This window comes from Doryrhamphus excisus, linkage group LG6 (genome assembly GCF_037039965.1).
Source record: "Doryrhamphus excisus strain RoL-2023G ecotype Guam linkage group LG6, RoL_Dexc_Guam_v1.1, whole genome shotgun sequence".
NCBI lineage: Eukaryota > Metazoa > Chordata > Actinopteri > Syngnathiformes > Syngnathidae > Doryrhamphus > Doryrhamphus excisus.
Window position 1 is genome coordinate 2,592,983 of NC_136362.1, and position 242,170 is coordinate 2,835,152.

General features: G+C 35.3%; 4 protein-coding genes across 11 annotated transcripts in view; all 4 read right to left on the reverse strand.

Moving 5' to 3' along the window:
- The window catches only part of ttc38 (tetratricopeptide repeat domain 38), a 17,309-nt gene extending 10,400 nt beyond the window's left edge, over positions 1 to 6,909 (reverse strand). Inside the window, exons 1-6 of one of the 2 annotated variants that reach the window (XM_078791117.1) lie at positions 6,699 to 6,909; positions 6,434 to 6,511; positions 6,192 to 6,273; positions 3,541 to 3,712; positions 610 to 783; positions 341 to 416 (exon numbers count right to left, since the gene is read on the reverse strand). In XM_078791117.1, coding sequence (XP_078647243.1) covers positions 341 to 416; positions 610 to 783; positions 3,541 to 3,712; positions 6,192 to 6,273; positions 6,434 to 6,511; positions 6,699 to 6,728 — 612 coding nt within the window. In that variant the 5' untranslated portion in view covers positions 6,729 to 6,909. The remainder of the gene's footprint in view (positions 1 to 340; positions 417 to 609; positions 784 to 3,540; positions 3,713 to 6,191; positions 6,274 to 6,433; positions 6,512 to 6,698) is intronic. The other variant, XM_078791118.1, reaches the window with a different exon arrangement.
- A 2,804-nt stretch (positions 6,910 to 9,713) lies between these two features.
- mical3a (microtubule associated monooxygenase, calponin and LIM domain containing 3a) lies at positions 9,714 to 88,893 on the reverse strand. Of its 4 annotated transcripts, XM_078791113.1 has the most exons (42): positions 88,602 to 88,893; positions 80,175 to 80,606; positions 78,954 to 79,161; positions 77,744 to 77,860; positions 77,515 to 77,616; positions 75,321 to 75,476; positions 74,974 to 75,074; positions 73,136 to 73,393; positions 72,938 to 73,053; positions 70,445 to 70,571; positions 68,977 to 69,070; positions 67,101 to 67,248; positions 64,910 to 65,106; positions 63,982 to 64,100; positions 63,844 to 63,909; positions 62,305 to 62,478; positions 60,107 to 60,202; positions 59,830 to 59,913; positions 56,972 to 57,085; positions 54,922 to 55,029; positions 53,449 to 53,635; positions 53,069 to 53,166; positions 49,217 to 49,316; positions 46,561 to 46,756; positions 45,062 to 45,285; positions 44,773 to 44,865; positions 43,102 to 43,254; positions 41,132 to 41,194; positions 39,562 to 39,636; positions 38,653 to 38,742; positions 38,501 to 38,568; positions 36,483 to 38,409; positions 36,312 to 36,406; positions 34,242 to 34,397; positions 29,839 to 29,889; positions 27,609 to 27,716; positions 25,286 to 25,379; positions 24,661 to 24,711; positions 22,901 to 22,951; positions 14,067 to 14,166; positions 13,385 to 13,458; positions 9,714 to 12,481 (listed from the first exon to the last, which is right to left on the reverse strand). In XM_078791113.1, the coding sequence occupies exons 2-42, from the start codon at positions 80,451 to 80,453 to the stop codon at positions 12,297 to 12,299; spliced, it is 6,903 nt and encodes a 2,300-aa protein (XP_078647239.1). In that variant the 5' UTR covers positions 80,454 to 80,606; positions 88,602 to 88,893; the 3' UTR covers positions 9,714 to 12,296. The 4 variants fall into 4 exon arrangements, with proteins under 4 accessions (XP_078647239.1, XP_078647240.1, XP_078647242.1 ...); XM_078791114.1 differs by lacking the exon at positions 41,132 to 41,194 and having other exon boundaries at positions 88,602 to 88,892; XM_078791116.1 differs by lacking the exons at positions 41,132 to 41,194; positions 43,102 to 43,254; positions 44,773 to 44,865 and having other exon boundaries at positions 45,062 to 45,282; positions 88,602 to 88,892.
- A 10,825-nt stretch (positions 88,894 to 99,718) lies between these two features.
- On the reverse strand, positions 99,719 to 136,747 carry LOC131138603 (UPF0606 protein KIAA1549). Of its 3 annotated transcripts, XM_058087663.2 has the most exons (23): positions 136,393 to 136,747; positions 134,363 to 134,608; positions 127,551 to 129,233; positions 127,371 to 127,459; positions 126,309 to 126,468; positions 126,097 to 126,227; positions 124,549 to 124,738; positions 124,396 to 124,455; positions 122,404 to 122,549; positions 120,555 to 120,732; positions 119,286 to 119,470; positions 116,584 to 116,742; positions 114,694 to 114,819; positions 114,135 to 114,346; positions 112,496 to 112,632; positions 110,861 to 111,072; positions 108,733 to 108,953; positions 108,528 to 108,672; positions 108,157 to 108,471; positions 106,333 to 106,385; positions 104,815 to 104,963; positions 104,507 to 104,661; positions 99,719 to 100,936 (listed from the first exon to the last, which is right to left on the reverse strand). In XM_058087663.2, exons 2-23 carry the CDS (start codon positions 134,499 to 134,501, stop codon positions 100,754 to 100,756), a joined length of 5,028 nt encoding a protein of 1,675 aa, XP_057943646.2. In that variant the 5' UTR covers positions 134,502 to 134,608; positions 136,393 to 136,747; the 3' UTR covers positions 99,719 to 100,753. The 3 variants fall into 3 exon arrangements, with proteins under 3 accessions (XP_057943646.2, XP_078647245.1, XP_057943651.2); XM_078791119.1 differs by lacking the exons at positions 114,694 to 114,819; positions 116,584 to 116,742 and having other exon boundaries at positions 114,135 to 114,289; XM_058087668.2 differs by lacking the exons at positions 114,694 to 114,819; positions 116,584 to 116,742 and having other exon boundaries at positions 136,393 to 136,746.
- Positions 136,748 to 143,054: 6,307 nt separating this feature from the next.
- Positions 143,055 to 232,131, reverse strand: hipk2 (homeodomain interacting protein kinase 2). 2 transcript variants are annotated; one of them, XM_058088230.2, is made up of 15 exons: positions 231,764 to 232,131; positions 206,658 to 207,786; positions 177,579 to 177,702; positions 177,337 to 177,456; positions 174,866 to 174,952; positions 170,316 to 170,500; positions 170,078 to 170,240; positions 166,941 to 167,073; positions 166,006 to 166,127; positions 161,961 to 162,088; positions 158,358 to 158,540; positions 156,893 to 157,225; positions 151,599 to 151,861; positions 151,366 to 151,520; positions 143,055 to 148,344 (listed from the first exon to the last, which is right to left on the reverse strand). In XM_058088230.2, the coding sequence occupies exons 1-15, from the start codon at positions 231,780 to 231,782 to the stop codon at positions 147,877 to 147,879; spliced, it is 3,612 nt and encodes a 1,203-aa protein (XP_057944213.2). In that variant the 5' UTR covers positions 231,783 to 232,131; the 3' UTR covers positions 143,055 to 147,876. The 2 variants fall into 2 exon arrangements, with proteins under 2 accessions (XP_057944213.2, XP_057944212.2); XM_058088229.2 differs by having other exon boundaries at positions 161,961 to 162,091.
- Positions 232,132 to 242,170: the final 10,039 nt, after the last annotated feature.

A 242,170-nucleotide genomic window follows, 5' to 3' on the forward strand; every position in this document is an offset into this window, starting at 1 on the left:
AGATGGATTTAATAAGCTTTGCTTCTTCCTACTCCTTTTGGACATGTGGAACTGGGAACTGATTATGGGATGCACTATTTTGACGTAAAACAGCCATCTTTTGTGTTGTTTATGTTGTGGCATAAATGTTTTGGTTAAAGTACAGTATATGCGGCCATATTTGTGTCAGAGTTACGCTTCAGTCCAAGTCCTCTAAAATGGCCGCTACTGGAGGGGATGTCCCCAAACGGATGGTATGCATGACTGGAAATGAAATATGAAAGCAACGTGACACTAATGGCCGCCGCCGAATGGCGCCGACTGTACAAAAGAACCCGAAGGATGAAGACGACCATCTCACCTCCATCGCTACTTTCTCAGCCTGGTCATAGAATCGGGTCTCCATCAGACCAAAGGAATACAGTCCTTTCAGGTAGCTTAGAGCAAAGGAATGAAATGACAGCAAATAAGATTATCAAGCATATATCCGTCTGTCGGGTCTGGTGCTTGTGTGTCTTGCTGAGCATTATGGTAACATTACCAACAGAGTGACCCCTGTAGAATAATAATATGTTTAATATGCCTCATATTTACTTTTGACTTCATTTTTTGGGTGCAACTGGAGCTCACCTGGACAAAGGGAAGTGAGGCTTCCAGTGAGGCAGCACTCGAGCAACGGAGTCCCTCATCTGGATTTTGGCGCCCATGTAGAAGTAGCCATCGTGGGCGAACTTGAGGGCGAGGAAGTCAGTGGGATGATCCACCAGGATTTCTTCCCAAACGTCACATGCTTTTGGAAAATTCCTACACAAAGCATGAGTCAGCGTTAAAAATAGAAAAGAAAAACAAGTGAGTCAGGATTCAAATATGGAGCATTTGTTATTTATCATATAAAATCAGGGAAATTATTAAAAAACCTGATATGAATTATGTCGGGAAAACAAATCACCCATTCATTCATATCAACGCCGCTGCTCATAAAAATATTTTTTATGGCATCATTCAAATGAAAACCATAAAAATCGATGCCCATGTTAGCGTCGGCACGGGCTAATAAACAATAAAAAAATAAACTAATAAACTTAATACGTCCAAATATAAACTGATGTTTCACCACAAGACAAAACATCACAAGACAAGCATTTCACAAAAAAAATGAAAAAAATGTTGTTCATGGATTTCTGATCAAAACATGTTTTTATTTTTGGGGAAAAACCCGACATTTTGTGCTCATCATCTCCGGAATTAGAGCGTTTATTGCTAGCAACCACATCTCATTTGCTCTGCATCGGAAAAGTTGATAAAATGGTATTTATACAATATCCCTCACTCACGGTGCAACAAAAAATAACAGGTAATGTGGGTATAAACTTGTAATATTGTTAGAAAAAAATTTGTTGAAATATTAAAAAATAAAAATATTATGTTGTGAAAAATTAACATTGCGGAAAAAGTTACAAAAATTAAGTCAAAATATTATGGAAAAAATTAACAAGAATTAATAAGCTAAGATTAACAAGACTAAAGTTGAAATATAAATACAAAAACAGCAGCAATTTTACAAGAATAAAGTCAAAATATTAGATAAGAAACAAGAAAAAAAAATTTAGGAGGATATTTCTATATTTTGTATATTTGTATAACCCAAATAAATGTTGTTGGGTTGACGTAGGGAAAGCACAATGTGGATATAAACTAGTAATATTGTTGGAAAAAATTTGTTTAAATATTAAAAAAGAAAAATATTATGCTATGAAAATTAACATTGTGGAAAAATTACAAAAATTAAGTCAAAATATTATGGAAAAAAGGTGTTCATCATGAGAAGATTAACAAGAAAAAAAAGTTGAAATAGTTGCAAAAACCTGACAGCAAAATTAAAAAAAAAAACTAATTCTACAAGAATAAAGTAAAAATATTAAGATAAGAAACAAGAAAAAAAATTGTTGAAATATTAAAGAAGAAAAATATTATGTTATGAAAAATAACATTGTGAAAAATTACAAAAATTAAGTCAAAATATTATGGAAAAACGGTTGAAATAGTTGCAAAAACCTGACAGCAATTTTTTTTTTAAAAACTGTAATTTTACAAAAATAAAGTAAAAATATTAAGATAAGAAACTTGAAAAAAATTTGTTGAAATATTAAAGAAGAAAAACAATATGTTATGAAAAATAACATTGTGGAAAAAATACAAAAATTAAGTCAAAATATTATGGAAAAAAGGTGTTAATCATGAGAAGAAGATTAACAAGAGGAAAGTTAAAATAGTTGCAAAAACCTGACAGCAAAATGTTTTTTTTTTAACTGTAATTTTACAAGAATAAAGTAAAAATATTAAGATAATAAACTTGAAAAAAAATTCTTGAAATAATAAAGAAGAAAAATATTATGTTATGAAAAATAACATTGTGGAAAAAGTTACAAAAATTAAGTCAAAATATTATGGAAAAACGGGTGTTAATCATGAGAAGAAGATTAACAAGAGGAAAGTTAAAATAGTTGCAAAAACCTGACTGCAAAATAAAAAAAAAAAACAGTAATTTTACAAGAATAAAGTAAAAATATTAAGATAAGAAACTTGAAAAAAATTTGTTGAAATATTAAAGAAGAAAAAAAAATATGTTATGAAAAATAACATTGTGGAAAAAGTTACAAAAAAAGGTTCTAATCATGAGAAGAAGATTAACAAGAGGAAAGTTAAAATAGTTGCAAAAACCTGACTGCAAAATAAAAAAAAAAAAAAACAACGGTAATTTTACAAGAATAAAAAAATAATAATAATAATCTTTTTAAATAAATAAATAAAAATATTAAGATAAGAAACAAGAAAAAAAGAATTTCAGAAGGATAATCTCTAAATATCGCTAGGGAAATAGCAGTAGTAGCAGAAGTAACATTGAGCTGAAAAAACAAATAAGTCAAAGTATTTGTATAATTTGTATATTTGTATAACCTAGATAAATGTTATTAGGTTGGCATGAAAGAGAGAGTGGCGTCATTGTGTCATTATTACACCGTTGTTTTATTTGCACTAAACAATTCATTAAAGAGTTCAATCTTTGTATCTCCGAAGCCTTAAAAGAACAGTACAGCTGAATGTCGTCAGCAAACAGATGGTAGGAGACATCATCAAAATCCTGGATAATCTTTCCTAGAGGGAGAACAAAATCGGACCCAAAACAGAGCCCTGAGGTACTCCAAACAACAGATCAGCAGAGTCAGATCGGATCTGGTTAACTGAGACACTAAAACTCCTGTCTACCTGCGATCTAACCACAGGAAGCACAGGCTGAAGTGTAGGGAGCAGATCAAATAAGACACAAATGGACATCTTCCACACAAAGGTTGGCAACATTAAGGCCAAGTGAAAACACTAAGTCGAGAACATGACCTTTTTGATGTGTAGCGACGGAGACATGTTGCTCAAAATTAAAAGTTTCAGTCATTGTTAATAGTTCCATTGCTTGGCTAGATGTGCTGTCATCAACATGCAAGTTAAAATCTCCCAGGATTAAAACATTTTCCAACTTAATTATTGAAGATAATATGAGCTTACCCAAGTGAGAACAACTCCATGGCCTTCACGTGGAGCTTCTCCCGCTGCGTGATGTTCTGGCAGGTGGCCAGCTCCACGGTCTTCTTCACGGCGCTGGCCAGGCGTTGGTTCAGGCGGGGGGAGCTGGCCGTTCCCATCAGCTCCATGCCTGTGCTCATCACATGGCCCATGACTGCAGGGGGACGCATCATCATCATCATCATCATATTTGCACTGCTTCCATTGGATGATTCATACTCATGTTATTAAAAATGATATTAGAACCAAAAAAAACCAGAGTACCCAGAGAAAACTCACATATTTATATTTATATTTATATATTTTTTTTCTCATAAATTCAGCATTTTTTCCTTGTAAACCGACACCTTTTTTCTCATATATTTACAACATTATTCTCATAAATTTACTACTTTTTTCTCATATATTTACAACATTATTCTCATAAATTTACTACTTTTTTCTCATATATTTACAACATTATTCTCATAAATTTACTACTTTTTTCTCATATATTTACAACATTATTCTCATAAATTTACTACTTTTTTCTCATATATTTACAACATTATTCTCATAAATTTACTACTTTTTTCTCATAAATTAAACAATTTACAATTGTATTTCTCCTAAACTGACACCTTTTTTGTCATAAATTTACGGCATTTTTCTCATAAATTTACAAATTTTTGCTCATATATTTACAACTTTATTTCTTCTAAATAGACAACTTTTTTCTCATAAATTCAGCATTTTTTCCTTGTAAACCGACACCTTTTTTCTCATATATTTACAACATTATTCTCATAAATTTACTACTTTTTTCTCATATATTTACAACATTATTCTCATTAATTTACTACTTTTTTCTCATATATTTACAACATTATTCTCATAAATTTACTACTTTTTTCTCATAAATTTACAACATTATTCTCATAAATTTACTACTTTTTTCTCATAAATTAAACAATTTACAATTGTATTTCTCCTAAACTGACACCTTTTTTGTCATAAATTTACGACATTTTTCTCATAAATTTAAAATTTTTTGCTCATATATTTACAACTTTATTTCTTGTAAATAGACAACTTTTTTTCATAAATTTGGAATTTTTTTCCTTGTAAATTTACAACTTTTTTAATCATAAATTTATGACTTATTCATGTAAATTTACAACTTTATTTCTTCTAAATAGACAACTTTTTTCTCATAAATTCAGCATTTTTCCTTGTAAACCGACACCTTTTTTCTCATATATTTACAACATTATTCTCATAAATTTACTACTTTTTTCTCATATATTTACAACATTATTCTCATGAATTTACTACTTTTTTCTCATAAATTTACAACATTATTTCTTGTAAATAGACAACTTTTTTTCTCATTAATTGATTTGACTTCATTCATTTAAATTTACACCTTTTTCCTCATAAATTTACAACTTTATTTCTTGTAAATAGACAACTTTTTTCTCATAAATTTAGCATTTTTTTCTTGTAAATTTACAACTTTTTTTCCTCCTAAACTGACACCTTTTTTCCTCATATATTTACAACATTATTCTCCTGAATTTACAACTTTATTGTTGTAAATATGCTACTTTTGTCGAAAATTTCTGACTTTTTTTCCATAAATTTATGACTTAATTCTTGTAAACAGACAACTTTATTCTCATAAATATACCACTCATTCAATATATTTATAATACTTTATTTCTCCTAAACTGATGCCTTTTTTCTCATATATTTACGACATTATTCTCGTAAATGTACTACTTTTTTTCCCTCATAAATGTACATTTCTTGTAAATGTACAACTTTTTTTAAAATCATAAATATACAACTTTATTGTTGTAAATGTGCTACTTTTGTCGAGAATTTCAGCAAAGACTTTTTTTTTCATAAATTTAGGACTTAATTCTCGTAAACAGACAACTTTATTCTCATAAATATACCACTCTATTTTCGTAAATTCAATATATATTTATATTTATCATTTACAGTTCCCCTTTATTATATTTATTCCTTTTAAAGTTGATAATGCCGTTTAAATGTGTGTTTAAGAAAGCTGAATCCTACTGTGTTCAGTGTTTACATTTCAATAAATATTTATATTTATTTATATTATATTATTATTTATTTATATATATTTTTTGAACTCTTTTTAAATATGTTTTTTGTGTATTTTATAGCTGATTTAATATATGGGTCAAAACCGACTCGTTTTACATTTTAAATTAAATTAAATTATTAAAGTTTTTGTAGTTTATTTTTTTAAGTTAAAGGGATTTTAATTAATTAATTAATTAATTAAGTTCAGGTCAATTTTGACCCATATATATTGTACACTTATGATTTCAGTTGTGGCTCAAAATATTGCTTTATAGTCATATTATTATTATTATTATTATTATTATTATAACCGGGTCGAAAACCGACCCTAACAATACAGTAGTCATAATTTAAAAATTAAAATAATAATAATAATTTATAAATTAAATTTCAACCAGATTTTAAAATTTTTGGGTTTTATTTTGTTGAAATAAAGTTTCCTGTCAAATTAAAAAAAAAAGCCTTCATGCAATAAATAAATATTATGTGATTTTTTTTATGCATTAAAATGGAAAACAGGTTAAGCTAATATTTACCAAAATTAGGATCGGCAGCCTTGATAGCCGAGAAGCATCCCTCCAATCCTCCAACGCTTCCAATGTTACGCCAGGTGACATACTGAAAGGGAAACCATTGAGAACAGTAAAAACACATCCATTCAAATTTTGAATGGAAACTTTATTGACACTTTTTGTTACACACCTAGCTATATAGCTATATATATATACATAACTATAGTGTTAAGGACTGGCGCCACTGTTATAAGTGTTTTCGGTACCTGAGTGAGAATAGCGTCATATAGTTTGCAAGCTTCGTTGCTGCTGGTGGACAATGGAAGACCCTCAGCCCGCCATGCCTGAAAGTGGGTAAGTAGGTGGGTCAGGTGGGGGGGGGGGCACAAAGGTTAACATCCAGTCATAAAAACTCAAGTAACAATCAACAACTTTCGCCGAGATATCAAACTATCGTGGTTTTAATGTACGAATAAATGTACATTTCTTACTCCAACATGTTAGCAAGTCCCTCAAAATGGCATCACTCACCTCACAGTCTCGGAAGCTCGAAGATTCCATGTTTTTAGCCTCCAACAGAAAGTCGCTAACTCTCGTGCACGTCCGTCAAGCTCAATATAATACCCTATTCCGGAAGTAGTCCCGGATGTCGTCATGGACCTTTCAAAGTAAATGCCCGAACACGAATGAGGCGATATTGAGTTGAGTACAACGTAATGAGCTTGTAACACTCGATCAGAACATATGGAGGATGTATTTAATAATTATTATAGTAACTAAAGTATTTTTTATCGTTTTTTCAGGATATTGAAGGTATTTGGTCAATTTTGATAGATAAAGATAAAAGCAAAAACAAAGCAAAAGATACTTAAAACGCTTTTTAAAGTAATTTCTATTTCACAACTGTCATCTGGAAATCAGAATTTTTATTTTTATTATTTATTATTATTTTTATTGCAAATGTATTATTATTATTATTATTATTTGCAACAATTCCATTTCTGCTAGTTTTTTTTCAACCATTTTCTTCTAAATTTTCTTCTCGTAATTCTGACTTTATTTCTATAATATTTTGACTTTATAATACAATATATATAATTATTATAATTATATATAATATATAATAATACAATTATAATATATATTTATTTTAACGTTTTTTATTTTTAAATTTTTGAAAAAATGTTTTGCTTATTTCTCAAAATATTACACTAAAAAAGCTTTTTAAAGTCATTTCTATTTCACAACTGTCATCTGGAAATCAGAATTTTAGTTGGATATTAATTTACATTTTTATTATTTATTATTATTTGTATTGCAAATTTATTATTATTATTATTATTATTTGCAACAATTCCATTTCTGCTAGTTTTTTTTTCAACCATTTTCTTGTAAAATTTCTTCTCATAATTCTGACTTTATTTTTATAATATTTTGACTTTATAATACAATATATATAATTATTATAATAATATAATTATATATAATATATAATAATAAAATTATAAAATACATTTATTTTAACGTTTTTTATTTTTAAATTTTTGAAAAAATTTTTTTGCTTATTTCTCAAAATATTACAACATTTAAAAAAAACATTTTTTTTCTTCAATATTTCAACAATAATAGAACAAACAACCCCCTATCATATACCTACCAAATTAAACAGTTGGGTTCGGCAGCCATCCGGAAGTCCTCGGGAATGTTTGGGAGTGTGACCAATCCCAGCTGAGTGGGCGTGCCTGCAGGTAGAATGCTATATGTGGACGGTTTTGGAAAATCCAAGGAAATACAGCCGGAATAGGTGCCGATTCTGGAAGATCTTTTGTTTATATTTCATTGTTTTATGATATTTTCATTATTATTCAGATTATTTTGTAGTTTTATTCTGGTAATATTGACTTTATTGTCGTAACGTTACAATTTTTAGCTGTTAATATTCTTAAAATTACAATTAGACAGTTGGATTCGGCAGCCATATGGAAGTCCTCGGGAATGTTTGCTTTTAATATTCTTAAAATTACAGCTTTTTTTTGTTACAGCATGATTTTTTTTCTCTTAGTGGTTTAAAATACGCTTTTTTTAATTCCGTGATGCTGAATTTGGACTTTTTTTTTTCTCAAACTACTGCAGATTTTTTTTTTTCCCAGTTTTGCCACACGCCAATAAAACAATAAAAAGACTCAAGATAGTTAAGTCGACACGTACGCGTTTTGTACCTTATCTCACATGCTAACGTGACGCAACCAAAATTGCTGACTCGATAAAATGTCTTACAAATGAAGTCATAAAAATCACAAAAAAAAAAAACCTCTTCTGAAATAATCCATGAAAATGAAGATGTTAGAAAAGAGCAACTGCATTGTTTTATTGCCGCTTGCAGCATACATCCGACACATCCGACACATCCAATATGCATCCATGGAAGCTACACAAGCATTTACACAAATTGTGTCAACAAAAATTTCAAAATTAGCATTCTTATTTTTTTTTTTTACATATAATACACTTTTCACACGTCAATAAATATCAACACAATCGCGTCGCGCACACAAACACACACACACACACACGCACTACAACAACCCATCCTAGCACACACACCAAGTCATACGTCACACGTTCAGTGTAAGCCGTACGACAATTTTAATGCTAAATATCCACAAAATTTGCATTGCAAATGATTCCACCCCCCCAGAAATGAAGTAGAAAAGGCATTGGAGATTGTTGAAATGCACGTCAAATTAGCAAAAAGAGCAAACATAAATGGAATTATTAACGAAGAGTCCGTGAGGTAGCGGCATCGAACAAATAAACCAGGGGTGTCCAAATATTTTGGGTGAAAAATGAACCAATTTACTTTTTGATTTGTTTTTGGGAGGATTTTTTTCTTGAATTTTTAAAATATATTTTATATATAATATTTCTATTTTCTTCTTGTAGTAGTATGACTTTATTATTTTTTTAATATTATTTTTATTTATTTATTTCATTATTTTATTTTTTAAATTTATTTTTATTTATATTTTAAAAAAATTCTTGAATATTTTTCCTCATCACATTACCAGCTCATTCTTGTAAAATTGCCACTTTTTACCCCTTTAGAATATCAGTTTTAATATTATTTTTATTTATTTTATTATTTTATTTTTTACAATTATTTTTATTTATATTTAAACATTTTTCTTGAATATTTTTCCTTATCACTTTACCAGCTCATTCTTGTAAAATTGCCATTTTTTTTTACCCCTGTTAGAATATCATATTTTTCATATTTTCTCCCTAAAATCATTTTATCAATTTTTGTAAATTTGGCCAACTTTTTACATTTCTTCTTGAAAATGTTCTTGTAGTAATTTTGACTTTATTCTCGGAACATTAGTATTTTTCACATTTAAAAAAATTATTTTTTCAATGTTAAAATATTATTTTTTCATCATAATTTCTTCATAATGTGAGTTTATTGTCATAAAATCAGCAGATGAAAAACACATCAATTCACTCTTTGATTTGTTTTTGGGAGGATTTTTTCCTAGATTTTTTAAAAAATATATTTCATATATTATATATTATTAAATATTATAAAATATTTCTATTTTCTTCTTGTAGTATTATGACTTTATTTCCATAATATTGACTTCAAACATTTTTCTTTAATATTTTTCCTTATCATATTACCAGCTAATTTTTGTAAAATTGTCACTTTTTCCCCACATTAGAATACCATATTTTTCACGTTATTGTCCATGAATTATTTTCCATAAAATCGTTTTATAAATTTTTGTAAATTTGGCCAACTTTTTATATTTCTTCTTGAAAATGTTCTTGTAGTAATTTTGACTTTATTCTCGGAACATTAGCACTTTTCAAAAAAAAAAAAGACATTTTTTTTCTTCAATGTTTCAATGTTATGCTCCAAAATATAATTTTTTTAATCATAATATGAGAATGTAATATTACAAAATTTTCCTCTAATATTTGTTATATTAAGAGGAATTTTATCCGATATTGCTGTTAATATTTCAATTTCTGTTGTTTAAAAAAAAATTGTTTTAAAATGTGCTCCACTTTTGTGGCTGCCGGTGTGAACTTTGGACATGGCTTGGAATAAAAACTGCGGCGCTTTAGCCATAAATGTGACAGCGGTTTCAAACCACGGCACGGATATAAAAAAAATATAAATATATTATTAATATGACATTTTCTGCAAGCTTTCCAGATTGATTTAAGCTCCTCGCCTGGAGACGCTTTGTTTCACCTTTGACCACGTTAGCCTTCCAGTTAGTTTAAGAAAGAAAAAAAAAACAGGTCAGGTCAAAGGTTAAAGGTCGGAAAAGGAACATGCATTTCTTCCAACGTGACTGGAGTGGTGATCAGTCAATCAATGAGGCGGGGGGGGGGGGGTCCGGGGGCCGGGCTTTTCCCAGCGAGGGCCGCATAAGGTAAAAATCGTAAAAATATTAATATTATATTGAATATTATATGGTATATTATATTGAATATTGTATATTATATTTAATATTATATTGTATATTATATTCAATATTATATTGTATATTATATTGTGGCTGGCCACCAGTCCAGGGTGTACCCCGCTTCTCGCCTGAAGACAGCTGGGATAGGCTCCAGCACCCCCCGTGACCCTGACCCCGATAAGCGGTAAAAAAATTAATGAATGATTATATTGAATATTATATTGTATATTAAATTGTATACTAAATATTATATTGTATATAATATTGAATACGGAAAAGTTTTTTTTCACACATGAAAGACATTGGGTGCGTATTTGGCACCGAGACCAGCTGTTGGAGCACCTCTATGACCGGTTGGGATATCCTTACTTTTATTATTTTTCATCATTTTTTTTTTTACTGTGAGACGCCCCTAGAGAATTCATTCATTTTGTACCGCTTATCCTCATGGGGGGGGGGGCTGGAGCCTATCACAGCTGTCTTGGGGGGGGGGGGGGGGGGGCAGGCGGGGGCCCCAGAGCAGTGGTTCTCAATTTCTTTCTGTCATAGTCCCACCAGGGGACGGAAAAAAAAAATTTCACGCCCCCCCCCCCCCATTTAAAATACTATTAAGAAACTGTTACTACGGATTTATTTATGTTATGTATGTAGGAAAACACAACATTCCGTGTGCCCGGAAAAATCAGCCATCCTGGTCTAATCTAAAATGGCCGCTTGTCTTTGGAGAAATGTCTTGTTTTCCATTTTTCGTCCTTTTCTCGTGATGGAAGACGGGAGTCGAATCTCGGATGGGGTCCGTGTTTTGGGATACGTGGGAAGACACAGCATTCCGTGTGCCCGGAAAAATAATCTAAAATGGCCGCTTGTCTTTGGAGAAATGTCTTGTTTACATTTTTTTTGTGCCGTTTTGTGACTTCCCTTATTGAATTCCGATGTCCGATGGACAATAAAAACGCTAAAAAAATTCAAATAAAATTTTGGACACCCCCCCTCCCCGTCCCCCCCGCCCCCGAAATGAGGAGAACCAGTCTCCAAATGCTCCTACAAGGCTCCTACTACGTCTGTATTCTATGTCCTTGGATGGATGGAGGTGGGGCCGGGGGCCGGGGGCCGGGGGCCGGGGGCGGATGTGTGGGGGTGGGCTTCACAGGTTTGGACACGCTGGGCACTCCCGTGTGAATGCAACATACGCAACAAAAAATGATAATAAATACATTATTAAAGTTGGAGAGGGGGCCGGGGGCCAGGGGGGGCGGGCGGCTTGAGTGGTCTTCAGTGGGATAACAAAGTGGGGGGTGCGATCTGCTGTAAAACAGACTGCTACTACTCAGCTATTTACACAATTAAGGACTTTCTGTACATAAGCAGGACTAAACTGCGATATTCCCTTTTCCTTTTCCAATATTCCCAAATTAACGGCTGTGATGATAATAAAGTGTGTGTGTGTGTGTGTGTGTGTGTGTGTGCCGTCGCTCCACTCACGGAGTCAGCCCCAACCTGCCAAGTGAGTAACTGTCACTGCCTGCGGGGGCTGACGATTTGTAAACGCTGCGATGACGTCAGTCGCCGCCATCGGTTTCATGCGTTTGGCCCGCCGCCGTTCTTTTCTCCGATGTCCCGGGGACCTGTCGGACTTAAAACGACTTAAAACGACTTAAACCCAATTGAGGTTGAAGCCTTTGGAGAGCATCACGGCTTCCAGGTCCTTGTCTTCCTCCTTCTCCCGGAGCCGTTGTTCCTCCAGGAGGGCCACCAGGGCGTCGCGTTGCTCCACCACATCCAGCATCTCGTTTAAGATCTGCTTCTCCTGTGCGAGCTCCTTCTCCGTTTTCAGGTGGTCTGAAAAGACGTAAGGCAAATGAGAACCCCCGCCCAAAACCACAAGCGTTCTTGATCCAGTAGGTCTCGTATTAAGGTTTCAAAGAAGTACTCTACTGGTGGAAACGTTAAGAACAGGGGTCTCAAACACGCGGCCCGCGGGCCAAATGCGGCCCGCAAGACACTAGTTTGAGGCCCCCGCGTTGTTATGAAAGTTTAATGTTAGCGCGGCCCGCGCAAGTTTGATATGGATGCTGTATGGCAGGGGTCTCAAACACGCGGCTCGCGGGCCACATGTGGCCCGCAGGACACTAGTTTGATGCCCCCCGCCTTGATATGAAAGTTTAATGTCAGCGCGGCCCGCGCAAGTTTGATACGGATGCTGTATAGCAGGGGTCTCAAACATGCGACCCGTGGGCCAAATGTGGCCCGCAGGACACTAGTTTGAGGCCCCCGCGTTGTTATGAAAGTTTAATGTCAGCGCGGCCCGCGCAAGTTTTGATATGGATGCTGTATGGCAGGGTTTCAAACACGCGGCCCGCGGGCCAAATGTGGCCCACAGGACACTAGTTTGAGGCCCCCGCCTTGATATGAAACTTTAATGTTAGTGCGGTCCGCGCAGGTTGGATATGGATGCTGTATGGCAGCGATCTCAAACACGCGGCCCGTGGGCCAAATGTGGCCCGCAGGACACTAGTTTGAGGCCCCCGCCTCAACCTGAAGCTCCATTGTTCCATTGAAGGACCCCACATCGTGATTTTACTGCATGCGTTTATTTGCAATAAACGGGTAATTCCTGGTAAATATTATAATAATCGCTCCCATTTTGGAGTTTTACTTAGAACCTCCTGAAGATCCAACAGCACCCAAAATAAGTTCTTGCAATTTTTCAACTGGTCTTCAAACTAACTCGAACAAACTCACCTTCCACTGCCATGCGCTCCCTGAGCTCCTGCTGTAGTCGACTCTGTCGGTCCTCCAGCTCCAACTCTCTGGCGCTTGGGAGACAAAATGGAGAAGTAACGCCATGATTCCGTTTATCGATAGTAGTTATTTCGTACTGTAGTACTGTACTCGTTATTGAGACTTCTAGTGTGCAAAACCAGCAAGGGGATAAAATAACCTTTTACGATCAGTAACTGTTACATTTGTTCACTTCCTGCTTTCCTAATATAGTTTAAGTTTTTTTATTTATTATTTTTATTTTTATTAATTTTAATTTTTTATTATTTTTATACATTTTAATTTGTATTTTAATTATAATTGATAATTTATTAAATATAAATATAATAATATTATACAATAACAATAAATATATAATATATTTATAATTTTTTTTATTTTTTTTTTTTCATTTTCTACCGCTTTTTCCTCACGAGGGTCGCAGGGTGCTGGAGCCTATCCCAGCTGTCTTCAGGTGAGCAAGAGGCGGGGTTCACCCTGGACTGGTGGCCAGCCAATCACAGGGCACATATAGACAAACAACCATTCACACTCACATTCATACCTATGGACAATTTGGAGTCGCTAATTAACCTAGCATGTTTTTTTTTTTTTTTGGAATGTGGGAGGAAACCGGAGTACCCGGAGAAAAACACACACTTACAATATCATGAGTTCGGACTCATAGCGGACCAAGGCGTTCTTCTCCTGCACTAGCTTGAACCACTCTTGCATGAGTTTGGGATCGTCCTTCTTGCCCATGCCTGGAAAAAAAAAAGAGGAAGCATATTTGGGAAGTGAGAGGACGGGACGGCAGCCGAGACGTGACACAAAAACCGATGGATCGATGGCGGATGGTGGATGACATATGCAAAGCCGGGATGTCCTTGCTGACGGGTGGTGAAGTGGACGTATGGACTCAACACACCGAGGCGGTGGTTTGGTCCGTACTTCCCGGGGTCACAGAACGATAGCATGGAGGATTCGAACTGCATTTAGACGTGCGTACAAAGATTTTGTAGATATACTAAGAAGGTACTTCAAGGAAAAAACTGCATCTCAACTGTAGTACTGGAGGTGAAAAACTGTAAGAATCATTACTACCAAGTCCAGTCTTCTTTTTCAGAACATTCATTCATTTATCCTCACAAGGGTTGCGGGGGTGCTGGAGCCTACCCCAGCTGTCTTTGAGCAAGAGGCGGGGTCCACCCTGGACTGGGTGCTAGCAACCATATTCCCCGAATGCACACTCTATAGTGCTACACAAACTGTTTTTGTTATGATTTATTCATTCATTTTTTACCGCTTATTTTCACAAGGGTTACAGGGGTGCTGGAGCCTACCCCAGCTGTCTTTGAGCAAGAGGCGGGGTCCACCCTGGACTGGGTGCTAGCAACCATATTCCCCGAATGCACACTCTATAGTACTACACAAACAACTGTTTTTGTTACGATTTATTAATTCATTTTTTACCGCTTATTTTCACAAGGGTTACAGGGGTGCTGGAGCCTACCCCAGCTGTCTTTGGGCAAAAGGCAGGGTCCACCCTGGACTGGGTGCTAGCAACCATATTCCCCGAATGCACACTCTATAGTACTACACAAACAACTGTTTTTGTTACGATTTATTCATTCATTTTTTACCGCTTATTTTCACAAGGGTTACAGGGGTGCTGGAGCCTACCCCAGTTGTCTTTGAGCAAGAGGCGAGGTCCACCCTGGACTGGGTGCTAGCAACCACATTCCCCGTATGCACACTCTATAGTACTACATAAACAACTGTTTTTGTTACGATTTATTCATTCATTTTTTTACCGCTTATTTTCACAAGGATTACAGGGGTGCTGGAGCCTACCCCAGCTGTCTTTGAGCAAGAGGCGGGGTCCACCCTGGACTGGTCACCAGCCAATTACAGGGCACATATAAACAAACTACTAGACAAGCTGCTAGCAACCACATTCCCCTGTATGCACACTCTATAGTGCTACATAAACAACTGTTTTTGTTCCAGTTTATTCATTTTTTTCCCGCTTATCACAGGGTCACTGGAGCCTACCCCAGCTATCTTTGGGCGAGAGGCGGGGTACACCCTGTACTGGTCACCAGCCAATCACAGGGCACATATAAACAAACTACAACAAGCTGCTAGCAACCACATTCCCTGTATGCACACTCTATAGTGCTACATAAACAACTGTTTTTGTTACGATTTATTCATTCATTTTCTACCGCTTATCGCAGGGGTGCTGGAGCCTACCCCAGCTGTCTTTGGGCGAGAGGCGGGGTCCACCCTGGACTGGTTGCTAGCAACCACATTCCTCGTATGCACACTCTATAGTGCTACATAAACAACTGTTTTTGTTCAAATTTATTCATTCATTTTCTACCGCTTATCGTAGGGTCGTAGGGGTGCTGGAGCCTACCCCAGCTGGTGGGACACACAAGCACCAGACTTGACCGAACCGAACAGGCAATTAACGCAGGTTTGAATGATCCCAAAATAAACCCCAAGCGACTGCAAAGATAAAACTCACTTCCTGTTCGTCACCCAACTCCGCTCCCCCAGACCCCGGAATCCATTTACAGCTAAAACATATGAGCATGATGCTAATTTATTTTCTTTTACTATGTCTACTATTTTGGGTAATACGAGTGTAAAAGTGACTATAGGGGTGTTATTCCATTCTAGAGGGCTCTAATATATTCATTCATTCATTCATTTGCGACCGCTTTTTCCTCACGAGGGTCGCAGGGGGGTTGCTGGAGCCTATCCCAGCTGTAGGACACACAAGCACCAGACTTGACCGACCAAACAGGCAATTAACTCAAGTTTGAATGATCCCAAAATAAACACGGGCAGCATGGGAGAGCCCCCAGTAAAAGGCAAAGCAAAATAATAATAATAATAATAATAATAATAAAAACAGCCGTGAAGCAGAAATCAATGGCATCACACAGGAAAACAAAAGATTGCGTCTCGACACAACTTGCAAACACAGGAAAAATCTCCACCGGCAGATGTTAGCTACAGGAGCAAACCATACGAGTCATTCATTTTTCAAACTCGCTATGTGCAGGGTTTTTTAATATTTATAAGAAATCTTCACACCATGCAAGGTTCACAGTCCTGAATTATAAAATTGGCCTGCAAGCTACAGCCGCCACGGTGTGAAAAAGACAACCTCACTGCATTGGGATTCAAGGATTCACTACTTTTTAACCAAAACAAGCAGAAAAAAAGGAAAATACGGCCACTGGGATTTGGGAATACAACTGTTTAGATCGGGGGCGTCCAAACTGAAAGGATGCGTTCTATTTTTCAGGAGAAAAGGGTTTCTCGGTTTTGTGAAAAAGGCAATTATTCAGATTTCCTATTTTTCTTTTTGCATTTGTGAAATATTGCAACTTTCTTCTGAAATCATCTTTGTACATTTTTATTGGTAATATTATGGATTTATTTCCGAAAAATATTTAGACTTTTCCCATAATATTACAATTTTTCCCCCCCAACTTAACGTAAAAAAATGCTAACTATTTTGTTTTGTTTCTCTTAGTACTATGACTTTTATTAAGTAGTCTTTTTTATTTAATATTTAAATAATATTTATTTTTTATTTATTTTATATATATTATAATATATATAATGTATACATTATAATAATAATATATTATTAATAATAATAAGTAATTACTATTTATGAATAATTTCATAAATTTAAATTTATATATTAAATTTAATATTTAGAAAATGTACACATTTTCTAAATATTATGAATATTATATTTATATTATAATAAATATTACCATTATTAATACATATTTTTATTTATTAAAATACAAGTATTTTATATTTATAAAAATGTAAAATAAAATATATTATTAAATATAAATTATTTATATTATTAAATATAAATTATTTTTAATTGCCATATTAAATTAAATATAAATTTAATATTGGAATAATAAATGTAAAAGAAGATTTATATATTATATTATATATATATATATATTTATATATTATATTTTATATTTAAAATTTGACTGTTTTATTGTTGTAATATTCCAGCTGTTTTTACCGGTTCCTCCCCCCGATTATTAAAGTTATTCTTATTATAATATTTTTATATTAAATTATTTTTTTATATTTATATTATTTTTATTATATTATTTATTAGTATTATAAGTTTATTCTTGTAATTATGACGTTATTCCTATTTTACTTTGGCTTTATTCTTGTATTTTTCTGCAATTTGATTTGAATAAATTATGTTGTTCTAATTAAACCTTTTTTTCTCTGAAGGGCCAACAAAAAAAACAAACAAAAAAAAAACACAGCGGGCCACAGTTTGGACACCATCGATGCAGCTATTTAGCAAACCAGAAACATGCATTTCGTTTAGAAAGACACCACAGCACACAGTAGTCATCTACTGAGCCGGGGTAAAGGCGGGGGTGGCGGGCGGGCAGGGGGGCGGAGGGGTTAAAGGGCAAGACGATGAGGAAGGCTTCAAGAGGGATAGCCCAGTTCTGGAGAACCCCTGTGGTTGCCATAGTAACCTGCCACACCGTCAAGCAGAGGCGGCGAGGTTACATTACCTTCAGGGGAACAGCAGAGGCAGAAGGGGAGAGGTCTCCGACGTTGTGTCCCCGCAAAGGGCTCAACTTCCACGAGACAGGGGGGAAGGGAGCGGGGGGCTGACGCAGACACGGACGCGGGCGCGGAATAGACACGGGATGGAAAAGATGATGAAGAAGAAGAGGAGACAAGGAGAGATGTTACAGTGAGAAACAGTAGAGGACACAAGGTGGGGGGGGGGGCGGGGGGCGAGGGGCGAGGGGCCACGGCACAATGAGAAAAGAGAAAAAAAAGGTGAAAATCAAAAGAGAGGCATAGCAGCATTGAGATCGGAGATTGAGATCTGTTGCATGCGCGATGAATAAAGTCAGAGTAAAAATAATAAAACAGTACAGGCGGGAGGGAACACGGCGCAATGAGAAAAGAGAAAAAAACACGGGAGGTGAAAATCAAAAGAGAGGTATAGCAGCATTGAGATCAGAGATTGCGATCTGTTGCATGCGCGATGAATAAAGTCGGAGTAAAAATAAAAAAACAGTACAGGCGGGAGGGAACACGACTCGATGAGAAAAGAGAAAAAAAACTCGGGAGGTGAAAATCAAAAGAGGTATAGCAGCATTGAGATCGGAAATTGAGATCTGTTGCATGCGCGATGAATAAAGTCGGAGTAAAAATAATAAAACAGTACAGGCGGGAGGGAACACGACTCGATGAGAAAAGAGAAAAAAAAACACGGGAGGTGAAAATCAAAAGTGGTATAGCAGCATTGAGATCGGAGATTGAGATCTGTTGCATGCGCGATGAATAAAGTCGGGAGTAAAAATAATAAAACAGTACAGGCGGGAGGAAAAAGCCTTTTCCATAATGCACTCATGGTACTCTTCCATTAGGCCCTCGCAAAAAACAAACAAAAAAAAACAGTAGTACATTCGCTAATGCTAATGCTAATGCTAACACCGAGTACCCGTCGAGAACCCACACATGTGTACCAAAACTTTGTGCTAAATCTTCAAATATCAAATTTTGGAGCACCACCATGTGGAGTCTTTGTGAGAAAAATACTATCCGATACAACAAAGTTTTGTATGAGTAATTATTTAAGTAAATACCCTAAAGTGTGTACTTTACATAATATAGCATAACATACATAATAACACTATTTGAGGGAATATGGTAATACAATTCCCTTAAAACACTCGATGGTTATAACATTAAGTACAACATCACCAAGATAGACATGAAAGTACTACAAGTGTTGAGGGAATATGGTAATACAATTCCCTTAAAAAAACACTCTATGGTTATAATATTAAGTACAACATCACCAAGATAGAGATGAAAGTACTACAAGTGTTGAGGGATGGTTATAACATTAAGTACAACATCACCAAGATAGAGATGAAAGTACTACAAGTGTTGAGGGAATATGGTAATACAATTCCCTAAAAAAACACTCTATGGTTATAACATTAAGTACAGCATCACCAAGATAGAGATGAAAATACTACAAGTGTTGAGGGATGGTTATAACATTAAGTACAACATCACCAAGATAGAGATGAAAGTACTACAAGTGTTGAGGGAGTATGGTAATACAATTCCCTTAAAATACTCTTTGGTTATAACATTAAGTACAACATCACCAAGATAGAGATGAAAGTACTACAAGTGTTGAGGGAATATGGTAATACAATTTCCTTAAAAAACACTCGATGGTTATAACATAAAGTACAACATCACCAAGATGGAGATGAAAGTACTACAAGTGTTGAGGGATGGTTATAACATTAAGTACAACATCACCAAGATAGACATGAAAGTCCTACAAGTGTTGAGGGAATATGGTAATGCAATTCCATTAAAAAAACACTCTATGGTTATAACATTAAGTACAGCATCACCAAGATAGAGATGAAAATACTACAAGTGTTGAGGGATGGTTATAACATTAAGTACAACATCACCAAGAGAGAGATGAAAGTACTACAAGTGTTGAGGCAGTATGGTAATACAATTCCCTTAAAATACTCTTTGGTTATAACATTAAGTACAACATCACCAAGATAGAGATGAAAGTACTACAAGTGTTGAGGGAATATGGTAATACAATTTCCTTAAAAAACACTCGATGGTTATAACATAAAGTACAACATCACCAAGATAGAGATGAAAGTACTACAAGTGTTGAGGGATGGTTATAACATTAAGTACAACATCACCAAGATAGACATGAAAGTCCTACAAGTGTTGAGGGAATATGGTAATACAATTCCCTTAAAAAAAACACTCTATGGTTATAACGTTAAGTACAACATCACCAAAATAGAAATAAAAGTACTACAAGTGAGTTAGTAAGTTGGGTCCGTCTCATTCTAGTACTTCTAGTACTTCTAGTACTTCACTATTTTTTTTTATTTCACATTCTATCATTATTACTAATTTCGTATTACACATTTCTGGATTATTCACAAACTCCATGCAATCGTTGGTGTAATGAGTACAAAGTATAAAATACGTAATTACACAATAAAAGTAAAATGTACTGCATGCGTACACACAAATACAGCAGCTTTTGAAAAGGGTCAAAAAGGTCTGACATGGCTAACCCAGACCGGTCACACTTAAGCCAGGGTGGGGGTGGGGGTGGGGGGGTCAAGGTTTCGTTATTGCACGTCAGCCCACACCACATATACTGGTAGATACTGGTAGATACTGGTAGGTACTGGTAGGTACTGGTAGGTACTGGGAGCTACAACTGAGCAAGTATGAGTAGTCAGCAAAGGATGATGGGATAAAACCAGGCGGTTAAGAAGACAATGGAGGAACCAAACTGCTACAGGATGAGAACTATTGACATGGCTGGGACACGGCACATGGGGGGAGGTGGGGGGTGGGGGGGGGCACACGGTCCATGGGAGGAACACGTACTACACTACATACTACACTACATACTTTACTTTACTTCACTGCAAGAACAGGCCAGCTGATGGGTGCTATGTAAGTCATGATGTTCTTTATTTGTCCAAGGGTAACGAAAGGACCTAAAACCCTACAAATGTTTCTCAATTACACTCTGTGTAATTCCAAGGGAAGGAAGGAAGGAAAGGAGGACGGAAGGAAGGGAGAGAGGGAGGAAGGAAGGAAGGAAGGAAGGAAGGGAGGGAGGGAGGGAGGAAGGAAGAAGGAAGGAAGGAAGGGAGAGAGGGAAGAAGGAAGGAAGGAAGGAAGGAAGAGAGGAAGGAAGAAGGAAGGAAGGGAAAGAGGGAGGAAGGAAGGGAGAGAGGGAGGAAGGGAGGGAGGGTGGAAGGAAAGAAGGGAAGGAAGGAAGGGAGAGAGGGAGCAAGGAAGGAGGAAGGGAGGGAGGGAGGAAGGAAGGAAGGAAGGAAGGAAGGGAGGAAGGAAGGGAAAGAGGGAGGAAGGAAGGGAGAGAGGGAGGAAGGGAAGGAAGGAAGGGAGAGAGGGAGCAAGGAAGGAGGGAGGGAAGGAAGGAAGGAAGGGAGGGAGAGAGGGAGGAAGGAAGGAAGGATGGAGGGAAGGAAGGTAGGAAAGGAGGAAGGGAGGAAGGAAGGAGGGAAGGAAGGAAGGCAGGAGGGAAGGAAGCAAGGAAGGAAAGAAGGAGGGAAGGAAGCAAGGAAAGAAGGAAGGAAGGAAGGAAGCAAGGAAAGAAGGAAGCAAGGAAAGAAGGAAGGAAGGAAGTAAGGAAGGAAGGGAGGAAGGAAGGAATGAAGGGAAAGAGGGAGCAAGGAAGGAGGGAAGGAAGGAGGGAGGGAGGGAGGGAAGGAAGGAAGTAAGGGAGAGAGGGAGGAAGGAAGGAAGGAAGGAAGGAAGGGAGGGAAGCAAGGAAGGAAGGAAAGAAGGAAGGGAGGGAGGCAAGGAAGGAAGGAAGGGAGAGAGGGAGGAGGGAAGGGAGAGAGGGAGGAAGGAAGGAAGGAAGGAAGGATGGAGGGAAGGAAGGAAGGAAGGAAGAAGGAGGCAAGGAAGGAAGGAAGGAGGGAAGGAAGGAAGAAGGAGGCAAGGAAGGAAGGAAGGAAGGGAGGAAGGAAGGAAGGAAAGAAGGAAGGAAAGAAGGAAGGTAGGATGGGAGGAAGGGAGAGAGGGAGGAAGGAAGGGAGAGAGGGAGGAAGGAAGGAAGGAAGGATGGAACGAAGGAAGGGAGGGAAGGAAGGAAGGAAGGAAGGGATAGAGGGAGCAAGGGAGGAGGGAGGGAGGGAGGGAGGGAGGGAGGGGAGGGAGAGAGGGAGGAAGGAAGGATGGAAAGAAGGAAGGAAGGAGGAAGGAAGGAAGGAAGGGAGGCAAGGGAGGAAGGAAGGGAGAGAGGGAGGAAGCAAGGAAGGGAGAGAGGGAGGAAGTGAGGAAGGATGGAGGGAAGGAAGGGAGGAAGGGAGGAAGGAGGGAAGGAAAGAAGGAAGGAAGGAAGGAAGGAAGGAAGGGAGGGAGGAAGGATGGAGGGAAGGAAGGGAGGAAGGGAGGGAAGGAAGGGAGGAAGGAAGGAAGGGAGAGAGGAAGGAAGGAAGGAAGGAAGGAAGGAAGGAAGGAAGGAAGGGAGGGAGGGAGGGAGGGAGGAAGAGAGGAAGGAAGGAAGGAAGGAAGGAAGGAAGGAAGGAAGGAAGATTATAGCGCCGCATGTAGACACGTGATTGGAATATTCCTTTCCATGGATACCATTGCTATCGTAAAGAGAAAAACTCCTGTAAACGTGTCTAATCAGAGCCAATGGATGTACTTTAGACGTTTGAGTGGCTTGTAGGGTACAAGATGAGGACGTTTGGTAGGTTTGGTAATGAAACAAAAACCAATCAGCCAGCCAGCCAGCCAGCCAGTCCAGGTAGGGATGATGGGTACAATAAAAAATAAGTAAGGTGGGATGGGGAAGGACTAGTCAGCCATCAGGTTAGTTGAAAGCCACACATTGTAAATACATACCGCCCAGATGCAAGTCCAGGATTTCACTGTAATTAGAATCTCCCCAATAGTCTACAAGGACAGGGATACATTAGACATAAGCGTTATTACACTACCTCACAATGGCCACACAAAGAATCCTCAAAAAAACAACAACCATGCATACACACGAACGCCACTCAAAACAAACAATCCTTATCGACTCACCACGTTACCCGATACAAAGAGTCGGTATACATGAGCACCCGATCGTTCCCCAAATAATCAAACTGCTTCATAGATTTGCTGTATTGCTGCAAAACTGGTTCAGTCTGCTTCATTTGGACTTTTAGGGCTATTTTGGGTTTCAAATGTTTCATAATATCATTTCCATGATTGAATTTTTGATTATATCTCACCAAAAGAGCATCTGGGTGTTAAATGGGATGTTTGAGTACAACAGGATACACAAGGTACAGAAGTATTGGGACACATCACTTAATTAAAATCAGTAATTACTACATTCGCCGTTAAAGTAGATCCTCACTTTTGGGTTACATTCCCAGGAAGACCAGGAAGTGACATAAAAAACAGAGGAATTGGTACGGCAATGGTAATGTAACACTAACTGTTACATTTGTTCACTTCCTGCTTTCCTAATATAGTTTTATAGTTTTTTTTGTTTTGTTTTAATTTAATTTAATTTAATTTAATTTAATTTAATTTAATTTAATTTAATTTAATTTAATTTAATTTAATTTAATTTAATTTAATTTAATTTAATTTAATTTAAACTGGTTCAAGACAAATTTTGCTTTGTTCGATATTGAAATATTTCCGGCCACCTTCCTTATGTTGTATATTTGTAATATGAAGTTTAAGGAGAAGCTGCATTAATTCTACATCTGATTAAAGTTACTTAAGATTTGTCAGATCAAAACACAATCATTGCTTATGACGTCAATCAAAACGTGCGACTGGGTTGTCTAATTCGGATTTACTTCCTGGTATGGAATTTACTGGTCAGTTTTTATTTATTATTAAATTATTAAATAAATGTTGAATATTAATTTTTATTTTTTGACACAAAATAAGATGGAAAAATACATAAGCAAATCAAAAAAAATGAAACAAATGAACAAATTAATTCTTTATTTATTATTAAATTATTAAATACATGTTTGTTTGTTTTTTTCCGACACAAGATGGAAAAATAAATAAGCAAATCAAAAAACAAATGAACAAATGAATTTTTATTTATTATCAAATTATTAAATAAATGTTTTTAATGTTAATTTTTATTTTTCAACACAAAATAAGATGGGAAAATAAATAAGCAAATCAAAAAACAAATTAAACAAACTAAACTTTCATATCAAGGCGGGGTCCTCAAACTAGCGTCATTTGGCCCGCGGGCCGTGAGTTTGAGACCCCTGACTTAGAGTCTTGATCAAATATCTGTACATTTGCTATAATGAATGAACGCAAACGTGTCCCAACACTTTTGTCCATATCGTGTATAGTACATCCGAATTGGACTTCCGACATTCCGACTGAGGTCGGGTGAAGGAGACAACGAGAAACCAGAACCAGAACCAGAACCAGCACAAATACACAAATCTATGTCGGGACACACATTCTCCTGAGTGCATGCAACTCTGACTTGACGATGGCGGACATGTTAGGAGATGGAGAACGTTTTTTTTTTGCAGTGTGTCACCACGGATGGAATCCTACGTTCAAGTGCCACAAGTCATTCAGAAGAAGACAAACAAAACATCGGGGGGGGGGGGGTCTAATACCTGATCTTCTTTTGTGCTGTTTGGGTAATGTATAAGTACCTTTGTACAACCCTTTAAGAAAGTAGAGTGGTAAACATGTTAAAGCAGAGAAACAACTGATGGAGGCGGGGGGGGGGCGATCGGGGGTGGGAGGGGGGTCATAAAAAGTTACTTCGATACAAATACACCCTCAAATATACAGTATTTGCTTGTTAACAGCACTTGTTGTTGCAATGAGTAAAATAACATACATCATTACCCTCAGCTTGTACATAAAACATTATTATAATTTGTTTATGTTCATCATAAACAACAGTGGTGCTGATTCACAAATAACTGCCCCCGGATCTAGAATAATGTAGGTTTATTTTTAACAAAAACAATATTTATGTTCATTTGAAAATAATAAAGGAAGGTTTGCTTTGGTTTAATGCTTAAATTCTAGCTCATGTCGCTGTATTCGTCAATATTAATTAGCAGAAGAGGCTGGATGCAAATTGGCGTGAAATTACGACGAGACAAAGACGGGCGCCAGCTAGCACAGCTAACGATATATAAAAATATGCAATAATGTGTGAGAATTATTGGCAATATTCCTTAAGGCGGCATAAAAAAATAAAAATAAAAAAAAAACGACAAACCTTACCTGCTTCCCCTCGCAACGCCTTCTCCACGGCGACTCCTTTCTCCTCCAGCTGCCTCTGCTTCTCCTCCACCTGCTCCAACTGCCTCTGGATGATCTAAACGTTAGCAAAAACAAAAACATGACACTTGTTACACCCGCAATAATAATAATAATAATAATAATAATAATAACTACCCACAAATGTAATACAAATCTGCAGCTTTTAATGTAATAATCCCGCAAATGTAATACATTTCCCACAAATTTAATAAAATTTGCCGACTACAAACGTAATACTGAATTATTACATATGTGGGAAAGTGAAAAACTGTAAAAGTAATAACTTCACACAAATGTAATATGAGACAAAATTATGATTTTTGTGGTTGTTGTTGTTTGTTAGTTCTTCTTTTAATGAGGGAGAAGATGTAGATGTCATTTTGAGAATTTTAACAAGATAATATTTTTTATTTTTTTGTGGAAAAAAATATTATTCAAAAAGTATCATTTGAATACATTAAAGGGATTTAAAATTTTTTTTGTTTGCTTGTTTTTTGGAAACATGCTAGGTTTTTTGGAAACAAACCTAGCATGTTTTTTGGAAACATGCTAGCTAGGTAGGCTATGCTACTAACCTAGCGCATGTTTCCAAAAAAAAAAAAACCTAGCATGTTTACAAAAACAAACCGAGCTAGCATGTTTTTTTTGGAAACATGCTACTAACCTAGCATGTTTCCAAAAAACATGCTAGGTTTTTTTGGAAACAAACCGAGCTAGCATGTTTTTTTGGAAACATGCTACTAACCTAGCATGTTTCCAAAAAACATGCTAGGTTTTTTTGGAAACAAACCGAGCTAGCATGTTTTTTTGGAAACATGCTACTAACCTAGCATGTTTCCAAAAAACATGCTAGGTTTTTTTGGAAACAAACCGAGCTAGCATGTTTTTTTGGAAACATGCTACTAACCTAGCATGTTTCCAAAAAACATGCTAGGTTTTTTTGGAAACAAACCGAGCTAGCATGTTTTTTTGGAAACATGCTACTAACCTAGCATGTTTCCAAAAAACATGCTAGGTTTTTTTGGAAACAAACCGAGCTAGCATGTTTTTTTTGGAAACATGCTACTAACCTAGCATGTTTCCAAAAAACATGCTAGGTTTTTTTGGAAACAAACCGAGCTAGCATGTTTTTTTGGAAACATGCTACTAACCTAGCATGTTTCCAAAAAACATTCTAGGTTTTTTTGGAAACAAACCGAGCTAGCATGTTTTTTTGGAAACATGCTACTAACCTAGCATGTTTCCGAAAAACATGCTAGGTTTTTTTGGAAACAAACCGAGCTAGCATGTTTTTTTGGAAACATGCTACTAACCTAGCATGTTTCCAAAAAACATGCTACGTTAGAACATGACCATGCAAACTCCACACAGAGATGGCCGAGAGTGGGATTGAACCCTGGTCTCCTAGCTGTGAGGTCAGCGTGCTAACCAATCGACCACCGTGGAGCCTGTTTTACAATATTCATTTATTCATTTCGTGGGGGGTGCTGGAGCCGTCTTCAGCTGTCTTCAGGCGAGAGGCGGCGTACACCCTGGACTGGTGGCCAGCCAATCACAGGGCACATATAGACAAACAACCATTCACACTCACATTCATACCTATGGATAATTTGGAGTCGCTAATTAACCTAGCATGTTTTTTTTTTGGAAACATGCTACTAACCTAGCAAAAAATGCTAGGTTAGAACATGCACAGAGATGCACGCTAACCACTCGACCACCGTGCAGCCTGTTTTACAATATTTTATATATAAAATATATTTTATATATATTAAATATACAATATTTTGGGGCCACACAACACTTCCAAAACTTTTACTTTGAAATTCTGTTGTACAGAGACTCATCATCACTGCAGCTGGAAGAAAACGAGCGGCCTTTACGAGCTCCACTTAGAGCTCCTCGGGAAGCGTTCCCCTATGCGGTTTAGTGCTGACGCTGCGGACTCAAACCACCGGAGTGGATTTATTTGCCGAGGGATACGGTAGAATTCAGCCCGCGAGGTCATAACCAACGTACCATATGTTGTACGGTTTAAAAAAGGGAACAAAAAAACATACTTGCGTAACACACCGCATTTTAAATTCACTGACATAAACAATATAAATAATTACCGGAAATGTTTGACCCGTGGCTGAATACTTGAAAAGGCTACAGTTATATAAAATACAGCACATGCATTCCGGATAAACGTTAGCAAAACAAAGATACGCTAATAGAGGATATCTGGAAACACCAGATAAAATAACATTGCTTTTGGTTATTATTATTGTTATTTTTATACCTGGGCACGATGCAGCCTCTTCAGTTCTTCTTGCTTAGCTTGTCGCCGGGCAGCTTTCTGAACCCTGCGGGTCAGCTTGGCATTCAGTTCTTCCTCTGTGTAGGTTTTCTAGCAAAACAAAAACAAACTGTTATCACCTCTGAAAAAAAAAAAAAAGTACTGGTAAAGCTAGCTAAAGGGGGCATCGGGGGGGGGACACTACGAGGAAAATCACTTCTTGAATATTGTGGACGAGCGCCTGAGTGGAACAATCCACTTCCACTCCTGATCCAAACCTTAAGACCAGCTGAAAAATAGACTTCCAACTTTGGAAAATAAGTTTGGAAAATAAATTACCCGCAAAAAATGCGACTTATGTATGTTTTTTCTACCTAATTATGCATTTTTGGCCTTGTGCGACATACTCCAGAGCGACTTATGTATGTTTTTTTCTACCTAATTATGTATTTTTAGCCTTGTGCGACTTATACTCCGGAACGACTTATGTATGTTTTTTTCTAGCTAATGATGCATTTTTGGCCTTGTGCAACTTATACTCTGGAGCGACTTATGTATGTTTTTTTTCTACCTAATTATGCATTTTTAGCCTTGTGCGACTTATACTCCGGAGCGACTTATGTATGTTTTTTTCTAGCTAATTATGTATTTTTGGCCTTGTGCGACTTATACTCCGGAGCGACTTATGTATGTTTTTTTCAACCTAATGATGCATTTTTGGCCTTGTGCGACTTATACTCCGGAGTGACTTATGTATGTTTTTTTCAACCTAATGATGCATTTTTAGCCTTGTGTGACTTATACTCCGTAGTGACTTATGTATGTTTTTTTTCTACCTAATTATGCATTTTTAGCCTTGTGTGACTTATACTCCGGAGCGACTTATGTACGTTTTTTCTACCTAATTATGCATTTTTAGCCTTGTGCAACTTATACTCCGGAGCGACTTATGTATGTTTTTTTCTACCTAATTATGCATTTTTAGCCTTGTGCGACTTATACTCTGGAGCGACTTATGTATGTTTTTTTTCTACCTAATTATGCATTTTTAGCCTTGTGCGACTTATACTCCGGAGCGACTTATGTATGTTTTTTTCTACCTAATGATGCATTTTTTGCCTTGTGCGACTTATACTCCGGAGTGACTTATGTATGTTTTTTTCAACCTAATGATACATTTTTAGCCTTGTGTGACTTATACTCCATAGTGACTTATGTATGTTTTTTTCTAGCTAATGATGCATTTTTGGCCTTGTGCGACTTATACTCCAGAGCGACTTATGTATGTTTTTTTCTACCTAATTATGCATTTTTGGCCTTGTGCAACTTATACTCTGGAGCGACTTATGTACGTTTTTTCTACCTAATTATGCATTTTTAGCCTCAATCAGTAATAAATACATATAATAATAATAATAATAATAATAATAATAATAATAAAACGGCAAATAATAAAACCTTAAGAAACCACATATAGTTGGTGGGTAGACAAATTATTTTTTTCCGATTAAAATGAACAAAGCATTATTAGAGCATTATTATGTAGACATGACAAAACACGACTATAGTCACATTTATACTTTTATTTACAACATATTGCGCAACTGCAGGGTCTTGAGACACATGCTAACTCGCAAACTAGACCGCTAGCGACCTAAACGGTAGCCTTCAAGTTATTCCCTTTCAACTTAAATCGCCAAAAAACTTACCACTTCCACACGGATAGGGAGGATAACTATTAACAGTTATTTAACCTTTAACATGAACATTAATAAAAACGTAATAATTTTTTCTGGGTACATGATACCATACAGCATCCGTATAATTTGCGCTAGCCGCACTAACATTAAACTTTCATATCAAGGCAGGGGCCTCAAACTAGTGTCCTGCGGGCCACATTTGGCATGTTTGAGACCCCTGACTTTACAAGGACATTAAAAGCCGTAGTAAAGCAAGAGAGAGAGAATAGAACTGAAATGAAACAGTTTATCCGGCATCCACGTCGGAGTAAACACGCTTGCGGTGACAGATAGGAAGGTTAATGTCGTTGCGGCTTGGAAGTGGAGCATTGGTAACAAAAAAAGCCACGTTCGATAGCAGTGCGTGATTGAGCGGGGGCACCATGAGTCCACTTGACACAAGCATCCAGAAAGGACGGTTAGTTTAAAGGCTGTTACATGCGAACAGGTGGAAAAGGTGAGTGACGGACAGACGACAATGGGTGTGATACTACCTTTGAGGCGTACGATCTCTTGAACGCCAGTGCATGAGGGACATAAACAGACTTGGGGAGGACAAAACAAAGAAGGAGGAATCAAACATATGATGATTAAATGGGTTAATGAGCACGTCAAACCAGAATAAAATCATTTTATGACGAATAAAATCATCTTTAAAACGAAGTCACAGGCAATGTTAATATCACCCAGCAGGGTGCAGTCACATTCAATTAGATTACATTTATAAATCAAATTCCCAACAAAAAAATTCCGTATTTCCCGGACTATAAGTCGCACTTTTTTTCATAGGTTGGCAGTTCCTGCGACTTATACTCCAGAGCGACTTATAAATTAAAAAAAAGTGTTTATGTTACATAAACATTGGATGCCTTTTCTGTTCATGTTTATTTGTTTGTGTAGCTGAATAACCATTGTGTTAGCATATGTTAGCATGTTAGCATATTCTTTTATTGTTAGAACTTGCCTTCCAAGAGGACGTAATGTCTGTTTTGGTCAAGTAGTTTGGAAAATAAATTACCCGCAAAAAATGCGACTTATACTCCAGTGCGACTTATGTATGTTTTTTAGTCTACCTAATTATGCAATTTTAGCCTTGTGCGACTTATACTCTGGAGTGACTTATGTATGTTTTTTTCTACCTAATTATGCATTTTTGGCCTTGTGCGACTTATACTCCAGTACGACTTATGTATGTTTTTTTTCTACCTAATTATGCATTTTTGGCCTTGTGCGACTTATACTCCGGAACGACTTATGTATGTTTTTTTCTAGCTAATTATGCATTTTTGGCCTTGTTCGACTTATACTCCAGTACGACTTATGTATGTTTTTTTTCTACCTAATTATGCATTTTTGGCCTTGTGCGACTTATACTCCGGAGCGACTTATGTATGTTTTTTTCTAATTATGCATTTTTAGCCTTGTGCGACTTGTACTCCGGAGCGACTTATGTACGTTTTTTTCTACCTAATTATGCATTTTTGGCCTTGTGCGACTTATACTCCAGTACGACTTATGTATGTTTTTTTTCTACCTAATTATGCATTTTTGGCCTTGTGCGACTTATACTCCGGAGCGACTTATGTATGTTTTTTTCTACCTAATTATGCATTTTTAGCTTTGTGCGACTATACTCCGGAGCGACTTATGTATGGTTTTTTTGTACCTAATTATGCATTTTTGGCCTTGTGCGACTTATACTCCGGAACGACTTATGTATGTTTTTTTCTAGCTAATTATGCATTTTTGGCCTTGTTCGACTTATACTCCGGAGCGACTTATGTATGGTTTTTTTGTACCTAATTATGCATTTTTGGCCTTGTGCGACTTATACTCCGGAACGACTTATGTATGTTTTTTTCTAGCTAATTATGCATTTTTGGCCTTGTTCGACTTATACTGCGAAGCGACTTATGTTTTTCTCTAATAAATTATGCATTTTTGGCCTTGTGCGACTTATACTCCGGAGCGACTTATGTATGTTTTTTTCTAATTATGCATTTTTAGCCTTGTGCGACTTGTACTCCGGAGCGACTTATGTACGTTTTTTTCTACCTAATTATGCATTTTTGGCCTTGTGCGACTTATACTCCGGAGCGACTTATGTATGTTTTTTTCTAATTATGCATTTTTAGCCTTGTGCGACTTGTACTCCGGAGCGACTTATGTACGTTTTTTTCTACCTAATTATGCATTTTTAGCCTTGTGCGACTTATACTGCGGAGCAACTTATGTATGTTTTTTTCTACCTAATTATGCATTTTTGGCCTTCTGCGACTTATACTCCGAGCGACTTATGTACGTTTTTTTCTAGCTAATTATGCATTTTTGGCCTTGTGCGACTTATACTCCGATGCGACTTATGTACGTTTTTTTCTACCTAATTATGCATTTTTGGCCTTCTGCGACTTATACTCCGAGCAACTTATGTACGTTTTTTTCTAGGTAATGATGCATTTTTGGCCTTGTGCGACTTATGTAGTTTTTTTCTAGCTAATGATGCATTTTTGGCCTTGTACGACTTATACTCCGGAGCGACTTATGTATGTTTTTTTTCTACCTAATTATGCATTTTTGGCCTTGTGGGACTTATACTCCGGAGTGACTTATGTATGTTTTTTCTACCTAATTATGCATTTTTGGCCTTGTACAACTCATACTCCGGAGCGACTTATGTATTTTTTTTTTACCTAATTATGCATTTTTGGCCTTGTGTGACTTATACTCCGGAGCGACTTATGTATGTTTTTTTTCTTCCTAATTATGCATTTTTGGCCTTGTGTGACTTATACTCCGGAGCGACTTATGTACGTTTTTTTCTACCTAATTATGCATTTTTGGCCTTGTGCAACTTATACTCCGATGCGACTTATGTACGTTTTTTTCTACCTAGTTATGCATTTTTGGCCTTGTGCGACTTATACTCCGATGCGACTTATGTACGTTTTTTTCTACCTAATTATGCATTTTTGGCCTTCTGCGACTTATACTCCGAGCAACTTATGTACGTTTTTTTCTAGGTAATGATGCATTTTTGGCCTTGTGCGACTTATGTAGTTTTTTTCTAGCTAATGCTGCATTTTTGGCCTTGTACGACTTATACTCTGGAGCGACTTATGTATGTTTTTTTCTACCTAATTATGCATTTTTGGCCTTGTGGGACTTATACTCCGGATCGACTTATGTATGTTTTTTTCTACCTAATTATGCATTTTTAGCTTTGTGCGACTTATACTCCGGAGCGACTCATAGTCCAGAAAATACGGTAAATAAAGGTATACTGCTAGTCCTTACTAGGATGTGCTAAACTGATCTCACGAGAATTTTGTTGAAATCGCAAAACGTGAACACATCCAGCATATTCAATTTTTTTTTTAATATTTCCAAAAATCCTATTAATTACCATTGACCTTTTCATGAAAAAAAACCTGCTAAATCTCGTGAGAACAGGTTCATCTACGGCGCTAACACAACACAGACTGGTAACAAAGCTTCCTGTAGACCTGGATTACATGCGGTCAAAAAAATATTTTAACAGTTGTGGCATACAAAAACCAGTTTATATCAAGATTAGAGCCCTCTAGACTTGGAATAACACCCCTATAATCACTTTTTAGTTCTGTTACCCAATATGGCAGACAAATAAATGTGTTCACGTGGCGTCGGAGGTTTAGCATCTACATTAGTTTGTGAGATTCCTGTTCCGTGGATCAGGTCTGGTGCTTGTGTATCAAGCCGAACTTTACAAAAAAAAAAGACGACCATTACTAACATATTCAAATACAAAACAGCCTAATTGATTACTAAGCCTTCGTTTTGAAAAAGTGAAATAAGAGTGTGCGTGGTTGTCGGCAAACAGTCAATGACCGCATGCCTCCGGGATTCAAACTCAGCCGGGGGGTCTACCTACGGAACACCGCCACAAACACAAATAAGGAAGCAGGGGGAAGACGAGGCGTTTGAATTTCAAGCGTAAACATAATTCATACATAACCACCATTTTGTATCAAATCATGTGTACAGTCGTCCCTCGTTTATCACTATTAACACTTAAGTGATAAATGAATATCCAGTGAAGTGGGAGTCCTTATTTATAAATCAATTATAAATCAATTTTAACATAATTAAAGCCCTCTACACATGACATAACACCCCTATAGTCTTCAATTACCCAATATCGTATAATTTTTTTTACGTTATGCTAGTTTGTGTTGCTATAAATGTGTTGGACAGGAAGTGAACAGTAGCTCATGTTTTTATTATTGGCAATTTGTGAGATCATTTAAACCTGCAATAAAATCCTGTTGTTTCGGCAATCAGGTCTGGTGCTTGTGTATCTCATCCAACATCACTGACATAATACCACGACATCGTTTAAAAGAGTTATATTTTTTACTAATATTATTTTATATAATGTGCACGGCGGTCGAGTGGTTAGCGCGCAGACCTCGCAGCTAGGATACCCGAGTTCAATCCCACCCTCTGCGATCTCTGTGTGGAGTTTGCGTGGGTTTTCTTCCGGGTATTCCGGTTTCCTCCCACATTCCAAAAAAACATGCTAGGTTAATTAGCGACTCCAAATTGTCCATAGGTATGAATGTGAGTGTGAATGGTTGTTTGTCTATAATATATTGTATTTTAGGGGGCGACTGTACATAGTTGTTTACTAAATACATTAGATATATACAGTGTGTGTATATATTTTTTTAATTATTAAAAATATTTAATAAATATAAAAAAAATATTATATATTTTTTTATTTAATTTTAATTTTTTTTAATTTTATTACATTTTTTATATGGCCCGATAAACCAATATTCATAAGGCCAATATTCAAAAATGTATTGTTCATAGCTTGAAATTCAACACCATTGAATTTCTCCCCCCTGCCAAATACCTCATTGTCTTTTCCCTTCTCTCCATCACTCTCTTTTTGCCTCTCTTTCGCTCTTTTCTTTCCTTTCACCTCCCTCCTTCTCTCCTTGTCCGCTTTCTCCTCTTTCATTGCCTCCTTCTGCATGCCTGACACTAGGTCAAAGATGTCCGTGTGTCGCTAGAAATGGGAACCGTGTACAAGAAGAGCGTTTTGAAAAAGAACCGAAAAAACAAAGAAGGCGCACCGATTGTCCGTGAAGTCGTACCTAAGGAGGTAAATATTTGAGAACAGCCACAATCGAACCTTTCAGTGTACTCCAGGTGATGACCCCTCCCGCAGAAGTTCGCAATAACTACCCACAAACGTAATAAACCACAAACGTAGAATACAAAATCTGCAGCTTTGAATGTAATAATCCCGCAAATGTAATAAATTTACCACAAACGTAATAAAATTTGCCTACCGCCAACGTAATACTGAATTTATTCCATATGTGGGAAAGTGAAAAACTGTAAAGATAATAACTTCCCACAAATGTAATAAGACAAAATAATGATCTTTGTGGTTGTTTCTTCTTTTAATGAGGGAGAAGATGTAGATGTCATTTTGAGGATTTTAACAAGATATTTTTTTTCCTTTTTTTTGTGGAAAAAAATATTTGAATACATTCAAGGAATCTGTAATTATTAAATTATAATTTCTTTTAAATTAAAAAAAGGATAACATAATGGTGATGATTATTGTTATAATTGTTTTAATAAAATTATTCTAACTATTATTTTTATATTTTATTATTTCTTTGATTATTTCTTCAAATTAGACAAAATTATTACACAAAATGTAATAATTTCCTGCAAATGTAATAGTTTGTAAAGTAAATTATTACATTTTATTTGTGGGCGTACATGTGCGTTTTATTTATTGCAGTATATTATTGTATGTGTGATTTTTCAAAAGAAATAAAATATAATAATTATAATAATAATAGTAATAATAATTTTATTACAACAACTGCAATTATCACAATTATGTTATCTTTATTAATTTAAAATAAATAAATACTCCACAAAAAAATGAAAAAATTATCTTGTTAAAATCCTCAAAATGAGTGTACATGTGCGTTTTAGTTACAGTATATTATTGTATGTGTGATTTTGTGTGTATATGGGGAAGAAATAATCAAAAGAAATAATAAAATATAAGAATAATAATAGTAATAATAATTTTATTAAAACAATCGCAATTATCACAACTATTTTTTTTAATTTAAAGTAAATTATAATTTAATAATTAAAGATTCCTTTAATGTATTCAAATGATACTCTTTGAATAATATTTTTTCCACAAAAAATAAGAAAAAAAATATCTTGCAATTATCACAATTATGTTATATTTTAATTTAAAATAAATTCTAATTTAATAATTAAAGATTCCTTGAATGTATTCAAATGATACTCTTTGAATAATATTTTTTCCACAAAAAAAAATTTTAAAAAAGAATTATCTTGCAATTATCACAATTATGTTATCTTTTTTAAAATTTTAAATAAATTATAATTTAATAATTAAAGATTCTTTAATGTATTCAAATGATACTCCTTGAATAATATTTTTTCCACAAAAAAAGAATTATCTTGCAATTAACACAATTATGTTATCTTTTTTAATTTAAAAAATTATAATTTAATAATAAAAAAATTCCTTTAATGTATTCAAATGATACTCTTTGAATAATATTTTTTCCACAAAAAAAGAAAAAATAAATAATTATCTTATCACGCTCATTAAAAGAAGAAACAACCACAAAAATCATTATTTTGTCTCATATTACATTTGTGGGAAGTTATTACCTTTACAGTTTTTCACTTTCCCACATATGGAATAAATTCAGTATTACGTTTGCAGTAGGCAAATTTTATTAAATTTGTGGGAAATTTATTACATTTGCGGGATTATTACATTAAAAGCAGATTTTGTATTCTACGTTTGTGGTTTATTATGTTTGTAATTACTGCAGTTATTACGTTATTGCGGTATAACACGGTAAAACATGTCTCCGGTACGGGAATCTAACGTTTTCGACTGACTTACATCTGCCTTTGACTTCTGGGACGATCGCTCCAAAACGTCGTCACATGACAGATCGGAATCCTCGGAAAAGCTCAAGTTCCTGCGGGACTTCATGTCTGTCAAATATGATAAGTCGAGTTAGGAATATATAAAATAAACACTGGAGGGTTTTCCGGATCCATGTTATCTTACCCGACGGTTTTCCAAGAGGCGGGGTTCTCTTTTTACCCGAGTCCTGAGTAATGGATCCGGATGATGGCGTACTTGGACATGATTTATCGTCTTTTTTCTTCTTGTCTTTCTTGTACCCGGAAAAGACGGTTTTCCACAAGGACTTGTGCTTGGGTGGCGTCTCATCCGTTACGGAAAGTCGAGCGGAGTCGTTTTTGGATTTTTTCTCCTTTTTGTTCTTACGAGGCGAAAAAAGAGAACTTTGTTTTTTGCTTTTACTCGTGGAAGAACTATCGGATGACGCGACGGAGCTGTCAAGACTTCGGTTGCTACTGAAAAGACGTTCGGGTAGAGTCTCGGATTTCTTGGATTCAAGAGATTTCACAGCAGAAGTCTTTGGAGATACGGAAAATTTCGTACTTTTGTTGACCACGTCTGGCGTGACGTTCCACGCCACTTTCGGTGACACGGCGTTTTCGGCGTTGGAGTCTTTCATTTTATTCAACTGCTTCGCCATCGCGTCTTTGAGAACTTGGCTCTTGATGGACTTTTCTCTTGATCTCATCCTCTCTTCGGCGATTTCTTTAGCTTCCGGAGAAAAGCGAGTTTCCCGTTGTTGCGTCTTTGAGCTAGCATGGATACTGGGTTTACCGTTTTCCATTGCTAACGCTAAATGAAAAGGCGGTTTTTCTGCGGATTTGCTAGCGGTTTCTGGCGTTCGCTCAAAGTCGAAGTTCTCCTCCACGTCGTCAGCAAACGGAATCTCTTCCACCGTTTCCACAAAAGACTTCCTGACTTGTTCTTCTTCTGAGCGAGGATTCTTTTTCTCTCTCATGATAACCGGATCTGGAGTCGGGACAATGACTCTTCTGGGTGCAGGTTTCGGTACCGATACAGGACTTAGTTGGGTTCTCCGCAATGGAACTGGAGTCTTTGTTTTCTGTGGTTCTTTGGTATCATCATCGTATTGAGGTTTATCGGTTCCGTTGCTCCAAGAGACTTGGTGTTGTTGCCGGAAAACCGCCGGGGACTGATTCGCCGGTACAGGCGGCGGCGGACTGGACGGCGGCGTCAGCATGACAGAGTCCGAGGTGTTGTAACCGTCGCTGTTTGCAGTTTGACTTACGGCCATGCTTCCGTTGAGAGCTACGCCCGAACTGCTGCTGAGGTCTTTCTTCTCGGAGTCGTTAGATCCGATCGGAGTAATGACTTGACCTTCGAGAGTTATGTTGAGTCTGCGAATCACAGTGCGTCCGGTTAATGAAGGCTTCTGGTCCTGAAACGATTCCAGAGTCGGCGTCTTGGTAGCAATTGAGTCTTTTATCGGAGTCTTTTCCGAGATTTTATTACTTCGATCTAAAGGCAACAATCCGAGACTTTTCCGAATCTCTGCGCTCTTTAACCAGAACTCCTCGATGATATCGGTTTTCTTCGATACGGATTCATCCGTTGAAAGGTCGTCCGACTGTGAATGTTCGGGTGTGGTTCTGTCAAGTCTTGTTATGGGTGTTGAAGTAATATTTGGGATAGGCTGGGTTCGAACCGGGGAATCCGACGCCTGAGGTGATGACGGTTCGTGGCAGGGTAGAGGCTGGGCGCAAATGGGGGAAAGCGGGTTCCCCGTAAGCGGGCAAATCGACCGATGAGGGTAAACGGGCGACTTTGGCGTGCGGGTCTCCGGTAGTGGAGTAGGCTGGGAACGAATCGGGGATCCAAGAGGGGACTTAACGGGGGATCTGAGGGGACTCTGGACGGTTGGACTGACCGGCGAGGCGACGTTGGGGGGGGGCGGATTAGCCGGGACTGAGGCAGCCGTTGGGGAGTCGGAAGGGGACGGATCAAGGGAAGTTGTTGGGGAATTGCAAACCGGTGAAGGTGTTGTAGTCTCAATTCCGGGTTCCGGAGAGACAACCGGTTCTGGGAAAAAGCAGTTTTCCGGAGATTTGGCCTGACAGATAGTGAATTAAACAAAATAAAAAAAAAATTAAACTCTTTTAAAGAACTTTTAAAGTACTGGATAAAAATCGGAATAACCGTACCGGTCTTTCAGGCTCTGGCGAAGCTAAGACCGGCGATAAGATGGCGTCGTTTTCAGTGATGGATGCTTCTGAATATATTGACAATAACAATATTGCATTAACCACATAATAAACAAGAAAATTATTGTCATCATTAATGCCATATTATGTACCAATATTTGAAGTTATTGCCACACTTTCAGCGATATCATCCTGCTGCCGATGCAAACGAGCCTCAGCTTCAGCGTCGGACGGGATGTCATCTAGAATAAAAATTAATTGGAAAAAATTGTTACAACTATAATGATGAAAATGGTAATATTAATGATGATTATAATAATGGTGATAATAATAACAATAATAATGGTAATAATGAGAAGGATTATAACAATAATGATAATAATCACTACAATAATGATAATAATAATATCACTATGTTGACAGTTACTGTGGTACACATTATGTCATTGGATGCTCATTTAAATTAAATTAAATTAAATTAAATTAAATTAAATTAAATTAAATTAAATTAAATTAACAATACTATCTGCCCCAATGGCTAGACGGGACAAAAAAATAAATAAATAAATAAATTAAATTAACATGATTATATTTTTTTCTATTTATATGTTAAATTAAATTATGTTAAATTAAATTAACAAGATTATATTTTTTTCTATTTATATGTTAATTTAAATTGAAATGATTATATCTTTTTCTATTTATATGTTAAATTAAATTAAATTAACATGATTATATCTTTTTCTATTATATGGTAATTAAATTAAATTAAAATGATTATATCTTTTTGTATTTATATGTTAAATTAAATTAAATTCAATAATGTGATTATACATTTTACTATTTATATGTTAAATTAAATTAAATTAAATTAAAATGATTATATCTTGCAAAAAGGGGTAGGAATTAATAAGCTTTTGCTTATATTTATATTTTGATTGATGTAAGAAATGCACTGTAATGTTTCATATATTTGCCCAAAAAAAAAATAATAATCACTTTCAAAACATGAGTTAATTTTACTTATTTTACTAAATAGTTCATAATGATATCATACTGACCCTGATCCATTTCTGTTCCAGGCTCCATATCGGGACTATCGGCTTCTGCTTCCAAATCCTCCTCCTCACAAGGCTCTGGCATGACAGAAATAATATATATAAATAACAAATATAACATTAGCCCCGCCCTTTATGGTAATAAATATATAACAACATAATAAAAATAATCTTCCTTTATATCATTTTTAAACAAACCATAAGCATCCATATTCAGGGAAAAACTGATCACTTGTAATGGCCGCATAGAAAGCAGGTGTAAAAACCTAAAAATATATGCAGAAAATAATGGTTAATAAGTTAGTGATCAAAAAGCAGCATTAAGTAGTAGCATAAAATTCATGCAACTGGCGAACCCAAAACATTGCTAGCATGCGTTAATTGTGCCGATTATTATTTTTCTAATATTGTATTTTATAACTGTGCCAATTATTATCATTATTATTATTTTTCTAATATTGTATTTTAAATTGTGCCAATTATTATTATTATTATTTTTCTAATTTTGTATTTTATAATTGTGCCAATTATTATTATTATTATTTTTCTAATATTGTATTTTATAATTGTGCCAATTATTATTATTTTTCTAATATTGTATTTTATAATTGTGCCAATTATTATTATTTTTCTCATATTGTATTTTATGCCAATTATTATTATCATTTTTCTAATATTGTATTTTATAAGTGTGCCAATTATTATTATTATTATTATTATCATTAATTTAATATTGTATTTTATAATTGTGTCAATTATTATTATTATTATTATATTGTATTTTATAATTGTGCCAATTATTATTATTATTATTCTAATATTGTATTTTATAATTGTGCCAATTAATATTATTATTATTTTTCTAATATTATATTTTATAATTGTGCCAATTATTATTATTATTATTATTATTCTAATATTGTATTATATAATTGTGCCAATTATTATTATTATTTTTCTAATATTGTATTTTATAATTGTGCCAATTATTATTATTAATATTTTTCTAATATTGTATTTTATAACTGTGCCAATTATTATTATTATTTTTCTAATACTGTATTTTATAATTGTGCCAATTATTATTATTATTATTTATTCTAAATAATTGTGCCAATTATTATTATTTTTCTAATATTGTATGTTATAATTGTGCCAATCATTATTATTATTATTTTTCTAATATTGTATTTTATAATTGTGCCAATTATTATTATTATTTATTCTAAATAATTGTGCCAATTATTGTTATTATTATTTTTCTAATATTGTATGTTATAATTGTGCCAATTATTATTATTATTATTTTTCTAATATTGTATTTTATAATTGTGCCAATTATGGCAACAATTTGTGGCAGGCAATTTGGAAACCACCCAATACGTTCAATACCAGCTAAGGACATGGAAAAGGGTTGAAAGACAAGTCAAATATAAGGAAGTCGAGAACGTGCGTCGGGAACGACAGCATTCCAAGCATGCCGGTGAGTTTGTAGTCACGTCCGTGCTGCAACAGACCGGCCAAAAGACAAAAAGAGACGGGATTTTGTGATCCCTCGTTAAGTCTGCGCTACCTCCAGACATTGACTCCAACCAGACTCGCACTGCTTCGTGCCGGGCGGATGTGTGGACGGGGGCTACATTTAAACGGGAAGATACGGCATGACGGGAATGGGTATCAGGGGAGAAATGGGAAAAAAAATAAAATTAAAACATGACAAACAGCGGAACACAAACAAACAAAGCGGAACCAAGAAAATCAAGGTGTTTCATGGAGCACTGGGACTGGATCCAGTAACTGTATTTCACCCCCAGATGACTGTAAAATGATGATTATTATATGGAACATAATTAAATGACAGTCCGGTAATAACTGCACACAAATGTAATACAAATCTGCAGGAAATTATTACATATGTGGGAAAGTGAAAAACTGTAAAGATAATAACTTCCCCAAATGTATATGGGGAAGAAATAATCAAAAGAAATAATAAAATATAATAATAATATAGTAATAATAATTTTATTAAAACAATTGCAAGTATCATAATTATGTTATCTTTTTTAAAATTTTAAATAAATTATAATTTAATAATTAAAAATTTCTTTATTGTATTCAAATAATACTCTTTGAATAATATTTTTTCCACAAAAAAGAAAAAATAATAATTAAAATCCTCAAAAACTCCTCACAAAATCATTATTTTGTGTGTATATGGAGAAGAAATAATCAAAAAATAATAAAATATAATAATAGTAATAATAAGTATTGCAATTATCACAATTTTGTTATCTTTTCAATTAAAAAAAATTATAATTTAATAATTAAAGATTCCTTTAATGTATTCAAATGATACTCTGAATAATATTTTTTCCACAAAAAATAAGAAAAAAATATCTTGCAATTATCACAATTATGTTATCTTTTTAAATTTAAAATAAATTATAATTTAATAATTAAAGATTCTTTAATGTATTCAAATAATACTCCTTGAATAATATTTTTTCCACAAAAAAAAAGAATTATCTTGCAATTAACACAATTATGTTATCTTTTTTAATTAAAAAAATATATAATTTAATAATAAAAAAATTCCTTTAATGTATTCAAATGATACTCTTTGAATAATATTTTTCCACAAAAAAAGAAAAAATAAATAATTATCCTCAAAAAAATCTTCATAAAATCATTATTTTGTGTGCATATGAGGAAGAAATAATCAAAAGAAATAAAATATAATAATAATAATAATAGTAATAATAATTATCGCAGTTATAACAATTATGTTATCTTATTTATTTAAAATAAATTATAATTTAACAATTAAAAATTCCTTTAATGTATTCAAATGATACTCTTTGAATAATTTTTTTTCAAAAAAATAACAAAAAAATTATCTTGTTAAAATCCTCAAAATGACATCTACACCTTCTCCCTCATTAAAAGACGAAAGAACCACAAAAATCATTATTTTGTCTCATATTACATTTGTGGAAAGTTATTACCTTTACAGTTTTTCACTTTCCCACATATGGAATAATTTCCTGCAAATGTAATAGTTATTAACAAGAAGAAATAATCAAAATAAATAATAAAATATAATAATAAAATAATAGTAATAATAATTTTATTAAAACAATTGCAATTATCACAATTACGTTATCTTTTTTTAATTTAAAATAAATTATAATTTAATAATTAAAGATTCCTTTAATGTATTCAAATGATGAATAATATCTCCCCCTCCCAAAAAAAATGAAAAAAAAAATATCTTGTTAAAATCCTCAAAATGACATCTATATCTTCGATTATTACATTTGCGGAATTATTACATTCAAAACTGCAGATTTGTATTACGTTTGTGGGCAGTTATTACGTATGCGGGTGTAACAGTCCAACATAAATCAATGTAATAACAAAAAAAAGATGGTTAGTCCTATTCCAGACATTCCAAACATTCCAGCATCCACACCGGAATACATGCGACTTGTCTTAGGTGCACCCGTAAACCCCCCCTCAGCTCCTCAGGGGGGGGTGGGTTACCTGTGGAAGAGAGCAGCGAGGGCTCAACGGGCCGGGACGCTGAGGCCACTTGGCCACTCGTGTCCGTCTCCGAGTCCAGCTGCGTTCCCGTCACAACTGGAATTTCAAGAGGATCCAATGGGAGCAGGATTTGTTGAACCTGCAGGTTCTTGGCTGCGTTGTGAAAGATTGTTGTAAACAAATAAATGAAGAAGAACAAGTCAGGAAAGGTAGGGAGGATAGGGAAAAAGGGAAACGAGGGGATGAGGAAAAACGGGACAAAAAAAGGAAGAAAGAGGCAGAGAGGAAGTTAGAACAAAGTAAAGTCCGTCAAAGTGGAAATTTTTCTGCATGCATTAAAAAAGCAAAATATACAAAAAAATTAGGAATGTGGTGGGGGGGGGGTCAGGAGTGACATTATTCCATGAGTTGTTTTAAAGCCACACAAATTATGTGGTAATTTTATAGCAATAATAAAAAGTTAATAAAAATAATAAAAGTTGCAACTAGAAAAATAATAATAGTAATAACAATAATCCTTGTACACGCAAACAAGACAGCAACCTTCAGTGTCTTTGAATGCGTCTTTTGAATGCGTCTTATATTTGTATATTAATTAATTGAGACTTTAAAAAGAAAAATAATAATAATAATAATAATAATTAGTAAGAATAAAGTCAAAATCTTAATTGGAAAAAAATGTAGTCTAACAAGAAAAAACACTGAAATACTAATTTAACAAATATGTTATTTATGTATTTCCAAGTGTTATTAGTATGAGAACAAAAGGAGTGTCATCAGGAGTGTCCAAAGTGAGGGCCTGGGGCCAGTTACATGCCACGGCTGGTTATTATTGGCCCGCAGCACATTATTATTATTATTATTTTTCTGATATTGTATTTTATAATTGTGCCAATTATTATTATTATTATTTTTCTAATATTGTATTTTATAATTGTGCCAATTATTATTATTATTTTTCCAATATTGTATTTTATAATTGTGCCAATTATTATTATTATTCTAATATTGTATTTTATAATTGTGCCAATTATTATTATTTTTTTCTAATATTGTATTATATAATTGTGCCAATTATTATTATTATTCTAATATTGTATTTTATAATTGTGCCAATTATTATTATTTTTTTCTAATATTGTATTATATAATTGTGCCAATTATTATTATTTTTCTAATATTGTATTTTATAATTGTGCCAATTATTATTATTATTCTAATATTGTATTTTATAATTGTGCCAATTATTAATATTATTATTATTTTTCCAATATTGTATTTTATAATTGTGCCAATTATTAATATTATTATTATCTAATATTGTATTATATAATTGTGCCAATTATTATTATTTTTCTAATATTGTATTTTATAATTGTGCCAATTATTATTATTATTATTTTTCTAATATTGCGGCACATAGTAAAAATATACTTTAACAAGAAAAAAAAATAAGTAAAAATAAAGTCAAAATCTTAATTGGAAAAAAATGTAGTCTAACAAGAAAAACATTGAAATACTAATTTAACAAATATGTTATTTATGTATTTCCAAGTGTTATTAGTATGAGAACAAAAAAAATAATGTTCGGAAAATCAAAAAAATAATAATAATAATCCTTGTACACGCAAACCAGGCAGCAAACACACCCACAAGCAGTACTACTGCTACCTTTAAAAGTACCAACACCATCTTCATCTGTGAGGTACTTTTCCAGCCAAAGTCCTGACTGGAGTTCCCTGTCCCATGGGCAGTAATCACCCTCTGCCAGCAGGGGGAGACAAAGGCCGGGCAAAATGTACAAGTACATGGAGTTTAACAGAAAGGATGAAGACAAAGACATGAAGAAACGTTAAAACGTGACACAGGAAGCACGTTTCAGGATTTCGGATTCTCCCGACGAACGACACAGAGATGGAAAAAAGAACGAGAAACCACGTAAAGAGAAAAAGAAACACACCTTCACTGGATTCCTCGTCATCTTCTCCGTCGTTGTCCTCTTCTAGTTCGACGAGAGCCTCGTCCTCGTAGTGGCCGCCTCGAAGTTTGGCGTGGAGCTGCACCGCCTCCTTCCACGGAACGCCTCCGAGGTCCGAGGGGCTGGGGAGATGCTGGAAGTCCTCTTCCGCCGCCTCGTCTTGATCCTCCTGCTCGTCCTCCTCGTCCATGTCAGACTCTGAGCTGCTGTGACGAAATGCAAACACGCATTAGGGCCAGTAGGAGGCGCAATATTGCCGTCTTTCGGTGGTGGTTTTTTTTAGTCTGTTCAAATGTAGTAGAAAATTATGGAAGTGTAGGATTGGCCTGTGTTCTAATCTTTATATGTATATATTTATTATCTATGTTTACTTTCCCTGCATCATGCCTTTATTACATCTTTTTAATCAAAGCAAAGTTGAAAGATCATATTTTTTCTATATTTTTTCTTTTTTTTACTATATTTTTTTCTATATATTTTCTTTTTTTCTATATTTTCTCTAATTTTTCTTTTCTTTCTATATTTTTTCTTTTTTTCTACATTTTCTCTATATATTTTTTCTATATTTTTTCTTTTTTTCTATATTTTCACTTTATTTTTTCTATATTTCTTAATATTTTTTTTTCTATATATTTTTTCTATATTTTTCTATATATTTCTTCTATATTTTTTCTTTTTTTCTATATTTTCTCTATATTTTTTCTTTTTTTACTATATTTTTTCTATTTTTTTTCTATACTTTTTCTTTTTTTCTACATTTTCTCTATATATTTTTTTTCTATATTTTTTCTTTTTTTCTATATTTCTTAATATTTTTCTTTTTTTCTATATTTTTCATATTGTTTCTATATTTTTTCTTTTTTCTATATATTTTTTTCTATATTTTTCCTTATTTTCTATATTTTCTCCATATTTTTTCCTTTTTTCTATATTTTTTCTTTTTTTTCTATATTTTTTCTATATATTTTTTTCTATATATGTTATTTTTTTCTATATTTTCTCTATATGTTTTCTATATTTTTACTTTATTTTTTCTATATTTCTTAATATTTTTCTTTTTTCTATATTTTTCATATTTTTTCTATATTTTTTCTTTTTTTCCATATTTTTTCTATATTTTTTCTTTTTTCTATATTTTTTTCTATTTTTTTCCTTTATTTTCTATATTTTTTCTATATATTTTTTGTTTTTTCTATATTCTATATATTTTTATATTATTTTCTATATAGTCGACTATATTGGGTAATATGAGCTTTAAGGTGACTATAGGGGTGTTATATCACGCCTGGAAGGCTCTAATAATTAAATGAAATTAAAATTAAAATTAAAATTAAAATTAAAATTAAAATTAAAATTAAAATTAAAATTAAAATTAAAATTAAAATTAAAATTAAAATTAAAATTAATTAAGTTAAATTAAACTAAACGAGTGATTCCGGTGTAGGAATTCTGACGTGTAGAATCTTGCATCGCACTCATACCTGGAACCCAAGTCGACGTCGGTGGCTTTATCCAGGACGCTACTGAGGTTATGCTCTGCCAGCGTCTCCTCCGGCACCTCCTCCAACTCCTCCTCCCTCTGCAGAGACAGTCGGTAGTTCTCCAACTCGATGCGTTCCGGCGTGCCGCGAAGCCGTTTTGCCAAACTTGGTTCCTGCATCCCGTTGACGTCGGACGCTGTTGCGGAGAAGCATAAGAACGTAAAGAAACGGGTGAAATAATGATGCATTCGTGGCGTCGGGATATTGTAAACTCGTATGCATGCAGGACAAAGTGGACAATAACACACCCATTTTGTAGCTCTAGAAGTGTATTTATTTTATTAGATATGATTTCTAAACAATAGAAATATATAATAACATTGTACAGTACAGAAGAGTGTTAATACACGGTACTTGCCTTGCCTTTTTCCCATCCTGAAGCAAATACTACAAAAAATACTTTGTTCCGTTTAAGCATGTGAATGCATCAGAATTTGTACAAATATTAATTTTGAGTTTATATCCTTTAAGTTGAATAAATTCGGAGAATAAAAGTTGAAATCTTTTAAGTGCTTAAAAAGATCACTCGACTGAAAATGAGACAGTAAGGAATCGAACGTTGCACAGGTGTCCCAACTTTGTCCACGGAAAATGCAAGGCCCACGTTGCACGATATTTTTCGGAATACGCTAACTCTGATTTTATTCCCGGGCGGCACGGTGGTCGAGTGGTTAGCGCGCAGACCTCACAGCTAGGAGACCAGGGTTCGATTCCACCCTCGGCCATCTCTGTGTTGAGTTTGCATTATAAACAGTAGGAAATGAATGAATGAATGAATGAATGAAACCAAAACTTTATTTTTGTCCAATTACAAAATGTTGTGTTGCTGCTGGATGTTCATCGTATCCCATTCATACTGTAAGCTTGTTTTCTTTTCCAAAAGAGGAAAAATGACGGTATGCTATAAATGCGGGGCTGCACGGCGGTCAAGTGGTTAGCGCGCAGACCTCACAGCTAGGAGACCAGGGTTCGATTCCACCCTCGGCCTCTATATGTGGCGGTTGTGGCGGTGCTGGAGCCTATCCCAGCTGTCTTTGGGCGAGAGGCGGGCGGGGTACGCCCTGGACTGGTCGCCAGCCAATCACAGGGCACTTGTAGACAAACAACCATTCACACTCACATTCATACCTATGGACAATTTGGAGTGGCTAATTAACCTAGCATGTTTATTTTATTTTATTTTATTTTATTTTATTTTATTTTATTTTATTTTATTTTATTTTATTTTATTTTATTTTATAATAAATATTATAAATATTTTATAATATTTAATAATAATATATTTTGAAGAAATAATCTTAGAAGAAAGTTATAATAAAAAAAACAACAAAGAAAGAACAAAGACCAAAGTTCATGCTAACAATGCTAACAAACATGGTAACAACGGCTGTGAGGTCTGCGTGCTAACCATGCCGCATTTATATTTTTCTTTAATATTTCAATTCTGTTAATTAATTTTCCACATAATTTCGTATCATAATTTTTTTATATTGTAATTTTTGGTGCTGAAATTATATTTGTAAAATTACATCTTGTTGGATTATAATTTTTTTCTCTAATGATTTTGACTTTATTCAAGTTAAATTACAGACGGTATGTCAATTTTCGGTATCACAAATTTTATAGAATTTTTATACAAATGTCCCAAAGGCCAATAGAAGCCGCACTTTGGACACCCTCTGGTATCGTACATTTATTTATATTTTTTTTCACGCTTTATAAATATGCAACGATGCCTAGAAGTTATCATGTTTAATATGTTTACACCCAACATTTGCACCTACATACATACACTCAAAACTCACGATGCTACACTACACTTGCCACATCGAGTCAAGAGTTCGAATCCCTAATTCTAAAAATTCTAATTCAAGCACAAAGAGCAATTTTAAAAAAAGATGTGAGTTCCGTGGATGCAGAAGAGAAGAAGGCGTTGGTTTTAAGATGCTTTGCTAGTAAGGGGGGGGAAAAGGTAAAGCTCACAAAAGCACTCAAACAGGACATCACAGAACAGGAAGAGGAAGTCATTTCAAAATAAGAGGAGCTAAATTAACCACTTGGGAGGTTACACGAATCAAGAATCAAACTCGCATCAACATGCATTGTGTTGCTAGAGAAAAATAATATAAGTCATGTGACATATTTTTTTTTATATATTGCTGACTGGAGAGTTGAAAAAAAAAAACTTTATTCAACTCTTTTTCATTTGCAAGCCAAGAAAGTAGAAAAAAAAGCACTTCTGCTGCAATGGAAATGGACTGCAGCTTTAAGAAAGAAATCAATCACCGAAACAATGAATTTAAGTAATTACATAAACCTTGCAAAGTCCATACAAGCACAAGATAAAGAAGAAAAAAAAGTGTGGGGGGGGGGGGTCGGGGGGGGGCATGCTAGAGCAAGTTGAGCAGGGCATTGACGGTGAAACAGCAGAGGAGGTAGATGCAGTAGCTGCACAGGAAGGGGGAGTCAAGGGGGTTGTGCGCCACCTGGTGGCACGTCCGCGAAAGTGTACGGCGGAGGGAACGCAGCCGCGCCCCCCAACCTGTGGCCACGCGGCGGGGGGCGGCGGCCACAGGGAGGGAGGAGAGATGGGTACCTGAGGGCCGGAGCTCGGCTGAGGGGGATGATGCTGACGCCGCCATCGCCCTTCCGGGGGCGTCGACCGTCGCCGCCGGAGACACGGGGTCTTGGTTCTCCTGCAAAGGTCGGAAGGAAAAAGACTTAAAGTTGCTGTAACTTAATGGCTGACAAACCTGCTTAACTAGAGTAACTACTCTAAATGTATGTGCCTTAGTCACAAGTTCCTCTGTAACTACTCTAAATGTGTCTGCCTTAGTCAAGAGTTCCTGGGTAACTACTCTAAATGTATGTGCCTTAGTCACAAGTTCCTCTGTAACTACTCTAAATGTAGTAGCCTTAGTCAAGAGTTCCTGGGTAACTACTCTAAATGTATGTGCCTTAGTCACGAGTTCTTCTGTAACTACTCTAAATGTGGGTGCCTTAGTCAAGAGTTTCTGGGTAACTACTCTAAATGTATGTGCCTTAGTCACAAGTTCCTCTGTAACTACTCTAAATGTAGTAGCCTTAGTCAAGAGTTCCTGGGTAACTACTCTAAATGTATGTGCCTTAGTCACAAGTTCCTCTGTAACTACTCTAAATGTAGTAGCCTTAGTCAAGAGTTCCTGGGTAACTACTCTAAATGTATGTGCCTTAGTCGCGAGTTCTTCTGTAACCACTCTAAATGTGGGTGCCTTAGTCAAGAGTTCCTGGGTAACTACTCTAAATGTATGTGCCTTAGTCACAAGTTCCTCTGTAACTACTCTAAATGTAGTAGCCTTAGTCAAGAGTTCCTGGGTAACTACTCTAAATGTATGTGCCTTAGTCACAAGTTCTTCTGTAACCACTCTAAATGTGGGTGCCTTAGTCAGGATTTCCTCGGTAACTACTGCACACACATTTAGAGTAGTTACAGAAGAACTCATGACTAAGGCACATACATTTAGAGTAGTTACTGAGGAACTCATGACTAAGGCACATACATTTAGAGTAGTTACTGAGGAAATCTACTACTACTACTCTAAATGTATGTGCCTTAGTCATGAGTTCCTCAGTAACTACTCTAAATGCAGTAGCCTTAGTCAAGATTTTATTAGTAACTACTCTAAATGCAGTAGCCTTAGTTAAGATTTTATCTGTAACTACTCTAAATGTAGTAGCCTTAGTCAAGATTTTATCTGTAACTACTCTAAATGCAGTAGCCTTAGTCAAGAGTTCAGCGGTCACTACTCTAAATGTATGTGCCTTAATCATGAGTTCAGCGGTCACTACTCTAAATGTATGTGCCTTAGTCACGAGTTCTTGTGTAAATACTATAAATGTGGGTGCCTTAGTCAAGAGTTCCTGGGTAACTACTCTAAATGTGGGTGCCTTAGTCAGGATTTCCTTGGTAACTACTGTACACACATTTAGAGTAGTTACAGAAGAACTCATGACTAAGGCACATACATTTAGAGTAGTTACCGAGGAAATCTACTACTACTACTCTAAATGTATGTGCCTTAGTCATGAGTTCCTCAGTAACTACTCTAAATGCAGTAGCCTTAGTCAAGATTTTATCTGTAACTACTCTAAATGTAGTAGCCTTAGTCAAGAGTTCAGCGGTCACTACTCTAAATGTATGTGCCTTAGTCACGAGTTCTTGTGTAAATACTATAAATGTGGGTGCCTTAGTCAAGAGTTCCTGGGTAACTACTCTAAATGTATGTGCCTTAGTCACAAGTTCCTCTGTAACTACTCTAAATGTAGTAGCCTTAGTCAAGAGTTCCTGGGTAACTACTCTAAATGTATGTGCCTTAGTCAAGAGTTCATCTGTAACTACTCTAAATGTAGTAGCCTTAGTCAAGAGTTCATCTGTAACTACTCTAAATGTAGTAGCCTCAGTCACAAGTTCCTCTGTAACTACTCTAAATGCAGTAGCCTTAGTCAAGAGTTCCTCTGTAACTACTCTAAATGCAGTAGCCTTAGTCAAGAGTTCATCTGTAACTACTCTATATACATGGGCCTTAATCATGAGCTCAGCGGTCACTACTCTAAATGTATGTGCCTTAATCATGAGTTCAGCGGTCACTACTCTAAATGTATGTGCCTTAGTCACAAGTTCCTCTGTAAATATTCTAAATGTAGTAGCCTTAGTCAAGAGGTCATCTGTAACTACTCTAAATGTCAAGAGTTCATCTGTAACTACTCTAAATGTATGTGCCTTAGTCACGAGTTCCTCTGTAACTACTCTAAATGTAGTAGCCTTAGTCAAGAGTTCATCTGTAACTACTCTATATATATGGGCCTTAATCATGAGCTCAGCGGTCACTACTCTAAATGTATGTGCCTTAATCATGAGTTCAGCGGTCACTACTCTAAATGTATGTGCCTTAGTCACAAGTTCCTCTGTAAATATTCTAAATGTAGTAGCCTTAGTCAAGAGGTCATCTGTAACTACTCTAAATGTCAAGAGTTCATCTGTAACTACTCTAAATGTATGTGCCTTAGTCACGAGTTCCTCTGTAACTACTCTAAATGTAGTAGCCTTAGTCAAGAGTTCATCTGTAACTACTCTATATATATGGGCCTTAATCATGAGCTCAGCGGTCACTACTCTAAATGTATGTGCCTTAATCATGAGTTCAGCGGTCACTACTCTAAATGTATGTGCCTTAGTCACAAATTCCTCTGTAACTATTCTAAATGTAGTAGCCTTAGTCAAGAGTTAATCTGTAACTACTCTTAATGTAGTAGCCTTAGTCAAGAGTTTATCTGTAACTACTCTAAATGTAGTAGAGTTCATCTGTAACTACTCTAAATGTATGTGCCTTAATCATGAAGCTCAGCGGTCACCACTCTAAATGTATGTGCCTTAGTCACAAGTTCCTCTGTAACTATTCTAAATGTAGTAGCCTTAGTCAAGAGGTCATCTGTAACTACTCTAAATGTAGTATCCTTGGTCAAGAGTTCATCTGTAACTACTCTAAATGTAGTAGCCTTAGTCAAGAGTTTATCTGTAACTACTCTAAATGTAGTAGAGTTCACCTGTAACTACTCTAAATGTAGTAGCCTTCGTCAAGAGTTCATCTGTAACTACTCTAAATGCATGTGCCTTAATCATGAGCTCAGCGGTCACTACTCTAAATGTATGTGTCTTAATTATGAGTTCAGCAGTCACTACTCTAAATGTATGTGCCTTAATCATGAGTTCAGCAGTCACTACTCTAAATGTATGTGCCTTAGTCAGGAGTTCTTCTGTAACTACTCTAAATGTGGGTGCCTTAGTCAGGATTTCCTCAGTAACTACTCTAAATGTATGTGCCTTAGCTATGAGTTCCTCAGTAACTACTCTAAATGTATGTGCTTTAGTCAGGAGTTCCTCAGTAACTACTCTAAATGTATGTGCTTTAGTCAGGAGTTCCTCTGTAACTACTCTAAATGTAGTAGCCTTAGTCATTAGTTCATCTGTAACTACTCTAAATGCATGTGCCATAGTCACGAGTTCCTCGGTAACCACTCTAAATGTATGTGCCTTAGACACGAGTTCCTTGGTAACTACTCTATATGCATGTGCCTTAGTCAGTTCCTCTATAACTACTCCAAATGTATGTGCCCTAGACCCAAGTTCCTCTGTAACTACTCTAAATGTAGCAACTTTAGTCAAGAGTTCTTCTGTAACTACTCTAAATGTAGCAACTTTAGTCAAGAGTTCTTCTGTAACTACTCTAAATGTATGTGCCTTAGTCACAAGTTCCCCGGTAACTACTCTAAATGTAGTAGCCTTATTCATTAGTTCCTATGTAACTACTCTAAATGTATGTGGAAGGCCGTAAGTGGCCTCAGGCCCCCCTTCGGACCCCCCTGACGTCTACTGTAGGTTTCCAGTATTTGAATCCTAAAATAAAAGTACCTTAGTGGTTGGCGCTGGGGAGGGCGAAGGTGCAGGTCTCTTTCTCTGAGCGTAGCCAGAAAGACGGTAACAATAGTGGGGCTTGCAGTAAAACTTCCCTGTGGATCCAAAAGACAAACTTTAGACATTAAATCAAACATTAAAGGCACACAAGCATTGAAGTTGATTAATCTATGATTAATCTATAGGCTGTATGGGCTTTACAGTACACCGTGTGGTTGGTGGTTGGACCTGGGGCACAGCAAATAATAATATGTATGAATATGAATATACATGCACATACATGGATCTGTTTAAAAATGTGATTCACTTCTAATGTGTTTTCTTAGTGATTTTTTTTATTGCAAATGATCAGAAATCGAACCAAAAGCAAAGCTTACCATCCTCGACGTCGAAGGCATAGGACGACAGGCGGAGCGTGGTGCCACAGTAGTCGCACTTGAAGCAGGTACGATGGAAGAACTTCCCTTCGGCACTCAGTCTCTCCATCACGTAGACTCTCTTACGACAGAAAAAGCAAACGTCGCTGCCGCCGATGTTGACGGGGAACTCTTTTCTCAGGGATCCCTGTGGAAAGAAAGTGCACAGAAATTAGGTAGAAAAAAAACATACATAAGTCACTCCGGAGTATAAGTCGCACAAGGCCAAAAATGCATAATTAGATAGAAAGAAACATACATAAGTCGCTCCGGAGTATAAGTCGCACAAGGCCAAAAATGCACAATTAGGTAGAAAAAAACATACATAAGTAACTCCGGAGTATAAGTCGCACAAGGCCAAAAATGCATAATTAGGTAGAAAAAAAACATACATAAGTCGCTCCGGAGTATAAGTCACACAAGGCCAAAAATGCATAATTAGGTAAAAAAAAACATACATATGTACGTAAGTAACTCCGGAGTTTAAGTCGCACAAGGCCAAAAATGCATCATTAGGTAGAAAAAACATACATAAGTCGCTCCGGAGTATAAGTCGCACAAGGCCAAAAATGCATAATTAGGTAGAAAAAAACATACATAAGTAACTCCGGAGTTTAAGTCGCACAAGGCCAAAAATGCATAATTAGGTAGAAAAAACATACATAAGTCGCTCCGGAGTATAAGTCGCACAAGGCCAAAAATGCATAATTAGGTAGAAAAAACATACATAAGTCGCTCCGGAGTATAAGTCGCACAAGGCCAAAAACGCATCATTAGGTAGAAAAAAACATACATAAGTCGCTCCGGAGTTTAAGTCGCACAAGGCCAAAAATGCATCATTAGATAGAAAAAACATACATAAGTAACTCCGGAGTTTAAGTCACACAAGGCCAAAAATGCATAATTAGGTAGAAAAAAAACATACATAAGTCGCTCTGGAGTATAAGTCGCACAACGCCAAAGATGCATAATTAGGTAGAAAAAAAACGTATATAAGTCGCTCCAGAGTATTAGTCGCACAAGGCCAAAAATGCATAATTAGGTAGAAAAAAACATACATAAGTCGCTCCAGAGTATAAGTTGCACAAAGCCAAAAATGCATAATTAGGTAGAAAAAAGATACGTAAGTAACTCCGGAGTTTAAGTCGCACAAGGCCAAAAATGCATAATTAGGTAGAAAAAAACATACATAAGTAACTCCGGAGTATAAGTCGCACAAGGCCAAAAATGCATCAGTCTTTAAAGTCAAACAAAAACACAAGAACGGGGTGTAAGTATAGTCTTAGTGGAGGTCCGGGGTCCAGGGTCCAAGGTCCAAGGTCCAAGGTCACACCACTGCTAACTGCTCAGCAGGTCTCACTACCGTCCTAAAAGCTCACCAAACACAAACTGCAACCACTGAGTGCTATCCACACACATGGACAGCTAGCTTACCGCGTCTCTCTTCTCAGGTAAAGGTTTGGACTCTTCCTGAGCCTGGAGCTGGGCGGCTATCTGCTCAGCCAATGAGCTAACACCCCCCGTGTACATCCGTATATAGCGCTAGAAGAAGCATTACAGGGGAAACGTGAAGAAACAGAAGAAAATGAGGCAAGGAAAGAAAAAGCACATGAAAAAGGAATATGGGGGTGTGGGGGGGTGGGGGGGTCACAGTACAAGAAGAGGTGCAAGCACGGCTCATGGAACGGGGCAACGTAAGACTTTTAGATTTGGATTTGTATCCAAAGGTTATGTTGCATAATCCCAATGACTGCTGCCAAAAAAAGACCTAATGATTATTAATTACCGTATTTTCTGGACTATAAGTCGCTCCAGAGTATAAGTCGCACAAGGCCAAAAATGCATCATCAGGTAGAAAAAAACATACATAAGTCGCTCCGGAGTATAAGTCACACAAGGCCAAAAATGCATAATTAGGTCGAAAAAAACATACATAAGTAACTCCGGAGTATAAGTCGCACAAGGCCAAAAATGCATAATTAGGTAGAAAAAAACATACATAAGTCACTCCGGAGTATAAGTCGCACAAGGCCAAAAATACATAATTAGGTAGAAAAAAATTATACATAAGTCGCTCCGGAGTATAGGTCGCACAAGGCCAAAAATGCATAATTAGGAAGAAAAAAAACATACATAAGTCGCTCCGGAGTATAAGTCGCACAAGGCCAAAAATGCATAATTGGGTAGAAAAAAACGTATATAAGTCACTCCGTAGTATAAGTCGCACAAGGCCAAAAATGCATAATTAGGTAGAAAAAAAACATACATAAGTCGCACAATGCCAAAATTACATAATTTGGTAGAAAAAAAACATACATAAGTCGCTCCGGAGTATAAGTCGCACAAGGCCAAAAATGCATAATTAGGTAGAAAAAAAACATACATAAGTCGCTCCGGAGTATAAGTCGCACAAGGCCAAAAATGCATAATTAGGTAGAAAAAAAACATACATAAGTCGCACTGGAGTATAAGTCGCACAAGGCCAAAAATGCATCATTAGATATAAAAAAAAAAACATACATAAGTCACACTGGAGTATAAGTTGCACAAGGCCAAAAATGCATAATTAGGAAGAAAAAAAATATACATAAGTCGCTCCGGAGTATAAGTCGCACAAGGCCAAAAATGCATAATTGGGTAGAAAAAAACGTATATAAGTCACTCCGTAGTATAAGTCGCACAAGGCCAAAAATGCATAATTGGGTAGAAAAAAACGTATATAAGTCACTCCGTAGTATAAGTCGCACAAGGACAAAAATGCATAATTAGGTAGAAAAAAAACATACATAAGTCGCACAATGCCAAAAATGCATAATTAGGTAGAAAAAAAACATACATAAGTCGCACAATGCCAAAATTACATAATTTGGTAGAAAAAAACATACATAAGTCGCTCCGGAGTATAAGTCGCACAAGGCCAAAAATGCATAATTAGGTAGAAAAAAAACATACATAAGTCGCACTGGAGTATAAGTCGCACAAGGCCAAAAATGCATAATTAGGTAGAAAAAAAACGTAACCGGGACGGCTTTTTCTTAGGCTCCAGGGGGAATTAGAAAAGAAGGGAATTAGATAAGAAGAATGGTAGAACTTGAAAATCATCACCATTGATTAATCGCTAGTTAATCACGCGTTATAGTAGCCGCAACGCCGCCATGCAAAGTGTTCACCTTTGGTGGCTTCTCAGCTTTGCCTTTAAATTTGGAGATAAGGCGGTCAGCCCTCTCCTGTATACCAGGTACATGAATAGGTCCTGGGTCTTTCTGGGTCAAGGGTTTCCGGTCCTGCCAAGGAAGCTCCATTAAGACTTGACAAAGTGAAGGGAATCCTAACGGTTTTACCCCACAATTCACGGGCTTCTCGTAGTATTCTAGTCCCTTCAACAAAGTTCTATTACCACAAACTATAATGCACATGATGCAGTATCCGTGATGAAGGAAGGAGCACCCACACAAAAACACACAAGCACCAGAACGTGTGTCACCTCGGTGTGTAGAGAAAGCGAGGAAGTGGATGACGACGAAGAAAGGAGCAAAATGGTTTTCTTTGGGCAGCTCCGAGAACCCGAGCCGGACGCTTGGTCGCCGCCACCTCTTGCCTTAGAGACGAAGAACAGAAAACTATTCATGTACTTCTACAGGTTCAAGTCCACCATCATATAGAACAACGAAGAACAGAGTGAGACCTCTCGTTAGCATACGGGTTAGCATACACACATGTCTTACTTGGGGGAGACGTTACAACAACTTTGGGATTGACAAAACTATTTGTGTACTTCTACAGGTTCAAGTCCACCATCACATAGAACAACGGAGAACAGAGTGAGACCTCTCGTTAGCATACGGGTTAGCATACGCACATGTCTTACTTGAGGGAGTTGTTACAACAACTTTGGGATTGACAAAACTATTCATGTACTTCTACAGGTTCAAGTCCACCATCATATAGAACAACAGAGAACAGAGTGAGACCTCTCGTTAGCATACGGGTTAGCATTCGCACATGTCTTACTTGGGGGAGATGTTACAACAACTTTGGGATTGACAAAACTATCCGTGTACTTCTACAGGTTCAAGTCTACCATCATATAGAACAATGGAGAACAGAGTGAGACCTCTCATTAGCATACGGGTTAGCATACGGGTTAGCATACGCACATTTCTTACTCGGGGGAGATGTTACAACAACTTTGGGATCGACAAAACTATCCGTGTACTTCTACAGATTCAAGTCCACCATCACATAGAACAACAGCGAACAGAGTGAGACCTCTCGCTAGCATACGGGTTAGCATTCGCACATGTCTTACTTGGGGGAGATGTTACAACAACTTTGGGATTGACAAAACTATTTGTGTACTTCTACAGGTTCAAGTCCACCATCATATAGAACAACGGAGAACAGAGTGAGACCTCTCGTTAGCATACGGGTTAGCATATGCACATGTCTTACTTGAGGGAGTTGTTACAACAACTTTGGGATTGACAAAACTATTCATGTACTTCTACAGGTTCAAGTCCACCATCATATAGAACAACGGAGAACAGAGTGAGACCTCTCGTTAGCATACGGGTTAGCATACGGGTTAGCATACGCACATGTCTTACTTGGGGGAGACGTTACAACAACTTTGGGATTGACAAAACTATTTGTGTACTTCTACAGGTTCAAGTCCACCATCATATAGAACAATGGAGAACAGAGTGAGACCTCTCGTTAGCATACGGGTTAGCATACGGGTTAGCATACGCACATGTCTTACTCGGGGGAGATGTTACAACAACTTTGGGATTGACAAAACTATTTGTGTACTTCTACAGGTTCAAGTCCACCATCATATAGAACAACGGAGAACAGAGTGAGACCTCTCGTTAGCATACGGGTTAGCATACGCACATGTCTTACTTTGGGGGAGATGTTACAACAACTTTGGGATTTGTGTACATCTACAGGTTCAAGTCTACCATCATATAGAACAAGGGAGAACAGAGTGAGACCTCTCGTTAGCATACGCTAGCATACAGGTTAGCATACGCACATGTCTTACTCGGGGGAGACGTCACAACAACTTTGGGATCGACAAAACTATCCGTGTACTTCTACAGGTTCAAGTCCACCATCATATAGAACAACGGAGAACAGAGTGAGACCTCTCGTTAGCATACGCACATGTCTTACTTGGGGGAGACGTTACAACAACTTTGGGATTGACAAAACTATCCGTGTACTTCTACAGGTTCAAGTCCACCATCATATAGAACAACGGAGAACAGAGTGAGACCTCTCGTTAGCATACGGGTTAGCATATGCACATGTCTTACTTGAGGGAGTTGTTACAACAACTTTGGGATTGACAAAACTATTCATGTACTTCTACAGGTTCAAGTCCACCATCATATAGAACAACGGAGAACAGAGTGAGACCTCTCGTTAGCATACGGGTTAGCATACGCACATGTCTTACTTGGGGGAGACGTTACAACAACTTTGGGATTGACAAAACTATTTGTGTACTTCTACAGGTTCAAGTCCACCATCATATAGAACAACGGCAAACAGAGTGAGACCTCTCGTTAGCATACGGGTTAGCATACGGGTTAGCATACGCACATGTCTTACTTGGGGGAGACGTTACAACAACTTTGGGATTGACAAAACTATTCATGTACTTCTACAGGTTCAAGTCCACCATCATATAGAACAACGGAGAACAGAGTGAGACCTCTCGTTAGCATACGGGTTAGCATACGCACATGTCTTACTTGGGGGAGACGTTACAACAACTTTGGGATTGACAAAACTATTTGTGTACTTCTACAGGTTCAAGTCCACCATCATATAGAACAACGGAGAACAGAGTGAGACCTCTCGTTAGCATACGCTAGCATACGGGTTAGCATACGCACATGTCTTACTTGGGGGAGACGTTACAACAACTTTGGGGTTGACAAAACTATTTGTGTACTTCTACAGGTTCAAGTCCACCATCATATAGAACAACGGAGAACAGAGTGAGACCTCTCGTTAGCATACGGGTTAGCATACAGGTTAGCATACGCACATGAGACCTCTTGAAGATGGAAAAGGGTTCCAGGAATGGAGAACTAAAACCAGGATAGCAGTTCTAACCATACCTGGTCAGTGGAGATAGTGGTCCTTTTGTGACACGACTGAAATGCAGTGGAAATGTTCCTTCGGGGGCCGATTCGGTGAATATTAACATTTGTATCATTCCCAAACTTTTATGCCACGACTGTACGATGCGTTAAAAGTGGACTTTTGAACATGGAAAAGGGTTGGAGGACTGTAGAACTAAAACCAGGACTGCAGTTCTAACCATACCTGGTCCCCTCTGTTGGGTAAGGTCTGGCACTTGATCTTTTCTTTATATCGAATGCTGAGCTGCTCCTGCTGTTGTGTGCGTCGCTGGACGAGGACAGACAACAAATATCCGATTTGTTCCGTGAGTAACAAATACTACGGAAGTACTAACGGGATCAATTCTAGGAGGTACAAGTCTAGTTCCATGTGGCACACCACAACACACCACAACACAGAGTTAGTTGATGAGTCCTGGAGGAGGGTTAGGCTCTAAGAAGGAGGGTGTGACCCTTTTTACCTTTCTCCACGCCGGGACTGGTGCCAGCCGCACTGGCTCAAGGGGTTTAGGCGGGGAGGGGGGCAAAAGGCAGTCCAGATTGGGTAGAGAATCCCCCTTTGTGGTTGTGCAAAGAAGAGGGGCGTGGACCGTGGTCAGCGATGGAGTGATGAAAAATAATAATAATAATAATAATAATAATAATAATAATAAGCATGCAAGCAACAACTGATGGATGAAGGGATGCAACATACAGAAGGTTTTCAAAATAAAAGTCATGCTCAGAGAACATAGCATATAGTAGTGGTAATAGTGTTTATGTACACGATGCAATAAAGGTATAATAATTTTTTATTATTATTATTAAATGAGTATTATTATTATTAAATGATTATTATTATATTATTATTATTATTATTATTATCACTATATTAATAGTGGTAATAGTGTTTATGTACACGATGCAATAAAGGTATAATAATTTATTATTATTATTATTAAATGAGTATTATTATTATTAAATTAATTATTATTATTATTATTATTATTATTATTATTATTATTATTATTATTATTATTATTATTATTATTATATTGATAGTGGTAATAGTGTTTATGTTCATGATGCAATAAAGGTATAATTAAAAATTATATTTTATTATTATTATTATTATTATTATTATTATTATTATTATTATTATTATTATTATTATTATTATTATTATTATTATTATTATTACTATTAGTGGTAGTAGTAGTAGTAGTGGTAGTAGTAATAGTAGTGGTAGTAGTAATAGTAGTGGTAGTAGTAATAGTAGTGGTAGTAGTAATAGTAGTGGTAGTAGTAGTGGTAGTAGTTGTAGTAGTAGTTTATAGTAGTAGTAGTAGTAGTAGTAGTACTTGTAGTAGTACTTGTAGTAGTACTTGTAGTAGTACTTGTAGTTGTACTTGTAGTTGTACTTGTAGTTGTACTTGTAGTTGTAGTTGTACTTGTAGTTGTAGTAGTACTTGTACTAGTACTTGTAGTTGTACTTGTAGTTGTACTTGTAGTTGTACTTGTAGTTGTACTTGTAGTTGTACTTGTAGTTGTACTTGTAGTTGTTGTTGTAGTTGTAGTAGTAGTAGTAGTAATAGTAGTATTACCACCACTATAATAATAGTAGTAATAGTGTTTAGGTAAACGATACATATCTACTTATACTAGTAGTAATAGTGTTTATGTACAAATACATATCTACCTATACTAGTAGTAATAGTGTTTATGTACAAATACATATCTACCTATACTAGTAGTAATAGTGTTTATGTACAAATACATATCTACCTATACTAGTAGTAATAGTGTTTATGTACAAATACATATCTACCTATACTAGTAGTAATAGTGTTTATGTACAAATACATATCTACCTATACTAGTAGTAATAGTGTTTATGTACAAATACATATCTACCTATACTAGTAGTAATAGTGTTCATGTACAAATACATATCTACCTATACTAGTAGTAATAGTGTTTATGTACACGATGCATATCAACCTACCATATTTTGACTTTATTATATTATATATTTTTATAAGTTTCTTATATTACAACTATAAAAAAATAGAATTTGTTTTGTAATATTTCATGTTTTATAGTGTTGTTGGTTTCGAATATGACGACTTTATTAGGAAAAAAAAATTCCTCATAATATTAATTAATTATTATAAAATAAAAAATATTTATAAAAAAATATTATAAAATTAATTTTCCCCAATTACATTACAGATTTTTTTTTCTTTTTACTTTTTTCCCATAATATTTTATAATAATTAAATTATAATAATAATTTATATAATGAATTAATTTATTTAATAATTTTTTTTATAATTCCAGCAGTCAACAAAATCAAATTCCCATCATTTTATTACAACTTTTTAATATTGAATGCAGTCATAACTCACTGGTTCTATTTCATTTAGGTGCCAATATTGCAAATAATAATAAATAATATTGCAATAATACTGCAAATATTGCAATACTATATCGTGGGATGTATTCTACCACATCAACAGTTGACGGTTGTCCATTTACGCGTCAACAAAGACGCCATTGTTGTTATGAACCTCGCCTACATGGAACGGGAACAATACTCCGTTCCCGAGTGCATCCCATGAAGACAAAAGCCGACGTCTCATTGGCTGGATGAAAAACCGGAGCATCCACGCATGCTTACCTGACGTTTGAGTCCCGAGGACTGAGCCGGAGCGTTTTCCTCGAACTTGGCGAGCAGCTGCGTAGCCATGACCTTGACTTTGTTGTTGTTCCCGACAGCAGAAGGATCCATCTTTCGCTCGGAGAACGCAGTCGCTATGACGACGTCTTCACGACCCGCCTTGGACGCTTCCTCCTGACCAAACACGGAAACACACATTTTATTCATGTCCATATTGGATTAGATGTTTCTTTGTGATTTCATATGATCTGCATGAACACTTTTCGAATGGGTACATTCGAAAAATATCATTTAACAAAAAAAAAAATTTTTTTATGAAAAATCAGCAGTCATAATTATATGACAATATCATTATTTTAGTAGCATGACGTTGAAATGTTAGTATTTTCAAGTCTTGATATTATGAGATACAAAATACAAATAAAGTTTATATATATATATAATTATTCCCATCATTTTTATAATAATAACATTATAATAATAATTTATATAATTAATAAGTTTATGTATTTTTTTATTGCAGCAGTCAACAAAATCAATCTCTGATCATCCTATCACAGATGCATATCTACATACCATATTTTCACTTTATTATATTATACATATTTTTTTTATTTTATAAGTTTCTTATAATACAACTATTTAAAAAATAGCATTTTTTTTATATTTAATGTTTTTTATATTAGTGTTGTTGGTCTCTAATATGATGACTCTATTAGGAAAAAAAATATATATATATATATGAAATAAAAATATAAAAATATAAAAAGACAAAATAAATAAATAATAAATGAATAGTAAATTTAAAAAAAAAAAATAAATAAATAAATAAAATAAAAAAATAGCTACAAACAACAAATAAAGTTGTAATTTTTAGGGGAAAAAACTGCTCTAATTTTACGACAGTAAATTTTTGTAGAAAAAAACAACAAGAAATAGTCATAATTTTATAAAAATTTACATACTTTTAGTAGCATAATGTTGAAATATTTAAAAAAACAAATTAGTCTTAATATTATGAGAAGCAAAACATAATGTTGGAATTTTCGGAAAAAATTTCCTTGAATAAAAAAATTACATAGACTTTTTTTCTTTAACATTAAAGCTATTTTTTATTTTTATTTCATATATATATATTTATATAGTTTTTTTATAGATATAGTTTTTCCCCTAAAATTTACAACTTTATTTGTTGTTTGTAGCTATTTTTATATGAAATAAAAAAAAACAATAATAAGTATATAAAATAAATAAATAAATAAATAACAGTAAATTTTAGTAGAAAAAAACAACAAAAAATAGTAAAAATTTACAAAAGGCTATTTTTTTATTTCATATATACATATATATATGAAAAAAAAATATATATATATGAAATAAAAAAATAGCTACAAACAACAAATAAAGTTGTAAATGTAAAAAATAAAAAAAAAAACTCCTCTAATTTTACAACAGTACTTTTTAGTAGAAAAAACAACAAGAAATAGTCAAAATTTACAAAAAGCAAAAAGAACCCAAGAAAACTCCATCCCGACTCACCTCTTCAGACTGGCTGGTTTTCCTTCTCTTCCCTAAACCGTCCACGCCCTTTTCTTTTTTGTCCTGCTGATGAAATGTGATGAAAGTTATTGCAACATCATATTTCAGTAAGATATTATGGGATGTTGGGGCTCTGACCTTGGGGTTACGCTTCCTGGAGATGGCGATGCTCTGGCCAAGCTTGCTGAAGAAGGAGATGGGAGATTTGGTGCTCGCCATGAGAGCCGCCTTGTCCTCTGGACTCAGGTTTTGGTTATCTGGACAGACAAAAATAGTAGATAAAAGAATGAGGATAAGGGAAAAGGTTCCGCAAAATTATTAAAAGTATTTGCAAAATAAACATTAGCAAAAATCAGCAGTAATTTTACACAAATAAAGTCAAAATATTGAGAAAAAAAAAACTGTAGTTGTGATTTTACGAGAATAACATAAAAGCAGCTATAAAGTCAAAATATCAAGAGCATAAAGTTGAAATACTTTGTTATTTTTAAGTCGCAATATTAAATTAGAAAGTTAGAATATTATGGGAATAAAGTGAAAATACTACGGATTTTTAAAATCAATTTTAAAAGAAGAAATACTTGTAAAAATAAACTTATAATGGAAAATAAAGAGTAGAAAATAGTGTTAATATTAAAGAAAGAAATGTGTTATTTTTTATGCAATATTATGTAATTTATGGAAAACTTGGTTATAATATTCAGTGGATAAAAGAGGAAAAAGTCATATTCTACGAGGAAAAAATAGAGTTAAAATATAGTTCTAAGTTTTGGAAAATTAGGTTGATTTTATAATATTATCATATAAATTATAATATAATATATATAATATAAATAAAAAGTTAAAATATTATGGAAATAAAGTGAAAATACTACAGAATTTTTAGATCAATTTTAAAAGAAGAATGTTGAAAAATTTATTTAAAAAAATTATAATTTCATTTGATTTCAGAAACTCATAAAGGAAAATAAAGAGTAGGAAATAGAGTGAATTATGCCCTGAATTCTGCCTGGCAAAGCAGTAGAACATCTCTATGACGTCACAGACGGCACAGACAGCCTCTCACCTCCGGGTGGCACTGTGTCCTTGAACATCTCGTAGAACTGGCTGAGGTACATGACCATGGAAAGCTTGTCGGGTTCCACAACAGAAGACATCTCCTTGCCCGTCATGCAGGGTGAGATGCCAAATTCTCTCTCCGCCAAGTCAAATCCCAACTGGTTGTTCTTTTCCTGGTCTCGCTCGTCCAGACGGTCGAAGTCACTGAAGGCAGCAAAAGGGAAAAATAATCAAATTAAATAACAAAACCAACAAAAACTGCTTTAAAAAGAAAAAAAATCATGACTTAAAAGCCTGGAAAGACACGGCATTGAACCGTGGGGAGCCAAAGCGCGGGCCGGAATTGTTTTATCATCATCCCACAGCACATTCTAAACATTTAATTTAACAAGACAAGACAAAAATTAAAAAAATCAGCAGTAATTTTACTTTATTTTACTTTAAGTCAAGATATTAAGGAAATATGTTTTAGAGAATAATATTCCAAAATTAGGAAAACAAAGACCAGCCTTTTATTAGCATGAAGTTGGAAATATTCAAGAAAAAAAAAGTTGTAATTTTAGGAAAAATTGGGAATAACATCCAAATATTATGGCATTAAAGTCATAACTTTAATGTACAAAAAAAAACTTGGAATTCTTAGGAATTGTGTCCAAATCCGAACACAATGAATCAGGATTTGCAGTTAACAATAACAATGATATGCATGCTAGCTGGAAGGAGACATTATCCCATGGGTGTCCAAAGAGCAGCGTGGGGGCCTTTTGTGACCCGCAACGTGTGACCTGTTTTTTTTTAATTTGCAAATTAACTTTGTTAATAAAATTTTATTTAAAATCAGCAGTAATTTTACACAAATAAAGTCAAAATATTGAGAAAAAAAATTGTAGTTTTGATTTTTAAGAGAATAACATAAAATCAGCTATAAAGTCAAAATATCAAGAGCATAAAATTTAAATAATTTGTTAAAGAAGAAATTTGTGATTTTTAAGTCGCAATATTAAATTAGATTGAAGACAAAGTTAGAATATTGAAAAACAGGATTATAAAGAGAAAAAAATAATAATTTGAAGTGAATAATCTTGTAATATTATGAGGAAAAATAATGTTATTTGCATGGAGTTGAAATGTTTAAGAAATATTGAAGAAATAATTATATATTTTTTTAAGTTGTAGTATGATTATTTTTAATATTTAATTAATAAATAATTAATTAAATTAATAATTAATAAATATCTATTAATAAATATTTATTTATATTTATTATTTGTTATTATTATTATTATTATTTATTTATTATATATATTAACGATTTCAAGCACCACCACCATCCCCTTGTTTCAAAGCTCCCACTCCATCACAATGCCAGAGCCATTGCTAATGTTGTTATCTATTGAAAATCACTAACTTAATGTCAGCTGGTCCTTTTGTGGCAGGGCTGAAATGCTGTGGAAAAATTTTTTTTTATTATTTTTTTTGAAAATGAACATTGTTGTCATTCTCAAAACATTTGGTCATACATCTAGTGACAAAATGGTGCAAAAAAAATATGGTAGGTAATTTACTGTAAATATTAAAATATTATTACTGGAAGCGGCAAAGAAATTCCATTACTCGGCAATTACCTCAGAGTCCATATAAAAACATTAGCCCGTTCCATCGAGTACAGAATGCACTCTGCCTCAATCACAATGCTGTTATCTACAAGAGAATCGCTAACTTAATGTCACCTGGTCCTTTTGTGGCAGGGCTGAAATGCTGTGGAAAAATTTTTTTTAAATATTTTTTTTGAAAATGAACATTGTTGTCATTCTCAAAACATTTGGTCATACATCTAGTGACAAAATGGTGCAAAAAAAATATGGTAGGTAATTTACTGTAAATATTAAAATATTATTAATGGAAGCAGCAAAGAAATTCCATTACTCGGCAATTACCTCGGAGTCCATATAAGAACATTAGCACAGAGTGCACTCTGCCTTTTCACATGTGTACATCCCCCCCCCCCCCCCCCCCCGCACCCCCGCCCCCGCCCCAAGCAGCTGTTACAGCACTAATAGCTCACAACATTAACTGCCATGTTCCTCCAAGAGGTCATTAAACTGCATTATGGCCGTGGTGCATTCACACGCGTGTATGTGAGCGGGGAAAAACGGAAGTCGACGCCCTGTTCCGCCGCTTCGGGTACAGACACTCACATGAGATCTGGCCTGTATCGATGAATGAGCGCGCACAGGGCCAAGCCGCTCTTCCATGACATGGTGAGATCTTTAACGCAAACGTTCCGATATCCGTCCGTTTGTCGCTGGCACCAGTTGAGAAGTTTACTGGATCGAGCGATGGATTCTGAAGAAGCAGGAAGAGGAAAGAAATGATAAAACATAAAACAGGACGGCACGGCGCACACGCATGATATGGACAAAAATATTTGGACATTATTCAATCCAAACACAATAAATCAGGGGCCTTTTGTGACCCGCAACAGTTTTTTTTTATTTGCAAAATAAACATTAGCAAAATTTAATTAAAATCAGCAGTAATTTTACACAAATAAAGTCAAAATATTGAGAGAAAAAAAACTGTAGTTGTGATTTTTACCAGAATAACATAAAATCAGCTATAAAGTCAAAATATCAAGAGCATAAAGTTGAAATAATTTTGTTATTTTTAAGTCGCAATATTAAATAGTTAGAATATTATGGGAATAAAGTGAAAATACTACAGAATTTTTAAATCAATTTTAAAAGAAGAAATATTGATAAAAAAAACTTATAATGGAAAATAAAGAGTAGAAAATAGTCTTAATATTAAAGAAAAAAATTTTTTATTTTTTATGTAATATTATGTAATTTATGGAAAACTTTGTTATAATATTCAGTGGATAAAGTCAAACTATTAAGAATAAAAAGTTGTATTCTACGAGAAAAAATTAGAGTTGAAATATAGTTCTAAGTTTTGGAAAATTTGGTTGAGAAAAAAATATAATATAATAATATAAATAATATAAATTATAACATGTATAATATAATATAAACAAAAAGTTAAAATATTATGGGAATAAAGTGAAAATATTACGGAATTTTTAAATCAATTTTAAAAGAAGAAATAATGATAAAAACTAAAATAGAAAATAAAGAGTAGAAAATAGTCTTAATATTAAAGAAAAAAAATGTGTTATTTTTTATGTAATATTATGTAATTTATGGAAAACTTGGTTATAATATTCAGTGGATAAAAGATGAAAAAGTCGTATTCCACGAGGAAAAATATCAAGCGCATAAAGTTGAAATAATTTGAAGATAAAGTCAGAATATTATGGGAATAAAGTCAAAATACTACGGAATTTTTAAATCAATTTTAAAAGAAGAATGTTAAAAAAAATGTATGAAAAAAGTTATAATTTCATTTTATTTCAGAAACTTATAATGGAAAATAAAGAATACAAAAATAGTGTTAATATTAAAGAAAGAAATGTGTTATTTTTTATGTAATATTATGTAATTTATGGAAAATTTGGTTATAATATTTAGTGGATAAAAGAGAAAAAAAAGAAAAAAATCGTATTCTACGAGAAAAAATTAGAGTCGAAACATATTTCTAAATTTTGAAAAAAAAAATATAATATTGCGGGAATAAATTTATTGTATTACATAGACTATATAAATATAAATATTAGGTAAAATATTCAGTATATGTGTAAAGCAAAGGTGACTTTTTAGCATATGTCCATTTCGATGGAAACATCGATATGAGTATATAATGCCCCCCCTGACCCCCCCAGTCATGCTGAGGCCGTGCCGGGGCTCGTAAAGGTTTACCACCCATGACTCCATCGCCCATGAGCACCAGTATAAACCAGTTGATAAGGAAGCTAATGAGCCATGAAGGGTCAATTGTTTACGGCCATAAACCCTAAACCACATGGGATGCGGGGATGCGGGGATGCGGGGATGCGGGGATGCGGGGATGCGGGGATGCGGGGATGCGGGTGGCGGGTGGCAGAGGATGCGAGTAGCTCGAGCGCCTTCATGAATGAACGATGATGTGTAGAACGTGAACATAATGACAACCAACCATTCCTGGCCAACTTGGGCGTGGAGGAGTTGATCACGTTCTCGATTTCGATGCGCATCTCCGTGGACTCTCCCGTGTCCATGAGATGCCGTACCTGGAAGTCATTTCATGTCAAATTCAGTTTTTGATGATATGATGATTCGACAGTCTCATTAGTGCAGGGGTGTCCAAACAGTGTCCTGTTCCCAAAGAGGGACACTCGCATATTTTGTACACCGTATTTCAGCTTGGACATGGAGGGGAAATATTTCCCCCAACGGGATGATATTTTTAGCATTTTTTTCAATTTTTTTTCACCTAATATTTTTATTTTATTCTCCTAAAATTACAGCTTTTTAATTATTAATTTCTAATTTTAATTTATTTTTTAAATAGTTGGAAAATTAATTAATATAATAAAGAGAATTGAAAAAATTAAAATTAAAATTAAAATTAAAATTAAAATTAAAATTAAAATTAAAATTAAAATTAAAATTAAAATTAAAATTAAAATTAAAATTAAAATTAAAATTAAAATTAAAATTAAAAAATAATTATGATCTTAATAATTCTAATATTCATAATTAATAGTACCTTTGGTTTAATATTTCAAAAATTAAAATTAAAATTAAAATTAAAATTAAAATTAAAATTAAAATTAAAATTAAAATTAAAATTAAAATTAAAATTAAAATTAAAATTAAAATTAAAATTAAAAAATTTCTTCTTGTAATTATGACCATATTTGTATTTACTCTTGCGAAATTACAGCTTTTTCCACGACCACATTTTCCAAAAATAGCAACTTTGTTTTACATAATATTACAACTTTATATAAATATAAATTATAAACATAAATAATAAATATATATTCCAAATGCTACTAAAATGACATTTTTTAAAATGTTTTTTATTGTAAAAGAGCAACTTGTCATCTCGTTAAAATACATCTTTTTGTCTTAATATTTTTTTTCTTTTTTCTGGTAATTATGATCTTAATAATTCTAATAATATTCATAATTAATAGTACCTTTGGTTTAATATTTCAAAATTTTAATTTAAAATATTCTTGCAAAATTTTGATCATTAAAATTCTACTCTTTTTTTCTATATTTTGACTTTATTCTCCTAAAATGCTTGCTGGTTTTTCAACTATTTCAACTTTCTTCTTTTAAATTGTCTTCCATAAATATTGCAACTTATTTATTATTTAAAAAATTAAAAAAAAAATTTAAATTAAATTATGCTTGCAAAATTCTGATCATTAAAATTCTACTCTTTTTTTGTATATTTTGACTTTATTTTTCCTAAAATGCTTGCCGGTTTTTCAACAATTTCAACTTTCTTCTTGTAAATTGTCTTCCGTAAATATTACAACTAATTTAAAACATGTTTTTTTTCTTGATATTCCAACTTGATGTTACTAAGACTGCGGGCCGCACTTTGGACACCCCTGCACCAGAGAGTGCAGGATTCTGCTGCAAGTCACCTGACTGGCTTTGAGGAAGTTGAGGCTGACGTTGGGGTAGCGTGTGGTCGGATCCACGCTGTACTGACTGAAGTTCTTGCTGACGTTTTCTGGTGTCGTCTGGGGCAGCAGACGGTAGATGCTCTCCCTGTAATGAAAACTTTTTTATCATTTCATATTCCGGGTATTCCTAAAAAAACATGTTTTTGATATCATGCCGTTCAAATTTTTAACAAATTGTAAGAAATTTTAAGATATTTTAAGATATTTTTAAAAATTTAAAGAAATTTAAAGAAATTTAAAGAAATTTAAAGAAACTTTAGGAAATTTTAAGAAATTTTAAGAAATTTTAGTTTTTGTGTTACTACCCCAACCTTCCATAAGTGGGTCAAAAATGACCCGGTCAGGTTGTTTTCTTAAAATATCTTTGTAATGAAAAATTTTTATAATTTCATATTCCAGGTATTCCTAAAAAAAACGTTTTTGATATCATGCCGTACAAACTTTTAACAACTTTTAAGAAATTTTAAGAAATTTTAAGAAATTTTAAGAAATTTTGAGAAATTTTAGTTTTTGTGTTACTACCCCAACCTTCCATAAGTGGGTCAAAAATGACCCGGTTAGGTTGTTTTCTTAAAATATCTTTGTAATGAAATTTTTTTATAATTTAATATTCCAGGTATTCCTAAAAAAACATGTTTTATATCATGCCATTCAAATGCCATTCAAATTTTTAAGAAATTTAAAGAAATTTAAAGAAATTTAAAGAAATGTTAAGAAATGTTAAGAAATTTAAAGAAATTTTGAGAAATTTTGAGAAATTTAAAGAAATTTTGAGAAATTTAAAGAAATTTTGAAAAATTTAAAGAAATTTAAAGAAATTTAAAGAAATTTAAAGAAATTTAAAGAAATTTTAGTTTTTGTGTTACTACCCCAACCTTCCATAAGTGGGTCAAAAATGACCCGGTCAGTTTGTTTTCTTAAAATATCTTTGTAATGAAAAATTTTTATAATTTCATATTCCAGGTATTCCTAAAAAAAACATGTTTTTGATATCATGCCGTACAAACTTTTAACAACTTTTAACAACTTTTAAGAAATTTTAAGAAATTTTAAGAAATTTTAGTTTTTGTGTTACTACCCCAACCTTCCATAAGTGGGTCAAAAATGACCCGGTCAGGTTGTTTTCTTAAAATATCTTTGTAATGAAAAATTGTTATCATTTCATATTCCAGGTATTCCTCAAAAAACATGTTTTTGATATCATGCCATTATTTATATAGCAGGAATAAAGTTTATATTATTTATATTATAATATTAACATTATATTCAAATATTATGATGATAAAATCAAAATATTAATCAAAATGATCAAATCAAAATATTATGGAAAAAAATAGTAATAAATAGTTTCTAAAAGGAAAAGTCAGTAAAATGGTATTCTACCGAAAAAAAAAATTCACATAAATTTCATCTTGGAAAAAAGTTGAAAAATTTGGAAAATCCCAAAATAAAACCGCAAAAATGAGCAAAGGCCTAAGGCCCAATATTAACATCATATTTAAATATTATGATGATAAAATCGAAATATTCTAAATTTCATCTTGGTAGCATAGAGTTTAAATATTATTAAAATTATACGTTTTTTTTTTTTTTAAGTACTGATGAGAAACAAAACAAAACAAAATATTATGGGAGTAAAGTCAAAATATTACAAAAAGAAAATACACAAACATTAGTTGAAAAAAAAAATAAAAAAATAAAAAAAAGAGTTGAAATATTACAAAAAGAAAATTCACAACAAAAATTAGTTAAGAAAAAAGTTGAAAAATTTGGAAAATCCCAAAATAAAACCGCAAAAATGAGCAAAGGCCGAAGGCCCACTATTAACATCATATTCAAATATTATGATGATAAAATCAAAATATTATGGAAATAAATAGTAATAAATAGTCAGTAAAATGGTATTAAAAAAAAATTGCCTAAATTTCATCTTGGTAGCATAAAGTTGAAATATTATTAAAATAATACAGTTTTTTTTTTAAAGTACTATAATGAGAAACAAAACAAAACAAAATATTATAGGAGCAAAGTCAAAATATTACAAAAAGAAAATACACAAAAATTAGTTGAAAAATAAAAATAAACAAATTAAAAAAGAGTTGAAATATTACAAAAAGAAAATTCACAAAAATTTGTTTTAAAAAAAAGTTGAAAAATTTGGAAAATCCCAAAATAAAACCGCAAAAATGAGGCCCAATATTAACATCATATTCAAATATTATGATGATAAAATCAAAATATTATGGAAAAACATTCCGCTACGATGCTCTCATGCTATTAGCAATAACAAAGGTGTGACCGATGCTTAAAATCACAGAGGCGTATTTGCTCGTAAAACATTCCCGGATTAAGGGGGCGTGTCTGAATAGCAACGACATGCGTGTGTGTGTGCGTGCAGCCGCATGTCCCTATTGCGCAATCGTTTGAATTCGGGAGTATGTCAGACCTCACCTCTCAGCCAGAACCTCTGCAGGAGTTTTTCCCTGAGCCCAGCTCTTCACCATCCACGCCGAGTCCATGGCTGCCAGGAACCCCCGAGCAATGCCGGTACCCATGGGCCAAAAGGGCTGGACCACAACATGGCATTGAACTTCAACGACTCCAATATGGCCGCAAAAAAAGGTCATGTGACTAGAATAAAGCTCTCACCTCCAATAGGCTGTCTCCAACCAGCGCCACAAGCAGCTTGTGGCCGTTGCGCTGCCGCACCATGGCGGCGTTCTCCGACGCGTACATGCACGTGAAGTCAAACATGGCGACATCGGGCTGGCCGTAGTGGTTGATGGCGAAATCCAGCGTGGGGAGCTGGTGGTTGGTGGAGAAATCGGCAGCCTCGCGGGCGTAAGACAAAAGGGCGACCTGGTCCACGTTTGCTCTGGACAGCAGCAGTTCCGTGTCCGCATAGTCCTGCAGGGATTGGGTAAGAAGGCTAGCCGTCAGTTCTTGAGGTCTACAGTATATTACAGTAGGATGTCAGTACTAGAAATATACTAGAAGTAGTAATACTGCATGGGATATTTGGAAAGAAGTGGCTAGCAACGCTAGTCAAAACCTCCTCCACCGAGGACCACATGCTGAAAAACGAAAGGATTTATTTTATTTTATTTTATTTTATTTTATTTTATTTTATTTTATTTTATTTTATTTTATTTTATTTTATTTTAATCATCAGATTCAAATATTATGATGATAAAATCAAAATATTAATCAAATCAAAAATGATAAAATCAAAATATTATGGAAATAAATAGTAACAGTAATTAATAGTTACTAAAAGGAAAAGTCAAAATAGTAAAAAAAAAAATCTATAAAACAACAATTGCAGAAATTGAAGAAAACACAGTTGTAATTTTACCAAAATATTAAAATATAAAATGGTATTCTACCGACAAAATTCTATGATGAGAAACAAAACAAAACAAAATATTATGGGAATAAAGTCAAAATATTACAAAAACAAAATTCACAAAAATTAGCTAAGAAAAAAGTTGAAATATTTGGAATATTCCAAAATAAAACCGCAAAAAATAGCAAAGGCAAATGTTTATACTAATTTGAGAAACAAAACAAAAACAAAATATTATGGGAATAAAGTCAAAATATTACAAAAACAAAATTCACAAAAATTAGCTAAGAAAAAAGTTGAAATATTTGGAATATTCCAAAATAAAATTGCAAAAACAAGCAAAGGCCAAACTTCACACTAATTTGAGAAACAAAACAAAAACAAAATATTATGGGAATAAAGTCAAAATATTACAAAAACAAAATTCACAAAAATTAGCTAAGAAAAAAGTTGAAATATTTGGAATATTCCAAAATAAAATTGCAAAAACGAGCAAAGGCCAAACTTCACTCTAATTTGAGAAACAAAACAAAAACAAAATATTATGGGAATAAAGTCAAAATATTACAAAAACAAAATTCACAAAAATTAGCTAAGAAAAATGTTGAAATATTTGGAATATTCCAAAATAAAACCCGCAAAAATTAGCAAAGGCAAATGTTTATACTAATTTGAGAAACAAAACAAAAACAAAATATTATGGGAATAAAGTCAAAATATTACAAAAACAAAATTCACAAAAATTAGCTAAGAAAAAAGTTTAAATATTTGGAATATTCCAAAATAAAACCCGCAAAAATGAGCAAAGACCAAAGTTCACACTAATTTGAGAAACAAAACCAAAACAAAATATTATGGGAGTAAAATCAAAATATTACAAAAAGAAAATTCACAACATGCCAGATGTCACTCTGCTTTCCTGTGGAAGTGGTCCAGGGACCGGGAAGGAAACTTTTACGTACTAAAACCTCCAGCAAGTGAGCAAGTGTGCTTAAGTTGGCTTGGTTAGACCGTTAGCCCGGAGTAGCAGCGAACACGCCGGAAACAATAGCAGCCCGTACGTGCGTGCGGCTTTTTTGTTTACTCGACAGTCTAAATGATATTGGACATTTCACACACACAAAGCTCTTTGATCACTCACATGCAGAATGACTCCTTTCTCCAGCAGGCTTTGTTTTTTGGCAGTCATCACAAAGTAGTGCGTGTCATCCTTGTAGTAGACGATGTTTTCCAGGTCAATACCTAGGAGAGAGCCACGGAAAAAAAAAAAACGGATTGCTGCATTCCGAACAAAGCGTTTCTGTTGCGGCATCAGACTGCTATGCCGTCGTCACCAGAGGACAAGAGAGGCAATTATGCGACACAGAACACCGGGAACATGGTCACGTCAGCAAAACCTCAGAGTTGATCAAAGCTTTGGAATTCTACGGACAAATCGGTGTGCTTCCAGATTCCTGGAATTTTGTGGGCACCTAAGTGGCCACATACCTGTCGCTTCTCTGAGGTCTTGAAAGAACTTCTGGTTGAAGATGAAGGCCACTCCGCTGATCTCTTCCACCTTCGCCTCTGCTGTCGTGTTCCTGTTGATGAAGTTGGCCGTGATGGCGATGGCCAGCTTTCCACGGAATTCCTTGCGGCGAAACCCTGATTAGATGACAAAGAGAGTTTTAGACAGAGCCGGAATATGAAAAACAAACAAAATGAGGTTGAAATTGTTGCAAATGAGGCTGGGAATGATAAAGTAAAATTAAATTAAATTAAATTAAATTAAATTAAATTAAATTAAATTAAATTAAATTAAATTAAATTAAATTAAATTAAATTAAATTAAATTAAATTAAATTAAATTAAATTAAATTAAATTAAATTAAATTAAATTAAATTAAATTAAATTAAATTAAATTAAATTAAATTCATTCATTCATTCATTTTCTACCACTTTTTCCTCACGAGTGTCGCAGGGGGTGCTGGAGCCTATCCCAGCTGTCTTGGGCGAAAGGCAGGGTCCACCCTGGACTGGTGGCCAGCCAATCACAGGGCACATATAGACAAACAACCATTCACACTCACATTCATACCTATGGACAATTAGGAGTCGCCAATTAACCTAGCATGTTTTTTTTTGGAATGTGGGAGGAACCCGGAGTACCCGGAGAAAACCCACGCATGCACGGGGAGAACATGCAAACTCCACACAGAGATGGCCGAGGGTGGGATTGAACCCTGGTGTCCTAGCTGTGAGGTCTGAGCACTAACCACTTGACCGCTGTGCCGCTTTATTTTATTTAATTTTACTTTTTTTAATTTAATTTTACTTTTTTTATTTAATTTTACTTTTTTTATTTAATTTTACTTTTACTTTTACTTTTACTTTTCTTTACTTTATTTTACTTACTTTTACTTTAGTTTTACTTTTCTTTATTTTATTTACTTTACTTTTACTTTTCTTTACTTTACCTTTTACTTTATTTTACTTTAACTTTTCTTTTTTTACTTCATTTTACTTTTACTTTTCTTTATTTTACTTTTACTTTTCTTTACTTTATTTTCTTTACTTTTACTTTTACTTTTACTTTTACTTTTACTTTTACTTTTACTTTATTTTATTTACTTTTACTTTTACTTTATTTTATTTACTTTTACTTTTACTTTATTTTATTTACTTTTACTTTTCTTTACTTTATTTTCTTTACTTTTACTTTTCTTTACTTTACTTTTACTTTTCTTTACTTTACCTTTTACTTTATTTTACTTTTACTTTATTTTACTTTAACTTTTATTTTATTTTACTTTTACTTTACCTTTTACTTTATTTTATTTACTTTTACTTTACCTTTTACTTTATCTTTTACTTTATTTTACTTTTACTTTTCTTTACTTTTACTTTTATTTACTTTTACTTTTCTTTACTTTTATTTACTTTTACTTTGATTTACTTTTACTTTTATTTACTTTTACTTTTATTTACTTTTACTTTTATTTACTTTTACTTTTATTTACTTTTACTTACTTTATTTTATTTACTTTTACTTTACCTTTTACTTTATTTTATTTACTTTTACTTTATTTTATTTACTTTTACTTTACCTTTTACTTTATTTTATTTACTTTTACTTTATTTTATTTACTTTTACTTTACCTTTTACTTTATCTTTTACTTTATTTTACTTTTACTTTTCTTTACTTTTACTTTTCTTTACTTTTACTTTTCTTTACTTTTATTTACTTTTATTTACTTTTACTTACTTTATTTTATTTACTTTTACTTTACCTTTTACTTTATTTTACTTTATTTTACTTTACCTTTTACTTTACTTTACTTTGTCCCGTACCAAAGTACGAGGTGATATGACCATACAATGACATTATGTGTACCATAGTAACTGTCAATATTCCATGTATCACAATGCGGAGATGCAGTTTTTTCTTGAAATATATTTACCTTTTTAGCATTAGCCAATATCCAGCATCTCGAAACAATACAACACATCAAATGGGAAATCTGATAAAAAAATAATTTAGAACCGTACAGTATATTAGCGCTATATTTTATCATAATAACCAACAACAAAACAGTCAAATAGTATTGAAAAACACGAGAAAGTGTGACTGGGAGTGTTTGTATTTTATTTAGGGAGTGTATGTAATACTTCCGTCCCAAACAAAAGAGATGCAGACTCGCCTGGTAGTGTGTTTCTCCTCCCGTCTGCTCCAATGATGACGTCAAACTCCAGCTCGTTGACAGGGTGTGTCCTGGGGTGAACCTCGGCCCTCCAGCCTATCCCTGTGAACACACACACAATGTGTCATCACATAGATACGTACGTATGTACGTATGTAAGTAACATCATTGCTGGATAAAGTGTTCTTTAACCAAAACATACGTTTGTGGGAACAGTGTGTGGACTCACTTTCACTCTCCTGGTCTTCGGGAGGTTCGATGAGCCCCTTGAATTCGACGTTTACATGGATTTCGATGCCCAGGAGGAGAGCGACTTTGAGCAGCATGAGTTGAAGCTGACGAATACCTACGACACAAAGATAAGACTTTTTTTTTTACACTGTTTGAGTGCATCCCATAATCAGTTCACAGTTCCACATGTCCGAAAGGAGTAGGAAGAAGCAAAGCTTATTAAATCCTACCCCTCCATCTGGTACTTTTACAATCAGTAACTGTTGTTTTTAAATTAAATTAAATTAAATTAAATTAAATTAAATTAAATTAAATTAAATTAAATTAAATTAAATTAAATTAAATTAAATTAAATTAAATTAAATTAAATTAAATTAAATTAAATTAAATTAAATTAAATTAAATTAAATTAAATTAAATTAAATTGAATTCAATTAAATTAAATTCAATTAAATTAAATTCAATTAAATTCAATTCAATTCAATTCACAGTTCCACATGTCCAAAAGGAGTAGGAAGAAGCAAAGCTTATTAAATCCTACCCTTCCATCTGGTACTTTTACAATTAGTAACTGTTACATTTGTTCACTTCCTGCTTTCCTAATATAGTAAAAAAAACATTTTTAATTTAATTTAATTTAATTTAATTTAATTTAATTTAATTTAATTTAATTTAATTTAATTTAATTTAATTTAATTTAATTTAATTTAATTTAATTTAATTTAATTTAATTTAATTTAATTTAATTTAATTTAATTTAATTTAATTTAATTTAATTTAATTTAATTTCATCCCTGTTCCCAACTGCTCTGGCATAAGATCTGGGTTTGATTCTCAGTCACTATTAATGGTAATGGTATTGGTTTTATTTCATTTGAACATGCATCAGATTCCAATTGAGTGCATCCCATAATCAATTCCCAGTTCCACGTGTCCGAAAAGGAGTAGGAAGAAGCAAAGCTTATTAAATCCTACCCTTCCATCTGGTACTTTTACAATCAGTAACTGTTACATTTGTTCACTTCCTGCTTTCTTAATTTAATTTAATTTAATTTAATTTAATTTAATTTAATTTAATTTAATTTAATTTAATTTAATTTAATTTAATTTAATTTAATTTAATTTAATTTAATTTAATTTAATTCTTTTTTTTTTTTTTTACATTCTTCCACAAAGTGTACATCAATCAGTCAACAAATATTACTCACTGATATGATCGATGGCACCGGCGCAGAATTTTCCGTAAAACTTCTTGGCCCCGAGGCCCCGGAGGTCCTGAATGGTGAAGGGCCAAAGGTGCAGCACGTTGTTCCTGGAGAAAGCGTCCCTCTTCTCCAACAGCACCACTTTGGCCCCCAGGAAGGCGAGTTCGATGGCTGTTCGTAGGCCGCATGGCCCCGCCCCAATGATCAGACACTAGCAACAAGGTTTGATATAAAAAAATCAGTAAATTATAAGATAGCTGCAATGGGGTCTTTGTGTGGGGGCGGCGTTCAAATTATTAATTTGGATTAATTCTGGATCTCGACATTAAAAAACGCCTTGGTTCTGGTCCCAGTTGAACTGGAAGACGTAGCCAGAGACCGGAAAGTCTACACTGAAATGACCGCCCTCGTGACCGGGACCCCGATAAATAATAAATCCAAGACGATGGACAGATAGATGGGTCATTGACAGCCCTGACTCTACAAAAAAAAATCAGTCATAGGAAAAAATTATAAGCTAGCTTCAATGGGGTCTTTTTTGTGGGCGGTATCCCATTGAGAGGACCCTGGTGAGGTGGGTAGGACATCTCGTCCGGATTAATTCTGAATCTCGACATTAAAAAAAAAACCTTGGTTCTTGTCCCAGTTGAACTGGAAGACGTACCCAGAGACCGGAAAGTCTACACTTGAAATGACCACCCTCGCAACCGGGACCCGGATAAATAATAAATAAAAGACCATGGACGGATAGATGGGTCATTGACAGTTCTGACTCTACAAAAAAAATCAGTCATAGGAAAAAATTATATTAAGACAATTTTAGATTTGTATAAGCTAGCTTCAATGGGGTCTTTTTTTGTGGGCGGTTTTCAAATTATGGGGCCTTGGTTCTCAGTCATAAAAGGGTATCCCATTGAGAGGACCCTAGTGACGTGGGTAGGGTATCTCGTCCGGATTAATTCTGGATCTCGACATGGAAAAAAGCCTTGGTTCTCGTCCCAGTTGAACTGGAAGACGTACCCAGAGACCGGAAAGTCTACACTTGAAATGACCGCCCTCGCGGCGGGGACCCGGATAAATAATAAATACAAGACAATGGACGGATAAATGGGTCATTGACCGTGCTGACTCTGACTTGATAGAAAACTACAATAGAAGCATAGACGGATCAAACGACGGTACATATTTGGGTTGGAATCTGGTTGGAATCTGCATGGGGGGTACCTTGGAGTTGGTACAGGCGCGGCCCTTCTTGTACTCCTTCTGGCTGGCCCGCTTGTCTAACTTGGCCCAAAGAGCTTTGGCCTTCCAGTAGTTGAGTTTGGATTTGAGCTTGTGGTAAAAGACCCTGTATTCGGTGGGCTTGACTTCCAGATGCTCGCACAGCTCCTGGAAGGCCTTGAGAGTTCCCTTGCATGTGGTGGCCTGGACGAAGCTGTCGAACAGGACGTGGGATCGGTTGAGCCCTTTTCCTCCGCTTGCACCGACGCTTCCATCCCCCATGGTCCAGACTCGCACCAGGCTGATAGGGCCCTACAACCCCCTCCCACCCCCGCCCCCAAAGGGGTCCCTGGGTCCGATACCAGCCCCGGATGATGCAGTCGGTTTCTCTCTTCAGGGGGAAGGCTCTAACTCCCCGCCTCAGGCATTTTCATTCTGTCAGGGAAGAAAGAAAAATAAACTAAGTAACTATTTTACTGATGCAAAACATTTTCCCACGACAGCCATTGTTAACCAGCTCGTATTAACTCGTTTTCTGGTGCTACAATACAATTATTTTATTTTATTTTATTTTATTTTATTTTATTTTATTTTATTTTATTTTATTTTATTTTATTTTATTTTATTTTATTTTATTTTATTTTATTTTATTTTATTTTAGTTTAGTTTAGTTTAGTTTAGTTTAGTTTAGTTTAGTTGTTTAAAAATAAAATAAAATAAAATAAAATAAAATAAAATAAACTAAACTAAACTAAACTAAACTAAAATAAAATAAAATAAAATAAAATAAAATAAAATAAAATATAATAAAATAAAAATTTTACTGAATGAAAGCATTTGGCTTCTGAAAACAATATGCATTCAAAAGAGTAATACATTTGCATCACAATCACTTCAGTAGTGATTTGTCATTTTACAGCCGGTTTTAAATTAAATTAAATTAAATTAAATTAAATTAAATTAAATTAAATTAAATTAAATTAAATTAAATTAAATTAAATTAAATTAAATTAAATTAAATTAAATTAAATTAAATTAAATTAAATTAAATTAAATTAAATTAAATTAAATTAAATTAAATTAAATTAACACCAACCATTGAAAAATCAAGAGCAATTTGCTGGAAAATGTACAACAAACAGCTCTAATCAAAAGTAAAATAAAACAATTTTACAAGAATAAACTAATATTATGAGGAAAAATAATGTCATTTTAGCAAACAAATGCACAATACCAAATGAAGAAACATAAATGAAATTGTAATTTTTGGACAATTAGGTTGGGAAAAGTTCCTAAATACACGAGGAACTGGAACTGTCCTTTGTCCCAATAGATGGCAATCACACGAAGCGGGGATGTTGAGAGTAGCCTATTTTTTTTGGATGCGCTATTTTTGATGATTTTGTTAAGCCGGTGTCTTATAAAAATAAACTACAACATTTGGATCGATCAAACCAAATGACAACTTAATGCCTCTGTGGCAATTTCGCAGCGGGTAGAAAAACAAGCCTTTCCCTGTGTGCCGTTCTGGTGACCACAACCATAAATGTAATGATGGTGTTTATGACACAGTTGTGTGAACAGGCAGTAAATCCCACACCATGAAACAGAGGGCACTGCAGCTGTAAAATGACAAACCATGCTGACATACGGAAGGATGAATCCACTCATTTCTACCATTTCAATGAAGAAATCACAAAATGGACAAGAAAAAACAGGCAAAATTTGCCAAAATGTATACCGCATTTTCTGGACTATAAGTCGCTCAAAAATGCATAATTAGGTAGAAAAAAACATACATAAGTCGCTCCAGAGTACAAGTCGCACAAGGTCAAAAATGCATAATTAGGTAGAAAAAAAACATACATAAGTCGCTGCATAGTATAAGTCGCACAAGGCCAAAAATGCATAATTAGGTAGAAAAAAACAAACATAAGTCGCTCTGGAGTATAAGTCACACAAGGCCAAAAATGCATAATTAGGTACAAAAAAACAAACATAAGTCGCTCTGGAGTATAAGTCACACAAGGTCAAAAATGCATAATTAGGTACAAAAAAACATATATAAGTCACTCCGGAGTACAAGTCGCACAAGGCCAAAAATGCATAATTAGGTAGAAAAAACACATACATAAGTCGCTCCGGAGTATAAGTCGCACAAGGCCAAAAATGCATAATTAGGTAAAAAAAAAACATACATAAGTTGCTCCGGAGTATAAGTCGCACAAGGCCAAAAATGCATAATTAGGTAGAAAAAAACATACATAAGTCGCTCTGGAGTATAAGTCGCACAAGGCCAAAAATGCATAATTAGGTAGAAAAAAACATACATAAGTCGCTCTGGAGTATAAGTCGCACAAGGCCAAAAATGCATAATTAGGTAGAAAAAAACATACATAAGTCGCACAAGGCCAAAAATGCATAATTAGGTAGAAAAAAACATACATAAGTCGCTCTGGAGTATAAGTCGCACAAGGTCAAAAATGCATAATTAGGTAGAAAAAAACATACATAAGTCGCACAAGGCCAAAAATGCACAATTAGGTAGAAAAAATCATATATAAGTCGCTCCAGAGTATTAGTCACACAAGGCCAAAAATGCATAATTAGGTAGAAAAAAAACATACATAAGTCGCTCCAGAGTATAAGTCGCACAATACCAAAAATGCATAATTAGGTAGAAAAAAACATACATAAGTCGCTCTGGAGTATAAGTCGCACAAGGCCAAAAATGCATAATTGGGTAGAAAAAAACATACATAAGTCGCTCTGGAATATAAGTCGCACAAGGCCAAAAATGCATAATTAGGTAGAAAAAAACATACATAAGTCGCTCTGGAGTATAAGTCGCACAAGGCCAAAAATGCATAATTAGGTAGAAAAAAACATACATAAGTCGCACAAGGCCAAAAATGCATAATTAGGTAGAAAAAAAACATACATAAGTCACTCCAGAGTATAAGTCGCACAATACCAAAAATGCATAATTAGGTAGAAAAAAACATACATAAGTCGCTCTGGAGTATAAGTCGCACAAGGCCAAAAATGCATAATTAGGTAGAAAAAAACATACATAAGTCGCTCTGGAGTATAAGTCGCACAAGGCCAAAAATGCATAATTAGGTAGAAAAAAACATACATAAGTCGCACAAAGCCAAAAATGCACAATTAGGTAGAAAAAAACATACATAAGTCGCTCTGGAGTATAAGTCGCACAAGGCCAAAAATGCATAATTAGGTAGAAAAAAAACATACATAAGTCGCTCCGGATAATAAGTCGCACAAGGTAAAAAATGCATAATTAGGTAGAAAAAAACATACATAAGTCGCTCTGGAGTATAAGTCGCACAAGGTCAAAAATGCATAATTAGGTAGAAAAAAACATACATAAGTCGCACAAGGCCAAAAATGCACAATTAGGTAGAAAAAAACATACATAAGTCGCTCCAGAGTATAAGTCGCACAATACCAAAAATGCATAATTAGGTAGAAAAAAACATACATAAGTCGCTCCGGAGTATAAGTCGCACAAGGCCAAAAATGCACGATGGACGATGCGGACCGCTAACCGCCGCCGTCATGCTAGCACCAATTTGTTTTAACAGGCTAAACTACTGGAGAGCATAGCTCAAGCTAAATGGATAATTTAGCTAATGAAGCTAATGGATAATAAAAGACACAGCAAAAAGGCAGAGAGAGGCCGACAAAGTGTGTGATGAAATTGTGATCATTTTAATTCCCAGCAGCGGGAGGAGGATGTCGGCTGTTTAATTTCATCAATAGTCTTTCTGTGTGAACAAATATTATTTTCTCTTTACATGCTAGTGTGTGCTAAAGCTAAATGACGCTAAATGAAAGGTGACAAATAAACATAACATTGTTTCTGTTGCTACCAGTAGCACCAGAATACAACGACAAAATGTTTATCTACCACAGTGTCCAAAATAGCTGAGATGACTGCGGTGTGCTTTGGTGTGTATCCTTAAATGGCATTGTGTCCCGCCGGGCTGATGCCGCCAGGGCGCCCAACAGGGGGGGACTCTCTCTTCCCGCACCTCTCAGCTAACGGTCGAAAAATTCCAAGCAGGCGCGGCAGCTTATAAAAGTTGCATATTTTCACAGAAGGAGAGGTTTTAGCGGAATATTAGGGCCATAAAATGTGCTCACGGCTACACCCAGTTGTACAGTTGAAGTATTAATGCAACCATGACTGTAGTCTATTTATACACTTCCTGTACTAGGTCACACTAACGAAGTGGGACTCTCAAGGACTTTGTATTTAGGCAAGTAAAACAGTGAAAAATACACAATTTGCTCAAAAAAAATTTTTTTACAAATAGGCTAGTATATGAATATTTCATAGTCGCGGATATAGCAGCATATTTTAAACCAGGGGTCTCAAATTCAATTTACCTAGGGGTCACTAGAGCTAGGGTCTGGGTGATACTGGGCCGCATCAGTTTTTCCAAAAAAAAAAAAAAAAACGCATTTATTAAAAACAGAAAAATATACAAACTTTTTCAGTGATTTGGTTCCGATTTTCCGATGTTCCCAAATATCTTAATTTTTATTTTTCTGCACAAAATAAAATGAAAAATAAATAAATCATGAATAAAGAAAATCAATCAATCAGTAATAAATAAATATAATAATAATAATAAAACGGCAAATAATAAAAACTTAAGAAACCACATATAGTTGGTGGGTAGACAATTTTTTTTTTTTTGGTTACCTTTTTGAAACATCTTATATCAGCATTAAATATGTATTTTTGTCATAGTAAATAAAATGAAATGCAAAAATCCTTATTATTATTATTATTATTTTTCTTGCTTTTTTTGTGTGTGGTCTTGACAATGACTGGACTAGGTTCTACTTTTTCAGCTATTTTTATTTTTATTTTTATTTTTATTTTTATTTTTATTTTTATTTTTATTTTTATTTTTATTTTTATTTTTATTTTTATTTTTATTTTTATTTTTATTTTTATTTTTATTTTTATTTTTATTTTTATCTGATGCCCGTAAAGTAAAGCTTTGAAGCCAGTCCCTCTTATACCTTTAACAGGTTGTGATGTAACCAACAGAGTAAAAAAAAAATTTTTTATTTTTATTTTTATTTTTATTTTTATTTTTATTTTTATTTTTATTTTTATTTTTATTTTTATTTTTATTTTTATTTTTATTTTTATTTTTATAAATAAAATGAAATGCAAAAATCCTTATTATTATCCTTATTATTTTTCTTGCTTTTTTTTTGTGTGTGGTCTTGACAATGACCGGACTAGGTTCTACTTTGTCGGGTATAGTGTCTGATTACACATCCCCGTTCAGTGTGAACCGAGGACTGGAGTGTCCGGGTAACCGGAGCCATGTAACCGTGCCTCTGCACCCTTCCAGGGAGTCAATGCAAACGAACAAGACAGCGGTCTACTTCCATGAAAGATGTAGGGAGCAAGCGGCGTGTGCTATTGATAGCATAGCATAGCGTAGCGGGGCTGTGTGTCAGTGTTCCAGCATGCTTCCTTCATTCCTCTTGTGGTTCAGGCATTTTTGGTTGCATAGTTGTCATGCCTGCTTTGCTTTTTATGAATGACACGCGCTGATTTAGACATTTTGTTTATGATTATGACTGTTGTAAGCAGTCTTCTAATTGAGTATATTTGCATATTCATAGTCAGCCTGTGTGTTAATGGGACACTAAGAGATTTTTATTTTTATTTTTATTTTTATTTTTATTTTTATTTTTATTTTTATTTTTATTTTTATTTTTATTTTTATTTTTATTTTTATTTTTATTTTTATTTTTTCTATTTTTTTGACAGTTTGAAATGGAAATTACACATGTGTAATGGTAATGGTAATGGTTTTATTTCATTTGAACATGCATCAGATTACAATTGAGTGCATCCCATAATCAGTTCCCAGTTCCACATGTCCAAAAGGAGTAGGAAGAAGCAAAGCTTATTAAATCCTACCCCTCCGTCTGTTACTTTTACAATCAGTAACTGTTACATTTGTTCACTTCCTGCTTTCCTAATATAGTTTAAGTTGTTTTTAATTTAATTTAATTTAATTTAATTTAATTTAATTTAATTTAATTTAATTTAATTTAATTTAATTTAATTTAATTTAATTTAATTTTTGTTTTTAGCCTTATGTATTATTATTTTAGCTGTTTCAATATGAACTATATCAGCAAGTTGAAGTATTTGTGATTTTACAAATAAGGAGTTAGTATGTTCTCTGTCGGCGGCATTATGAATTATCCTTACTGGCCTTTTTTTGCAGTACATTTAGCAATTTTTTTTTTTCTAAATGTTGCGGACCAAACCGATTTTGGTCTGTCTAGTGGCCAACTGAATATTCGATTAATCGAAAAACAGGCTTCAGATGACTCTACAAAGAAAATAATCATGCCTTGCAGCAATAGCATAATGTAAATAAATACTAGCATTTATGGTTTGTTTTTATTATTCTACGTAACGGTCTATTTATTATCGTTAGTGGGAGTCTCTTGAGGATGAACGATGCAAAGTAAAAGTTCATTAGTCATCACCAAGCTTCTGATGAGTAAAACCACAGCAACAAATTTCTGGGCGGAATCTAACAGTTGGGATACTTCCAGCTGGGTTATGACCTTCATTGGCCGTCTTTTTTCTGTATCCTGTCATCTCACGGCTGCCAATTCCACTGCTTTTTGTAGCCCGGTGGGGGCTGACTCAACTGGAAGTCATTCCGGCCCTGATAGACAACCAGAAATTGGTTCAAGTGAGTCAGGGTTTTGCATAATGACCGCTTGGATCTGCATGAGCCAGTGATGGCGTCGACTTATCGAGATCAATCTGGAATCTGGACGAGGGATGCATCTTGGGAAAACAATTAGGATGGAGGCAGTTTAAAAAGGAATACTGGAAAATTCAACAACTAAACTAAACTAAACTAAACTAAACTAAACTAAACTAAACTAAACTAAAATAAAATAAAATAAAATTTCCTCCCACATTCCAAAACCATGCTAGATTAATTGACTCCAAATTGTCCATAGGTATGAATGTGAGTGTGAATGGTTGTTTGTCTATATGTGCCCTGTGATTGGCTGGCCACCAGTCCAGGGTGTACCCCGCCTCTCGCCCCACAGACAGCTGGGATAGGCTCCAGCACCCCCCGCCACCCTCGTCAGGAAAAAGCGGTAGGAAATGAATGAATGAATGAATGAATAATAATAATAATAATAAATAAAATAAAATACTGGAAAATTAAACTAATAAAATAATAATAATAAATAAAATAAAATAAAATAAAATAAAATAAAATAAAATAAAATAAAATAAAATAAAATAAAATAAAATAAAATAAAATTTCCTCCCACATTCCAAAAACATGCTAGGTTAATTGCCGACTCCAAATTGTCCATAGGTATGAATGTGAGTGTGAATGGTTGTTTGTCTATATGTGCCCTGTGATTGGCTGGCCACCAGTCCAGGGTGTACCGCGCCTCTCGCCCCACAGACAGCTGGGATAGGCTCCAGCACCCCCCGTGACCCTCGTCAGGAAAAAGCGGTAGAAAATGAATGAATGAATGAATAATAATAATAATAATAAATAAAATAAAATACTGGAAAATTAAACTAATAATAAAATAAAATAAAATAAAATAAAATAAAATAAAATAAAATAAAATAAAATAAAATAAAATAAAATAAAATAAAATAAAATAAAATAAAATAAAATAAAATAAAATAAAATAAAATTCCATGCATTTCCGATGCCGCTTATGCTGGAACCTATCCCATCTGTCTTCAGGCGAGAGTCAGGGTACAACCTGGACTTGTAGGGGGCCGCAGAAGTTTTTTGTTTTTAATAAATGCATTTTTTTTTTTTTTTTTGGGAAAACCTGATGCGGCCCAGCCTTGCCCAGACCCTAGCTCTAGTGGCCCCCCAGGTAAATTGAGTTTGAGACCCCTGTCGTAAACAAAAGCTAAACCATTTTGTATAAAAATGCATTGAATGCAATCACTGCATGCAAATGTATATATTTACTGTACTGTATAGTACTTCCAGCAATAAAACAACTCAAGTCATGCAAAATATCCAACAATACCATTATGGAATTAATACGAATAATAAGAATAATAAGAAAATAAGCATTTATCCCTTGGTAAAGCCACCCTGACTGAAAATAATACCGCAGCCAGTCAAGGACTTCCATGCTAACCCAACCCGTCCCGTTTGAGAACAGCCGACTAGCAAACACTAACATGTAGCATTATTATTTTTTTAATAACAATAACAATTTAATGGCATTGTCGTTGGTGGAGCTTATGAATTAAACACACCGTGACGTCTGCGAACGTGTTCGAATCCCAGGAAACCTGGAAGAATGTTTACTTACTAGTCAATCTGCGGGTGCGAAAAGACGTAATCTTACCTTGTGTGATTATAATCCACTCATTCGTAGCGTAGCGTGGGAGAAGCCATTTTTTTGCTAGTTAGTCCACGTTTAACTTCGCAAAAAAAGAAAGGAAAAAAGCCACAATGTGAATGAACGAAGCAAAAGGAGGCCAAGAGGCGCAAGCTAAAACAGGCGCAGAGGAGAGAAGGCGCAACTTGAAACTGACAAGAGGAGGATCGGTCGAAACCATCGCGGCGGCAAGGTGGGGGGTGACGGATTAAAGGTAGACAAAACAAAACGTCATCAGACTATTACAGATTATTTAAACGTCATTGGGATGACAACTCCGACTCCAATAAGATGTACTTTTGACGTTAGCATGAACCGAAATGCTCTACACACTCACGTTTTATTTTAAAGATAAAAATTCCTACACCCGCATATTTCATTGGAGCGGACCGACATGGTTTAACATCCTTTAATCCGATTGGTCCATTACAGCGTGACGTAGCAGCGCTGCTGCCCACGAGGACAATTAAAGGAAAATACCACAATAATAAAATTAATAACAGTGTTAATAATAAGATACTTTAAATAGTTTTCAGTATTATTTTGACACAATATTGAAAACATTGTGAATGTATAAAAATAGTGTTTGATATAACAATGATAATAATATAAAAAATAATAGTAATAGTAAATCATAGTAAATAGTAAAAATAGTAAAAATAATAACAGTATTAATAATAATATACTTTAAATAGTTTTCATCATTATTTTTACACAATATTGAAAAATAGTGTTTGATATAACAATGATAATAATAATATAAAAAAATAATATTAAAAGTAAATAATAATAGTAAATAGTAAAAATAATAACAGTATTAATAATTAGAAAATTGAATAGTTTTCAAAAAGACATTAGCATTATTTTCACACAATATTGAAAAAATAGTGAATGTATAAAAATAGTGTTTGATATAACAATGATGATAATAATAATATAAAAATAATAGTAAAAAAATAATAGTAAATAATAATAGTAAATAGTACAAATAATAAAATAATAACAGTATTAATAATAAGATACTTTAAAGTTTTCAGCATTATTTTTACACAATATTGAAAATATTGTGAATGTATAAAAAATAGTGTTTGATATAACAATGATGGAAATAATAATGTGAAAAATAATAGTAATAGTAAATAATAATAGTAAATAGTAAAAATAATAACAGTATTAATAATAAGATACTTTAAATAGTTCTCAAAAAGACATAAGAATTATTTTTACACAATATTGAAAACATTGTGAATGTATAAAAATAGTCTTTGCTATAACAATGATGATAATAATAATTTAAAAAATAATAGTAATAGTAACTAATAATAGTAAATAGTAAAAATAATAGTAAATAATAATTTTTAAAAAGTGTTTTTATTTTTCCTTGTGATATGATGCAACAAATAACACATTGGCCATTATTATTAGGTATTAAATAAATTTTATAAAATAAGTATATAAAATATTTAATATATTATATAATATATATAAAATAAAGAAGTGTCACCTATCTGTTTGTAGCACACAGAAGCTCTGATATTATGATACTGATACTACAGAAAAATTGGATATTACTCCCAGCAACCACCCAGGAGTCCAGATATTAAATTCAGATGACATATATAAAGCGATAATAAAAGATTATGGTCATAAACGTGCTGGCTGCTTCCAGGGAAAAGGTCATGCGAGTGTCCTGACTGCGGCTTGGGATGAGCTACAGCAGTACAAGATGCTATGTGATGCAATTAAGACGATGATAGTAATTATTATTATTATTTTATTATTATTATTATTATTATTATTATTATTACTAACGGCATCTACTAAATTACTAAATGAGTCGCTTGGGACCGCAGTGTACTTCCGGCATCAGCGTTGACATCACAGCATGCAAATATGGACATGAATCTTGGACATTTTTCATAGCTTACGTTAGCATAAGAATGTTATAGTGTTAAATACAACAAGATACTGCAAGTACTACATGTTATCATCAATGTACTTGTTCTTGTATGATCATAACAAATAATAAAATGTTGTTACAGGGGTTTTTTTTAGGGCTTTGTAGTTGAAATAGGCGTGTTCCAATGATGTGCATAATTAGCTAGCCTGTATTATTATTATTATTATTATCATTATTGTTATTATTATTATTCATTTATTCATTTTCTACCGCTTATCCTCACGAGGGTCGCCGGCGTGCTGGAGCCTATCCCAACTGGTCGCCAGCTAATCACAGGGCACATATAGACAAACAACCATTCACACTCACATTCATACCTATGGACAATTTGGAGTCGCTAATTAACCTAGCATGTTTTTTTGGAATGTGGGAAAAAAACATTACATAAAAAAAACTCCACACAGAGATGGCCGAGGGTGGAATTGAACCCGGGTCTCCTAGCTGTGAGGACTAGACCTTCGTGCTGCCTTGTATTATTATTATTTTATTATTATTATTATTATTATTATTATTCATTCATATATTTTCTACCGCTTATCCTCACAAGGGTCGCCGGCATGCTGGAGCCTATCCCAGCTGTCTTCAGACAAGAGGCGAGGGGTACACCCTGGACTGGTGGCCAGCCAATCACAGGGCACATATAGACAAACAACCATTCACACTCACATTCATACCTATGGACAATTTGGAGTCGCTAATTAACCTAGCATGTTTTTTTTTGGAATGTGGGAAAAAAATCGGAGTACCCGGAGAAAATTCACACATGCCGAGGGTGGAATTGAACCCGGGTCTCCTAGATGTGCTAACCACTCGACCTTCGTGCAGCCCATTATTATTATTATTTTTTTTTTAGCTAGCTCGTATTAACTCCTTTCTGGTGTTAGAATGTCCAAAAAAATGGAAATAAATATGTGTTCATGTTTCACATAAGGATTGGGAATGATGGACAATATTCCCCCAGAAGTGCACTTCTACATCTATATAAGGTATTCCTTCATAACATAATTCCTAAGTTGTTGTTATTGCTCTTATACGCACACGTGTTTCGTAAGGTTAGCACAACCTGAGCAATGAGCGGTAATCCCGTCGCCGTGACAACGACAATGCTAAAAAAAAATGCTAAAAATATTAGCGTGAGCTGCTGCACACTTCCCAACACTCGGTTGCCAGTTTTTGCCACATGATGGCCGTGATGAAGCGGCGAAAAGGTGATGGCGGGGCTAACAAAGGAATCGACATGATGTCATTCCTGAAATCTGTCACAAGTCACATGACCAAGCACGCTTGGCGATGCTCGCCGTTTGGAGAACGAGGAGAGTAAAAAAAATAAATAAGTACTTACGGTCGTGACGGGAAGACATTAGGAAGATTCCTGCTGGGATTTTGTCCTCCGTGTGTTTCCCCCCCCCCCTCCTTCTTCTTCTTCTTCTTCCGTGCTCCTCACCACAGCGAGATGCTGCCTGGACCGGCACTGGTTGTCATGGCGACCAAACCAAGAGGTGATAAACACGTGATCGTGTTTCTCTGCATGCTGATTGGCCGCACGCATCAGCGGCAGGGAGAGAGAAGAGAAGGGGGGGGGGGGGTTGTGATGTCACACGCCCACCCGTTCACAAAATGGGAGGGGTCACTGAAAGAACGCAGACACAATAGGTGTTTTTTTTTAAAAAGGGCGGGGTTGAGTCTGGGATCATTTTGTTTGACCGACCGACTGACTGACTGACTGACTTAGCGGCAGGCTAACTGCTGAGTCACGGCTAATAACTCATCTAGCTGTGCAAAGATCCAAAAATTTTTGCATGCAAAAATGCAAAAATCCAAAATGGCAGAAATGTTTCTGTCATGCAAAAATAAAAAAAATGCAAAAATGCCAGAAATGTTTCTGTCATGCAAAAATCAAAAATGCAAAAATCCAAAATGGCAGAAATGTTTCTGTCATGCAAAAATGCAAAAATCCAAAAATGCCAGAAATTTTTCTGTCATGCAAAAATGCAAATATGCAAATATGCAAAAATGGCAGAAATGTTTCTGTCCTGCAAAAATAAAAAAATGCAAAAATGCCAGAAATGTTTCTGTCATGCAAAAATCAAAAATGCAAAAATCCAAAATGGCAGAAATGTTTCTGTCGTGCAAAAATGCAAATATGCAAATATGCAAAAATGGCAGAAATGTTTCTGTCATGCAAAAATCCTAAAATCCAAAAATGGCAGAAATGTTTCTGTCATACAAAAATGCAAAAATGCAAAAATCCAAAATGGCAGAAATGTTTCTGTCATGCAAAAATCCAAAAATGCAAAAATCCAAAATGGCAGAAATGTTTCTGCCTATCCCTAAACATTATTTGGGATGTAATCATGTTTATTTATGACTGCATCATTTTAATATCCCACTTTAAATAAACCTTGGTAAGTTAGAACTTTTTTATTTCTGCTGAATTTTTCAACTACTTCAAAGTTTTTCTTGTATTTCTATGTTTTTGTCCATTTTTTTCTCTTCATATTATTACTTTATTCTCATAAAATTACATTTATTAAAAATTCTGCTGAATTTTCCAACTACTTCAAAGTTTTTCTTGTATTTCTACGCTTTTACCCATTTTTTTCCTCTTCATATTTTCACTTTATTATTTCACATAAAAACAATTTTTTTAATTTCTGCTGAATTTTTCAACTACTTCAAAGTTTTTCTTGTATTTCTATGTTTTTGTCCATTTTTTTTCTCTTCATATTATTACTTTATTCTCATAAAATTACATTTATTAAAAATTCTGCTGAATTTTCCAACTACTTCTAAGTTTTTCTCGTATTTCTACACTTTTGCCCATTTTTTTCTCTTCATATTTTCACTTTAATATTTCACATAAAAATATTTTTTTTTAATTTCTGCTGAATTTTTAAACTACTTCAAAGTTTTTCTTGTATTTTTATGCTATTTCCACTTTATTCTTGTAACATTATTAATTTTTCCTCAACTAAATTTTCCAAAAATTATAACTTTATTTGTTTTGTTTGTTTGCAGGCTTTTTTTGCAATTTTTTTTTTTTAAGATTTTGACTTTATTCTTGCAAAAATCAATTTACAAGTATTATCTTCAGGTAACGCAAATCCATGAAGAACGCCAACCGTGAAAATGGGAATTGAACATGAGCTGACAAAAAGCTGACAAAAGCTCCAGATTGCTGGAGGTACGAGTCCGTCTGCGGCCGGGCGGGCGGGCGGGCTAAATTTAACTGCATGCGTTTTTAGGACTGTGAGGACTGAAACAGGAACAGTGGTCAGGGTGCGGCCACACTGCAGATCCAGTTTCTGGATCCTTCAACCATTAGAACCCTGGTCTGTAAAAATCGAACCGAAAATCTAAAAAGGGGTCAGGTGACACCCGTGACCTTTTTCCTGATGTTTGGTGTCAAAGGGCTACTTTATGCTATGGAGTTATACAGTAGTACCTTGGTTAACAACCGCCCGGTTAGTGCGGTTTTTGGTTAACATCCTAAAATGTTGCCTTGGTTTGCAATCGCCCCGCTTGGTTGCCGTTCAAAACGGGTACGGTTCATCGTTATCATGGTACACAAATGTTTGGAGATTTGAGCACCGGTTTCCTGATTGTGAGGCGGACATGCTAACCACTAAGGCACTGCGCAACATAAAAGTTTTTTTTTTTTAATTTTTGTTGTTTTTGATATTTTTTTCAACAATTTAAACTTTTGTCTTGTAAATTTTCTACTCATGACTATGACTTTATATTGTAAATTTATGTTCATAAAATTTTAACTTTTTCCGCAAATTTTCCCAAAATTTTTTCCAAAAATTACAAAAAATTTTTTTTAGTTGTTTAGTTAGTTTTAGTTTGATTTAGTTTTAGTTTTAGTTGACTAAAATTGTTATTTTTAATCATATCGTGACAACATTATTCTTGTAAAATTACAACTTTAAAAAATGTATATACTGTGTATATATTTATATACTTTATGCTACTAAAATTTTTAGTTGTTTAGTTAGTTTTAGTTTGATTTAGTTTTAGTTTTAGTTGACTAAAATTGTTATTTTTAATCATATTGTGACAACATTATTCTTGTAAAAGTACAACTTTAAAAAATGTATATACTGTATATATATTTATATACTTTATGCTACTAAAATATTTAGTTGTTTAATTAGTTTTAGTTTTAGTTAGTTTTAGTTTTAGTTGACTAAAATTGTTATTTTTAATCATATTGTGACAACATTATTCTTGTAAAAGTACAACTTTAAAAAATGTATATACTGTATATATATTTATATACTTTATGCTACTAAAATATTTAGTTGTTTAATTAGTTTTAGTTTTAGTTAGTTTTAGTTTTAGTTTACTAAAATTGTTCTTGTAAAATTACAACTTTTTATTGTTAGATTAAAAATTTAGTTTGACTTTATTAATGTAAAATTACTACTTTTTTTTTGCCGCGTGCCACAAATGGCCCTGAGGCCGCATGTTGCACACCCATGACATAAGGATGGGGGCTTTGCCTTGTTTGGATGTCAGAACTGACGTTGGAACGTCAAACTGACCATATGAGCGGATGTTCCCCACATTTGGTGCTCCATTGGGGGGCCCGTGGGCCTGGGGGCCTGGGGGCCTGGGGGCCGGGGGGGCTTTAAACTCCGAGCCAACATGTGTTGACCAGAGTCGTGCAATATCTTGACTGTGATCCCCAAAGAAGGCGGATGCCAGCCGGCAGTCGGGACCAGGTCCGAGTGAAGTCAGCAGGGGGGCAGCTGCCGCCCGGGAAAAACGCCCCCCCCCCGCCCCGTCCCCAGTTGTGAATGACAGCTATTCATACCTCCCCCAGCCTCTTCTTCCAGCATCACATGAGCTTGGCCTCCTACTCGGCACAGCCTAGCATAAATTGTGAACACTGTGCCCCCCCCGGGTCCCCCCCCCCATAGAGTGGAGCTCGGGTGGGACGACGAGGAGGAGGTGTATGGAGATAACGTGTACTGTGACCCTGAAGGACAGTGATTGTACACAAGTCGTGATGATGTGCTTTTCTTTGGAGGTCATTGTTCTGAGTAGGGACACAACAGTGAAAGCATTTGGCTTTTTGTAGTACTTATAAAAACTTCTTATTTACCGGGTGATCTAGGCTCCTCCCCTCATCGACGGTCATGAGCTTTAGCGAGCGACCGAAATGACGAGGTTGTGGGGACCGGTGGGCGAAATGAGCTTCCTTCATTTCTAATATTTTTATCATTTATTTTTATCAATTTCCCAATTGGTTTGTTGTTGTCACGGCGACGGGATTACCAGCCATTGCTCAGGTTGTGCTAACCTTACAAAAAAACATGTGCATGTAAGAGCAATAACAACAACTTAGGAATTAAAGGGGAAGTGCACTTCTGGGGGAATATTGGCCATCATTCCCAATCCTTGTGTGAAACATGAACACATATTTCTTTAAAAAATAAAAATAAAAATAAAAATAAAAATAAAAATAAAAATAAAAATAAAAATAAAAATAAAAATAAAAATAAAAATAAAAATAAAAATAAAAATAAAAATAAAAATAAAAATAAAAATAAAAATAAAAATAAAAATAGGCTGCACGATGGTCGAGTGGTTAGCATGCAGACGCAATAAAAACAACTTAGGAATTAATGAAGCAATACCTTATATAGTAGTATAATAATAATAATAATAATAATAATAATAATATTAATAATAATAATAATAATAATAATAATAATAATAATAATAATAATAATAATAATAATAATAATATCTTATATAGATGTAGAAGTGCACTTCTGGGGGAATATTGGCCATCATTCCCAATCCTTATGTGAAACATGAACACATATTTATTTCCATTTTTTGTACAGTCTAACACCAGAAAGGAGTTAATACGAGCGAGCTGTGTGGAGTTTGCAGCTCACGCTAACATTTTTATCATCTAAAATAATAATAATAATAATAATGAGCTGCACAACGGTCGAGTGGTTAGCACGCAGACCCGGGTTCAATTCCACCCTCGGCTATCTCTCATGTTCTACCCATGCATGCGTGGGTTTTCTCCGGGTATTCCGGTTTCCTCCCACATTCCCAAAAAAAACATGCTAGGTTAATTAGCGACTCCAAATTGTCCATAGGTATGAATGTGAGTGTGAATGGTTGTTTGTCTATATGTGCCCTGTGATTGGCTGGCCACCAGTCCAGGGTGTAACCCTCGCCTCTTGTCTGAAGACAGCTGGGATAGGCTCCAGCATGCCGGCGACCCTTGTGAGGATAAGCGGTAGAAAATATATGAATGAATAATAATAATAATAATAATAATAATAATAAAATAATAATAATACAAGGCAGCACGAAGGTCTAGTCCTCACAGCTAGGAGACCAGGGTTCAATTCCACCCTCGGCCATCTCTGTGTGGAGTTTTTTTTATGTAATGTTTTTTTCCCACATTCCAAAAAAACATGCTAGGTTAATTAGCGACTCCAAATTGTCCATAGGTATGAATGTGAGTGTGAATGGTTGTTTGTCTATACGTGCCCTGTGATTGGCTGGCCACCAGTCCAGGGTGTACCCCCTGGTGTACACACACACACACACATACACATACACACCAGTGTAGTACTACTCACAGTATCGAACGCCGCGATGCTTCTCTCTCCGCTTCGCTCTAAAGTACGAGCTGCAGTGCTGGAACTCTTGTCGCTATGCAAATTCCTGCCCCCCCCCCCGTCCGACTCCCCCTCTCGACTTCCTCCTCCAAGGTCAGTGGCTAGAAGTGCTTATTTAACTCCTCCCTTCCTTGGTCCTCCACTCCACGGCCACCCATGCAGTAATGACTATCATGATCCAGATTAACTCCTTGTTGATTTACACTCATGAAACCCGGAGGTTGGAGACCACAGACAGGATTATTTGTGGTGGTGGTGGTGGGGGGGGGCGGTAAGTTGAAGGCATCTGCTCCTACAAGCACACATGTCAAAATCCGAGAAGAATGCATGGAATGTGATGATCATGGATGTAAATCAAAAAGACGTTGATGTTGCAACATGACTTACACGACTTAGTAGTTTGCTTGCAGGAAGAACCCAGGGGGGCGGGGTTAAACCATCTCGGACAACAACAAGGGGTGCATGGTCTTCATAGAAAAAAACATTGGATTATTTCCACACTGGAATTTGCGGTGCTGCAAAGTGATCTCCTGCAAAGAGTTTAGATCCTATAATGGGATTACATGGAAGAAGCGTCTGATGGGATGAAAGCGGAATAGAATACAAGCAAAGGAGATAAACATAAACAGAATTGTTGATTTTTATAGCTACATAACCTAGCTTGAGCTTCTCTAGAAGGAAAAACGCTTCAACGCCACCAACTGTTTAAACCGGGAATTGTTACATCGTAACAAAAAAAAAAGGGAGTAACACTTTTCTTGGGATTTGCTGCCTCACTGTGGCGATTGGAGGTAATTACAGCAACATGCTTTCATAACTAGACTTAGCAATTACGCAACAGTGGTAGGATTTAGACCAGGGGTCTCAAACTCAATTTAATTTTGGGCCACTGGAGCTCGGGTCTGGGTGAAAATGGGCCGCATCAGGTTTTTAAAAAAAAAATAAAAAAATAATTTATTAAAAAAAAACAAAAAAATTTAACTTTGCTTTGGTTCCAATTTTCTACAATAAAATCTGATAAAATATTCCACTGTTGTAAAATATCTTACTTTTTATTTTTCTACGCAAAATAAAGGGTCTTTAGCCACATGCTAACTCGCAAACTAGACACCTAGCGACCTAAACGGTAGCCTTCAAGTTATTTCCTTTCAACTTAAATCGCCAAAAAACTTACCACTTCCACACGGATAGTGAGGATAACTATTAACAGTTATTTAACCTTTAACATGAACATTAATAAAAACGTAATAATTTTTTTTATCTGGGTACATGATACCATACAGCCTCAAAGTAGTGTCCTGCGGGCCACATTCGGCCCGCGGGCCGCGTGTTTGAGACCCCTGATTCAGACCTAAGCGATGGTAGAAGTACTGAAAAAAGGTCAAAGGGTAACACTCACCTGGACCTTTTTTTCCGGAATCTGATCTAAACTTCCATTGGACATGACGGACTTCCGCTTTTACTTGACCTATAAGAGGAGTATTGAAACGACACATATATATATTAAATTATTAAATATGTATTCGGGGAAGGAACCCGGTATTCCAATCAGTTTAATGACTTGCATGGTGCACACGATGAAACAAGACAAAGTCAATAAAAACAAGCTAAAAAGTACATTAGCATGATTTATAAATACAGTACCTTATGTTAAAAAGGTAAACAAAACAGACATGGTGAGGCGGCACGGTGGTCGAGTGGTTAGCGCTCAGACCTCACAGCTAGGAGACCACGGTTCGATTCCACCCTCAGCTATCTCTGTGTGGAGTTTGCACCTCATGCTAAAATTTTTATGATTTATTTATTTTTTATCATTTTCCCAATTCGTTTGCTGTTGTCACGGCAACGGGATTACCTTATATAGATGTAGAAGTGCACTTCTGGGGGAATATTGTCCATCATTCCCAATCCTTATGTGAAACATGAACACATATTTATGTCCATTTTTTGTACAGTCTAACATCAGAAAGGAGTTAATATGAGCTAGCTATAAAAAAATTAAAAATAAAATAATAATAATAATAATAACTTATATAGATGTAGAAGTGCACTTCTGGGGGAATATTGTCCATCATTCCCAATCCTTATGTGAAACATGAACACATATTTATTTCAATTTTTTGTACATTCTAACACCAGAAAAGAGTTAATACGAGCTAGCTATAAAAAAAATTAAAAATAAAATAATAATAATAATAACTTATATAGATGTAGAAGTGCACTTCTGGGGGAATATTGGCCGTCATTCCCAATCCTTATGTGAAACATGAACACATATTTATTTCCATTTTTTTGTACATTCTAACACCAGAAAGGAGTTAATTCGAGCTAGCTAAAAAAATAAATAAATTAAAATAATAATAATAATAATCCCTTATATAGATTATATTTTATATGGAGTTAATACGAGCTAGCCATAAAAAAATTAAAAAATAAATTAATAATAATAACAATATTAACAATATTAATAATAATAATAATAATAATAATAATAATAATACCTTATATAGATGTAGAAGTGCACTTCTGGGGGAATATTGGCCATCATTCCCAATCCTTATGTGAAACATGAACACATATTTATTTCCATTTTTTGTACATTCTAACACCAGAAAGGAGTTAATACGAGCTAGCTAAAAAAAAAAAAAATTATAATAATAATAATGGGCTGCACGACGGTTGAGTGGTTAGCGCGCAGACCTCACAGCTAGGAGACCCGGGTTCAATTCCACCTTCGGCATGAGTGGGTTTTCTCCGGGTATTCCGGGTTTCCTCCACCATTCCAAAAAAAAAAAAAAAAAACATGCTAGCTTAATTAGCGACTCCAAATTGTCCATAGGTATGAATGTGAGTGTGAATGGTTGTTTGTCTATATGTGCCCTGTGATTGGCTGGCCACCAGTCCAGGGTGTACCTGTACCTCTCGTCTGAAGACAACTGGGATAGGCTCCAGCACCTTTCGTGACCCTCATAAGGAAAAAACGGTACAAAATGAATGAATAAACAAGACATGGTGATTTAGTAAACACGTTCATGGTCCAAAACCGCCTTAAAAAAACCTACGTACTACCAAGTACTACCGATATCATCCGAGTACTTACACGTACAGTACAGTACTCACCGTAACGATGAAGGCATTTTTGTCGTAATTTATTTCTAAAAACCCAAAACAAAAGACCCGGTAGTAGGCTGCCTGTGAACTATGACCTTTCTGTGGGTCATGTGATCGTCTTCACAGTGTCACGGCAAAACATGGCTCATCATGGCAGAAAATATTTTATGAAAAAACATATTAAAAAAAAAAATTGTGATCCATGATACTGAAAACCTAAAACTCATATACTGTATATACGTCCCAAATAATAATATGTCATATAGGTCCCAATTTTTGATGTAAAAATTACTGAAATAATACCAAAATAATTAATAATAATAATAATAATGAGGATCATCTCTGGATGGGACTTCCATGGGAAGCACGGTCACGCTAGCAAGCAGCGTTCCTCAGCTGTGGTAGCCTTGTTTCTGTGACAGCCGCAACAGTTCCTCCCGGATGGCCTTGATCAGGGAGGCCGAGGACTGGGGGGGAGGGGCGGGGGCCGCCGGGAGAGGGGATGGTAGGTAGTCTAACGCGGTGTCCGGGTGGGAAGGGGGCGCCGACGGCTCCCTGAGGACACTCCTGGGCATCTGGAAGATAGAAGTCAGGAATATAATAATAATATATAAAATAATACAATATAATGAAATAAAATAATATAAAATAATAATATATATTATATATATTCATATATATAATATAATATATAATAATAAATATATACACGCCTACCACAACATCAATTATGTCTACTCTTGTCCTCTAGATGGCAGGATTGCTTGCTTTTTTGTTGGGGGGGGCACATTCAAAAAAATCCCCCAAAATCCCCCCCAAAAATCCCAAATAAGGAACAAGAACCGGGATATAACTTTCCCACTTTTGGACAGATTTAGTAGAGATACTCAATAGTTTTAGGCCACCATTAAATGTACACAAGTACACACAATCTACACTGCGGGGAAGGGGGGGAGGGGGCACACAAAAATAACCAAAAATCCCCCCAAAAATAAAAAAAAATCTAAAAAAAACCCCCAAAAATCTAAAAAAAAAAAAAATTAAAAAAATCCAAAAAAATCTAAAAAAATCCAAACAAATCTAAAAAAATCCAAAAAAAAATCCAAAAAAAATCCAAATATCCCAAAACCAAATAAGGAACAAGAACCGGGATATAACATAAAAAAAAAAAAAGAAATCCCTAAAATCCCCCAAAAATCTCAAAAAATCCACCCAAAATCCCAAAACCAAATAAGGAACAAGAACCGGGATATAACTTTCCCACTTTTGGATAGATTTAGTAGAGATACTCAATAGTTTTAGGCCACCATTAAATGTACACAAGTACACACAATCTACACTGCGGGGAAGGGGGGGAGGGGGCACACAAAAATAACCAAAAATCCCCCCCAAAAAAAAAAAAATCTAAAAAAAACCCCAAAAAATCTAAAAAAAAATCCAAAAAAAATCCAAAAAAATCTAAAAAAATCCAAACAAATCTAAAAAAATCCCAAAAAAATCCAAATATCCCAAAACCAAATAAGGAACAAGAACCGGGATATAACATAAAAAAAAAAAGAAATCCCTAAAATCCCCCAAAAATCTCAAAAAATCCCCCCAAAATCCCAAAACCAAATAAAGAACAAGAACCGGGATATAACTTTCCCACTTTTGGATAGATTTAGTAGAGATACTCAATAGCTTTAGGCCACCATTAAATGTACACAAGTACACACAATCTACACTGCAGGGAAGGGGGGAGGGGGCACACATAAAAAATAACAAAAAAATCCCCCAAAATCCCCCAAAAATCCAAAAAAATCTAAAAAAAAATCCAAAAAAATCTAAAAGAATCCCAAAATAATCCAAATATCCCAAAACCAAATAAGGAACAAGAACCAGGATATAACATAAAAAAAATCCCCCCAAAATCTCAAAAAAATCCCCCAAAAATCTCAAAAAAATCCCCCCAAAATCCCAAAACCAAATAAGGAACAAGAACCGGGATATAACTTTCCCACTTTTGGATAGATTTAGTAGAGATACTCAATAGTTTTAGGCCACCATTAAATGTACACAAGTACACACAATCTACACTGCGGGGAAGGGTGGGAGGGGGCACACAAAAATAACAAAAAAATCCCCCAAAATCCCCCCAAAAATAAAAAAAAATCTAAAAAAAATCCAAAAAAATCTAAAAAAAAATCTAAAAAAAAAAATCTAAAAAAATCTAAAAAAATCCAAACAAATCTAAAAAAAATCAAAAAAAAAATCCAAATATCCCAAAACCAAATAAGGAACAAGAACCGGGATATAACATAAAAAAAAAAAAAATCCCCAAAATCCCCCAAAAATCTCAAAAAATCTCCCCAAAATCCCAAAACCAAATAAGGAACAAGAACCGGGATATAACTTTCCCACTTTTGGATAGATTTAGTAGAGATACTCAATAGCTTTAGGCCACCATTAAATGTACACAAGTACACACAATCTACACTGCAGGGAAGGGGGGAGGGGGCACACATAAAAAATAACAAAAAAATCCCCCAAAATCCCCCAAAAATCCAAAAAAATCTAAAAAAAAATCCAAAAAAATCTAAAAGAATCCCAAAATAATCCAAATATCCCAAAACCAAATAAGGAACAAGAACCAGGATATAACATAAAAAAAATCCCCCCAAAATCTCAAAAAAATCCCCCAAAAATCTCAAAAAAATCCCCCCAAAATCCCAAAACCAAATAAGGAACAAGAACCGGGATATAACTTTCCCACTTTTGGATAGATTTAGTAGAGATACTCAATAGTTTTAGGCCACCATTAAATGTACACAAGTACACACAATCTACACTGCGGGGAAGGGTGGGAGGGGGCACACAAAAATAACAAAAAAATCCCCCAAAATCCCCCCAAAAATAAAAAAAAATCTAAAAAAAATCCAAAAAAATCTAAAAAAAAATCTAAAAAAAAAAATCTAAAAAAATCTAAAAAAATCCAAACAAATCTAAAAAAAATCAAAAAAAAAATCCAAATATCCCAAAACCAAATAAGGAACAAGAACCGGGATATAACATAAAAAAAAAAAAAATCCCCAAAATCCCCCAAAAATCTCAAAAAATCTCCCCAAAATCCCAAAACCAAATAAGGAACAAGAACCGGGATATAACTTTCCCACTTTTGGATAGATTTAGTAGAGATACTCAATAGCTTTAGGCCACCATTAAATGTACACAAGTACACACAATCTACACTGCAGGGAAGGGGGGAGGGGGCACACATAAAAAATAACAAAAAAATCCCCCAAAATCCCCCAAAAATCCAAAAAAATCTAAAAAAAAATCCAAAAAAATCTAAAAGAATCCCAAAATAATCCAAATATCCCAAAACCAAATAAGGAACAAGAACCAGGATATAACATAAAAAAAATCCCCCCAAAATCTCAAAAAAATCCCCCAAAAATCTCAAAAAAATCCCCCCAAAATCCCAAAACCAAATAAGGAACAAGAACCGGGATATAACTTTCCCACTTTTGGATAGATTTAGTAGAGATACTCAATAGTTTTAGGCCACCATTAAATGTACACAAGTACACACAATCTACACTGCGGGGAAGGGTGGGAGGGGGCACACAAAAATAACAAAAAAATCCCCCAAAATCCCCCCAAAAATAAAAAAAAATCTAAAAAAAATCCAAAAAAATCTAAAAAAAAATCTAAAAAAAAAAATCTAAAAAAATCTAAAAAAATCCAAACAAATCTAAAAAAAATCAAAAAAAAAATCCAAATATCCCAAAACCAAATAAGGAACAAGAACCGGGATATAACATAAAAAAAAAAAAAATCCCCAAAATCCCCCAAAAATCTCAAAAAATCTCCCCAAAATCCCAAAACCAAATAAGGAACAAGAACCGGGATATAACTTTCCCACTTTTGGATAGATTTAGTAGAGATACTCAATAGTTTTAGGCCACCATTAAATGTACACAAGTACACACAATCTACACTGCGGGGAAGGGGGGAGGGGGCACACATAAAAAATAACAAAAAAAATCCCCCAAAATCCCCCAAAAATCCCAAAAAATCTAAAAAAAAATCCAAAAAAATCTAAAAGAATCCCAAAAAAATCCAATACAGTGGGTCTGTACTTGGATTTAGTGGCCTGTACTCACTGCGTTGTTATCTGGCACGGCTCTGCAGTAATTGTCGTCTTGGTAGTTGCTCCAGCTGATGCCTCCGTTCTGTCCCGGGTGACCTCTGACCCCCGCTGGATAACCATTCATCCGGCTGGACAAGCCCACCTGTGTAAGATGACGAAGATGGCCGCCTGCACACACACACACACATGGTACACGGTACATGTTATCAGTGGTATCATGGCATCAGTTTTAGCATTAGCATTAGCTAATTAGCATTACTAGTTCTTAGTAGTTCTTATTTTTATGAGTTAGTACAGCAATGTTGTGGTTTCACTCTGCACCTGCAGTGCCCCCTACTGGTCGTGGTCTGGCTGCCGTGGGGAGCTCGTCAGCATAGAGTCCTCTGCTGGGGTAAAGGTTGGCGATCTGGACCTGCTCCCCTGGTCCAGCTGCCTCTACTGGGGGGATGTAGCTCAGACCACGATCCTGCCTGAAACACAGAACAGAAGTTATGGAACTTCCTAAAGCAGGGTTGTGTGTGTTTCTTCCTTGGGGGGCACATAGTGAAAAACAAACAAAGTTCATTGTTTTTTGTTTTTTTTTTTTATTAGAACATTTTCAAATCATTGTCTTATTTTTTTTTTTTGTGAGAATTTTTTCTGAAAATATTTTATTTTATTTTTGTAAAATTACTCCAGAGCGACTTATGTATGTTTTTTTCTACCTAATTATGCATTTTTGGCCTTGTGCGACTTATACTCCTGAGCGACTTATGTATGTTTTTTTCTACCTAATTGTGCATTTTTGGCCTTGTGCGACTTATACTATGGAGCGACTTATGTATGTTTTTTTCTACCTAATTATGCATTTTTGGCCTTGTGCGACTTATACTCCTGAGCAACTTATGTATGTTTTTTTTCTACGTAATTATGCATTTTTGGCCTTGTGCGACTTATACTCCGGAGCGACTTATGTATGTTTTTTTCTACCTAATTATGCATTTTTGGCCTTGTGCGACTTATACTCCTGAGCGACTTATGTATGTTTTTTTCTACCAAATTATGCATTTTTGGCCTTGTGCGACTTATACTCCAGAGCGACTTATGTATGTTTTTTTCTACCTAATTATGCATTTTTGGCCTTGTGCGACTTATACTCTGGAGTGACTTATATATGTTTTTTTCTACGTAATTATGCATTTTTGGCCTTGTGCGACTTATACTCCTGAGTGACTTATGTATGTTTTTTTCTACCTAATTATGCACTTTTGGCCTTGTGCGACTTATACTATGGAGCGACTTATGTATGTTTTTTTCTACCTAATTATGCATTTTTGGCCTTGTGTGACTTATACTCCTGAGCGACTTATATATGTTTTTTTCTACCTAATTATGCATTTTTGGCCTTGTGCGACTTATACTCCTGAGCGACTTATATATGTTTTTTTCTACCTAATTATGCATTTTTGGCCTTGTGTGACTTATACTCCAGAGCGACTTATGTATGTTTTTTTTGTAAAGCTATGAAAATCCATTAGATTTGTCCGTCTGCTCTACTTCCTAGGAAAAGAGCTGAGTGTGCAGGAATATACGTATGTTCCCGTGTGTGCTGATGAGTGCTTCAAGGTTTTTGGGGTATCCACCAGACGGCTGCCAGGACCTGCTCCATTAAACCAATAAAATAAATATAGCTCCTCTTTAATTATTCAGAGCTCCAACTGACTGACCGGTGAAGAAAAGCAAGCAAAGCGGTAGACATGATGTAGCGTGGATCAATAACTGAGGATCTCCTTGGAGGTCAAAATGAATAAAATCAAATAGATTTGTGGCCAAATATTAATACTTCTGTTGAGTACTAACCTTGGTACAGGACCATGTATCAGCGGAGGAGACACGCCCAGGTCACTGAATCTCTGAGGGGAACACAGACACAATTGGAATCAACAAGTCAAAATATTATGAGAATAAAGTCCAAATATTAAATGAAAAAGATGCAATTTGAGAGAAACAGTTAACAGGTTACAAGTGAAGTAAAAAAAAAAGGTTGAGGAAAAAAGTTAGAATATTGGAATAAAGTCCAAATATTATGAGAATAAAGTCCAAATATTAAATGAAAAAGATGCAATTTGAGAGAAACAGTTAACAGGTTACAAGTGAAGTAAAAAATGTTGGGGAAAAAGTTAGAATATTGGAATAAGTCCAAATATTATGAGAATAAAGTCAAAATATTAAATGAAAAAGGTGCAATCTGAGAGAAACAGTTAACAGGTAACAAGTGAAGTAAAAAAAGTTAGAATATTGGAATAAAGTCAAAATATTATGAGAATAAAGTCCAAATATGAAATAAAAAAAGTGCAATCTAAGAGAAACAGTTAACAGGTTACAAGTGAAGTAAAAAAAGGTTGAGGAAAAAAGTTATTTTTTTACTTTTATTTTTAAAATATTGGAATAAAGTCAAAATATTATGAGAATAAAGTCCAAATATTAAATGAAAAAGATGCAATTTGAGAGAAACCATTAACAGGTAACAAGTGAAGTAAAAAAAAAATTCAGGAAAAAAGTTAGAATATTGGAATAAAGTCCAAATATTATGAGAATAAAGTCCAAATATGAAATGAAAAAAGTGCAATCTAAGAGAAACAGTTAACAGGTTACAAGTGAAGTAAAAAAAAGGTTGAGGAAAAAAGTATTTTTTTTACTTTTATTTTTAAAATATTGGAATAAAGTCAAAATATTATGAGAATAAAGTCCAAATATTAAATGGAAACAATACAATTTGAGAGAAACAGCTAACAGGTAACAAGTGAAGTAAAAAAAAATGTTGGGGAAAAAGTTAGAATATTGGAATAAAGTGAAAATATTATGAGAATAAAGTCCAAATATTAAATGAAAAAGGTGCAATCTAAAAGAAAAAGTTAAAAGGTAACAAGTGAAGTAGAAAAAGGTTGAGGAAAAAAGTTAGAATATTGGAATAAAGTCAAAATATTATGAGAATAAAGCCCAAATATTAAATGAAAAAGGTGCAATTTGAGAGAAACAGTTAACAGGTCGCAAGTGAAGTAAAAAAAAGTTGAGGAAAAAAGTTAGAATATTGAAATAAAGTCCAAATATTATGACAATAAAGTCCAAATATTAAATGAAAAAGATGCAATTTGAGTGAAACGGTTAACAGGTTACAAGTGAAGTAAAAAAAAAAAAGGTTGAGGAAAAAAGTTGAAATATTGTAATAAAGTCAAAATATTATTAGAATAAAGTCCAAATATTAAATGAAAAAGATGCAATTTGAGAGAAACAGTTAACAGGTCGCAAGTGAAGTAAAAAAAGGTTGAGGAAAAAAGATAGAATATTGGAATAAAGTCAAAATATTATGAGAATAAAGTCATAATATTAGGAGAAGAAAATGTACAAAAAAAAAGTTGAACTAGTTGAAAACTTTTAATAAAACAACAGCAGAAACGGACAAAACACCTGTAATTTCGCTAACAAGTAATATTATAAGGAAAAATTATTTTACTTGTTTACTAACTAAATTTTAAAAATTGTTAAAAATTGTTAAAAATTGTTAAAAATTGTTAAAATTTGTTAAAATTTTTCTAAATTATTATGCTATATTTTCAGACTGTGCTGCAGTCCGATAAAAAAAGAAGACGATTAAAAAGAAATAAGCACACTTGATCTACTTACACTACTGTAAGGGCCGATTCCTTGATAGGAGGGGCCCCAAGATCTGGGGCCCCGACCTGGTGGGCTGAAGTCCGAAGGGTTGACACCGACCCCTGGAAGAGTGACCCCGGCCGAGCTGCCCTGAGAGGTCGGCGACACGAGGGCGAAGGCGTCGTCCAGCAGTGAATGCATCTGCTGCCTTGCCTCTTCGATGGAGGGCTGCGGGGGCATGTAAGGGGGCGGAGGGGGCGCGTGGCCGGGAGGTGAGGAAGGGGTACCGAGGAAGACGTCATCGGTGGGGGACGGACTTCCGTGAGTGGCTTGGTCGGGGTCCGACTGAAATGAAGAAATGTGAATGTGATGCGTTTAAAGTCGGTTTTATTCCGACTCACCACAAAGGCCACATTGTTGAAACCGGGACACTTCCTGTAGACCGGATCGGTGTCTTCGGAGATGAGGTGATCTTTGTCCGCATCCATTTTGCCTCCGTTTGATTGCTCCTTCATTCGCTGTTTGGGGGAACGCCGCCCTCGAGAACTTCCAAATAAACTTAAATTCACTTTTCTGGACCAAGAAAAATAATAAAACACCACAGACCTTTTTCTGGGCTCCATGAGGATTTGTGGATTCTGGTCCAAGATCTTATCCATCTGCATCTGTGCTTTCTGGTAGATGTGATCCTGGTCTTTGGCGTCCCCAAGGCCGCCATCTTTGTCATCCATTGCAGGGAAGTCATAGTGTCCCTTCCTTTTGGCACGCAAGCGGATCTTATTCCGATGGTGCTCCATTTCCGATTTTTGCCTCAGCGCTACCTGGATCTGTTTGGGAAGACACAAAGACACAAAATGGGAATAAATCACAGAATTTTTTTAGGGAAAATAATGTCATGAAAAAGTGTCTTATTTCTTTAAAAGCCATAATATTAAATATAAAAGAATTTTTTGGGAAAATCGGGTTGGGGAATAAATTATAATACTACTTAAATAAATTTTAATATGTAATGGGAATAAATCACGGGAAAAATATGTAATGGGAATAAATCACGGGAAAAATATGTAATGGGAATAAATCACGGAAAGAAAATTTACAAAGATTATTTAAGAGGAAATATTTGGAAACAGCAATAATGAGGAAAAAATTACAAAAAAAAGAAAAATTAATACTAATAATACGTTTTTTTCCTGCAATTTTGCAGGATGGGAAGAAATTTTGGGCATGCAAAAAACAGAAGGACAAACAAGATTTATTCCCATTACATATTACATTTATTCCAGTAATATTATAATCTATTCCCCAACCCGATTTAAAAAAATATAATTATTTCATATAATATTATGGCTTTTTTCGCTTAATATTTTGACATTTTTCTGCTGTATTTTTTGGGGAACTATTTCAAATTCCTTCTTGTAATTTTTAAAGAGTTGAGCTTCTCCCTGTAATGATTCGTAAAAAATAAAATAAAATAAAATAAAATAAAATAAAATAAAATAAAATAAAATAAAATAAAATAAAATAAAATAAAATAAAATAAAATAAAATAAAATAAAATAAAATAAAATAAAATAAAATAAAATAAAATAAAATGCTATATACTCACCTGCTGTTGTCGGTACTGTCATGTTTATCATACAGGCTGAACAGTGTATTATTAGTTATTAGTATCATTTTTTCCTCATTATTGCTGTTTCCAAATATTTCCTCTTAAATAATCTTTATAAATTTTCTTTCCGTGATTTATTCCCATTACATATTTTTTTCCCGTGATTATTTAAAATTTATTCCAGTAATATTATAATTTATTCCCCAACCCGATTTTCCCAAAAAATTATTTTATATTTAATATTATGGCTTTTAAAGAAATAAGACACTTTTTCAGCTTGATGCCACAAAAATGACATTATTTTCCCTCATAAAAAAAAAATCTTATAATCTGACTTTTTTTCTCTTAATATTTTGACGTTTTTCTGCTGTATTTTTTTTTTTACGTTTTTCTGCTGTATTTTTTAGGGAACTATTTCAAATTCCTTCTTGTAATTTTTAAAGAGTTGAGCTTCTCCCTGTAATGATTCTTAAATTTTTAAATTAAATTAAATTAAATTAAATTAAATTAAATTAAATTAAATTAAATTAAATTAAATTAAAAATAAAATAAAATTTAAAAATGCAATATACTCAGCTGCTGTTGTCATACAGCTTTGTCATACAGGTTGAGCAGCGTATTATTAGTATTAATTTTTCTTTTTTTTCGTCATTTTTCCTCATTATTGCTGTTTCCAAATATTTCCTCTTAAATAATCTTTGTAAATTTTATTTCTGTGATTTATTCCCATTACATATTAAAATTTATTCCAGTAATATTATAATTTATTCCCCAACCTGATTAAAAAAATATATATTTTATAATATTTATTTATAATATTTATTAAATATATAAATATTTTATATATTTATATTTTATTAATATTATGCCTTTTAAAGAAATAAGATAAAATGATAAAATAATTTTCCCTCATAATTTATTCTTCATGAAAAAAAATGTCTCCTTATATTCTGACTTTTTTTCTCTTAATATTTTGATGTTTTTCTGCTGTATTTTTGGGGGAACTATTTCAAATTCCTTCTTATAATTTTCCTCTCGGAATTATGACTTTATTCCCATATTTTGACTTTTTTTCTGCAACCTATTTTTTTCCCCTCATAATATGTAAAACGGATAAGCACAAACCTCCTTGTTCATTTGGTTGGCATCGGCCATCTTGGCAGCGGCAGTGCGGAGGGAGGGAGGCAAGGGAGGGGCCGACATGGGCTGCATTGCGATTAGCTGCACTTTGTTGGGGGGTCTTCGGCTGACGTCTGTGGCCCGGGACATTCGGTCGACATGTTCGAAGATGGAAGTGGATGAGAACTGTTCGTTGAGAACATTCGAAGGAGGAGGACCTGAAGCGGAGATGGCGATGAGTCGAGTATGGATCAGAAAACCAAAGTATCAAGGAGGGGCGGCGACAAAATTATCGACAAAATTTATCTTGATATAAATATATATATAAATATATTGTATATCTTGTTTCCAAATATTTCCTCTTAAATAATCTTTGTAAAAAAAATTCGGTGATTTATTCCCATTACATAATAATATTTATTCCAGTTATATTCTAATTTATTCCCCAACCCGATTTTCTTTTATAGAAATAAGACTAAAATTATTTTCCCTTTTAATTTATTCTTCATAAAAAAAATTTTCCCTTAGAATACGACTTTTTTCTCTTTATATTTTATGTTTTTTCTGCTTTATTTTTTTTTATTTTTTTTATTTTTATTTATTTATTTTTTTTTTCAACTTCCTTCTTATATATTTTCTTCTCGGAATTATGACTTTATTCCCATATTTTGTTTGTCATACAGGCTGAAGAGCGTATTATTAGTATTAATTTAGCTTTTTTTTCATCATTTTTTCCTCATTATTGCTGTTTCCAAATATTTCCTCTTAAATAATCTTTGTAAAAAAAAAATTCTGTGATTTATTGCCATTACATATTAAAATTTATTCCAGTAATATTATAATTTATTTTCCAAAAAGTGCAATTTCCTTCACATAATATTATTTATTATTATTATAGAAATAAGACACTAAATGACACTAAAATGACATAATTTTCCCTCATAATTTATTCTTCCTAAAAACATTTTTTTCCTTAGAATCTGTCTTTTTTCTCTTAATATTTTATGTTTTTTTTCCCCATTTCTGCTGTATTTCTCGTGTTTCCAAATATTTCCTCTTAAATAATCTTTGTAAAAAAAATCTGTGATTTATTCCAATTATATATTAAAATTTATTCCTGTAATATTATAATTTATTCCCCAAACCAATTAAAAAAATTATTTCACATAATATTATGGCTTTTAAAGAAATTTAATAACATTTTTTTTCCTTAGAATCCAAATTTTCTCTTAATATTTTATGTTATATTTTATATTAATATATTTATATTAATATTTTTTGCTGTATTTTGGGGGAAATTTGGATTTCAACTTCCTTCTTATACATTTTCTTCTCGGAATTATGACTTTATTCCCATATTTTGACTTTTTTATTATTATTTTACTTGTATTATTTTTGCCCCCATAATATGATGAGATTAATTATTGTATTTTTTTTCATGTTTTGACTTTATTCTTGTAAAATTACCACTGCACTTATTGTTTATTTATTGTTAAATCCTATTTGTAAAATGTACTGCGGCCCCCAGACCGCACTTTGCACCCCCCCTCCCTGTTCCACACTATTGCTTTCAGTCTTTGTGTGTCCTTTTTCACGTGCGTGTTGCCAGATAGCCATATAAGCGTTGCCAGGACTACTTGCCATTTAAAACATTGATGGGGACCTTCCACGTCTGCTTGCTGTCGCTGGGCGTGCCCTGCGCTCTCAGGTTCTCCTCGGTCGATTCCCTCCTGCTGGAGCGGTCACTCAGCATGGAATCACCGTCTGATGGGAAGATCCTAGCCGCAAAACAGGAACACTTACATGAAAAATAGATGCGGGAGTATGGACTCGCGTGGCGGAATTCCGTGCATAATCAAAAATATGATTTTCAAAAGCTTTTTTTGGACGGGATTTTGTGACAAAGTAGTTCGGTTCTTGCTGATGAAATCGTTTTTATCGTCATTTAACAAAAAAATGTAGTGAACAAGTTCTCAGGGGGCGGCACGGTGGTCGAGTGGTTAGCGCGCAGACCTCACAGCCATTGTTACCATGTTTGTTAGCATTGTTAGCATGAACTTCGGTCTTTGTTCTTTCTTTGCTGTTTTTTTTTATTATAACTTTCTTCTAAGATTATTTCTTCAAAATATATTATGAAAATATTATTATTAAATATTATAAAATATTATAAAATATTATAAAATATTTATGTTAATATTATAAAATATTATAAAATAAATAAATATAATAATAAATATAATATATATATTATAAAAAATATAATATAATATAATATAATATAATATAATATAATATAATATAATATAATATAATAAATAAATATAAAATAAAACTATATTATGAAATAAAACCATTACCATTGTTAGCATGAACTTCGGTCTTTGTTCTTTCTTTGCTGTTTTTTTTATTATAACTTTCTTCTAAGATTATTTCTTCAAAATATTTTATGAAAATATTATTATAAAATATTATAAAATACTATAAAATATTTATAATATTCATGATAATATTATAAAATATTATAAAATATTAAAAATATTATAAAATATTTATAATATTCATGATAATATTATAAAATATTATAAAATAAATAAATATAATATATATATATTATAATAAATATAATATAATATAATAAATAAATATAAAATAAAACTATATTATGAAATAAAACCATTACCATTGTTAGCATGAACTTCCGTCTTTGTTCTTTCTTTGCTGTTGTTTTATTAGAACTTTCTTCTAAGATTATTTCTTCAAAATATATTATTAAATATTATAAATTATTATAAATATTTATAATATTAACTAGAATATTATAAAATAAAATAAAATGATAATAATAACAGGGGAAAAAAAGACTGTGGCATGAACATGATTATATCTTGCGAAAAGGGGTAGGAATTTATGAGAAAAAAAAAGAAAAAATCCAAAAAATTTTACAACTATAATGATGAAAATGGTAATATTAATGATGATTATAATAATGGTGATAATAATAACAATAATAATGGTAAAAATGATAAAGATGATAATAACAATAATAATATTACAATGATAATAATAACAGGGGAAAACATGAACATGATTACATCTTGCGAAAAGGGGTAGGAATTTATAAGCTTTTGCTTCAGCCTACTCCTTTTCGCCTTGTGATCAGATAGTTGAATACAAATGTAAATAACGGAAATTTATATTTTGATTGATGTAAGAAATGCACTGTAATGTTTCATATATTTGCCTAAATAAAAATAAAAAAAATAAAAAATAATAATCTGACCTCTCTCGTCTTCGACTGCTACGGGACGCCTTGCTGGAGGAGGCGGAGTTTTTAGATACGGGAGTGGCGCCCTCCCCGTTCTGTGACGGACTCGGGCCTTCCTTCGGAGGCCCCGTCGGGGTGGATTCCTGGACCACCATGACATCATCTTTACTCTGCTGGCCAAGATGCAGTTTAGCAAAGTCAAAGCCTTTCACACTGGGGGCCTGCAACTGTGTTTTAGAAAAAAAACAACAAAAAGACACGTTTTTAGCGGTCGATATTAAGGATTCTAGTCAACAACAACTAGAGAAGTGGGAAATGGAAAGGATATAATGGCTGAAGGTGATGGGAAAATGTCTGCTATTACCTTACCTAACTTTACCTTAACTAGTCAGGCAAGGACTTGGGTATCTACACATGCATTACATTTTCCAGCCACAGAAAAACAACAAAATGCTATAAATAGAAGCACTACTTCATCACATGGACGACACGTCGCTACAGGACTACAAAACACAGCAACTACTCATACGACAAAACGTGCTCCTCGTGTCCGCTGAAGCCATCAAACCTGTACCTCCTCCTCGGCCCGCCTCCCTCTCGGGAACACTTTCATTCTCTCCTCATCCTCTTCTTCCTTATCCTCCTCCTCATCATCATCACTCGGTGTACTGCTTTTGCTCTTAGCACGAGGCAATCGTTCCTAAGCAGAAGCAATGTTGGAAAAAGCTAGATCAGGGGTGTCCAAACTGCGGCCCTGTGCGATTTTTTTATCAGCTTGCGGTACTTTAAAAAATATATATACTGTACTCTAAGTTGTATGTTATGGGAATCAAAACAAAAAATGAAAAAGTTAGAATATTACATATGTAAAGTTCAAATATTATAAGAATAAAGTTTAATAATTATGGAAAAAAATAATTTTAAAAAAATCCAAAAAGTCCAAATATTAGAAAAGTTTTACATTTTATGATAATAAACCAGGAAAAATAATGTAATTTTAGTAACATACAGTTGACATATTAATTTTTTTAATTCAATATTATGAAAAATTAATATAATTGTAATTTTAATATTATACTGCGGAGAGTTTCAAATAATATTACAAAAATAAACTCAGTCATAATAATTACAATAAGTGTATTTCCAAATGGAAAAAGTTGAAATAATTGGATTTTTTTCCAACAGTAGAATTGAAAAAAAAATGCTATAATTTCTTTATAATAAAATCCAAATATTAAAAGAAAAAAAGGCAAAAAATTTTCTTGCATCATTTCATTTTTCATGACGTGGCCACCATAAAGTTTGGACACCCGAGGCCTAGATTCTTTCCCAGCTGAACTTTAAACATGAAATCAGCTAAGCTATGTATTTTCAATAAGAACTAGTCTCAATCCCAATTTCTATCTTATAAATGGATTCAGTGCCCTACCCGGGCAAAAAATAATAATAATAATAATTAAAAAAAATAAGACAAGCTAAACAGTCCGGTTGGAATAGATTCAGTGCCCTACCGGGGCAAAATAATAATAATAATAATAATTACAAAAAATATAAGACAAGCTAAACAGTCCAGTTGGAATGGATTCAGTGCCCTGCTGGAGTAAAAAATAATAATAATAATAACAAAAAATAAGACAAGCTAAACAGTCCAGTCCCTACTGGGGCAAAAAAAAAAATAAAATAAATAATAATAATAATAATAATTAAAAAAAAAATAAGACAAGCTAAACAGTCCAGTTGGAATGGATTCAGTGCCTTACGGAGGCATAAAATAAAATAAAATAAAATAAAATAAAACAAAACAAAACAAAACAAAATAAAATAAAATAAAATAAAATAAAATAAAATAAAATAAAATACTGGAGCAAAAATAATAATAATAAAAATAAGACAACCTAAACAGTCCAGTTGGAATGGATTCAGTGCCCTACTGGGGTAAAATAATAATAATAATAAAAAAAATAAGACAAGCTAAACAGGCCAGTCCCTACCGGGGCAAAATAATAATAATAATAATAATAATAATAGTAATTAAAAAAAATAAGACAAGCTAAACAGTCCGGTTGGAATGGATTCAGTGCCCTACCAGGGCAAAAAAATAATAATAATAAGAATAAAAAAAAAAATAATAATAAGACAAGCTAAACAGTCCAGTTGGAATGGATTCAGTGCCTTATGGAGGCATAAAATAAAATAAAAATATATAATAAATAAAATAAAATAAAATAAAATAAAATAAAATAAAATAAAATAAAATAAAATAAAATAAAATAAAATAAAATAAAATACTGGGACAAAAAAATAAATAAATAAATAAGACAAGCTAAACAGTCCAGTCTTTACAAGGGCAAAAAATAATAATAATAAAAAAAATAAGACAAGCTAAACAGTCCAGTTGGAATGGATTCAGTGCCCTACCGGGGACATCTACCAAACACTACTCTAAGCCGCCCCCCCATTTAACCTTCATTTCCTTCTCTTCATACTCTTCTTCTTCACCGTCATAGTCCTCCTCCTCCTCCTCCTCCTCCTCCTCAAATCCCCCTTCTTCTTCCTCACTACACTTTCCACCCCTCCCATGCTGATGTAGCGCCTGGGGAAGGGGGGTCAGTGAGGTAGCAGGCTGCGAGCAAAATGGTGAATTGTATTATGTGACACATGATGATGCTAAATGACTTTCCATTGTACATTAAACAAATGACATCAATGTGGGTTGATGAACATTTACTGGTAAGAGAAATGCATGAAACATTGCCTGCTAAGACAGGAAGACCAAAAATACATTTAAGTGCCTTTTAATGATGAGGAACGATACTGCTCTCTGGATTCATGCTAAAGCGTGGCGTTGCTTTTAAGCATTATTATGCAAATCATTCATTATAGGACTATTAGCATTTATTTATTACATTTTATGATAATAAACCGGGAAAAATAATGTAATTTTAGTAGCATACAGTTGACATATTATTATTATTTTTTAATTCAATATTATGAAAAATTAATACAATTGTAATTTAAAGATTAGGCTGCGGAGAGGTTCAAATAATATTACAAAAATAAAGTCAAATATTACGAGGATAAAGTCACAATAATTACAATAAGTGTATTTCCAAATAGAAAGTTGAAATAATTGGAATTTTTTTCAACCGGGAAAAATAATGTAATTTTAGTAGCATACAGTTGACATTTTTTTTATTCAATATTATGAAAAATTAATACAATTGTAATTTAAAGATTAGGCTGCAGAGAGTTTCAAATAATATTACAAAAATAAAGTCAAATATTACGAGGATAAAGTCATAATACAGTGAAGAAAATAAGTATTTGAACACCCTGCTATTTTGCTATTTCTCCCACTTAGAAATCATGGAGGGGTCTGAAATTTTCATCGTAGGTGCATGTCCACTGTGAGAGAGATAAACTAAAAAGAAAAATCCAGAAATCACAATGCATGATTTTTTAACAATTTATTTGTGTGATACAGCTGCAAATAAGTATTTGAACACCTGAGAAAATGAATGTTAATATTTGGTACAGTAGCCTTTGTTTGCTATTACAGAGGTCAAACGTTTCCTGTAGTTTTTCACCAGGTTTGCACACACTGCAGGAGGGATCTTGGCCCACTCCTCCACACAGATCTTCTCTAGATCAGTCAGGTTTCTGGGCTGTCGCTGAGAAACACGGAGTTTGAGCTCCCTCCAAAGATTTTCGATTGGGTTCAGGTCTGGAGACTGGCTGGGCCATGCTAGAACCTTGATATGCTTCTTACGGAGCCACTCCTTGGTTTTCCTGGCTGTGTGCTTCGGGTCGTTGTCGTGTTGGAAGACCCAGCCACGACCCATCTTCAATGCTCTGACAGAGGGAAGGAGGTTGTTCCCCAAAATCTCACAATACACGGCCCCAGTCATCCTCTCTTTAATGCAGTGCACTCGTCCTGTCCCATGTGCAGAAAAACACCCCCAAAGCATGATGCTACCACCCCCATGCTTCACAGTAGGGATGGTGTTCTTCGGATTGTACTCTTCATTCTTCTTCCTCCAAACACGCTTATTGGAATTATGACCAAAAAGTTCTATTTTGGTCTCATCTGACCATAAAACTTTCTCCCATGACTCCTCTGTATCATCCAAATGGTCATATGCAAACTTAAGACGGGCCTTGACATGTGCTGGTTTAAGCAGGGGAACCTTTCGTGCCATGCATGATTTCACATCATGACGTCTTAGTGTATTACCTACAGTAACCTTGGAAACGGTGGTCCCAGCTCTTTTCAGGTCATTGACCAAGTCCTGTCGTGTAGTTCTGGGCTGATTCCTCACCTTTCTTAGAATCATTGAGACCCCACGAGGTGATATCTTGCATGGGGCTCCACTCCGATTGAGATTGACCGTCATGTTTAGCTTCTTCCATTTTCTAATGATAGCTCCAACAGTGGACCTTTTTTCACCAAGCTGCTTGGTAATTGCTCCGTAGCCCTTTCCAGCCTTGTGGAGGTGTACAATTTTGTCTCTGGTGTCTTTGGACAGCTCTTTGGTCTTCGCCATGTTACAAGTTAAAGTCTTACTGATTGTATGGGGTGGACAGGTGTCTTTATGCAGCTAACGACCTCAAACAGGTGCATCTGATTCAGGATGATACATGGAGTGCAGGTGGACTTCTAATGGGCAGACTAACAGGTCTTTCAGGGTCAGAATTCTAGATGATACACAGGTGTTCAAATACTTATTTGCAGCTGTATCACACAAATAAATTGTTAAAAAATCATGCATTGTGATTTCTGGATTTTTCTTTTTAGTTTATCTCTCTCACAGTGGACATGCACCTACGATGAAAATTTCAGACCCCTCCATGATTTCTAAGTGGGAGAAATAGCAAAATAGCAGGGTGTTCAAATACTTATTTTCTTCACTGTAATTACAATAAGTGCATTCCCAAATGGAAAAAGTTGAAATAATAGGAATTTTTTCCAACAGTAGAATTGAAGAAAAAAAAAAGCTATAATTTCTTTAGAATAAAATCCAAATATTAAAAGAAAAACCTCGTAATTGAATGAGAAAAAAAGGCACAATTTTGCACAATTATGCTCAATATGCTAATGAGCATATGTGAACATGCGTGTATTGACGTGACTGAAAAATAAATAAAAGCACACAAACTATATGCTACCTTCTGTCTCTGCTGCATGGAAGCCACGGCATCGGGCTGGAACTCCAGCTTGTCCGTTCGACACAGCTTCCAGTAGAGGATGGAAATGATGACGACGACCACCAGGAGAGGAGTCACCACTCCGATAATGAGCCACATGTTGGGGTTCTCCGTGTCGGAAGGCGGGGATGGTCCCTTCTCCACGGCTTAAATGGAACAGATAGACACACGATTCAAGGCCACAGACCCCCCCATTTGGGGCTCTCATTTGGCCTTTATCCTCGACTTTAAAAATGATCAAATGAAGGTAAAACAATATCAACACTCTTTATTGCTCTCTGGTTCTACAATAGCTTACTTATTATGTAGAAATATGGGCTAATAACTATAAAAGCAATCTTCACTGGCTAAATGTACTGCAAAAAAGGCCAGTAAGGATAATTCATAATGCCGCCTACATAGAACATACTAACTCCTTATTTCTAAAATCACAAATACTTCAACTTGCTGATATAGTTCATCTTCAAAGAGCTAAAATAATGCATAAGGCTAAAAATAACCAATTAGCTAAAAATGTCAATTCAAGAAACAATACAAACAGTTGATGTTTGCTAAATACAAGGATGAAGAGTCTTGAAGCAGTTTAAATTAAATTAAATTAAATTAAATTGAATTAAATTAAATTAAATTAAATTAAATTAAATTAAATTAAATTAAATTAAATTAAATTAAATTAAATTAAATTAAATTAAATTAAATTAAATTAAATTAAATTAAATTAAATTAAATTAAATTAAACTGAATTGAATTAAATTCATTATTAAAAAAAACTGTATTATGGAAAGCAGGAAGTGAACAAATGTAACAGTTACTGATTGTAAAAGTACCAACAGCCAAGGCGTTTTGGTTTAGTGGCTGCTGGATTGGGGCTCTTGCTTGAGGCTGCTGGGTTCAGAGGTCCAAAACAAACCAAAAAATGTAATTTAATGTAATTTAATGTAATTTAATGTAATTTAATGTAATTTAATGTAATTTAATGTAATTTAATGTAATTTAATGTAATTTAATTTAATTTAATTTAAACAAAAAAAAACTTATTAGGAAAGCAGGAAGTGAACAAATGTAACAGTTACTGATTGTAAAAGTACCAGATGGAGGGGTAGGATTTAATAAGCTTTGCTTCTACCTACTCCTTTTGGACATGTGGAACTGTGTAAAACTACAATCCAAAGAAGTTAAATTACCGGACCCATTATGCTAATGAGATGCCACACTTAAGCTACTACTCACGTTGTGCCAAAATGCCCTGAACGCGATATCCCAAGATGATGGCGGCCTTTTGGACGTCCAGGCTATTGAGGATGTCGGCCATTTTGACGGCAGGGACCCGCTGACCGTCAGGGCCCTCTACAAAATACACCACTTCCAAGGGATGGTCGGTTCCCGTCAGCCGGTTCATGCTCACAACCTGGAAGTTGAAACAGTGACGAGAGTTCCACTTAGGCACCTGTCTGAAGGAATTAGGGATACATGCTCTCAGCTAATGAGCAGCCTGGACACATTCAGTCAACATTTAGACCTCTGGTATAACATATGACAACAAAAACTATCACCACTGTAAAAGAGCATCGAACCCCTGGCAGATTTTGTCATTAATACGTCGGAACACAGGAAATGAGAACATATGATTCAGATACCACGATTAAAATATGTCCAGATGTTGGAATAAGCCCTCAGTGAACGTTACTGTTACCATCGTTACCATCTGGTACTTTTATGATCAGTAACTGTTACATTTGTTCACTTCCTGCTTTCCTAATATAGTTTAAATTAAATTAAATTAAATTAAATTAAATTAAATTAAATTAAATTAAATTAAATTAAATTAAATTAAATTAAATTAAATTAAATTAAATTAAATTAAATTATATTAGGAAAGCAGGAAGTGAACAAATGTAACAGTTAATGTCCATAAGGAGTAGGAAGAAGCAAAGCTTATTAAATCCTACCCCTCCATCTGGTACTTTTACAATCAGTAACTGTTACATTTGTTCACTTCCTGCTTTCTTAATTTAATTTAATTTAATTTAATTTAATTTAATTTAATTTAATTTAATTTAATTTAATTTAATTTAATTTAATTTAATTTAATTTAATTTAATTTAATTTAATTTAATTTAATTTAATTTAATTTAATTTAATTTAATTTAATTTATTGTTATTAATTGTTTTGGACCTCTGAACCCAGCAGCCTCTTTTACAATCAGTAACTGTTACATTTGTTCACTTCCTGCTTTCCTAATATAGTTATTATTATTATTATTTTTTTTTTTGTCATGTGTTTTGTCACACATTCTTATTTTGTGTAGAAAAATAAAAATTAAGATATTTGAGAACAGTGGAATGTTTTATCAAAGCTTTTCTTGTAGAGAATCAGATATTTTTCTGTTTTTAATAAATGCGTTTTTTTTTTCGTTTTTTTTTTTGGAAAACCTGATGCGGCCCAGCCTCGCCCATACCCTAGCTCCAGTGGCCCCCCAGGTAAATTGAGTTTGAGACCCCTGTTCTAAATCTTTGAGTAAAGCACCGTCTCTGGATGCCTCCTCCATTATGCTCTCGTCTCAAAAAAACAGAGACAAACTCTTCATCATATCAACTGCATGATTCAAGCAGACGGGAAAAAATATTAATAATTGATCAGACCCCCCCTTTCCCCCCCCCCCCACACACACAGCTTTACAGTACAGGTCACATGACCATGGAGAAATAAGGCTACATAGAAAGCCGAAGGAACAAGCACTTTGTGAGGCTGCAGTGTCTGAATAGCTTCGTCTGGGCTGAATGGGATGCTGTTGCCATGGGGACAACATTACCCCCCCCACCCCCCACCCCCCTCCAGCTCCATGTGAGACTGACGAGCAGGTGCAGGACTACTCCACAAAAGCAAGATCCTGATTAGTAAATCAGTAAGGCTATCGGTTGTGACACGGACCCCGCAAAGCTGAAATAATGAGCCCTCAGTGCTCGCTTGCATCCATTTTCTATGCCGCTGAGCATCATTTGGGTCCTGGACTGGTCAGGAACCAACAGGAACCAATCACAGCAAGAAATAGAATGGATGTCACGTGACAAATGGTACCTGAACGCTGCTGTTGCCCACGCTGGTGGCTCTCCTGGCACGTCTGACGGATCCCATGGCCTCCCCGAGTAACATGGCCACCCGCCGCTCAATGTTGGCTTGGAATGTTCGCTGTCCCACTTCGCTGTCCGCCACTCCCAGAACGACTAGCAATGAAAGCACAGACCAGATACTGTGGGATGACTGGAGATATTTTAGTTTATTGATGCGGTACTGGCCTCGGGGCCCTGGCACCCTTACACAACCCCAAGGGCAAATAGGTCATTATTCAAAATTAACTTTGGGCAGCATTATCTTTTTTTGTCTTAATGGATGGATGGATGGATATCTTTAGATAGATGGATAGATAGATAGATAGATAGATAGATAGATCTATCTAGGAAGGATGGATGATGGAAGGAAGGAAGGATGGAAGGAAGGATGGAAGGAAGGATGGAAGAAAGGATTGCAGAAAGGAAGGAACGAAGGAAAGAAGGAAGGAAGGATGGATGGATGGATGGATGGATGGATGATTGGAAGGAAGGAAGGATGGATGGTGGAAGGATGGATGGTGGAAGGAAGGATGGAAGGAAGGAAGGAAGGAAGAAAGGTTGGAAGGAAGGATGGAGGAATGAATGAATGGATGGATGCATGGAAGGAAGGAAGGAAGGAAGGAAAGAAGGAAGGAGGGAGGGAGGATGGATGGAAGGAAGGAGGGAAGGAAGGAAGGAAGGAAGGAAGGAAGGAAGGAAGGAAGAAAGAAAGAAAGAAAGGAAGGAAGGATGGACGGAAGGAAGGAAGGAAGGAAGGAAGGAAGAAAGGAAGGAAGGATGGTTGGAAGGAAGGATGGAGGAATGGATGGATGGATGGATGGATGGATGGATGGATGGAAGGAAGGATGGATGGGTGGGCGGATGGATGAGAGGGAGGGAGGGAGGGAGGGAGCATGGATGGAAGGAAGGAAGGAAGGAAGGGAGGGAGGATGGATGGAAGGATGGATGAATAGAAGGAACGAAGGAAGGAAGGAAGGAAGGATGCATGGTTGGAAGGAAGGATGGAGGAATGAATGGATGGATGGATGGATTGAAGGAAGGAAGGAAGGATAGATGGATGGGAGGGACGGAGCGAGGGAGGGAGGGAGGGAGGATGGATGGAAGGAAGGAGGGAAGGATGGATGGGATGGAGTGAGGATGAAAGGATGGATGGGTGGATGGAAAGAAGGAAGGAAGGATGGGAGGGAGGGAGGATGGATGGATGGATGGATGGAAGGAAGGATGGATGGGTGGATGGAAGGAAGGAAGGATGGTTGGAAGGAAGGATAGAGGAATGAATGGATGGATGGAAGGAAGGAAGGAAGGAATGAATGGATGGATGGAAGGAAGGAAGGAAGGATAAATGGATGGGAGGGAGGGAGGGAGGGAGGGAGGAAGGAAGGAAGGATGGATGGGTGGATGGAAGGAAGGAAGGATGGATGGGTGGATGGATGGAAGGATGGATGGAAGGAAGGATAAATGGATGGATGGGAGGGAGGGAGGGAGGGAGGGAGGGAGGGAGGATGGAAGGAAGGAAGGAAGGAAGGAAGGATGGGTGGATGGATGGAAGGAAGGATGGATGGAAGGAAGGATAAATGGATGGGAGGGAGGGAGGGAGGGAGGATGGAAGGAAGGAAGGAAGGATGGGTGGGTGGATGGATGGAAGGAAGGATGGATGGGTGGATGGAAGGAAGGAAGGAAGGATGGATGGATGGAAGGAAGGATGGATGGAAGGAAGGATAAATGGATGGGAGGGAGGGAGGGAGGAAGGGAGGGTGGAAGGAAGGAAGGAAGGAAGGAAGGAAGGAAGGAAGGATGGATGGGTGGGTGGATGGATGGAAGGAAGGATGGATGGATGGAAGGAAGGAAGGAAGGATGGAAGGAAGGAAGGAAGGATGGATGGGTGGATGGAAGGTAGGAAGGATGGATGGAAGGAAGGATGGATGGATGAGAGGGAGGGAGTGAACTTAACCCAACATACCTGTTCTCACCCAGGAGGAGCGCAGGAACTGGCTGGTGTTCAACTCCGGATAATGGAAAGCTTTTGAAGAGGACCAGATCATAAACGTGTCAATGCATCACGTTTCCATAAACGAGATCATTATGTTCTCTACACATGAGTGAAGATTCTCACGCTCGGCAATCTGGAAGACGGGATATCCGATGTAATAACTGAATTCCACCTTGGCGAGCTTCATGAGGGCGTTGCTGACCTCTGACCCCATTAGATAACCTCTGTTGTTGCGTACGGTGAAGGTAATGTCCACCGGGTACCTCAACGGTCGTTGTTGATTTTCAGCGAGCGCCATGGTAATATTTATAATCTGCAACAAAATTTGATAACAAGAGGACGAAATATTAAAATTATAATTCAATTCCATTTCTTGGAAACTTGCCTGTGTTAGCTGACTTAGCTCAGTGCCTTCAGTGATTAGAAAGTAGGGCATTAAATCGGGCAGTTTAGCCTGAGAGCGTACTTATTTAGTTATTCATGAAAAGTTTCCATGCTGAAACAAATTCCTAAATAAATCATAACACATAACAGCGAACAATACACAAGCTAAATCACTACTTAACACTAAATAAGCTATTTCAGAATAAGAATGCCAGCTACTTTAATCCCCAGAAACTAGAGCATGAACTCACGGGTCCAGCATCCACATAGAAACGTATGAATGGTAATGGTAATGGTAATGGTAATGGTAATGGTAATGGTAATGGTAATGGTAATATTTCATTTGAACATGCATCAGATTCCAATTGAGTGCATCCCATCATCAGTTCCCAGTTCCACATGTCCGAAAGGAGTAGGAAGAAGTAAAGCTTATTAAATCCTACCCCTCCATCTGGTACTTTTACAATCACTAACTGTTACATTTGTTCACTTCCTGCTTTCCATAATAAAGTTTTTAATTAAATTAAATTAAATTAAATTAAATTAAATTAAATTAAATTAAATTAAATTAAATTAAATTAAATTGTAGTCCTAGCATATAAGTGTTTCAAATGTACTTCTTCCCTAACATCATATTTCTCCTCTCTTGTAGAGAAGTATTACATGACATTTTTAGCTAATTTGTTATTTTTAGCCTTATGTATTATTATTTTCACTGTTTGAATATGAACTATATCAGCAAGTTGAAGTATTTGTGATTTTAGAAATAACGAGTTAGTATGTTCTCTGTTGGCGGCATTATGAATTATCCTTACTGGCCTTTTTTGCAGCACATTTACCGAGTGAAGATTGCTTTTATTATTATTATTAGCCCATATTTTCACACAATAAGTAAGATATGGTAGAACCAGAGAGCAATAAAGAGTGTGGAATGATTTCTGATTGAGAACAAATTTTGCTTTGTTAAAATATTGAAATATTTCCGAACACATTATGTTGTATATTTTTAATATGAGGTTTCCAGCTCATATTTTCATCTATTGTGATCCCCAGAAAATTATTATTGTTCACCCTTTCAATGTCTACACTGTCTATTTGTATTTGCTGGTGTGTGTCCTTTCTGCTGTTAGCAAACAGCATGATTTTAGTTTTATTTAGGTTCAAGGACAATCTATTATCATCAATGGGGCTGTACTGGCAAATAAGATCATCACAGGACTTCAAAGATAAAAACATTGTAATACACAATAGGTAAGAAATCATGGCGTCTGAAGAGGGTCAAATTACCTGCACTATGAAATTGTCCGATGCCTTGGCACGCCGACGCACTTCGGCAAAAGCCATGCCGAGACCTCTCTCGATACTCTCACTGAAGTTGCAAAAGCGTACATCAACATGAGCAGGGACAAACTGCAACACTGCACACAAGAAAAGAAACAGTTAGCTTAACATAAAGCATAGAAATTGGTTTATATTTGAATCAATTACATGTGATTCACCTGTGTGGACTTCATATTTAGTATCTGGTACAGACCAGTTGGGAGACACGGACAGGAAGCGGCGTCCTGACCGTCGCAAGGCATTAATGACAGAGATGGCTGTGTACACGACCGGACCTGATACGACCCGAAACGCAAACTTTGGTGGTGGTTCGATAACCTGGAAAGACAGGAAAGAAATGTTAAAGGACAACCTTTGAAATATTTTGATTATGATCTACAAAAGCTTTCAAAAGATACACAAACAGCTAAAAAAGAGAAAATGATAATATGTATTCATTTGTCTGGTAATGGTAATGGTTTTATTTCATTTGAACATGCATCAGATTACAATTGAGTGCATCCCATAATCGGTTCCCAGTTCCACATGTCCAAAAGGAGTAGGAAGAAGCAAAGCTTATTAAATCCTACCTCCATCTGGTACTTTTTCAATTAGTAACTGTTACATTTGTTCACTTCCTGCTTTCCTAATATAGTTGAAGGTTTTTTTGTTTAAATTAAATTAAATTAAATTAAATTAAATTAAATTAAATTAAATTAAATTAAATTAAATTAAATTAAATTAAATTAAATTAAATTAAATTAAATTAAATTAGTTTGTTTTGGACCTCTGAACCCAATCCAGCAGCCACCAAACCAAAACCTTCCAACGCCAAATTTAATTTAATTTAATTTAACTATATTAGGAAAGCAGGAAGTGAACAAATGTGATTGTAAAAGTACCAGATGGAGGGGTAGGATTTAATAAGCTTTGCTTCTTCCTACTCCTTTTGGACAGTAACTGTTACATTTGTTCACTTCCTGCTTTATTAATATAGTTGAATTTTAATTTAATTCAATTCAATTCAATTCAATTCAATTCAATTCAATTCAATTCAATTCAATTCAATTCAATTCAATTCAATTCAATTTAATTGTTATGCAAGGATTGTGGAAGATGGGCAAAATAATATTCTGATTTTATCGCATTAAGTGTCATGTGGAAGGTACTGTGAGTAAAAATACCTACAGCAACTACTACAAAACCAGTAATAACAGGTAATAATATAAACAACAATGTACCTGTAACTCAAGCGATTTGTTGAATTGCTGTTTCAGGATCTCTCCAACTTGAGATCTGGCATATCCAAGAGTGTATCCCAAGGGAAAACCTTTATGGTAAAATGTAAACAGATTTATAATCGGATTTTTCATATATTGCATTGTGATCGACTGCATTAACATTACACAATTATGACTTACCGATTTTAATGAGATACTCCGGCTTGTCAAGGTTGCAGAGGTACTGTCTGGATGTCAGCGTTGTATTCCGCTGCCCACCACGTGTGACAGGGGTAACATTAACAGCAATTCCGGTTGTTTCCTGATGAAAACGTGTGTTGGCATCGGTAGACGTGGGTATCGGCGGCGTGGTATTAGCGTCGGTGTCGCTTGAAATCAAAATCATTGTGGCTGGATTGTCAAATTCATCTGTAGTCACCCCCTGATCACCTAGCATAACGGGGGGCACCGTAGTGCCATTGGATGAAATCGAAGTGATATTGAGAACCGCCTCAATATCGGTAGGACTTGAGGAAGAAGCGGCTGTTGCGGTTATTACAGGAGTTGAGGGTATGGTGCTTTGCGGGAAGGGTTCTGTGACAAACCATTGGACATCCGTGAGAGACAAAGAAGGCATGACATCATCCGGCCAGAATTCCGTAAGACTCTGCAGGCCAAGAGTTCGAGTACCTGCAGACCTATGTGTGGTCGATATTAAAGTAGGCAAAATGGGAGAAGGTGGTTCAAGAAGGGACGTTGCGACAATGGAATGGTCCAAAAAAGACTTCGAGACATTACAACTGCTACTATGGGTGTCATCTTCAGTTGTATCATCGGCGATGCTATTGCTAGGTGTTGTGTCCGGTGTACCCATGGGCACTACGGTGATGTTCCCTCTTTGTTCGGCTTCGTTCCCTGAACCGGCGCTGTCCTTAGTGAGCTGGGTGGTGTAATATTCCAAGCTGTTCATATCCGGTAAGAGGACATCTGTCGGTTGAATACTGTAAGTATCCGACCAATCAATATCCGATGCTTCTATCGTGTCACTGCTAATAGTCGGAGTAACGTACATTGTGTAATGAAGGGACGAAAAAGATGGCCGGATATGAAGATGATGCAAGGATGAAAAAGATGCGCCCACTCTGGAAGGGAAAGCTGTATCATATTTTTCTGTATCGTCATCTTGATCGTACGTATCGGGAACTTTGGTGACCAAAGAGTAGTCCTCTTCTTCTGGACTTAGGAATGCCATTGTCTCCAAGTAATCCCCAGACCCCCAGTCAAAGTCCATAGTATTGGAGGGATAAAAGTACTCCGGGGGAGCCTCGGTTGGTTGAGACGAAGGTGATGTAAGGTGGAGGCCGGTTAAAGGTACGTGGTAGCTAGGTGCTAGAAGTTCATGTGAGTTGGGCAGAACCGTTTCCGGTTTATTCTTGTTCTGAATTTCACTTGGCTCAGGTTCCAGTGAGACATGATCTAAAATATCAGCTTCGTCTGACAAATGTGTCTGAAGAAGCGGTGAAGAAGCAGTTATGAGGATTTTTTCCGATTCGCTGATTCGTGCATCTTTAGGTACTTCCTTTAGAAAACTAAACCGTGACACCGTCGTTTTTTTGAACGATGAGGGTCTTGATACATTTGACTGAGGTTGCATCTGAGATACGGAAAGAGATCCCAAAACCATCTGAGAGTGATGCAACGATGGCAAAAGAGGATGTGGTTCTTCTGTATCGATGCCAACGGGTGTTAGAGATTCATGTTGCAATTCAGGATTGACTGGACCGGTCCGAGTGGTTCTTGAGGGTGATAATGATAATCTTCTTGGGATTGAAATATCGTCAAGAAATTTCTCGGCATGGTGTGGAGAACCGAAGAGAGAGACATCTACAGAGAAGCAAAAGGGAAGCTTTTTAGTGTCCGTAACCGGAAGAACAATGAAGATGGTTAGCAAATAAAACTAGTACTCAATAACCTTTTGTTACATAAATAACAATAATCCCAGCTGTCTTTGGGCGAGAGGCAGGGTACACCCTGGACTGGTCGCCAGCCAATCACAGGGCACATATAGACAAACAACCATTCACACTCACATTCATACCTATGGACAATTTGGAGTCGCTAATTAACCTAGCATGTTTTTTTTTGGAATGTGGGAGGAAACCGGAGTACCCGGAGAAAACCCACGTAACGCACAGGGAGAACATGCAAACTCCACACAGAGATACCCGAGGGTGGAATTGAACCCTGGTCTCCTAGCTGTGTGGTCTGCGCACTAACCACTCGACCGCCAAATTTTTGCTTCCAAAGGACGTTGTCAAACTCAGAGTTATGGTCCCTGTCAAACACATCTGTCTTCCTTTGGTTTTCCGAGGTTGGATCGCAGGAGCCTAAGCTAATTTGTTCATGTCCTCCCGGCGAATCCCAAAGTATCCTAAGCCAGTTAAGAGACAGTTTTTCCGACGAGTCCTGGGTCTTCCCCAAGGCTTCCTATAGGTCGGATGTGCATTAAGCGCCTTCCCATTGAGGGGTGCCATTGGATGAAATTGAAGTGATATTGAGAACTGCCTCAACATCGGTAGGACTTGAGGAGGCGGCGGACTGATAAAGAGTCTACATCACTGCAGACTCGGCACCGATTCGCTTGACCATCTGGAGTTCCAGTCTTCGTTCACACGTGAACAAGATCCCAAAGCCCTTAAACTCCTCCAACTCGGAGATGCTAATTCTCATCCCAGCCCCGGCGGAGTCCGCCCCTCAATGGAAACGGGCTTGACCAACCTCTGACACCAGTCATACAGTCAACTGCCCAAAATTAGGTGGTTTGGTACCATAAAATACACTCCCAGGCACCTTCAAGGACACTGCCGAGAGTGTAGAATCAATTCCGATTAAATTTGTGTAAAAAATTATTTTTAGATTAATATAAAATAGTAGTAAATATAAAAAATATATAAAAATATGATATAAAATTATATTATATAAACTATATAAAATTATATTATATAAAAAAGAATTATCTATTTTAAAAATTAATTAAGACCTTCCTATTTGACAGCAGCTGGGCATGGAGCAACAGAGTGAGGCTGACATTACAGTCGAAAAACCTTGACAAAGGTCTTGAAGGCTAAGTAGATCTGCCACCTGGCACCCGAAACATGAGCGTGAGGACCCGATTTCCACTTGGCTGGTCGCACATTATTAGATCAACAATATCTGTAACACAATTTAAATTGCTCAGCCATTTCAATTAAGTCATATTTTCTTTGTTGATTACATTCTACTGCTGCTTATTATTCTCACTGCACTGAGCGGTTGATAGTACGGCCGACTGCTCAGCATATTTTCATCCATCCCATAATGAAGCACATGCCTAAAAATGTGGAACAGTCTCATTAGTCTGACAACACTGAAGAATTAATGCCATGGGGTTTTAATTTATTCATGGTATGAAGAATCGCATGATAATGAGATTCCGTTTTTGTGCATCTGGCCTTGATCCTTCGTGTGACACATTTATAAATAACTTTCTATATAAGTAAAAGTTACATTTGGTGATACAAACATAATTACTGAACAATTACTTGTTACCTTTATGTCGTTTTTGTTGTTGGTTTAATGTAAAGATGGTTATTTTTAACAACCCATTATACTCATTTTTCAGCTCTTTGTATTGAGTTGTGGACTCTTAAAGAGCAGCTACACACAATAACCCGTACAGAAAGCCAAGGATACTTCAGCCCAAGGATACATCGATCCAAGGATACATCGGCCCAAGGATACATCGGCCCAAGGATACTTCGGCCCAAGGATACTTCGGCCCAAGGATATTTCGGCCCAAAGATACTTCGGCCCAAGTAAACTTCAGCCCAAGGATACTTCGGCCCAATGATACATCGACCCAAGGATACTTCGACCCAAGGATACATCGACCCAAGGATACATCGGCCCAAGTAAACTTCAGCCCAAGGATACTTCGGCCCAAGGATACATCGACCCAAGGATACTTCGACCCATGGATACATCGACCCAAGGATACTTCAACCCAAGGATACATCGGCCCAAGGATACATCGACCCAAGGATACTTCGGCCCAAGGACACATTGACCCAAGGATACTTCGGCCCAAGGACACATTGACCCAAGGATACTTTGACTCAAGGATACTTCGACCCAAGGATACATTGACCCAAGGATACATCGACCCAAGGATACTTCGACCCAAGGATACATCGACCCAAGGATACTTCAGCCCAAGGATACGTCGACCCAAGGATGCTTCAGCCCAAGGATTTTTCAGCCCAAGGATACTTCGGCCCAAGGATACTTCGACTGCCAAGATTCATGAGAAACCATAGTTTTTTTCACTAAAACAATTTGGTAGAGGTGTGTAGCACTTGTTGAAAGAGATAAAATGTTTCTTCTTTGCTAATGCCCCCCCCCTCCCTTCAGCAGTCTTGAGTGCAGGGGGGGGGGGGGGGGGTTGAAATATAACAGCTACTTCAGTGAATCAATATTACAAAAGGCTTGTTTGCCTCTCATGGGTGCCCAGCCCTGAATAAAGAGCCGAGCTGATAATGCTCCCATGTAGACGGTACTTTGGTGACGTCTAGAATTGAATCAAAGAACCCCCCCCAAACCCCCCCATCCACCTCCTCTCTCTTCCGTCAGTCCTCCCTGGCTTAAATGGACCAATATAAAATAGGAACGACCTGAATCAGTAACAGAGGGAAACGTTTGGCCAATCAGGAAATGGGCAGCAATGTGGCCGGGTAGCTAGGATAGCAAGCTAACTACAAGCCCAACACATGGTTCTGTTTTTACCTGCGCCTCTTGCGTGACTGCTTCTTTGCAGTTGGCGGGAGCTGCTGCATTATTCCGAGCTCTTATTCGGACATTGGGACACGGATGAGTTGACACATATTTGTTATGATGAAGTTAATTCAAGCCAAAATAATGTACTTGCTTTGACTACATCCACCCAAGGATACTTCAGCCCAAAGATACTTCGGCCCAAAGATACTTTGACCCAAGGATACTTCGGCCCAAGGATACTTTGACCCAAGGATACATCGACCCAAGGATACTTCGACCCAAGGATACTTCGGCCCAAGGATACTTTGGCCCATGGATACATCGACCCAAGGATACTTCGGCCCAAGGATACTTCGGCCCAAGGATACTTCGGCCCAAGGATACTTCGACCCAAGGATACTTCGACCCAAGGATACTTTGACCCAAGGATACTTCGGCCCAAGGATACTTCGACCCAAGGATACATTGACCCAAGGATACATTGACCCAAGGATACTTCAACCCAAGGATACTTCGACCCAAGGATACTTCGACCCAAGGATACATCGACCCAAGGATACTTCGACCCAAGGATACTTCGACCCAATGATACTTCGACCCAAGGATACTTCGACCCAAGGATACATCGACCCAAGGATACTTCGGCCCAAGGATACTTTGGCCCCTTGGATACATCGACCCAAGGAAACATCGACCCAAGGATACTTCGGCCCAAGGATACTTCGGTCCAAAGATACTTCGACCCAAGGATACTTCGACCCAATGATACTTCGACCCAAGGATACTTCAACCCAAGGACACATCGACCCAAGGATACATCGACTCAAGGATACTTCGACACAAGGATACATTGACACAAGGATACTTCGGCCAAAGGACACATCTGCCCAAGGACACATCGGCCCAAGGATACTTTGGCCCAAGGATAATTCGACCCAAGGATAATTCGACCCAAGGATACTTTGGCCCAAAGATACATCGACCCAAAGATACTTCGGCCCAAGGATACATCGACCCAAGGATACTTCGGCCCAAGGATACTTCGACCCAAGGATACATTGACCCAAGGATACATCGACCCAAGGATACTTCAACCCAAGGATACTTCGACCCAAGGATACATCGACCCAAGGATACTTCAACCCAAGGATACTTCAACCCAAGGATACTTCAACCCAAGGATACTTTGACCCAAGGATACATCGACCCAAGGATACTTCGTCAAAACCGACCCGTTAACATAAGAGATGATACCAGAAAGCTAACACAAGAGTTTTGATTTTTTGGATTTTTGACTCACAGTAGGCTAGTCTGAAGGCTCTGTTTAACTAACTAACTAACTAACTAACTAACTAACTAACTAACTAACTAACTAACTAACTAACTAACTAATTACTAATAATGACTTGCAGTTGAGACGAGTTCAACACAAACCATACTAATCTAATTACCAAGAGCATCTGCTGTCATTGAAATACGGCTACCCTGCCAGTTTGGGAAGAGAACCAGCCACCGACAGACTGCTAGACACAACATCTTGCTAGCCTGGTGAGTGCGTTAGAACCCGGATTTTGGCTTTTGATGGTTTCTAGCCATCGATCTGACACTGCCCCCCCCTACTCTAATGAATAATGAATGTCCATATTGTCATCTCACATGGATCCAATTTCACTGCACTGGTAATTAGTTTGGTCTTCCCTGGCCTGGCCTGCAGCGCCGTGAGCTGATCCTGATCCAGAACCAGGGAGCCCAAAATGGCAAAGCCGCTTTGAAAAGGTCTTGGAAGTGAAAAGTAGTGGAAAGTAAGTGACACATATAAAAGGGAAATTGCTGTGTCATGCCAAGTCTGGAAGAACAATTAAATCCACGCCTGATTTGACCCAGAAACCGTAAAGGAAACGAGTCTGGGAGAGGAAAGCCGCTTAAGTTTAGAGCTGAGACCTTCTCAGGAGGCCACAGTCAAGAAATGGGTGAAGACTGTAAGCTTTCAGGACGTCATTGTTTTGTTTGACAACTCATGTTTACAGTAATTAAATTAAATTAAATTAAATTAAATTAAATTAAATTAAATTAAATTAAATTAAATTAAATTAAATTAAATTAAATTAAATTAAATTAAATTAAATTAAATTAAATTAAATTAAATTAAATTAAATTTAATCCATCTATCTAAGCGGATTTGAGTAACGGACTTCCCTTACCTGCAACAGGTGAATCAGCAGCTGTCAGGTTTATCAACAACAGGGTCATTCCCAGAACCAAAGCACTCTGGGCACGGGGGTCCATGTGGGTCTTCTTCAGCACCGCCACCAAACCCACGAGCGAGACTAACCCTGACATTATTCGCTGTCACCGAAGTCAAGGCATTTCATCCATTTCATCCCAAAAGATGCCGTGTTTTAGGTTGGAGTCTTCCTCTTCTTCCAAAAACATGGGATGGGATTGTCCTTGCAGAAAAGACAAATTATTTTTTTTTCAGATTAAAATGAACAAAGCATTATTAGAGCCCTGTAGACATGACAAAACACGACTATAGTCACATTTATACTTTTTTTTTACAACATATTGCACAACTGCAGGGTCTTGAGACACATGCTAACTCGCAAACTAGACAGCTAGCGACCTAAACGGTAGCCTTCAAGTTATTTCCTTTCAACTTAAATAGCCAAAAACTTACCACTTCCACACGGATAGGGAGGATAACTATTAACAGTTATTTAACCTTTAACATGAACATTAATCAAACGTAATAATTTTTTCTGGGTACATGATACCATACAGCATCCGTATAAAACTTGCGCGGGCCGCACTGACATTAAACTTTCATATCAAGGCGGGGGCCTCAAAGTAGTGTCCTGCGGGCCACATTTGGCCCGTGGGCCGCGTGTTTGAGACCCCTGCCATACAGCATCCATATCAAACTTGCGCGGGCCGCACTAACATTAAACTTTCATATCAAGGCGGGGGCCTCAAACTAGTGTCCTGCGGGCCACATTTGGCCCCCGGGCCACGTGTTTGAGAGCCATACAGCATCCATATCAAACTTGTGCGGGCCGCACTAACATTAAACTTTCATATCAAAGCGGGGGCCTCAAAGTAGTGTCCTGCGGGCCACATTTGGCCCGCGGGCCGCGTGTTTGAGACCCCCCTGCCATACAGCATCCATATCAAACTTGCGCGGGCCGCACTAACATTAAACTTTCATATCAAGGCGGGGGCCTCAAACTAGTGTCCTGCGCGCCACATTTGGGCCGCGGGCCGCGTGTTTGAGACCCCTGCCATACAGTATCCATATCAAACTTGCGCGGGCCGCACTGACATTAAACTTTCATATCAAGGCGGGGGGCCTCAAAGGAGTGTCCTGCGGGCCACATTTGGCCCACTGGCCGCATGTTTGAGACCCGTGCCATACAGCATCCATATCAAACTTGCACGGGCCGCACTGACATTAAACTTTCATATCAAGGCGGGGGGCCTCAAAGTAGTGTCCTGCGGGCCACATTTGGCCCGCGGGCCGCGTGTTTGAGACCCCCCTGCCATACAGTATCCATATCAAACTTGCGCGGGCCGCACTAACATTAAACTTTCATATCGAGGCGGGGGCCTCAAAGTAGTGTCCTGCGGGCCACATTTGGCCCGCGGGCCGCGTGTTTGAGACCCCTGCCATACAGCATCCATATCAAACTTGCGCGGGACGCACTAACATTAAACTTTCATATCAAGGCGGGGGGCCTCAAAGTAGTGTCCTGCCGGCCACATTTGGCCCGTGCGCCGCGTGTTTGAGACCCCTAATATACAGCTACTTCTGTTTGACTGAAACTGACAACATTTTTTTTTTTTAAATAACAATGGCAAAACCTCTTTTTGGCAGAAAATTTGTATCTAGTTTTTATGACGCACATTGTTTTTAACAACATGGTAATATAAAAATAATTAAACATCTTGTATTTTTTGTGTTTTTTTATGTTTATTACCCTCAACACGGAACACACTGCTAGCTTAAAGTCGCTTCCATCATCACACAGTGCACACAGTGTCCCATATCCCGTCCCGTATTACTGACAAAAAATAACATTGTACACCATAAATATATGTTAAAATATAGAATATAAAGAATGAAGAATGGTCACCATTGACAAAGGCAACGTTTCGGTACAAAAACAACACGAATTTCGACCTCTTTTCTCAGCCATTTATAACACGAAGCGCATAGCTGCGTATTCAGACTTACCAAAACACGGTGTAAAACTCAATGAAATCCTTTATCTGTTTATGAAAAATATCATTAGATGAAGCGGAAAGTAGTTACATAAACCTCGGCGTGGTCACCTTTTCTTGTCCAAGTTAATTCATGAATAAAACTAACGTGTTGGCGGAGAGCATCCATTTGACACTCTTGATAGCAGTAACAGTCTCCCCCTGTCTTGGAGATCGGATTAGCCCCGCCTTCTTACATGTCTGATTTGTTCATCGCCAGTCAAGCTCTGCGTTGATTGGTTCAGATGCGTGTCAGTTATAGTGTTTTTTTCAATTTAGGTTGTGTCATATTCGACAAGCGTCTACGGCTTCCACGGCAACGTCGAATAGCATAACACATGCCGGCAACAGGGACGTGCTATATATATCATGTAGAGTTATTACTTTTTTCACCTTATTGTTGTAAATAATAATTTTAATTACTTACTTGCCCGAGACCGTGTGTGTAAAGCTATTTCGAATACTACGATTCATATTTGATTACACACGTCATCAAGGAAGGTTGAAACGCAGGGGGGAAAAGGTCCCGGTAGTGAAATGACGTCATTCTGTCTAGAAGGAAAAAAAATAATGGCAGTGATGTAGTGCGTGGCTCTGGTCTTGGTGCATACAGCCATCTAGTGGTGGAGTCAAGCAGTGCATGCCAAGGTGGACTGTCAGAGAGGAATGAATCCAACAATATTTTTGTTATATATATATATTATATATTATATTTACATATATATTATGTTTGTATATATAATATAAAAATCTATAATATCAAATGGCATTTTAATATAATATATTATTATAATTATATATATATATTTTAATATGAAATATTAAATTATTATATATGTATATTAGTGCTGATGACTGTCAGAGAGGAATGAATCCAGCAATATTTTTATTGTATATTTTTATTATATATACAATATTTACATATACATTATTATATTATTTATAGATTTATTATATATTATATAATATAAAATATATATAATATAAAATGGCATTTTAATATAAAAATATGATAATTATATACATGTATATTTAATATTTTAAGATTCAATTATATATGTATATTTATTAGTGCACTTATTGCATACTTCATATTGAGATGTGGCTTTTTTTAATGCATTCTGCCTCATTTTTATTATGAATCCAACTATATTTTTATTATATATATATTTTTTGTTATTGATACAAATACAATATATATTATATTTACATATATATTTATAATTTTATATATGAATATATAATATAAACATATATAATATAAAATGGCATTTTAATACAATATATTATTATAATTATATATATTTAATATATTTTAATATATTTTTATTATATATGTATATTATTAGTGCACTGATTGCATACTTCATATTGAGATGTGGCCTTTTTTAATGCCTTCTGCATCATTTTTATTATTATGAATCCAACAATATTTTTTTTATATATGTTTGTTATTATATATAAAAATTAAAATATATATTATATTTATAGATTTATTATGTTTAGGTATAAATATATCATATGAAATGGAATATAATTTTAATATAATATATAATTATAAATATATATATATATTTAATAAATTTGATATTTTAATATAAAATATATATTTTTATTGTATATGCATATTTATTAGTGCACTTCATATTGAGATGTGGCCTTTTTTTTAATGCATTCTGCATCATTTTTACTATTATGAAAAATAAATGAGATTTTTAGCTGTCAGTCAAATAAACCCAAAGCAGCAGGCGACAAGCCGGTGTGACTTTACAGTTTATTGTAAATCCAAGACAAAGTGTGATTACATTTCTACACATATACAATATGCATATGTGAGCATACAAACTCTCATTAATAACTGGATTCACCTCGGAGACGGGGGAAAAAAAAAAAGAGATGAAAAGTTACAGTGAAAAACGGTTAATAAAGGAAATAATAATAAAGTCTTCTATTGGGCCAAGCTGCATATTGTCTGGTATGATCCACGTTAATTCATAATAATAATTACCATAATTACTTTCCCTTATCATCTAATAGAAACCACTTTTTTTTTCTACAACTAAAAAAAGTATTAAAAGAAGAGATACACATAATATTACATAAAATTAAATAATAATAAAAGGAGAATACTGCAGTACATATGAGCATCCAAACAAGGAAGTGAATGAATCTAATTTTTCATATCATAATCATAATCAGGATTGTAGCTTTGGTGGTTCCATTTTTCAACGCCGTAAATAATATCATATTAAATCATATTCGGGGACACAGATTTGAATATATTTTGGTACTCTTCAATCATTATGGACTGAATACAGTAAAAGAATAAAGAAATACACTAACCCGGGGGTGTCCAAACTTTTTCCTGCAAGGGGCACATTCTGAAAAATGTGAAAAAATATGCGTAATATTAGTATAAACTTTGCTTTACTTCCATTTATGCTGTTTTTATTTCCTACATGTTGTTTTTGTAGTTTTACAACTTTATTTCCATAATAATATAACTAATAATACTAATTTATTTTCTATGTTTCATATATTAGAATCTTGCAATTCTGTTCAACTAACATGACAGGATTTATTTTTCAATTTTTCATTTTTTTTTAAATTTTCTTACTCTAAATATTTTCACTTCATTCTTGTAAAATTACAACAGTTTTTTCAAATTTTGGCTGTTAAAAATATATATTTGTACTTTCTCTGTGTAAATCCCCTTCTAAGAATTGTGACTTTATTCCCATAATATTTTGACTTTATTCCCATAATTTTAGAGCTTTTTTTAGAACCTAATTTTCCTAATTTTTTAATTTAATCTTGCAATTCTGTTCAACTAAGGTGACAGGATTTTTCCTCATATTTTCACACATTTTTCATTGTTTTTGTACTCTTAATATTTTCACTTAATTATCATAAAATTAAGACATTTTTTTTCAAATTTTGGCAGTTAAATTTTTTTTGTATTTTCTGTGTAAATCCTTCCATCATATTTCAGTTTTTTTTCTCTTAATATTTCACAATATTTTTTTCTTCAATTTGTCAGCTTTATGCTACTGAAATGTGAATTTATCTTACGCTCATAAAATATTTTTTCATCATATTTCCGTTTTTTCTTTTAATATTTCACAATATTTTTCCCTTCAATTTGTTCTATCTGTTCAACTAAGATGACGGGATTTTTCCTCATATTTTCACACATTTTTATTGTTTAATATTTTCAATTAATTCTCATAAAATTAAGACATTTTTTTCAAATTTCGACTGTTAAAAAATATATTTGTACTTTTTCTGTGTAAATCCTCTTCTAATAATTCTGACTTTATTCCCATAATATTTTGACTTTATTTCCATAATTTAGAGCTTTTTTTCGAACCTAATTTTCCCCAAATTACCACTTCATTTTGGGTTTTTTTTCCACATAATATTGTGATTTAGAAAAAAAAAATTTTCTTTAATATCGCAACTATGTCCAACTAAAATGACATTATTTTCCCCATAATATTTATTAAGTTTATGCTTGTAAAATTGCAACCTAAAAAAAAAAAATCGAACATTATTCCCATAAAATGACGACTATTCTCATTAAATTGCAACATGCTGATTAATTATTTTTAATTTTTAGGATGTGCTGCAAATGGCCCCCGGGCGGCACTTTGGACACCCCTGTACTAGACTTGTATTAGATGTTTTTTCATCGAGGGTGCGATTGAAAGAATAAATCGGCGTTTTGTCCAATCGAAATGACACATTAAAGCTTTGGAGGTATTGTTGGTTATTTGGACAACAGTGCTAGGCGGGAATGCTAAGCTAGGCTAATTTTAACAACACAAAAAACACATTTGCACACGCTATTTTTGAAGCACATTTTGGTAATCGTAAGGTCACTCGATCTACATCCATGCTCATTATTTTGGATTTTTCTCTTATACTGGTAGATGTCAAATGTCACGTGTTACATTCAGGTTCTGCGGGTTTTTCCGTGCGTTTAAAGGTATTGGTCGTTTCTACGATGGATTTCTCCCAAGTCACAACAATCATGGAATTACACAGTCGAAATGAATGAACTAATTCGGGAAAACGGGGGCATGCCCCCGTCACAATACGGCAATCCAAATTCAATTCACATACGGGTGGTCCTGGGTCCGAGAAGTGTTTGAACGCAGCATGGGCCTGCTCAGTCAATTGCTAAAAACATAACATAGCTTCTTAGTTCACTTTTGGCACTTTGTTATGGCTTCCAGTGCGCCAAGGAAAAGGAAAGACAAAGATGATTGGATGCTAACAAATGCCAGGGGGGGTCATGGATTCTGTGCGCTGTTACAATGTCGTTTTTTTTTGTCGTTTTCCAAATAATTCAACTTTTTTCTTATATAATCGTGATTAAAATTTTTTTTGTAATATATTATTCTCATAATACTTGTCTTCACTGCCATAATATCATAACTTTTCCCAAAACTAATATTCCAAAAATGACTTTTATTTAGTTTATGTAGTTTTAGTTTTATTTAGTTTGTATGCATAAAATTGTAGCAAATTGCAATACATTTTTTCTTAATATTTCACAAAAAAATAATCGTGATATTTTTTTGGTAATATATTATTCTCATAATACTTGTCTTCACTGCCATAATATCATAACTTTTCCCAAAACTAATATTCCAAAAATGACTTTATTTAGTTTATGTAGTTTTAGTTTTATTTAGTTTGTATGCATAAAATTGTAGCAAATTGCAATACATTTTTTCTTAATATTTCACAAAAAAATTATCTTCCAAATATTTCAACTTTCTTCGTATATAATCCTGATATTTTTTGGTAATATATTATTCTCATAATACTTGTCTTCACTGCCATAATATCATAACTCTTTCCCCAAACTAATATTCCAAAAATTACTTTTACTTAGTTTTAGTTTTATTTAGTCTGTATGCATAAAATTGTAGCAAATTGCAGTAATTTTTTCTTAATATTTCACAAAAAAATTATCTTCCAAATATTTCAACTTTCTTTGTATATAATCCTGATATTTTTTTGGTAATATATTATTCTCATAATACTTGTCTTCACTGCCATAATATCATAACTCTTTCCCCAAACTAATATTCCAAAAATTACTTTTATTTAGTTTTAGTTTTATTTAGTCTGTATGCATAAAATTGTGGCAAATTGCAGTAATTTTTTCTTAATATTTCACAAAAAAATTATCTTCCAAATGTTTCAACTTTCTTCGTATATAATCCTGATATTTTTTTGGTAATATATTATTCTCATAATACTTGTCTTCACTGCCATAATATCATAACTCTTTCCCCAAACTAATATTCCAAAAATTACTTTTATTTAGTTTTAGTTTTATTTAGTCTGTATGCATAAAATTGTGGCAAATTGCAGTAATTTTTTCTTAATATTTCACAAAAAAATTATCTTCCAAATGTTTCAACTTTCTTCGTATATAATCCTGATATTTTTTTGGTAATATATTATTCTCATAATACTTGTCTTCACTGCCATAATATCATAACTCTTTCCCCAAACTAATATTCCAAAAATTACTTTTATTTAGTTTTAGTTTTATTTAGTCTGTATGCATAAAATTGTGGCAAATTGCAGTAATTTTTTCTTAATATTTCACAAAAAAATTATCTTCCAAATGTTTCAACTTTCTTCGTATATAATCCTGATATTTTTTTGGTAATATATTATTCTCATAATACTTGTCTTCACTGCCATAATATCATAACTCTTTCCCCAAACTAATATTCCAAAAATTACTTTTACTTAGTTTTAGTTTTATTTAGTCTGTATGCATAAAATTGTGGCAAATTGCAGTAATTTTTTCTTAATATTTCACAAAAAAATTATCTTCCAAATGTTTCAACTTTCTTCGTATATAATCCTGATATTTTTTTGGTAATATATTATTCTCATAATACTTGTCTTCACTGCCATAATATCATAACTCTTTCCCCAAACTAATATTCCAAAAATTACTTTTATTTAGTTTTAAGTTTTATTTAGTCTGTATGCATAAAATTGTGGCAAATTGAAGTAATTTTTTTCTTAATATTTCACAAAACAAATTGTCAGCTTTATGCTACCAAAATGGGAATTATCATTTTTTTTCCATTTTCCAAATGTTTCAACTTTCTTCTTATATAATCGTGATTTTTTTTGTAATATATGATATTATTCTCATAATACTAATAATATCATAACATCATATCATAAAAATTATCTTCAAATTGTCATTTTTATGCATAAAATTATGGCAAAATGCAATAATCTTTTTCTTAATATTTCACAAAAAAAATCTCTTCAAATTATTCTCATAATACTTGTCTTCACTGCCATAATATCATAACTCTTTACCCAAACTAATATTCTAAAAATGACTTATTTTCAGAGTTTTTATGCATAAAATTGTGGCAAATTGCAATACATCTTAATATTTGTTTTTTTTTTAATATTTTTTTTCTTCTAGGAATTAATGACTTAATTCCTGTAATATTTAGAATTTATTCCCATAATATTACATTATCCTCATCTTTTTTTCAGTCAATATTTTGTAACATTACTGCAGATTTTGGTTTTATTAAATTATATTTTTAGAATATGCTGCAAGCAAATAAAAAACCACACTTTGAGCACCCGTGTTTCATATTGTAATTACTATTAAATTACTATTAAAGTACATTTGTGTACTTGTGTATTAATTTAGTGTTCCGAGGACCACCAGTATGTTTTAGTGGTGTATATTATCATATCCATACCAGTATTTACCAAGCATTTTAATACGCAATCCAGTCAATCCGACCTCTTTGGCGGGACAAGCGCTACGGGAAGGGGGGGGGGGGGGGGGGGGGATTAAGAACAGCAGTCCAAGTACCAAATCCTAAATTCCCAAAAGCGGTGGAATGTTTCAGTAGTCTGTTTCATGACAATTTCAATGGATCTCCCGACACTGAGCGTCGTAGTAGTATATAGTATATCGTAGTAGTATATCACAATAATGGCATACAAGTACCAGGATGAAATGCTGCTCTGGAGTGTAGAAAAAAAAAACAGCCTCCGGCTACACATAGTCCATATGGCGGGGGGGTCCAAACTTTTCCCACCGAGGGCCGCAGACTGAAAAATGAAAAATATTTAGTAAACAGATACAGGAAGTAATATCACAGTAGGTGTTTAATATTTTGTCCTGTTTGATTCTGTTGTTCTGTTATTTTCCTTTTCTATCGCCTCCTGCTCAGGGTTGGCCACTTTAAATTTTTTCATCATATTTCTGTTTTTTTTCTTAATATTTCACAAACAATTATCTTCAAATTGTCATGTTTATGCTACTAAAATGTGAATTTTCCTTGATATTTTTTCATCATATTTCCATTTTTTCTCTTAATATTTCACAATATTTTTTCTTCAATTTGTCAGCTTTATGCTACTAAAATGTGACTTTTCCTTATACTCATACAATTATATTTTTCATCATATTTCCATTTTTTCTCTTAATATTTCACAATATTTTTTCTTCAATTTGTCAGCTTTATGCTACTAAAATGTGACTTTTCCTTATACTCATACAATTATATTTTTCATCATATTTCTGTTTTTTCTCTTAATATTTCACCCAAAAAATATTTTCAAATTGTCAGCTTTATGATACTAAAATGTGAATTTTCCTTATTCTCATAAATTATATTTTTTCATAATATTTCTGTCGTTTTTTCTCTTAATATTTCACAATCTTTTTTCTTCAATTTGTCAGCTTTATGCTACTAAAATTTGAATATTCCTTATTCTCATAAAATATTTTATCATCATATATCCATTTTTTCTCTTAATATTTTAATTTTGCTTGTAAAATGACTGCTGATTGTTGCTTTTTTAATTTTGTTGTTAAATAATAAAAAAAACTGTACTGCTGGCCAATAATAAAAAAAGCCACGTGCAAATGGCCCCCGGGCCGCACTTTGGACACCCCTGCCATACAGGGCCCCATTGTGTGTTGGACACACTGAATACTAAAATATCATAGTAGAAATGAGCATGACAAAGAATAAAAACACACATTCTGATAAAACATACACAAGAATTATTGCAACAATCTCTAATAATTATATAAAAAAACACACAACATGTACTACAGCCATGTGAAAACAATTTTTTAAAAATAAAACCCACTTCAAAGCAAGTACTACGGTGTATACCATAAACAGGGAAGGGAAGAATTTCACTAAACCAGCAGGAATTCCCGATTATTATTATTATTTGTGTTATTAGCGAAAAGAAAGTAAAGTTAAATAAAGCAGCAAATACAAGCAACAGCCCTACTGGAATCTTGGAAGCTGCTCTTTCCAGGTGTACGCAAGTCAAATGTCTAAACAACATGGCTGCCGTGCCAACCAACTCAGTGTTACTACCAACCTGCTCGGTGCCTCCTCGTTAAGATGGAGCCGCCATTTCTCTCCGCCTGACCACAAACCGGCGCTCCTCAACCGCCAAAACCCACTTCCCGCCCATCCTTCCTTACGTCATCACTCTGCGACTGAGTCTCCTCTAGCTCCACAACCCCTGCGCTATCTCTCCCAACGCCACCCCGGCCAACATCGCTTCCTGCCGGGCTACGGAAGCCCGAGAGCTGCCGCTACTATTCGGAAGTTCCTCGGGTAAACAAAAGGAACATAATGACACATTTAGCTGCATATAATGTTCAATTATGTCAGTGTTTGCGGGTCGTATACGTTCCTGGTTAGAATATGAACATATTTATTTGTTTTTTTTATGATTTCTCAACACTTTTTGCAACGCTGTCATAAACAGATTGTAGTCCATGGACGCATTTTTTTTTTAATTAAAATGTAATTTTAAATACTGTAAAACATATTTTCAAAATATGTTTTAAAGTTATGTTTAAAAAAAATTCAAAATAAGTACATATTCTCTTAGGGTTAGTTATTGAAATATTATTTTATTATACTTTCATTTACCTGTTTCCGCCACTGAAGGAAAAAAAATCCTAATAGTAAATAAATACTGTAATTATGATATCAAAAGTAAGTTAAGCATTTTTTTTAAATTAAAATTTAATTTGATTTTAAATACTTTAAAACATATTTTCAAAATATTTTTTAAAGTTATGTTTAAAAAAGAAATAATTCAAAATAAGTACATATTCTAATAATCCCGATGGTGATATTGACCATTTGTTATGCAGCAGAATTCCGCTCAACACTGGCGTTTGAAACAGGAGTTCAGAACATCCAAATAACATTTAGTGAAATTCCCATCTTTATATGGGAAAAATAAATTCCGACTTTCTGTTAAGAAGCTCTGACATTAAATTAAACATCCTCAATATTTATCCTGGAATATGAAGCATCTTCAATATTTATCCCGGAATATGGAATATCCTGGAATATTATGTCCATGTATATGTTGCTATTGACATATTTAATATTTTTCAATGGCTCCGATCGATTGGCCTAATAATCCCGATGGTGATATCGACAATTTGTTATGCAGCAGCATTCCGCTCAACACTGGCGTTTGAAACAGGAGTTCAGAACATCCAAATAACATTTAGTAAAAAAAAAAAAAAAAAATTCCGACTTCCTATTAAGAAGCTCTGACATGAAACATCCTTAATATTTATCCTGGAATATGAAGCATCCTCAATATTTATCCCCGAATATGGAATATCCTGGAATATTTGGGTTGAAACGGGAGTTCAGAACATCCAAATAACATTTAGTGAAAAAAAAAAAAAAATTCCGACTTCCTATCAAGGAGCTCTGACATGAAACATCCTTAATATTTATCCTGGAATATGAAGCATCCTCAATATTTATCCCCGAATATGGAATATCCTGGAATATTTGTGTTGAAACGGGAGTTCAGAACATCCAAATAACATTTAGTGAAAAAAAAAAAAAAATTCCGACTTCCTATCAAGGAGCTCTGACATGAAACATCCTTAATATTTATCCTGGAATATGAAGCATCCTCAATATTTATCCCCGAATATGGAATATCCTGGAATATTTGGGTTGAAACGGGAGTTCAGAACATCCAAATAACATTTAGTGAAAAAAAAAAAAAAATTCCGACTTCCTATTAAGAAGCTCTGACATGAAACATCCTTAATATTTATCCTGGAATATGAAGCATCCTCAATATTTATCCCCGAATATGGAATATCCTGAAATATTTGGGTTGAAACAGGAGTTCAGAACATCCAAATAACATTTAGTGAAAAAAAAAAAAAATTCCGACTTCCTATCAAGGAGCTCTGACATGAAACATCCTTAATATTTATCCTGGAATATGAAGCATCCTCAATATTTATCCCCGAATATGGAATATCCTGGAATATTTGGGTTGAAACGGGAGTTCAGAACATCCAAATAACATTTAGTGAAAAAAAAAAAATTCCGACTTCCTATCAAGGAGCTCTGACATGAAACATCCTTAATATTTATCCTGGAATATGAAGCATCCTGAATATTTATCCCCGAATATGGAATATCCTGGAATATTTGTGTTGAAACGGGAGTTCAGAACATCCAAATAACATTTAGTGAAAAAAAAAAAAAATTCCGACTTCCTATCAAGGAGCTCTGACATGAAGCATCCTCAATTCGACTGCACCAAGTTACACCTGGAAGAGCGCTACCTTATCCCGTATCCCGTCATTAGCCTGTCAAATCCGAACACTCCGATGTGTTGTGTGACTTTGGGAATAAACTGTTACGTCATCTGTAAGGCACTACGAGGGAACAAAACCTAAAAAATGGCGGACAACACACACACACATAATCACATTATACATGCTTATGTTATCATAACCAGTTTGTGCAATCACATTAAAAATAACGCAAACAAATCTATTGGTATCAGGAAAAAAAACAATTCCGGGAGATTCCGAAAAGAAACTGACCGATGCAGCCTGCTACATTCTACGAATGACGCTATCGCTAAAACCGAAATATCGAGAAACATAAAAGAAAAAAAAAAAAAATCTATAAATACATTAGAAAAGTTTCTTGTCTTTTGTTGGTTATATTCCCGGGAACAAATCCACTCCAAGAATTCGGAGTTGCTTTCTTTTTATCCCGACACACCGGAAAAGCGTGGAAATATTAAGACAGTTCAAGGCCATGGATATTTTGTTATCTTTGAAGAGCAGCAGGTTTTTTTTCCGTATTTCACCTTTATCCAATTTCAAATCCAATTGGGATTCCCAACTTCCATCCAATCAGCCCCCCCCCAATCCCATAGTCAAGACGGGCCGATAAAAAAACTGGCCCTTTTTAGCGAAAAAAAAAAAAAAATCAAACGAAATAATCGACCTGTCAATCTTGTTTCTTCTTCCTTCTGTCATGTCTTCAAGTTACATGAGGTCAAAGGGATGAAGGATGGAGGCGGGGCTAAGTGGGATGAAGCCCCGCCCCTTCCAGTGTCTTGTCTAGAGGTAAGGGTACTGGTTGACCTTGGTGGGGCTCAGCGGGAATCCAGTGTAGACGGCGGACGCCGGCGAAGCGCTGATGTAGGCCTGGTGGGCAAACTGGGTCTGGTACTGGTTGTGGTGGAGGGTCGGGGAGGGAAGCACGCGGTGGCCCACGCTGACCGGAACCTGGTGAACGATGCTCGGCGGGTGGTAGCCCCCATGCTGGACCGCGTGGCGTGCCGAGCCCTGCGACGCCACCAGGTGAGCTACGGTGCCCGTGGAACCCAACGCGGCGGGGGCGGTGTAGGTGTAGAGGTGGGGCTGGCTGGGGAGGTGCGGGGCTGCCAGGTGGGGGTGCACGGCGCCCGTGTGGGAGGGGCTGTTGTGGTGGAAGGAGTATGGGGCCTGAGCAGACATGGTGGGGGTGATGTAGGCCTGCTGGCGGCGGTGAGCTCCGGTTCGGTCTGCTACCATGTGCTGCTGGGCCTGGAGGACGACGGGAGGGGGAGATCATGTTAGGGACTCACGGAGAGATGCGTTCAAGGACATCATGGTTATTGGACTCGGCACCAGGAACATGCATGGACATGCAGATTTTAGTTTTAGTACTTTTAGTTTCACTTTAATGCTTCTTTGTAAGAAATAGCTTACACCACTTTTTGAAGGATGAAAAAAGGATAAAGGATGGATGGAAGGAAGGAAGGAAGGAAGGAAGGAAGGAAGGATGGATGGAAGGAAGGAAGGATGGATGGATGGAAGGAAGGTAGGATGGTTGGAAGGAAGGAAGGAAGGATGGATGATGGAAGGAAGGAAGGATGGATGGAAGGAAGAAAGGATGGAAGGAAGGACAGAAGGAAGGAAGGATGGAAGAAAGGAAGGATGGAAGGAAGGATGGATGACGGAAGGAAGGAAGGAAAGAAGGAAGGATGGATGGAAGGAAGGAAGGACTGAAGGAAGAAGGGAAGGATGGATGGAAGGAAGGAAGGAAGGAAGGAAGGAAGGAAGGATGGATGGAAGGAAGGAAGGATGGATGGATGGAAGGAAGGTAGGATGGTTGGAAGGAAGGAAGGAAGGATGGATGATGGAAGGAAGGAAGGATGGATGGAAGGAAGAAAGGATGGAAGGAAGGACAGAAGGAAGGAAGGATGGAAGAAAGGAAGGATGGAAGGAAGGATGGATGACGGAAGGAAGGAAGGAAAGAAGGAAGGATGGATGGAAGGAAGGAAGGACTGAAGGAAGAAGGGAAGGATGGATGGAAGGAAGGAAGGAAGGAAGGAAGGAAGGATGGATGGAAGGAAGGAAGGATGGATGGATGGAAGGAAGGAAGGATGGTTGGAAGGAAGGAAGGAAGGATGGATGATGGAAGGAAGGAAGGATGGATGGAAGGAAGAAAGGATGGAAGGAAGGATGGAAGGAAGGACAGAAGGAAGGAAGGATGGAAGAAAGGAAGGATGGAAGGAAGGATGGATGACGGAAGGAAGGAAGGAAAGAAGGAAGGATGGATGGAAGGAAGGAAGGACTGAAGGAAGAAGGGAAGGATGGATGGAACGAAGGAAGGAAGGAAGGAAGGATGGATGGAAGGAAGGAAGGAAGAAAGGATGGAAGGAAAGAAGGATGGATGGAAGGACAGAAGGATGAAAGGATGGGAGGATGAATGGATGGAAGGAAGGAAGGATGGTTGGATGGTTGGAAGGAAGGAAGGATGGAAGGACGGAAGGATGGATGGATGAAGGAAGGAAGGATGGAAGGAAGGATGGAAGGAAGGATGGATGAAAGGATGGATGATGGAAGGAAGGAAGGAAGGACTGAAGGAAGAAAGGAAGGATGGAAGGATGGAAGGAAGAAAGGATGAATGGATGGAAGGAAGGAAGGATGGTTGGAAGGAAGGAAGGAAGGAAGGATGGAAGAAAGGAAGGATGGAAGGAAGGATGGATGACGAAAGGAAGGAAGGAAAGAAGGAAGGATGGATGGAAGGAAGGAAGGACTGAAGGAAGAAGGGAAGGATGGATGGAAGGAAGGAAGGAAGGAAGGAAGGATGGATGGAAGGAAGGAAGGAAGAAAGGATGGAAGGATGGAAGGAAAGAAGGATGGATGGAAGGACGGAAGGATGAAAGGATGGGAGGATAAATGGATGGAAGGAAGGAAGGATGGTTGGAAGGAAGGAAGGAAGGAAGGAAGGAAGGATGGAAGGACGGAAGGATGGATGGATGAAGGAAGGAAGGATGGAAGGAAGGATGGATGGAAGGATGGATGATGGAAGGAAGGAAGGAAGGACTGAAGGAAGAAAGGAAGGATGGAAGGATGGAAGGATGGAAGGAAGAAAGGATGAATGGATGGAAGGAAGGAAGGATGGTTGGAAGGAAGGAAGGAAGGATGGATGATGGAAGGAAGGAAGGATGGATGGAAGGAAGAAAGGATGGAAGGAAGGATGGAAGGAAGGACAGAAGGAAGGAAGGATGGAAGAAAGGAAGGATGGAAGGAAGGAAGGATGGATGGAAGGAAGGAAGGACTGAAGGAAGAAGGGAAGGATGGATGGAAGGAAGGAAGGAAGGAAGGAAGGATGGATGGAAGGAAGGAAGGACTGAAGGAAGAAGGGAAGGATGGATGGAAGGAAGGAAGGAAGGAAGGAAGGATGGATGGAAGGAAGGAAGGAAGAAAGGATGGAAGGATGGAAGAAAGGAAGGATGGATGGAAGGACGGAAGGATGAAAGGATGGGAGGATGAATGGATGGAAGGAAGGAAGGATGGTTGGATGGTTGGAAGGAAGGAAGGAAGGAAGGAAGGACGGAAGGATGGATGGATGAAGGAAGGAAGGATGGAAGGATGGAAGGAAGGATGGATGGAAGGATGGATGATGGAAGGAAGGAAGGATGGATGGAAGGAGGAAAGGATGGAAGGATGGAAGGAAAGAAGGAAGGAAGGATGGATGGAACGATGGAAGGAAGGAAGGAAGGAAGAAAGGAATGAATGAATGGAAGGATGGATGATGGAAGGAAGGAAGGAAGGAAGAAAGGATGGAAGGAAGGATAGAAGGATGGAAGGAAGGAAGGAAGGATGGTTGGAAGGAAGGCTGGATGGATGGGAGGGAGGGAGGATGGAGGAATGAGTGGATGGAAGGAAGGAAGGATGGATGGGAGGGAGGATGGATGGATGGAAGGATTGAAGGAAGGAAGGAAGGAAGGAAGGAAGGATGGTTGGAAGGAAGGCTGGATGGATGGGAGGGAGGGAGGATGGAGGAATGAGTGGATGGAAGGAAGGAAGGATGGATGGGAGGGAGGATGGATGGAAGGATTGAAGGAAGGAAGGAAGGAAGGAAGGATGGATGGATAGATAGACAGACAGACAGGTCCAGGGGTCCCCCAGGGGGTTGTGCTCAGTCCCTGAATGATTAGTTTAAAATGCAAAGCCAATGATGTGAAGGGTGCACCCAGGCGGTATTCCGATATCTTCATTCCGGATGACCATCCAGGGTAAACACTGCGTTTAGTCTGCGTTTCTTCCCGTCACCTGGCTGAGATTAAGAGGCTGCTGCTGAAGGCTGTGCGGCCCTGAGCGCTGATGTCGGTAGGATGCGGTCCCGCCCCCCGGGACGTGATTATTGCCCGAGACCACTCCATTGGAGGATTTCAACTTGTAGGCGGAATTCTGATGATTCATTGCATCTGCCAGAAAGGAAAAGGCGGGGGGGGGGGTATTCATTCAAATATTCTACACACGTCGTCACGTTGTTCGTTTTTTACCTGGCATCAAACGTTCACACTCGTTCACAACCTCGCTGGTCTGGGATTTGAGCGGGGGGATGATGATGGTACGCGGGTTGCCGTTGTTGGAATTATCCAAGATGGTGGTCTTGGTGTCATAGCTGCTGCTGTTGTTGTTGTTGTTGTTGTTGGCGGGTCTGGACTCCACAGTGTAAGGACTGTTGTTGATGGAACAGTCCGTGTCGGGGGAGTCGTGGACCGTCACGCAGCTGATTACGTTCTTCCTTGGCTTAGATGAGGAGCTGGAGAAACGACACAGGCACAAGGACGCTCAGAAAAGGCGGCCATTATACTGCGATATTGTAGTACATATGCTAAAAACTACAAGAAAAATACGACCCCCCCCCCCCACCAGCTTGGTGGTATCAGCGATACCAAGTGTCTGATTTGGGGATGCTCCGATTTCGATTATTCAAGATCGAGATCAGCCAACGCCAAATATTGGTATATGTTTGTATATTTGTATGTTGTGTTGACTTTATTCCCTTCATATTTTCACTTGATTCCCATAATATTCCAACGTTTTCCTCAACAAAATTTTCCAGAAATTACAACTTTATTGTAGCTATAAAGGATTGAGATCAGCCAACGCCAAATATTGGTATATGTTTGTATATTTGTATGTTGTGTTGACTTTATTCCCTTCGTATTTTCACTTGATTCCCATAATATTCCAACGTTTTCCTCAACAAAATTTTCCAGAAATTACAACTTTATTGTAGCTATAAAGGATCGAGATCAGCCAACGCCAAATATTGGTATATGTTTGTACATTTGTATGTTGTGTTGACTTTATTCCCTTCATATTTTGACTTGATTCCCATAATATTCCAACGTTTTCCTCAACAAAATTTTCCAGAAATTACAACTTTATTGTAGCTATAAAGGATCGAGATCAGCCAACGCCAAATATTGGTATATATTTGTATATTTGTATGTTGTGTTGACTTTATTCCCTTCGTATTTTCACTTGATTCCCATAATATTCCAACGTTTTCCTCAACAAAATTTTCCAGAAATTACAACTTTATTGTAGCTATAAAGGATCGAGATCAGCCAACGCCAAATATTGGTATATGTTTGTACATTTGTATGTTGTGTTGACTTTATTCCCTTCATATTTTGACTTGATTCCCATAATATTCCAACGTTTTCCTCAACAAAATTTTCCAGAAATTACAACTTTATTGTAGCTATAAAGGATCGAGATCAGCCAACGCCAAATATTGGTATATATTTGTATATTTGTATGTTGTGTTGACTTTATTCCCTTCATATTTTCACTTGATTCCCATAATATTCCAACGTTTTCCTCAAAAAAATTTTCCAGAAATTACAACTTTATTGTAGCTATAAAGGATCGAGATCAGCCAACGCCAAATATTGGTATATGTTTGTATATTTGTATATTGTGTTGACTTTATTCCCTTCATATTTTGACTTGATTCCCATAATATTCCAACGTTTTCCTCAACAAAATTTTCCAGAAATTACAACTTTATTGTAGCTATAAAGGATCGAGATCAGCCAAGGCCAAATATTGGTATATGTTTGTATATTTGTATGTTGTGTTGACTTTATTCCCTTCATATTTTCACTTGATTCCCATAATATTCCAACGTTTTCCTCAACAAAATTTTCCAGAAATTACAACTTTATTGTAGCTATAAAGGATTGAGATCAGCCAACGCCAAATATTGGTATATGTTTGTATATTTGTATGTTGTGTTGACTTTATTCCCTTCGTATTTTCACTTGATTCCCATAATATTCCAATGTTTTCCTCAACAAAATTTTCCAGAAATTACAACTTTATTGTAGCTATAAAGGATCGAGATCAGCCAACGCCAAATATTGGTATATGTTTGTACATTTGTATGTTGTGTTGACTTTATTCCCTTCATATTTTGACTTGATTCCCATAATATTCCAACGTTTTCCTCAACAAAATTTTCCAGAAATTACAACTTTATTGTAGCTATAAAGGATCGAGATCAGCCAACGCCAAATATTGGTATATATTTGTATATTTGTATGTTGTGTTGACTTTATTCCCTTCATATTTTCACTTGATTCCCATAATATTCCAACGTTTTCCTCAACAAAATTTTCCAGAAATTACAACTTTATTGTAGCTATAAAGGATCGAGATCAGCCAACGCCAAATATTGGTATATATTTGTATATTTGTACGTTGTGTTGACTTTATTCCCTTCATATTTTGACTTGATTCCCATAATATTCCAACGTTTTCCTCAACAAAATTTTCCAGAAATTACAACTTTATTGTAGCTATAAAGGATCGAGATCAGCCAACGCCAAATATTGGTATATATTTGTATATTTGTATATTGTGTTGACTTTATTCCCTTAGTATTTTCACTTGATTCCCACAATATTCCAACATTTTCCTCAACCATATTTTCCAGAAATTACAACTTTATTGTAGCTATAAAGGATCGAGATCAGCCAACGCCAAATATTGGTATATATTTGTATATTTGTATGTTGTGTTGACTTTATTCCCTTCATATTTTCACTTGATTCCCATAATATTCCAACGTTTTCCTCAACAAAAGTATCCAGAAATTACAACTTTATTGTAGCTATAAAGGATCGAGATCAGCCAACGCCAAATATTGGTATATATTTGTATATTTGTATGTTGTGTTGACTTTATTCCCTTCATATTTTGACTTGATTCCCATAATATTCCAACGTTTTCCTCAACAAAATTTTCCAGAAATTACAACTTTATTGTAGCTATAAAGGATCGAGATCAGCCAACGCCAAATATTGGTATATGTTTGTATATTTGTATGTTGTGTTGACTTTATTCCCTTAGTATTTTCACTTGATTCCCATAATATTCCAATGTTTTCCTCAACAAAATTTTCCAGAAATTACAACTTTATTGTAGCTATAAAGGATCGAGATAAGCCAACGCCAAATATTGGTATATGTTTGTATATTTGTATGTTGTGTTGACTTTATTCCCTTAGTATTTTCACTTGATTCCCACAATATTCCAACATTTTCCTCAACCATATTTTCCAGAAATTACAACTTTATTGTAGCTATAAAGGATCGAGATCAGCCAACGCCAAATATTGGTATATATTTGTATATTTGTATGTTGTGTTGACTTTATTCCCTTCATATTTTGACTTGATTCCCATAATATTCCAACGTTTTCCTCAACAAAATTTTCCAGAAATTACAACTTTATTGTAGCTATAAAGGATCGAGATCAGCCAACGCCAAATATTGGTATATGTTTGTATATTTGTATGTTGTGTTGACTTTATTCCCTTCATATTTTCACTTGATTCCCACAATATTCCAACGTTTTCCTCAACAAAATTTTCCAGAAATTACAACTTTATTGTAGCTATAAAGGATCGAGATCAGCCAACGCCAAATATTGGTATATATTTGTATATTTGTATGTTGTGTTGACTTTATTCCCTTCATATTTTCACTTGATTCCCATAATATTCCAACGTTTTCCTCAACAAAATTTTCCAGAAATTACAACTTTATTGTAGCTATAAAGGATCGAGATCAGCCAACGCCAAATATTGGTATATGTTTGTATATTTGTATGTTGTGTTGACTTTATTCCCTTCATATTTTGACTTGATTCCCATAATATTCCAACGTTTTCCTCAACAAAATTTTCCAGAAATTACAACTTTATTGTAGCTATAAAGGATCGAGATCAGCCAACGCCAAATATTGGTATATGTTTGTATATTTGTATGTTGTGTTGACTTTATTCCCTTAGTATTTTCACTTGATTCCCACAATATTCCAACATTTTCCTCAACCATATTTTCCAGAAATTACAACTTTATTGTAGCTATAAAGGATCGAGATCAGCCAACGCCAAATATTGGTATATATTTGTATATTTGTATGTTGTGTTGACTTTATTCCCTTCATATTTTGACTTGATTCCCATAATATTCCAACGTTTTCCTCAACAAAATTTTCCAGAAATTACAACTTTATTGTAGCTATAAAGGATCGAGATCAGCCAACGCCAAATATTGGTATATATTTGTATATTTGTATGTTGTGTTGACTTTATTCCCTTCATATTTTCACTTGATTCCCATAATATTCCAACGTTTTCCTCAACAAAATTTTCCAGAAATTACAACTTTATTGTAGCTATAAAGGATCGAGATCAGCCAATGCCAAATATTGGTATATGTTTGTATATTTGTATGTTGTGTTGACTTTATTCCCTTAGTATTTTCACTTGATTCCCATAATATTCCAACATTTTTTTCAACCAAATTTTCCAGAAATTACAACTTTATTGTAGCTATAAAGGATCGAGATCAGCCAACGCCAAATATTGGTATATGTTTGTATATTTGTATGTTGTGTTGACTTTATTCCCTTCATATTTTCACTTGATTCCCATAATATTCCAACGTTTTCCTCAACAAAATTTTCCAGAAATTACAACTTTATTGTAGCTATAAAGGATCGAGATCAGCCAACGCCAAATATTGGTATATATTTGTATATTTGTATGTTGTGTTGACTTTATTCCCTTCGTATTTTCACTTGATTCCCACAATATTCCAATGTTTTCCTCAACAAAATTTTCCAGAAATTACAACTTTATTGTAGCTATAAAGGATCGAGATCAGCCAATGCCAAATATTGGTATATGTTTGTATATTTCTATGTTGTGTTGACTTTATTCCCTTCGTATTTTTCACTTGATTCCCATAATATTCCAACGTTTTCCTCAACAAAATTTTCCAGAAATTACAACTTTATTTTATTTGGTTTATTTCTCATAATAAAACGACTTTTTAAAAATTATGTATTTTTTCTTTAATATTTCAACTCTGTGCTATAAAAATGACATAATTTTTCCGAATAATATTACGACTTTGTTATAGGAAAATTGCTACTTTTATGCTTTTTGATTTCCATTTTTGCTGTTATTTTTGACAAATATATTTTCCAACTATTGTTACTTTTTTCTTTATTATTCCCATAATATTATAAGCTTTATTTTTCTGAATATTCTGATTGTTTCTTTAATATTTTAACGCTATGCTCATAAAATAACATTAATTTGTCTTGATAATATTATGAGTTTATTGTCATAAAATGTTGACTTTTCGATGAGTTATTTACTATTAAAAATATTTATTTTTAATATTTTTGTAATTATTATTTTAGAGTTTATTTTTGTGAAAATTTTCAATTTCTGCTGTTATTTTTATCGTCGATAAAAAACCGACCCGTTGTTGCGTTTGTGGTCGTCCTCGTCATCCGTGTCGCTGCTGATGGTGATGATGCTGACGGCGGGGCTGGGCGTGTCGGGAATGATGATGGTCTGTCTGGGAACGTGCTGCTGGTTGGAATGCTCGCGTGTTGTGCTGGTGGCTGGTGGCTCCGCCTCCATGGCGCCCCAGCCGCCGCCCCCGCCCCCGCAGCTCTGCGAGGGAGGGCAGATGGAGGCGGAGCCGTTCTGAAGCACGGCGCATCGCGGGGGCGTGTTCTCCTTCACCCGTTTGGAACGCTGCGGCGACAGGACCGCCTGGGAGGACGACACTTCGTAGGCTGAAGTGTTCCTGAAAGACGGGAAAAAAAAAACACGGAACATTTGTAGTACAATTCCTTTTTTTTTTAAGAAATGGAAAAAAAAAAAAAAAGAAATGGAAAATTTCTGTAAAGCAGGGGTCTCAAACATGCGGCCCCGCGGGCCAAATGTGGCCCGCAGGAAACTAGTTTGAGGCCCCCGCCTTGATATGAAAGTTTAATGTTAAGTGCGGCCCGCGCAAGTTTGATATGGATGCTGTATGGCAGGGGTCTCAAACATGCGGCCCGCGGGCCAAATGTGGCCCGCAGGAAACTAGTTTGAGGCCCCCGCCTTGATATGAAAGTTTAATGTTAAGTGCGGCCCGCGCAAGTTTGATATGGATGCTGTATGGCAGGGGTCTCAAACACGCGGCCCGTGGGCCAAATGTGGCCCGCAGGACACTATTTTTGAGGCCCCCGCCTCGATATGAAAGTTTAATGTTAGCGCAGCCCGAGCAAGTTTGATATGGATGCTGTATGGCAGGGGTCTCAAACACGCGGTCCGCGGGCCAAATGTGGCCCGCAGGACACTATTTTTGAGGCCCCCGCCTCGATATGAAAGTTTAATGTTAGTGCGGCCCGCGCAAGTTTGATATGGATGCTGTATGGCAGGGGTCTCAAACACGCGGCACGCGGGCCAAATGTGGCCCGCAGGAAACTAGTTTGAGGCCCCCGCCTCGATATGAAAGTTTAATGTTAAGTGCGGCCCGCGCAAGTTTGATATGGATGCTGTATGGCAGGGGTCTCAAACATGCGGCCCGCGGGCCAAATGTGGCCCGCAGGAAACTAGTTTGAGGCCCCCGCCTTGATATGAAAGTTTAATGTTAAGTGCGGCCCGCGCAAGTTTGATATGGATGCTGTATGGCAGGGGTCTCAAACATGCGGCCCGCGGGCCAAATGTGGCCCGCAGGACACTACTTTGAGGCCCCCGCCTTGATATGAAAGTGTAATGTTAAGTGCGACCCGCGCAAGTTTGATATGAATGCTGTATGGCAGGGGTCTCAAACACGCGGCCCGCGGGCCAAATGTGGCCCGCAGGACAGAAAAATAAGAATTAAGATATTATACGCATATTATACGCATGGTACTACAGTACACCGATGAGTACCGAGATATACAACATACCTGCCAGAATTCTGGTGCTGTTTGTTCTTTTTGGACGAGGCGTGGCTATTGGACGAGGGTTGCCTCATGACGTGAGCGACCCCGACATTGAGCGTCTGGTTGGATGGGAGCGTGACGTGGCCAGCCAACAAGGCCGGCTGCTGCATGATGGGATTGTAATGGCTGCCGTGGGGGTGCGAATTCCTGCAGAACAGAAACAGATTAGAAAACATTCACACGTGGAGACCAGATCCCAGTTTGGTGCCTGGAAAAATTATACTGGTGCTTGAAATCCGATTGGAGGAAACTTTTCTAATAGTACTACTTAATACTACTACTCTAATACTTCTACTTTTCTAATAAATATAATATAAAATAAAACAAAATATTTTTTTTTATTCTAAATTTAAAAGTTTCCAGTAATTAAAAAAAAGAATAAAGTTAATAAAGTTAGTTTTGTTTTATTCTAAAAATATAATGACAAGAAAATATAAAATAAAACAAAAAAATTAAAAAATAATTCTAAATTTAATAAATTGCAGTAATTAAAAAAAGAATAAAGTATGAAGAATAAAACTTCTACTTTTTCTAATGTGATAAAAAAATATAATAACAAGAAAATATAAAATAAAACAAAAAAAAAATCCAAATTTAAAAATTTGCAGTAATTAAAAAAAAAGAATAAAGTTAAAATCATAATAATAATACTACTCTAATACTTCTACTTTTCTAATGTGATTATATACAGGACTACAACAGGGGTGTCCAAAGTGCAGCCTGGGGCTGTTTTATTTTATTCTAAAAATATAATAAACAAAAAAATATAAAATAAAACAAACAAATTTAAAAAAAAAAAATTGAAAAATCAACAGTAATTAAAAAAAAGATCATAATTTAGCAAGACAAAGGTAAAATTTTAAGAGAATGTCGTTTTAGCAGTATAACATTTAAAAGTATTAAAATTATGACAAATTAGTGTTTTTAAATTCTAAATTTTGGAAAAATTGTTTGCGGAAAAAAATTTATTATGAAAATTAAGTCAAAATCTGATGGGTATAATTTCATAAATACACAAAAAAAATTTTCAAGAAAGCTAAAAATAGCTGGAAAGTGTTTTTTTGTTTTTTTTTTTTTTAAAAAAGAGCATAAATGGAAATAATAAAAAACCTGATTGGAAAATGAGTAGTGGTTCTTTCAGAGTTGGGACACCACGGATAGATTCCTGTCAGATCACGGACACTTCCTATTCAACAAGCAGTATCAAAACTAGCAAACTGCCGTCAGTGCCACTCTAGCTTTTTTTCTAAAATGGTGCATTCAGGTGCATCATAAGTTGACGCTGCTTTCAGGGACACTTGTAAACACCACTTGTTTCTCTAAACGACTGCTTTATAATACGATGCAAGAATCGTATTTTCTCCCATGAGCCAGCAGGTGTCAGCAGATAACCCCCCCCCCCAAGAAGACAAGAGGATTCAGAGAATAAGTAAGGTAGCGAGCAAAGAGGGGGGGGGGCAGAGGAGCTGACACCAGCAGCTGCCGAGTGATAGCTCTGCAGAGGAAGTGCGACACTTTTCCTGATCGGCTCTCCGAGGACCACGGAGCTGCCACTGGGGGGGTCGGTGGGACGGGGGTCGGGGGGGGGGAGTGAGTGGAGTGGCGCGGAGATGAGAAAAGGAAGAGGCGGTCGGTGGGGGTGGTCACAGATGGACGATGGAGAATGAGTCTAAACATACACGGAACCTTCAGTTACACCCCCCCCCCCGTATCCATTAAAAAGCCGCATCCTGCAGAATTCCCACTCACTTCATCCCGCTTCATCCCAAAATTATTTATATATATATATATAAACATAAACCCTTCAGACATACACTAATCCCTCATTTATCACAGTTAATTGCTGTCAGACCAGGCAGTGATAAGTGAATTTCTGTGAAATATGATTCTTTATCAATAAAAGTAAAATAAATAATAATAAAAAAATATATATGTATAAAAACATAAACCCTTCAGACATACACTAATCCCTCCTTTATCACGGTTAATTGCTGTCAGACCAGGCAGTGATAAGTGAATTTCCGTGAAATATGATTCCTTATTGATAAATGTAAAATTTAGAAAAAATATATGTATATATAAAAACATAAACCCTTCAGACATACACTAACCCCGCCTTTATCACGGTTAATTGCTGTCAAACCAGGCCGTGATAAGTGAATTTCTGTGAAATATGATTCTTTATCAATAAATGTAAAATAAATAATAATAAAAAAAAATATATATATATAAACATAAACCCTTCAGACATACACTAATCCCTCCTTTATCACGGTTAATTGCTGTCAGACCAGGCAGTGATAAGTGAATTTCCGTGAAATATGATTCCTTATTGATAAATGTAAAATTTAGAAAAAATATATGTATATATAAAAACATAAACCCTTCAGACATACACTAATCCCTCCTTTATCACGGTTAATTGCTGTCAAACCGGACAGTGATAAGTGAATTTCTGTGAAATATGATTCCTTATCGATAAATGTAAAATAATAATAATAAAAAAATATATATATGTATATATATATAAACATAAACCCTTCAGACATACACTAATCCCTCCTTTATCACGGTTAATTGCTGTCAGACCAGGCAGTGATAAGTGAATTTCTGTGAAATATGATTCCTTATTGATAAATGTAAAATTTAGAAAAAAAAAAAAAAATATATATATATAAAAACATAAACCCTTCAGACATACACTAATCCCTCCTTTATCACGGTTAATTGCTGTCAGACCAGGCAGTGATAAGTGAATTTCTGTGAAATATGATTCCTTATCAATAAATGTAAAATTAAAAAAGAAAAAAATATATATACATAAAAACATAAACCCTTCAGACATACACTAATCCCTCCTTTATCACGGTTAATTGCTGTCAAACCAGGCAGTGATAAGTGAATTTCTGTGAAATATGATTCCTTATGATTCCTTATAAAAAATATTATTTTATTATTATTTTATTATTATGTCATTATTAGGACATTTAAAAAAATATGTATTTTAGTCTGTAATATTTCAATATTTATGCTATTTTTTCTCTAAATGTTTCATGACTGGAAATGTGAATTTCTATAAATAATAAGTTATTAATTGCTGTCAGACCAGGCAGTGATAAGTGAATTTCTGTGAAATATGATTCCTTATCCTTATCTATGTTGATATCTCATTACACTTCTTGGTTTCTCATTACTTTCTTCATTATTATTATTATTATTTTATTAGGACATTAAAAAAATAATATGTATTTTAGTCTGTAATATTTCAATATTTATGTTAATTTTTCTCGAAATATTTCATGACTGGAAATGTGAATTTCTTTTGTAGCTCAATGAAGTATATTTTTATTTATTTTGTATTTATTCCCATAAAATTTTCGACATGGCTCCTTTAGGTTTTGTGGTTAATCGTATGATTAACTGATTAATTGAATCGCTATGATTAACGAGCTGATGACCAATTAAAAATCCTTTAATCACCATCATCATCATCATCTCATCCCGTTTGTGTCCCCACAAGGTCAAGACAGGCCGAGCAGTTCCAAGACGGGAAAAGGTGTCCCTTACCTCCATCCGGCCAGAGGCTGTGTGCTTCCGATGGATTCCGGAATGACGGCGGCGTGCTGGACTGAGGTGTGAGTGAGCTGCTGCCAGGCCGGAGGTAGCAGGATCTGCTGGGTGCCGCTGGGCCAAGCCTGCTGAGGTGGGACAAGACAGAAGAAACACCAAGGGGGGGGGGGCAATTAGAGGGGGGGTTGAAAAGACAGGAAGTAAAAAACACAAACGGCTGATTTTTCCTTCATTGGAAGATTAGAGCTGAGGGTTGTGCAGGGGCGGCAAATGGTTGGGGGCTCTGTGGAGATGTTTTAGTAGGTAGCCCTCAGTACTGAAGGTAGGAGTATATTAGTACTATATGTGTATATTTATAGTAGTATATCCTATTTGTAGGAGTATATTACTACTATATGTACTATATATATACTATATAGTATATCCTATATGTAAGAGTATATTAGTACTACGTATATATATATAGTATATCCTATATGTAAGAGTATATTAGTACTATGTATATATATATATATAGTATATCCTATATGTAAGAGTATATTAGTACTATATATATAGTATATCCTATATGTAGGAGTATATTAGTACTATATATGCATATATATAGTAGCATATCCTATATATAGGAGTACATTAGTACAAGATATGCATATATATAGTAGTATATCCTATATATAGGAGTATATTAGTACTATTGAAGCATATATATAGTAGTATATCCTATATATGAGTATTTTAGTTCTATATATGTATATATAGTAGTATATCCTAAATATTAGTACTACATATGTACATATATAGTAGTATATCCTATATATAGGAGTATTTTAATTCTATATATGTATATATAGTAGTATATCCTAAATATTAGTACTACATGTACATATATAGTAGTATATCCTATATATAGGAGTATGATAGTACTATATATGTATATATAGAGTATTATATCCTACATATAGGAGTATATTAGTACTATATATGTATGTATATAGTAGTATATCCTAAATATTCGGATTATATATGTATGTATATAGTAGTATATACTATATATATAGGAGTATAATAGTACTATATATGTATATATATATATAGTAGTATATCCTACATATAGGAGTATATTAGCACTATATATGTACATATATAGTAGTATATCCTATATATAGGAGTATATTAGTACTATATATGTATGTATGTACATATATAGTAGTATATCCTGCATATAGGAGTATATTAGTACTATATATTACATATTTAGTAGTATATCCTACATATAGAAGTATATTAGTACTATATATGTACATATATAGTAGTATATCCTACATATTGGAGTATATTAGTACTATATATGTACATATATAGTAGTATATCCTACATATAGGAGTATATTCGTACTATATATGTACATATATAGTAGTATATCCTATATATAGGAGTATATTAGTACTATATATGTATGTATGTACATATATAGTAGTATATCCTGCATATAGGAGTATATTAGTACTATATATTACATATTTAGTAGTATATCCTACATATAGAAGTATATTAGTACTATATATGTACATATATAGTAGTATATCCTACATATAGGAGTATATTCGTACTATATATGTACATATATAGTAGTATATCCTACATGTAGGAGTATATTAGTACTATATATGTACATATATAGTAGTATATCCTACATATTGGAGTATATTAGTACTATATATGTACATATATGTATATATGCATTTCTATTGATTAGCACTTTAACGTCAGGCTAATGAATTAGCGTTAGCACGTCATGAATTAGCGTTAGCACGTCTGTTTACAGCAGAGCAGCTAAGCAGCTTGATGTTCCGTTATTTGCTTTTTTTTGACTGGGAATGGGAAACTCGGAATGACGAAGCGGAGGATGTTTCAATTGGACAAAGTTACCCCCCCCCCTCGCCCCCCCCCCCCCCCCCCTTGTGAGCTCTAATGGAACATTCTGGAGTTTCCAGCTAAAAGCCCATCTAAGCTCTTTTATCAACATGCTATTATGACACACTAAGACATCCATCCATCTCCACTCCTGCCCCCGCCCCCCGTGCCCCCATGCCCCCCCTCCCTAAACAGGCGTCTGTGTTGTGTAACCGGCCTGTCTGCCCTGAAAGGGTAACCCACTTTTCTTTCTTCTCAGGCCACCATCGCTATCAGCGGCCCAGCGACTCCCACCTCATCCGAATGCTTCCCGGGTGAAAACCCTTTGTCACCTCGGGGCTCTGAAAGCCGCAGCTTTCATTCCCTTTGATTGTTTCCACATTTTCTGCATTCCTGCACCAGATAAAGCTTCTGCCGGGTTCTCCTCCTCAAGGGAGCTTGAGGTGAGCGGGGTGAGTGAGGGGGGGACGGGGGCCAGATGAGGCACAGGTGGGGGGACGGCCAGACCCCCCACGGCGGGGGTTACCACGGCGATGGACGCGTACCGCACAGCCGGCGGCTAGGTGTGATGCACGCTGGTCCACATGATCCGTCGGCGACCTTTGCTAGACACGGGTCTAACGTTTCCATGGAGACCTGCACTGCATCATGGGTACTTCTACTTCCTGTCCTATGAGACGTTTCTGGTTTGCGTTTGCTAGCTTTAGCATACAGTCAAAAATGTTTTTGATATAATTTTATAATCCGACCTTCTCTTGACCTCAGAAGTCCTCGGAGACCTGGAATTCTGAGCGGCTGATTCGGAAGCTTATTTTTGGAAAATTACATTGGGGAAAAATAATGAAAATAATGAATAAATGAATAATAATGAAAAACAGGGATGATAATGTAATTTTACCGAGCATAAATTTAAAATATGTGACTAAAAATATTGTAATATAAGAAACAAACAAACACAAGCATAAACATAAACTAGCATAAGCTAGCATAAACTAGCATAAACTAGCATAAACTTGAAAAAATGACATAATTGTTAAAAAAAAGTTCTAATATTACAAGAACCAAAGAAAAAAACACACTTGTTATTTTTGGAAAATTACATTGGGGAAAAATAATGACAATATGGAAGTAAATAATGAGAGATGAAATTTTTTGAATACAAATATAAAAACAGCCGAAATAAAAAAAAATTATAATAAAGCCAAATAAAATTCCAATTTTAGCAGAATAAACTCCTAATATTATGAGGGATGATAATGTAATTTTACCGAGTATAAATTTAAAATATGTGACTAAAAATATCGTAATATAAGCATCAAACTAGCATAAACATAAACTAGCATAAACTAGCATAAACTAGCATAAACTTGAAATGTTCAAGAAAAATGACATAATTGTTTTATGTTATAATATTACAAGAACCAAAGAAAAAAACACACTTGTTATTTTTGGAAAATGACATTGGGGAAAAATAATGACAATATGGAAGTAAATAATAAGAGATGAAATTATTTGAATACAAATATAAAAACAGCCGAAATTTGAAAAAAATAAAAATAAAGCCAAATAAAATTCCAATTTTAGCAGAATAAACTCCTAATATTATGAGGGATGATAATGTAATTTTACCGAGCATAAATTTAAAATATGAGACTAAAAATATCGTAGTATAAGAAACAAACAAACACAAGCATAAACATAAACTAGCATAAACTAGCATAAACTAGCATAAACTAGCATAAACTTGAAATGTTCAAGAAAAATCTTTTAAGTTATAATATTACAAGAACCAAAGAAAAAATTCCCAATTGTTATTTTGGGAAAATTACATTGGGGAAAAATAATGATAATAATAAGAGATGAAAATTTACAAGAAAAAAGTTGAGTACAATACAAATACAAAAAATAGCTGTAATTTAAAAAAAATAATTAAATAAAAGAATTAAAGATAGAATTAAAAATAAATAAATAAAATTATAAATAAATAAATAATATTATAAATAAATAAATAAAATTGTAAATAAATAAATAAAATTGTAAATAAATAAATAAAATTATAAATAAATAAATAATAACACATTTTAATTATGCAAGGATCCACTGTTAATTAATCAAAAGGTCTTTGTACCTGAGTAAGGAGACCAGGTTGGATCTGCAGTGGCTGGGCACCGGGGGCCTGGGTCACTATGGGAACAGCATTCTCCATCCGCATGGAGTAACTGTTGTGCTTGGAAGGAGACGCCTGCAGTCCTGTGAATGACACCACAACCGAAGTTAGCTTATATATGTGACACAAAAAACTTTATTATATTGCTGTCAGTGATAAGTGAATTTCTGTGATATACGATTCCTTATAGATAAATTAAATATTTTCCTAATCCAGATTATTCCCATATGAAAAAAATCAACGGATGCAGGGTCCACTTTTATGCTTTTAATATAACCCATGTTGATATCTGAGATATTTTGTTATTTTATTTTGTTATTATAAAAAAATATTATAAAAAATTATTATTGAAAAAAATGCATCTCAGCTGTGTCTTATGGGTGACAAAGCGTAATATGAATTTACATTACTTCTTGGTTTATAATTATTTTCTTCATTATTTTATTATTATCTCATTATTAAGACATTTAAAAAAATATGTATTTTTTAGTCTGTAATATTTCAACTTTATGCAATTTTTTCTCTAAATGTTTTATGACTGGAAATGTGAATTTCTCTTAATTTCTCGAAGCTAACTTACTAGAAAATTCTACCTAGAAAGTTAAATTAAAAATTAAAAATTAAAAAATTAAATTAAAATATTTTTAAATTTATAAAAAAATATATTTTAAAAAATTATAAAAAAAATTATTACAAAATTAAAATATTCTAGAAAATTCCAACACAACAACTCCCCCCACCCTCCTTGTACTGACTATAATCTAGTGACACAATAGTGACACAAAAGTTACCCCGGGAACAACATGCTAGCCCTAATGCTAACTAGTTAGCCTTAAAGCAAATGATGATTTCCACTCTGCTGGATTATTGCTCTCCGACCGGGACGACTTCTTTACCTTGGAAGCCGGGAGGACACACGATGAGCGCCTGCTGGAAGGGATCGGGCGGCCGGGCAGCGCAAAGCTGAGGGGCCCCCGGCTGCAGGGGCATGCTCCTTTGGGCCACGGCTGCCATGGAGGCGGCGGAGGGCTGGTAGAGTGCAGATTGGTAGTTTAGTATGGAGACATCAGGACTTCCACTTTCACTTCCACTTCCTGTCCCATGAGACGCTTCTGGTTTGCGTTTGCTAGCTTTAGCATACAGTCAAAAATTTGGTGAATCTCTGTCTTATAATCCGACCTTCTCTTGACCTCAGAAGTCCTCGGAGACCTGGAATTCAGAGCGGCTGATTCGGAAGCTTATTTTTGGAAAATTACATTGGAGAAAAATAATGACAATATGGAAGTAAATAATAAGAGATGAAATTTTTTGAATACAAATTAAAAAAAAAAGAATAAAGCCAAATAAAATTACAATTTTAGGAGAATAAATTAATAATATTATGAGGGATGATAATGGAATTTTACCGAGCACAAATTTAAAATATGTGACTAAAAATATCGTAATATAAGAAACAAACAAGCATAAACATAAACTAGCATAAACTAGCATAAACTAGCATAAACTAGCATAAACTAGCATGAACTAGCATAAACTTGAAATGTTCAAGAAAAATGACATAATTGTTTTATGTTATAATAATACAATATTACACTTGTTATTACACTAAATTACATTGGGGAAAAATAATGATAATAATAAGAGATGAATATTTATAAGAAAAAAGTTGATTACAATACAAATACAAAAACAGCTGTAATTAAAAAAAGAATTAAATAAAAAAATTAAAGAAATAATTTTACAAAATTAAATAAAATTATAAATAAATAAATAAATTACATTGGGGAAAAATAATGATAATAATAACAGATGAAAATTTACAAGAAAAAAGTTGACGTGGCAAAATGACAATGAGGGGGGGCGTGATCAATAACGGGACTATGGCAAAATAGGATGCAAAAATGCCAGGGAAAGACACAATGGGAATGTTAAATCTCGGAATCATGGCTCGGATTGTGCTACATTTATTTGGATTTATATGCTAACCGGAGCTGTGGGGATCTCCAAAAGTAAGCAGTTCGGATTCCCAACACCGTACGGGAATGAACTAAAGCAACACAATTCCCAGTTCAGGAAAAACGGAGCAAAAGAGAAGGAGATGGAGGAGGACAAGATGAAGCCCGGAGTAAAGGGATTCTTATTAAGGCCTTAAAGCTCCGGAATGCAAGATAAGCAGGAAGTGGAGCTTGTCATGTGTGCAATCAGCACTTTGGGACAATCCCGCAGGACCGGGATCCAGACAGATAGGCCGGGATACTAGGCCGGGAAATGTGCAGACATCGGGAAAAAGGAGGCTAACAGCTGGGTCATTTAAAACAAACAACATGGAATCTTTTTTTTTTTTTGGGGGGGGGGGGGTAGCATCTCAGTCATTACCAACGCTCAATCGTGGTTGTCTATTTACCAAGGTCACTTGAACGCACCTTACACGACTGCAACTGACGACGACAGCAGTGATTTCCCAGTTGGATTATTTATGTAAATCATGAAAAATATGTTTTTATACGTTGCATGTTCTCCCCGTGCATGCGGGGGTTTTCTCCGGGTACTCCGGTTTCCTCCCACATTCCAAAAAAAAAACATGCTAGGTTAATTAGCGACTCCAAAGTGTCCATAAGTATGAATGTGAGTTAATGAATATTTATATTTAGTGTTTAGAGGAATATTGAACATTTTTAATATATTATTTTATATTTTGAATTTTATATTTATATTTTATATTTTATATTTTATATTTTATATTTTATATTTTATATTTTATATTTTATATTTTATATTTTATATTTTATATTTTATATTTTATATTTTATTACCCCGCTTCTTGCCGGAAGACATTTGACATTTACATTTAGTGTTTAGATGAATATTGAACATTTTTAATTTAATATTTATATTTAATGTTTATTTAATGTTATTTTATATTTTATATTTTATATTTTATATTTTATATTTTATATTTTATATTTTATATTTTATGTGAGGATAAGCAGTAGAAAATGAATGAATTAATGAATATTTATATTAATTCATTATTATATTATTACTATATATATTATTCATTATATTCATAAATAGCGTTTAGATTTAACATTTTTAATTTGACATTTATATTTAGTGTTTAGATGAATATTGAACATTTTAAATGTAATATTTATATTTAATATATTATTTTATATTTTATATTTTATATTTTATATTTTATATTTTATATTTTATATTTTATATTTTATATTTTATATTTTATATTTTATATTTTATATTTTATTACCCCGTCTCTCGCCGGAAGACATTTGACATTTACATTTAGTGTTTAGATGAATATTTAACATTTTATATTTAATATTTATATTTAATATATTATTTTATAATATTTTATATATTTTATATATTATATATATTTTATATTTTATATAATATGTGAGGATAAGCAGTAGAAAATGAATGAATATTTATATTCATTCATTAATATATTATAATTTTATATATTATTCATTATATTCATACGTACATAGCATTTAGATTTAACATTTTTAATTTGACATTTATATTTAGTGTTTAGATGAATATTGAACATTTTAAATGTAATATTATTATATTTTATATTTTATATTTTATATTTTATATTTTATATTTTATATTTTATATTTTATATTTTATATTATCCCGCCTCTTGCCCAAAGACAGCTGGGATATATAATATTTAATATATTATTTAATATTTAATATTAGATGAATATTGAACATTTTAAATGTAATATTTATATTTTACATTATTTTACATTATTTTAATTTAATTTAATTTAATTTAATTTAATTTAATTTAATTTAATTAATAGACCTAGTCTCTCCAACACGTCCTGGGTCTTCCCCAGGGAGGCCATTTGGCCGCTCGTCCCCCCCAATGGTGACCACCCAAAGATCCCGAGTGACTGTGACGGTAATATCGTTTTTATGTCTCCTATCTTTTTATGAGCGACGGTTACGGAATCGCGGACTCGCGGACTCGCGGAGTCGCGGACTCGCGGCCTCTCACCTGGCTGTGCACAGTGTTGAGCTGGTTGTTGAAGGTCATGGTGAGGTTGGTGGAGGTGCTGGGGGCCACGTGGGCGATGAAGGGCGTCTTGCTCTGGTTGACCGTGTCGTACATGTTGACGCGACGTTTGCAGATCTCCATATTCTGGAAGCATGATTTCACACTGGAAAAGACGACGGGAATCAAACATTGTCGTCGTAACTTTTCCATAATTCGACCAAAAGTCCAGAGATCCTACTGTGTGCTGTGCGGGAAATCGAGAAGATGCGACATCGTCACGAAGGAGTGGTTGAGCGTTTCGATGGGCGTGATCCTCTTATCGGCGTCGATGGTTAGCATCTTGGTTAGCAAATCGATAAACTCTCTTCTGTCGGATTTCTCTGCCAGCAAGTCGCTCCCTTCCAGATCTGACGTCATGTTCACCTGAAAATGGGAAAAAATTCCAGTGGCGTTCCAGAAAAAATTCCTCCTTTAGCTTTGATTGGCAGCCTCATCCTTTCGGGTGGCGGTCTACGTGTCAACCAACCTTGTTCTGCAGCCACATCATAAATTTGTAGAACCACTTCCACAATACCTCAAAATATTCACTTCCTGTGTTGTGAAATAACTAACTTTGGGTCGGAAGATGGCCGCCATTCCATGGAAAAAGCTGACATGTAAACCTAAATGTGTTGACGAGCCTCCATGTGTATTTAAACCTTCCAGGTTCTTATTTTTGGAAAATTACATTGGGGAAAAATAATGACAATATGGAAGTAAATAATAATACATGAAAATGTACAAGAAAAAAGTTGAATACTATACAAATACAAAAAAAGCTGTAATTAAAAAAAAAGAATTAAATAAAAGAATTAAAGAAAAATTAAAAAAAACATTTTTAAAAATGAATAAATGAATAATTAATAATAACAAATTTCATTTCATTACAAAAACAGCTGTAATTAAAAAAAAAGAATAAATAAAAAAATCACAATTTTAGGAGAACGAACTCATAATAAAATATAAATTATAAAATATAAAAATATTTTTAAAAAAGCATACATTTAAAATATGTGACTAAAATATCATAATATAACTGTCGATAAATTAAAAAAATAGATAGAATAGATAGAAAAAATAATATTGAATATATTAATAATAATTAAATATTAAATAATTAAATTTTAATAATTAAATAAGAAGTAAATATTAAATAATTAAATTTTAATAATTAAATAAGAAGTAAATATTAAATAATTAAATTTTAACAACCATATAAAATATAAAATTAATTCTAAATATATTAATAATTAAATATTAAATAATTAAATAATAAGTAAATATTAAACAATTATATTTTAATAATTAAATAATAAGTAAATATAAAATAATTAAATTTTAATAATTAAATAACAAGTAAATATTAAATAATTAAATTTTAATAACCATATAAAATATACAATTAATATTATTTATATTAATAATAATTAAATATTAAATATATTAATAGTAAATAAATATTAAATAATTACATTTTAATAATTATATAATAATTAAATATTAGATAATTAAATTTTAATAATTAAATAATAATTAAATATTAAATAATTAAATTTGAATAATTAAATAATAAGTAAATATTAAATAATTAAATTTTAATAACCATATTAAATATAAAATTAATATTAAATATATTCACAATAATTAAATATTAAATAATTAAATAATAAGTAAATATTAAATATTTATATTTTAATAATTAAATAATAAGTACATATTAAATAATTATATTTTAATAATCAAATAATAAGCAAATATAAAATAATAAAATTTTAATAATTAAATAATAATTAAATATTAAATAATTACATTTTATTAATTAAAAAACAATTAAATATTGAGTAATAAAATTTTAATAATTAAATATATTAATGTTTAATAATATTAAATATAATTCCATAATATTAATAGTAAAATATCATTAATAAAGTAAAATATTATGTGAAAAAACTGTTGAAAAAAAATTGTTGAAATAGTTGCTAAATTGAAAAAAAAATACAAAAACGGGAGAGTTGCAAAGTTGCAGTTCCCAGCCAGGAACAAAAGAAACAAAGATGAAGCCATACGGATGAAAACATCACCTCATTAGCGGGGGGGGGGGGGGGGTGGGGGGGGCGGTTTGAGAGCTTTATTACAACCCCTTTGTGCCCTGCTAACTAGCAAACTAAACAAAGCGGAATAGATTGGACTGGCTGTGCTTCCTTCCCTCGTGTTTAAACAAGCAGCAAGGTCGCCATATCGCACGTCTTTGTTTAAGCCGACAAGACCGTCGGCTGCTGTGAGGCGGCCATGTTTTTACCGTGACATGCCGAGGAACGGCTCCGCTTTCTTAAAGTCACAGCGCTTATCTGCGGGGCCTGCTCCAGGGGCTATCTGATGCGCTGCCAGTCAACGGTACAAATCTGATGCAATTTTTTTTTTTTTTGGCACCGCACCTCTTCGCTCGCCATCTCCACCCGCTGTGATAACGGAATAATCTGTGGGACGGGGTGCAGAGAATAATCACACGGTGGAAGATGACTTTGAGAAAGGGACACGGTTTGGACGCACGTGCGGAGTTCCTCAAATCGTATCAATTATATTAAATTAAATTATAAACAGACATATATAACGTATTTTCTCAACTATAAGTCACACTTTTTTTTCATAGGTTGGCTTCCTCCACTTCCTGCCTTTCTAACATAAATTTTCTTTAAGGATTTTTATTTATTTTTATTTTTTTATATATTATTTATTTATTTGTATTTTGTATTTATTTGTATTTTTTGTGTATTTTTTTAAATGTATTTTCCGGATTATAAGCCTTTCTAACATAATTTTTTATAATTTTTTTTAAGGGTTTTTATTTATTTGTATTTATTTATATTTTTTTATTTAATTTGTTTTTTTTAAAATGTATTTTCCTGACTATAAGTCACACTTTTTTTCATAGGTTGGCTTTTTTACTTCCTGCCTTTCTAAGATAATTTTTAATCAAGTTTTTTAATTTATTTTAATTTTTTTATATTTTTTTATTTATTTGTATTTTGTATTTATTTGTATTTTTTGTGTATTTTTTAAAATGTATTTTCTGGACTATAAGCCTTTCTACCATAATTTTTAATAATTTTTAAAGGGTTTTTATTTATTTGTATTTTTTTATTTATTTGTATTTAATTTGTAATTTTTTAAATGTATTTTCCCGACTATAAGTTGCACTTTTTTTATAGGTTGGCTTTTTTACTTCCTGCTTTTCTAACATAATTTTTAATAAAGTTGTTTTAAGGGTTTTTATTTATATTTTTTTTATTTATTTGTATTTAATTTGTAATTTTTTAAAATGTATTTTCTCGACTATAAGTCGCACGTTTTTTCATAGGTTGGCTTTTTTACTTCCTGCCTTTCTAACATAATTTTTAATCAAGTTTTTTTATTTATTTTTTTATATTTTTTTTATTTATTTGTATTTTGTATTTATTTGTATTTTATTTGTATTTTTTGTGTATTTTTTTAAATGTATTTTCCGGACTATAAGCCTTTCTAACATAATTTTTAATAATTTTTTTTAAGGGTTTTTATTTATTTGTATTTATTTATATTTTTTTATTTAATTTGTAATTTTTTTAAATGTATTTTCCCGACTATAAGTCGCCCTTTTTTGCATAGGTTGGCTTTTTTACTTCCTGCCTTTCTAACATAATTTTTAATCAAGTTTATTTATTTATTTTTTCATATTTTTTTATTTATTTGTATTTTGCATTTATTTGTATTTTATTTGTATTTTTTGTGTATTTTTTAAAATGTATTTTCCAGACTACAAGCCTTTCTAACATAATTTTTAATAATTTTTTTAAGGGTTTTTATTTATTTGTATTTAATTTGTAATTTTTTTAATGTATTTTCCCGACTATAAGTCGCACTTTTTTTCATAGGTTGGCTTTTTTACTTCCTGCCTTTCTAACATAATTTTTAATAAAGTTTTTTTAAGGGTTTTTAATTATTTTTATTTATTTATATATGTATATATTTTTTTTTATTTGTATTTAATTTGTAATTTTTTTTTAATGTATTTTCCGGACTATAAGTCGCGCTTTTTTAATAAAGTTTTTTTTAAGTTTTTTTAATTTATTTATATATTTTTTTATTTATTTGTATTTTATTTGTATTTTTTTATTTTTTATTTTTAATGTATTTTCCAGAATATACGTCATGCTTTTTTACACGGCACGGCGGTCAAGTGGTTAGCGCGCAGACCTCACAGCTAGGAGACCAGGGTTCAATTCCACCCTCGGCCATCTCTGTGTGGAGTTGTTCTCCCCGTGCATGTGTGGGTTTTCTCCGGGTACTCCGGTTTCCTCCCACATTCCAAAAACATGCTAGGTTAATTAGCCACTCCAAATTGTCCATAGGTATGAATGTGAGTGTGAATGGTTGTTTGTCTATATGTGCCCTGTGATTGGCTGGCCACCGGTCCAGGGTGTACCCCGGGGTGTACAAGGAGCTTGTCAACATAACAGTGTGACTCACGGTGTCATTTTACAAATAACACTAAACTCATCGCACAGCAACTTAACACACAAAATGTAGCTAAGAAACATACAATACAAATACAAAAGCCTTTTTTTTGGTTCTGCAATTCTGCCTCTGTCCACCAAAGTGAGACAAAGAACCCCAGAGGGGGGCTAAGTAACCCCCCCCCAAAAAAATATTAGGAAACAGCCCCACAACCGCCCCAACACTTCCATGGGGGCATGACTTATGAGGACCTACCTGGGCCATATCGTCCAAGCAGTTGAAGATGTACTTGCGGGCCTCCTTGGACTTGATCCCGGTTTCTCCTTCATGGTCCTCAGGAGTCTGCATGGACGGGAAGACATAAAGCAATTTATTGACGCGGGAGAAAAACAATGTGAGAAACCGATTGCCCCCCCCCCAAACCTGATTGGGCCATCATGAGAAGTAACAACTGCAATCAAGCGTTTGCGATAACTTGCAATGAGTCTCTTAATCGTGATGAAAACCCGAAACCTGATTGGACCACCATATGTGAAGCAACAACTGCAATCAAACGTTTGCGATAACTTGCAATGAGTCTCTCATGGCCAATATTACATATTTTGTGTTTGTACGACTCGCAGACGAATATTCATTACGGATAAAACATTTTCTGTAATCGTGATGAAAAAACAACTGCAATCAAACGTTTGCGATAACTTGCAATGAGTCTCTTACGGCCAGGGATGAGCCGCAATACTCGCAGATGAATATTCATTACGATTAAAAAAAACGTTATCCGTAATCGTGATGCAAACCTGAAACCTGATTGGGCCACCGTGAGAAGCAACAACTGCAATCAAGGGTTTGCGATAACTTGCAATGAGTCTCTTACAACCAGGGATGAGCCGCATACTCGCAAAACGTTATCCGTAATTGTGATGAAAACCTGAAACCTGATTGGACCACCATGAGAAGCAACAACTGCAATCAAACGTTTGCAATAACTTGCAATGAGTCTCTTACGGCCAGGGATGAGCCGCATACTCGCAGACAAATATTCATCCGTAATCGTGATGAAAACCTGAAACCTGATTGGACCACTACGAGAAGCAACAACTGCAATCAAGCGTTTGCGATAACTTGCAATGAGTCTCTTATGGCCAGGGATGAGCCGCATACTCGCAAAACGTTATCCGTAATCGTGATGAAAACCTGAAACCTGATTGAAAAGCAACAACTGCAATCAAACGTTTGCGATAACTTGCAATGAGTCTCTTACGGCCAGGGATGAGCCCCATACTCGCAGACGAATATTCATTACGGATAAAACGTTATCCGTAATCATGATGAAAACCTGAATGAGAAGCAACAACTGCAATCAAGCGTTTGCGATAACTTGCAATGAGTCTCTTACGGCCAGTGATGAGCCGCAATACTCGCAGACGAATATTCATTACGGATAAAACATTATTCGTAATCATGATGAAAACCTGAATGAGAAGCAACAACTGCAATCAAGCGTTTGCGATAACTTGCAATGAGTCTCTTACGGCCAGGGATGAGCCGCAATACTCGCAGACGAATATTCATTATGGCTAAAACGTTATCCGTAATCGTGATGAAAACCTGAAACCTGATTGGGCCACCGTGAGAAGCAACAACTGCAATCAAGGGTTTGCGATAACTTGCAATGAGTCTCTCACGGCCAGGGATGAGCCGCATACTCGCAAAACGTTATCCGTAATCGTGATGAAAACCTGAAACCTGATTGGACCACCATGAGAAGCAACAACTGCAATCAAACGTTTGCGATAACTTGCAATGAGTCTCTTACGGCCAGGGATGAGCCGCATACTCGCAAAACGATATCCGTAATCGTGATGAAAACCTGAAACCTGATTGGACCATCATGAGAAGCAACAACTGCAATCAAATGTTTGGGATAACTTGCAATGAGTCTCTTACAGCCAGGGATGAGCCGCATACTCGCAGACGAATATTCATTACGGATAAAATGTTATCCGTAATCGTGATGAAAACCTGAAACCTGATTGGACCACCATGAGAAGCAACAACTGCAATCAAACGTTTGCGATAACTTGCAATGAGTCTCTCACGGCCAGGAATGAGCCGCAATACTCGCAGACGAATATTCATTATGGATAAAACGTTATCCGTAATCGTGATGAAAACCTGAAACCTGATAGGACCACTACAAGAAGCAACAACTGCAATCAAGCGTTTGCGATAACTTGCAATGAGTCTCTTACGGCCAGGGATGAGCCGCATACTCGCAAAACGTTATCCGTAATTGTGATGAAAACCTGAAACCTAATTAAAAAGCAACAACTGCAATCAAACGTTTGCGATAACTTGCAATGAGTCTCTTACAGCCAGGGATGAGCCGCATACTCACAGACGAATATTCATTACGGATAAAATGTTATCCGTAATCGTGATGAAAACCTGAATGAGAAGCAACAACTGCAATCAAGCGTTTGCGATAACTTGCAATGAGTCTCTTACGGCCAGGGATGAGCCGCAATACTCGCAGACGAATATTCATTATGGATAACACGTTATCCGTAATCGTGATGAAAACCTGAAACCTGATAGGACCACTACAAGAAGCAACAACTGCAATCAAACGTTTGCGATAACTTGCAATGAGTCCCTCATGGCCAATATTACATATTTTGTGTTTGTAGGACGGTCCAGACAGACAAATGTGCGTGTTTGAGTACCTTCAGTCTCCAAAGAGGGTAGGTGGACTCGGGGTCTCTGTTGAAGAACCTGGTGGTCTTTGTCCCTGCACTCAACAGATACTCTGCAGGCAGACCCTGAGTCTGTGAGATGTACCGGATCTGCAAGACAGACCAGGATGGTGTAAGCTTTCAGGATGGAGGAACCAATCGAAAAACTGATTTGCAAAGAGACAAAAATCAGACAAGATCTCAGGCAAGAGTTTCAGGCACCCGTCCCATACCTGATCGTACTCCGAGGCCCCAGGATAGAGAGGCCAACCCAGGAAGAGCTCAGCTATCACGCAGCCCAGAGACCACATGTCTATCGCCTCGCAGAACGGCAGACCCAGGATGATTTCTGGAGCCCTGAGTGAAGGAGAAACATCCATTATGATCATAGACCACAACAGAAAGACCATCAGGTTGCATGAAAGAGCCATGCTCAGCCATGCTAAGAGCTTATCTTCACACTCCGAGAGAAACCAGTAGGATGCAATTTATACTCCGGAGCGACTTATGTACGTTTTTTTCTACTTAATTATGCATTTTTGGCCTTGTGCGACTTATACTCCAAAGTGACTTATGTATGTTTTTGTCTACCTAATTATGCATTTTTTTGGCCTTGTGTGACTTATACTCCGAAGCGGCTTATGTATGTTTTTTATTCTATGTAATTTGCATTTTTGGCCTTGTGCGACTTATACTCTGGAGCGACTTATGTATGTTTTTTTCTACCTAATTATGCATTTTTGGCCTTATGCGACTTATACTCCAAAGTGACTTATGTATGTTTTTTTCTACCTAATTATGTATTTTTGGCCTTATGCGACTTATACTCCAAAGTGACTTATGTATGTTTTTTTCTACCTAATTATGCATTTTTGGCCTTGTGCGACTTATACTCTGGAGCGACTTATGTATGTTTTTTTCTACCTAAGTATGCATTTTTGGCCTTGTGCGACTTATACTCTGGAGCGACTTATGTATGTTTTTTTCTACCTAATTATGCATTTTTGGCCTTGTGCGACTTATACTCCGAAGCGACTTATGTACGTTCTTTTCTACTTAATTATGCATTTTTGGCCTTGTGCAACTTATACTCTGGAGCGACTTATGTATGTTTTTTTGTACCTAATTATGCATTTTTGGCCTTGTGAGACTTATACTCTGAAGCGACTTATGTATGTTTTTTATTCTATGTAATTTGCATTTTTGGCCTTGTGCGACTTATACTCTGGACCGACTTATGTATGTTTTTTTCTACCTAATTATGCATTTTTGGCCTTGTGCGACTTATACTCTGGAGCGACTTATGTATGTTTTTTTCTACCTAATTATGTATTTTTGGCCTTATGCGACTTATACTCTTGTGTGACTTATGTATGTTTTTTTCTACCTAATTATGCATTTTTGGCCTTGTGCGACTTATACTACGGAGCGACTTATGTACGTTTTTTTCTACTTAATTATGCATTTTTGGCCTTGTGCAACTTATACTCCGGAGCGACTTATGTATGTTTTTTTGTACCTAATTATGCATTTTTGGCCTTGTGTGACTTATACTCCGAAGCGACTTATGTATGTTTTTTATTCTATGTAATTTGCATTTTTGGCCTTGTGCGACTTATACTCTGGAGCGACTTATGTATGTTTTTTTCTACCTAATTATGCATTTTTGGCCTTATGCGACTTATACTCCAAAGTGACTTATGTACGTTTTTTTCTACCTAATTGTGCATTTTTGGCCTTGTGCGACTTATACTCTGGAGCGACTTATGTATGTTTTTTTCTACCTAATTATGCATTTTGGCCTTGTGCGACTTATACTCTTGTGTGACTTATGTATGTTTTTTTCTACCTAATTATGCATTTTTGGCCTTGTGCGACTTATACTACGGAGCGACTTATGTACGTTTTTTTCTACTTAATTATGCATTTTTGGCCTTGTGCAACTTATACTCCGGAGCGACTTATGTATGTTTTTTATTCTATGTAATTTGCATTTTTGGCCTTGTGCGACTTATACTCTGGAGCGACTTATGTATGTTTTTTTGTACCTAATTATGCATTTTTGGCCTTGTGTGACTTATACTCCGAAGCGACTTATGTATGTTTTTTATTCTATGTAATTTGCATTTTTGGCCTTGTGCGACTTATACTCTGGAGCGACTTATGTATGTTTTTTTCTACCTAATTATGCATTTTTGGCCTTATGCGACTTATACTCCAAAGTGACTTATGTACGTTTTTTTCTACCTAATTGTGCATTTTTGGCCTTGTGCGACTTATACTCTGGAGCGACTTATGTATGTTTTTTTCTACCTAATTATGCATTTTTGGCCTTGTGCGACTTATACTCTTGTGTGACTTATGTATGTTTTTTTCTACCTAATTATGCATTTTTGGCCTTGTGCGACTTATACTACGGAGCGACTTATGTACGTTTTTTTCTACTTAATTATGCATTTTTGGCCTTGTGCAACTTATACTCCGGAGCGACTTATGTATGTTTTTTTGTACCTAATTATGCATTTTTGGCCTTGTGTGACTTATACTCCGAAGCGACTTATGTATGTTTTTTATTCTATGTAATTTGCATTTTTGGCCTTGTGCGACTTATACTCTGGAGCGACTTATGTATGTTTTTTTCTACCTAATTATGCATTTTTGGCCTTGTGCGACTTATACTACGGAGCGACTTATGTACGTTTTTTTATGTACGCTTGTGCGACTTATACAAGGAAAGAGTGCTTTCCTTGTTGTGTTTTTCCCGAGAGCGAGAAAGAAACATGGAGAGGGAGGCCAGTTTTTTGGACCTCAGCAGGACCTTAGCATCAAGCCAGGGTAGTGACACAGGTTCCTGCAAAGAAGTTGTCCAAATGAACCCAACCCCCCCCCCCCCCCCCCCCCCCGCCTGCTCAAATGTGCTTTTCCGTGATTCCTACAGCAATTCCTGGCGTGATGATAGCAAGGCAGGTGGAGCAGTCGGGAAGATTTAGAGCATATGCGTGCTTGGCAATGAGGTTTGCGTTCTCGGGAGCCACAGGTGCACACGGCGGGGGGGTGAGGGGGGGTAATGGGGGGGCTCCGAGCATTGATTTCACAGGCAGCCGCCGCCAATGTAGAATAGCTAGAAAAAGTCTTTCTCCACGGTGCGACGACAATGAGACCGCGGAGGAACCTTTGAGGGCATGAATATGGAGATGAATACCCCACGGAGAAGCAGGAAGCCATTCCTGGGGGGGGGGGGGGGGGGCAAAGCAAGGGGAAGAGTCAAAGTGGCGGACGGGAAAAACGAAGACCAACGCAAGATACTCGTGAGGACAGCTAATGGCAGCCTCTCTTCTCGTGGAGTGCTTTTTCCTGTTAGCGGGGGGGCGGGTGGGGGGGGGGGGGGGGCGGGGGGGCTGTCTTTCCCTCCGTCCACCAGCGAGACCTTATTTACCTCCCGTGTACACGCCGCTTATTTCTAACTGGCTGCTATTGAATAAAACATCGTTACATTAGACCAATGATGAAGTCTTTGAAGCCGAAATGAAAGAAATCTAATCCATTAGCATAGATTGTCTACCGTGTGTGTTTGTGTGTGTGTGTGTGCGTGTGTGTGTGTGTGTGTGTGGTTGTGAGTTATCTGTGTGTAAATGCTGCAGGCTTGCAGGGATCCATCAGTCTCCCGTCTGGAGCCAAGCTAAGGGAAGGTCAGCCTGATGGATACATCCTGACATGCACACAGGCTGTGAAGTCAGCTGTATGTCCGCATGTGTGTTAATGTGTGTGTGTGTGTTCATGTGGGGGCGGGCGGCAGTGGGGGCTGGGGGGGGGGTGGGTTGGCAGGCCCGTCACAGGCACGGTTCAGCAGAGCAGAGGGCGGAGAAATGGGTATGAAGGGATAGACTGCCCTAGTTTGAAGGGGTAAAACATACATAAGTCGCACAATGCCAAAATTACATAATTAGGTAGAAAAAAACATACATAAGTTGCTCCGGAGTATAAGTCCTACAAGGCCAAAAATGCATAATTAGGTAGAAAAAAAACATATATAAGTCGCTCCAGAGTATAAGTCGCACAAGGCCAGAAATGCATAATTAGGTACAAAAAAACATACATAAGTCAATCCAGAGTATAAGTCGCACAAGGCCAAAAATGCATAATTAGGTAGAATAAAAAACATACATAAGTCGCTTCGGAGTATAAGTCGCACAAGGCCAAAAATGCATAATTAGGTAGAAAAAAACATACATAAGTCGCACTGGAGTATAAGTCGCACAAGGCCAAAAATGCAGAATTAGGTAGAATAAAAAACATACATAAGTCACTTCGGAGTATAAAGAAAAAAACATACATAAGTCAATCCAGAGTATAAGTCGCACAAGGCCAAAAATGCATAATTAGGTAGAAAAAAACATACATAAGTCGCACTGGAGTATAAGTCGCACAAGGCCAAAAATGCATAATAAGTAGAAAAAAACATACATAAGTCGCTCTGGAGTATAAGTCGCACAAGGCCAAAAATGCATAATTAGGTAGAATAAAAAACATACATAAGTCACTTCGGAGTATAAAGAAAAAAACATACATAAGTCACTTCGGAGTATAAGTCCTACAAGGCCAAAAATGCATAATTAGGTAGAAAAAAACATACATAAGTCGCTCCGGAGTATAAGTCGCACAAGGCCAAAAATGCATAATTAGGTAGAATAAAAAACATACATAAGTCACTTCGGAGTATAAAGAAAAAAACATACATAAGTCGCTTCGGAGTATAAGTCACACAAGTCCAAAAATGCATAATTAGGTAGAATAAAAAACATACATAAGTCAATCCAGAGTATAAGTCGCACAAGGCCAAAAATGCATAATTACGTAGAATAAAAAACATACATAAGTCGCTCTGAGGGTGGCGACGCATTTCCCGGAAAGATAAATCGGAACGCTGCGGATGCTTCAAAATGATGCCACGCCACTCTTATGTTCTGGACGCCCCACCGTCAACAATCCCGGAGGAAACACACGGACCACACAAAAAGCGAGCGAACGCCAAAGTCAAGGCGGGAACGCAAACAGATGACGACGCATGCTAACGAGCTGTCAGTCAAGCAGCTTAACCAGCTGGTGCGCCCGTCAGGATGCCTGAGACGTATCAGCAAGCCGGCAGACGGCAGGACGGACCGGAGACGTGGCACAGGCGGTCACGTCGGGCAGATGGAACATGTCTGCTGGTGGAGGGGAGATGCTAAACCGAGGCCTTGATCACGTCTACCAATTAAAGAGTGTGACACATTTACATGCTGGGCTCCATCGCCAGCGATAAAACCGGACTAGAATAGCCACCATTTTGGATAAAATAAGGAGAAAATGATTTGGATAGGTCACCAATGTCATTACACCAAAATTTCACCAAAAACATCAACATTTATTCAATAAGCAGCCTATTCTATCCTAATTAAATTAATCCTATTAAATTTGAATTTTTTATTGATCTTTTTTTTGATCCCCCTAAAATTTGATATTTTTTATTTTTTATTTTTTACAAACAAATCTTATTAAATTTGATATTTTTTATTGATTTTTTTGTTTCACAAATTTGAGGTTTTTTATAGATTATTTTATTGACCCCCTAAAATTTGACATTTTTAATTCATTTTTTAACAAAAAATCCTATTAAATTTGATATTTTTATTGATCCCCCTAAAATTTGATATTTCTTATTGTTTTTTTAAAAACAAATCTTATTAAATTTGATATTTTTTATAGATTTGAGTTTTGTTTTTTTATAAATTTGAGTTTTTTTTATAGATTTTTTTGGTCCCCCTAAAATGTGCTATTTTTTATTGTTTTTTTAACCAAAAAAAATCCTATTAAATTTGATATTTTTTATTGATTTTTTTATTGACTCCTCTAAAATTTGATATATTTTTTTTACCAAACAAATCTTATTACATTTGAGTTTTTTTATGGATTTTTTTTATTGACCCCCTTAAAATTTGATATTTTTTATTGATTTTAAATCCTATTAAATTTGATTTTTTTTATAGTTTTTTTATTGGACCCCCTAAAATTTGATATTTTTTTAATTGATTTTTTAACCAAAAAAAATCCTATTAAATTTGATATTTTTTATTTATTTTTTTAATGATCCCCCTAAAATTTGATATATATATTTTTTTACCAAACAAATCTTATTAAATTTGAGTTTTTTAATAGATATTTTTATTGCCCTCCTTTAAAATGTGATATTTTTTATTGATTTTTTTAACCAAAAAAATCCTATTAAATTTGATATTTTTCATTTATTTTTTATTTACAAAAAAATCCTATTAAATTTGATATTTTTTATTGATTTGCTTTATTATTTTTTATTGTTTTTTATTTTTTTTATTGACTCCCCTAAAATTTTATACATATTTTTTACCAAACAAATCTTATTAAATTTGAGTTTTTTTTTATTGATTTTTTTATTGACCCCCTAAAATTTTATATTTTTTATTGATTTTAAATCCTATTAAATTTTTTTTAATAGTTTTTTTTATTGGACCCCATAAAATTTTTATATTTTTTAAATTGATTTTTTTACCAAAAAAAATCCTATTAAATTTGATATTTTTTATTGATTTTTTTAATGATCCCCCTAAAATTTGATATATATATATATTTTTTTTACCAAACAAATCTTTTTAAATTTGAGTTTTTTAATTTAATTTGAGTTAATTAATAATAATAATAATAATAATAATAATAATAATAATAATAATAATAATAATAATAATAATAATAATAATAATAATAGCAGCGTGGTTAGCAAGTCGTTAACACAAACACGCATGTCCTTCACGTGTCCTTTGGGAGAGGTGCAACCTCTGCGGATCAGGAGGCTTTTCTTGTGTCCTCACGCCTGCTGTGCCCCCCCCCACACACACACACCCCCGCACCCCCCCCCACGCTGTCTGTCACGTCGCATTCTTCCCTGACAAAAATGAGAAATGTCATCACGTAGAGAAACAACAGCAGGATTATGAAGGCTTTTATGGAAGAATTTGGACAAACGGGCTCATTCTTCACCGCCTGAATGCTTGCTTAAGGCAAACACGGACAGATACCGTCGTTGAGTGTGTGTGATACCGACATAGTTGATACCGACATAGACTGAGACATATTTTAGACATCATTGCGTACGTCAGAGATCGTTGGAGATCAGAGCTGCTGTGTCGAAACCCGAGTGTTCATCAACCCGTGAATCAGTGAAGTTCAAGTGTTCATGAACCTGTGAGTCAGTGAAACTGGAGTGTTCATTTACCCGTGAGTCAGTGAAACTCGAGTTTTCATGAACCCGTGACGAGTGTTCATCAACCTGTGAGTCAGTGAATCCTTGAGTGTTCATGAACCCGTGAGTCAGTGAAACTCAAGTGTTCATGAACCTGTGAGTCAGTGAAACTCAAGTGTTCATGAACCTGTGAGTCAGTGAAGCTCAAGTGTTCATGAACCTGTGAGTCAGTGAAGTTCAAGTCTTGGTTAACCCGTGAGTCAGTGAAACTCAAGTGTTCATGAACCCGTGAGTCAGTGAAGCTCGAGTGTTCATGAACCCGTGAGTCAGTGAAGCTCGAGTGTTCATCAACCCGTGAGTCAGTGAATCCTTGAGTGTTCATGAACCCGTGAGTCAGTGAAACTCAAGTGTTCATGAACCCGTGAGTCAGTGAAACTCGAGTGTTCATGAACCCGTGAGTCAGTGAAGTTCAAGTCTTGGTTAACCCGTGAGTCAGTGAAACTCAAGTGTTCATCAACCCGTGAGTCAATGAAGTTCGAGTGTTCATCAATCCGTGAGTCAGTGAAACTAGAGTGTTCATGAACCCGTGAGTCAGTGAAACTCGAGTCTTGGTTAACCCGTGAGTCAGTGAAACTCGAGTGTTCATGAACCTGTGAGTCAGTGAAGCTTGAGTGTTCATTAACCCGTGAGTCAGTGAAACTCAAGTGTTCATGAACATGTGAGTCAGTGAAACCCGAGTGTTCATCAACCCATGAGTCAGTGAACCTTGAGTCTTGGTTAACCCGTGAGTCAGTGAAGTTCAAGTCTTGGTTAACCCGTGAGTCAGTGAAACTCAAGTGTTCATGAACCTGTGAGTCAGTAAAGTTCGAGTCTTGGTTAACCCGTGAGTCAGTGAAACTCGAGTGTTCATCAACCCGCGAGTCAGTGAAACTCGAGTCTTGGTTAACCCGTGAGTCAGTGAAACTGGAGTGTTCATGAACCCGTGAGTCAGTGAAGTTCAAGTCTTGGTTAACCCGTGAGTCAGTGAAACTTGAGTGTTCATGAACCTGTGAGTCAGTAAAACTCGAGTCTTTGTCTAGCACCTGTGAGTCAGTGAAATGTGAGTCCATGTCAAGTACCCGTGAGTCAGTGAAACTCCACTCCTCATCAAACCATGAGTCAGTGAAATTGACACGTGAGACGTGAACTCGTGAGTAAAAACCCACAAGATTTGAACAACTCGTCCATGAATCGCACATCTCTATTTGGCCCAGCGTATGCTTGTAACATAAATATTAGATGGAAACAGGAAGTGAAAATACGTCACATGGACCAAATGAGATATTGAAGGCATCGTGTTCTCAGGTGAACAAACATCGAGAATATGACAGCAAAGTTTTCCGTCATGTTTTCCTAGTGACACGTTCCATCACTTCCTGCATGGAAAATCTCCATAAACGACATTACTTTGTAACTTAAGCATTTTTTTTTTCTGTCTTAGATTATTTCCATTTTCCATCGGGAACGTCTTAAAAGTCTCCACATGCTCCGGTTGTGGATGAAGAGACTTGAACGCTCAACATGAATTATAAAGCAGAGCTAAACATTCCCAATTCCTGAAGGTGGGAAATCAAAACACACGCAAGGCTGGAGACGGATGAATTTTCCCTCTTTTGTATTTTGTCTCTCCTGGTTTCCCTTTGGTGTGTGAGCGCTGGAAGAGGGGGGAGGGGGGGTCCTGGAGGGAGTCCAAAAGGACACAGTGTGAAATGAGCACAGCTTTGACCCCCCCCCCCCCCCCCGGTCCAATCACGTCTCCCGGTCATTGGGCGGCACAAGCTAGCGGACAACAAATACAACCAATGGGATTCCAGTGGCGGGAAAAAAGGAGCGGGAAGGAGGGGAGACCAAGACGGCGAAGAAGAGGGGGGGGGGCGGGGCCTCCACTCATGATGCACTTTCACCGACCTTTTGCCCAAAAAAACCACACTGGAAAATTTCCCGAACAAACACTTGCTGTCATGTTGTCGAGTATACATAAGTCAGTGGAACTGGAGTGTTCATGAACACGTGAGTCAGTGAAGTTCGAATCTTGGTTAACCCGTGAGTCAGTGAATCCTTGAGTGTTCATCAACCCGTGAGTCAGTGAAACTCAAGTGTTCATGAACCCGTGAGTCAGTGAAACTCGAGTGTTCATCAACCCGTGAGTCAGTGAACTTCGAGTGTTCATCAACCCGTGAGTCAGTGAATCCTTGAGTGTTCATCCACCCGTGAGTCAGTGACACTCGAGTGTTCATCAACCCGTGAGTCAGTGAATCCTTGAGTGTTCATCAACCCGTGAGTCAGTGACACTCGAGTGTTCATGAACCCGTGAGTCAGTGAAGTTCGAGTCTTGGTTAACCCGTGAGTCACTGACACTCGAGTGTTCATAAACCCGTGAGTCAGTGAATCCTTGAGTGTTCATCAACCCGTGAGTCAGTGAAAATCGAGTGTTCATTAACCTGTGAATCAGTGAAACTCGAGTGTTCATCAACCCGTGAGTCAGTGAAACTCGAGTGTTCATCAACCCGTGAGTCAGTGAATCCTTGAGTGTTCATCAACCCGTGAGTCAGTGAAAATCGAGTGTTCATTAACCCGTGAGTCAGTGAATCCTTGAGTGTTCATCAATGAATCCTTGAGTGTTCATCAACCCGTGAGTTAGTGAAACTCGAGTGTTCATCAACCAGCGAGTCAGTGACACTCGAGTGTTCATGAACCTGTGAGTCAGTGAAACTCGAGTCTTTGTCTAGCACCTGTGAGTCAGTGAAATGTGAGTCTATGTCAAGTACCCGTGAGTCAGTGGAACCCCAGTCCTCATCAAACCGTGAGTCAGTGAAATTGACACGTGAGATGTGAACTCGTGAGTAAAAACCCACAAGATTTGAACAACTCGTCCATGAATCGCACATCTCTATTTGGCCCAGCATATGCTTGTAACATAAATATTAGATGGAAACAGGAAGTGAAAATACATCACATGGACCAAATGAGATATTGCCACTAATGACACATGCTGTCATGTCCCCGTGACAGTCTTGGGGATGGGGGGAGGGGGGGTGGGGAGTTTGGGGGGGCCAAGGGGACGCTGCGGCCACACAAGACCCACGAATGCATCCTAAATCCTACATCTGTTTCCGTCCCTTTTAATAAGCACACATGAATACGCCGTCGTCACGGACAGCTGCACCCCCGAGGCCTTCGCTATCTCAGGCACAAACACTCGCATCAGGTACATTCCACAGCTCTCACTGGCCCCCGAGGGCGGCTTTGCAGCTGGGGGCCCAGTGGGGCAAAGCAGAGCATTCATAATAATATTTATGATTATTTTAAATAATAAAAATAACAAATATTATATTCTATTCCTACATGACTATTTTAATAAATCCCATTTATTATTATTATATATAATCCCTAAGAGTCAACAATAATGACAAAAAATAAAATTAAATAAAATAAAAAAAACAAAAATTAATTAAATCAAGTAAAAAAAAAATTATATTATGAAAGCAGGAAGTGAACAAATGTAACATATACAACATAATATAACATATATCACCTCGTACTTCGGTACGTGACAAAAAATATAGTAAAATTAAAATTAAATTAAATTAAAACAACTTAAACTATATTAGGAAAGCAGGAAGTGAACAAATGTAACATGTACAACATAACACATCTAACATAACATAACATATATCACTATATTGACAGTTACTATGGTAACCATTATGTCATTGCATGGTCATATCACCTTGTACTTCGGTATGTGACAAAAAATAAAATAAAATAAAATAAAATAAAATAAAATAAAATAAAATAAAATAAAATAAAATAAAATAAAATAAAATAAAATAAAATAAAATAAAGAAAGCAGGAAGTGAACAAATGTAACATTTACTGATTGCAAAAAATACCAGATGTAGGGGTAGGATTTACTAAGCTTTGCTTCTTCCTACTCCTTTCGGACAAACAAACAAGCAGTGAAATATTTCAATATTTGAACGTGAATACCCGCCTGCGTATTAGAGGTCATTGACGCGTGTCGGTAAATAGTGACAGCTCCGTTTCATCATTTTGGGTAAATGCCAAGCGGTCTAACGGTCCATTTCCATATCTGGAAATAGACACGTCCCATCTCCCATTAAAGTCACTGGTCCATTGTGCCTCCGGAGCCCAAGTAATACACACATGTACACACATGTACACACATGTACACACACATGTACACACACACACACGGTATCTCTGATGGGCTGACACAGAAAACCAAATCAATCAAGTCGGGAAGCGGGAAAAAAACCGTAGAGATGCTCGCACAAATGGACAAATAGACAAACATCGCCTAAAGTACCGACACAACACAAAACCCTCAGCGGGATTCAAGCTTGTATCACGCCCCCCCCCCCCCCCCCCCCTTAAAGATCTCCCCGGTGCTCGACGTGCCACTTTCAATTAGTTCCACAAAGTCAGTCAACCTCCACCGAAAAAGGAAGATGGGAACTCATTACCGAATTCCTCTCCAGTCTTTGGAGGCTACTAAGTCGGGACGGTGCGTTCACTGTCCCCGTCCCCGTCCCCGTCCCCGTATCGTCTTGTGGCCTCCACAGTAGTTGAGCTCCGTCTTCTGGATTAGGCTCTCTTCCATCTTTTCCTCTCCACTAAACACCCCGCCCCCCCCCCCCGAACCGCCTCCCCGAGCCACAGCTTCTAGCAATGACATCAGGGGTGTTCAAACTGCGGCCCAGCAGCCATTTGCCATTTTGACTAGAATAAAGAATAAAGAAAAAAATTATATTATTTGAAAAAGCATGAAAAAGTTTATTTTCTAAATTTGTCGACAACAAAACTGCCACCGTTAATTTATTTCTAAGAAATAATTCCTAAAAATTATTAATTATTATATAGAGCAATAATAGCAATTAAACCGTGATATTGTGGATGGATGGATGGGTGGATGGGTGGATGGATGGATGGATGGGTGGTTGGATGGGTGGTTGGATGGGTGGGTGGATGGATGGATGGGTGGATGGATGGATGGATGGATGGGTGGATGGATGGATGGATGGGTGGATGGGTGGATGGATGGATGGATGGGTGGATGGGTGGATGGATGGATGGATGGATGGTTGGATGGGTGGGTGGGTGGATGGATGTATGGGTGGTTGGATGAGTAGATGGATGGATGGTTGGATGGATGGGTGGAGGGGGGGTGGATGTATGGATGGATGGGTGGATGGATGGAGTGGATGGGTGGATGGACGGATGGACGGATGGTTGGATGGATGGGTGGATGGTTGGATGGGTGGATGGACGGATGGTTGGATGGATGGGTGGATGGGTGGATGGGTGGGTGGTTGGATGGGTGGGTGGATGGATGGATGGGTGGATGAATGGATGGATGAGTGGATGGATGGATGGATGGATGGATGGATGGATGGGTGGATGGATGGGTGGATGGATGGATGGATGGATGGGTGGGTGGGTGGATGGATGGATGATGGGTGGATTGATGGATGGGTGGATGGATGGATGGATGGATGGATGGTTGGATGGGTGGGTGGGTGGGTGGGTGGATGGATGTATGGGTGGGTGGATGGATGGGTGGTTGGATGAGTAGATGGATGGATGTTGGATGGATGGATGGGTGGAGGGGGGTGGATGTATGGATGGGTGGGTGGATGAGTAGATGGATGGATGGATGGGTGGATGGAGTGGATGAATGGATGAGTGGATGGATGGATGAGTGGATAGATGGGTGGATGGGTGGATGGGTGAATGGATGGATGGTTGGATGGGTGGGTGGGTGGATGGATGTATGGGTGGGTGGATGGATGGGTGGTTGGATGAGTAGATGGATGGATGGTTGGATGGATGATGTATGGGTGGAGGGGGGGTGGATGTATGGATGGGTGGGTGGATGAGTAGATGGATGGATGGATGGATGGATGGAGTGGATGGGTGGGTGGATGTATGGGTGGGTGGATGAGTAGATGGATGGGTGGGTTGGATGGGTGTATGGATGGATGGATGGATGGATGGGTGGATGGGTGGGTGGATGAGTAGATGGATGGGTGAGTTGGATGGGTGTATGGATGGATGGATGGATGGATGGATGGATGGGTAGGTGGATGGATGGGTGGGTGGATGGATTGATGGGCGGGTGGATGTAAGGGTGGACGGACGGACGGATGGATGGACGGATGGATGCATCTCCTGTATCGGGGAAGGGGAAGCCCCCCCGCCCCCCGCCCCCCGCCACCCACCCACACTTCCACTTACCACCTCCCTGCCATCATCTAGCTGCTTATGAATATTGTCATAAACTACACAGCCATTCATATTGTTGCACCCCCATATTGTGTGTCCCGTATGCGGTGTTCCATGGACAACGTAGCAACATGCTAGGTGGGCCCCCGCTAGGTGGGCCCCCGCTAGGTGAAAAAGCTAAAGCTTATTACCTGAACCTAAAATAAGCGTATTGGCGATGGAAGGATGCGGGAGCTCCAGTCAATCAAGCTGAAGATGGGGACGTGCTTGGTATGGATGGGGGGGGGTTGGGGGGGGTTGTACACGGTTGTCATGGCAGTGGAAGAGGTGTCTTCATAGTCACTGATTTGCTGGCTATGCAAATCCAAACAATGACAGGAAATGCCTGTGCCTCGGCTCCATGGTCTAATTGCCATGGCAATAAGCAAGCAAGCAGGAACAAATGAAACATTAGCTGGACTTTTTCCTTTTTTTTTTTTTTTTTTTTTCTCGTGACCAAGGGATGTTATAATTACGCTGAAAACAGAACATCAGCACTTTGGACACCACGTGCCCCCCCCCACGGCCTGGAAGAGGAATATGAATGCTTTTCATATTCCAGCATTCAAGTGTTTGTGTGTTGGTGTGTGGAGGTTGGACCAAAAGTGAAGGGCATGATACCTAAAAGTAGGGTAGGGGCCGAGGGAGGACAGAGATGGAGGGACATACGAGGGGGGGGGGGGCAGTGATGAGGGGAACAAAGGTGGACAATGATAGCCGATCACTCCAACCACTTCATGCTGGTCACCCTGGCTTTTTAATGCATGACACTATGTAGGGAAATAAAATAAAATAAAATAAAATAAAATAAAATAAAATAAAATAAAATAAAATAAAATAAAATAAAATAAAATAAAATAAAATAAAATAAAATAAAATAAAATAAAATAAAATAAAATAAAATAAAATAAAATAAAAAAGAAAAAAGAATAAAGGAAGTGGAAGTGAAACACTGTTTTTGGCTTTTTAATGCATGACACTATGTAGGGAGGGGAAGAGGAAGAGATTAAAAAAATAAAATAAAATAAAATAAAATAAAATAAAATAAAATAAAATAAAATAAAATAAAATAAAATAAAATAAAATAAAATAAAATAAAATAAAATAAAATAAAATATTTTTTTTTAAAAAAGAAAAAAGAATAAAGGAAGTGAAACACTGTTTTGGCCTTTTTAATGCATGACACTATGGGGAGGGGAAGAGGAAGGGATAAAAAATAAAATAAAATAGAATAAAATAAAATAAATAAAAGAAAAAGAAAAGAGAAAGTAAAAAAAGAATAAAGGAAGTGGAAATGAAACACTGTTTTTGTCTTTTTAATGCATGACACTATGTAGGGAAAATTAAATCAAAATAAATCAAAATAAAATAAAATAAAATAAAATAAAATAAAATAAAATAAAATAAAATAAAATAAAATAAAATAAAATAAAATAAAATAAAATAAAATAAAATAAAATAAAATAAAATAAAATAAGAATAAAGGAAGTGAAACACTGTTTTTGGCTTTTTAATGCATGACACTATGTAGGGAGGGGAAGAGAAAGGGATAAAAAATAAAATAAAATAGAATAAAATAAAATAAATAAAAGAAAAAGAAAAAGAAAAAAGAAAAAAAAAGAATAAAGGAAGTGGAAATGAAACACTGTTTTGGGCTTTTTAATGCATGACACTATATATATAGGGAGGGGAAGAGGAAAGGATAAAAAATAAAATAAAATAAAATAAAATAAAATAAAATAAAATAAAATAAAATAAAATAAAATAAAATAAAATAAAATAAAATAAAATAAAATAAAATAAAATAAAATAAAATTAAAAAGAAAAAAGAATAAAGGAAGTGGAAGTGAAACACTGTTTTTGGCTTTTTAATGCATGACACTATGTAGGGAGGGGAAGAGGAAGAGATTAAAAAAATAAAATAAAATAAAATAAAATAAAATAAAATAAAATAAAATAAAATAAAATAAAATAAAATAAAATAAAATAAAATAAAATAAAATAAAATATTTTTTTTTTAAAAAAAGAAAAAAGAATAAAGGAAGTGAAACACTGTTTTGGCCTTTTTAATGCATGACACTATGGGGAGGGGAAGAGGAAGGGATAAAAAATAAAATAAAATAGAATAAAATAAAATAAATAAAAGAAAAAGAAAAGAGAAAGTAAAAAAAGAATAAAGGAAGTGGAAATGAAACACTGTTTTTGTCTTTTTAATGCATGACACTATGTAGGGAAAATTAAATCAAAATAAATCAAAATAAAATAAAATAAAATAAAATAAAATAAAATAAAATAAAATAAAATAAAATAAAATAAAATAAAATAAAATAAAATAAAATAAAATAAAATAAAATAAAATAAAATAAAATAAAATAAAATAAGAATAAAGGAAGTGAAACACTGTTTTTGGCTTTTTAATGCATGACACTATGTAGGGAGGGGAAGAGAAAGGGATAAAAAATAAAATAAAATAGAATAAAATAAAATAAATAAAAGAAAAAGAAAAAGAAAAAAGAAAAAAAAAGAATAAAGGAAGTGGAAATGAAACACTGTTTTGGGCTTTTTAATGCATGACACTATATATATAGGGAGGGGAAGAGGAAAGGATAAAAAATAAAATAAAATAAAATAAAATAAAATAAAATAAAATAAAATAAAATAAAATAAAATAAAATAAAATAAAATAAAATAAAATAAAATAAAATAAAATAAAATTAAAAAGAAAAAAGAATAAAGGAAGTGGAAGTGAAACACTGTTTTTGGCTTTTTAATGCATGACACTATGTAGGGAGGGGAAGAGGAAGAGATTAAAAAAATAAAATAAAATAAAATAAAATAAAATAAAATAAAATAAAATAAAATAAAATAAAATAAAATAAAATAAAATAAAATAAAATAAAATAAAATATTTTTTTTTAAAAAAAGAAAAAAGAATAAAGGAAGTGAAACACTGTTTTGGCCTTTTTAATGCATGACACTATGGGGAGGGGAAGAGGAAGGGATAAAAAATAAAATAAAATAGAATAAAATAAAATAAATAAAAGAAAAAGAAAAGAGAAAGTAAAAAAAGAATAAAGGAAGTGGAAATGAAACACTGTTTTTGTCTTTTTAATGCATGACACTATGTAGGGAAAATTAAATCAAAATAAATCAAAATAAAATAAAATAAAATAAAATAAAATAAAATAAAATAAAATAAAATAAAATAAAATAAAATAAAATAAAATAAAATAAAATAAAATAAAATAAAATAAAAATAAAGGAAGTGAAACACTGTTTTTGGCTTTTTAATGCATGACACTATGTAGGGAGGGGAAGAGAAAGGGATAAAAAATAAAATAAAATAGAATAAAATAAAATAAATAAAAGAAAAAGAAAAAGAAAAAAGAAAAAAAAAGAATAAAGGAAGTGGAAATGAAACACTGTTTTGGGCTTTTTAATGCATGACACTATATATATAGGGAGGGGAAGAGGAAAGGATAAAAAATAAAATAAAATAAAATAAAATAAAATAAAATAAAATAAAATAAAATAAAATAAAATGTGATTATTTCATTTGAGGTATTTAAAAAAAAATTTTTCTCTCACATACACGCACTATTATTCCCACATTTTGCCTCCATTATTAACGGACATTGCATAGGAAAAACAAACTAAGCTCCAATCCCGATTCTGGGAATACCAGAGTGTAAATGGATGAGAACAATAAAGTTTTTTCAAAGGTATGCTACCAGATGGTAGAATCCGCAATGCATGCACTTCATTAATGTGAGTCGGTGCAGCCGAGGAAACAAACATGGCTGCTGCGAGACGTCCTTGGGTCCACGCGAGACAGAAACCCAGAGCCGGTCTGAAGGACTGACAACGGGCCTTGAGCCGCGCTTGATCTATAACCGAGGGCGGCGGCGGCGGAATCGAACACGCTCACTCTGTCTAACCTAAATGTTCATTCAAAGGCTTCATCTCTCCCTGAAGCGAGACTCCATGCCCTCTATCTGTCTGCCCGAGAGTCTGAGTCCAAGTCTGTCCGGCTCTTTGTAGGTCGGATCTATCCACTTTTCCAACGCGCCGCATGGCTGCATGAACCGATGTGCGAGTCGCTGACCGTGTCCTGGAAATCTAATCACCCCGGCACAGTTGAACGCTCGTGTTGTGTTTGTGTTTATACACGCAGATGTGAATGCAGCTGTGCAAACAGCCACTTTATGTCGTAGGGAATCGAACAAAATATATGGACACTTTGAATGTGAGTATTTTGCAGCCGGGAACAGGAGCGGTGAGGCTCGCCTGAGTCAAAACCGTGACGACAAACCCGCTGAAGTCATCTTCAATTGATCAACCTCGTAATTCCTTCATCACACATGTTGTCGGTCTCTCTCGAAAAAAAATTAAGAGGCTTTCAAGTCATCATTTAGTCCTCTTGGTATGGTCCAGAGGTCCTCCGTTACAAGTTTCAGTTTTTCTAATAATAAAAAAAAATCTAATTAATCCATTCTAGAAAACCAAAACACTGACTTCATCACACATGTTGTCGGCCTCTCTCGAAAAAAATTAAGAGGCTTCCAAGTAATCATTTAGAACAGACCGAAAACTCGTATGCTACACTTAGTCCAGCCTTTTGAACCGCGATCCCGATTAGACCGCTTTCTTTCCTCAGCGGAAAAGCATCCCAACAGGACCCGCTATTGACCGCATCCACCGCGGGGAGGGAGCGGGTCAATGCAACACAGAGCAGGGGACCATTTTGGACCACTTAACTATAATCAGTAAATGCACCACGGTCACAATTAGCGCCGGGTCACCCTGAAAGCCCCCTTTGGCTTTGCCCACAGCTCTGCCTGTATTTTATTGTTCTCCGCAGGAAGCCCACCCAAGCTTCAAAATGGTACTCGCCACTTTGCTTCAATCAACACGACTTTTGTGGTTCGAGGGACATTTGCCATTGGCTGAATACACAAATTAGGAATCTTGCTGCTTAGCGTGTTTGTGTCGTATGAATGGCGAGTGCAGCGTTCAGGGACTCATGCATATTTAATTTAATTTAATTTAATTTAATTTAATTTAATTTAATTTAATTTAATTTAATTTAATTTAATTTAATTTAATTTAATTTAATTTAATTTAATTTAATTTAATTTAATTTAATTTAATTTAATTTAATTTAGTATGGAATGGTAATGGTTTTATTTAATTTGAACATGCATCAAATTACAATTGAGTGCATCCCATAATATGTTCCCAGTTCCACATGTCCAAAAGGAGTAGGAAGAAGCAAAGCTTATTAAATCCTACCCCTCCATCTGGTACTTTTACAATCAGTAACTGTTACATTTGTTCACTTCCTGCTTTCCTAACATAGTTGAAGTTGTTTTTATTTATTTTTAAAATTAAATTAAATTAAATTAAATTAAATTAAATTAAATTAAATTAAATTAAATTAAATTAAATTAAATTAAATTAAATTAAATTAAATTAAATTAAATTAAATTACAGTTGCGTGCATCCCATAATCAGTTCCCAGTTCCACATGTCCAAAAGGAGTAGGAAGAAGCAAAGCTTATTAAATCCTACCCCTCCATCTGGTACTTTTACAATCACTAACTGTTACATTTGTTCACTTCCTGCTTTCCTAACATAGTTGAAGTTGTTTTTATTTATTTTTTTAAATTAAATTAAATTAAATTAAATTAAATTAAATTAAATTAAATTAAATTAAATTAAATTAAATTACAGTTGCGTGCATCCCATAATCAGTTCCCAGTTCCACATGTCCAAAAGGAGTAGGAAGAAGCAAAGCTTATTAACTCCTACCCCTCCCTCTGGTACTTTTACAATCAGTAACTGTTACATTTGTTCACTTCCTGCTTTCTTAATAGGGTTTAATTTTTTTGTTTTAATTTAATTTAATTCCTAATATAGTTTAAGTTGTTTTTATTATATTTTATTTTATTATTATTTTATTTTAATATTATTAATTATTATTTTATTTATTTTTATTAATTTGTTGGCATATTTTTGTCATATTTTGAGGTGATATGACCATACTATTTATACTATACACTATTATACTATATTATACTGTTATACTACTATATTATATTATACTGTGGGGTGATATATAGCATCATAATGCTAGCGCCGCCGCCCAGTTTGCCCCCCACTGATTATAACAAAAAGAGACATTTCATGACTTTGCTTTGATGCCCCAAATGTGGCAATGTTGATTTTAGCAGTGAAACAGGAAGTGCAAGACTTCCCTGGCATTGAACGCCATTGCTTATCTGCAATGGTGATTCCTAAATGAATGAATTTGCACATCATAAAACACCCTGGCCCTGTTCGGAATTCTAACCTGTTTAATATTTAACCACAATCCAACAAGAGTCATTATTTTCCCAAACAAATTATGCCTGAAGACAAAACCGACGCAATCCGATACAACGGCGATACGTTCCGTCACCGGGCGCCATTACTCATTTTGAATTATTCATCAAGCCAGACTGGATTTGCTTCGTTTTATGAATGGTCCTTCCTGCAACACAATCTTCAGAGCCTGTCCAAGTCCAGAAAAGACGTTTTTATGAGAAGCTGTTCTGGTTCATCCTGACGCCCACACCCCCGCACCCCAGGGGGCTCCACACGGCACGTTTGCGGTTCAAAAGGTCAGATAAGAAAGAAATGAAAGTGTGCGCCCATGTGTATGTTTATGTCAGCAGATGGATGGGCAGACATGGCCGACCAGTGGTGTCCACAGTGCAGGCGGGGGGCCATTTGTGGCCCCAACCAACAACAAAAATGGAAAAATCAGCAGTAATTTAGAATACATTTATAATTAATTTAGAATTAATTTACAATTTAGAATTAATTTAGAATTAATTTACAATTTAGAATTTAGAATTAATTTACAATTTAGAATTAATTCCAAATTCATTTAGAATAAATTTAGAATTCATTTAGAATTTAGAATTAATTTACAATTTAGAACTAATTTAGAATTAATTTACAATTTAGAATTAATTTAGAATTAATTTACAATTTAGAATTTAGAATTTAGAATTAATTTACAATTTAGAATTAATTCCAAATTCATTTAGAATAAATTTAGAATTCATTTAGAATTTAGAATTCATTTAGAATTCATTTAGAATTCATTTAGAATTAATTCAGAATAAATTTAGAATTAACTTATAATTAATTTAGAATAAATTTAGAATACATTTATAATTAATTTACAATTTAGAATTTAGAATTTAGAATTAATTTACAATTTAGAATTAATTTAGAATTAATTTACAATTTAGAATTTAGAATTTAGAATTAATTTACAATTTAGAATTAATTCCAAATTCATTTAGAATAAATTTAGAATTCATTTAGAATTTAGAATTCATTTAGAATTCATTTAGAATTCATTTAGAATTCATTTAGAATTAATTCAGAATAAATTTAGAATTAACTTATAATTAATTTAGAATAAATTTAGAATACATTTATAATTAATTTAGAATTTAGAATTAATTTAGAATTAATTTAGAATTTAGAATTAATTTAGAATTTAGAATTAATTTAGAATTAATTTAGAATTAATTTAGAATTTAGAATTAATTTAGAATTTAGAATTAATTTAGAATTTAGAATTAATTTAGAATTTAGAATTAATTTAGAATTAATTTAGAATTTAGAATTAATTTAGAATTTAGAATTAATTCAGAATTAATTTAGAATTAATTTAGAATTTAGAATTCATTTAGAATTAATTTAGAATTAATTCAGAATAAATTTAGAATTAACTTATAATTAATTTAGAATAAATTTAGAATAAATTTAGCATAAATTTAGAATTAATTTAGAATAAATTTAGAATTAATTTAGAATTAATTTAGAATTAATTTAAAATTATTTAAAATTAATTTAGAATAAAATCAAACAATAGAGAAAAAAGTTGTAATCTACAGAAAGAAAATATTTTATTTGACATGAATAACATCATGAAGAAAAATAATTTTGAAAAACAAGAAATCATTTTTTTCCTGAAAAAAATATCCTGAGAATAATGACATTATTTCTTTAATCTGCAAATGTATTGCAAAAAAATTATTATGCTTTTTAAAATTACAACCTTATCTTTGTACTATTAAAGCTTTTTTCTTCTTGTAATATTACATAATTATTATATTTTTGTAAAAAAAAATATTCTCACATTATTGGAACTTTTTATTGAAAAAAATGACAACAATGTGGAAAGTAGACTTTTTTCGGCCTGATATCAGCATAAAAATATGATATCAGTCGACATCAGTATCAGATTTTTTTCTCAAAAATTTTATTTTAATTTAAAATTGTATTTATTTTATTACTAATATGCCTCATACATTTGTGGTGTGGGCTTATGAAAATGCTCACGCAGAGAAAAATGTTCCCAAAACAAAGATGGGATGTTAAGATTTTGCCATAATGACACCAGAAACACACACACATAAAATCCCAGTTTCTGGAAAAACCTGGAAAAGTCCCAAGCGGGCCGACCATGCCGTCATGTGACTCCATTTTTCTTCGCCAAGTTCATGATGGTACATTCCCGATGTTTAAATATTCATGCGTATTCAAGTATACGGCGGTGCTGGGAAAGACGAGAAAAGGAACAAGGGTGGTGGGGGCTACCCCCTTTTTCTGGAACCTCCCCCCTCAGATGGATGGCGGGCATCCCGGATGGCGGCGAGAGGGTCAGCGGGGCGCCGTATGATTTATTTAAACCCGAGGGCGTCGCTGCCAGTCTGCCGATGACGACAGCCAACCGGCGTGCCCCCGATTCCACAGAAGAAAAGCCTTGGAGTGAAAAGAAAACGTTCCGTGTTCCGTGTTCCGTGTTCGGCGGGAGTTTGAGGGCGGCTTTATATTCACAGAATGTTACCCAACGCCTGCGAGGCTGAACGAGGTCACACCGGCGTGCCCCCCGCCTCAACCGCCGAGGTGAGCCAATCAATACGGCGCGGAGCGACTGCAGGCCCCCGCGTGGGCGGCTCACTTTTATCAAGGCGCCTTAATTTCCGTCAGCCTAATGTCCTGGGAAATGTATGGAAATTGAACCGGGAAAGAGAGAACAAAGACGAGCAGCGTGGATCAGAAACAATCTGGCAAAAACTCACACGAGTCTACGACTGGAGCTAGCATCCAGCTGGATGAAATAATAATCAGCAGTAATTTAGAATAAATTTAGAATTAATTTAGAATTAATTTAGAATACATTTAGAATTAATTTAGAATACATTTAGAATACATTTAGAATACATTTAGAATACATTTAGAATTAATTTAGAATTAATTTAGAATTAATTTAGAATTAATTTAGAATTACTTTGCAATTAATTTAGAATTACTTTAGAATTAATTTAGAAGTTAGAATTAATTTAGAAGTTAGAATTACTTTAGAATTACTTTAGAATTACTTTAGAATTAATTTAGAGGTTAGAATAAATTTAGAAGTTAGAATAAATTTAGAATTAATTCATAATTAATTCATAATTAATTTAGAATTAATTTAGAATTACTTTAGAATTACTTTAGAATTAATTTAGAATTTAGAATTAATTTAGAGGTTAGAATAAATTTAGAAGTTAGAATAAATTTAGAATTAATTCATAATTAATTCATAATTAATTTATAATTAATTTAGAATTACTTTAGACTTACTTTAAAATTTAGAATTAATTTAGAATTTAGAATTAATTTAGAAGTTAGAATTAATTTAGAATTAATTCATAATTAATTTAGAATGAATTTAGAATTAATTTAGAATTAATTTAGAAGTTAGAATTAATTTAGAACTTGGAATTAATTTAAAGGTTAGAATTAATTTAGAAGTTAGAATTAATTTAGAAGTTAGAATTAATTTAAAAGTTAGAATTAATTTAGAATTCGGATTAATTTAGAATTAATTCATAATTAATTTAGAATAAATTTAGAATAAATGTAAAATAAATTTAGAATAAATTTAGAATTAATTTAGAATTAATTTAGAATAAAGTCAAACGACAGAAAAAAAAGTTGTAATCTACTAAGAAAAAATTTTTATTTGACACAAATAACATCACGAAGAGGCTGAAATCAGGATCTGACGAGTGTGTATGTTGTGTTGCATATGCTTTTACTAGCGCTTGTTAATTAGCCGCGCCCGCTACACGTCTCCTGGATGCTGGCTGCTCTGCGGAGACTCGTGCAAGCGTTGCCCAGAGGCACATTAGAAATGAAAGAGGTTATTAGGATTCTGTCATGCATACTAAGGTGTTATGAGTGTCATAAAGACGGCGCGGTTGTGGATACAGCGAGCCTTAATTAGCATTTTAGGGGTCTTGAGGTTGCATGCCAGGTACTAGCTAGCTAGCTAGCTAGCTGTAGCAACACAGTGGATCATCGCCTACTCATCATTCGGTGCTCACGACTCTGTTTAGAACTTCTTATTGTATTATTTTTATTTGTGGGAAAATCCATTCATCACACAGCCACTTAACACTCAAAAGGAAGACCCAAGAAATATACAAACAAGCACCAATACGAGCTTAAAATGAAAAATGTGGCATAAAAAATTGATGGATGGATGGATGGCGCCGCAAAGGGAAGATAATCCCAAAGGGAGGCTGACGTCATCGCAGATCATTTTTTTTCTTGAAATATATGTAACCTTTCAGTGTATATCAGTGACAGGATTTCCCATCCCGGGAAAATCTAAAGTTAAAGACAAATCCAGCAGGAAGTGAAAGCCCCAAAGTGAAAACGAAAGCGGTAGCACGCCACAGCACTCAAGCAGTCAGGCTGAACATAATGAAGGCTCATCTGCATAAGTAATCATGTGCCACTCGCTTGAGGGGGGGTTGGGGGGGGGGGTGCATTTCCAACGCCACGCCGCATCCTCTCACGCACACGCCACCTGTCCCAAAAACAGCACCGCCGCCATGCTTTTCATCTCCGCTTTGCAGCGGCCTGCATCCTGACGCTGAGCTAGCACATCTCTGGCACGTACGCAACACATCAACAGACGCTTCACCGCGCAGTGACTAACACGCGGCGATGTATTACGATGCCCCCCCACCCCCCACCCCCCGCCATGATGGAACGCTTTGCTGTGGGAGCGGCGGGCCGACCGACCAATAAGCAATCAAATGGGGGCTCTCATGGAAACATATACATATACATATTTCAGCACTTATTAAGGCGGCAACGTATACACCTGGGGGGGGGGATTAGAGGGGTGAAAGATGCTAGCATCAGCTAGCAACTGTCTTAGCCAGGATAGCTAAGATGATAAATATACAAGTAATACACAGTTAGATGTAGATCACTTAAAAAAAAAAAATAATAATAATAATATACACATACATATTTTTTTCAACATGATACTACTAAAATTATGTTAAATGTTTTCATAACATTTATTCTCTGAAAATGATTGCAGCAATTTTTGATAATATTAGAATTTTCCCCCAAACTATAAAAAAAATATTTCAAAATGATGCTAGTAAAATTATGTTATTTCTCTTATTTCTCTCTAAAAAACATTATATATATATATATGTATTTTTTTTATTATTTTATAACATATATATATATATTTTTTCAACATTATGATACTAAAATTATGTTAATTTTCTTCATAACATTTATTCTCTGAAAATGATTGCAGCGATTTTTGATAATATTAGAATTTTCCCCCAAACTATAAAAAAATATATACTTAAAAAAAATATATTTCAACATGATGCTACTAAATTATGTTATTTCTCTTATTTCTCTCTAAAAACATTATATATATATGTATTTTTTTTATTATTTTATAAAATATATATATATATTTTTCAACATGATGATACTAAAATTATGTTAATTTTCTTCATAACATTTATTCTCTGAAAATGATTGCCGCGATTTCTGATAATATTAGAATTTTCCCACAATTTTTTTTTAATATTTCAAAATGACGTTACTAAAATTATGTTATTTCTGTTCATAACATTTATTCTCAGAAAATGATTGGCATTAGAATATGGCTTTTTCAAATTCATATTTTGATTTATTATTTAAGATTTTTCCCAAAACAAAAAAATATATATAATTTTTTTTATTATTTTATAAAATATATAAATATATATATATGTTTTTTAACATGATGCTACTAAAATTATGTTAATTGTCTTCATAACATTTATTCTCTGAAAATGATTGCCGCGATTTCTGATAATATTAGAATTTTCCCCCAAATTATATTTAAGAAAAAAAAAATATATATATATACTTTTTTAATATTTAAAAATGATGTTACTAAAATTATGTTATTTCTCTTCATAACATAGAATATGGCTTTTTAAAATTCATATTTTGATTTATTTATTCTCAGAAGATTTTTCCCCAAACTATAAAATAAAAAAAACATATATATATATTTTGTTTTTATTATTTTATAATATATATATATATATATTTTTTTTTTCAACATGATGCTACTAAAATTATGTTAATTGTCTTCATAACATTTATTCTCTGAAAATGATTGCCGCGATTTCTGATCATATTAGAATTTTCCCCCAAATTATATTTAAGAAAAAAAATATATATATATACTTTTTTAATATTTAAAAATGATGTTACTAAAATTATGTTATTTCTCTTCATAACATAGAATATGGCTTTTTAAAATTCATATTTTGATTTATTTAGATTACCATCATTATTTTCCTTTTTCTAACTTTCCTTATAAATCTTCTTTTCGGGACAACTTTGTCTTGTTAAGATTATTTACTATTTCTCATCATGTTTTGACTTTATTCTAGTGGACCACTAACGGCCCCCGGGCCACACTTTGGACACCAATGAAGCGTTTCAATCTTTCATGCTTTCACAAAGCGTACTATTATATCCATGCATGTGCTACATGAATGCAAACGTATATGACTTAAAAGTACGGGAGTTAGTTCAGGAGTTATTATGCCGCCGTTTCATAATGAAGGTTTATTTTCAGGGATGAAGGCAATTTTTGTCTGAAGCCGCCCCGACAATTTCCTGTTCCTCTGCGTAATCCGCACACCTCCGACACGCCGCGAATCTGCTGACGTCGGGTTGTTGTGGATTATCACGAGATTCCGTTCCACCGCGGAGGCTATCAGGTCCCATGCTGGAAATGGCGTCAGAGACTCGGGAGATGGAAACCACTGAATGTTTATTACGTCTCGCTTTCTTCATCGGCTTCTGAGGGATGGCGAAGGACGGCGGACGTACGCAGCGGAGGCAAGACAATAATCCATTTATCTGCTGAGGTGTAAGCTTAATTAGGGAGCTTTGCCCGTTGCGTCATCGGCTATAAGAAACGCGGAACGTTCGGTGCGGAGATAAGATCATTAACCCAGGAAGTTGCAGTGGCGTCGACAACATATCGCTAGCTACTCATGGCGATACATCGCTTCGTCACAAAACACGTCTTCTTAAAGTCGGGAATGCGGATAAAATGCATGCGTGGGCCACGAAAAGAATAAATAAAAAATAAATAAAGAAGGAAAAATTAACCCCTCGGATGGATACATGGATGGATGGATGGATGGATGGATGGATGGATGGATGGATACATGGATGGATGGATGGATGGATGGATGGATGGATGGATGGATGGATGGATGGATGGATGGATGGATGGATGGATGGATGGATGGATGGATGGATACATGGATGGATGGATGGATGGATGGATGGATGGATGGATGGATGGATGGATGGATGGATGGATGGATGGATGGATGGATGGATGGATGGATGGATGGATGGATGGATGGATAGATGGATGGATGGATGGATGGATGGATGGATGGACAATTGATGGATGGATGGATGGATGGATGGATACATGGATGGATGGATGGATACATGGATGGATGGATGGATGGATGGATGGATGGATACATGGATGGATGGATGGATGGATACATGGATGGATGGGCGGATGGATACATGGATGGATGGATGGGCGGATGGATACATGGATGGATGGATGGATGGATGGATACATGGATGGATGGATGGATGGATACATGGATGGATGGATGGATGGATACATGGATGGATGGATGGATGGATACATGGATGGATGGATGGATGGATACATGGATGGATGGGCGGATGGATACATGGATGGATGGATGGATGGATGGATACATGGATGGATGGATGGATGGATGGATGGATGGATGGATACATGGATGGATGGATGGATGGATACATGGATGGATGGATGGGCGGATGGATGGATGGATGGATGGATGGGCGGATGGATACATGGATGGATGGATGGATGGATGGATGGATGGATACATGGATGGATGGATGGATGGATACATGGATGGATGGATGGATGGGCAGATGGATGGACAATTGATGGATGGATGGATGGGCAGATGGATACATGGATGGATGGATGGATGGATGGGCGGATGGATACATGGATGGATGGATGGGCGGATGGATACATGGATGGATGGATGGATGGATGGATGGATACATGGATGGATGGATGGATGGATACATGGATGGATGGATGGGCAGATGGATGGACAATTGATGGATGGATGGATGGGCAGATGGATACATGGATGGATGGATGGATGGGTGGATGGATACATGGCTGGATGGATGGATGGATGGATGGATGGGCAGATGGATACATGGATGGATGGATGGATGGATGGATGGATGGATACATGGATGGATGGATGGATGGATGGATGGATACATGGATGGATGGATGGATGGATGGATACATGGATACATGGGTGGATGGATGGATGGGTAGATGGATGGATGGATGCATGAACGGATGGATGGACGGACCGACAGATACATGGATGGATGGATGGATGGATGGACGGATAGACGAATGGATGGATGAATGGGTGGGTGGATGGGTGAATGGGTGGGTGGGTGATTGGATACATGGATGGATGGATGGATGGATACATGGATGGATGGATGGACAGACAGATGGATACATGGATGGATGGACAGATGCATACATGGATGGATGGATGGGTGGATGGACAGACGGATGGACGGATGGATGGATGGACGAACAGATGGATACATGGATGGATGGATGGACAGACAGATGGACGGATGGATGGATGGACGAACAGATGGATACATGGATGGATGGATGGGTGGATAAAAAGCTCAGGACCAAAGGGAAAAACACATAGAAAAGAAAGTTTCCTGTGGGCCTACACTAGTAATAATAATAATAATAATATCAGCTACCAATATTAGCAAAAATAATAATAATAATAATAATAACCCTCAAGCCAAAGACCACTGACACAAACACATGCACAAAGTACTGCATCAGTTAGTACCACGCAGTATAAAAGTAAATAATACACCCGGCCACCAGTCACCATCTGGCATGAACATGCGGTCATGTGCTTTGGCCAGGCGTGCCCATAAAACCCATGATGGGCACCGTGACTCTGCCACACCTGATCTCGGGGTTGGAGCTCAAGTGTCTCTTTGTGTCAACATCAACACCACCTTAGCTCAAAAACTCTTGGGCTTAAAAGAGAACTAGAAGAAAGGAAGTTCTTGTCAGGGACTCATCTGGTTCTAATGCTAGGGTTCTCTGGTGTGGATTACAGGCACAAAGAACATGCTAGCGTCGTTTATCCCGAACGGTACTTTGGAATTTTAGCAAAGATGCTCAGGAACTCACCTGTAGTATCTGGACTGAAGATACGTGGAGCAGACCGCTTTGGAAACGTGGCTAGCAGAACCAAAGTCAATGACCTTCACCCTGTAGGGTTGCCGAGACGGATCCACTAGCATGATGTTCTCCGGTTTCAGGTCGGCGTGAATCAAACCCAGACTCTTCAGCTTCATGAGCGCCGTCGCCACCTGCTGCAACACGGGTCGGATGTACTTCAACGGGAGCGGACTGAACTTGTTCTGTTTCAGGAAGTCGTACAGGTTCTGCTCCAGCATCTCGAAAACCAGGCACGTGTGGTTCTTGTGCTGGAAGCACTCGTAGGCTCTCACGAAGTTGTAATCGTCGGCGCTTTCCGTGCTGAGACGAGCCAGGATACTGACCTCGATCTGACCCTGACGGGCGTACGACGGGTGGTTTTTAAGGATCTTAATCGCCACGATCTCATTGGTGCCCCTTTTCCAGCACTTGACGACTTGCCCGAAAGTCCCTCGTCCTAAGAATTCCAGAACTTCGTAAGTGTTAGTCATGGAGCAGAGCACCTCATGCTGGACTAGATGGTAGTCGCCTTCGTTGTTGGAACCGCTGTTCTTGGATGTCGCCGTGGAAGCGGCGGTGGCCACGGTAGCCACGGTGGCGCCGCTGGCCGCCCCGTTCTGGATCATCGAAGATGGACCGTGTTCCTCGATGATCTGCACGCTACTGTTGTTGTCGAGTTCCTCGCTTTTACGTTTAAGACCGCATCGCTGGTAGGTGTCGAGGAGACTGACCGTGCTGCGGCGGGTCAGGTTTTGAACCCCGCCGCCGCCGCCGCCACCGTTGCTGCCTCCGCCCCCGCCGCTCAACAAAGACCCGATTCCCCCTGAAGTGCTACTCGCCGATGCGACCACGATGTGGCCTGCGCTGCCTGGGAAAATAAGCGCCGGCTCGAAGGGCAACGCCGAGCCGCCGTTGATACCGAGGGCGCCGCTCAGCGCCGACACGTTCTTGCCGCTGTTGTGGTTGTAGACTTTGTTGTGCGTGCCGTACCCGGTCATATCCCAGTTGCGACTCCGCTCCACCTTCAGTTTCTTCACGCTAAAGAAGGCACTTGTCGGAAGAGCGTGAGGGGAGAACACTTGCACTTGCGAGGCCATACCTGGGTACCAGAGGGCACAAGAGGGGAGGAGCCAAGGAAAAGGAAAGTGAGAGGTTAGGAATTTTCAATGAGTGGTAGGCTACAAGTTTTTAAATAAAGACGGCTCGGGTCAGAGCGGGTCATTAAAACACCGAGCGGATACGCATCAGCATGCTAACCGCGTGAATTAAAAAACCGAAGCAGGGATCAAATCACTTTGGGAAGGAGATGAATACCAATTACTGTTTTACAGCGACTAGTATGGCTTGGACCTCCATGAGCGGCATCAAACATGCTCATCAGCTGATCAAAGGTTGGATGGACGGATGGATTGTAATGGTAATGGTTTTAATTAAATAAAAATTAAATTAAATTAAATTAAATTAAATTAAATTAAATTAAATTAAATTAAATTAAATTAAATTAAATTAAATTAAATTAAATTAAATTAAATTAAATTAAATTAAATTAAATTAAATTAAATTAAATTAAAGTCAACCTTTGATCAGCTGATGAGCAGCCTGTTTGATTGGGTCTCTTGCTTGAGGCCGCTGGGTTCAAAGGTCCAAAAAATAAAAATAAAAATAAAAATAAAAATAAAAAAAAATAAAAAAAATAAAATAAAATAAAATAAAATAAAATAAAATAAAATAAAATAAAATATAATAAAATAAATTAAAATAAAATAAAATAAAATAAAATAAAATAAAATAAAATCAAACAGGCTGCTCATCAGCTGATCAAAGGTTGGATGGGGTGGATTGTAATGGTAATGGTAATGGTAATGGTAATGTTTTGTTTTGTTTTAATTTAATTTAGTCTAATCCCATAATCAGTTTTACTTTTACAATCAGTAACTGTTCACCTCCTGCTTTCCTACTATAGTTTAAGGGTTTTTGTTTTAATTTAATTTAATTTAATTTAATTTAATTTAATTTAATCCCATAATCAGTTCCCATCTGGTACTTTTACAATCAGTAACTGTTAGATTTGTTCACCTCCTGCTTTCCTACTATAGTTTAAGTTTATTTTGTTTTAATTTAATTTAATTTAATTTAATTTAATTTAATTTAATTTAATTTAATTTAATTTAATTTAATTTAATTTAATTTAATTTAATTTAATTTAATAAAGAGTAACTGTTACATTTGTTCACTTCCTGCTTTCCAAATATAATTTAGTTTTTTTTTACTTTATTTTATAAATTTTTGTTTTTTTAATTTTATTTTATAAATTTTTGTTTTTTTAATTTTATTTAATTTTTTGTCAGGTGATATGAGCATCCAATGACATAATGGGTACCATAGTAAGTGTCAATATAGTGATATATACATTTATGGAAACAGGGGGGGTACTGTTTTGCTTCTGCAGAAACATAACAAACCAAAATGATCCTTTCAGTGGATGGGTGCAATTTCCTTTTCCATTTATTGGGACACAATAAGTCACTTTGGTTGGAAGACATTTTAGTTGAGAAAACTCCAAGAGCGGAGGAAAGGGAATTGAACTCTATCTCAACTACAGATCCTGGCGACAACAAAACAAAAGCAAAACTGTGCACTTAAGTCTCGGGAACAACATGCCTCGGAGTAAGGAGAAGCACTTCCAAGCAAACAACTGCCCCAAAATAGTTGCCGTCTTTATCTCCGTCTTTTCCCAAACAGGCTTATTTGTGGCATGGAAATGATTCCGACTGCATGGGGAAGATTATACGGAGCTTGTAGCGGTATTGGGTAAGCCATTGGCGGAGTGTAAACAATGTGAAAGCGTGGAGACTATCCCAGCTGGACTGGTCGCCAGCCAATCACAGGGCACATATAGACAACAAACCATTCACACTCACATTCATACCTATGGACAATTTGGAGTGGCTAATTAACCTAGCATGTTTTTTTTTTGGAATGTGGGAGGAAACCGGAGTACCCGGAGAAAATGCCACGCATGCACGGGGAGAACATGCAAACTCCACACAGAGATGGCTGAGGGTGGAATTGAACTCAGGTCGAATAGCTGTGAGGTCTGTGCTAACCACTCGATCACCGTGCAGCCCGGGTTATAATCCCATCCATGCATTTTCTACTGGAGCCTATCCCAGCTGTCTTAGGGCGAGAGGCGGGGTACACCCTGGACTGGTCGCCAGCCAATCACAGGGCAGGGTTATAGTTATGATGATGATGATTATTATTATTATTCATTTGTTTTCTACTGCTTTTTCATCACGAGGGTCGCGGGGGTGCTGGAGCCTATCCCAGCTGTCTTTGGGCGAGAAGCGGGGTACACCCTGGACTGGTCGCCAGCCAATCACTGGGCAGGGATATAGTTATGATGATGATTATTATTATTATTCATTCATTCGTTTTCTACTGCTTTTTCATCACGAGGGTCGCGGGGGTGCTGGAGCCTATCCCAGCTGTCTTAGGGCGAGAGGCGGGGTACACCCTGGACTGGTGGCCAGCCAATCACAGGGCAGGGTTATAGTGATGATTATGATTATTATTATGATGATTATTATTAGGGCAGGGTTATGATGGTTGTTGTTCTTGTTCTTGTTCTTGTTCTTGTTCTTGTTCTTGTTCTTGTTCTTGTTCTTGTTCTTGTTCTTGTTCTTCTTGTTCTTCTTGTTGTCGTTCTTGTTCTTGTTGTCGTTCTTGTTCTTGTTGTCGTTCTTGTTCTTGTTCTTGTTGTCGTTCTTGTTGTTCTTGTTGTTGTTCTTGTTGTTCTTGTTGTCGTTCTTGTTCTTGTTGTTGTTGTTCTTGTTATTCTTGTTGTTGTTGTTGTTGTTCTTGTTATTCTTGTTGTTGTTGTTGTTCTTGTCGTTGTTCTTGTTGTCGTTGTTCTTGTTGTCGTTGTTCTTGTTGTCGTTGTTCTTGTTGTCGTTGTTCTTGTTGTCGTTCTTGTTGTTCTTGTTGTCGTTCTTGTTGTTCTTGTTGTCGTTCTTGTTGTTCTGGATGTTTCTTGTTGTTCTTGTTGTTCTTGTTGTTCTTGTTGTTCTTGTTGTTCTGGATGTTTCTTGTTGTTCTTGTTGTTCTTGTTGTTCTTGTTGTTCTTGTTGTTCTTGTTGTTCTTGTTGTTCTTGTTGTTCTTGTTGTTCTTGTTGTTCTTGTTGTTCTTGTTGTTGTTCTTGTGATTATGATTATTATTATGATGATGCTGATTATTATTATTCAATGCTAAATTGCGTATTTTAACAACATCCTCCATTTTTGGTCACGTTTCAGCTATCTGTCCGGTCATCTGGTTTTAGTCCTAATGCCGCAGGATTGGGAATTGCGGTGAACATTAGCGGGCTCGCAGTAAGCCTGACATGTTTAGCAGCTCACGTAGCATCTCCATGGCGTATGAACCCACGTTACGTGAATGTTCTCCGCATGAGGAACCACATATACTTTTTCCCGTTGTGTTGGTATGAATTGTCCGGCATGGTAATGAAGAACGTCCGTGAGGCTATTAGGGGCAAGCAAGGCTCTTTGCTAATCACATAAGCTCTGAAGGCCAGATGTCACTTCTTGGATTACCGATTCCTGTGCCTGTACTTTTCTCTAAATATAATTTGAACGATGGGTTGCGTCACCGAGTGGCGTCAACAGAGTGTGACTGAAAGCCTGACGGGATACCGGGATGGATGACGCCGGTTTTTGGAAAATTCCACATTATCAACCGTTATGATTATGGGAATGTTTGGCTTTTAAAAAGCGGATACGGAGCTGGAATCTACTGACTTGAACATGATTCCGTTGTAGCAATGCGGTCAAAGAGTTCACTTGGTGCAACGAACTGAAGGCCGCACACGTTCCCGTAAACTCCGTAAGCTCCTGAATTAGAAGTTGGATGTTTAGGAATACACAAGAAACAAGCCTCGTCTTGTTATGATTGTGCGTCCAGCTGCTTTTCGCCGACGGATGTGAAAGTCGGATCAACAAAAAGCGCAAACGTTATTATTGGCCTGTGGAGCACAAACAAGTAATTAAATGAACCAACGCTAAAGAGGCTAAATGGCTGGAATGTTATCTCATGACAACACACACCGGGAACAATGTGACTAATTATACTTCACTGGGTCAGTCCGGTTCATGAACCGTTCCCTTCGGGAAAAGTCGGGAAATTTATTATCTTTTAAAACAGGGGTCTCAAACTCAATTTACCTGGGGGCCACTGGAGCTAGGGTCTGGTTTTCCGAAAATTTGGTTGAAAAAAACATACATAAGTCGCTCCGGAATATAAGTCGCACAAGGCCAAAAATGCATAATTAGGTAGAAAAAAAACATACATAAGTCACTCCGGAGTATAAGTCGCACAAGGCCAAAAATGCATAATTAGGTAGAAAAAAAACATACATAAGTCACTCCGGAGTATAAGTCGCACAAGGCCAAAAATGCATAATTAGGTAGAAAAAACATACATAAGTCGTTCCGGAGTATAAGTCTCACAAGGCCAAAAATGCATAATTGCGTAGAAAAAAACATACATAAGTCGCTCCGGAGTATAAGTCTCACAAGGCCAAAAATGCATAATTAGGTAGAAAAAAACATACATAAGTCGCTCCGGAATATAAGTCGCACAAGGCCAAAAATGCATAATTAGGTAGAAAAAAACATACATAAGTCGTTCCGGAGTATAAGTCTCACAAGGCCAAAAATGCATAATTGCGTAGAAAAAAACATACATAAGTCGCTCCGGAGTATAAGTCGCACAAGGCCAAAAATGCATAATTATGTAGAAAAAAACATACATAAGTCACACTGCACAAGGCCAAAAATGCATAATTAGGTAGAAAAAAAACATACATAAGTCATTCCAGAGTATAAGTCGCACAAGGCCAAAAATGCATAATTAGGTAGAAAAAAACATACATAAGTCGCTCCGGAGTATAAGTCGCACAAGGCCAAAAATGCATAATTAGGTAGAAAAAAACATACATAAGTCGCTCCGGAGTATAAGTCGCACAAGGCCAAAAATGCATAATTAGGTAGAAAAAAAACATACATAAGTTGCTCTGGAGTATAAGTCTCACAAGGCCAAAAATGCATAATTGCGTAGAAAAAAACATACATAAGTCGCTCCGGAGAATAAGTCGCACAAGGCCAAAAATGCATAATTATGTAGAAAAAAACCTACATAAGTCGCACTGCACAAGGCCAAAAATGCATAATTAGGTAGAAAAAAAACATACATAAGTCACTCCGGTGTATAAGTCGCACAAGGCCAAAAATGCATAATTAGGTAGAAAAAACATACATAAGTCGTTCCGGAGTATAAGTCTCACAAGGCCAAAAATGCATAATTGCGTAGAAAAAAACATACATAAGTCGCTCTGGAGTATAAGTCGCACAAGGCCAAAAATTCATAATTATGTAGAAAAAAACATACATAAGTCGCATTGCACAAGGCCAACAATGCATAATTAGGTAGAAAAAAACATACATAAGTCGCTCCGGAATATAAGTCGCACAAGGCCAAAAATGCATAATTAGGTAGAAAAAAAACATACATAAGTCGCACTGCACATTAAACTTTCATATCAAGGCGGGGGCCTCAAACTACTGTCCTGCGGGCCACATTTGGCCCGCGGGCCGTGTGTTTGAGACCCCTGTTTTAAAACGTGTGCTTCCAAAGTTGAAATGCCCTCGGAGGTAAGGATTTCCATTTTACATACCTAAACCCAACACGACGTTCCCAACACACAAGGCATTCCACTATTCCGAGGAGATAGTTGATGTTTTCAGAAGATTATGTCTCAGTCAGAGGTTTGCTAATCTTCTTTTCAGGAGGATCAGGGCTGTGCTACATACCATGAGCGGGCGTTAAGGCGGGCAAGCGGGCAGGAAGTCGGGCAGCCTGAATGAAGGCCATCAGGTGACCTGCTTCTGTTTGCACTCTCTTATTAAATTTGCCATTTCGACTCTTCATCACAGGAAGTATTCATGAGGGGCCCTGGGTGGGGTCTTTCACTCAGAAACCCCCAACTTTCATCGTCTTTTTCATCGTTTTTTTTGTCCAAATCCATAAAAAAATGATCATTATTTCAACGCAATAACTATAAAAGCAATCTTCACTTGCTAAATGTACTGCAAAAAAGGCCAGTAAGGATAATTCATAATGCCGCCTACAAAGAACATACTAACTACTTATTTCTAAAATCACAAAAACTTCAACTTGCTGATATAGTTCATATTCAAACAGCTAAAATAATAATACATAAGGCTAAAAATAACCAAGGATGAAGAGTCTTGAACCAGTTTAAATAAAATAAAATAAAATAAAATAAAATAAAATAAAATAAAATAAAATAAAATAAAATAAAATAAAATAAAATAAAATAAAATAAAATAAAATAAAATAAAATAAAATAAAATAAAATAAATTCATTATTTAAAAAAACAAACAAAAAAAACTTAAACTGTATTATGGAAAGCAGGAAGTGAACAAATGTAACAGTTACTGATTGTAAAAGTACCAGATGGAGGGGTAGGATTTAACAAGCTTTGCTTCTTCCTACTCCTTTTGGACATGTGGAACTGGGAACCGACCTAAACTACACTGCAGCGATTCTCAACTGGTGGCTCGGGACCCAAAAGTGGGTCTTAAGTCCATGCCAGCGCAAACAATACACACAGAAAACCACAATGTTGATGTTTGCTAAATAAAAGGATGAAGGGACTTTAAATGCATAATTAGGTAGAAAAAAAACATACATAAGTCGCTCCGGAGTATAAGTCGCACAAGGCCAAAAATGCATAATTAGGTAGAAAAAAAACATACATAAGTCACTCTGGAGTATAAGTCGCACAAGGCCAAAAATGCATAATTAGGTAGAAAAAAAACATACATAAGTCACTCTGGAGTATAAGTCGCACAAGGCCAAAAATGCATAATTAGGTAGAAAAAAAACATACATAAGTCACTCTGGAGTATAAGTCGCACAAGGCCAAAAATGCATAATTAGGTAGAAAAAAAAAACATACATAAGTCACTCTGGAGTATAAGTCGCACAAGGCCAAAAATGCATAATTAGGTAGAAAAAAAAAAACATACATAAGTCACTCCGGAGTATAAGTCGCACAAGGCCAAAAATGCATAATTAGGTAGAAAAAAAACATACATAAGTCACTCCGGAGTATAAGTCGCACAAGGCCAAAAATGCATAATTAGGTAGAAAAAAAACATACATAAGTCACTCCAGAGTATAAGTCACACAAGCCCAAAAATGCATAATTAGGTAGAAAAAAACAAATATAAGTCGCTCTGGAGTATAAGTCGCAGGAACAGCCAACCTATGAAAAAAGTGCGACTTATAGTCCGAAAAATACGGAATTAATTTAACCAAAATTTTTGAATATGTTCTTTCAATTCTAGAAAGACTTTAAGCCTAATCGCAGGTCAACAAACCACTTGTTGCCACGGAAGTAGCAAACCACGGTGATGAATTTAGTTTTTTTTTTTTTTTTAAAACAATCCTGAATTAAAGTCTACCAAGCAGGATATGGAATCTGTGTGGAGTTCCTTCCCACCTTGGGATTGGGATCGGGGGGGTGGGGCGGGAGGGGGGTTTGGGGGGTGAAGTCTGACACTGCACAGGCTCTCACACACTCGCCCATGGATACTATTGACCATCCTGTTTGCTTTTTTAGTCCTCTCATCTCTTGCTTATTTATAGAGTCATGCATCACAGACGCTTGCGGGGAGGTTCTGTCATCAGGCCTGGCGGCCATTTTTCCCCTCATCGCTCTTAAAATCCACACACAGGAGACCAGATCCATCTCACAAAAAAAAAAAAAAAATGTTCGACACACGTACACGGTTCATGAATCAGCAGAATACCAGCAGTAAATGTGATAACCCCGTGTTGTGTTTGCTGTCCAGTAGGAAAATACGACGATGGTAAATCATTACCCAAGCAGTTACAGTTACACGGGACGCTCTCGTGTGCAAAAACGTGTGAACGCATTCACGCCCTACTGCTGTTATACATTTTTTTTTTTTTAGGAACTTGCTGAGCCATGTTAACCCTCCGCCCTCCCCCCGCCCCCTTCCCCCCGTCCCCGACAACTGTAGCAAGATAACAGAGGCTGCAATTCATTTTAGTGTGCCCATAAAACGCCTATTGTTGATTGGGGAAAAAAAACATTTGACTGGTTTATCCTGAAGTCAACTTCACTTCCAACGCCGACAAAATAAATCGTCATATTTTCAATACGAAAATCATATATTCAATACAAGAGCCAAGGGAACATTGAATTCTATGAAAAACAACGTTTTTGATTGCCATAACAACAGGCTTTTATTGCAGGTTTATATTATATTAACAGGCACAATGTAATCATTATAATATTTACATACTGAAACAATCTTTAGCTTTATTTTGTCTTCTTTCTGCTAAAAAGAAAAATATTATTAATAATATAATTTTTATAAATATTAGTATTAATAATTATTATTTTTATTATTTTATTTTATTATTATTTATTTTATTATTTGTATTATTTTATTATAAATATTATATTATTATATTATAGCAGCTTAAAGGTAACTATGGGTGTTAAAAAGAAAAATACTATTAATAATATAATTATTATAAATATTAGTATTAATAATTATTATTTTTATTATTTTATTTTATTATTATTTATTTTATTTTATTATTTTTATTATTTTATTATTTTATTATAAATATTATATTATTATATTATAGCAGCTTAAAGGTAACTATGGGTGTTAAAAAGAAAAATACTATTAATAATATAATTATTATAAATATTAGTATTAATAATTATTATTTTTATTATTTTATTTTATTATTATTTATTTTATTTTATTATTTTACTATTTTATTATAAATATTATATTATTATATTATAGCAGCTTAAAGGTAACTATGGGTGTTATTGCTCATCTAGAAAGCCCTAATAATGTTAAAAACCACATTTAGAAGGTTTTATAATATATATATATATTCATATAAACCCTTCCAAAAATATTTCCACTGCATTTCAGCCCTGCCTCCAAAAGGACCAGCTGATTGTGAAGTGATGACAAGTATCCTGAATTTCCTTAAAGTAAGAGTTATTACTTATACATGGAATATTTTCCGAATTAGAGCATAGTAAAACTTTTTTACAACCTTCTAAATGTGTTTTTTTTAAACATTATTAGGGTTTTCTAGATGAGCAATAACACCCATAGTTACCTTTACGCTGCTATTACCCAATATAATATATTTTGTAATTATTTATTATTATTTTTTTTTTATTTATTTTAATATTTTTAGCAGAGAAAAATAAGCCATTGAAGACAAAATAAAGCTAAAGATTGTTTTCAGTATGTAAATATTATAATGATTACATTGTACCTGCAATAAAAGCCTGTTGTTACGTCAATCAAATTTTTTTTTGTTTTTTTTTGTAGAATTCAGTGGCTCGTTTGTGCCTTGCAGGGGGGCACGCAACTGATAAGCAGCTGTTCGAGAACATTTATCATTTACTAAGCATGAAGAAACGCCTCCCGATATCACACTTCCTCTCTGAGAATCAAGAATAGCAGCTGGACTTTACTGTGCGCAGTAAATACATCAACACATGAAAAGTACACGCAGTAAGGGCCCAGATGAGTACAACACAGGGTGGGAATACACAAAGGAAAAACTGCATTTAAAAATGGGTGAGAGGCTGCGTATTATAAGCTAGTGATAGATGTGTGAGCTTTTATTGTGAAAGGTTTCAAAAAGGACATCGTTTCAGGAAGTCAAGGACAAAAGGCAATGACATGCAAACACGCCGTGACATACAATGATGCTGACGGCCTCACAAGGACACACATGACTGCATACGCAAACAACGGCGGCCATTTTCCTTTGGTTACCTATACAGACAAGGACAACATTGGAACAAGGAGCTATTAGTAATGGAACCTATGGATTCAAGCTAACACAAAATCTATCTATTGCCTGTGTGTCGATGAGAGAAGTAAAAAAAAAAAAAAACTAATTCAAATAAATTCATTTAATTTAATTAAAATACTATGAAATAAATAAAAATTTTATACATGAAAACCAAATAAATAAAAATATTTTCAAAATTAAAAAAAACAAGCAAATTCCAGACTCCAGCCATGGCGGGATAAAGACCATGTGACCACAACAACAGCGTATTAGCGTGTGCTAACATGTCAATTCAAAACATGTTAATTCAGCACCTCAAACCTTGCTACGCAAATTAATTTGGCCGTATTAAACTTCCCCGGTTCGGTGCCACCACGGGAAACTTGTGCATGGCAAGTTTTGCACTCTCTATTGCCCGTGTGTCGAAAAAAAAACTAAACAAATTCAAATAAATTCATTTAATTTAATTAAAATACTATGAAATAAATAAAAATTTTATACATGAAAACCAAATAAATAAAAATATTTAAAAAAATAAAAAAACAAGCAAATTCCAGACTCCAGCCATGGCGGGATAAAGACCATGTGACCACAACAACAGCGTATTAGCGTGTGCTAACATGTCAATTCAAAACATGTTAATTCAGCACCTCAAACCTCGCTACGCAAATTAATTTGGCCGTATTAAACTTCCCCGGTTCGGTGCCACCACGGGAAACTTGTGCATGGCAAGTTTTGCACTCTCTATTGCCTGTGTGTCGAAAAAAAAAACTAAACAAATTCAAATAAATTCATTTAATTTAATTAAAATACTGTAAAATAAATAAAAATTTTATACATGAAAACCAAATAAATAAAAATGTTTAAAAAAATTAAAAAAAGAACACTTGCAGATTCCAGACTCTAGCCATGGTGGGATAAAGACCATGTGACCACGTGACCATGTGATCAAAACAACAGCGTGTTAGCGTGTGCTAACATGTCAAGCATAGCATAAGAGCGATGTCAGCCGTGTGTACCTCAAGTCCAAAAATACATTGCAGCAAAAAAAAAAAGTGCAAAACTTGCCATGCACAAGTTTCCCGTGGTGGCACAGAACCGGGGAAGTTTAATACCATCAAATTCATTGGAATCTGACAGGAAACAAGAAATGATAATTAGTTTTAATTCCGCACCTCAAACCTTGCTGCGCAATTTAGCCGTATTAAACTTCCCCGGTTTGGTGCCACCACGGGAAATTTGTGCATGGCAAGTTTTGCATTGTCTATTGCCTGTGTTTCGATGAGAGAAGTAAAAAAAAAAAAAAACAAATTCAAATAAATTCATTTAATTTAATTAAAATACTATGAAATTAAATAAAATTTTACACATGAAAACCAAATAAATAAAAATGTAAAAAAATAAAAATAAAAAAAAAACACAAGCAGATTCCAGACTCCAGCCATGGCGGGATAAAGACCATGTGACCATTCATTCATTTTCTACCGCTTAAACATGCAAACTCCACCTGGGATTGAACCCATGTCTCCTTGCAGTGATGTCTGCACGCTAACCACTCGACCACCGTGCAGCCCTTGACAATTACTATTAAAATAAGCTTTCTTTTGAGCGTGTTCAGAAAGTCAGGGGTCAAAGTATATTCCTCCATGAGCATCGAACGGAGGATCTGGAACTCTGCCCGTCATGCCGGCACGCTCCCCTCATTTCGGTAGGCGTGCCACCCACCCCCCGACAAGACACTTTTCAAATGTGTGATGAGACGTTAAGCTCCTCGAGCTCTTCTAAATATTCGTCAAAGCTCTAACAACCACACACAAAAAAAAAACATTCCCAAACACACACCCAGGGGGATTCATCAAAAAGCCCCACCCCCCCTCTAAAAACCTTGCGTTGAACCCTGGCGAGACAGGAACCGGTCTAACCTGACGATGTACCTTTGGGACCAGACGTATGCAACAGGGCCGTCATGTTCTGTGTTTCCAAAACAAAGTAAAGTGATAAAGAAGTTTTTAGTTGGGGGGGGGGGGGGGTGGAATGGTCTGACCACCAGGAAAAATGCTGATGTACTCCCGTAAACCCGAATGTTCAAAGTACTTAAATAAATGAAGTTATGCATACTCAAAGTTCTTAAAAAATAAGTATAAGTATAAGTATAAGTATAAGCAAGTTAGTATAAGTATAAGTATAAGTATAAGTAAGTTAGTATAAGTATAAGTATAAGTATAAGTATAAGTATAAGTATAAGTATAAGTATAAGTATAAGTATAAGTATAAGTATAAGTATAAGTATAAGTATAAGCATAAGCAAGTTAGTATAAGTATAAGTATAAGTATAAGTATAAGCAAGTTAGTATAAGTATAAGTATAAGTATAAGTATAAGTATAAGTATAAGTATAAGTATAAGTATAAGTATAAGTATAAGTATAAGCATAAGTATAAGCATAAGTATAAGCATAAGTATAAGTATACGCATAAGCAAGTTAGTATAAGTATAAGCATAAGTATAAGCATAAGTATAAGCATAAGTATAAGCATAAGTATAAGCATAAGTATAAGCATAAGTATAAGCATAAGCAAGTTAGTATAAGTATAAGTATAAGTATAAGTATAAGTATAAGTATAAGTATAAGTATAAGTATAAGTATAAGTATAAGTATAAGTATAAGTATAAGTATAAGTATAAGTATAAGTACCAGGAAAAATGCTGATGTACTCCCGTAAACCTGAATGTTCAAAGTACTTAAATAAATGAAGTTATGCATACTCAAAGTTCTTAAAAAATAAGTATAAGTATAAGCATAAGCAAGTTAGTATAAGTATAAGTATAAGTATAAGTATAAGTATAAGTATAAGTATAAGTATAAGTATAAGTATAAGTATAAGTATAAGTATAAGTATAAGTATAAGTATGAGTATAAGTATAAGTAAGTTAGTATAAGTATAAGTTAAGTAAGTTAGTATAAGTATAAGGTAAGTATAAGTATAAGTTAGTATAAATTGTAATAATTAATTTTAATTGAGATTAATTCATTAATAATTAATATTATAATATTAATTATTGAATTTAATATAAATAAAAATAAATAATTAAACATTAATTCTTAAAATTTAAATAATGATAGTAATTATTTTAAATTAATATTAATTAACTAATAATTAATAGTAATTAAAAATGAATTACTACAATTTTATACTTATAGCATTCGGATTAATTAATTAATAATTAATTTATATTAACAAACTAATCATTTATTTTTAAAAAATTATTAATAATTAATACAATTTTCTTAAAAGTTCTACTTATAAATGTTGATTGCCAGTTGCATTATTTGTCTTTTTGGTTTATTTAGCTTGTGATTTTTGATTAATATGAATATGAAGAAATCGTAGTTACTTATAAAAATGTAATAAAAATCTATTAAACATGAATAAATCAAAGAAAGCTATTTCTCTTTTCAGCCCCAAATTAAAAAAGTATATTTAATATCAACTCCAAATATTAAAGCTCTGATATATTCAAATGTTTGAGTTTATGAGTTTTTTGGAGTTCTGCTAACGTATTCGGTTTTACGGTGTATGTGGTCTCCTGGTGCACCGGTCCGCCTCCCCAAGGCAATCAAGTCCAAAGCGGGGATGGATGCTGCACATGCCTCCCCCCGGGGCGACAAGAGGATGTGATATTTCAGCATCGGGCGTGAAGCTCTTTACTCCGGCCCACTAAGACTCCGGATCAGACTCATCTTCCTCTTTTTAACCCCCGCTGTCTTTTTTGCTAAGTAAGGAAGCCCAGTATGCTTCATTATGGCATCTAAGAGCTTTTCAAAGATTATACCACACGGACAGATGCTCACTCGCATCACAATTCAAAGCAGGCATATGTGTCCTTAATCCGGTAGCGGCGTCTCATAAAAAAAAAACCGGCATAGGCAATAAATACAGCTGCCGACTCATCAGCATTCCGAGTCATACCTTTCGCTGTATCCCAACCGGGAAGCTATGCTACTTCGGAGCATGACAATGTATAAGAAACAGGATCCGTTTGAACGAGTCTGGGCCTGCTCTTGCGGTCTGAAATCTGATCCTAAAATTCCAACTCCAACGTCGCAAAAAAGGAAAACAATTTTCCAAGATTATTAGCATGATGAAAGGAACTTAAAGAGGCACATGTTCCCGTTTAAGGATATCACTCGTATTATGTTCCAGTGACCAAAACCGGAAAACTGGTCCTTGCGGTTCCGGTTCAAGGTGAACTTTTTCTGGATTTGGGGGGGCAGCTGCTGCGTTCCGTCAGCGGAGATGGGATTCCAGATGTGGGATGCTAAGGGATACACTACCCTCAGTGACGGCCCCCGCTGACCTATGCCCCCGAGACCAGTGGGGCCCTAGAGAGGGGGGCTCGCCACCTCAGTCCATGACTGTCATGGGTTCATGTGGACCGGACTTTCTCAGCCTCCATCGCAAGTTTTTATCTTTCCGAATGACCTTTCCGAAATTAATGGTATCCATGGAAAGGAATATTCCAATCACGTGTCTACATGCGGCGCTATGATCAACCAGAATAGTCAATAGGGCATGCCCAGCAAAACGTACACGTCAACATCACCCGAGTTTTGCTTAACCCTTCCTTCCTTCCTTCCTTCCTTCCTTCCTGAGTTCCTTCCTTCCTGAGTTCCTTCCTTCCTTCCTTCCTTCCTGAGTTCCTTCCTTCCTGAGTCCCTTCCTTCCTGAGTTCCTACCTTCCTGAGTCCCTTCCTTCCTTCCTTCCTTAGTTCCTTCCTTTCTTCCTTTCTTCCTTCCTTCGTTCCATCATCCATCCATCCTTCTTTCCTTCCTTCCTTCTTCCCTTCCTTCCTTCCTTCCTCAGTTCCTTCCTTCCTGAATTCCTTCCTTCCTGAATTCCTTCCTTTCTGAATTCCTTCCTTCCTTCCTTCCTTCCTTCATTCCTTCCTTCATTCCTTCCTTCCTGAGTTCCTTCCTTCCTTCCTTCCTTCCTTCCTTCATTCCTTCCTTCATTCCTGAATTCCTTCCTTCCTGAGTTCCTTCCTGAGTTCCTTCCTTCCTGAGTTCCTTCCTTCCTTCCTGAATTCCTTCCTTCCTTCCATCCATCCTTCCTTCCTTCCTTCCTTCTTCCCTTCCTTCTTTCCTTCCTTCCTCAGTTCCTTCCTTCCTTCCTTCCTTCTTCCCTTCCTTCCTTCCTTCCTTCCTCAGTTCCTTCCTTCCTGAGTTCCGTCCTGAGTTCCTTGCTTTCTTCCTTCCTTCCTTCCTTCCTTCTTCCCTTATTTCTTCCCTTCCTTCCTTCCTTCCTTCCTCAGTTCCTTCCTTCCTTCCTTCCTACCCACCCTTCCATCCTTCCTTCCTTCCTTCCATCCATCCTTCCTTCCTTCATTCCTTCCTTCTTCCCTACCTTCCTTCCTTCCTCAGTTCCTTCCTTCCTGAATTACTTCCTGAGTTCCTTCCTTTTTGAGTTCCTTCCTGAGTTCCTTCCTTCCTTCCTTCTTCCCTTCCTTCCTTCCTTCCTTCCTCAGTTCCTTCCTTCCTGAATTCCTTCCTGAGTTCCTTCCTTTTTGAGTTCCTTCCTTCTTCCCTTCCTTCCTTCTTCCCTTCCTTCCTTCCTTCCTTCCTCAGTTCCTTCCTTCCTGAATTCCTTCCTGAGTTCCTTCCTGAGTTCCTTCCTGAGTTCCTTCCTGAGTTCCTTCCTTCCTTCTTCGCTTCCTTCCTTCCTTCCTTCCTTCCTGAGTTCCTTCCTTCCTTCCTCAGTTCCTTCCTTCCTGAATTCCTTCCTGAGTTCCTTCCTTTTTGAGTTCCTTCCTTCTTCCCTTCCTTCCTTCTTCCCTTCCTTCCTTCCTTCCTTCCTCAGTTCCTTCCTTCCTGAATTCCTTCCTGAGTTCCTTCCTGAGTTCCTTCCTTCCTTCATTCCTTCCTTCTTCGCTTCCTTCCTTCCTTCCTTCCTTCCTTCCTGAGTTCCTTCCTGAGTTCCTCAGTTCCTTCCTTCCTGAATTCCATCCTGAGTTCCTTCCTTCCTTCCTTCCTTCCTTCCTGCCTTCCTTCCTTCCTTCCTTCCTTCCTGCCTTCCTTCCTTCCTTCCTTCCTTCCTTCCTTCCTTCCTGCCTTCCTGCCTTCCTTCCTTCCTGAGTTCCTTCTTTCCTTCCTGAGTTCCTTCCTGAGTTCCTTCCTTCCTGAGTTCCTTCCTGAGTTCCTACCTTCCTGAGTTCCTACCTTCCTGAGTTCCTTCCTTTCTTCCTTTCTTCCTTCCTTCGTTCCATCCATCCATCCTTCTTTCCTTCCTTCCTTCTTCCCTTCCTTCCTTCCTTCCTAAGTTCCTTCCTTCCTTCCTGAATTCCTTCCTTCCTGAATTCCTTCCTTCCTTCCTTCCTTCCTTCCTTCATTCCTTCCTTCATTCCTTCTTTCCTTCCTTCCTCAGTTCCTTCCATCCTTCCTTCCTTCCTTCCTGAGTTCCTTCCTGAGTTCCTTCCTTCCTGAGTTCCTTCCTTCCTTCCTTCCTTCCTTCCTTCCCGAGTTCCTTCCCGAGTTCCTTCCCGAGTTCCTTCCTTCCTTCCATCCATCCATCCTTCCTTCCTTCCTTCTTCCCTTCCTTCCTTCCTTCCTTCCTCAGTTCCTTCCTTCCTTCCTTCCTACCCACCCTTCCATCCTTCTTCCCTTCCTTCCTTCCTTCCTCAGTTCCTTCCTTCCTGAGTTCCTTCCTTCCTTCCTTCCTTCCTTCCTTCCTTCCTTCCTTCCTTCCTTCCTGCCTTCCTGCCTTCCTGCCTTCCTGCTTTCCTTCCTTCCTGAGTTCCTTCCTTCCTGAGTTCCTTCCTTCCTTCCTGAGTTCCTTTCTGTGTTCCTTCCTTCCTTCCTGAGTTCCTTCCTTCCTGAGTTCCTTCCTTCCTTCCTGAGTTCCTTCCTTCCTGAGTTCCTTCCTTCCTTCCTGAGTTCCTTTCTGTGTTCCTTCCTTCCTTCCTTCCTTCCTTCCTGGGTTCCTTCCTTCCTTCCTTCTTGTCTTTTCGGTTTATTTAACTTGTCATTTTTGACTGATATGAATATGAAGAAATTGTAGACATTGCCAGCAAAAGGAGCGGGGGCCACCAGTTGGTTCACCTCCAATAAAGTTGTTGCCCAATGAGTCCGTCTGCCTGCTAGCAAGAGCAAACATTTTAATCTCCCCAACAGTCGGATTTAGTGTGTATTTGTACAAACAGTCACACAAAAAAACGCCAAACCCAAAACGGACGCCGGGGACACGAGTCTGGATGCTTTGGGAAAAAGTACACGTGAATACTTCAATCCGTGTATTTGTGAAAGGATCATCCAAAGCCGCAAACGCCATGTGGCAACACGTGTTTGAATGCTGCAACGTACAACAACTGTTGCTACGGGACTTGAACAAAACCCAAAAGATGTTTTCATGATCATAGATTGTCCTGGAACTTAAATAAAACTAAAATCATGCAGTCTTCACTGGCTACATGTACTGCAAAAAAAGGCCAGTAAGGATAATTCATAATGCCGCCTACAGAGAACATACTAACTCCTTATTTCTAAAATCACAAATACTTCAACTTGCTGATATAGTTCATCTTCAAACAGCTAAAATAATAATAATAAAATAATAATAATAATACATAAGGCTAAAAATAAGCAATTATCTAAAAATGTCATCCAATACTTCTCTACAAGAGAGGAGAAATATGATCTCAGGGAAGAAGTACATTTGAAACACTTCTATGCTAGGACTACGTTAGCGTTAGCATAGCATTTCAGTATGTGGAATCAAACTATGGGATGGATTGAGTAAGGGAATCAAACAATGCACAACGATGAGCCAATTCAAGAAACAATACAAGCAGTTGATGTTTGCTAAATACAAGGATGAAGAGTCTTGAATTAAATTAAATTAAATTAAATTAAATTAAATTAAATTAAATTAAATTAAATTAAATTAAATTAAATTAAATTAAATTAAATTAAATTAAATTAAATTAAATTAAATTAAACTTCCTTCCTTCTTTCCTTCCTTCCTGAGTTCCTTCCTTCCTCCCTTCGTTCCTTCCTTCCTTCCTGAGTTCCTTCCTTCGTTCCTTCCTTGCTTTCTTCCTTCGTTCCTTTCTTGCTTCCTTCCTTCGTTCCTTTCGTGCTTCCTGAGTTCCTTCCTTCCTTCCTTCCTGAGTTCATTCCTTCTTTCCTTCCTTCCTTTCTTCCTTCCTTCCTTCCCTCCTTCCTGAGTTCCTCCCTGTGTTCCTTCCTTCCTTCCTGAGTTCCTTCCTGAGTTCCTTCCTTGCTTCCTTCCTGAGTTCCTTCCTTCCTGAGTTGCTTCCTTCCTTCCTGAGTTCTTTCCTTCCTTGCTTCCTTCCTGAGTTCCTTCCTGAGTTCCTTCCTTCCTGAGTTCCTTCCTTCTTGAATTCCTTCCTGAGTTCCTTCCTTCCTTCCTGAGTTCTTTCCTTCCTTCCTGAGTTCCTTCCTTCCTGAGTTCCTTCCTTCCTGAGTTCCTTCCTTCCTGAGTTCCTTCCTTCCTGAGTTCCTTCCTTCCTGAGTTCCTTGCTTCCTTCCTGAGTTCCTTGCTTCCTTCCTGAGTTCCTTGCTTCCTTCCTGAGTTCCTTGCTTCCTTCCTGAGTTCCTTCCTGAGTTCCTTCCTGAGTTCCTTCCTTCCTTCCTGAGTTCCTTCCTGAGTTCCTTCCTGAGTTCCTTCCTGAGTTCCTTCCTGAGTTCCTTCCTTCCTGAGTTCCTTCCTTCCTGAGTTCCCTCCTTCCCTCCTTCCCTCCTTCCTGAGTTCCTCCCTGAGTTCCTTCCTTCCTTCCTGAGTTCTTTCCTTCCTTCCTGAGTTCCTTCCTTCCTGAGTTCCTTCCTTCCTGAGTTCCTTCCTTCCTGAGTTCCTTCCTTCCTGAGTTCCTTGCTTCCTTCCTGAGTTCCTTGCTTCCTTCCTGAGTTCCTTGCTTCCTTCCTGAGTTCCTTCCTGAGTTCCTGAGTTCCTTCCTTCCTGAGTTCCTTCCTTCCTGAGTTCCTTCCTTCCTGAGTTCCCTCCTTCCCTCCTTCCCTCCTTCCTGAGTTCCTCCCTGAGTTCCTTCCTTCCTTCCTGAGTTCCTTCCTTCCTTCCTGAGTTCCTTCCTTCCTTCCCTCCTTCCTTCCTTCCTGAGTTCCTTCCTGAGTTCCTTCCTTCCTTCCTGAGTTCCTTCCTGAGTTCCTTCCTTCCTTCCTGAGTTCCTTCCTTCCTGAGTTCCTTCCTTCCTGAGTTCCTTCCTTCCTGAGTTCCTTGCTCCCTTCCTGAGTTCCTTCCTTCCTTCCCTCCTTCCTTCCTGAGTTCCTTGCTTCCTTCCTGAGTTCCTTCCTTCCTGAGTTCCTTCCTTCCTGAGTTCCTTGCTCCCTTCCTGAGTTCCTTCCTTCCTTCCCTCCTTCCTTCCTTCCTTCCTTGCTTCCTTCCTGAGTTCCTTCCTGAGTTCCTTCCTCCCTGAGTTCCTTCCTTCCTGAATTCCTTCCTTCCTGAGTTCCTTCCTTCCTGAGTTCCTTGCTTCCTTCCTGAGTTCCTTGCTTCCTTCCTGAGTTCCTTCCTTCCTTCCTGAGTTCCTTCCTTCCTTCCTGAGTTCCTTCCTTCCTTCCTGAGTTCCTTCCTTCCTTCCTTCCTTGCTTCCTTCCTGAGTTCCTTGCTTCCTTCCTGAGTTCCTTCCTTCCTTCCTGAGTTCCTTCCTTCCTTCCTGAGTTCCTTCCTTCCTTCCTTCCTTGCTTCCTTCCTGAGTTCCTTCCTGAGTTCCTTCCTGAGTTCCTTCCTGAGTTCCTTCCTGAGTTCCTTCCTTCCTGAGTTCCTTCCTTCCTTCCTTCCTTGCTTCCTTCCTGAGTTCCTTCCTGAGTTCCTTCCTGAGTTCCTTCCTGAGTTCCTTCCTTCCTGAGTTCCTTCCTTCCTGAGTTCTTTCCTTCCTTCCTGAATTCCTTCCTTCCTGAGTTCCTTCCTTCCTGAGTTCCTTGCTTCCTTCCTGAGTTCCTTCCTTCCTGAGTTCCCGAGTTCCTTCCTTCCTGAGTTCCTTCCTTCCTTCCTGAGTTCTTTCCTTCCTTCCTGAATTCCTTCCTTCCTGAGTTCCTTCCTTCCTGAGTTCCCGAGTTCCTTCCTTCCTGAGTTCCTTCCTTCCTTCCTGAGTTCCTTCCTTCCTTCCTGAGTTCCTTCTTTCCTTCCTGAGTTCCTTCTTTCCTTCCTGAGTTCCTTCCTTCCTTGCTTCCTTCCTGAGTTCCTTCCTGAGTTCCTTCCTGAGTTCCTTCCTGAGTTCCTTCCTGAGTTCCTTCCTGAGTTCCTTCCTGAGTTCCTTCCTGAGTTCCTTCCTTCCTTCCTGAGTTCCTTCCTGAGTTCCTTCCTGAGTTCCTTCCTGAGTTCCTTCCTGAGTTCCTTCCTTGCTTCCTTCCTGAGTTCCTTCCTGAGTTCCTTCCTGAGTTCCTTCCTTGCTTCCTTCCTGAGTTCCTTCCTGAGTTCCTTCCTGAGTTCCTTCCTTCCTACGAATTGTACCAAAATGTTTGGACTTAGTGGTAAAACAAAACGAGCAGAAAACTAAGGGGCCGTTTTTTTTGGGTGGAGGCTTGATGAAGACCATCTTATCAGAGCAGACTTAAAGTGTCACATGGTCGCCATGTGTGCTCGCCAATGGCCTCTCAGCTTATCAACACAGCAGGATGGAGAGCCAGATAAAAGGTATGTGTGTCGGGGGGAGGGGGCGGGGGGTGGGGCACACAAACCGGAGAGGACAAGCAGTGGAAAAACGGTTTCCGAAATGCTACAAATTCCGTCTTTTCCGGATTATAAGTCATACTTTTTTTAATAGGTTGGCTGTTCCTGTGACTTATACTCCAGAGCGACTTATGTTATTTTTTTTCTACTTAATTATGCATTTTTGGCCTTGTGCGACTTATAGTCCAGAAAATACGGTATGTACCGTATTTTATAACAATAATAATAACTAATAACTAATTATAACAATATTAAGCAACATGTTTTTGGACCATTATTAATAGGCTATAATTTCCATTACATTCATTTATTTATTATGTATTCATGTAGTATTTATTCTCTAAAAAAATTATTAACATTTTTATTATTTTTAAATTATTTTAAATGATTAAAAAATAATAATTTCTGCTGTAATGTATATATTTTCAATTATAACAATATTAAGCAATATGCTTCCAATTTTTGGACCATTATTAATAGGCTATGGTTTCCATTACATTCATTTATTTATTATGTATTCATGTATTATTTATTCTCTAAAAAAAATTATTAACATTTTTATTATTTTTAGATTATTTTAAATTATTAAAAAAAATAATTTCTGCTGTAATGATTATATATTTTTTGTAATTTTTGGACCATTATTAATAGGCTATGGTTTCTATTACATTCAGCATTTATTTATTCATGTATTCATGTATTCTTTATTCTCTTAAAATTATTAAAAATTTTATTATTTTTAAATTATTTTAAATTATTAAAAAAAATATTTCTGCTGTAATGATTATATATTTTTTTTAATTTCTGGACCATTATTAATAGGCTATGGTTTCTATTACATTCAGCATTTATTTATTTATGTATTCATGTATTCTTTATTCTCTTAAAATTATTTAAAAATTTATTATTTTTTAATTATTTTAAATTATTGAAAAAAATATTTCTGCTGTTATTTTTTTTAAATAAACTTTCCAACTATTTCAACTTCTGCTTGTAAATTATCTTCTCATAATTATGACTTTATTACAATAATATTTTGACTATAATATATTTTGAAAGCTTATAAATTCCTACCCCTTTTTGCAAGATATTATCACTGTAATATTATTATTGTTATTATCATTATCATTATTATCACCATTATTATAATCATCATTAATATTACCATTTTTTTTTAAATTATTATTTAAAATGTCGACACTTTTGCTCCTTCCTGTTCCGGATTTTTGTGTAATCCCGTAAACAAATACTTCACAAATACAATAAAGAAAGTCAAACAATACAGGAAGTAGTTCATTTTACAGGTTTCGACTAATAGTTGCCCCGTCGCCATGGCAACATCATCAAAAAAAAAGCTCATTTCCAAAGAATATTGGTCATTTCCACGACGGCTGCACATAACAGCCCTCTCGATTTCTGAGGACGACCGGCAAGGTAATTAATTCCCCCTGCCGCCTGTTTCCCTCGCCCCCCCCCCCCTCGGAAGGGGGGCCGAGGGAATGTCATTTACGCTAATTACCTTTTACATCGCCGTCTCAAATTCAACTTTCCTTTTCATGTCGAAAACTCTTGCCGCTTTTAAGCTTACGATATTAAAATAGAGCAGCAAAATCGTCCAAAAAAAACGATGAACAAAATGAAGATATTCCCTTTGATGCCAGCAGAGGGCAGAAATATTCAACATGATACTTAATAAATATTAGCGCCGCTAAATGTCAATTAATAATGGGCCTATTGCCATATCCTATATGCTTTAATGTTGTTGTTTGATGCATATTTACTGTATTGATATTTGTAATTTTATATAACGTTGTTCTTATTTTCAGCACTCCCGAGCACTTCAGGCTGCATTTGTAAATAAGGATTTTTTTTTTTTTAATTGCTTGCCTGGGTAAATAAAGGTAAAAAAATAAAATAAAATTATTATTATTTTATTATTATTATTAAATAATATAAATTATAAAAAAATATATAAAAATAATAATACATTTTAATAATATATTAATAATAATAAAATAAATAAATAATTAAAAAAATTTAAATATAAAAAATAATAAAATTATAATTAATTATTAAATAATATAAAAAATTATATAAAAATAATAATATTAATAATATATTAATAATCAATATTGACTGTATTGATATTTGTAAGTTTATATAACGTTGTTCTTATTTTCAGCACTCCCGAGCACTTCAGGCTGCATTTGTAAATAAGAATTTGTTTTTAAATTGCTTTCCTGGGTAAATAAAGGTTAAAAAAATATATATATTATTATTATTAAATAATATAAATAATAAAAAATAATATAAAAATAATAATACATTTTAATAATATATTAATAATTAATAATAATAATTAATTATTTTTTAAAAAATAAATAGAAAATAAATATAAATAAAATATAAAAAATAATAAAATTACAATTAATTAAATAATATAAAAAAATAATAATTTTAATAATATATTAATAATCAATATTTACTGTATTGATATTTGTAATTTTATATAACGTTGTTCTTATTTTCAGCACTCCCGAGCACTTTGTTCAGGCTGCATTTGTAAATAAGAATTTGTTTTAAATCGCTTGCCTTGGTAAATAAAGGTAAAAAAAATAAAATAAAATGATTATTATTTTTTTATTAAATAATATAAATTATAAGAAAATAATATAAAAATAAAAATAAATTTTAATAATATATTATAATAATATTATAATAATATTATAATAATATATTATAATAATAAAATAAATGAAATTTTTTAAAAAAAAAATTAAATTATAATAAATTTTAATAATATATTAATAATTATAAAATGAATAAATACATTTTTAAAAAAATTTAAAAAAATTATTATTAAATAATAACAATATAAAAATAATAATATTAATAATAATAAAATACATAAATAATAATAAATAATTAAAAAATAACAAAATATGGGGTCATTATTTGCTTTGTGACGCATGCTCATTTGCATACGGCTCTGATGCACATGCGGATAAAAAAAACAACACTGTAAGAAGTGACACCGCCAGATAACAAAATAATCAACAGCAACCCGGAGCAGCGTCCCTATTTTGGCACTACAGCCACCGCTTGCAACCAGACTGCGTAATTGCAACACTTAAAAGTCGGATTTCAAACGCAACACAGACGGAGGGGCGTTCATTGAATCGGATTCGGCAGCCATATCGGATAGAAATCCAATCCAGGATATATAGAAATAAAAGAAAGATATATTTTGTTATTAATAATTATCCATGCAGGTGTAATCCCGGAAAAGCAACCCGGGATCGATGCACACGAAAGCCGAGCAAAGTAGCCGGAATGTGGGGAATAAAAGGCAAAGTCGATACGCATCCGTGCTCACCATCCATGTCACAGCCGGAAAACACGCACCCACACCCGGGCTGCTTACCTTCGTATACAGGGGCCATCGGTGCAAGGCTCGATGTTATTCATGGCAAACAATAAATGCTGATTTCCGCTCAAAACTCAATAAAAATCTGCCATCTTGGACGAGAGGTGTCTCCTGCATTACTGGCCCCGGTTCATGAGTGAGGAAAAACGCTTAGAATTCCCGTCCGGGGCGTCTTTGCACGGTGGTTCCCGATGACCGCCGATGATCTCGTCTGGAGGCTCCGTGGGGTGAGCCGCGATGACGGCTCGTCGTCAGCCGTGGTGCGACATGTCCGTGGAGTGAGGAGTCTGCAAAAGTTGCAGAGGACCGACTGGCTGAGCAGCGAGTTTGCTATGTGTGCGTGTGTGTGTGTGTGTGTGTGTGTGTGTGTGCAGCGAGAGAGTCGATTGTCGAGCGAGTCGATGGGGGCGACGCCAGGGGGAGTGAATCGTCACGAAAACATGGATTGATGGCTAAGATTTATTTTTAAAAAAAAGTAACACAGACATTGTCTAAAAAAATAAAAAATAATGATAACAATATTAAGCAACGTGCTTCCAATTTTTAGACCATTATTAATAGATTAATAGATTTATTTAATTTATTTAATTTATTTAATTTATTTAATTTATTTAATTTATTTAAAATTTATTAAAATTAGATTTATTAAAAAAAGTAACACAGACATTGTCTAAAAAATATTAAAAATTATAACAAGAATAATTATAACAATATTTATTTTATTTCATTTCATTTCATTTTATTTTATTTTATTTTATTTTATTTTATTTTATTTTATTTTATTTTATTTTATTTTATTTTATTTTATTTTATTTTATTTTATTTTATTTTATTTTATTTTATTTTATTTTATTTTATTTTATTTTATTTTATTTTATTTAAAACATTATTTAAAATTATTTAAAAAATTCTGTTGTTATTTTTTTATACATTTTTTATTTTTTTTTAATTATTTAAAATTATTAAAAAAAATTCTGTTGTTATTTTTTAATACATTTTCCAACATCCATACCATAATATTTTGACTTTATTCCCATAACATTTATAATAATAAATATTTTTATAATATTTATAATAACTTTTCATTTTTCTGGACGAAATATGTATGAAGTAGTAACACAGACATTGTCTAAAAAATTATAAAAAATAATTATAAATAAATAAAAATAATTATTACAATATTAAGCAACATGCTTCCAATTTTTAGACCATTATTAATAGATTAATAGATTTATTCAATTTATTCAATGTATTTAATTTTTAATTATTTTAAATTATTTAAAAAATAAATTTCTGTTGTTATTTTTTATACATACATTTTATCCATTCATACAGCGAGAGAGTCGATTGTCAAGCGAGTCAATGGGGGCGACGCCAGGGGGAACAAATGATCACGAAAACATGGATTGATGGCTAAGATTTATTAAATTTATTAAAATTAGATTTATTAAAAAAAGTAACACAGACATTGTCTAAAAAATATTTAAAATTATAACAAAAATAATTATAACAATATTTATTTTATTTTATTTTATTTTATTTTATTTTATTTTATTTTATTTTATTTTATTTTATTTTATTTTATTTTATTTATTTTTTTTATTTTTTTAATTATTTAAAATTATAAAAAAAAATTCTGTTGTTATTTTTTTAATACATTTTCCAACATCCATACCATAATATTTTGACTTTATTCCCATAATATTTATAATAATAAATACTTTTATAATAGTAACACAGACATTGTCTAAAAAATTATAAAAAATAATTATAAATAAATAAAAATAATTATTACAATATTAAGCAACATGCTTCCAATTTTTAGACCATTATTAATAGACGATAGTTTCCATTACATTCAGCATTTATTTATTTATGTATTCATGTATTCTTTATTCTCTTAAAATTATTAAAATGTTTATTTATTTTATTTATTTTATTTATTTTATTCATTTTAGTTATTTTATTTATTTTTGTTATTTATTTTATTTATTTATACATTATTTTTAATTATAAAAAATTACATTTCTGCTGTTATAGTTTTTATACACTTTCCAACTATTTCAACTCCTGCTTGTAAATTGTCTTCTCAAAATTATGACTTTATTTTTATTATATATATATTAATATATAATATTTCGACTAAATTCCCATAATATTGTAATTTTTTCGACCAGTCCAGGGTGTACCCCGCCTTGTGAGGAAAAGTGGTAGAAAATGAATAAATGAATTAATTATAATTTATGTATGTTTCTTATATTACCTTTTTAAAATAAAATTTTTCCTTAATATTTCAACTATATGCTAATGTCCGAAATGTTAGTTTTTGTTTTCTTATAATATGATGTTATTCTGATGAAATTATAATTTTTTCCTCTTAATATGTTGAATTTATTTATTACAAACGTACTTGCTAATAACAGTATTCCTGTTGGACGATGCGGTGTGTGTTTGCTCATGTCTGCCTCCAATTGGGACACGCCCACCAAGCTCCATCATGATGACATGAGATTTGCACAGAACGGACCTGGAATGGAATCGGATTACATCGGCTCACACCAGTGTGATTAATCTGTCATTTAGCAGCGGACGCTAAAAATTGCACGGGCAGCATTACGCGCCAATCTCGAAATGAAACATGGCGACACGTGATGTGCAGATCTAGGTTAACATGACCTTATCCGCACAAATGTTTGAATTAAGTACCGATGGTTATTTTTAATATTTTTGCAATAACGATAAAACATCCAATACATACTATTCCAGCGAGGTTAGCGCTGAGCTTCCCATCCTGTTAGCATCCTATTTAGCATGAAGGATGTCACACAGCCTGCAGCATGAACACACATCATAAAGCGCTGACTATCGGACATCTTGCATGTGGTGATGTAACTGCGAAACGGGCATCCAATTAGATACCTTGGTTAACATCATTAATCCAGACTCTAACCAAAGCGTATGTAAATCCAATGCAATCCAAATATACACATTTGTTATTTTTACAGTGAAAACATTCCGAAATGCAAATAAATAAGAAATCCATACATTAAGGTTTAATGTAGTGTATCCAAAGTGTGTCCCGAGGGCCATTTGTGGTCCGTGAATGTAGTTCTGTGTTAGTTATTTGCTTGCCTAATTTAATAGACACTCTTAAAGGTACAGGGGACATGTTATGCTAATTATTCGGCTCCTTGTATTGAGTTGTGGATTCCTATAGAGCAGCAACACATGATAATAGGTACAGATTCTGGAAGATCTAGAAAGCTTTCTGAAAAAAAATGGAAAAGCAGAATGGGTTCCATTTTAAGAAAATTGACTAATAATAATACATAATACTCCATTATTATGAGGTAAAAAAAATCAACTTTTACATTTGGACTTTTTCAATATTTTTCTCTAATATTTTGCTATTTGATATTTTGCCTTACTTTTTTCCCTTTTCTCTAATATTTTTGCTATAATTTTTGGAAGATTACAGCTATGTTTTTTTACCCATTTCTTCTCGTAAATCTTTTTTCATCCCATAATACTGTCTTGATTCTGGTAATATATTTTTTCACGAAACCTTTGGAAAAAACTTTTTTTGCCTTACTTTTTTACCTTTTCTCTAATATTTTTGCTATATTTTTTGGAAGATTACAGCAATTTTTTACCGATTTCTTCTCATAAATTTTTTTTCATCCCATAATACTGTCTTGATTCTGATAATATACTATTTTTTCACGAAACCTTTGGAAAAAACTTTTTTTGCCTTACTTTTTTACCTTTTCTCTAATATTTTTGCTATAATTTTTGGAAGATTACAGCTATTTTTTTTTTACCAATTTTTTCTCGTAAATTTTCTTCTCATCCATAATACTGTCTTGATTCTGGTAATATATTTTTCCCATAAACCTTTGGAGAAATTTTTTTTTGCCTTACTTTTTTTACCTTTTCTCTAATATTTTTGCTATAATTTTTGGAAGATTACAGCAATTTTTTTTTACCCATTTCTTCTCGTAAATTTTCTTTTCATCCCATAATACTGTCTTGAATCTGGTAATATATTTTTTCACAAAACCTTTGGAAAAAACTTTTTTTGCCTTACTTTTTTACCTTTTCTCGAATATTTTTGCTATATTTTTTGGAAGATTACAGCTATTTTTTTTTACCGATTTCTTCTCGTAAATCTTTTTTCATCCCATAATACTGTCTTGATTCTGGTAATATATTTTTTCACAAAACCTTTGGAAAAAACTTTTTTTGCCTTACTTTTTTACCTTTTCTCTAATATTTTTGCTATAATTTTTGGAAGATTACAGCTATTTTTTTTTTACCAATTTCTTCTCATAAATTTTCTTCTCATCCATAATACTGTCTTGATTCTGGTAATATATTTTTCCCATAAACCTTTGGAGAAATTTTTTTTTGCCTTACTTTTTTTTACCTTTTCTCTAATATTTTTGCTATAATTTTTGGAAGATTACAGCAATTTTTTTACCGATTTCTTCTCATAAATTTTTTTTCATCCCATAATACTGTCTTGATTCTGGTAATATATTTTTTCACGAAGCCTTTGGAAAAACTTTTTTTGCCTTACTTTTTTACCTTTTCTCGAATATTTTTGCTATATTTTTTGGAAGATTACAGCAATTTTTTACCGATTTCTTCTCATAATTTTTTTTTCATCCCATAATACTGTCTTGATTCTGGTAATATATTTTTTCACGAAACCTTTGGAAAAAACTTTTTTTGCCTTACTTTTTTTACCTTTTCTCTATGTAATATTTTTGCTATAATTTTTGGAAGATTACAGCAATTTTTTTACCGATTTCTTCTCGTAAATTTTTTTTCATCCCATAATACTGTCTTGATTCTGGTAATATACTATTTTTTCACAAAACCTTTGGAAAAAACTTTTTTTGCCTTACTTTTTTACCTTTTCTCTAATATTTTTGCTATAATTTTTGGAAGATTACAGCAATTTTTTTTTACCCATTTCTTCTCGTAAATTTTCTTTTCATCCCATAATACTGTCTTGATTCTGGTAATATATTTTTTCACGAAGCCTTTGGAAAAACTTTTTTTGCCTTACTTTTTTACCTTTTCTCGAATATTTTTGCTATATTTTTTGGAAGATTACAGCTATTTTTTTTTACCGATTTCTTCTCGTAAATCTTTTTTCATCCCATAATACTGTCTTGATTCTGGTAATATATTTTTTCACAAAACCTTTGGAAAAAACTTTTTTTGCCTTACTTTTTTACCTTTTCTCTAATATTTTTGCTATAATTTTTGGAAGATTACAGCTATTTTTTTTTTACCAATTTCTTCTCATAAATTTTCTTCTCATCCATAATACTGTCTTGATTCTGGTAATATATTTTTCCCATAAACCTTTGGAGAAATTTTTTTTTGCCTTACTTTTTTTTACCTTTTCTCTAATATTTTTGCTATAATTTTTGGAAGATTACAGCAATTTTTTTACCGATTTCTTCTCATAAATTTTTTTTCATCCCATAATACTGTCTTGATTCTGGTAATATATTTTTTCACGAAGCCTTTGGAAAAACTTTTTTTGCCTTACTTTTTTACCTTTTCTCGAATATTTTTGCTATATTTTTTGGAAGATTACAGCAATTTTTTACCGATTTCTTCTCATAATTTTTTTTTCATCCCATAATACTGTCTTGATTCTGGTAATATATTTTTTCACGAAACCTTTGGAAAAAACTTTTTTTGCCTTACTTTTTTTACCTTTTCTCTATGTAATATTTTTGCTATAATTTTTGGAAGATTACAGCAATTTTTTTACCGATTTCTTCTCGTAAATTTTTTTTCATCCCATAATACTGTCTTGATTCTGGTAATATACTATTTTTTCACGAAACCTTTGGAAAAAACTTTTTTTGCCTTACTTTTTTACCTTTTCTCTAATATTTTTGCTATAATTTTTGGAAGATTACAGCAATTTTTTTTTACCCATTTCTTCTCGTAAATTTTCTTTTCATCCCATAATACTGTCTTGAATCTGGTAATATATTTTTTCACAAAACCTTTGGAAAAAACTTTTTTTGCCTTACTTTTTTACCTTTTGTCGAATATTTTTGCTATATTTTTTGGAAGATTACAGCAATTTTTTTACCGATTTCTTCTCATAAATTTTTTTTCATCCCATAATACTGTCTTGATTCTGGTAATATATTTTTTCACGAAACCTTTGGAAAAAACTTTTTTTGCCTTACTTTTTTACCTTTTCTCGAATATTTTTGCTATAATTTTTGGAAAATTACAGCAATTTTAGGACTAATTAGGACTTTATTTTCTTCAATTGTAACAATTTCCCAATTTTTGTTTTGCTTGCTTGTCATCATATTATGAGGTAAAAAAAAAAAATCACATTCCCACTCTTCTTTTCCTAAATGTGTGTCCTCCATGCCGGAGGAAAAACATCCCCCTGTTGTTGGTGCGGCCCAGTGGAGCGTCACCTAGCAGCCCCCAACCCGCAGATTCCACACTTCAAATGACTCTCTGTTTTCTGAATTAAATAAAAGTCTTGGCATAAAGTCGACAGCAGCAGAATACAAGCTGATGGAGATATTGTGTTTTGGTGCCAACGGTGGGGGGGGAGTTATGTTGTCCTGATGCAAGTGAAGGCATCATGAGGGATGATGTCACTGATTGATTGTAATTGTGTGATGTTTTTAAAGGAGTGAATGTGGCCATTATTTCCATGCCACTGCAGTCTCTTGTATCTGTACCAGGGCCGGGCCCCGGTGTGGAGGGGGAGGGGGGGGGTGAATTAGCGCCCCTTTTAACGGACCTCAACCAAAAGAAGTCACTAATCAATGCGAGTGTTTGTCTTGAACACTTTGTACTGTACAAAGTGCAGACATGCTTGTCTCTGCAGTATCTGGCCTCTTCTACGTTCTTCTTTGACTTCCGGGGGGTGGGAGTGAGGGGGCATGCACGCCGCTGTAAAATAAATCGAAATGTCTTTGAATGCAACACTGTCATTGAACACAACGCAGTTAAGTGTGCTGCTACTATTAAAGAGACTCAGGGCAAGCTCGTATATAGAAATGAGTATATGTAATACTGCAATGAAATGGTGATTAATCACAATTAATTCATTGGGCCGCTTGGACCGCCCGGCCCCCGGTCCCCGGCACCCGCCCCGGCCCCTGGTGCCCGGCGCCTGGTCCATGCCGCCCGGCCCCCAGTGCCCGGCACCTGGTCCCCCCCGCCCCGCCCCCGGTCCCCACCTCCCGGTCCCCGGCACCCGCCCCGGCCCCTGGTGCCCGGCGCCTGATCCATGCCGCCCGGCCCCCAGTGCCCGGCACCTGGTCCCCCCCGCCCGGCCCCCGGTCCCCGCCTCCCGGTCCCCAGCACCCGCCCCGGCCCCTGGTGCCCGGCGCCTGATCCATGCCGCCCGGCCCCCAGTGCCCGGCACCTGGTCCCCCCCGCCCGGCCCCCGGTCCCCGCCTCCCGGTCACCGCCGCCCGGTCCCCACCGCCCGGTCCCCACCGCCTGGTCCCCGCCGCCCGGTCCTCGCCGCCCGGTCCTTGCCGCTTGGTCCTCGCCACTTGGTCCCTGCCGCTTGGTCCCCGCCGCTTGGTCCCCACCGCTTGGTCCCTACCGCTTGGTCCCCACCGCTTGGTCCCCACCGTTTGGTCCCCACCGCTTGGTCCCCGCCGCTCGGTCCCCGCCGCTCGGTCCCCACTGCTCGGTCCCCGCCGCTCGGCCCCCGCCGCTCGGCCCCCGCCGCTCGGTCCTCGCCGCCCGGTCCCGCCGCCCGGTCCCGCCGCCCGGTTCCCGCCGCCCGGTCCCCGCCGCCCGGTGCCCGCCGCCCGGTCCCCAGCACCTACCCTGGCCCCCGGTGCCCGGCGCCTGGTCCCCGCCCCGGTCCCCGCCGCCCAGCCCCCGGTGCCTGGTCCCCGCCCGGCCCCCGCCACCTGGTCCCCGCTGCCCAGTCCCCGCTGCCCGGTCCCCGGCACCCACCCAGCCCCCGGTGTTTTTGGCATAGATTTTGAAGCGGGGAGAGAACTTGTGAGGGACTCTTGTCTATCAGTTGCGATGAAAGCACTTCTAATTATCCCACTGTCATTAAAATGACTCAGTGCCAGTGCCTTGCAGGCTGCTTTATTGCTGGATTTAATCTACGACTGGTTCACATCTCATTATTAATATGGTAATGGATCTCCTTGAAGAGATTAAGGAACGGCGTGGTTGATGGTGACAGTAAAAGCTATTTTTGATTTTAGAACCAGAGCGCGCTTCAGGGGGGTTGTTGCAGACGAAGAGTGCCATTGACTTTTTTTTTAAAAATAGCTAAAATTGCTACTTCGATTTGCAGATTCTATGAAGTCTAAGACTTAAACGTGATTTTTTTAATGTTGCCGTTCCGTTCACCGCCGCCGTATTTCATGCCCTAGAGCCGACATTTTTTGTGATTGACATTTGGTCCCAGAAGCTTTCTTTGTTTGAGGAAAGCAGCAGACAAATGACACACATTACATTCCTGGATGACAGCCTCCCACGTCTCCCATAATTCCCCTTAAAGCCAAAGTCCTGTACAGACGTCCGATGCACATGTTCAAGGACTTGCACATCAGCAGAAAACTGCTGTGCTGGTGTGTGTGTGAATAATGTATATGGCAGCGGTTTGATTCTTACATTCCCATGAGCAAATAAGTCAGTCAAGTGTCATAATCTTACATGTTTACGTGGGAGGGTGTGTACAGTACAGTGGCGTCATTAGGCTTAAAATATTCTTAAGCTACTCTAAATAAATGTATATTTTTTATTGATTTTTTTGTTTGAAAATAATTGTTTTTTGTTTTAAAAAAATCAATAAAAAATATTAATACAAAATAAAATAAAATAATTACATCAAAATAAAATAAATAGAAAATTATTCCAAATTAATCAATTTAAATTATTATATATTTTCTTAAAATGACAAATTAAAAATTTTAGGATTAGGATTTTTTAGGATTTTTTAGGATTTTTTTAAGGAATTTTTTAGGATTTTTTAGGACTTTTAAAAATTCATTCATTCATTGAATTCATTCATTCATATTTTGTGCATGATTTTTATTTTTATATTTATTTATTATTTTTATTTATTTATTTAGCATTATTAGCATTATTACCATTATTAGCATTATTAGCATTATTAGCATTATTAGCATTATTAGCATTATTAGCATTATTAGCATTATTAGCATTATTAGCATTATTAGCATTATTTGTTATGTCAACAATACCCAACCCAACCAGTCTTTTTATTTTTATTTATTTATTATCATTATTATCATTATTATCATTATTATCATTATTATCATTATTATCATTATTATCATTATTATCATTATTATCATTATTATCATTATTATCATTACTATCATTACTATCATCATTACTATTATTATTTGTTATATCAACAATACCCAACCCAACCCACCATCGGTCTTTTTAATTTTATTTATTTATTATCATTATTATCATTATTATCATTATTATCATTATTATCATTATTATCATTATTATCATTATTATCATTATTATTTGTTATGTCAACAATACCCAACCCAACCCACCATCTGTCTTTTTATTTTTATTTATTTATTATCATTATTATCATTATTAGCATTATTAGCATTATTAGCATTATTATTTGTTATGTCAACAATACCCAACCCAACCCACCATCGGTCTTTTTATTTTTATTTATTTATTATCATTATTATCATTATTATCATTATTATCATTATTGTCATTATTAGCATTATTATCATTATTATCATTATTATCATTATTAGCATTATTATTATTTGTTATGTCAACAATACCCAACCCCACCCACCATCGGTCTGGAGGATTTGCCTTTCTCTTAAGAGAGACTACATAAAATCATCCATCCATTTTCTATGCTGCTTATACTTGCGGGTCTCGGGGGTACGCTGGAGCCTACATAAAGTCATGTGACCTCCAAATAGATTACAGCCTCGTTAATTGCATTCGTTTATGATGAATATGTAGAAAGGGAAAATGAGCGTGGGCACACGGCAGAATTCCGAATGCTATATTTCACTCAAGCTCCATTTGGGAATGAAGATTCGTCAGCGTCACGTCGATGGATTTTCAGTCTCAGGACCTGGAAAAAATACATTTTGATGAATGCCCACAATATTGTAATACTACGGAGGCAGGTATGCTGATACTACGTTTCATTTCACTGCAGTGCAACAGCGATGCAGAGCACATCCTGATGAAATTCCGGGATCAATATTCAGTGAGTCACAAAGTGAACACAACCCCCTCACCTACGTTTTTAACCTTGTTGGCTATGACGTAAATACATTTGACATGATATTTTGTATGAAGCTTTGACCTTTCATATGACCTCTCATTTTTTTTTGT

What these genes read in the sequence shown, in the direction of transcription:
- mical3a (XM_078791113.1), bottom strand. Translation starts at nt 80,453, where the DNA reads ATGGGGGATGGAAGCGTCGGTGCAAGCGGAGGAAAAGGGCTCAACCGA. An exon ending in TGCCTTCGACGTCGAGGATG is followed by an intron (nt 53,167 to 53,448) that starts GTAAGCTTTGCT and finishes TTGGATCCACAG; the next exon opens with GGAAGTTTTACTGCAAGCCC. An exon ending in CGCCAGAGCCTGAAAGACCG is followed by an intron (nt 38,410 to 38,500) that starts GTACGGTTATTC and finishes ACTATCTGTCAG; the next exon opens with GCCAAATCTCCGGAAAACTG.
- LOC131138603 (XM_058087663.2), bottom strand. Translation starts at nt 134,501, where the DNA reads ATGTCAGGGTTAGTCTCGCTCGTGGGTTTGGTGGCGGTGCTGAAGAAG. An exon ending in TGCTGATTCACCTGTTGCAG is followed by an intron (nt 129,234 to 134,362) that starts GTAAGGGAAGTC and finishes GCTTCTCTGTAG; the next exon opens with ATGTCTCTCTCTTCGGTTCT. An exon ending in TCAACAATGTGGCCTTTGTG is followed by an intron (nt 108,472 to 108,527) that starts GTGAGTCGGAAT and finishes TCTTCATTTCAG; the next exon opens with TCGGACCCCGACCAAGCCAC.
- hipk2 (XM_058088229.2), bottom strand. An exon ending in ACCCTCTTTGGAGACTGAAG is followed by an intron (nt 174,953 to 177,336) that starts GTACTCAAACAC and finishes CCGTCCATGCAG; the next exon opens with ACTCCTGAGGACCATGAAGG. An exon ending in CAGCACCAGAATTCTGGCAG is followed by an intron (nt 157,226 to 158,357) that starts GTATGTTGTATA and finishes CCCGTCTTTCAG; the next exon opens with GAACACTTCAGCCTACGAAG.